The following is a 288,358-nucleotide window of genomic DNA, read 5'->3' on the forward strand; positions in this document are numbered from 1 at the left end:
TGGTTCAAAGCACCTGTTTCCATGATGTATAATTCCATGACTCTACCTCGTCCTTCTAAAAGACTGTGGAGGACGATCTTACAATGCGACACGATGCTAGCTTGCAAATTCTCGTGCAGGAATGAAGATGCTATTTCAAAACAACAAAAACAAACAAAATCCCTTTTTTACGGAAGAGTTTATCATTTTTAGGTTACACCACCATTTCCCCAAGTCTGTAACTCATTTGCCGCAGGGAAAGAAAGGACGACATGTTAATTTCCATGAACCATTCCAACTTCAAATGACAGGAAATGTAAACAATATGGAAAAGAAAAAGCTTGCAAATGATCCCCAGATTGGATCTCATTACAGTTGGCCTGTAGGCAGAGGAATTACTGCACTGATTATTATCTGGATACATACTTACTTCACAGGCCAGGCCAAGTAATTATCTAAGATGAAAATCTATAACAATCATTGAGTTAGTACTTAAGAAAACTTAAAAAATTCAAGGACAAATGTTAATTGAAATGTGTAGGAAGGAACTGCAAATGCTGGTTTAAACCAAAGGTAGACACAAGAAGCTTGAATAACTCAGCAGGACAGGCAGCACTTCCGGAGAGAAGGAATGGGTGACGTTTCGGGTCGAGACCCTTATTCATATTGCTGGGGTGTAAGCTGCCCAAGCGAACTATGAGGTGCTGTTCCTCCAATTTGCACTAGGCCTCACTCTGACAATGGAGGGGTCCAGGACAGAAAGGTCAGTGTGGGGGTTCAAGTGTTTAACAACTGGGAGATCACGTAGACCTCGGCGGACTGAGCGGTGGCGTTCAGCGAAACGATCGCCGAGCCTGTGCTTGGCCTCACCGATATATATTTTTCCAGGTGTTCAAAGGTCATTCGAGCATGAATTGTCACCTGGGTTCATTGGGGAAATGTCAACCATGCCAAAGGGGTGAGACTGGTTCAGAAAGTTGTCCTGGTGCAAAAGCAGAAATGGTTCAATTTATGGAGTGCACGTTGGCATGCGAGTAGGATTGCAAACTTCACTCACTCCCAAATAAGGGACAAAAGGTCAAAATACAGGACAAATTCCCGACGGCAATTCGTTGACCGACTCAGCCGTGACTGGGTGAATGATGAGTTGGCCCGGGTGCTGGACTGCACACAAAGAAAGCCCAGCCGCGGGCCAGCCGAGGTGTTTTGACCCGGGCCGCACGCAAAGACCGGCGCCCCATCCAACTCATGAACCGATGAGCGGCCATGAGAAGGAGGGGTGGTGGTGTCGGCGGGAAGCGAAGGTCCGAGGTCGGACAGTTGACCGGGCTGCCGACCGACCGACGGGTCCACGGGCGAGGAGCTGCTGCTGCTGCACTCCATGCCTTTCTTAAAAAGTAGGATAACATTAGCTAACCTCCACAAGAACCGATCCTGAATCTAAAGAACATTGGAAAATTATCACCAATGCGTCCACGATTTCTAGAGCCACTTCCTTAAGTACCCTGTGATGCAGACCATCAGGCCCTGAGGATTTATCAGCCTTCAGTCCCATCAGTCTACCCAACACCATTTCCTGCCTAATGTGGATTTCCTTCAGTTCCTCCATCACCCCAGATCCTCTGGCCACTAGTACATCAGGAAGATTGTTTGTGTCCTCCTTAGTGAAGATGGATCCAAAGTACCTGTTCAACTCATCTGCTATTTCCTTGTTCCCTACGATAAATTCACCTTTTTCAGTCTTCAAGGGTCCATCTTTGGTTTTGACTATTTTTTTCCTCCACATACCTAAAGAAGCTTTTATTATCGTCCTTGATATCCTTGGCTAGCTTGCCTTCATACCTCATCCTTTCTACCTGTATTGATCTTCTGTTGCTCTTTAAACATTACCCAATCCTCTGGCTTCCCGCTCATCTTTGCTATGTTGTACTTCTTCTCTTTAATTTTTATACTGACCGTGAAGTCCCTTGTCAGCCACGGTCGCCATTTACTCCCCTTGGAATCTTTCTTCCTCCTAGGAATGAGCTGAACTTGCACCTTCTGTATTATTCCCAGAAATGCCTGCCATTGTTGTTCCACTGCCATCCCGTATGGGACAAGCCAATTTAGCCAAATATACGGGGTGTCCCGGTTAATACGGGCAATCTAACGGTTGGCAACCACATGTGTGAGACACAGGCAAATTATACAGCTGTCAAAATTGGACTAAAGACAGTGAGGGGAAAAACAGGAAGCCTGGGTAGGAGGAATTCTAATGCGGAGAATTTTCAGCATTATTGGGCTGGAGATATTACAGTTAAAGCAAGAGGTGCCGCCATGACGGACTTAAATATAAGAATTAGGTTTTAAATTGGCGTTGTTGGGGAATTTCAGGCCAGGAGGCCTCAGGATAATAAAGAAGAGTTTAACAGAAGATACGGTGACCAATAGAGATATAGATAATCAAGAGATTCAAGAGTGTTTTATTGTCATGTGTTCCAGATAGGACAACGAAATTCTTGCTTTGCTTCAGAACAACAGAATATAGAAGGCACGAATTCAGAACAGATCAGTGTGTCCATATAGCATTATATAAATATATGAACAAAAACATGAATAAATAAACTGATAAAGTGCAAATAATCAGATAGTGGGCTTTTAATGTTCAGAGTTTTGTTTGAGTTGAGTTTAATAGCCTGATGGCTGTGGGGAAGCAGCTATTCCTGAACCTGGACGTTGCAGTCCTTATCTCCGTATCTCCCTCTACCCTGACTCTCAGTCTGAAGAAGGGACCCAACCCGAAACATCACCTTTTCTTCTCTCCAGAAGGCAGGAAAATGGGATTAGGAGGCAGAGATCGAATGGCAGGATAGACTGGATGGGCCCGAATGACCTGATTCTACTCCTATATCTTGTGAACTTGTGAACCCAGCGGTATGAATATCGATTTCTCCAACTTCATCTTGCCCTTGCTTTCCCTCTCTCTCCATCCCTTCCCCATCCTACTTCTCCAACCAGTCTGACTGTCATCCTGATTAAATTTTATCTCTGTTTGGTTCATTGTCTCCTTCCCCTAGCTAACAATGAGTGATTCCACATTTTCCTTGAACCTCATCTCTCGTTTTCACACCTTACCCTTCGATATCTCTGTGCTTCTGTCCCCTGACTCTCAGTCTGGAGAAGGGTCTCGACCCGAAACATCACCTATTCCTTCTCTCCAGAGATGCTGCCTGTCCCACTGAGTTACTCCAGCTTTTTGTGTATCAGGAATCTTGTCTTGCCACTTGATGTGACATATTCTATGCAGGCATGTGACAGTGGTTAAGCTGTCTGGCATGTTTGCTGCACTCTGTCCCGTCTTGCAAACATGGAGTTAAAGTGGGGATGAGAACAGCACGTTACACATTCAGCCTGGGCTTTAGGCTGACTGCTCTTGGTACTCATGTTTTTCTTCTCAGTCTTTCAAAAGCCGAGCTGACTTTTGCTATTCGGTTATTGACATTGTCATCCATGCAGACTTGAGAGAGTGCTGCCAAGATATTGTGATCTGCCTCGCTGGAGTTTAGAAGGTTGAGGGGGGACCTCATTGAAACTTACACGTTTCCACTGGCATGAGAGTCTAGGACCAGTGGTCAAAGCCTCAGAATGAAAGGAAGCTCTTTTAGAAAGGAGGCGAGGAGAAACTTCTTTAGTCAGAGTGTAGCCAATCTTTGGAACTCATTGCTACAGAGGGCTGTGGAGGCCACGTCAGTGGATATTTTAATTAGAACGGGTGTCAAGGGTTGTGGGGAGAAGGCAGGAGAATGGAGTTAAGAGGGGGAGATAGATCAGCCATGGCGAATGGCAGCATAGACTTGATGGGCCGAATGGCCTAATTCTGACCATATGACCTGACAATTCACTAGGATGTTTGGTACTGCATACAAAGTGTTTGGTACAGACGCATAATATCCATCTTCATCATTTTTGTGTTTGCAAGATATTTACGTTTAAGAAACAGTTACACGTTTCTGAAACAGTTAGACAGTTACATGGATAGGACAAGTTAGGAGGTATATGGGCCAAACGTAGGCAAGTGGGACTAGTGTAGCTGGGACATGTTGTGTGAGCAAGTTGGTTCGAAGGACTCGTTTCCACGCTGTATCACTCTATGACTCTTTCGGGCAAAATGGTGGCGCAGCGGTAGAGTTGCTGCCTTACAGCGCTTAAAACGCCAGAGACCCGGGTTCAATCCCGACCACGGGTGCTTGTATGTACGTTCTCCCCGTGACCTGCGTGGGTTTTCTCCGGGATCTTCGGTTTCCTCCCACACTCCAAAGACTTACAGGTTTGTAGGTTACTAGGCTTGGTGTAAATGTAAAAACATTGTTCCCAGTGTGTGTAGGAGTGTGTTAGTGTGCGGGCACCGCTGGTTGTGGCGGTTTTGAAGGGCTAAAGGGCCTGTTTCCACACTGTATCTCTAAACTATGACTATGATATTTCACTACTGCCATCATTGAAGGGGTGCTGAAATGTATTAAATTAATACGTCACATGGAAGCTGGATGAATCTCTCCAAACAAATCAGCATGTGGTAAACACAATGAAACTCACTGAATGTTAAATAGAACAGTAAAGATGTCCTTAGAATGATAGCCATAGAGTGATACAGTGTGGAACCAGGCCCTTCTGCCCAACTTGCCCACACCGGCCAACAACGTCCCAGCTAGACTAGTCCCACTTGCCTGTGCTTAGTCCATATCCCTCCAAACTTGTCCTATCCATGTACCTGTCCAACTGTTTCTTAAATGATGGGATAGTCCCAGCCTCAACTACCTCCTCTGCCAGCTTGCTCCATGCACCCACCATCCTTTGTGTGAAAAAGTTACCCCTCGGATTCCTCTTAAATCTTTTCCCCTTCACCTTGAACCTATGTCCTCTGATCCTCGATTCCGTTACTCTTGGCAAGAGACTCTGCATCTACCCGATCTATTAAAATCTCTCATGATTTTGTACACCTCTATAAGATCCCCCTCATCCTCCTGCGCTCCATGGAATAGAGATCCAGCCTACTCAACCTCTCCCTGTATCTCACACCCTCTAGCTTGACAATATCTTTCCTTTAACATGATGCCCAGAACTGAACACAATATTCTAAATGCGGTCTCACCAACGTCTTATACAACTGCAACATGACCTCCCAACTTCTATACTCAATACACTGACTGATGAAGGCCTAAGTGCCAAACCCTTTTTGACCACCTTATCTACCTGCGACTCGACCTTCAAGGAACCATGCACCTGTATTCCTAGATCCCTCTGTTCTACAACACTACCCAGAGGCCGCCCATTCACTGTGTAGGTCCTGCCCTTGTTCGACATCCGAAAATGCGACACCTCACACTTCTCTGTATTAAATTCCATCAACGATTCCTCCGCCCACCTGACCAATCGATCCAGATCCTGCTGCAATCATTCACAACTATCTTCACTTCAACGTCAATAAATCCATAGTCAATTCAGGTAAAATATTGGAAAGAATTACGTCACTTAAAATGTTGTGATATTTCAGAATAAACACTTAATTATGGCATTTACGAATAAATCTAAACTTAGGGGAACATTCAAGAAGGTGATCTAAAGTACATTCATTCCTTCTATCATTAAATGAAGCAAAGACACATTTAAATCAGATAGGGGCGGCACAGCAGTAGGGTTGCTGTAACGGGTATAGCTTGGACCCAATAGCAGCACAGAATCAGGCAGGTATAATTGATCATGAACTTTATTACAATACTGTAACACAGAGTAGCAACACAGGAATGGGTACAGCGTACTCACACAGAGGCTCAGGATTGAGCGAGGGTTCCGAAGAGTTGCAGGCAGGAGACGTAGTCGGGGTAGCGGAAGGTCCAGTAACCAGGAGATCCAACACACGATGCAAACAAACCAGCGAGGGACAGACGAAAGGAGAGTCGAAGGCAGGCAGGAAGTCGAGGAGCCGTTGCAGGGATACACCAAACAGCCCAGGAGAGAGGCAGACAGAAACCAGGAGGTACGGGACGAAGGCCGTGGTCGGGGTCAGAAGGCTGAGGTGATATCCGGGAAGACAACAGGACTGAATAGTCAGGGGCAGGCAGGTTCGAATCCGTGTAGTCAGTCGGGAAATCGCTGGAGAGTCTTGCATGAATGCTGAGAACAATCTGGCACTGTGTGAACCGTGAGGAGAGGCTATGTACCGGGTTAATTGGTGATCAGAGGCAACTGAGTGCAACAGGTGAGGAGAGTTGGGCTGATGAGAGGGGAGTGGCAGGCAGGCAGATGAGGGGCAATCTGGAAAAGGGAGAGAAATGTGAAGTTTATTGTGCAGAAACTACAGAGGGCTATAATAAAAGTACAAGAGTGGTCATATAAATGGGGATTCAAATTTTCTGTGGAAAAGACAAAGATAATGTTTTTTACTAGGAAGAAAATTGATAGTGAGGTAAAACTAAAATTATATAACCAGGAATTGGAGAGAGTAAAATACTATAAATTTTTAGGTTTATGGTTTGATGAGAGGATTACATGGATGGTTCATATTCAGAAAGTAGTGGACAAATGTAAGAAGATACTTAATGTAATGAGATGTTTAGTTGGATGTGATTGGGGGGCAGATAGAACAGCTTTGAAGGCTATATACACTGGGTTAATTAGATCTGTGTTAGATTATGGTTGTGTGGTGTATGGGTCCGCATCAAGTACTTCTCTTAAGAAAATAGACAACATTCAATACCAGGCATTGAGAATATGTACAGGTGCAATAAAAACAACTCCAACAGCAGCATTACAGGTTGAAATGGGGGAGATGCCTCTAGAGATGAGAAGGATACAGCTTTCATTGAATTACTGGATTAACCTACAGGGCCACAGTCAAGAACACCCAGCACAAGTTACTGTCAAACCATGCTGGGAAAAGGAGAGAAGGGAAACAAAAGGTTTTGGATGGACAGTGACCCAGAGAGCAATACAAATTAGCATAGCCCAATTAAATGTGGTTCCAACGGTTCCATTACCTTCAATTCCACCTTGGATACTTCCAGATGCAACAGTAGACTTTACAATATTAGAACAGAAAAACAAGGATAAACAGCATATGTATAATTCAGTCATCATACAGGAATACATTGACAGATACTACAGTTTTGTCCAAATTTATACAGATGCATCAAAAGATTCAGTAGATAAAGTAGGAGTAGCATTTATAGTACCAGAATTTCACATCAAAGTAGGGAAGAGGATCAATAATGAGGTCTCAGTATACACAGGTGAAATGATTGCAATATTGTTAACAGTACAGTGGGTCGAGGATACCAGGCCTTTAAGGACAGTTATTTGTTCAGATTCAAGTTTAGCAATAAAGAGTTTACAGCACAGTCATTCAGACAATAGACCAGACATTTTGATAGAAATACAACAAACACTATTCAGAATTCAAATGATGGGGCTTACAGTCATATTTTCATGGATACCAGCACACATTGGCATTAGAGGAAACGAAATGGCAGATAAGGTAGCAAAAGAGGTAACAAAAAGAAGTAAGATTGATTTAAGTATTAACATAGGTAAAACTGAAATTAAAGACATTATTAAGCAAAGACTGAAGGAAAGATGGCAAAAGCAATGGGAGGAAGAGCAGAAAGGACGGTGGTTCTACAGAGTCCAGAGGAAAGTGGGAGAGATGAGATGTGCAGGAAAGAACAGAGAAGAGGAGACAGTGATTTCAAGAATTAGATTTGGACACACTGGTCTGAACAGTACACATTTTGTAATGGGCAAGCATAATACAGGCAGATGTGAATACTGTGGGCAAGAGGAAACGATAGAGCATGTCATTGTACATTGTGAGAGGTAAGAGGAGGAGAGAGAACGGATGAGTGAGCAGTTCAGAATTGAAAAGTTGGTTTGAGAATGCTAAAGTTGCCTTGCCTAATTGAAAAGTTGGTTTGAGAATGCTAAAGTTGCTTTGCCTAATTGAAAAGTTGGTTTGAGAATGCTAAATTGCCTTGCCTAATCAAAAAGTTGGTTTGAAAATGCAAAAGTTGCCTTGCCTAAATGAAAAGTTGGTTTGAAAAGGCAAAAGTTGCCTTGCCGTCTATATAATTAAAATTTTAATCTTGACCACATCCTGTTTGCGCTGTATATTGATTTTAGGAAAAACACTTCCACGTACGACTGTGATTTACTTACTCAGAGTCCCCCTCCGCTCATCAGGTGCTGAGGATTTTTCCCATCAATGAAAAATGAAAGAGTTACTAGTGTTTAAAAAATGTTGAGATTCTCTCTACTGTCATGAAGGCAACGCCACTTCTGGTGGGAGGGACTATAAAACCTGGAAGTGAGGGTGTGGCACAGTTTCTGCAAGAAGGGGGAGGGAGAGGTCACAACTTTCTGTCTTTAGTTGCCTTGCACCCTGCTTGAAATGGTATGAAACTGCATTTGAATTTGGTGGCATTGCGCCCTGCTTGAAATGGTAGGAAACTGCACTCGAATTTGGTGGCCTTGCACCCTGCTTGAAGTGGTATGAAACTGCAGTCGAATTTGGTGGCCTTGCACCCTGCTTGAAGTGGTATGACACTGCGCTTAAATTTGGTCGCCTTGCACCCTGCTTAAAGTGGCATTTCAAGGAATAGCTGTGAGTCAACTGCCAGCCCACCAGCCTTGAGTGAGTGAGCTGCCAGCACACAAGGCTTGAGTGACTGAGCTGCCAGCCCAAGAATCCATTTGGCCGCAATGTCCACACTAGCCCTCTAGAAACCAGTCCCTTCAGCCCACAACACCCATATTAGCGCTCCAGAAAGCCCCCCCCCCCCTCCCTCCCCCACTGGCCACCAATATTGGAATTGATGAAGAGGCGTAATATTGAATTGAATTGAATTGAATAACCTTTAATAATCCTTTACAGGAAATTACAGTGCCACAACAGCTTCAAGACAGACATAACACCACACATTTCCTCAGATAGCTTCAATACTTAATAAGTTAAAATACAATGAATGAATACTAAAAAAATCCAAAATTATTTTTGTGCATTATAAAACCATATAGCAGCTGGTATACAAGGCTTCCTATATCTCTCCGTTTTGCACATTGGTGCAATCAGTCTCTGACTGAAGATGCTGCTCTTGATCACCTTCAGGGCGTGGAGTGGGTGAGTGGGGTTGGTCATTATTGAACCTAGTTTGTTCAGAGTTCTGGCCTCTGCCACCTGCTGGACCGTTAGTTGCTCAGCCCCGACCACTGAGCCGGCCTTCCTGATCAGCTGCACCTGAGATATTGCATTGTGGGACCAGCCCTCCCGTATGAAGCTGGGACCCAACGGGTCCCACAGTCTAGTATCTTATAGTTATTTCATGATGTGAGTCATGGACTTGGGAATAATCAACAACATCTTCATAAAGAAAGGACCTGGATCTTTGCTGATCTCTGGTTATCCAGTTTAAAATTCTCATTAATATTTTCAAATCCCTTGTCCAAGGAGAGGGAGAGAGGGAGACCGAGGGTGAATTCTGGGGTGACTCCATGGATTATAGGAGAAGCTATCACCAGAGATGCTCCAGGATAGCAAGAACAGTGATCTCCTGAAAAATCAAGAAAGGGAGCTGGAAGAGGATTGCATAAGACAGTTGTATCAAAAGCTACAAAGGAGTCCAAGATATTCGTCTGCAGCTCCTTACTTCAGTCAATAGTCTATAGATTTTGAGATGGCCACGGGAGACTGTCAATCCTCCACCACAGATGGGGCGTGTGATGCTCAATAGGGCGGGAGAGTGAATAAGGTCACAAGGTCATAAGGAATATGAGTAAAGTTAAGCCATTTGGCCTAACAAGTTTTCTGCCATTCAATGATGGCTGATCTATCTCTCCCTCCTAACCCCATTCTCCTGCCTTCTTCCCGTAATCTCTGACTCCTGAACAGTCAAAGAGTTGATGCCCTCCTTGTACATTTTATACCTGGCCTTTGTGTGCTCTCAATGTATGGACACAAGGCTCGCAATACTTTGCCCAATTTAGTTTAGGTTATTTATTTTATTTTAGTTTAGTTAATTTAAGGTCATGTGTACCAAGGTACAGTGAAAAGCTTTTAGTTTTTTTTGAGATACAGCGTGGAAACAGGCTCTTCTGTCTAGTGAGTCCTCACCGACCAGCGATCCTCCGCACACTGATACTATCCTACACACACGAGTGACAATTTTACACTTATACCAAGCCGATTAACCTACAAACCTGTATGTCTCTTGAGTGTGGGAGGAAACCGAAGGTCTCCGTGAAAACCTATGCAGGTCACGGGGAAAACGTACAAACTCCGCACAAACAGCACTCGTAGTTGGGATCGAACCCGGGTCTCTGTCAATCACCTTATCATGTATCTGTACACTGTAAATGACTCGATTGTAATCATATTTTGTCTTTCTGTTGACTGGTTAGCACATAACAAAAGCTTTTCACTGTACCTCAGTACGCGTGACAATAACCCCAACACCTTCACTCAGTTCGGAATAACCAACCTGAGCTCAGCACTTCAACTCCCCCTCCCATTCCCAATCCGACATTTCTGTCCTGGGCCTCCTCCATGGCCAGAGTGAGTCCCACCGCAAATTGGAGGCGCAGCACCTCATATTTCGCTTGATTAGTTTACACCCCAGCGGTATGAACATTGACCTCCAATTTCAGGTAGCCCTGCTTTCTTCTCCTTCCCCTTCCCTTTCCAGCTCTCCCACAGCCCACTGTCTCCGCCTCCTTCTACCCCGCCCCCCCCCCCACCCACACACCAGTCTGAAGAAGGGTCTCGACCTGAAACATCACCTATTCCTTCGCTCCATAGATGCTGCCTCACCCGCTGAGTTTCACCAGCATTTCTGTCTACCTTCGATTTTTTTCCAGTATTTGCAGTTCTTTCTTAAACAATTGAACTGAACTGAACGCTTTACAGCAAGATTATCAAATTCAATTAAAATGGAAATAACGAAACATAGTGTGCCAATTAATTATAGGATTTAAACTCAAATTCTCAAAGGAGAGAATCTTTTATACTATTCTTCTTGGCATTACAGATTTTTTTTTTCTGGCTGCATTAAATTCTTGCATACTATACATGTAATTAAAAGGAACAAACTAACTACTTCTATCTACCTCTTTGATGTCCCTCGGACCATCGCTGACCGGACTTCGCTGGCTTTACCTTGCACTAAACATTATTCCCTTATCATGTATCCATACACTGTAAATGGATCGATTGTAATCATGTATTGTCTTTCTGCTGACTGGTTAGCACGCAAGAAAAAGCTTTTCACTGTACCTCGGTACACGTGACAATAAACGAAACAGAACTGCATTGAAGGGTCTCGACTCATAGAAACATAGAAACATAGAAATTAGGTGCAGGAGTAGGCCATTCGGCCCTTCGAGCCTGCACCGCCATTTAATATGATCATGGCTGATCATCCAACTCAGTATCCCGTACCTGCCTTCTCTCCATACCCTCTGATCCCCTTAGCCACAAGGGCCACATCTAACTCCCTCTTAAATATAGCCAATGAACTGGCCTCAACTACCCTCTGTGGCAGAGAGTTCCAGAGATTCACCACTCTCTGTGTGAAAAAAAACGACTCGAAACATCACCTATTCCTTTTCTCCAGAGATTCTGTCTGTCCCGCTGAGTTACTCCAGCTATTTGTGTCTATAAATGGGCAGCTGGTGTGAAGTTGGTGGGTTGACAGGTCTGTTTTGGGTGCTGCACTTTTCTATGCCTCAATGATTGTGACCAGCAGCTGCAGGTTCATCTCTAAGCTGCACAAGCTGAGCTTGACTTGGAAATAACTTGCCATTGGAGTTGTAGTTATATTCGGGAGCCCCCCGACCATGGGAGGACAACAGAGGAGGATGACTGAATTTTGGAGCCTTCCCTCACAGTGGGAAAGTTTGATCCCATTGTGTGGGGATGTCTGTGTTAAAGACTATCGTGTTCTGTGCTCTTTATTATTCGTATGGCTGTATGGTGACCACACGTTTCACTGGACCAATTGGTACATGTGACAAATAAATGGATCTGGATCTTGATCTTAACTTGTCGCCTGGTCCAAGTGCTAGAACCCGTTCTACAAAAGCAATGTGCGAACACCTTTAATTACAGGGACTCGAAGTCCATCGTCGCTGCCTTCTCAAGGGTGACTAGAGTTGGACAATAAATATCAGCCTTGCAAATGATGCCCACCTTGAATGAATAATTAAAAAAAAATCAAAAACAGCGCTGCTGCTGCCATTACCTGTGCCTTTAAGAGTTTGTGTTGGAAAGAACTGCAGATGCTGGTTTACACCAAAGGTAGACACAAAATGCTGGAGTAACTCAGCGGGACAGGCTGCATCTCTGGAGAGAAGGAATGGGTGACGTTTCGGGTCGAGACCCTTCTTCGGAGTTTCATCGGTTGCAAAGCAACTTTCCGCTTGTCAGAGACGTTTTTTTGTTTATTGGTTCGACAGTAGGGCTAATATCCTGCTGAAATGTTTCCAAATCGAGCTGCCGAGAAACCGATACAAGTAGCTTCTGTTTTCCCCAATATGGAAGCAGCATCCACACAGTATACAAAACGTTCTCCGCTGAATGTTAATGCGAGGCGGGACCCCCAAGTGCGTTCAGAGATGTGTCTGGAGTTTAACCAACTGATCCTGCACAGCTACCTTTCATGGTGTTTGGCCAACCAACTGCATCCATCAAAGCACTAGTTTGCAAGAATGCTCAATCCACATTGACAGGGAAACACTGGAAAGAACTGGCACCACCTTCTGTGAACATTTAATTTGCTACATTTAGTCTCTGTCACATTCTGTTGGTGGTTTGTAATCCGTGACTTTGTCACTGAGTGATATTTGCAGCACTATTTTCAAGAAGGAAAATCGGGGAGTGTGGGGGGGGGGGGTGTGACACGGTGGCGCAGCAGCAGAGTTGCTGCCTTAAGGGTCTGTCACTTAATTCAAAACCTCTGCCGAGTTTAAAGGATCCAACAAAAAATTAAGATTGTGGTAATCTACAACCTTCCACGACTATGTTCACGAACTCCTACGAGTATGTTTACGAATTCCCACGACTATTTAGACGCCCTCCATACGAGTAAAAAGTTGTAATTTCTTTCATCCCGACCATTTTTTTTTACTCGTGGACATTTTCTACCTGGCTGGAAAAAACGTCCCGACTTACCTGATGCCACGAGTACTTACGGCTGGCATAACGGGCCGCTACGATATATCTACCAACTCCTACGGACTCGTTACGAACATTCTGCGAGTTTGAATCAAGGGGAAAACTCGGGAGAACTCGTGAATAACTCGTGAAAGTGGGACAGGCCCTTTACAGAGCTTGCAGCGCCAAAGACCCAGGTTTGATCCCGACTACGGGTGCTGTCTGTACGGGATGGCCGACTCCTGCACCTATTTTCTATGTTTCTATGTTTATTGTCAGGTCTACCGAGTTACAGTGAAAAGTCTTTGTTGCGTGCTAACCAGTCAGCGGAAAGACAATCCATGATTACAATCAATCCATTCACAGTGAGACGATGGCATGTAATGTTTCCTCCGCCTGTGTTACTATAAAAACTATGAGTTGTTATTCCTGTGTATGAATCTCATTACACAACATGGTGTCAGAGGTGGGAAACGGACCCACGCCTCCATTCGGAGATCAGAATTACACAACACCCACCTGCAATGTTTATTGTGGAACAAGGAACTGCAGATGCTGGTTATTGCACCGAAAGACAGAGTGTGCTGGAGTAACTCAACAGGTCCAATGTTAGGTGACCTCGTACTAAACTCCTCCACAACACCCCCCCACCCCCTATTTCTCCCCCACACCAGTCCTTTAACTTCCCCATCCCCCTCTCCTCCCCTTTGGCCCACATGGACCAAGCTATTTCTCCCCTTCCCCCCATCTCTCCGGCTACTTTCCTCCCTCTAACCTCAGTTCGTAACTCCTCAGGCCTGTCTCACACCTTCTGCTTTTATCTCTGGTCTTTGTCCCAACCGTCTGCCTATCAAACCACCCCCTCGCCTGTGTCCGCCTATCATCTGCCGCATTTGTCCTGCCCCTCCCCTCTCCTACCTTTCTTCTCTATCCTTCCTCTACAATGTCTGAAGAAGGGTCTCAACCAGAAACGTCACCTCTCCACATTTCTCCGACGATGCTGCCTGACCCGCTGAGTTACTTCAGCACTTTGTGTCTTTTTGTGCAATTTCTATTGCATCTGGCTGGTATCTGCCTCCATATCTGCTCCTCTATTTGCAATTGACTGCTGGCAGGTTCGTAAAACACCTCCGGCTTGGTGATAACACCCGTTCTGATTCTAAATCTAGACACTTGTTGAGCGTTTGACGGCACTGGGCCGCTACTCGCTGCAGTTTAGAACGATGAAGGAGGGCCCTCATTGAAACTTACCGAATAGTGAAAGGCCTGGATAGAGTGGATGTGGAGCAGATGCTTCCACTGGTGGGAGAGTCTAGGACTAGAGGTCACAGCCTCAGAATTAAAGGACCTTCCTTTAGGAAGGAGATGAGGATATATCACCCTCATCAGTCAGAGGGTGGTGAATCTGTGGAATTCATTGCCACAGAAGGCTGGGGAGGCCAAGTCAGTGGATATTTTTAAGGCAGAGAGAAAGATTTGTGATTAGTACGGGTGTCAGGGGTTATGAAGGCAGGAGAATGCTGTTTGGAGGGAGAGATAGATCAGCCAAGATTGAATGGCGGAGTAGACTTGATGGGCCGAATGGCCTAATTCTGCTCCTATCGCTTATGATCTTATGAACCGCATGATTTCTTTTGAGGAGCCTTCTTGGATATCCTGACAATACAATACAATACAATACGGTTTTATGCCAGCAGTGGTACAATGATGATGAACACCCAAAACACACTAAAACTTTAACACAAACATCCACCACAGCATTCATCACTGTGGTGGAAGGCACAAAATTTGGCCAGTCCTCCTCCATTTTCCCCCGTGATCGGGACCTCAACCCTCCGCAGCCATCGTTGCGGGCGTCCAGACGTACAGACAGGTAAATATCCAGGTAAGTCCTGAAATGGTGCCTCCCCCACCGGAGACCGCGGCTTCAAGTTGGTGTAGGCCGGAGGTCGAAGATTTAAAGTCCCCTCCGCGCCGCAGCCAGAAGCACTGCAGACCGCAGGGCCGGCGGTCGAAGCTCCCCTCCAGGGGTGATGGTAAGTCCACGCCGCACCCGCGGTAGAAGTTATCCGCGGGCTGACGGTCAGGGCTCTTCTTCTCCCGGGTCCCCCACGAGGGATCCCAGGCGCTGGAAGCCGCCAGCTGGAGCTCTGCAGACCGCGGCTTCAGGCTGCAGCGGGCCAGCGAATGGAGCGTTCTCCTCTGGCGAGCCCCAGCGAGGGCTCACCCGCTCCTCGCCGAGAGTCCGCACTGCGCCTGTCGCTGAAGCCCCGGGCGCGTCTCCGGAAAAGGCTGCCCAATCCTCGTTGTTAGGCCACGGGGGAGGCGACCTGGAAAAATTCGTCTCTCTGTGGAGGAGGCGACCGAAACGGTTTCCCCCTCACCACCCCACCCCCCTCCACACCACCCTCCTTACACACAGAAAACACAAGAAAACATTAAAATCATACATTAAAACACCCTAAAAAAAAAAAAAAATGAATAGGTTGATGACAGAAAAGGCAGAAATTGGAGGCTTACCATCATCATCTGCCGTAGGAGGGAAACAAATCTTCTGACAGAGTTTGTACCTTTATTGTAATTATCCTTTGTGCAACAGTTGTATGTCGACGTAATTACTTGTGACTGTGACAGTCCTATTGTCAAATACCCTATTGATTTATTGTAGAAGCTTTGGTATAAAGTGCAATCACTTACGCAAGGTATGTGATTAGTTTAGTTTATAGATACAGCGCGGGAACAGGCCCTTCGGCTCACGGGGTCCGCGCCGACCAGCGATCCCCACACACATTAACACTATCCTACACACACTGGGGGCAATTTATACATACACCAAGCCGATTAACCTACAAACCTGTACGTCTTTGGAGTGTGGGAGGAAAGCGATGTTCTCGGAGAAAACTCACGCGGGTCAGGGAGAGACCGTGCAAACTCCGTACAGACAGCACCCAAGGTCGGGATTGAACCCAGGTCTCTGGCGCTGCAAGCGCTGTAAGGCAGCAACTATACCGCTGCGCCACCGTGACCACCCCTATTACATCGTGTACACTAAATACAAAATAAATCAAGTGACTGAGCAGGCTACGAGAGGTTAAAAATGTTTATCACTTTTAAATGTTTAATTGTTTATCACTTTTCTTGTGGGTTCATTTACCTTGTCACAGTGCAGCCACCTCCCATCTTGTTCGTGTTTTCTTTTTTAATATTGTTAAATTCCTGCCACCAAGGCTTCGGTTTTAATAAATGCGTTTTGTCAGAAACTTGTCTCATAAAACACACTTGCTGTCAGGTTAGATATAATAATTAGAGACTTGTGCTCTCGGAGAGCTAAATATTAGTTTCCGATGAACACTGAACAAACCTAGTTAAAATGCAGGCAAGAGCCGGCAGCCAAATATATTTTGCAGCTTTGCATTTTAATTGATGCCAAGACAAAACGCTGTTATCCACCAGGGAGAAAAAAGAAATTATTGTTTCGAAAAGAAAAAAAAAACACGGTTGTTTCACATATTGAAAAGAAAAGCTGAATTCTAATCAAGATTAATTTCTGGTGGATTGGCCTATTAATTTGAGAATTAATAAAGGGATTATATATACAGTATACCACTAAGTGGTTTATATTAACAGCACTTGACCCAATTAACAATGCTCTCCTCTGATTCTGAAAATCACAGGTTCAATTCCTGCTCCTGCATTCTAGATTAACCTTAAAGTTCTGTGTTGAGGGAAGGCTACGTTTGTCAGAAATGCAGTCTGACCAAATGGTGCCAGCACTATAACCTGGCCCTCAACACCAGCAAAACCAAAGAACTGATTGTGGACTTTGGAAGGGGGAGGATGGGGACCCACAGTCCCGTTTATACCAACGGGTCGATGGTTGAAAGGGTCAAGAGCTACAAATTCCTGGACGTGCACATCTCTGAAGATCTCTCCTGGTCCGAGAACACTGATGCAATCATAAAGAAAGCACATCAGCGCCTCTACTTCCTGAGAAGATTACAGAGAGTCGGTTTGTCAAGGAGGACTCTCTCTAACTTCTACAGGTGAACAGTAAACAGCATGCTGACCGGTTGCATCGTGGCTTGGTTCGGCAACTTGAGCGCCCAGGAGCAGCAAAGACTACAAAAAGTAGTAAACACTGCCCAGTCCGTTATCGGCTCTGTCCACCCTTCCATCGAGGGGATTTATCGCAGTCGCTGCCTCAAAAAGGCTGGCAGCATCATTAAGGACCCACACCATCCTGGCCACACACTCATCTCCCCGCTGCCGTCATGTAGAAGGTACAGGAGCCTGAAGACTGCAACGACCAGGTTCAGGAATAGCTACTTCCCCACAGCCAACAGTTAGAAGTACAAGATACATGAAACATGAAATTAAAGTGACGAGTGGAAAGGATGTGCACAGATTTGGGAGGGAGAGGGGAGGGTGAAGGGGAGTCACTCGGTCTACCCCACGACAGAAGGGGGAGGAGTTGTACAGTTTGATAGCCACAGGGAAGAAGGATCTCCTGTGTCATTCAGTGCTGAATCTTGATGGAACCAGTCTGTTGCTGAAGGTTCTTGGTCGGTTCTTGGTTACTTGGTCCTCCAAAATATTCCAACTGGAATTTAAACTGGAGGTGGTGAAGGGAGGGATTAAACCAGAAAGGGCTATTGGGAAGAAAGTGCTACTTTAAATTTAGTTGCATCTGGTTGGGTAACTATAGTTTGGTGGAGATTATTCCATGCTTTAATTGTGCGGGGGAAGAACAAATTGCAGTACACATCTGTCTTTGTAGCTGGGATCACAAATTGGATCGAATGCCCTCGTCTGCTCCTAATTGGTTTGGGGTTGGGGAGGGAGCTCCTCAGGTTGACCAGTGTGTCCTGGAGGGGGCGAGCTGTATTGTCCAGGATGCTCCGCAGTTTGAGGAGCATCCTCCCCTCCAAGACCAACCTCCCACAAATCCAACTCTGCCCCCAAGACGGAGGAATGCAGCTAACATTATCAAAGAGCCCACCCCACCCTGGCCACGCCCTCATGTTGGTGCTGCCATTGGGAAGAAGGCCAAGGAGCATGAGAACTGTGGTCTCCAGATTCAGGAATAGCTTCTTTCCATCAACCATCTGATTTCTGAACTACTCTGGACAACCTGAACCACAACTGTACCTCAGCAATGTGTCGAGAACCCAGGCGATCACGGGGAGGACGTACAAACACCGTCCAGACAGCTCCCGCAGTCGGGATCGAACCCGGGACTCCGGCGCTGCAAGCGCTGTAAGGCAGCAACTCTGCCGCTGCGCCACTGTGTCTCTCAGGCATAAGGTGCACTGGGAAATGTGTAGGAAGGAACGGCAGAAGCTGGTTTACACTAAAGATAGACACAAAATGCTGGAGTAACTCAACGGCTCAGGCAGTATCGCTGGTGAGAAGGAATGGGTGACGTTTCAGGTCGAAACCCTTCTTCTTTCTTCTGAACCTCGGTGTACCTCAGCAACGATCAACAATGGACTTAATTTTCGTTGCACTACTTAATTAAGTTTGCACTATTATGGTCTTTTTACCTAATATTACCAATTATTAAGTCTACCTCTCTTATTGATTATTGTTTACTTATTTGTTGTGCTATTGCGTTACTGGGCCTGTGAAACTGTATCAGGTAAATATGTTCATTGTCCCTCTCATGTCGAGGACAATTAAATAGCCTTGACTTGAGTCTTGAGTATCCAAGCGGCTGAGTTAAATGTACAGATACCCCCTGTTGGTCTATGTTTCTATTTAAATGTGTTGCTGGTGGTCCCATTAACAACTTACTAACTGCTCAAGTCATAAGGTCATAAGGCCATAAGTGATAGGAACAGAATTAGACCATTCGGCCCATCTAGTCTGCTCCGCCATTCAATCATGGCTGATCTATCTCTCCCTCCGAGCCCCATTCTTCTGCCTTCTCCCCATAACCCCTGACACCCTACTAACCAAGAATCTATCTATCTTTGACTTAAAAATATCCACTGACATGGCCTCCACAGCCATCTGTGGCAAAGAATTCCACCGATTCACCAGCATCTGACTAAAGAATTCCTCCTCACCTCCTTCCCAAAGGAACGTCCTTTAATTCTGAGGCTATGACCTCTGGTCCTAGACTCTCCCACATGGAAACATCCTCTCCACATCCACTCTATCCAAGCCTTTCACTATTTGGTACATTTCAATGAGGTCTCCCCTCACCTTTCTAAACTCTATGAACTGTTGGAATCATGAAATGAAATCATGGAACTGTTCCCAGAACCTGTCCTAACCTGGGAAGGATGTGCAGAGGGATAGGGGGCTAATGATGGCAGAAGGGTGGCCACTGGCCAGTGTGGATGAGTGGAGCCAAATTGCCCGTTTCCACACTGTATGATTGCATGATTCTAGAACAGGTCAGGCCTCCCCAATCCTTGCACATCCCCAATCCTTTCCTCTCGTCACTTTTATTTCATAGAAACATAGACAATAGGTGCAGGGGTAGGCCATTCGGCCCTTCGAGGCAGCACCGGCATTCAATATGATCATGGCTGATCATCCAAAATGAGTACATCGTTCCATCTTTCTCCCTATATCCCTTTGATTCCATTATGTTTCATGTATTTTGTGTTTTATGACTGTTGGCAGATCAATTTCCCTCCTGGGATAAATAAAGTTCTATCGTATCGTATCGTATCGGATACAATAAGCTGCATCAAATCTGCATGGATTGTACCACTTCACCATATGTGTATGAGTCAATTTCCTGGACAGCAATTTCATGCGTTTGATCCTACCATGGATTTGATTTCAAGCTGCTGCTGAACAATTGCCGCTGATTGTAATCATCCCCCTACTCCGAAGCAAAGATGATGATGGGACTGACGCTAGACGCACAATTTGCCGCTGATAAGACCAGCCATTAGTCTTTGGTCAATCAATAATGTCAGGAGGCAGAGAGAGAAAATGCACAAGAACTGAATTCACAGAACCCACTGACTGGAAATTAAATCTGTGAAAATATGTTCTCTCCGCACTGCAGCAGAGTTTGGAAAGGAGCCTGCTTGACAATTTGGCAATGTACTTCCTGCAGAAGTGACTAAAAATCCAGGAGCGGCGAATGTGCTGACCTGATTGAAATCTCTTTGCCTCAAGTTCTCGGTTTTCATTTTTGTTTTCAAATAAAATATTTCTGTTCATAGTTGCTCCTTTCGTTACCCAGTTCGGAGTGTAACAGTGTCCTCGGGTTCCAGCCAATATACCCTATTATTTTTGAAAGCCACAGAAACAATGTCTTAAACCACTATCTGATCCAATCAATGCATATTGGCTGAAATAGAGACATTTAATGTTATACTTTCAATATCTATAATATGAACTCGAAACAATGCCACTGATATGATAACGTTTGTTTTGGATTACTGCAATCAAGCGAATTAATACAAAACGCCACAATAATACACTTAACCTCTCTTTAATCCAGAGGGTTCTTTTGTAACTTGACTGAGTCAATGCACCAAGCTGTGGAAATTATGCATAGTTACTTGCTGAATTGTCATGACTTCATTGCCTGCTGCAGCGACATTTTAAACAGAATAATCTGACGGTGCCAACATCTTACCAAGGGAAAATGTTAGTTCTCTTTCCCCACAATTAAAAAATGCCAGCTACAAAAATAAACACAGCACATAAGGACCGACGGCTTATGGGACAGGAGAGGGTCAAATGTGACAAAATAATATTGCTCAGGATCCTATTGAATAAATCAGGCACATTCTCGTTCATAATCTTGGATTCACCTGATGCACCGGTTACATGATACCTTGTTTGCATCGACAAGCTGCTTTTGCTAGCCACATTGATCTGTGATCATGCACTTGGAAGTGGCAGCTAAACAAATGCTGAGATGGCTGGTTCGATGCCTGCAGCACGTACAGTCACTTCAAAACCTATGTTGATGTTCACTTTCCGACTCCCCTCCCCCTTCTCTACCAAGTACTTGCAATGGAACATGAGCATCGCCCTGGAGAAAATGGACTGAGATTGTATCGTTACATCAGCTCAAGCAGCCCAGTGGCTTTTAACCCCTGCCCACATCACTTTAGTCCCCTTTCACGGCTAATGCGGCACGTCCTCCTGGTGTGTTGTCATCTATCCCCGATAATTACCTTCTTAATTTCCCCTGTTTGTACAGATAAGAGTCTACTTAAATATTTAGCAGCGGCTCGCTGTCTCCACAGGTGGTCACGTGGAACGTGAATTGCGGTTTCAGGTAACGGGGGTGGGGGAATAGGAGATGGCAATCGTCCAGAAGAGGTTTACGGGACTTTGGAAACCCGACACTGCGCAACGCTACATTAAATTGAACGCAATGCAGATGCTGATGAATGTTTTATGCAGCAAGCCTGCATTCTACACGAAGAGGTGCAGTCGTGAGATGGAACAAATCTCCAGCCGTCCCACTTACCGCATGAGGCGGGTGGGATGTGGGGAATATCCTCGCGGGTGCAATCAGTGTCACCGTTATCACGACCCCACCAGTGGCATTAAGCACTCTGTTAAAAGCCATTGAAAAAGATGATCTCTTCAGTGCTGCACAATGCCCCGTATGTTAAATGTACCTTCTGAGAAGCACAATATTTAAACATAATCATCTTGCAAAGTGCCGCAAGAGGTGAGGTGCCAATTCCCCAAGAATACTTCAAACAATATGTAGGAAGGAACTGCAGATGCTGGTTTAAAACCGAAGATAGGCAGACACAAAAACTGGAGTAACTCAGCGGGCCAGGCAGCATCTTTGGAGAGAAGGAACGGGTGATGTTTCGGGTCGGGTCGAGACCCTTCTTTCGTCTCGACCTGAAACCTCACCCATTCCTTCTCTCCAGAGGTGCTGCCTGTCCCGCTGAGTTACTCCAGTTTTTGTGTCAATCTTTGGTTTAAACCAGCATTTGCAGTTCCTGCATACATATTAGAAGGGACGCGTGTGCATGTTCAGCTTTTAAAAGCTCAGTAATTCATGGATCAACTCTAAAAATTTCAGAGCTGCTCTGAATGCCTCTGGCCTATGAAACAATTTAACGTGCAAACATTTAACATGTGCACAAGAAGATGTAATTGAGGAGGTGGCAGCAGAGGCAATTACTTACAGTCACCAGAAGGTGGGATGAAGCCCACACTCCATAAGATGTGAAAGCATTTTACAATGTACAAGAACAGTGTGCACATACACTGTGAACGCTGAGGATACAAGTTAGGCCACACTTGGAATATTGTGAGGAGTTTTGGTCACCATACCTGATGAAGGATGTGCTGGCTCCGGAGAGGGTCCAGAGGAGGTTTACAAGAATGATCCAGGGAATGAATGGGTTAGCCTATGATGAGCGTTTGATGGCACTGGGCCTTAACTCGCTGGAGTTTAGAAGGATGAGGGAAGCCTCATTAAAACTTACCGAATAGTGAAAGGCTTGGATGGAGAGGATTTTTCCACTAGTGGGAGGGTCTAGGATTAGAGATCATAGCCTCAGAATTAAAGGACGTTCCTTTAGGAAATAGATGAGGATACATTTCTTTAGTGAGTAGGTGGTGAATCTGTGGAATTCTTTGCCACAGAAGGCTGTGGAGGCTGTCAATGAATATTTTTAAAGCAGAGATAGATAGATTCTTGATTAGTATAGGTATCCTTATGAGGATAAGGCAGGAGAACGGGGTTAGGAGGGAGAGATAGATCAGCCATGATTGAATGGAAGTGATGGACCGAATGGCCTAATTCTGCTCCTATCACTTATGACATGACCATACTATCTATATGGGAGAATGTACAGCTAGGGAAATTATTAACAGGAGCTTTTTTTGTGGACAGGATATCCCTGTACTTGCAATTTCCTTTTTCAAGCCTCAAGCAAAATACTCTATTAAATCAAGACAACAACAATATTATGAGGGGACAGACAGACAGACAGACAGACAGATAGATAGACAGACAGACAGACAGACAGACAGACAGACAGACAGACAGACAGACAGACAGACAGACAGACAGAGAGACAGATAGATAGACAGATATATAGATAGACAGATAAATAGATAGACAGATAGATAGATAGATAGACAGACAGACAGACAGACAGACAGACAGACAGACAGACAGACAGATAGATAGATAGATAGATAGATAGATAGATAGATAGATAGATAGATAGATAGATAGATAGATAGATAGATAGATAGATAGATAGATAGATAGATAGATGAATACTGTGAAGATTTAATGAAATTATCTGTTTTTTGTTTACACTGTGCACAAAATAGTCGCCACAAGGAGCGGACAAAGTTACAAAGTGCCCTTAAATGTTGTTGGTTCCTTCTTCTGCAGATGCTGGTTTACACTGAAGATAGACACAAAAAGCTGGAGTAATTCAGCGGGACAGGCAGCATCTGTGGAGAGATGGACTGGGTGATGTTTCGGGTTGCGACCCTTCTTCAGACCCTTCTAGGAGCAGAATGCCAATCGGCCCATCAATTGTACTCCACCATTCAAACATGGCTGATCTATCTTTCCCTCTCAACCCAATTCTCCCGCCTTCACCTCTGCCACCTGTACGTAACACAAATCTGTCAATCTCCACCTTAAAATTATCCATTGACTTGGCCTCCACAGCCTTCTGTGGCAATGAATTCCACAGATTCACCACCCTCTGACTGAAGGAATTCCTTCCATCTTTCTAAAGGAATGTCCTTTTATTTAGGCTATGTCCTCTTGTCCTAGACTTCCCCACTAGTGGAAACATCCTCTCCACATCCACTCTATCCAGGCTTTTCACTATTCGGTAAGTTTTAATGAGGTACCCCCTCATCCTTCTAAACTCCAGCGAGTACAGGCCCAGCGACGTCAAACGCTCATCATATGTTAACCCACTCATTCTTGGGATCATTCTTGTAAACCACCTCTGGACCCTCTCCAGAGCCAGCACATCCTTCCTCAGATATGGGGCCCAAAACTGCTCAACAATACTCCAAATGAGGTCTGACAAGTGCCTTAGAAAGTCTCAGCATTACTCTGTTGTTTTTGTATTGTAGCCTTCATTAAATAAATGCTAGCTTTGCATTCACCTTCCTTACTACCAATTCAACTTGCAAATTAACCTTTTTGGGAATCCTGCGCCTGCACTCCCAAAAACAGTAGAGAGGTTCTTCTGCGGTTGTATAGTGCTCTGGTAAGATCACATCTGGAATATTGCGTACAGTTTTGGTCTCCTAATTTGAGGAAGGACACCCTTGTGATTGAGGCAGCGCAGCGTAGGTTCATGAGATTGATCCCTGGGATGGCGGGACTGTCATATGAGGAATGATTGAAACGACTAGGCTTGTATTCACTGGAGTTTAGAAGGATGAGGGGACATCTTATAGAAATATATACAATTATAAAAGGACTGGACAAGCTAGATGCAGGAAAATTGTACCCAATGTTGGGTGAGTCCAGAACCAATGGTCACAGTCTTAGAAATGCATTCCGTTGTCTCTGTACTGTACACTGCCAATGACAATTAAAATTGAATCTGAATCTGAGAATAAAGGGGAGGCCATTTAAGACTGAGGTGAGAAAAAACTTTTTCACCGAGAGAGTTGTGAATTTGTGGAATTCCCTGCCACAGAGTGCAGTAGAGGAGAAATCACTGGATGGATTTAAGAGAGAGTTAGATAGAGCTCTACGGGCTAGTGGAGTCAAGGGATATGGGGAGAAGGCAGGCACGGGTTATTGATTGGGGACGATCAGCCATGATCGCAATGAATGGCAGTGCTGGCTAGAAGTGCCGAATGGCCTCCTCCTGCACCTATTTTCTATTTTCTATGTTTCTAAATCCCTTTGCACCTCCGATTTCTAAATTTACTGCATAGTTCCAAAAAATATGGCAACACATGAAGTATTGAAATATTGTTCAGAGTTTGGGTAGCTACACGGCAGGCAGCATGTGAAGGTTCGGGAGATGGCTTTGGAGGTTCACCAGGGTGTTGCTTGGATTGGAGAATATTAGATATAATGAAAGGATGGACAAACGTGCATTGTTTTCTCTGGAGTGTTGGATGCTGTGAGCTGACCGCGGTGATAGAAGTGAATAAGATTATGGAAGGCAGAGATAGGGTAGATAGTCTGAGACTTTTTTTCCCCACCCAAGATGGAAATATCGAACACTAGGGGGCATAGGTTTAAGGTGAGAGGGGGAAGTTTAAATGAGATATGTGATGCAAGCTTTTTAACAGTGTGCATGTCAGGGGAGATGATAGAGGTATAGAAAAGCAATTATTGTAGATACAAGGAACTGCAGATGCCGGATTACAATGTGCTGGAGTAACTCAGCAGATCAGCTAGCATCTCTAGAGAACATGGATACATGATGTTTCGGGTCGGGACCCTTCTTCAGACTGATTGTGTGTGTGTGTGTGTGTGTGTGGGGGGCGGTTAGAAGAAAGGCAGGACAAAACCTGGCGAGTGATGGGTGGATACAGCTATGGAGAGGGAGTGGAGCTGATAGGAAAATAGTTGGACAAACACCAGAGATGAAAAGACAAAAACTGTGGAAAAAGTGCGAATTGTGAAGTCAGAGGATGGAATAGAGGTGGAAGGGGAGACATGGGTGAGAGTCCCCCGGAAGGATTGTTGGGGTCCCACGGGATGGATGTGAGGATGGAGGTATAGGGGACTGAACCCCTCTGCTCAGTCTGTCTTAACCAAGCTGATTTCCCCGCTGCCCAACACTTCAACTCCCCCTCCCATTCCCAATCTGACCTTTCTGTCCTTGGCCTCTTCCATTGTCAGAGTGAGGCCCAATGCAAATTAGAGGAACAGCACCTCATATTTCGCTTGGGCAGCTTACACCCCAGCGGTATGAACATTAACCTCTAACTTTCGATAGCCCTTCTCTCTCCATCCCCTTCCCCTTCCTAGTTCTCCCATTAGTCTTACTGTCTCTGCATAATTCTATATTTGCCCCTCCCCCGGCAACAGTCTCGATCCGAAACATCGCCAATTACTTCTCTCGAGAAATGCTGCCTCACCCGCTGAGTTACTCCAGCATTCAGGCTGGGAGGAGGTGTAATCCTTAGGTCATAAGGGAAAGGAATAGAATTAGGCCATTCAAGTCTACTCCGCCATTCAATCATGGCTGATCTATCTCTCCCTCCTAATCCAAATCTCCTGCCTTCTCCCCATAACCCCTGACACTCATATTAATCAAAACTCTATCTATTTTTGCCTTGATAATATTCACAGCTTTCTGTGGCAAAGAATTCTACAGATTCCTAAAAGACGGTCCTTTAATTCTGAGGCTGTGACCTCTAATCCTAGACTCTCCCACTAGTGGAAACATCTAGTCCAGGCAGCTGAAGGAGTCGGTGAGGTGGTAGTAGACGTCAGTCGACAGTCTGATCCCTGTGATGGTGATGGAGTGACCAAGAAAGGGGAGAGAGGTGCCAGAGATAGTCCAAGTGAACTTGAGGGTAGGGTATAAGTTGATGGTAAAGTTAATGAAACAATGAGTTCTGTACGGGTGCAGGAAGCAGCCCCGATGCAGTCGTCAATATAGCGGAGAAAGAGTTGGGGGATGATGCCAGTGTATATTTGGAACAAAGATTGTTTGATGTAACCAACAAAAATGGAGGCATAGCTGGTGCCCATGTGAGTGCCCTTTGGGTATACTTTAAACTTGACAAAAGTGAGAGGAGCCAAAGAGAAGTTATTGACGGTGAGTACAGGTTCTGCCAGGCAGAGGAGAGTGTTAGTCAAGGGGAACTGTTCGGGCAGGAAGGAAACCCACAACAGATGGAATTAGAAAAGATTGGGAACAAGAATTAGCTATAAAAATCTCAAAAGAGACCTGGGATAATCATTTTCTACAGGTGCATAAATGTTCGATCAACGTACGACATACGCTCATTCAATTTAAAACATTACATAGATTATACTATTCAAAAACTAAATTAAATAAAATCTTCCCTAATGTTTCACCAATCTGTGATAAATGCCTGTGTCAAGAAGCTACCATAGCGCACTCTTTTGTTTTTTGTATAAAAATCAAAAAATTCTGGTATGAAATATTTGATATTTTTTCAAAATTGATCAAAATAAAACTGGTACCAAAACCAGAATGGATTATCTTCGGAATATCGGAAGGTAACCCTGAATTAAATGTGTTTCAGAAGAATTTATTTAATTACGGGCTAATAATGGGAAAAAAGCTTATACTTAAATTCTGGAAAAATGCGCCGACACCAACAATAAAAATGTGGATATCAAATATGTTTGAAACATTACATCTGGAAGAGATGAGATTCCTCCTAGCCGGTAAAGCAGACCAATTCCAAAAGACGTGGTCTATGTTTCTGGACCTATTACAAGTATGAGGTGCAATAGTCAGGACCTGGTAACGGGAGGTAAAACAACAAAAACAGACTTGGTTGGTAGTCCCCTTTCTGCGGAGTTTAATGTTATAATAGAGCGATTGTTTCTATTTTCTTTTTCTTTCTTTTCTAGGGTCTATTTTCTCACTTCACTTCCTTCTCTAACTTCCTTCCTAAGGGGCTTTCTTTTCCCAACACTCTTGCACTTCACGACTCTCTTGCACTTTCTTTACTTTTCTTACTTCTACCTTTTTCTTAAAGCTCGAAAAAATGAAGCGGTACAAAAAATGTATTAAGATATATGTGTTATGCAGGATTGTAATTTACCGTACTTCTAATAAAAATAAAATTGAAAAAAAAAAAAAAAAAAAAAAAAAAAAGGAAATGCAGATGCTGGCTTAATCCAAAGGTAGACACAAAAGTGTCTGGAAAGAAGGAATGGGTGTGCTCTGGAGTAACTCAGTGGGTCAGGCAGCATCTCTGTAAAGAAGGAATGGGTCACGTTTGGGGTCGAGACCCTTCTTCAAACTAGTCATATACACACACGCACACACATATATATATATCTTTTTACAGTTGCTCCCCGATTTCCAAAGCTTCAACTTTATGATCGGCAAATGCTCGGCAACGGCAGCGAGCTGCACGTCACTTCCGATCACGTGATCGCAATATACTAAATGCGTTTTCGACTTACGATATTTTTGGTTTACGATGGGTTTATCGGTACGTAACCCCATCGTAGGTCGAGGAGCGGCTGTATATAGATACACACACACACACATACATGTAACAAACAAACAAACAATAATAGTGCAATGATAACAATAATAGTCTATTGAATTTCAGAGCTTATTTGAGGTTGTAGTGTTTAACAGCCTAATGACTGTGGGGAAGTTGCTGTTCCTGAACCTGGATGTTACAGTTTTCAGGCTCCTGTACAGTGGCTTGCAAAAGTATTCATACCTCTTGAACTTTTCCACATTTTGTCACGTTACAACCACAAACGTAAATGTATTTTATTGGGATTTTATGTGATAGACCAACACAAAGTGGCGCATAATTGTGAAGTGGAAGGAAAATGATACATGGTTTTCAAATTTTTTTACAAATAAAAAACTGAAAAGTGTGGCGTGCAAAAATATTCAGCCCCCTTTACTTTGATACCCCTAAATAAAATCCAGCGCAACCAATTGCCTTCAGAAGTCACCTAATTAGTAAATAGAGTCCACGTGTGTAATCTAATCTCAGTATAAATACAGCTGTTCTGTGAAGGCATCAGAGGTTTGTTAGAGAACATTAGTGAACAAACAGCATCATGAAGCCCAAGGAACACACCAGACAGGTCAGGGATAACGTTGTGGAGAAGTTTAAAGCAGGGTTAGGTTATAAAAAAATATCCCAAACTTTGAACATCTCACGGAGCACTGTTCAATCCATCATCCGAAAATGGAAAGAGTATGGCACAACTGCAAACCTACCAAGACATGGCCGTCCACCTAAACTGACAGGCCAGGCAAGGAGAGCATTGATCAGAAAAGCAGCCAAGAGGCCCATGGTAACTCTGGAGGAGCTGCAGAGATCCACAGCTCAGGTGGGAGAATCTGTCCACAGGACAACTATTAGTCGTGCACTCCACAAATCGGGCCTTTATGGAAGAGTGGCAAGAAGAAAGCCATTGTTGAAAAAAAGCCATAAGAAGTCCCATTTGCAGTGATGTAGGCAGAGACGCGTGGTCGGGCGCGGCGCCCTATGATTTTGGGATCTACAAAATCTTCGTGCGCCACCTGCATGGCACGCAAATGACGCCCAAGTGGGACAGGCCCTTTATGCTTGGCCAGGGTTGTGGAGGTACAAAGAGAACAGGATGTAATAGTAAGATTAAATGAGAACTTACCAGTTTGAAGTTTGATCTTTATTTTATGAGTAGTTACGATGAGCGATTACGTGAAGAACCCCACCAGTCCGCATGCGCGTCAATCTTCAAAGCAGCGGTGTGAAATCACAGATAATAGTAGCTGAAGTAATATAGTAAGATTGTAAACCAGCCATACCAGGTGACCTTTATGATATGAGGGCCGGGAGCGGTGGGCATGTAATCGCTCATCGTAACTTCTCATAAAATAAAGATCAAACTTCAAACTGGTAAGTTCTCGTTTAATCTTACCATTTTACTTCGGAGTCACGTGAGTGAGTCCGTGAAGATTTCAAAGCTCTGTGATTTCATGCCGTAGATACGAATCCCGGCGTCTCACACTGCATCAGTTGACTCAGGAGGAGTGAATAATGAGCAATACATTGAAACATGGTACAGATTAACATGTTGATGCTTTAATTCACAAAAAGAAAGAAAGAAAATACAATAGCGACTCCTCTCTCCCAGGGGGAAGCTATGAAACAGAACTTAAAATGGAATGGGCAAACACCCCGGGTTCGATAAGTAGTTTGTTATAAAACCTCTGAAAAGTCAGTTCATTTGACCATCCTGCGGCCGCGAGGATATGGTCTAGAGGGATGTCCATTGCCCTCGCTGCTGACGTTGATGCCGCCCTGGTGGAGTGAGATTTTAAATTGTCAGTATTAACTCCTGCACAACCCAGCACTTGTTTCAGCCATCTTGAAATGATCTGAACTGACACTTTCATATGTGGCTTTTTGTGGCAAATAAACAATGCTACTTCCGAACCTCTGATGCTCTTGGTGACCTCGATATAATGTCGCAAGTGCGCAAATGACCTCGATATAATGTCACAAAGTCGTAAATCCGTGGGATATGCTGACAGTACAAGCTTAAATCCTGACACCCCTGCTCTGTTTAATTAAATCATAGATGTGAAATATAACTTCATTCCCAGATGACACCATCCTCCCATGTAACCAAAACTCCTTCCATTTCCTGACATGAAAGGTGTACTGCTTTTTGGTACTATCCCTCCAGGACGATGTGATGACATCCACAGTACGATTGGATAGTCCCAGACCCAGGAATGGCCTCCTTAGAATCTGCAAACTAACAGATTAATACTATCATACAACGGGTGTTAATCCCCAGTCACAGGGTGCACCAATAGGTCATTACATTTTGGGACCACCATAATAGGTTGTGATATTATGTCCGAAATGAGAGGGAACCATGGCTGTGTAGGCCAGTCGGGTACCACCAAAACACCTGAGGCGGAGTCCTGCTTGATCTTGATCAAGCACCGACTGATGAGGCAGAATGGGGGAAATGCATATAAAAACACTCCGCCCCAGTGTAGCGAGAACGTGTCTACCGCAACTGCCCCTGGGTCTGGTTCCCATGAAACATACTTTGGTACCTGGTGATTGAGTCTGGATGCAAACAAATCGATATTTGGCATCCCATACCGAAGAACAATATCATCAAATACGTCATGATTCAACATCCATTCTGTGTTGTCATTGAATTTGTGTGACCTGGTGTCTGCCACCATGTTGAATCTGCCTGGCAAGTAGACAGCTGAAAACCAAATGTTTCTATTAATGCACCAGTGCCTAATAAGGTTAGCCAATCTGTCACAAGATTCCGACTTGATTCCACCCACGTGATTAACATACGCCACTGCCGTGGTGTTGTTAATCTGAAACTGAACATGTAAGTGATGCTTGGTGGTACAATAAGCCTTAAGCCCATAGAATGCTCCCAATAGTTTTAATAATTAATTCCATGTGATTGGAGAATAAATGCCTCATGCATATTCCATCATGCTCCACAGCTAGAAATGGTATCAGTAGCACCCCAACCTAGGGCACTAACATCAGCCCCTAGTGTGTGTAGGATGGTGTCAATGTGCAGGGATCGCTGGTCGGTGCGGACTCGGTGGGCCGATGGGCCTGTTTCCGCGCTGTATCTCTAAACTAAACTAAACAAATCATATATCCTTCCATTTTGGCCAAGCAAGCAACGCGTTGCAGAGAGTTGGGGGTTGAACGGAGTGTGGGTGGGGGGGGGGGGGGGGGGAGGGGGGTGGGGGGGTGGGGGGGGGGGGGGGGGGTGGGGGGGGGGGGGGGGGGGGGGGGGGGGGGGGGGGGAGGGTGGGGGGGGGGGAGATGGGGAGGGGGTGGGTGAGGAAGGAGTACGATTGTTGAGTTAACTGTACTTGATTCATCACCTGAAATCTTTCTTCTAATTTTGCAATGTTTCAAATTTTCCCGACCGCGCGTGCAAAATGTGAATTATTTTTCACCACTGACAGTGGCGGCCACAGGAAAATGGCCTTATGGCTCAGGAGGCGCGACTGTCTGCTTGAACTGTAGTTGAAATATGCATCTCCTCTAAATGCTGCCTAGAGAGAAAAGAACCCGGATTAATTTAATTGATTCTGACTAAAGGAGTCAGAACCGGTCTTTTCCCCCAGAGAAGAACACAAAAGCTGAATATCCTTTCCATTCACAAGCGGGTTATGCGTATATAAAAAAAAGAACAGAGTACTTGGCCTAAAAGATCGCACGTTAGTCAAAATCCAGAAGGAGAGGTTTGAGATAACTCATGCGATCATTTAAGCCTGGTGCAAATCACTATTTCATGACACCAACCATTTGTTATGTTGATGGATTACTAAATAAGAACAAACTAAGGAAAAGGCTGCCACCAGCAGCTGTTTGAGCACCTATAGCAATGTGGAGCAGCAAAATATACGATTATAGACACTGAGTCACCAATTAAAAGTATCTACCGTGCTAATTGAAAGCGGCAGGTGCCTGCACAGCACACATTTAACAAATCTTTAAATAACTCTTGCACCAGTAAATGATACGGTACTGCAAAGTGCACATCACTACCTTTAAATAATTAGTTGATGTGGTTATACCTAAAGTGTGGAGAGACACAAAATGCTGGCATCACTCAGCGGGTCAGGCAGCATCTCTGGAGAGAAGGGATGGGTGACATTTCCGGGTCGAGACCCTTCTTCAGACTGGGAGTCGGGTGGGGGCGGGGGGCGGGGGGGGGGGGGGGGGAGTGAAAACGAGAGATATAGACGGCGATGTGGAAAGATGTAGAACAAATGAATTAAAGATATGCAAAAAAGTGACGTTGATAAGGGAAACTGGCTGTTTGCTAGGTGGGAACGAGAAGCTGGTGCGACTTGGGTGGGGGAGGGGTGGGGAGAGAGGGAATGCAAGGGTTACTTGAAGTTAGAGAAATTAGTATTCATACCACTGGGTTGTAAGCTGCCCAAGCGAAACATGAGATGCTGTTCCTCCAAAGTGTACATTTTAGCAGTTGCACCCAGCCTTATGGTTGCTTAACTGCCATCCAGTCATAACTTTAGTTTAGTTTAGAGATACACGGCGGAAGCAGGCCCTTCGGCCGACCAGGTCCGTACCGACCAGCGATCCCCGCACATTATCACTATCCTACACCCACTAGGGACAATTTTTACATTTACCAAGCCAATTCACCTACAAACCTGTACGTCTTTGGCATGTGGGAGGAAACTGAAGATCTCGGAGAAAACCCACACAGGTCAGGGGGAGAACGTACAAACTCCATAATGACAGCACCCATAGTCGGGATCGAACCCGGGTCTCCGGCGCTGCATTTGCTGTAAGGCAGCGACTCTACCGCTGCGCCACCGTGACCGCAGTCACAAATTCTGGGAGTTAGACTTACGAGCAAGTAGTTATATTGGAAGGAGAGGGGGTGGATGTTTCATCCTATCAAACTGCAAATGAAGCATGTATGGTGGAAGAGCTGAGTAATTCTAGTAATTCTAAATGTTCCCAGCCGACAGAACTGTCAGTGTTCCACGCCGCTTCCCGCCCTCTGATGGTAAGAAGCACAATTGCCTTGACTCCGTTCCCACCTATTCCCCAATGCCTCATACAAATGACGCTCACAAATACAAGCGTTTTGATGAGACGGACAAAGTAGGCCAGGTGCAGCTATTGAAGGGAGTTAAACGTTTGGGCGAGGGTAAGGATACATGAAAGACAATGAAAGGCACTGTGGTGAGGAGCAATCAGTTCAGGGAGCATGAGGATGTGGATAAGAACCCAATAAATAATGGTAAGGAAGTCATGAAAGCAAGAAAGCCAATGGTAAGGAACACTTTTTTTTATCATGTGGGGGAATCCAGAAGCAGGGGTCACCGTTTAAGAATAAGGGGTAGGTCATTTCGGACTGAGATGAGGAAAAACTTTTTTCACCAGAGTTGTGAATCTGTGGAATTCTCTGCCACAGAAGGCAGTGGAGGCCAATTCACTGGATGTTTTCAAGAGAGAGTCAGATATAGCTATTGGGTCTAAAGGAATGAATGGAAATGGGGAAAAAGCAGGAGCATGGTACTGGATCTGGATGATCAGCCATGATTACATTAAATGGCGGTGCTGGCTCGAAGGCCGAATGGCCTACTCCTGCACCTATTTTCTATGTTTCTGTTTCGATGATCATATTGAATGATGATGCTAGCTTGAAGGGCTGAATGGCCTACTCCTGCACCCACTTTCTATGTTTCTATATCCCTCTATTCCCTGTACTTCCGTCTGCCTATCCAAAAGCCTCTTAAACACTGTCAGCGTATCTGCCTCCACCACCACCCCTGGCAGTGTGTTCCAGGCCCCCACCACTGTCTATGTAAAACATCTGCCCCGCACATCTCCATTAAACTTTCCCCCTCTCATCTTATAGCTGTGCCCTCTGGTGTTGGTCATTTCCACCGTGGTAAACAAGGTTCTGACTGTCTACCCTATCTATGCCTCTCATCATTTCATATATACTTCTATCAAGTCTCCCCTCAACCTTCAATCTCAATTTAGGTCATGAATTAGGCCCTTTAGTATCGTCCATTCTCCAAAAACGCCAACTCATTCATAATGTTGCAGTGCGTCCTTGCTTGCACTACCCTTTCACCCATTGCCTTCGAATTTCATCGGTTCACCATTTATACCCTTATTTTTTAAATCTCTCGATGGCCTCATACCTTCCTATAATCTCCCCCAGGTCTGTAACCCCGTCAGGCCTTTATGCTGGACACTTCCATTTCCATGATATAAGATAGACACAAAATGCTGGAGTAACTCAGCGGGTCAGACAGCATCTCTGGAGGGAGGGAATAGGTGACGTTTTGGGTCGAGACCCTTCTTCAGACTGAGGGTCAGGGGAAAGGGAAACAAGAGATATAGACGGTGATTTAGAGAGATATAGAACAAATTAATGAAAGTTTATGCAAAACAGTAACGATGATAAAGGAAACTGGCCATCGTGAGTTGTGGTCTAGGTGACAATGAGTTACAGACAATGAGACTCAACAAGACAACTTTGAAGCTGGTACGACTTGTATGGGGGAGGGATGGAGAGAGAGGGGATGCAAGGGTTACTTGAAGTTAGAGAAGTCAATATTCATACTGTTGGGTTGTAAGCTGCCCAGGTGAAATATGAGGTGCTGTTTCTCCAATTTCTCTTTGGCCTCACTCTGACAATGGAGGAGGCCTAGGACAGAGAGGTCCGTGTGGGAATGGGAAGGGTAATTGAAGTGTTTGGCAACCAAGGCTGAGTGAAGGTGTTCAGTGAAACGATCGCCCGGTCTACGCTTGGTCTCGCCGATGTATAAGAGTCCACATCTTGAACAACGGATACAGTAGAAGAGGTTGGAAGAGATGCAAGTGACCCTCTGCCTAACCTGAAAGGACTGTTGGGGTCCCCGGACAGAGTCGAGGGAGGAGGTATAGGGACAGGTGTTGCATCTTCTGCAGTTGCCAGGGAATGTACCTGGGGAGGGGGTTCATGATACATAAAATCCATGATTTTAGTTGTTTGACTTGCCTTCGACTAAACTGCCTGGACTCAAGTGTCAAGAATTCACTCCTTTAAACCACTTTTTTCCATCAGTGCTAAATCAGTACTAAAATAGAATCGACTTTCCCAAACAAATTTTAAAATAATGATAATTAGATGAATTAAACTGTGTGATAATGACTGAACTTCAATTTCATCAGCGAGTGGGAACTTTATTTTGTTTGGTAATTAAATATCACTTGGCCTAAGCATTAATGAATCAGTAAATATTAGAAGCCAAGAGCACCAGAATACTAACATCACTAATAAACTGTAACATTTTCTGAGTCACGCATGGCTGTCAGCATTGTTCCCAGGAATGTATGGAACTTAAAACAAACACTATACAGTTATGTGTAGGTAGGAATTGCGGATGCTGTTTTAACCCGAAGATAGACACAAGCATCTCTGGATAGAAGGAATGGGTGACGTTTCGGGTCGAGACCCTCTTCAGACTTCCTTCTCTCCAGAGATGCTGTCTGCCCCGCTGAGTTACTCCAGCTTTTTGTGTCGATCATTGGTTTAAACCAGCATCTGCTGTTCCTTCATACACATTAAAATGAATTCCACAGATTCACCACCTTCTGACTAACGAGGGTGATATAAACTACCGATTTTATTAAACTAAGTGGAAAACTGAATGGACGTAATGACAGCCAGGATTAAAAACACAATCTTAATCAGCCTTTATGAAAAGATTGAAGACAGTGTTTCTCACTCACTGAGCTTTAACAATTACTGGGTCAAACAAAATATTTTGACGTTATCTCCTCCATATTGATTTTCCTCTGTGCAACAGAGATCTTGTCTGGGAAGGAACTGCAGATGCTGGTTTAAACTGAAGAAAGACACAAAAAAACTGGTGTAACTCAGCGTGTCAGACAGCATCTCTGGAGAAAAGGAATAGTTGACGTTTCAGGTCGAGACCCTTCCTCACACCCGAAACATCACCTTTTCTCCAGAGATGCTGTCGGACCCACTGAGTTGCTCCAGATTTTTGCGTCTATCTTCGCCAAATATTACAACCTTTTGTTAAATTTACTTTGTAAATAGTATCCAAACTGAAGATTTATTTTAAAGAATTCCTATCTAGTTCCCATATTTGTATATGGATACAACATTTGAGTAGAAAGATAGACAGACACAAAATGCTGTAGTAACTCAGCGGGACAGGCAGCATCTCTGGAGAGAAGGAATGGGTGACGCTTCGGGTAGAGACCCTTCTTCAGACTGGTGTAGGTAGAAAGGTTAAGGGCCTGTCCCACGAGCATGCGACTGCATGCGGCAAGCGCGACCAAACCGGAAGCAGGGGCCGCGCAGAGGTCGAGTGATCCCTGTACAGGCCTGTCCTACATAAAATCTTTCCCCCTTCACCGTAAACCCATGTCCTCTGGTCCTTGATTCCCCCTCTCTGGGCAAGAGATTCTGTGCGCTCACTCGATCTATTCCTCTCATGATTTCATACACCTCTGTGAGATCAAAGTGCAAAGGCAAAAATACCAGAGTAGAGAATATAATGTTACAGCAACATAGATTACAGTTGCAGAGAAAATGCAGTTTGAAAAAAACATATGACGGGGTCCACACAATGAGGTGAATTGGAAGATCGGGACCAGACCCTAGCTTATGGGAGGTCCATTTAATAGTCTGATAATCTGGTGGCATGTTCTATTCAGCTTTTGTACCCTCTGACTGATAGGGAAAGGAGAAAAAAGAGAATGACCATGGAGAAATGGTCCTTGATTATGCTGCCTGCTTACCTGAGGCAGTGTGAAGAGTAGATGGGAGTCAAGGTGAGGGGTGGAGTTGAAGTTTCTTTCGTGTGAGGGGAAGAGATCAAAAAGTGAATTGATTCATTATGTGAAAATGATATTGATTATTACAAAAAAAAATCCATTGATAATTTCATAAGCCCCAACTCCAGCAATATATAGAAAATGTATACCTATTTTTGGTCTCCAAATCTGAGGAAGGACATTATTGCCATAGAGGGAGTGCAGAGAAGGTTCACCAGACTGATTCCTGGGATGTCAGGACTGTCTTATGAAGAAAGACTGGATAGACTTGGTTTATACTCTCTAGAATTTAGGAGATTGAGAGGGGATCTTATAGAAACTTACAAAATTCTTAAGGGGTTGGTCCTTTAAAACCGAGATGAGGAGAACTTTTTTCACACGGAGAGTGGTGAATCTCTGGAACTCTCTGCCACAGAGGGTAGTTGAGGCCAGTTCATTGGCTATATTTAAGAGGGAGTTAGATGTGGCCCTTGTGGCCAAGGGGATCAGAGGGTATGGAGAGAAGGCAGGTACGGGATACTGAGTTGGATGATCAGCCATGGTCATATTGAATGGCGGTGCAGGCTCGAAGGACCGAATGGCCTACTCCTGCACCTAATTTCTATGTTTCTATGTTTCTATCAGTGTTAACGCCAATAGTAAATAATCCTTAATTTAAACCATCTCTTATCGATAAAACATATAACCAATGGGAAAGAATGAGAATTAAAAGGATCGGCGATATGTATGAAATGGGAAATCTGTTATCATTCCAACAATTACAATTAAAATTTAAGTTGAAAAATAACCAATATTTCAAATATCTTCAGATCTGCAATTTCATGAAGAAATATATACAAAGACATCAAACTATAATTTTAGACCCACTGGAAGAAGCAATGAATATTAAGGCTGACTCACAGAAATTAATATCATATTTATATAATAGTATTTTAAATATAGAACTACCATCGACAGAGGCACTTAGAGAAGATTGGGAACGAGAATTAATGATAAAAATCACGAAAGAAACATGGGAAAAGTATTTGATATATATACACAAATGTTCGATTAATGTAAGACATAACTTAATTCAATTTAAAATTTTACATAGATTATATTATTCAAAAACTAGACTGAATAAATTTTATCCAAATACTTCTCCCATTTGTGATAAATGTTTATCTCAAAATGCCACTATAACACATTCTTTTGTTTCCTGCATAAAACTTCATAAATTCTGGAGCGATATCTATGAAATATTTACAACATTTCTGGAGCCTAATACTGAAACGATTATACTTGGAGTAACGGGAGACGGGAACAAATTGAACACATTTCACAATTCATTTTTTAATTATGGGTTAATAATGGCAAAAAAACTTATACTTACATTTTGGAAAAATACAGCCATACCAACACTTAAAATGTGGATTATAAAACATGTTGGATACAGCACATCTTGAAGAAATGCGATTCCTCCTAACAGATAAACCAGACCAATTCTTAACGAGTTGGTCTCCATTTATCGATTTCTTGGAAGCATATGGTGCAACAAAATCGTAAAAACCAACTGTTTCAGGACTGGGTGAAGGATGGTTAAGAATATAAATACCTATCTCCTACTTTCTACTCTTTCTCTTTCTCTCTTCTTTTTTTAATATAATTTTTCTCTTTTTTTTCTTTCTCTCACTTTCTCTCTTTCTTCCCTTTTCTTTTTCACACACCATACATCACACGTTTTTCTATTTTCTAATTAAAAAAAAAATTTAATTTAATAAAGAAAAAGAAAAAAAGAAAAATGTATTTGTGTTTTACCGTTAGTTTTATCAAATATTCTCTCACTCTGCTACTGCGAAATGGCAGATATTGCTGGACCACTGCTCACGAGCTTGAAAGGTTATCCTAGATCGGCTAGGTTATGGGTTAGTGTGTGGCATCAGGTCATGGATAGATTTTGTAAAAGGTGACAGGGATGGCTTCAAGGATAAAAGACAATAGGGGATAACCGGCGTTTTCCAGTTTCCAGTTTCACCAGCGTTTTTGTCTACCTTCGATTTCCCAGCATCTGCAGTTCCTTCTTAAACATTTTGTCTACTCCACTGCGAAATCTCCTCAAGGAATGCCTACTTTGAAGAAGTTCTCCTCCTCTCTGAAGAAGGGTCTCGACCTGAAACATCGCATATTTCCTTCGCTCCATAGACACTGCCTCACCTGCTGAATTTCTCCAGCATTTTTGTCTACCATGGGAATAATCAAGTTATTTTAAGGTTGGCAGCATGCTACTGGTAAAACGGAGCACGGATCAGTACAAGGGCCTTATAGGTTTTAGTTTAGTTCAGTTTAGTTTAGAGATACAACGCGGAAACAGGCCCTTTTGCCCACTGGGTCCGCGCCGACCAACGATCCCCGCACACTAACACTATCCTACACCCACTAGGGACAATTTTTACATTTATACCAAGCCAATTAACCTACAAACCTGTACGTCTTTAGAGTGTGGGAGGAAACCGAAGATCTCAGAGAAAACCCACGCAGGTCACAGGGAGAATGTACAAACTCCGTACAGACAGCACCAGTAGTCGGGATCGAACCCGGGTCTCCGGCGCTGCATTCGCTGTAAGGCAGCAACTCTACCGCTGCGCCACTGTGACCTTGTAATCACAGATGAAAGTCTTGCTTTCCAGTTTGTCGCTGTTGCCAAGGTAGTTGGGCAGTTGCGGTGACAAGGAAGCACATAGACGGGAAAGGAATTTGGAAGTCTTAAACTGAAGTGAATAGGAAATTGGCAAATGGTTGGGAGATTAAAATATTTTCTCTCCACGAAACTGCATGAATGTTGAAAAGCCAGTGTACAGAGGAATTTTGGTACGCTGACAAACGAAACACAAATGGAGATTGCAAAGGTAGACGTAAAATGCTGGAGTAACTCAGCAGGACAGGCAGCATCTCTGGAGAGAAGGAATGGGTGACGTTTCGTGTCGTGACCCTTCTTCAGACAGGGAGATTGCTAAGGTCTTTGGTGGGACCTCAGTTGAAGCACTGCGTGCAGCAGTCTTGATCTTTGTACAAAATTAGGATACATGACCAAGCATCAAGCCAGTTTAGTTTAGTTTAGAGGTACAGCGTGGAAGCAGGCCCTTCCGCCCACTGAGTCCGCACCGACCAGCGGTCTCCCGCACACTAACCCTACCCTACACACACTAGGGACAATTTACATTAAACCAAGCCACACATTAAACCAAACCTACAAACCTGTATGTCTTTGGGAGTGTGGGAGGAAACTGAAGATCTCGGAGAAAACCCAAGCAGGTCACAAGGATAACATGCAAACTCCGTACAGACAGCACCCGTAGTCAGGAACGAACCGGGTCTCTAGTGCTCCAAAGCAGTAGCTCTACCACTACGCCACCATGCCAATAGTGCTCACATACTATGTTGATTTCTGGGATGCAGTGGTGCTATGAAGAGAGATTTAGTTAGTGTGCAGGAAGGAAGAGCAGATGTTGGTTTACACCGAAGATAGACACGAAATGCCGGAGTAACTCAGCGGGACAGGCAGCATCTCGGGAGAGAAGGAATGGGTGATGTTTCGGATCGAGACGCGTCTTCAGACAGAGTCTGGGGAGAGGGTGACTAGAGATATAGAAGGTATCATGTAAAAAGGACAGATCAAAGCAGACGTTGATCAATGAAATATAGAATGGTTCATTGTTGGCTAAGGGGAAGTTGTCAACAAGGCATAAAAAAGAAGTCGGAGATCGAGGGTCGCGGAGGTATGGCGAGAGAGGGAAAGCAAGGGTTACTTGAATATCCATACCGCTGGGGTGTAAGCTGCCCAAGTGAAATATGAGGTGCTGTTTCTCCAATTTGCATTGGGTCTCACTCTGACAATGGAGGAGGCCCAGGACAGAAAGGTCAGTGTGGGAATGGGAAGGGGAGTTAAATTGTTTAGCAACCAGGAGATCGCATAGGCCAAGTTGGACTGAGCGGAGGTGTTCATTGAAAATGATCGCCGAGTCTGCGCTTGGTTTCGCCGATATATATGAATCCACACCTGGAACAGCAGATGCAGGAGATGAGGTTGGAGGAGGTGTAAGTGAATCTTTGCCTCACCTGAAAGGACTGTTGGAGTCTATGGATGGAGTCGAGGGAGGAGGTAGTAGGACACAGTTAGAATGATCTTACCGGAGTTTCGAAGAAAAGTACTTTAGTAACTTTGTCGGTGCCAAAAACGTGGCGACTCTTTTGTCTACTTTGTGTAATGTATGCAAAAACAAAGAATCTCACTGTACCCGAATGTCATATGATGAAAGAATGGGTCGACTGGGCTTATATTCACTGGAAGTTAGGATAAGAGCGGATCTTATAGAAACATATAAAATTCGTAAGGGATTGAACAGGATAGATGCAGGAAAAATGTTCCCGGTGTTGGTGGAGTCCAGAACCAGGGGTCACAGTTTAAGAATAAAGGGTAGGCCATTTAGGACTGAGCTGAGGAAAGACCTTTTCACCCAGAGAGTTTTGAACCTGTGGAATTCTCTGCCACAGAAGGCAGTGGAGGCCGATTCACTGGATGTTTTCAAGAGAGAGTTAGATATAGCTATTGGGGCTAACACAATCAAGGGATGTGAGGAGAAAGCAGGAACGGGGTACTGATTTTGGATGATCAGCCATGATCATATTGAATGACGTTGCTGGCTTGAAGGGCCGAATGGCCTACTCACGCACCTAATTTCTATGTTTCTCAAATTGGAGTGTCTAGAATTAGGGGCAAGGTTTCTGATAAGTTTAGGAATGAGATGAGAAATTCCTTTACGCAGAGGATTATAAATCCTTGAAATATTTCTGCTGCAGAGAACTGTGGATATTTGGTGTTTGATAATTCCTAAGATTGCAATTTGTAGACGTTTAGGCACCAGGAAATGAACTAAACCAAATAACCTCACCCAAGTGAGTGATTTTCGCTCTTACTGTCTTGGTTAACCAGACATATGAAGCCAATATTAGGAATATTTGGGGGGTACAATGCAACAGTAATTGTAGAAATCTTAGCAAATTGTGGAGTCATGCATTTTGTTAGTTGAAATAAAGGCGTAAACCAGTGATTCCCAACCTGGGGCCATGGGAAATTTCAGGGGGTCCACAGAAAAATGTGGAGATTTAGGGGGCCACAGGTTCAATGAAGGGGCCACTTTTTTTCTGCTAATAATGTCGGGGGGGGGGCGCAGAAAAATTAAAGAGCCCAAGGGGGCCATGAACTAAAAAAGGTTGGGAACCACTGGTGTAGATTATGTTCTAAAAGGGGAGAGAATTCAGAAATCGGAAGTGCAAATGGACTTGGGAGTGTTGGTGCAGGATTCCCAAAAAGTTAATTTGCAAGTTGAATTGTTAGTAAAGGGCCTGTCCCACTTGGGAGTCATTTGCGCGTAATTTACGCGCCATCATTTACGCGTCACGACGCTCGACGCGCGCGTCGTGACAATCACGTGATGCGCGCATGGTGCGTGGTGACGTAGGCAGTGACGCGTGGTCGCGGTAGCATTTATTTTGAGAGGGCTAGAATACATAAACTGAGATGTAATGCTGAGGCCTCTATAAGGCGCTGGTCAGGCTGTAATTGGAGTATTGTGAGCAATTTTGGGCCCCATATCTGAGGAAGGATGTGCTGGCGCTGGAGAGGGTCCAGAGGAGGTTTACGAGAATGATCCCAGGAACGAGTAGGTTAGCATATGATGAGCATTCACTGGAGTTCAGATGAGTGCGGACCTCATTGAAAATGATCGAATAGTGAAAGGCCTGGATAGAGTGGATGGAGAGAGGATGTTTCCACTGGTGGGAGAGCCCAGGACCAGAGGTTGAAGCCTCAGAATAAAAGGACGTTCTTTTAGGAAGGAGACGAGGAGGAATTTCTTTAGTCAGAGGGTAGTTAATCTGTGGAACTCATTGCCACAGAGGGCTGCGGAGGCCGTTAGTGGATATTTTTAAGGCAGAGATAGACGAATTCACAATCACAATCACAATAATACTTTATTAGCCGAGTATGTTTTGCAACATACGAGGAATTTCATTTTCCAAGTCAGTCATACAAATAAAAAGCAACGGGACACACAAAATACATTTTAACATAAACATCCATCACAGTGACTCCGCCACATTCCTCACTGTGATGGAAAGCAAAACATAATGTTCCACCTCTTCCCTTCTTTGCTCTCTGGCGTCGGGGACCTCGACCCCTCCGTTGACGGGATGATCTTGACTCCTGTAGCCGGTGGCGTTTGGGCCCTCCGCGTCGAGGCGATCTGCTCCTGATGTCAGATTGATTCTTGATTAGAACCGGTGTCAAGGATTACGGGGAGAAGGCAGGAAAATGGGATTAGGAGGTGGAGATCAGCCATGATTGAATGGTGTAGTAGACTCCATGGGCCGAATGGCCTAATTCTACTCCTATAACTTGTGAACTTGTCAGAAACGCTGGAACGTTGAGCTGCCAGTCCTGTCCCTCTTGCAGCCGAGTCTTTTCAATGGCCACAACATAGATTGGTGTACTGATCCGTGCTCTGTTCATCTCTTTTACTCCTATATACTATTATACTTCCATATCATTACCATTGTACTTTTTGCATTGAAATAAGCATACTTCAGTCCAGCACTTTCACCATATGCAAGAATCTCTCCCTGCTTGCCCTTCCTTTGAGGCTTACTAGCCTCAGTCCTTCCATGTGTTGACCTGCTCCTCTGGTTCCTACACCCGACACTCTTGTTTGAACTTCCCTGAGTAGCACGATGGACCTCAGTGCAAGGATAACGATGTCCCTCCAGTTCATTTCAGGTGACTGGATATTCGCTTTCTCGTTCTTTTATTGCTGTTTTTGGGGGGAATATTTATGTTTCAGGGATCTGACAAGGTCACCATTTATTGCTTGTCCCTCATGAACTCTATCGTGTCAGGAAGCTAAAACAAGAATATGCAAGCTCACCTTTGCTCTGCAAAGCCTCCTTTGGAATAAAATTGTATGGAAGTTATATTATTTAGTGCTGCATTATTGAACAATATTCTGATGAGATGAAGATTCAGATTCAGTTTTGCCATACATTTTCATTTATTGGCATATAACCAACATTAAATATTATTAAATGGAGAGGGAGGGGATGCGGGGATTATGGGATTATTAGCAGACACCTCTCTCTCCATCCCTCCCCCACCCGTCGTACCAGCTTCCTACTCGTCTTGTTGAGTCTCATTGTCTGTAATTCGTTTTCACCTAGCCCACAGCTAACAATGGCCTGTTTCCTTTATCATCATTACTTTTTTGCATATCTTTCATTCATTTGTTCTACATCTCTCTACATCACTGTCTACATCTCTTGTTTCCCTTTCCCCTGACTCTTAGTCTGTAGAAGGATCTCGACCCGAAACGTCACCTATTCCTTCTCTCCAGAGATGCTGCCTGATCCGCTGAGTTACTCCAGCTTTCTGTGTCTGCCTTCGGTATAAACCTGCACAATAGATAATAGACAATAGACAATAGGTGCAGGAGTAGGCCATTCGGCCCTTCGAGCCAGCACTGCCATTCAATGTGATCTTGGCTGATCGTCCCCAATCAGTACCCCGTTCCTGCCTACTCCCCATATTCCCTGATTCCGCTATCTTTAAGAGCCCTATCTCACGCTCTCTTGAAAGCATCCAGAGAACCTGCCTCCACCGCCCTCTGAGGCAGAGAATTCCACAGCACCAGCAGTTCCTTCCTACACATGAAACAATACTTTATGGATTTTCAGTTTTATTTAATAAAATGAAGAATTTGAGTATTTTGTTTTACTTTTTCAATTTATTTGTTGAAAATGATCCTTAAAAAAACCCCCACTCCATTGAGTGAGCAATCAAACTAGTTCCACTCACAACTCTGTCACCATAACCATGCAAATTCAGATATTATCTAGCTCTCTTTCAGATTCAGATTCAAATTTTATTGTCATTGTGCAGTGTACAGTACAGAGACAACGAAAATGCAGTTAGCATCTCCCTAGAAGAGCGACATAGAATAATGAGCAATAAATAAATATATTTACGTGCAATACAGTCATAGTAGTGAAATTATTATTTTTCCTGGTGGAAGGAGTGTCCGGGAAGGGGGATTGGCAGTCACCGAGATACAGTGTTGAGTAATGTAACAGCCACAGGGAAGAAGCTGTTCCTGGTCCTGCTGGTCCGGCAACGGAGAGACCTGTTGCGCCTCCCGGATGGTAGGAGGGTAAACAGTCCATGGTTGGGGTGAGAGCAGTCCTTGACGATGCTGAGCGCCCTTCGCAGACATCGCTTGCTTTGGACAGACTCAATGGAGGGGAGCGTGGAACCGGTGATGCGTTGGGCAATTTTCACCACCCTCTGCAGTGCTTTCCGACAGAGCAGTTGCCATACCATACTGTGATACAGTTGGTAAGGATGCTCTCGATCTTTATTAATCCTACAGTGGAATCAGCCCCCAATGTTATGCCTGGCTGTGTAAATCATACCATAAAGATGGCAACTCGGGGAGAATGTGAATAGGGTGGAACTCATCACTTTGAGTATTTTGCTACTCCCCAATTGTCTCGCAGAGAATTGTGGACACAGCCCAGACCATCACACAAACCAACCTCCCTTACACTTATATTTATACTACCTACCGCTGCCTCGGCAAGGCCAGCAACATAATCAAGGATGAGTCGCACCCTGGCCACTCCCTCTTCTCCCCTCTCGGGCAAAAGGTATAGAGAAGTGTGAAAACGCACACCTCCAGATTTAGGGACAGTTTCTTCCCAGCTGTTATCAGGTATCCTACCACCAACTAAAGAGCAGTTCTAAACTACTATCGACCATACATGGATAGGACAGGTTTGGAGGGATATGGACCAAAAACGGGTAGGTGGGACGAGTGTAGCTGGGACATGTTGGCCGATGTGGGAAAGTTGGGCCGAAGGGCCTGTTTCCATGCTGTATCACTCTATGACTATGACTGATTAATGCAAGCTCACTGAAACCATTACTTTCTTTCCCAAAAGCGACGTCCAGAACTGACCGCAATTTCCCAGTTGTTGCTGAACTGTTTAGTTTAGTTTAGTGATACAGTGGGAAACAGGCCCTCTGCCCACTGAATCTGCACCGATCAGTGATCCCCGCACACTAACACTACCCCATGAACATTAGGGACAATTTGACATTTACATCAAGCCAATTAACCTGCAAGCCTATACTTCTTCGGAGTGTGGGAGGAAACTGAAGATCACGGAGTAAACCCACGCGGGTCAGAGGGAGAACAAACAAACTCCGTACAGACAAGCACCCGTAGTCATGATCGAACCCGGGTCTCTGGCGCTGTCAGGCAGTAGCTCTACCGCTACCCCACCCGTGGTGCACCGGTTGATGCAGGTACAATAACAACATTTAAAACATTTGGACAGTTACATGGATTGGAAAGAGAGGAATATTTGTCAAATGTGGGTAAATGGGCCTAACAAAGATGGGCATCTGTGTCTACATGGACGAGTTGGACTGTGCGGCCTGATTTTGCGCTGCATGACTCTATGACGTAGTTTTCTTAACATAACACAACAGTAAAACTAACTTTAGTTTCCGGGCATCAGACAAAACATGTAACTATAACGAGACACATGTTGTGAAAGAAAGTGATCTTTATTGTGTTATACAGAGAAGAGCTCACACGCAACTGGGGGAGGGTTCTCCCAGAGTTCTATATATATGTATGTATCAGGGCACACCCCTAAGCCACGTGACGACTTCTTCCCCCAAAACACAGTCACGTGACCCTGCCAGTCCTAGGGACGAGGGTTCGCCCAGTAAGTGGCCTAACCACCAGGTGGCGCCACATAACCAAGATACCACTGCACACGGTGAGCTTGCAGAAATGCATGAGTTGGCTGAGATGGTGCCTGCAGAATCTCCACTGCATCACATTCAAATATGCTGCCCAGTTACAGTGCAGATATTATTTTAATGCTTATCTTCAATCCTCCAAGTATAAAATCATGTCAAGTGGGCATGGAATCAGATTGCAATTAAAGCATTCAAACAATTTAATGGCTGAAGCGGGGTCCTGACCTCAAACATCATCCATCCATCTTCTCCAGAGATGCTGCTGAGTTACTCCAGCACTTTGTGTCTTTTTAAAAATTCCATGTTCCAAATTGCATAAGGACCAATGTGAAAAATATACATCTTCCAGATGCGCTGGGACACACATCCTCAGTGATGTGATCTGGGGGTCATCGGGTGTTTCGGGTCTCACAACATCAGACACCCTTGCCCAGGCGACCCAGCCGGGGTTGATCAGGTCCCGACTTGCGTCCCAGCAGCAACCGCCCACTGATCAGCCATCTTAATAACCACTCTGCAGGGGTTTGGAGATTCTAGTGCGCGGAGGGACTGGGCTCTGTGGGGTGAGTCATGGCCGGGCTCCTCCTGGGTCTCACCAGGTTCAAGGCCTGTGCGCTGCACCTCTTTCACCTACTCCGAGCATTTCATTCTCGCCTGATGGATGTTTAGGCCACGGTGGTTCATTAGGCCTTTCCGTAGCTTTATTGGGTGTCTTTCTCAAGCCTTTCCCGGGTGCCGACTTTCCGTGCCGTCAACTGTCTCTCCAGTAGTCACCAAACATTAGTTACCACGCAAAATATAATTTTGATATGGTTTTACGTTTTGTGGAATGGATCAAAGAGCAGGATAGAGGTATTGACCCACGCCTGTTAGAAATGCAGTGTTTAGAATTGTTTGCAGTCTCGCTCTGAGGTCCACTGTTCCAGGTGTGTCGCATTTCAATGGAAGGACTTCTATAATAAACCGTCTGTTATTATTTGGGAACAGAGAACGTCCACCGGGGAAATACTGTCAGTCGGGAGATGCTGACAGGATGTCTGCTTAGCCCTGATGCCCCTGTTAGGGATGTCAGGAGAGTTGACTGGTGGATGTGGAGGAAATGAGAAGACACTGGATCAGGGGGCCTTCTAGCGGGGGAGGGGGGGAGGGGGGGGGATCTGTAGCTATCCAGCCAGTTGAGGATTTATTTTCCTGTTTACTTGTTTCTTTGAATAGTCTACGGAATGAGGATCTGGTATTTCATAACATTGTTGGGACTCTTGTTTGTGCAGGACGACACCTTCAGCGTCCACTGTTACTGCTTGTGATTGACACGTCTTGGTGGGCAAGGCGGTCAGATGGGATTTGATTTAAGTTGAGCTTGCGTCAAGCTTTCAGCTCAACGTGAGTTCAGCTTATTGTGTCCCTTGCTCCCTGTTGACTAATCATGGCAGGAAAAGGGAACTGCAAGCAGTGCCACAGGAGTGACATTTCTGAGGAAGAAGCTCAAACGGAGCACTTGAGCTTCCCCTTTATCCATTTCCACATGCAAGTGCCTCTCTCCAGCCTAGAGTTGTTTTCTAGTTACATTCCTGGGAGAGATATGTTTTTACCTTCCCTACTTTGCCAGCCATGATGGGGAGAACACATTAGATCCCACGCTTGATTATTTGTTTAGATCACCATGATTTGTATAGAAAGAGGATACTAAAGGGGACTTTAGGTGAACAGTCAGGTAATATGCCCATTAAATGCAATTTGAGCTTTGGGAAGCAGGAGTATTATGGCAGGGACTGAAGAGGTCTGAAGAAGGATCTCGACACAAAACGTCACCCATTCCTATCCAAAGATGCTGCCTGTCCCACTGAGTTACTCCAGCGTTTTGTGCATAACTTAGGAGTATTACGGCCATTTTAAGTTTTGAGTAAAATATTTTTGCTCTTTTGAGATAAAAGGCTAGATATTCCAATAAAGGGCAGTCACGGTGGCGCAGCGGTAGAGTTGCCGCCTTACAGCGTTTGCAGCGCCGGAGACCCGGGTTCGATCCCGACTACGCATGCTGTCTGCACAGAGTTTTACGTTCTCCCCGTGACTTGCGTGGGTTTTCTCCGAGATCTTCGGTTTCCTCCCACACTCCAAAAACGTTCAGGTATGTAGGTTAATTGGCTTGGTATAAATGTAAAATTGTCCCTAGTGTGTGTAAGATAGTGTTAGTGTGCGGGGATCGCCGGTCGGTGCGGACTCGGTGGGCCGAAGGGCTTGTTTCCGTGCTGTATCTCTAAACTAAACTAAATTTCCCAAACCCCTCCCTCAGTCAGCCTGCTTCCTTTCCCTCTTTTGTGCATGTCCCATCCCTGAGAACCCCATTTCCCTTTTGTCCCCCCATCTTTCCTGAGTCCCTGTCCCCTTTTTACCTACTGGATATTTCTCTCCAGCTTCATACCCAACACCTTTCTGTCTCCTTTTCACCTCTTGCATTTGTCACTCACACCACCCACATGCCAGTCAAACCTTCCTCATCTGTATCCACCCATCACTTGCGAGGTTTTGGCCTGCATCTCTTTTTCAGCTTTCTTTCGTCTACTTCAATTAGTCTGAAGAAGCGTCCCAACCGGAAACATTGTCTGCCCATTCCCTCCACAGATGCTGCCTGACCTGCTAAGTTCCTCCAGCACATTGTTTTTTCCATGGATTCCACCATCTGCAGTTCCTTATTTGTCCATTACTCACATTGTTGTTGTGGGAACGTCCATAAGGCTAACATTGTGTGGGTAGATTGGGAAAGTGGTCGACAGAACCTGCAGTATTCTGGCCTTCATGCATTGAGGCATGAAAGTAACTTGGAACATTTGTTAAATAGAGCTGTATCTCTAAACTAAACTACTTTTTCTGGCAGCTCGTTCCATAACGTGCAACCTCTGTGAGAAGAATTGTTTAAGAAGGAACTGCAGATGCTGGAAAATCGAAAGTACACAAAAATGTCGGAGAAACTCACCGTGTGCAACAGCATTTATGGAGCGAAGGAAATAGGCAATGTCTCGGGTCGAAACCGTTCTTCAGTCTGAAGAAGGGGTTCGGCCCGAAACGTTGCCTATTTCCTTCGCTCCATAGATGCAGCTGCACCCGCTGAGTCTCTCCAGCATTTTTGTGTATCTCTGTGTGAAGAAGTTGCCCCTCAGGTTCCATTGAGATCTTCCCCTTTCCACTGTATTCTTATGCCCTCTAGTTCTTGATTACCTAACCCTGGGAAAAATACTATGAATTCACTCTCTCTGTGCCTCTCGTGATTGTTACACCAATTTAAGGTCAATCGTCAGTCTCTTACACTCCAAGGAATAACTTTTTAGCCTGCCAATCCTCTCTTCATAATTATGTCCGCAGAGTCCTGGCAACATCCACGTAAATCATTTCTGCACTCTTTGCAACTTAATGACGTACAATACAATACAATACAATACAATACCGTTTATTGTCATTTGAACCTCAAATGAAGTTCAAACTAAATTTGGTTTCTGCAGTCATACAAGAAGAAAAAAAACCGAGACACAAAATTAACACAATTTACACAAACATCCATCACAGTGAATCTCCTCATCCATCTTCTCCCGATGTTAAAGCCTATAATGGGTAATCAAATCTTTCCAATAATGGGGTAATCAAACACAAACACAATACTCCAAAGTGTGGCATCATCAATGTCTTGTACAACCACAAGATAACACTCTGACTTCTATACTCAATGCCCAGATTGATGAAGCCAAAATACTTCTTCACCATCCTGTCAACCTGCGATGCCACTTTCAGGGATCTATGTAATTGTACTGTGAGGTACTGTATAAGTTCTGCCCTAGTTTGACGTTCCAAAATGCATTGACATCAACGGTAGAAACAAGGTACTGCCGATGCTAGTTTGCAAAGAAGGACAGTGACGTCACCTATCCATATTCTCCAGAGATGCTGCCTGACCCGCTGAGTTACTCCAGCACTTTATGTCCTTGACATCAAGTGTTGTGCAGCGTATTTATAATTCTCAATTTCTACAACTCATTTTCATGCAACAACTCAGCAAAGGGACAAAATAACATGTTTAATAACAATTTTCATTTCACTCTGCGGCATCATAATGCTTCATTAATTTGTTGCACAAAACAATCCTGCAATTTGTCGGTAGTACGGTGGTGCAGCGGTAGAGTTGCTGCCTTAAGCTGCTTCTATTCAGCGGCTGTGGAAAGCATCTTGTCCGGAAATATTACAATCTGGTTTGGGAATTGCTCTGCCCAGGACAAGAAGGCTCTGCAGAGAGTAGTGCATTCGGCCGAACGCTCTATGGGAACTTCACTCGCCCCCCTGCAGGAACTATCCATCAGGAGGTGCAACTCCAGAGCCAATAAAATAGTAAGATTAAACGAGAACTCACCAGTTTGAAGTTTGATCTGTATGTTATGAGGAGTTACGATGAGGGATTACGTGAAGAGCCCGCTCAGCACGCATTGCGCGGCATACTTCAAAGCAGCGGTGTGGAATCACAGATAGACACAGTTATTGAAATAAACATAGTAAAGAAAAGGAGACATCAGTTATCAGTTTGACCCATGTTATTGAGGGTGGGAGCAGAGGGCACGTAATCCCTCATCGTAACTCCTCATAAAATACAGATCAAACCTCAAACTGGTAAGTTTTCGTTTAATCTTACTATTTTACTTCGGAGTCACGTGAGTAACTACGTGAAGATTTTAAAGCTCTGTGATTTCAAAGCGTGTAACAGTTATTACTTCACTCACTGCCGAAGTCCTTGAGGGAGGAAGTGTGTTATCGTAATCAACCAATAAATCTGTTTGTAGAAAAACACAACGGTATTTTTTAACAGTAACAACAAAGAAATTAAATTGCTCCCCTGGGCTTAAATTAAATATTTGCAGTCTGTACATTTTTTTCTGCAAATAAAGCAGGTTTTGCCAACGGATTATTATAAAAAGTTCTGAACGTCCTTTCCCCCCACCATCCTGCTGTAGCCAGGATGTGGTCTATAGGCACGTCCATTCTTTTGGCCGTCGACGTGGATGCTGCCCTGGTGGAGTGAGATTCGTACATATGCCGCACATGCGTGCTGAGCGGGCTCTTCACGTAGTCACTCACGTGACTCCGAAGTAAAATCATGGGAGACCGCTTCCACCCCTGCAACGGACTGTTCCAGCTGCTACGGTCAGGCAAACGCCTCCAATACCATGCTGTGAGAACGGAGAGGTTGAGACGGAGTTTCTTCCCAGAGGCCATTAGGACTGTAAACTCCTATCTCACCAGGGACTAACCTTACTGTACCACTCTACTGCTTTTTTTAAAAATTGCTGTTTTTTTTTCTTTTTCCTTCCGCCCACAATATTTAATATGAAAAAGAATATGTGATTCTGTTACATTCTGTTTGTAGTTTGTTTGGTTGTTTGTTTGTTTGTCTTTTTGCACAAAGTCCGCGAGCATTGCCACTTTTCATTTCACTGCACATCTCGTATGTGTATGTGTATGACTTACAACGTTTTCAGCGCCAGAGACACGGGTTCGATCCCGCCACGAGTGCTGTCTGTACGGAGTTTGTACTTGCTCCCCATGACCGCGTGGGTTTTCTTCGAGATCTTCGGTTTCCTCCCACACTCCAAAGACGTACAGGTTTGTAGGTTAATTGGCTCGGTGTATGTGTAAATTGTCCCTAGTGTGTGTAGGATAGTGTGCGGGGATCGCTGGTCGGTACGGACTCGTTGGGTCGAAGGGCCTGTTTCCGTGCTGTATCTCTAATCTAAATAAACTAAAAACTAAATATATTTTATTTCATTTAACAAATATATTCTTTGTTGTAAGTGAGGATATGAAACATACATGGCTAAATGTGAATTTATCTAAGAAAAATGCACAGCAGTTCATAGATTCATAGCAAAGTCAAAAATGTAAAAGACCAAATAATGGTAGGAGTTGGGAAGAGGAGAGTTGGGATTCACAAAATGATTCTGGCTGCCATAGTGGCGGTTGACATAGTGACTTTAGGCACCATTTCTGCCTTCAATTGACCTTTTCCAAACTTTGGAGCAAACTTGAGGGGCTCTAAAGGAGGAGGAGCAGATCGATATTTCCCTTGGGCCGCTTACAACCCAGTAGTAGGAATATAGACTTCTCTAACTTCAAGCAACCCTATTTTCCCTCTCTCGCCATCCCTCTCCCATCCTAGTTCTCCGACTAGTTCCACTGTCCTCCTGGTTACATTTCACTGGTTGTGTGCCTCGTTGTCACCTTCCCCTCAGCTAACAATGATCTATGCTACATTTTCCTTGAACTTCGTCCCCTTTTATCTCCCGTTTTCACACCTTACCCTTCCATATCTCTCTGTCTCCCTCTCCCCTGACTCTGTCTTGAAGAAGGGTCTCGACTCGAAACGTCACCCATTCCTTCTCTCCAGAGATGCTGCCTGTCCCACTGAGTTACTCCGGCATTTTGTGTCTATCTAAGGAATTAATTGACATAAAGTTTTAACAGGTCAGGCACTTGTTTAAGCACTAGATAAGCTTGTCCGCCTGCTCTTCATAAACCTTAAACCTAAAACCTAAAATCTCCGCTCGGTCAGTCTAAACTTACCTGATCTCCCGGTTGCTCAACTCCCCCTCCCATTCCCACACTGGCCTTTCTGTCCTGGGCCTCCTCCGTTGACAGAGCAAATTGGAGGAACACCATCTCATATTTTGCTTGGTTAACTTACACCCCAGTGGTATGAATATTGACTTCTCTAACTTCAAGTTACCCCTGCTTTCCCTCTCTCTCCATCCCCTCCCTTTTCCCAGTACTCCAACCAGTCTTACTGTCTCTGACTACATTTTATCTGTTTGCTTTGTTGTTGCCTTCTCCCAACTAACAACGATCTATTCTACATTTCCCTTAATCTCCACTCCCTTTGCCCTGTTTTCACACCTTACCCTTCCTTATCCATACATTTCCTTATCTATGTACCTCCCACTCCCCTGACATCAGTGAAGAAGGGTCTCGTCCCGAAACGTCACCCATTCCTTCTCTCCATAGATGCTGCCTGTCCCACTGAGTTACTCCAGCATTCTGTGTCTATCTTCTAAAACCATACCCTCTTAATAAACTGATTATGCTGCAATCAAGTTATTTTTAAGTTACATCTACGACAGTAAACGTGCACACTGAATGTTCAGTCTGACGAAGGGTCTCGACCCGAAACGTCGCCTATTCCTTCACTCCATTGATGTTGCCTCACCCGCTGAGTTTCTCCAGCATTTTTGTCTGCCACTGAATGTACAGGTAATATCCCATGGCATTGAGAGGAAATGCAATGTTGGTAACATTAGATTATTACAGTCCATAAATTAACTTAACCTGATTCCGTAATTTCATCAAAATATATTTATTTCTCCACCCCAAAAAAAATAACTTTAAAACCCTGAGGCACAGAAAAATGAAAAAGCAAATTCAATCACAGTATTCAACTCAAAGCATTTATTAGAAAAATAATCCAGGTTACATAAGAAGTTTAACCAAAAGACAGTGTGATTGCATTTTTCCGAATATGCAATAAAACGATTGAGTAAATGATGCATCGGTTTTCATTGTATAAAACAAAATCGCTGTAGATTTTACCCCGATATAAATTGAATGTTGTGGTAATAATGTCAACAAGAGAACAAATTAATCAGTTTAACGGAGTTACAATGGTAAACAGGCAATGAGAGCTTATGTAGGAAACCATGCAGCCTCTCTTTTTTTTTTGGCATTATCGGTCGAACAAAGTACTCATTCTGTGATGATAGCTACCTGTGACCCATCATATCCTGCACACCGCCTCGACTGGACGTGTGGTGGGTCTAAGTCGACTGCAATGCGTTCCAGCCCACCTGCTGCCTGACCTCATTCCCCGAGCTGTGTGTGTGGCTCAGTGAATTCAGCTGACGTGGAAAGTGAGCAAGCGGAAAACGGCTGCAGTAGAGAACGAATGCTCCTTGCACCTCAAAATGTTATTAACAAACGTTCTAACCTAATAAAGAAATGTGGGATTATCATATTTACAACATATGGGCTCTATTATATGAATCTTAGTACCTAAAGAATAACAATTGCATCTTCAAAACTAAAAAACTCAGCTTCACAAATCCAAACATTAAAGTATACATTTCCACTAATGTAAACAGGGTTGGCTTCACTTCCCTGTTATCTTCTAGATTTTCAATTTTGCTGCAAATTTTAAAGTACTAATATTTACGAAAATATACACATTTCACGATTAACATTTCAGTGAAACTTAACAGCAGCTGAGCAGTTACACCATCTTGGTTTTATTATCTATTTATGTCTGGTTCCATTTATAAACCAATCTGTTTTGAGCCTGAAACGTTTCCTTTGATTACATGCAACAACAGCTTTCAGGTTTATTTGTACTGTGTGTAATGCCGAGGCATCGCATTTTACATCTCACGGATTTTAAATGTTTTTTCTTGGGATATGGTTGACTAATTATACAGGGCAAGCCAAGTAGGTGTAATTGAGTGTACTCACTCATTTCTGAGAATCTTTAAATCCACATCCACAAAGAAAATCTATGAAAATTCTAACAATGGTTCCAGGATAAACTGTTCAGCTACAAACCAGTATAACGTTATTCCTGGTCTTCTACTCGTTAGTCTTTCCCCGACTGTGAAACACGTTGTCTTCTACCCTCCGGCCATTTTGTTGTGGGGGGGGGGATCAGCACTCACAAATCGAAGTGGTACTTAAAGTTCACCAAACTGGTTGAAATGGCACTTCCGATGCTGTTCCACCTCATCGTCCCTGTTTAAATGGAGAATTCAATCTTTATGAGAGACTGCGGCTTTGCTCAGAACAACTGCTTCGAGAAGGGAGTTGTTCTGCTTTATGCAAAAAAACACCAAGAATGTGAACTAAAGTGGGTGAGAAAGGATGAATGAACAGGTGGCACATCTTTTCCATCAATGCAAGGCTCAGAGCAGCCTACACAGGCTGCATGACGTAATGATGTGCAAGCAAATGTTGACACCTTAGAGGATTTGTTCTAACACAAAAAAATTATAATATCACGGTGCCAAATGTCACATTCTTCAAGTTTTGACAATTCAATAGGGAGTTATGTGTTAAGGCAGCTACATCATGTAGTCATACAAAACAGAAGTAGGCCATTCAGCCTAACCCATCCATGCAGACCAAGATGCCAAGCTATGTTAGGCCCATTTGCCCACAGTCGACAAATATTCCACTCACTCATCAGGTCATAAGTGATAGAGGCAGAATTAGGCCATTCGGCCCATCAAGTCTTCTCCACCATTCAATCATGGCTGATCCATCTCTCCCTCTTAACCCCATTCTCCTGCCTTCTCTCCATAACCCCTGACACCCATACTGATCAATCTTTCAAATCCATGTTATTAAACCAAATGCTTTAAATGTTGTTATTGTACTTGCATCAACCACTTCTTCTGGCAGCTCGTTCCATATATGTACAACATCTGTGTGAATAAGTTGTCCCTCAGGTCCCCATGAGATCTTCCCCTTCCCTCTGTATGGTACAGAATCAATTTCAATCTCCTCCTATATGTATACAAAGCCCTTACCCCCACCTATATCAAAAATCTGTCTAGACTTAAGTCTAAAAGTCAACTAAGTTACAGAGAAAGGTTGAACAAGTTAGGTCTTTATTCTTTGGAGCCAGAAGGTTAAGGGGGGACTTGATAGAGGTCTTTAAAATGATGAGAGGGATAGACAGAGTTGACGTGAATAAGCTTTTCCCATTGAGAGTAGGGAAGATTCAAACAAGAGGACATGACTTGAGAATTAAGGGACAGAAGTTTAGGGGTAATACGAGGGGGAACTTCTTTACTCAGAGAGTGGTAGCTGTGTGGAATGAGCTTCCAGTGGAAGTGGTGGAGGCAGGTTTGATTTTATCATTTAAAAATAAATTGGATAGGTATGTGGATGGGAAAGGAATGGAGGGTTATGGTCTGAGTGCAGGTATATGGGACTAGGGGAGAATAAGTGTTCGGCACGGACATGAAAGGCCGAGATGGCCTGTTTCCGTGCTGTAATTGTTATATGGTTATATAAAACCTATTTCTTCTCACAAGCATTTCTTGAGGTCCTCTGAGGGAGCGCTGTATGTATGTATTTATGTATGTATTGTTAGATCTATGTACCATTGTATGTAGCACGTTAGTACCTGCACTGATGTAAAGCACTTTGGTCAACGAGAGTTGTTTTTAAATGTGCTATAGAAATAAAATTGACTTAACTTGACTTGACTTAACTGTGAACCTATGCCTTGTGGCATAAGCACCTTGCTGAGGGAGTTGTTGGAATCAATTCCTCCACTTGATTCCCCAACCCCCGAGAAAAAGACTGAATTTACTCTATGTGTTTTAATGGTCGTATGAATGCATTTCGGAGTTTCGAAGAGTTGAGGGGGGGGACCTCATTGAAACTTACTGAATAATGAAAGACATAAGAGTGGATGTGGATGTGGAAAGGATGTTTCCACTGGTGAGAGAGTCTAGGACCAGAGATCACACACCACCCAGCCGACAACTGGAATCACCTCACACTCATGGAACCCTCTCTGTCACCAAAAACCCAGGACTCGTGTGACAAGTTTGATCTTTGTTCGTTTAAATTCAAACTATTTGATTTTAATCCTCAAAAATAACTTTTCCCTCAATGACTAACTTTATTTTGTGTCGGAAGGAACTGCAAACGCGGGTTTAAACTGAAGATAGACACAGAAAGCTGGAGTGACTCAGCGGGACAGGCAGCATCTCTCGAGAGAAGGAATGGGTGACGTTTATTTCTTTCTTTATTTCCCCTTTCCCAATCTTGAGACTAATAAATCTGCCACATTTGTGCCAGAGGTTTAGCCTGTTCCTGCCCCCTCTCTTCCCGTTATTTTGGTGCCACATCCCCATAATATTCCATCTGCTTGCCTAGCCCAGTCCATCCTCCTCCCACTTCTTCATGCCGTCTATTGCAAAGGATTTTTTTTTTGTACATCTTTCAGATTTCAGGTTTTACATTCGACCGATTCTCCATTCTTACACTAAAAGCAGAAACTTTAAACGGCTGTCCACCGACAAGTTCAGGGATCTGGGACCACGGAGCAGTTGTGCTGTAATTTTCCTCCAAGACAGCAAAAACATGTGTGAAGAAAGAGAAAAAAAGCAGAGGAGTGCCTTTGATATTTAATGACTTGAAAGCTGGGCCTGCAAACAGTACTGGAGTTTGTCCAAAACTGTAACATAAGACACCTAGCCAGAATTCTGCATCACTTCATGTAGCTGCAGCCCACCCATTCCAGCGATGGATGTAGAACATCTTTAACACAGGGGATTAGCGCTGTAAGCTAGTTCTTTGCTGCCCTGTAAGTAAGTGACTCCGGAATCTTAAGGCCCTGTCCCACTTTCCCGAGTTACTCACAAACTCTCCCGAGTTTTCCCCTTGACTCGAACTCGGGGAATGTCGGGTAATGTCGGTAGCGAGCTCGTAGGAGTCCGTAGTTGTTTCGTAGCGGCTCGTAATGCCAGCCGTAGGAACTCGGGGCATCAGGTAATTCGGGACGTTTTTTCAACATGTTGAAAAATGTCCACGAGTTAAAAAACATAACCCAGAGTACCTACGAATGGCAATCACCGTAATTCTCCATGTTCGAATCAAGGGGAAAACTCGGGAGAGTTCGTGAGTACCTCGGGAAAGTGGGACAGGGCATTTACACGGGAAAGTGGGACAGGGCCTTTAGAGTAATGTGGTCCTTGACTTTTAACTGTGGCCCTAAATGACCGTATCACCCACTCAGTTCATGTACGATTAAGAATGAACATTCAATTAAGCCTGCCTCCTTTCATCAATATAAAAGACCATCTAAACTCATGCTTGTATGGTCATTTGTTCAAATTCTCATTCCCAAAGAAAGAGTTTTGAAGGCACGGTGGCGCAGCGGTAGAGTCGTTGCATCACAGTGCCAGGGACCCGGGTTCGATCCTGACTACGGGTGCTGTCTGTACGGAGTTTGTACGTTCTCCCCGTGACTTGCGTGGGTTTTCTCTGATATCTTCGGATTCCTCCCACACTCCAAAGACGAACAGATTTGTAGGTTAATTGGCTTGGTGCAAATGTTAATTGTCCTTTCTGCCAGCTTTATCACAAATTCCTTTTCTGACAGTACCTGTTCTTGGTGAAGGACTTTGAGACTGTACAAGAAGTAGCATAAATGCCTGTAGCAGTTGTGATGGTGCATGATCTGGATGAGTTTAGTGACAGGGATAACAGTTTATTGTTAATCCTTCAGAATTCTCGGACAAAGTATGGAAATATAAAGGGGGTTGGTAGTTGAAAGGGAAGACCAAAGCATGTAAAAAAAGTAATTGAAATCCAAGATTGCCATTGACTAACTTAACTCATTTTACCGAGGAAATCATATTCCTTTGCTCATTTCACCAATTAACTCTCCATTTGTCAAGTTTTCTGCTGAAAAACCATACTCTTCAGTTGAGTATAGAAGTTGGGAGGTCATGTTGCAGTTATATAAGATGTTGCTGAGGCCGCATTTAGTGTATTGTATTCAGTTTTGGGCACCATGTTATAGGAAAGATGTTGTCAAGCTGGAAAGGGTGCAGAGAAGATTAAAGAGGATGTTGCCAGGACTCGAAGGTCTGAGCTATAGGGAGAGGTTGAGCAGGCTGGGACTCTATTCCTTGGAGCGCAGAGGGATGAGAGGTTATCTTACAGAGATGAATAAAATCATGAGAGGAATAGATCGGGTGGATGCACAGAGTCTCTTGCCCAGAATAGGTGAATCGAGGACCATAGGACAGGCTTAAGGTGAAGGGGAAAAGATTTAATATGAATCTGAGGGTACCAGAGGAGGTGGTTGAGGCAGGGATTATCCCAATGTTTAAGAAACAGTTAGACAGATACACCGGGTGGCACCAGCAATGGCTGCCCTGCCGACCGCGGGAGAATAATGAGGAAGAAGATTGTACTTTATTGTCTTCTATCACAGTGGATGTTTATGTTAACTTTTATGTAGTTGTGTGTCTTATTACTTTTTGTTTAGTATGGCTGTATGGTAAATCGAATTTCAATGTACCTTGATTGGTACATGCGACAATAAACTGACCTTGAAACCATGGATAGGACAATTTTGGCGGGATACGGACCAAACGCGGGCAGGTTGGACTAATGTAGCTGCGACATGTTGGCCGGTGTAGGCAAGTTAGGCCGAGGGGCCTGTTTCCACACTGTATCACTCTAACGTAAGTTGGAACTCGATGTTCCTAAAATCAAATCTGTTACAAAAATATTCCAGAGCATTTTTGCAATAGATACGACTTATCCCACATTAAAGTAACATTTTATCCCCTATAGGTGGGAGATTGGAATTGTTTCAACCTGTGAATTGGCATTTTTCACTTTGCTTTCAATGTTATAAAACATTTATTGCTTATGAAAACTGGCGGTGTGATTGGTTTCTGTCACCTCCGTGGGCTAAAATTCCAAGGGCAGCAACTAGCCACTTCTTTATTCTAGGAAAGGATGTGGGGAATGAAGGAGGAAGAAAAAGAACCCATTCAATAAAACATAAAAATTGAGAAAAGTGTTTTTACATCTCCTGGTCTTTTTATACGTTGGGGATACAGTTCCAGCAAGTACACTATTGATGTGGTATTGATGAAGTATTGAGAACTGAGAGAAATAAATATGTGATTGTTGTTTCTCCAGCCACTAGGAGGAACTACCACAGTGATGGCCTTCCAGATGCCTCCAATGCTACAATGAAGTAGCAAACTTTACCATTTTAAACAGGGGCGGAAAACCCGGGTGGGCCAGAGGGGACATGTCCCCTCCATGTTTTGAGAGGTAGGGGACATCCTCCCCAAGTTTTTGTAATCCGGATTTAAAAATCCGGTGAAATCTCCGCTTTCCGCGAGACAGTGGGGGTGGAGGATAGAGACGACGGTTAGCAAGCAATGGGGGCGGGACATGATTCAGTGCGATGATTGGAGGAGGGAGGACTGGGGTGGGACTGAGGATAGAGTGCGGCGATTGGAGGAGGAAGACGTGGCACAGACCTGCGCTTCATCCACAGCCAGGATCGATCCTGTCCCCTCCCGAGTACCCCCCCCCGCGGGTGGCCAGAGAGGTCGGCAGCAAAGATCCTCCGCTATAGGATCTTTGGTCGGGAATCAGACGGGCCAGCGCAGAGAAACAGCGCTAAACCCAGCTCAACTCTGCCTGTCCCGCCAGGTGAGCTTACAACCCTTCCTGGGCTTGCAGAAAATATAGCCAGCGCGGAGAAGCAGCACTGGTGTCCCGTCAGTCCAGACAGGGCCGTAGTTAACCCGGTGAGACAGGCAGAGTTGAGCTGCATTTAGCGCTGGATTGAGCCTCCGAAGCCTCGCACGCGTGTGTGTGTGTGTGAGTGTGCGCATGCGCGCGTGGCCGCCAAAAAATTGTGTCCCCCGTCCCCTCCATGTTTTGATAGCGAGTTCCGCTCTTGATTTTAAATGTACATTTTAATGCCAGGAGAATATGTATACACACACACACGTGTAATATGAGTGTGTATATATGCACACATACGTACACATAGGCATACACACACATACGTACACACACGTACACACACACATATGTACACACACATACATATATACACACACCACACACATACATATATACACACACTCACTCATACACACACTCACTTATACACACTCACTCATACACACACATACCTTCATACACACACTCTCATACACAATCACACACTCACTCATACACACATACTCATACAAACACACACTCACTCATACACACACTCACTCATACACACATTCACTCACACCCTCACTCATACACACACACTCACATACACACACACACACATACGTGTATGTATTTGCCATATTAGCAATGTGCACCATATGTAATCCCATGTAGTTTATGATGATCAGGCCCCAAGAGGCTACATTCTTAGACACATTGTTTAACAAGGCTATCCAATTCTTTCCAAATGATATCCTTTTCCTGTCCTAGTTTGCATCTTCTGTTTCAGCCACTGTTTTCCATACTACATTTTACACGATTTGGCGGCAGTTTCACTCGAAAATTGTTGTCCAGTCTCACTACAAGGCAGTTTCTCTCTTGGCAATACATTATCATTACTGGATACTGATCTATATATAGCCATATGTTATTAATATTAGTGATCAACACCTCGCAGTTCAGGTTCAGAATTTTACACAGTGTACCAGCTCACCTTTGAGGCCCTGTCTTTCTTGCAGCACTTGAGTTTCAACCACAATGCTTAGATGAAGTACAGAACACTTGAGATCCAAGACCCTCAGCAGGTAATGGGGACTTCAGAAGGCACTTCGGGCACTGATGTACAACATCCTCTTGATGAAAAACAACTTCTTCACTGCTGCTACTTCTGCAGTTTGTGCAGAGAAAGGCCTTTGAACAAAACGGACATGTTAACAGGCAAGAGTCAAGAGACGTTTCTGTTCCACCTGTGCAGCTACTCAAGTGTACTTTGCACTGATCTACAACCCTTCTCCCCTCATGGAGATCACATAATGATGAAGGGCCTGCAATACGTCTGCTAAAAGGTTCAGCGCTGACAGCACTCTGCTCTGCTGAAAGTTCATTCTGTTCCTCATCAATCCTGCAATGTTCAATCAAGGAATGAAAGACTGTCCACAGCACGGCAGGATCCTTGCACCTGTGAAAACTTTGCCAGTGGCTGAAAAGTTCAGATTTGCTCCCACTTTTCCGTTTACATAAAACACAATTAAACCCAACACTTGTGAGGAACTGAAGCTTTTTAACCTTAGGAAGTGCGCTTGAATTGGCGGCCTCTAATCGGAGCTGTTGCTTGTAATGCAAAACCATGTGCTTCTTCAATTTGAAAGCCGAGTTGAATGCTTCTTCACAAACGCCACACTTAAACAGATTCTTCTTCTCACCAAATTGCTTCCAGTAGTTTGCTGCGTGCTTGAAAAGCTCTTGTTCCGTTTCCACGCTGGAATAAATGGGAAAGCCACTGATGCACCCGCTCTTCTCCTTCTCTGCTCCCTCTTCCATGCTCAGCTGCAGAGCCTCCTCATGTGCGCACAGCAGGTGAAGTTTCATGTCGACAAAGGTGGGCGTGACTGCTTGGCAACGGGCACATTTTATCTGCAGGGCACTTGGGCCACCTTCTTCACCTCCAGACTGCTCACCGCCAGCTTGCTTTCTGCAAAGACAAGGCAACCGGAATTTCAGTAAAGCTCTGAGATTTAACAAAATTCATGATTTGCCCCTGCGTGTTGTAACCATATAACCATATAACAATTACAGCACGGAAACAGGCCATCTCGGCCCTACAAGTCCATGCCGAACAAATTTTTTTTTTCCCCTTAGTCCCACCTGCCTGCACTCATACCATAACCCTCCATTCCCTTCTCATCCATATGCCCATCCAATTTATTTTTAAATGATACCAATGAACCTGCCTCCACCACTTCCACTGGGAGCTCATTCCACACCACCACCACTCTCTGCGTAAAGAAGTTCCCCCTCATATTACCCCTAAACTTCTGTCCCTTAATTCTGAAGTCATGTCCTCTTGTTTGAATCTTCCCTATTCTCAAAGAGAAAAGCTTGTCCACATCAACTCTGTCTATCCCTCTCATCATTTTAAAGACCTCTATCAGGTCCCCCCCTTAACCTTCTGCGCTCCAGAGAATAAAGACCTAACTTATTCAACCTATCTCTGTAACTTAGTTGTTGAAACCCAGGCAACATTCTAGTAAATCTCCTCTGTACTCTCTCTATTTTGTTGACATCCTTCCTATAATTGGGCGACCAAAATTGTACAACATACTCCAGATTTGGTCTCACCAATGCCTTGTACAATTTTAACATTACATCCCAGCTTCTATACCCAGCTGCTGTGTCCCAAACATTATGGAGCCCTGAAATGTGGGGGGGGGGGGACTTCGTATAAACACAGCTGTAATTTCTTCACGGTGAACCCAAAATGTATAAAAATGGCCGGTATTAAAATCTGACAATGTGCACTTTAACCACATGTGATGTTTTCTATTACAAATCTCAAATTGTGGAGTACAGAGGCAAATAAATAAATGATGTATCTTTGTCCCAAACATTATGGAGGGCACTGTAGGTGACATTTCGGGTCAAGACCCTTCTTCAGACAAAGACCTGTAATGTCACCTATTCCTTTTCTCCAGAGATGTTGTCTGTCCTGCTGAGTTACTCCAGCTTTTCAGTCATAGAGTGAAACAGTGTGGAAACAGGCCCTTCGGCCCAACTTGCCCACACCAGCCAATATGTCCCAGCTACACTAGTCCCACCTGCCTACATTTGGTCCATATCCCTCCAAACTTGTCCTATCCACGTACATGTCTAACTGTTTTATAAATGTTGTGATAGTCCCTGCCTCAACTACCTCCTCTGGCAGCTTGTTCTATACATCCACCACCATTTGTGTGAAAAGGTTACCCCTCAGATTCCTATTAAATCTTTTCACCTTCACAAACCAATGTCCTCTAGTCCTCGATTCACCTACTCTGGGCAAGGGACTGTGCATCTACCCGATCTATTCCTCTCATGGTCTTATACACCTCTGTAAGATCACCCCTCATCCTCCTGTACGCCAAGGAATAGTCCCAGCCTACACAACCTTTGCCGATAGCTCAGACCCTCGAGTCCTGGCAACATCCTCGTAAATCTTCTCTGCACCCTTTCCAGCTTGACAAGATTTTGTGCCTCTTTTCGGTTTAAACAGGCATCTGCGGTTCCTTCCTACACATTAAACCTGTGGACATATTGCTTCGCGAAACCCCTGTACAATCAGCATGCAAAAGTGATGAAGCTGAAAGACTTTGTGTGAACAAAGCTCCGTGACAGCATAATAAACTTGAATTATGGAGAGGTAACAGGAAAAGGTGGAGTGCGGTGAGATCTGCAATAACAGGTTAGAAAACAAAATGAAGCCCGGCTGCCATTCTTTCAATTTCAATGAGCTGTTTATAGAATCAGCTTAGTTCCCTACATGCTTATTAGCTTGAATCCAACCTCCATATAGGAAGCTTTCAGATTTGTCTATAATTAACAGCCTGGACGAGTGGGTTTTCAGTGGTTGGAAGTGGAGAAGCTCTACTTAATACACTGACAGGCTGGAGGAAACATGCCAATGGGTGTTGCTGAGGATTATTAAATACAGTATCCATGGCCTCATCATGAGCAACTCAACCAAGAGAAACTAAGGCTCGCAAGTGTCTGGATTGCTTCACTATCTTGAACCCCTGTCCCACTGTACGAGTTCATTCAAGTGCTCTCCCGAGTTTAAAAAAAAAAATCAAACTCGTGGTAAGCACGTAGAATGAACGTAGCACGTACATCGGAGCTCGGGGACGTCTCTTAGCGGCTAGTAACGCTAACGGCAGGTACTCGTGAAACGCGGTAAGCTCTGGAAGACTCGTGAAGATTTTTCAACATGTTGAAAAATGTCCACGAGAGCCCCGAGTACCTACCAGCGGCCATTACCGTAAATTTCCGAGATCGAATCAGGGCCAAACTCGGGAGAACTCTTGAATGAACTTGTACAATGGGACAGGGCTTTTTAAGGGTGTTCGGTTATTGATGTGCAATAACCGAACACTCTTGATCATCTTGTACCTAATGCAGTTCTTATGGACTAGTAACTGGGCAAACAGTTTAAACTGAACATAGACACAAAAAGCTGGAGTAACTCAACGGGACAGGCGGCATCTCTAGAGAGAAGGAATGGCCAGAGATGTTGCCTGTCCTGCTGAGTTACTCTAGCTTTTTGTGGCTATCTTCTGTTTAAACTTGCCCCCATTCTTTCTCTCCAGAAATGCTACCTGTCCCACTGGGTTACTCCAGCTTTTTGTGTCTACCTTCGGTTTAAACCAGTATCTGCAGTTCCTTCTTCCACAAATAGTTTAAACCGTTTTATTCTGGAACGGGTTTCTCTCCTCTATTTTCCACAGCCGCCAGCTCTGTTCAGCCCCCGAAAAGGTTTCATTCCCCAGTAAACCTCGTGGCTCCCACCCTCCTTTCTTGCCCACAAACACTACAGGGTCACACAGTACATCGCCGAGAGTACATATTTATAGCACAATCGTTGAAAGGTGAGGAGAGGCTGATCTGACGTTTTATTTCCAGAGAACGTGCATATGTGACACATTTCCTAATATGGTGCCTAACTGTGTGCTGCCTAATAAAAACATCAGTTCCACTCCCCGACGCCCAAATCACACATCTGATGCCTCTTCTGACACAAACCTGCAGCAAAGAAGAATCACTGCAGCACTTAAGATCAATTAATCAACGACGAAATGCGAAACCTTTTCCAAAGCAGCAACTTCCAGCACCATTTTACTCCTGAGAAATTCAATGTTCTGACGAGGAATTAACTGCTCGTTCTAACTTGTGTTGATAAAACAACTCATCTTTACTGTGTCATAGAGTGATCCAGTGTTGGAAACAGCCCCTTGGGGCCAACTTGCCCACCATGTCCCAGCTACACTAGTCCCACCTGCCCGCATTTTGTCCATACCTGTCCCATCCTTGTGCTTCACATGAGGGAGGATTTGAGGTGAGGGAAGTGTTGTAAAATGGGAATAGGAATTCAAAGATACTTTACTTTGAAGAGTTTCTGAATTGGAAGCGGGGGTAAATAATGAGAATAAACATACCAGATAGCTGAGGTATCACGGATGAAGAACCACCCTCAGCTACTTCAGCAAAGGGAATAAGAAACAAGATTAAGTCAGATTACACAAGAGCTTGGTGGGGAAATATCTTATACTCAGAGCAGTGTGCGGCCGTCAAATGTTTGAACAGATCGAGATTTATTCATGATGGAGCAGTTAAAATGTGTGAGAAGAAACTACAGATGCTGGTCTAGACGGTAGACACAAAATGCTGGAATAACTCAGCGGGACAAGCAGCATCTCTGGAGAGAAGGAATGAACTGCTGAAGAAGGGTCTCGTCCCGAAACGTCACCCATTCCTTCTCTCCAGAGATGCTGCCTGTCCCACTGAGTTACTCCAGCATTTTGTGTCTATCTTGAGATTTATTCCTAAGAGTATGGTGATTGCCAAGTGTCCATCTTGAGATTCATTCCTAAGAGAGTATGGTATGAGATTTATTCCCAATAATCATCCTTATTAAAGACACTGAAAAGTGGGAAATGTTAATTAATTGAAGACTTGGCTGTCCAATTATAGTTTGATTCATTGATGATGTTGGGGTGAAAACAGCTGATGTCTTAAATGCAGTACGTAGAGATTGAATATAAGGAATACAAAGATGAGACTCCGAATCCATCCGAAGACATTAAATAGGCATGGGAAAGAAGAAAAATGTCATTTTAGGAAATCCACAACTGTACAGGACCGCAATAATTAGTGCATTTAATATAAACTCACTACGCAAAACATAGACCGTCAACTAGAGAAACGATTGGAACGGATTTGAGGCCAAGAGATTTACAACACGGAGACCATGGAATGGGACCCTGTTCACTTACCAACTCAACCTGAACCGGGAGACACAAGGAACTGCAGGCATCGGTTTGCAAAAAAAGATACAAAGTGCCGAGTTACTCAGCGGGTTAGGCAGCCTCTCTGGAGGACATACATAGGCGATGTTTCGGGACCCTTCTCCAGACTGATTGGAGTAGTGGTGAAAAGAGCTGGATCAGGTACATAGATTCAAAAGTTTTTTAGCGACGGGCCAAACACAGTTCAAATGGGACTAGCTTAGATGGGCAATTTGGTCGGCATGGACATTAGGTCAAAGGACAAGTTTTCATGCTTTATGATTCTACGACTATAAACGCTGCTCTGAATATATCCAGTAACTGAATGAATTAATGAATTTGTTTATTGGCCAAGTATTCACATACAAGGAATTTGCCTTGGTACTCCGCCCGCAAGTGACAACGCCATACAGTGACAGTTAGGAATGACACATAAAACGTTAAACATTAATAATTAAACATTATTGATTAAACATGTCCATTGTCCTCCTGCATAGATAATTACAACCCAATGAATGAAGACGTTTTTCACTTCAATGTTAAACAGCCAATCTTTCACACTTTGGGTTGCCCCTGGTTGAATGGTGTTAGTGCAACATTATAGTTTCAACGTGGACATTCAAGCATGAATAAATGAAATTAATATACGAGCTAGAATGGCAGCAAGTGCATAGTGAACTATGTCTCCGCCTCCTGTTATAAACCCTTCAAACAAGGAGACGCCTGCTCTTGAATCTTCACCTTCATTTTCAGTAGATTAACTAACCTATGGATCCATGGGTTTAGAATGGGGAAATCACCATCCTGTTGTTTATCTCTTGATACTAGCGGCATTTATGCTTCTTTACCAACCTTTTCCTGTTCCAGTCAGAATAGCCCACCCACCATCTTAGCTCTTCATGTAATCTTTGTCTCTCGGCTCATTAACTGTTTCTGCCTACCTACAGTCATATTGAAATACGTATCTCTGCTATCTCACCATCTTGTCACTTTCTTTTAATTTGTGCATAATTTCACCATGTTTTTGTTTTTGTTTGTTTTTTTCCTTGCAACTCCCTTAACTTTTTTTTCAGTTTTAATGACAAATTGGAACCCAGATTATTCCCTTACTCCAGATGCTGATACACCTGCTGCACAATTCCATTATGTTTTAATCTTAGGTCCTCACATTCCTGGCAGGACTCTTAACAACTTTTGAATTTAATATTACTGAACATAAACCGTTGAGCTTTAGGAGAACATTGCAATTTTATTATTCATCTGCTCATACTAATGGATCGTGTGCAGTTTCACCAGAATCTCCTGTTTCCATTCAGAATAGAATTGTCCGCCCACAACCTGAGTTATTCATCCTGTCTTCATCTCTTTTTAAGTCGTTAACTTTATTATGTTTCTTCCTACAGTCATATCGAAAAATCTCTGCCATATCACTATCACCCTATTTTCCCTTTTAAGTGCTGCAGTGGGCAATTTTACCCACATCTCGCTGTTTTTTTTTTAACGTTTTCATTGCTATGCTGTTCACTTATTTTTCCAGATCAAATGAATAATTGTAGTATTTTATATTGATTCCTTACTCCAGATGCTGATACATATACTTCCATTATTGCCTGTTGTAATTTCAGAACTCCTGCTCTTTTTCTTTTCCCTCTCACGCAAAAGGTGGTGGGTGTGTGGAACGAGATGCCAGAGGAGGTAGTTGAGGCAGGGACTATCCCAACGTTTAAGACATGGTTAGACAGGTTTGGAGGGGGCGCGGGCAGGTTGGACTAGTGTAGCTGGGACATGTTGGCCGGTGTGGTCCGAAGGACCTGTTTCCATGCTGTATCGCTCTATGACTCTCAAAGACGGCTCATTAGTAAGACTAGCAGCTGATTGAACAAAATAGTCTTTCACGTATCACATTGAACAGTTGTGTTTTTGTGTTGTCTTGTAATGTTGTTTTTATTGCCGCCATTTTGCTGCATTCCCCTGAAAATCCATGCAGTTGCACAATGCTACATTGTGCTTGGGATATCCTGAAGTAGGCAGCATCTATCATGGTCCTTCCAGACCATGTCCTCTTCGCACTGTTACCATCGGGCAGGAGGTACATTAGGCTGAAGTTGCATACTGTTAGGTTCAGGAACAGCTACTTTCCTACAACTATTAGGTTCTTTAACCAACCCACTCAACTCTAATTCTACATTGACAATGGAACAGTATGGACCACTTGAAGATAGACAAAAAACTGCTGCAGTAACTCAGTGGGACAGGCAGCATCTCTGGAGAGAAGGAATGGGTGACTTTTCGGGTCGAGACCTTCTTCAGACTGATCTAGGTAGAAAGGTTGGGGGGACTAGTTCCTTGTAATTATTAGAAATAAAATGCTGGAGTAACTTAGTGGGACAGTTTTGGGCCCCATATCTGAAAGAAGACTGTGCTGGCTCTGGGGTGGGTGCAGAGGAGGTTTACAAGAATGGTCCCGGAATGAGTGGGTTGGCATATGATGAGCGTTTGACAGCATTGGGCCTGTACTCGCTGGAGGTTAGAAAGATGAGGGGGGACCTAATTGAAACTTACGGAATAGTGAAAGGCTTGGATAGAGTGGGCGTTGGGAGGATGTTTCCACTAGTGGGAGAGTCTAGGACCAGAGGTCACAGCCTCAGAATTAAAGGACATTCCTTTAGGAAGGAGATTAGGAGTAATTTCTTTAGCCAGAGGATTGTAAATCTGTGGTGTAAGTGGGGAATTTATTGACACCATTGACTAGTTCTACCAGAGTTAAAATAGTTAAGGAAAACGTCCACAAGTTAAAGTGTAAATTGGAACAAAGCCATTTTTCATGGCATTAGACAGACGCTTGCAAACATTGATTCGCATGGGTTGTTTGCGATCAAAAGGACACCTGGCAAGTAGGATACTTTTAAAAGGGAAATGGCAAAATTTTAAGGTCTGCATGTTTCTGTTGGAACAAAGAGCAAGGGTGGCAGGAATAGGGAACCCTGGATGATTAGAGATATCGAGGCCCTGGTCGGAAATAAAAATGTAGGCTTGGGTCAGCTGAGATCAAGTGAAGTCCTGGAGGAGTATACTTAAGAGGAGTTGCAAGAGTTTACTTAAGAAGGAAAACTGGAGGCCTAAAAGGATCGAATTATAGCATTGGCAGACAGGATTAATGAGAATCCAATGGGTTTTTATGTATATTAAAGAAAAAAAAACTGTAACTAGGGCCCCTCAAGGTCCACAGTACACATCTATGTGTGGGTACACAAAAAAGCTGGAGAAACTCTGCGGGTGCAGCATCATCTATGGAGCGAAAGAAATAGGCAACCTTTCGGGCCGAAACCCTTCTTCAGACTGATCGGGGGGGTGGGGGCGGGGACAAGAAAGGAAAAAGGAGGAGCCCGAAGGCTGGGGGATGGGAGGAGACAGCAGGGGGACTGAGGAAGGGGAGGAGACAGCAAGGACTAACAAAATTGGGAGAATTCGATGTTCATGCCCCCAGGATGCAGACTCCCCAAGCGGAATATGAGGTGCTGTTCCTCCAATTTCCGGTGCTGCTCGCTGTGGCCATGGAGGAGACCCAGGACAGAGAGGTCGGAGACGGAGTGGAAGGGGGAGTTGAAGTGCTGAGCCACTGGGAGGTCAGGTTGGTTATAGCGGACCGAGCGGAGGTGTTCGGCGAAACGATCGCCCAACCTTCGCTTGGTCTCACCGATATAGATCTGCTGACATCTAGAGCAGCGGATGCAATAGATGAGGTTGTAGGAGATGCAGGTAAACCTCTGTCGCACCTGGAACGATTGCTTGGGTCCTTGAACGGAGTCGAGGGGGGAGGTAAAGGGACAAGTGTTGCATCTCTTGCGGTTGCAAGGGAAAGTGCCCGGGGAGGGGGTGGTACGAGAGGGAAGGGAAGAATTGACAAGGGAGTTATGGAGGGAGCAGTCTTTGCTCCCTCCATATGTGTGTGGTGTACATACGATCTATGTGTGGGGATGGGCAAGGTCCTCAATGAATATTTCTCCGCTGTTTTTACATGGAGAAAGACATGAAGATGAGTGAACACAGGAATGTCAGTGGGGATGTCTTGAGGATATAATAAAAATGAACTGCAGATGGTGGATAATACCAAAGATGGATACGTCTTGAGGATATGCAGTTGAGGAGATATTGGGTATAAAGGTAGATACATTTCCAGGACCTGATCTGATATATCCAAAAATACCGTGGGAAGTTAGAGAAGAAATTGCAGCAACTCTGGGTAAAATAATGCAACATTTATGGGCGGCACAGTGGCGCAGCAGTAGACTTGCTGCTTTACAGCTCTAGAGACATGGGTTCAATCCTGACTACGGGTGGTGTATGGAGTTTGTACGTTCTCCCTGTGACCGCGTGGGTTTTGACCGGGTGCTCCGATTTCCTCCCACAATCAAAAATCTGATTTGTAGGTTAATTGGCTTCAGTAAAAATTGTAAATTGTCCCGCGTGTATAGGATAGTACTAGTGTATGGGGGGGATCACTGGTTGATGCGGAGTCGGTGGGCCAAAGGGCCTGTTCCTGTGCTGTATCTGTACCTTGTACCTTCCGAAGAGTTCACCAGGGACTGTACTGGAAGTTGGGCAATTTTATACCGGACAATTTTTACATTTTTATCAAGCCAATTAACCTACAAACCTGTACATCTTTGGAAAGTGGGAGGAAACCGAAGATCTTGGAGAAAACCCACGCAGGTCACAGGGAGAACGTGCAACCTCCGTACAAACAGCGCCCGTAGTCGGGATCGAACCATTTTTGCTGTCAGGCAGCAACACTACCGCTGAGCCACAGTGACTAAAAGTAAACTAAAGTTAGCCAGGGTGAGATGAAAAATGATTGGAAGATGGCTAATGTTTTCCAGCAGCTTTTTGCACACAAGAGGGTGGTAGGTATATGGAAGAAAGGTACAAAAGGTACATTTTTAAAGACATTTGGACAGGTAAATAGAGAGGAATGAATTAGAGGGATATGGGCCCAATGTGGGTAAACGGGACTAGCTTAAATGGGCCATCTTAGTCAACATGGATGGGTTATGCCAAAGAGCCTTACTCCTTGATGTACGACTCTCCGCATCAAATTTACAAAATTACACCCGAATATAAAGCCGGCCTCCTGGATCATAGCCAAAATATTAGAACAGAGACTCAACAACACCATCCAGTTACACATTCTATTTAAAAATATGACTCACTCCTTGTCCGTTCTTTCAAGAACCTTTATGCTGAATCCTACATGAATTGAGTTGTTTCCTTGATTAATTATGCCATTTGCGTGTTCTGATCTCTGGTGCCTCACCTAATTTCACTACCTCCACAAGCAAATGTTTACTTCAGCTACAAATTCTGCAAACTCTCAAAAAATAAGGGCTAGAGGATGTTTCCACTAGTGGGAGAGTCTAGAACTAGAGGTCATAGCCTCAGAATTAAAGGATGTTTGTTTAGGATGGAGATGAGGAGAAATTTCTTTAGTCAGAGGGTGGTGAATCTGTGGAATTATTTGCCACAGACGGCTGTGGAGGCCAAGACAGTGGATATTCTTAAGGCAGATATAGATAGATTCTTGATTAGTACAGGTGTTAAGAGGTTATGGGGAGAAGGCAAGAGAATGGGGTTAGGAGGGAGAGATAGATCAGCCATGATTGAATGGCAGAGTAGACTTGATGGGCCGAATGGCCTAATTCTACTCCTATCACTTATGACATGACCTTATAACAGGATGGAGGTTCTCCAGGCTTGAATTACAGTGTTGAAAAACACACACACTTAAAGGGCTCTTTTTTGTCCACTTTACTGTCATTCATCATTAATTAATTAATTTCCACATTTTACAACTTCGGTCTGGTGTTTGGCAACGTGGTCCTAAATAACATTTTAAAAGGAGATTAAAGAGCAATTAAAATCAGGTAACCAATGGTGATATCATAGCTGAAGTAATTAAAATAAAGTTAAAAGTCATTATTTCTCAAGTCTTATGTTAGTCAGATCAAAGAGCAAGTAGATCATGCTCTGAATGTGGTCATGATGATTCATCTTGAAATTTTCTTTCCAGCTCAGTCGGGAAATATTCAGTCTCAGCTAAAACCTCAGAAATAGTTTGGGCAAGACTTTGAGAACTGGGTGTGAAGAAGGGTCTCAACCTGAATCCAGTGATGCTATCTGACTCACTGAGTTACTCCAGGTTTTTGTGTCTACCTTCTGAGAACTTCCACTGCAGGGAACCTGCATCACAAACCCACATCCTGCTCCTGCTCTATTAATTACACTAATTACATTACTGGATGAAAAAATAACGTCCAAATGTTGAAAGCCTGTAACTCATGTCCATCAATGGTGATATCTACTCTCAGGAGAGTTAGAGGGGGGAGGATGCTAATTTAAGCAGGGTCTTTTTGGTGATTAGACTTGCGCATCTATCAGCCACATGTGCACTTTCCAGTGATTACGTTTCACCATTGCCTGAGTCAAGATTAGGTAATTCATTAGAAATTCAACCCATGACTGTGTGAATCAATACCACCCTCTGTGGAGCAGTTGTCCACCACGATATATATCTACAACTCACGCCAAATGGTAAACAGGATCCCTGAAACAGGCAGCAGCCTCACGACGCCCATATCACCATCAATGAACATGAGCAGTTTGGGCTTGTACCTCATTACACACAAGGCCCCATCCCTTCAATGTAGCAGCTCCAAACTTGCCACACTGGCAAATCTTCTGAACCATTAGATGGTGCTCCGTTAATGCCCCATACAATTTTAATTCACTTTTTTAAAAATAATAGCATCTGATAATTGCAGAAAATACAGATTATATTTAATCACTATCTCTAATCAATGGTGCAATTGGCTGACTGAACTTTAACGGAGGCACTATCGATGTGATCTCTGGAGCTCAAAGACAAGTTCAGCCACCACCCTTTTACTTCTGAAGTACAAATGTAATTTATTGTTGATGCCTACCTAAAAAAATTCAAAGTAAAACCCACTCTTGGTTGTAACATTTGACGGCCACTTGGTTGGGAGTCTAATCAATTACAAGGGGAAATATGCCTTCTTTTAGTTTAGTTTAGTTTGTTAGTTTAGAGATACATCGCGGAAACAGGCCCTTCGGCCCACCGAGTTCGCAGCGACCTGCGATCCCTGCACATTAACACTATCCTACACACACTAGGGACAATTGACACTTATACCAAGTACACAAACCTAAGCCAATTAACGTACAAACCTGTACGTCTTTGGAGTGTGGGAAACAGAAGATTTGGAAACAGAAGATTTCGGGGAAAAATCAAACGGTCACCAGGAGAACGTACAAACTCCGTAAAGCCAGCACTCGTAGTCGAGAGCGGACCCGGGTCTCCGTGGTTGTAATCGCTGCAAGGCAGCAACTCTACCGCCCATCTCTCAGACATACGGTGGGAAACGTATAACAAGGAACTGCAGATGCTGGTTTACACCGTGGACACATAATGCTGGAGGGACTCAGCGGGACGGGCGGCATATATATGGATAGAAGCAATGGGTGACGTTTTGGGTTGAGACCCTTCGCGCAATGGGAAATACTGTACACAACTAATAAATGACCATCAGACTTCAGAAATCCCCATGGTTTGGCATCTGACTCACCCCGTCATGTTTGTCACTCTCCCTTTCATCTCACTGGCATCCCAGTTCTAGTGCTTCCATTAAACGTAAAGGATTCCATGGAAAAATTATTACAACAATAAAAACCATGTTGGGGGCATTATTAGGTATAACATCCAAATTCACCAGTCTGCTATCACTGAAGCACTGTGTGCCAGGTTATTGGAGTTTTATTATAAATTATAAATAAATAAAACACAATAGATAAAACTGCTCGTAATTTAACGTAAACTGGCAAACTGATCCATATGTGCAGGAAGGACCTGCAGATGAAGGTTTAAACCAAAGATAGACACAAAAGGGTAGAGTAACTCAGAAGGACAGGCAGCATCTCTGGAGAGAAGGAATAGGTGACGTTTCGGGTCGAGACCCTTCTTCAGACTAATGTCAAGGGAATGGGAGGTACATAGATAAGGCAGTACATAGATAAGGAAATGTAGGTGTGAAAACAGGTCAAAGTGAATGGAGTTCAAGGAAAACGTAGCATAGATCATTGTTAGTTGGGAGAAGGTAACAACAAAGCAAAAAGAGAGTAAGACTGGTCAGAGAACTGGGAAGGGGGAGAGATGAAGAGTGAGGGAAAGCAAGGGTTACTTGAAGTTAGAGAAGTCAATGTTCATACTGCTGGGGTGTAAGTTGCCCAAGCAAAATCTGAGGTGCTGTTCCTCCAATTTGCGCTGGGCCTCACTCTGACAATGGAGGAGACCCAGGACAGAAAGGTCCGTGTGGTAATGGGAGTGGGAGTGTTTAGGAACCGGGAGATCAGGTAGGTTTAGGCGGATTGAGCGGAGGTGTTCAGCAAAATGACCGCCGAGCCTGCGCTTGGTCTCGCTAATATACAGGAGTCCACACCTTGAACAGCGGTTACAGTAGATGAGGTTGGAGGAGGTGCAAGTGAACCTCTGTCACACTGGAAAAGACTGTCGGGGTCCTTGGACGGAGTCGAGGGGTGAGGTAAAAGGACAGGTGTTGCATCTCCCACGGTTGCAGGAGAAAGTACATGGAGAGGGGGTGGTTTGGGTGGGAAGGGATGAGTTGACCAGGGAGTTGCGGAGGGAACAGTCTCAGCGGAAAGCAGAGGAGAGGAAAGGAAGGTGTGACTAGTGGTGGGATATCGTTGGAGGTATGCAGGATAGAAGGAATTGATGACTTTTCGGGAAGGGTCTCAACCCGAAACATCAGCCATCCCTTCTATCCAGAGATGCTGCCTGTTCCACTGAGATACTCCAGCATTTTGTGTCTGTCTTATATGAAGCGTCTGTCCAGTCCCCTGCTACATAAGCTGTTTTAGGCATTAAGCAACACAACCATCAATGCCCAGAAGCGTATGTGTGAGATTCACAGTACAGGTGGAGATGGTAGCTTTCAATATGTGAAATTGATGTTGTGACTAATTGTCATGCTTCTAGCATTTAAATGGCATGTCAACTTTTAAAAATATTGGCTGAAACATCACAGTGATTACTCAGTAAATACACTTGAGAACAAGAGGTAGTGAGTGATGTAACTGCGATAGTGAAATTACACAACATCTCAAAGCAGAAGGGGAACATTTGGCAGAAATAAAAGGCCAGAGGGCAGTCGCTAGTAATTTTAGCAATGTAGGCGAGACTGCATGATCCTCCTGGCACTCAGCAGGGAACTGATACCTGAACAGCTAGCAGAGGTGTTCACCAATATATTTTACAAATCTAAGAAATGGTACGGAGAGGGGGAAGAAATTCATCGCAAAGATATGTAATAACATCTTTACCCGCGAGGTCTCCACACATTACCAGTTTATTTCTTCCTAGGCCCCCTTCGGTCGTGGCTGACCATGGGTGAGTACAGGGTGCTATTCCCTATATGGAGGATGCCTGTGCGTGACTTTGTTTAACGTGGGGAGACTGGTGCACAGACCTCCTTGACAGATCTGGGTCAGGATCCAGTGGCATGGAGTCCAAGACGACCGGAGACCCTTTTCTGCTGCAGCCTTCATCCGCCTTCCCAGCCGTTGTGACGCTCCACTAAGGTCAGACATCATCCTCCGCCTGTTCCACCGTTGAGGTCTTGGTTGGATTGCTCTTTGCCAGAGACCTCCCCCTCGACCGTACCACCATGGGTAGCCCTATCAGGAGCATAGCTCCAGACGGCATCGCTCTCAGGATCTCAGGACCACACAAGCTTCTCCATCATGACAAGGTGACAATCCACATGTTGCCATATTTCACCAATTGTCAGACAGATCTAAACACAGCTGTAAACCCAGGTTTGGTGCGACTCAGACGGAATGAACTGATGAAGACATTGACTGCTGGCAACTTTAGGTTGGAGCATTATTTGATCTTCTGAATTTAGACTGACCTTCCACGACAACATGGAAGTTCTTGGATGTGCCTTACAAAGCTACTGAAACGTGCACAAGGCTTCACCCTTGCTCAATCGTAGTCATGGCTTATAATACCAGATGAATTGAGAAAACATATGTGGTGCATGTGAGGCAGGTCTCTGCGAAACGAGGACAACATTTATACAATGCACATTCATTGCATAATAAACACAAAAAGCTGGAGTAACTCAGCAGGTCAGACAGCATCTCTGGGGAAAAGCAGTAGGTGACGTTCTTCAGACTTAAGAGTCAGAGGAAAGGGAAACGAGAGATTCGGATGGTGATGTAGAACTCTCATCGGCAAGAAGATAGAACTTCGGAACTCCATCGGAGAGACAAGGAGAACATCGCATCATAGTTTATCCTTAATACACAGAGAGTGGTGGATCTGTAGAATACACAGAGAGTGGTGAATCTGTGGAATACACAGAGAGTGGTGAATCTGTGGAATTCTCTGCCACAGAAGGTAGTTGAGGCCAGTTCATTGGCTATATTTAAGAGGGAGTTCGATGTGGCCCTTGTGGCTAAAGGAATCAGGGGGTATGGAGAGAAGGCAGGTATGGGATACCGAGTTGGATGATCAGCCATGATCATGTTGAATGGCGGAGCAGGCTCGAAGGGCCGAATGGCCTACTCCTGCACCTATTTTCTATGTTTCTATGTTAATTTAGTGAGAAATCTATCATGCAAGCACATACTTTAATTGTGTAGATTTTTATACTGGAATCCTGGTGAGGAGAGTGGATTTTTGTTTCCCCCTTGTTATAAATTTCCCCTCTTCAGATGGTCGTACTGCATGGAAACAGGCCCTTTAGCTCAACTAGCCCACACCAGCCAACATGTCCCAGTTACACTAATCCCACCTGTAAGAATTTGGTCTGTATCCCTCAAATTTGCCCTATCCATTTACCTGTCTGACTGTTTCTTAAACGTTGGGATAGTCCCTGCCTCAACTACTTCCTCCGCAGCTCGTTCCACACTTTGTGTGAAAAAGTTACCCCTCAGATTGCTATTAAATCTTTTCCACATTAAACTTATGTCCGCTGGTCCTTGATTCACCTACTCTAGGCAAGAGACTGTGCATCTACCCAATCTATTTCTCTCACAATTTTATACGCCTCTACAAGATGCCTGTTCTCAAGTAGGACAGGACTATCTTCAATTTATGCCATGCTATTTAACTCTGAAATTTCTCAGTAACAGCACCCAGAAACATCCTCACACTAGCACCTGTTGAAAAGAGTGCCTTTTTATTTAAAGAAAGGCTGCAACGGTAAAAATGGAACTTATAGATCAATAAGCCTAACATCTGTGGTAGGAAAGTTACTGGAGAAAATTCTGAGGGATAAGATATACATTCATTGGATAGACAGCGATTGATCAGCGTAGTTTTGTAGCTGGGCAATCATTTCTCATGAATTTGATAAGAGACATTTGAAAAAGTAACCAAGGTTGATGAGGGAAGGGTGATAGATGTAGTCTATGTATACTTCAGCAGGGCCTTTGATAATGGTTCCGCATGATGTGCTGCTCTGGAAGGCTTTGTACATGGCAGGTCGTGTCTTACTAACTTGACCACGTTTTTTGATGGGGGTGACAAACGTGATAGACGAGGCTAGTGCAGTGGATGCTGCCTACATAGATTTTAGTTACTCATTTGATACAGCCCCCCATGGTAGGCTGATCCAGAAGATTAAAATGCATGGGATTAATAGTGACTTGGTCTTATGGATATATCATTGACTTACTGATGGACAACAGAGGGTTGTGGTGGAAAGACAACATTCAGGCTGGAGGTCTATGACCAGTGGAGCTCCGCAGAGATCTGTGCTGGGACCGTTGCTGTTTGTGATACATATAAATGATTTGGACGTAAATGTAGACAGATGGGTTAGTAGGTTTGCAGATGACGCAAACGTTGCTGGGGTCATGGACTGTGAGGAAGGCTGTCAAAGTATAGAGCGGGATGTAGATCACCTAAAGAAATGGGTGGAGAAATGGCAGATGGAGTTTAATCCGAGTCACTGTGAGATGTTGCACTTTCAGAGGTCGAATGTAAGGAAAAAAATACAATTAATGTCCTGACCCTTAACAACATCAGTGTACAGAGGGATCTTGAGGTCCAAGTCCATAACTTCCTGAAAGCAGCAACACACAAGTAAATAGAGTGGTAAAGAAGGCATATGATGTGCTTGACTTTATAGATCTGCGCATTACATATACAGGTGCACAACCTTTTATCCGGTGTTCTGGAAACCGAAAAACTCCGAAAACCGGCCATTTTTTCCAGGATGTCGTCTGCACACCAAAGCTCGCGTTTGGCGCCAAACTTGACCCGAAACGACCCACGGTCAACCCAGGTCTGTACTACTGTAGCGGCTGCCTCCTCCTCGGAGGCCGGGGAGACACTTAAACATCTGTAAATCATTGCTTAAATGTTAGTCAGTTAGTTTGGAGGACTTTTATGTGAAGGGGTAAACTTGGGGGTTTCATGTCAAGGGGGGTTGAAGGGGTAAACTTTAATTCTTAGTCCCCTACCTGGTCGGAGAGGCGGGGAGCGGTCAATGCCTTACCAGGTCGCCGTGCAGTAAGCTCCGCCGCGCTGTGGTCGCCAACTCCCAGCTAGGGCTGCGGGCGGCGCCGGTTGTAGCTCCGACCCCGGCAACTCTACCCCTGGCCGCGAGGCTCCGCAAATGTTGGGAGTCGGCGGCGTCGCAGCGCTGGGATACCAGCGGGAAGCGGGCAATGCCTTACCGGGTCGCTGTGCGGTAAGCTCCAGGGCGCTGAGGCCGCCTTCTCCCAACGTTCGCGGAGCTGGGGGCTGCGGGCGCCGCTGGATTTGGAGCGCCTCGCAGCCAGGGGTCGAGTTGCCGGGGTCGGAGCTACAACCGGCGCCGCCCGCGGCCGGACGGAGCCCCCAGCTGGGAGTCGCCGACCAGGTAGGGGACTAAGAATTAAAGTTTACCCCTTCACCCACCACATAAAATCCCTCCAAACTAACTGACTAACATTTATGTAATGACTTACAATGATTCCCCGGTCTCCGGGGAGGAGGCAGTCGCTCCAGACTTTTCAAGCCGCCCGCGCTACCTACCTAATCTACGCTAAAAATCTTCCATTCGGAAATCCGAAAATGTCCGAAATCCGACAAGTGTCTGGTCCCAAGGCTTTCGGATAAAAGGTTGTGCACCTGTAATACAAATTAGCATGTCCTGATGCAGCTTTATGGGACTGTGTGTGGGAAGGAACTACAGATGCTGGTTTACACCGAAGATAGACACAAAATGCTGGAGTAACTCGGGACTCTGGTAAGGCTGCATTTGAAGTAACGTGTGCAGTTCTTGTTGCCCCACTATAAGATGGATATGGGGGTGTTGGGAAGGATGCAGAGGAGGTTTATGTGAATGGTGTCTTGATTAGGGGCTATTAGCTACCGTTGGTGCTGGGCCCTTGCTGTTTGTCATCTACATCAATGATTTGGGTGAGAATGTACAATGCATGATTAGTGAGCTTGCGGATGTCACTAAAGTAGGGGGTATTATAGTGAGTGAAGATGGTTATCAGAATTACAGTGGGATCTTGATCAACAGTGCAAGTGGACTGAGGAATTGCCAATGGACTTTAATTCAGGTAAGTGTGAGGTGTTGCATTTTTGGAGTTGCCAGAGGAAGTAGTTAAGGCAGGTACCATAACAACATTTAAAATACATTTGGACAGGTACATGGATAGGAAAGGTATAGAGGAATGTGGGCCAAACCTGGGCCAGTGGGAGTAGCTTAAATGGGGCTTCTTGGTTGGCATGAACGAGATGGGCTGGAGGGCCTGTTTCCGTGTATGTCTCAATGTCCCTAATTACATTGTTGCGGTCGCTGTCCATAAGACAATTAAACGCTCTTGAATCAAAGGAAGATTGCCACGATGAAACTTGTCCCATTCAAAGTTAATTAAAGTTTATAAAGTGAATCATTTTTAAAATATAACGAAACTTAATACTGCACACCGCAGGCGAATGGTGAGTAAGGTGCCCCAAAAATGGTTGTGCTGTCGTGTAGTGGTTTTGGCTGTATTTCAGGAACATACATGCATACATACATACATACATACATACATACATACAAGATGAGACTTTGAGTTATATATAGATATCTCTGAAACTAAAACAAAACAAAGCTACTTAAACCTAGGGAGTAACTCAGCGGGTCAGACAGCACCTCTGGAGAAAAGGAATAGGTGACGTTTCGGGTCGAGACCCTACTTCAGACTAAGAGTCAGGGGAAAGGGAAACAAGAGATATAGATGGTGATGTAGAAAGATATAGAACAAATGAATGAAAGATGTGCAAAAAAGTAACAATGAGAAAGCAAACCGGCCATTGTTAGCTGTGGGCTGGGTGAAAACGAGTTAGACAATGAGACTCAACAAAACGACTTTGAAGGTGGTACGACTTGGATGGGGTAGGGATGGAGAGAGAGGGGGACGCAGGATTTACTTGAAGTTAGAGAAATCCATATTGCTACTGTTGGTTGCAAGCTGCCCAAGCAAAATATGAGGTGCTGTTTCTCCAATGGAGGAAGCCCGAGACAGAAAGGTCAGTGTGGGAATGGGAGGGAAATTAAAGTGTTTGGCAACCGGGAGATCAGGTAGGTCCAGGCGAGCTGAGCGAAGGTGTTCAGCGAAACGATCGGCCAGTCGTTAAACCTAGAAATAACTAAGATCGCACTACCGTCACAAAAACACTTTATTTATTTTCCACATTACCTGTTTGATGGAGGCAAGCAACTCATAGTTTCCATCTGTTCCGGCTTTCCACTTTGGTCGTTCTTATCCTGGGTGAGGAAGTTGCTGGAGTGTTCATTGCTGATTAAAACCTTGTGGATTTCCTTTAGATGAAAAAAGTAAACTCCAATATTTCCGAACTGTTTTAAACAAAACTCGCAGCACATTAGCTTCTTCCTCCGTACTTCACTGTGGCATCGCTTCATGTGAGTGCTCAAGCTGCCCGAGTGGCTGTAGGCTTTGTGGCAAATGCGACAGCAATAAGGCCTTTTCTTGGAGTGAATGTTCAAATGATCGTGAAGATGGTGCTTAAACTGAAACCCTCGATGGCAAACATTGCATTTGTAAGCTTGGACGTCCAAGTGCCCCTGCAAGTTTCTGCAGTAGGTAGATGCGTTGGCAGCTTGCGCTAAATTACCAATGTTGCTTACTGGTGCATTACTTGGTGCTGCTCCAGATTTCAAACTGTCGTGGTTCTGGACAGCAACAACACCTCCTGTGAATGTCAGTGGGGCTACAGCTTGCATAACAGCCACAGGTTTTGGCATGATGTTACAAAACTTTTTCAGTACAGCTGCCGTTTTCTCTGAGTTTCTACTTGTCACTGTTTCCTCTTTCACTTTGAAAGGGCCACATTGCTGAGAAAAATCACATTTTGCCTTCTCATCTTCCTGCATTTTGCTCAGATCACAGGTCTGGAGCCGCTTTGTCTTAGAGATCGCCACATTATCTGTGGCTTTCCTTTTCCTCGCTAATCTGTGCTTGAGTGTACTGCTGCTTGGCCTCTTTAATCTATTTATAATCACTTTTTTTGAAGTGTGTGGACTGATTCTTTCTGCTGGTATAAATGTCAGCTGGCCGCGTGGTTTTTGAGCACCCACCCTGTGAAAATCAGAAACCACACAAATATTTTTAGACGCATCGGTAAGCTCACCATTTCCTGAACCTGCCGTGCGGATTCTCGACGCAAATTGTGTGGATGGAGTAACGGGAGCTTGGCTTTGTTTGGGATTAATAAAGATGGTACGTTTTACTTGGGAGTAGGGTAAAATGGGAACTTTCCCCTTTGGAGCAGGAGAAGGTGCAATAAACTGAACAGAATTTCCAAACTGCATTAGTGGCAAGGCACCAACACATTGATTTTGCTTTGAGATTAATGGGGTCTGCTGGTCAGGTTGGACAACAGACCAAGATGAAAGGTTGCACGCGGCTGACAGCAAATCTGGGTTGGGTTTACAAGAATCTTTAGCTGGTGCAGCGTTCAGTGTGGGTCTGTCCATGCTAGTTGAAACAGTAAGGGATACTTGTCGGTTGATTTCGTTTCTTTTCAATTTATCGGACTTGGACGTGGGTGAATGTCTGAGCATCATATCAGCATCTCGGGGTAATGTGGTACAAACTGTGGTTTCAGATGCTGCAAATGCAACTTTGTCACTTTCAACCAACAATTCTGTTTTAGAAGCTTGTGGCAACAGCAGAGCTACAAGTGAGTACGTCCCCTCTTTACCAGCAATAGGCATCAAAGCATAGTTCCGAGCCGGCATGATAATGGGCTTTGGTGAAAGTGTATTAGCTTGAATACTTGATGAGATGTTGGATCCACAAGAAATTCCACTGATGGTAGTAGATGGAGGCAGAATAGAAGCAGTCATCACTGCTGGTGATGGACTAGCTTTTGGAGCAATGGTCCTAAAATGACCCTTGGCCTGCAAAGTCCTCTTCTGTCCGGCCAAACCCGATGAAGATCCTTGTGCATCTATTGAAAAATGAACATCACAATGAGATGCGTAGGAAGGAACTGCAAAATGCTGGTTTAAACTGAAGATAGACACAAAATGCTGGAATAACTCAGCGGGACAGGCAGCATCTCTGGAGAGAAAGAATGGGTGATGCTTCAGGGCGAGACCCGTCTTCAGACTAGACGTTTTGGGTAGAGGCCCGCTGATTTACTCCAGCATTTTGTGTCTATCGTCAACCACAATGGGACATTTAGATATCCCTGACTAATTGCCATCATTTCAAATTGTTCACAAGATGATAGAAAAATATATGGAAAGAGGCTATTTGCTCCTGAATGTGTCAGCTCTATGCAAGAGAAGACAAAATATTTTATGAGCTGTAATGCTTTGTTCTCAAGCTACTCATGCTTCTATGCTGTTCAAAAATATCAAGAAAATTAATCTGATGCAAAGTTGAATATAATCCTTGTGAAATAATCACAGCCACATCACATGATTGTCAAACCAAAGGATCCATAGGCTAAATCATTCAACGGTTTTTAGGATTACAACAGACAGCTGTGCAGAAAGGTAACTCAAATCATATCCAACAGCTCATCAAGGTGAAGTTCTTGAAAACTATTAGAAAATAAAAATGTATACTGTAATGTAAAATATTTATATATATTTTATAGCATAAGACATGAGACATGAAAGTACTAGAAAGAAAATGTGGCAGCACCTATTTTGCCTGCAAAACCCCTCGTATCGAGCAGATGAAGAACAGCTTCAGCATATCTGCTGGGAGCTATTCACTGATGTATTTTACTGGTAAAGAGGGAACAAAGTAATTTGTAGTCTTGCTGCAGCTCCTTCACCAGCATCTCCAAAGGAAAACAAAACCAACATAACCTGCTTTGAGTGGTAGAGACATACTGCATAGAAATAGGGCCTACAGCCCAATTCGTCCATGCCAACTAAGATGCCCATCGACGTTAGTCCTATTTCCCCCACAGTTGAACCCAAACCTCTAAACCTTTCCTATCCATGTACCTGTCCAAATCTCTTTTAAATGCTATTATTGTACCTGACTCAACCATTCCCATACACGTACAACCCTGTGTAAAAAAATTGCCCCTCGGGCTCCTATTGAATTTTTCCCCTCACCTTAAACCTATGTTTCTCCCTAATAATCTCCCTAACCTGGGAAAAGCTATAATTTTATCTATGCCCCTTGTGAATGCATACACCTCTCTATGGTCATCCCTTAGTCTCCTATGTCCCAAGGGTTAATGTCCTAGCCTGCCCAACTTCTTCCTATACCTCAGTCCCTCAAGTCCAGGCAACATCCTCAAATCTTTTTAGCACTCATTCCACCCAATAGCAGTTTTCATAGAGCTGGGTGACCAAAATAAACACAATACTCCAAGTGTGGCCTTGTCAAGAATGGGCTGAGTACCAACCCCCGAGGCACTTCACAACTTCCAGGCCTCCACGTTGAAAAACATCCACCATTGTCCTTTGCATCCTACTATAAAGTCAATTATGTATCCAGTTCTCCCTGGATCCCATGCGACCTAACCTTCCACAGTAACCTACTGCGTGGGACCTTATCAAAGGCCTCAACCATTCAGCAATCTTGCTGAATTTCATATAGACTATGCCCATTCTTCTGGCTTGATCCATCTTTTTGGTTACTTCCACAACAAACTGAAAATCATGAAATGTACAACACCGTTTACTGGTACTAACTAGTTCAGTGGTTCTTAACCTTTTTGGCACCAGTGGGCGCATACGTGATCAAAAGGCTGTATGTGGAATGTAGGTTCCTAAACATGGGCTCAACAAATTGATGTTATTTGTGTCACCTTCATGACCCTTGGCAAAGCCCCAAACGACCCCCATAGGGGATCATGACCCCCAGGTTAAGAACCACTGAACTAGTTGGACAAGGCACTTGGAAAATTATCATTTTAACGGGATCTTTATCCCATTTAGAGTTGCAAACTCACTTTAAGCAATAGATTCAGAACAGAACAAGTCCTACAGATTCTTACAGATTTATTTTTTCACACTCCACCTATACAAACCACAAGCCCCTGCACCAAGGTTGTCCAGGCTTTGTCAAGTTAACATTTGCCTGAGGCGGAAAAAGCTTCCTGGAGATAGTATTCACGATGTGACAATTTTTAACTAAAAAAGACAGTTATAGGCATATCTAGCTTAAGCATCCCCTCAAGAAAGTACGTAAGAAGTGGGATGTGGAGTAAGCAAATGTTGGGCAAAATTAGTATTTAGACAATGATAAAAGTTAACTGTGTGGAAAAGTTGGACTGTGACTGAAAAGTTGGATTTTTTTTAAGAAATAAATGCGTGTTTAAACATGTAATCTACCGGAGACACATGTTCGATCCTGACTATGGATACTTGTCTGTATAGAGTTTGTACATTCTCCCTGTGACCTGCATGGGTTTCTCCACCCCCCCAGGATCTCTGGTTTCCTCCCACATTTCACACAGGTTTGTGGGTTAATTGGCTTGGTATAAATGTAAAATTGTCCCTAGTGGGCGTAGGATAGTGTTAATGTGCAGACTCGGTGGGTCGAGGGACCTGTTTTCACGCTGTATCTCTAAACTAAACTAAATCATAATGCGTGGAAACTCTAAACAATCTAGATCATAATATAGGTGCAAGATAATTGTGACAATAAAAAAATAACAGAGGGCAGTAACAGGTCATGTTACTCATTCAGCACGCTTCACATTCAGCAAGATTAGGCCTGATCTGATACACATTTGTGCGTTCTCCAATTCCTTCCAAACCTATTTTCCAAAAACCTCTATATTTGAATAAGCACAAAGAAAGATGTCTATGAAAATACATTGGAGAATTGTTCATTTTAAGGGGCTGTGATCAGAACTTGGGTAAACAAAGACAATATTGAGAAACGATTATGTGGAATAACATTGCTAATTAAATTAATTATCAACAACGCCCACTAAAGGTGTATTCTTTTTAATAAAGTAAATTAAACACCAATTATGGAGGCCTGAAGAAGGCGAGTCTGAAGAAGGATCCCGAGCCAAAAAATAACCAATTCATGCCTTCCAGGCTACCTGACCTGCTGAGTTACTCAAGCACTTTGTCTTTTTTTATGAATCAGTATCTGCAGTTCCTTTCTACCAATGAAATACCATGGATTAATGAAAAACTGAAGGGGAAATGAGATTAGGTGAGGGGACACAGACAAGTACAAGCGAGGGAAAATGCACTGAGAAGTGGTTAAAAAAAATGGCAAAGAGGAAGAAAAACTACATTTTCAACATACTGCTTTTATTCGTTATAAAAGAAAGCAGAGAGAAGGGAGCAGATAGAAGAATCACTGCAACACGAACAGGAAAAAATGTTTCCCCAGAAGGCTGGCTTATAGTTCACTTCGGACTTGCATTACAAATAAAATATCAAATGTGTCCAGAGAATTAAAGACCTGTCAATTTAGCAGAATTTGTTGGAAAACAATGTAAAGCTTTTAAAGGTGAAAACGGACATGTAAAATTATGAACAAAAAAAATTAACAACAACAAATAGCATTGTTTTAAAAGGGGAAGTGTATTATTTTTTATGAAGTAACAAAACCGATCGCCACGAGAGAGCTTCGATCGCCACGACGAGAGAGCTTCGATCGCTCCGACTGCGGTGGTTTGACTGCCCCGACCGCGGGAGAATAAACAAGGAAGAAGATTGGACTTTATGGCCTTGCATCACAGTGAGGAACATGGGAAATCCGCTGTGGTGGATGTTAATGTTAACTTTTATGTAGTTGTGTGTCTTATTGCTTTTTTTTTTTTTTAAGAGTGGCTGTATGGTAATTTGAATTTCACTGTACCTTAATTTGTACATATGACAATAAACTGACCTTGAAACCCTGACCTTGAACTGCAACATGGAAGAGGAGGTGGTAAATCAGATACGATTATTATGTTTATGAAACAGTTAGACAGACACTTAAATAGGCAAGTCATGGAAGGACGCAGTCCTACTGAGGGCAAAAGGTCCATTTCTATGTTGTACAACTTTATAACTCTGTGTAGGAAGGAATTGCAGATGTTGGTTTAAACCGAAGATGGACATAACATGCTGGAGTAACTCAGCGGGCCAAGGAATATCTCTGGAGAGAAGGAATGGGTGATGTTTTGGGTCGAGATCTCTGAAGAAGGGTCTCGATCCGAAACATCACCCATTCCTTCTTTCCAGAGATGCTGCCTGTCCCGCTGAGTTACTCCAGCATTTTGTGCTTATAACTCTAAGGACAGGTTGAGCCAAATAGCCTATATTTATGTCATTAGTACCATATTACAGAATTAACAGTTAGAATGGAGTACAGCACAGGAACAGACCCTATGATTGAATATAGATGCCACTGCCGTGTCTGCCTCCATCACCACCCCTCGCAGCTCGTTCCAGACGCAGTAAAAAAACAAACTATCAATTTGCATCCAGGTCTACGGAGAATGCCATCTCTCTTGTAATACAGTCGGCTCCAGATCACTTTGACAATAAGAAAACCTATGTAAGGATGCTATTCATTGACCATAGTTCAGTCTTCAATAATGAACCTCAGGCTTGGGGCCTCCACCTGCAACTGGCTTCTGGGCTTCTTGACCGGCAGACCTCATTCTGTTAGAATTGGTCATAACATTTCCTCCAATTTCACATACTGGTGCCTCTCACGGTTGTGTTTCCAGTCCCTTGCTCCACTCCCTGTTTCCCATGGCTGTGTGGCCAAGTACAGTGCCAACTTGATCTTTATGTTTGCCATTGCTACTGTTGTTGGCAGGATCAACAACAATGACCAGGTTAAGGTCAGCAATTATGCCCCAGTGACTTTAGTTTGGAGATACAGCGTGGAAACAGGTCCTTCGTCTCACCGACCAGCGATCCCCGCACATTAACACTATGCTACACACCCAAGAGACAATTTACACTTATGCCAATTTACCTACGTACCTGTACGTCTTTGGAGGTAGACAAAAGTGCTGGAGAATCTCAGCGGGTGCGGCAGCATCTATGGAGCGAAGGAAATAGGCAACGTTTCGGGACGAAACCCCTTCTTCAGGCTTTAGAGTGTGGGAGGAAACCAAGTATCTTGGAGAAAACCCACGTGGTCACGGGGAGAATGTACAAAATCAGCGCGGACAGCACCTGTAGTTGGGATCGAACCTGGGTCTCTGGCGCTATAAGCGCTGTAAGGCAGCAACTTTGCCACCGTGCCACCCTGAACAAAGAATTTAATTGCACTCTGCAATATATGACAATAAACTAATTTGAGATCGAAAATGGGCCCCAACTTGAAACCTTGGCCGTTCCTTCCCCTCTCAGATGCTGCCTGACCCGTTGAGTTCCTCCAGTAGTTTGTTTCCTGCTCAAGATACCAGTATCTGCAGTCTCATGTGTCTCCAACTAATCTAATCTAAAGCGACACGGATTGACAATATGGCTGTCTCTTTGCTGATTTCTGAAATGGCCAAGTCAGCTAGCCTAGTTGGGTATATTAGAGACAGCCTGTCCACCTACAGCACATCCTGAGAATGATTGAATACAAAATGATGTATTGATTCAAGACTTAGCGAGCTTCTCTCAGTACTGCTTTGGATAGGACAGTATTTACCTTTGTCCTTGTGTACACTGTTGGGCCCTTCTGTAATTCTTGCATTCGTGTCTTGACCATATACTGAGGGCAGTGCCCGTGGTGTTTCGTGTGGATTTAAATGAAATAACTGCAGCCCTGTAACAGTAGGTAATTCGTCAGAAACCAATCTTCAAGGATAGCAGGTCATCAAACTATATACCAAGGCAGTGAATATTTCTCAACAATTTTATTGGGTTACCACTCAGGAATTGAAAACATTTAGGCCACTGATTTAGCGCGGAAGGGGGGAGGTTAAACCAGATTTTCTTTCGTATAAGAAGCAGGGGGTCACAGTTTAAGAATAAGGGGTAGGCCATTTAGGGCTGAGATGAGGAAACACTTTTACACCCAGAGAGTGGTGAGTTTGTGGAATTCTCTGCCACAGAAGGCAGTGGAGGCCAATTAACTGGATGTTTTCAAGAGGGAGTTAGATTTAGCTCTTAGGGTTAAGGGAATCAAGAGATATGGGGAAAAAGCCGGAACGGGGGTACTGATTTTGGATGATCAGCCATGATCATATTGAATGGCGGTGCTGGCACCTATGTTCTACGTTTCTATAAATAAGCAATTCCTGGATATTTATTTGCACCGCCGTTCTGAAAGCCTGTGATTTATAATTAAATCTAATGATTTACAATAAATCAAATATTATGCAAATGTTTTATCAATGTTACTGATTCCATTCATTCGTCCATTAAATTTGTGTCGTTTTACGAATCCTTCAGCCTGTATGACAAAGCTAACACAATCTGACTGCTGAGTTAAAGACAGATAATGCTGGAAATTCAATTCTGATGGAATGTTAACTCTATTGCTGTCTATACCGCCTGCTGGGTATCCCCATCATTTTACAGATTTACTTCAGCTTTCTAGCACTGTCGGTTTTTGCTTGTCGAATTTGCCTCCAGAGGCAGCAGTCCCAGATATAAAGGTGTTTCTCTATTCTCCTAATAATTAGCTATTCTTTCTCTCCCCTTTCTTTGAACCCGTCTTGGAGAAGTGGAAATAGTTTACATTTTGAAAAGTCAAAGCCACATTTCCTTAACCTTGCCTGAAAAATACCCTTCATGCTCAAACTCAGAACAATATAAAAAAATAGATTAAACACTGAGAGGAAGGTTCTTAGCTTAACAACATTGAGCAGTAGAATCAGTGTAGGAAGAAACTGCAGATGCTGGTTTACACCTAAGATAGACACAAAATGCAGGAGCAACTCAGCGGTTCAGGCAGCATCTCTGGAGAGAAGGAATGGGTGACACTTCAGGTCGAGATCCTTCCTCAGACTGAGAGAAGGGGAGAACGAGAGAATGTTGCAGAACTCTCGTCACAGAGGAGGAGAACTTCTTCAAAGCATGCATACCTTGAGGTGATTTGCAGTGGAGCACGAGAAATGTGTAGGAAGGAACTGCAGATGCCAGTTTACACCGAAGATTGGGTTTGTATTCACTGGAATTTAGAAAGATGAGAGGCGATCTTATAGAAAGATATAAAATTCTTAAAGGATTGGACAGGCTAATGCAGGAAATATTTCCCCGATGTTTGTGGAGTACAGAACCAGGGGTCACAATTTAAGAATAAGGATAAGGCCATTTAGGACTGAGATGAGGCAGTGGAGGCCAATTCACTGGATGTTTTCAAGAGAGAGTTAGATTTAGCTCTTAGAGTTAAGGGAATCAAGAGATATGGGGAAAAAGCAGGAACGAGGTACTGTTTTGGATGATCATATTGAATGGCGGTGCTGACTCGAAGGGTCGAATGGCCTACTCCTGCACCTATTTTCTCTGTTCCTATGTTTCTATAGACACGAAATGATGGAGTAACTCAGTAGGACAGGTAGCATCTCTGGATAGAAGGAATGGGTGACGTTCGAGACCCATCATCAAACTGAGTCAGGGGAGAGGGAGAGAGGGAGAGAATGTTGCATAACTTGTTGGAGAACAAACAGAAAGGGACAGAAATCATTGGTGGGAATTGTATTCGGGATCCAAACAAAAATATAGGCTATATAATAATTCAAGAAATTAGGGGTCCATGTGTAAATGTGCTTTTTTACCCCTCAGTCGGGGTTCAGTAATAACTGAGTCTAATACCTCACCTGTCGTTCAAAAACCTTTATTTTCCGCCGGTCTTACTTTTGTTCTTACTCGTTTGAGCTCTCTCCTAACTCTCACGAAGAAGAAGAAAGAGCAAGTCCCGCGGAAAATGAAGGTTTTTGAACTCCAGGTGCGGTATTCGACTCAGTTATTACTGAACCCAGACTGAGGGGTAAAAAAAGAACGTTTACACATGCAGCACAGGCATGGGGAGGGGGTGGAGGGCTTTAGAAACATAGAAACATAGAAATTAGGTGCAGGAGTAGGCCATTCGGCTCTTCAAGCCTGCACCGTCATTCAATATGATCATGGCTGATCATCCAACTCAGTATCCCGTACCTGCCTTTTCTCCATACCCCCTGATCCCCTTAGCCACAAGGGCCACATCTAACTCCCTCTTAAATATAGCCAATGAACTGGCCTCAACTACCCTCTGTGGCAGAGAGTTCCAGAGATTCACCACTCTCTGTGTGAAAAAAGTTCTTCTCATCTCGGTTTTAAAGGATTTCCCCCTTATCCTTAAGCTGTGACCCCTTATCCTGGATTGGACAGACTAATGCAGGAAATTTACTTTTCACACAGACAGGGAAAGATAAATAAGCAGTAATAGCATCGAAGATACATTTATGGGCTGTCCCAGGGATAGTTTTCTCAATCAATATCTTGAAAAACCCACAAATGTACAGGCTATTTTCGATCTAGTATTGTGTAATGAGAAAAGGTAGTTAATGAGACTTCAGGGGACAGGATTCATGAAACAATAGAATTTTATATGACATTTTGAAGGTCAATCTGAAACCAGGGTCTTAAAACAGAATAAAGCCAGCCTAGAATACACAAGACATGTGCTGACCAGAGCTGGGAGGTAAACTGCGTTAAAAGTAAGACAGAAAAAAAGTAATAGCTAAGGGCGGCATGGTTTCACAGCGGTAGAGATGCTGCCGACTAGGGGGTGCTGTCTGTACGGAGTTTGTACGTTCTCCCCGTGACCTGTGTGGGTTTTGTCCGACACTCCCACACTCCAAAGACGTACAGGTACGTAGCTTAATTGACTTGGTGAATGTAAATTGTCCCTAGTGTGTGTATGCACTGATCAATACATATTTGAATATTAACAGAATTAAGAGCTGAGGAATTAGTGCAGGAAAGTAACGCTGAGGTAAAAGATCATGTAACATCACACTGACCAAACTGCATGGCAAGATTCAAGATTCAGTTTAATTGTCACATGAACCAATTAAGGTACAGTGAAATCTGAGTTACCATACAGCCATACTAAGTAAAAAGCTGAGTAAAAAGATCAGACAGCCATCTGTTGCCTCTATTTCATATGTAGTTACTTACTGGCAATATGCCACAATCTCAGAATCAATTCCTTTGGGTCACAATCGGAAGTTACCTGGATGTTACAGCATTTCTTCAAATTCCATAAGCAGACAGGCCCAAGATAGAAGATTGGAGTGGAATAAGCGAGTTCGGTATTCCGTCTGCACATACCCAGGTCATAGGTCACTCGGCTCTGGGGGGACGGGGACGGTCCAGTGGCGGTTCGGCAGCACATACGGCGCTGGGGACCCAGGTTCGATCCTGGCTGCGGATGAGGCGCGGGTCTGTGTGCGTGCAGCTGCCGAGAATGTCTCTCCGCCGGTCCAGTCTCTCCCCCCACCCCCTGTCTCTCGCTGTTACACCCCTATCTCCTGTTACCCCCGTTCCTTAGATTAAATATATTTTTACACATAAATCATAAATAAAGATAAGAATTTATACACAGTTTATACAGCCATTGCTTCGTTCACTTTTTCTTTATAGCGAGTGACCTTTGACAAATCCCATGATTCCTTGCGTTTTTCAGATTACCAAACTCGCTTCTTAAAGATGATATGTCCATGCTGACCAAGATGTCCCATCCAAGCTAGTCCCACATGCCCACATTTGGCTCATATCATAGTCATAGAGCACGGAAACAGGAACTATGGCCCAACTTGCCGAAGCCAACAAGATGCCCATCAACACTAGTCCTACCTGCACGCATTTGACCCATATTCCAATAAACCTTTCCTATCCATGTGCCTGTCAAAATATTGTTAGTGTGTCTGCCTTAACTACCTCCTCCGGCAGCCAGTTCCATCTACCCACCACCCTCTGTGTGAAAAAGTGTTAAATCCAGTCTACCAAGCAAAAGTGATCCACTGCAGTTCGCCTACCGCCACAACAGGTCCACAGCTGATGGCAGTTCCCTGGCCACACACTCATCCCTGGAACATCAGACTCCAATTACTGGAACGTCAGACTCCTTTTCATCGACTACTCTGCTTTCAATACCATTATCCTATCCAAGCTCATCTCCAAACCCGTGGTACTTGGAGTCCCCTTTGCAAATGGATCCTCGACTTCCTGACCAACAGACCACAATCGGTGAGGGTAGGTGACTAATCAACCTCGACGATAATCCTCAACACTGGTACTCCGCAGGGATGCCTTCTCAGCCCCCTTCAATATTCCCTACACACTTATGACTGTTCAGCCGAATACCAATCCAACCTAATTTACAACCTAAGCCACACAGAACCCTATTTGCCATTCCTCAACCCACATGTGTAGGAAGGAACTGCAGATGCTGGTTTAAACCGAAGATAGACACAATATACTGGTGTAACGCAGCAGGACAGGCAGCATCTCTGGAGAGAAGGAATGGGTGATGTTTCGGGTCGAGACCCTTCTTCAGACTGAGGACCCACTTCTTCAGATTCAACCCACATGCCTAGCTTTCTCAGATCACAGTAATTAGTGATAATCGTTTTCACTGTCTATGATACCACCTATTTCCATGTCAACTTTGATGTAGGATGTCCAGCAATCTAAATTGTTCATATAGATGACATACAGCAAAGGGCCCAGAAACTATTCATGAGGCACGCCACTAGACGCAGGCCATCAAGCCGCAGCAACCTTCCACTACCACCCTCTGCTGCCTACCATGAAGCCAATTCTGTATTCAGTTAGCTGGCTCTCCCTGAAACCCATGCGACCTAACCTTCCAGAGCAGCCTACCATACAGACCTTATCAAAGGCCTTGCTGAACTCTTATGCAGACGACAATAGACAATAGACAATAGGTGCAGGAGTAGGCCATTCGGCCCTCCAAGCCAGCACCGCCATTCAATGTGATCATGGCTGATCGTCCCCAATCAGTACCCCGTTCCTGCCTTTTCCCCATATCCCCTGACTCCGCTATCTTTAAATAGACAAATAGACATCCGCGGCCCTGCCCCCACAACGTCTTGGCTACCCCTTCAAAAAACATTCAATTTTGTGAAATGCAGTCTCCCACATACAGAACCATGCTGACTATTCCCAATCAATCCATCTATCCGAATGCATGTATATCCTATCCCTCAGAGTCCTCTACAATAACTTTCCTACCACAGACGTTAACTTACTAGTCTATAGTTCCCAGGATTTTCTTTGCAGCTCCTCTTGAAAAGAGACACAACATTAGTCACCCACTAAACAAGTGCGACCTCACCAGTGTCTGACGATGATTCATATATCTCAAAGATAGACACAAAAAGCTGGAGTAACTCAGCGGGGCAGGCAGCATCTCTGGAGAAATGGAATGGGTGACGTTTCGGGTCGAGACCCTTCTTCAGACTATCGCACCCAGGACTCCTGCAATTCTCAAATATCCCACATTATCTTTTGATATATCTGATCAGGCCCAGGAGATTTATCTACCTTTGTGCGTCTTAGGACATCCAGCACCTTCTCGACAGTAATACAACTGTCCCAAGACATCTCCGTTAACTGTCCTAAGCTCACGCGACTTCCTGTCTTTCTTAGCGATTAAAACAGACGAGAAATATTATTTGAGGAACTTACCGATCTCCTTTGGCTCCATTTATAGATGATCACTTTGGTTTCAACTGGACTCTATTCGCTCTCTCTCATTTCCCTTTCTCGCTTGATATTGATAGAGATAACATCTTTTTGGGTTCCCTTTAGTCCTATCTGCCAGAGCCATCTCATGCCCACTTTTTGCATTTCCGATTTCCTTCTTAAATAATGTTCAGATAAAGAAAACAAGCAAGCCAGAGCCTGTGACTGAATAATGGAGCCACCCTGTGTCCACCCTGCCTCTTGTTTTTACACCACAAGATTTCTTAACGTACACCCTGTAATTGTAGAGTCATAGTCATAGTCTTACAGCTTGCAAGGCCCTTTGGCCCAACTTGCCCACACCAGCCTCTCAAACCTATTCTATCCATGTACCTGTCTAAATGTCTTAAACGTTGCAATAGTCCCTGTCTCAACTACCTCCTCCGACAGTTCATTCCATACACGCACCACCCTTTGTGTAAAAAAGTTACCCCTCAGGTTCCTAGTAAATATTTTCCCCTTCCCCTTAAACCTACGTCCTCTGGTTCTTGATTCCCTTATTCTGGGCAAGAGACTCTGTGCATCTACCTGATCTTTTACTCTCATTAAACCCCTCATCCTCCTAGCCTGCTCAACCTCTCCCTATGGGTCAGACCCTCGAGTCCTGACAACATCCTCATAAATCTTCTCTGCACCCATTCCAGCTTGACAACATCTTTCCTGTAACATGGTGCCCAAAACTGAACACAACACTCTATATAAGGCCCCATCAACGTCTTATACAACTGCACCACGACCTCCCAACTTCTATACTCTATGTTGACTGATGGAGGCCAAAGTTCCACAAGCCTGTTTGACCACCCTGTCCACCTGTGATGCCACTTTTAACAAACTCTGTACTCTTAGATCTCTCTGCTCTACAACAATCTCCAGACTCCGATCTTTCACTGTGTAGGTTCTGCCCATGTTAGTGCTGCCAATACAACACCTTGTATTTCTCTGTATTATATTCCTTTAAACCATTCCTCAGCCCAGCTGCCCAAACGATCAAGATCCTACTGCAATTTTTGACAACCAGCTTCACTATTTACAATATGCACGTAGAAACATAGAAACATAGAAAATAGGTGCAGGAATAGGCCATTCGGCCCTTCGAGCCTGCAACCCCATTCAATATGATCATGGTTGATCATCCAACTCCGTATCCTGTACTAGCCTTCTCTCCATACCCCCTGATCCCTTTAGCCACAAGGGCCACATTTAACTCCCTCGTAAATATAGCCAATGACCTGACCTCAACTACCTTCTATGGCAGAGAATTCCACAGATTCACCACTCTCTGTGTGAAAAATGTTTTTCTCATCTCTGTCCTAAAAGATTTCCCCCTTATCCTTACACTGTGACCCCTTGTTCTGGACTTCCCCAACATCGGGAACAATCTTCCTGCATCTAGCCTGTCCATCCCCTTACGAATTTTGTAAGTTTCTATAAGATCCCCCCTCAATCTTCTAAATTCTAGCGAGTACAAGCCGAGTCAATCCAGTCGTTTTTCATATGAAAGTCCTGACATCCCAGTAATCTCCATACCAGGAAACAAGTGCTTTGATCTAGGAGTAATGCATATGTCTGATATACAGTTCTGTTGTGCTGCAGCAAGCAAGAATTTCATTGTCATATCTGGGACACATGACAATAAACTCTCTTGACTTGACTCATTGTAACCCTTAAGATTTATGAAAGAGTGAATTAAAAGTGTGGCATAAGAAGGGCATCATGAGGCTGCCCAACCTTTAGCCACATAAGGGGAGACTTCTTCTTTCAGCAGTTAATACAAAATTCCAGTCGACTTTGGAGGATTGATCCGGTGGTTATAAATTATACCCTCAAATCCAGGGCTATAGGGCCCAATATCTACCTGAAATCCATAACTGTAGGACCCAATCAAAAGAAAGTCCCAAACAGAGTGTGAAACTGGGATGTTATCCAACCCAAAAAAAAGAATCAATCTAGAAAGAGTTCTTCATTATCCTATACACTGCCATCTCTGGCAGGTAAACGCTGCAGAGAACATAGTCAGAGCATCACACTTACAGCACACCCTGCTCCTTCCCAAATCCCATATACTTCTGAAAAGTGACTGAGGAATTCTTGGCCAGTATTAATTTCTCCTTGGATTCACTTCTCAAATGTGAATTAAGGCAGCACGGTGGCGCAGCGGCAGAGTTGCTGCAGCGCCGGACACCCGGGTTCGATCCCGACTACGGGTGCTGCCTGTACGGAGTTTGTACGTTCTCCCCGTGACCACGTGGGTTTTCTCAGAGTTCTTCGGTTTCCTCCCACGCTCCAAAGACGTGCAGGTTTGTAGGTAAATTGGCTTGGTACAAATGTAAATTGTCCCTAGAGTGTGTGTAGGATAGTGTTAATGCGCGGGTATCGCTGGTCGGTGCGGACTCGGTGGGCCGAAGAGCCTATTTCCACGTTGTATCTAAACTAAACTAAATAACATCAGTCTGAAGAAGAGTCTCGACCCAAAATGTCACCTATTCCATCGCTCCATAGATGCCGCCTCACCCGCAGAGTTTCTCCAGCATTTTTGTCTACCTTAAACTAAATAACAGGCCAGTTACTTTGATCCCAATAGCACAAATTCCATTTGCAATGAATAGGCCCAAGAAATATTAATGTTCGACAAAACATGATAGAGCTGTGACTCTAAACTTCCCTAGGAAAAATTCTAGTCCTTCCAACACAAGCATATAAAAAGCAAAGCAGACCTCAAACTGTGGAAAATGTCATCGAGAATGCATCATCGTCAATGATACAAAACTGCCCTGCAGGTATACAGCAGAAACAACCCAAACACAAATATAGCAACAAGAAACACACTAATTCCAGGCTAACCTTATAGCTCCATGACTATCTCAAACCTGAAGCATACTAAATTACTGCACGTTTTGCACTATGCGGTCAATAATGTAGTATTTAGTAAATATTGGATTGGAATGTTCCAAAGGGCCGTTGAGGAATATGAAGGCAGCAGAACAGAACTTAAACAGGGAATCAGGAGGGCAAAAGGAGTCCATGAAATGTCATTGGCAAGTAGATTTAAGGAGAATCCCAAGGCATTTCATACATACATTAAAAGTAAGATAATAACTAGGGGAAGAGTAGGACCACATCAAGGAGAAAGAAGGGAATGTATGTCTGGAGCCAGAGGGAGGGGCGGGATAATTAGCATTTACCAAGAAGATATGGGGTCAATTCCCGACCTCCAGAGGTTCACGTGCAACGCAACATTTAAAAGGCACTTAGAGAAGCACATAATCAGGCAAAACGTTGAGGTTTATACCCTGTGCGGCCAGATGGGATTAGTGTAAATTGGCATCATAGTCAGCACATTCATCAATGACCAAAGAGCATGCTCCTGTGCTGAACATTTGTATGCTTTAACATAAAGCCCTGCCCTATAAATGAAAAATAACATTTGAATTCTTTTTTTTTGAATTCTTAATAGTTAATTATTTATAAAATGTTGGCCCATAATTCAAATTCAAATTTATATTTGTATGTTCAGCATCTTTAAATACCAGATGGGGTAATTTTTTAATTTTTAAACAATGATGAGGGATATTAAATGGTCAAACAAAAAATGGTTATTTCAGATTTTTCTCATTGGTGTAACACATTGTTTGGTGCATGTCCACATAAAATAGACCATGGAGGTTAATCAAGGTGCAAGATTTAGTTTAATCCCTTCAAGGCAGCAGCCTTGTTGGACTGGGCTCTCTGTTCATTAAGAGCCCAACTATTCGAGGCAGAGCAGGAACATTCCATTGTCCTAATCACATTTTGTGGCTATTAAATGTTTAACAAAATCTCTTTTTTATCAATTACTTCTTGATTAGTCTTTCTGGCCCAGCATAAGACAGCCATTACCTTTTTTTTGTCAGAGATTAATAACACTGCTGAAAAAATACTCTCTCTTTATCACCGAATGACTATCATGCATACCATCTGCAATGTTAACATCTGTTGGTGGTCTCTTGGGCAGATGTTTTAGTCTTGCCTTCTTGTCACTGGCCATGGCAACATTATTGTAACAGACGTAGACAATCAAAAATAGTGTTCATTTCCATGGTGAATTATCTAGGACTGTTTCCTATCATATTGCATAAGCAATAGGTGCACCTGCACACCATGGTATTAATATAGAGGAGGGACAAGCACTGATCTCATGAACCAGAACTACACGGACATTTGACGTTGAATGCAGAGTGTTTTTTTAATCAGCCGATTTTCTTCTGTGGACCATGACTTACATGAGCTATCAAAATAAGCAAGCGAAAGTCTGGAAATGAGGAAATCAGAAATGTGCAATCTGGTTGATTATTATTGTGTCATAGAGTAATACAGTGTGGAAACAGGCCCTTCGGCCCAACTTGCCCACACTGGCCACCAGCTACACTTGTCCCTCCTGCCTGTGTTTTATCCATATCCCTCCAAACCTGTCCTATCCTTGTGCCTGGAGAGAAGGAATGGAAAATCCTTAAGGGCCTGTCCCACTTGGGCGTCATTTGCGCGTCACGCAGGTGGCGTGCAAAGGTTTTGAACATCTCAAAATCCTGGGGCGCCGCACGTCACTGCTAACGTCACCACGTACCATGCGCGCGTAATGCGCACCATGCGCGCATCACGTGCGTCGTGACGTGTAAATTATGTTGTGTAAATTACGCGCAAATGACGCCCAAGTGGGACAGGCCCTTTATCCCTACTAAGTAGGAAGAAGGGCATCGACTCGAAACGTCACCCATTCCTTCTCTCCAGAGATGCTGCCTGTATCCCCTGAGTTATTCCAGCTTTTTGTGTCTATCTTCAGTTTAACCAAGCATTTGCAGTTCCTTCCTACATTATCCATGTGCCTGTCTAACTACTTCTTAAATGTTGGGATAGTCCCTGCCTCAACTACCTCCTCTGGCAGCTTGTTCCATACACCCACCACCCTTTGTGTGGAAAAGTTACCCCTTGAATTCCTATGAAATATTTTCCCCTTCACCTTAAGCCTATATCATCTGGTCTTTGTCTCACCTACTCTGAGCAAGAGACTCTGTGCCCTCACATAAGAGAGAGCTTAGCACATTAGAACGGAAGTGTTGCATATCAAGGCAACCCAAATCAACTTCCCCCTCTCGATGAAATCACATCAACGGTGCTCAGTGAAAACCATAATGGGCCTGTCCCACTTAGGCGACTCTTTAAGCGACTGCCAGGGACTAGTTTTAATGGAATTCACCTACTACACCTGGCGACCACCTACGACAACACCTACGACAGCAAAAATTGTCGCCACTGTCGCTGAAAGATTTTCAATGTTGAAGATTTTGCGGCAGTCGCCCAAAAAATCGCCTCAGTGGGACAAGCCCATAAGTGGAACACTGACACTTCCCACATTGGCCAAGGGATTGTGTAATCTTGCTATCAGTGGCGTAAGTAAGGAATTGCTCTCTACTTGTCATTATATTAAGGAAAATTGCAGATAACTACAAGAGTAGATTTTATTTTTAAGTATATCACTAAAGACAATAATTAAAACAGACAGAAAACACAGCTTTTCGCAATGAATTTGCCAGATATTAATATTATTTTAATAATATAATAATATCATTATTTTCAATCACTGTGTTAGATTTCAAAATGTACCTATGGTGTTTGGGTTTGATGGAGAAGACTAAACAAATAGAGAAAATCCAATCCGACAAGATCCACAGAAGAGTTCTGTGATAAAGGTGAAGGGAAGTAGAATACTGAGAGATGCCGACGAACACAAAGCATGTTCTGAGGGAAATAGAAGAAAACGCACAAGCAAAGACCCTCTGTAGCGCGCGTCACGATGCGACAACCTATTTTTAGGCTGTCGTGTAAATGACGCACAAATGTCGCCCGAGTGGGACAGGCCCTTTACCCTGCAACTGCAGGAGATGCAACACTTGTCACTATATCTCCTCCCTCGACACTGTTCAGGGTCCCCGACAGTCCTTTCATGTTAGGCAGAGGTTCACTTGCACCTCCTCCAATCTCATCTACTGTATCCATTGTTCAAGGTGTGAACTCTTATACATCGGTGAGACCAAGCGTAGACTGGGCGATCGTTTCATTGAACACCTCCACTCAGTTCGCCTGGACCTACCTGATCTCCTGGTTGCCAAACACTTTACTTCCCCTTCTCATTCCCACACCGACTTTTCTGTCTTAGGCCTCCTCCATTGAGGCCAAATGCAAATTAGAGAAACTGTATCTCATATTTTGTTTGGGCAGCTTACAGCCCAGTGGTATAAATATTGATTTCTCTAACTTCAATTAACCCTTGCACCCCACCCCCCCTCTCTTTCTCCATCCCTCCCCCACCCAAATCCCTCCCTCCCCCACCAAGTCATATCAGCTTCAAAGTCTTGTTTTTCTGGGGGAGTTTATTTTTTCAATTTTAATTTTAGCAAAGATGAAAGAAAAAGAGAGAAAGAGCAAGAAAGAAAGAAAATGAAAGAGAAAGTGAATGTGTAAGAATAGAAATCTTAAACTACCAAATAAGTGTAGTCAAAGGTACACAAAAAAGCTGGAGAAACTCAGCGGGTGCAGCAGCATCTATGGAGCGAAGGAAATAGGCAACGTTTCGGGCCGAAACCCTTCTTCAGTGTAGTCGAAGAGTTAGTAAGTAAAAGAAATAGGAAAAACGTACAGAAATAAATAGACAAAAACGGAAAAAAAAAGTGTTGATATACCTGCTTCATTTCTCTCCCCACCCATCACCCAGTCCATGAATCGGTTTAATTCCGAAGTTGTGTTGCACCATACTATCCTTGTAATGAATCAATGAATGGAATCCATGTCTTCGAAAATTGCTCTGATTTTCCTGCTAAGACAAGTCTCATATTTTCAAGATGTAGCATCTCAGACATGTTTGTAATCCACATTTTAAGAGTAGGGGCAGATGTATTTTTCCAAAATTTAAGTGTATGTTTTTTGGCCATTATCAGGCCATAATTAAGGAAACGTCTTTGAAATATTGATAGCTCAGGGCAGGCTTCTGCTGTTCCGAAAATAATCAGTTCCATATGGGGGTCCAGTTTTGTTTTTAATGTTTTTGAGAAAATGTCAAAGATTCCTTTCCAAACGTTATGTAATTTTATGCAAGAGGCAAAGGAATGTGTTATAGTTGCTTCATGAAGGAGACATTTGTCACAAATAGGAGATACATTTGAAAAAATCTTATTCAGTTTAGTCTTTGAGTAGTAGAGTCTGTGCAGTATTTTGAATTGGATTAAAATGTGTCTAACATTAATTGAACAGTTATGTATATATAAGATATTTTTCCCATCTGTCTTTGGAAAAATTTAGGCCTAATTCCTCTTCTAAATGCATCCAAAGATGGAATTTCTATATTTAGAAGGGTATTATACAAGTATGATGTTAGATTGTTTGACTCTGAGTTTCTATTCATACCTTCGTCTAATATATCTGGCAGCAGAGTTTGATAATCATGGGTATATGTTTTCAAATAATCTCGAATTTGAAGATATCTAAAATATTGATTACCTTTCAGACTATTTCAACTGTAATTTCCGAAATGACAGGAGATTTCCCATCTTGTACAGATCTCCAAGCTTTTTCATTCCTAATCTTTCCCAATAAGTAAACGTTTTATCTATAATAGATGGCTTAAACGACGGGTTATTAGCTATTGGTGAAAGAAGAGACAAATTTCTTAATTTAAAAGTTGATTTTACTTGTCTCCAGATTCGTAAAGTGCTGTGAATAATCGGATTTTTCTCATATAATGTGTTCTTCAACTTTGTTGGGGAGAGAAGAGTCACGCCTATATTATAATGCGAGCAATTCTCTCTCTCCATTATTAACCAGTCTACCTTTTGGCATGCGTTATCCAGCCAATAAATTACATTTTTAATATTTGTTAAAATACCAATAATAGTATAAGAAATTGGGGAGAGTCAATCCACCCATTTCTTTGGGTTTACATAGATGTCGTTTATGAATTCTATGTGTTTTATAATCCCAGATTAAGTTTATAATCCGGGAATCAAGACTTTTAAAACAATTTTTAGGTAGGTATATTGGTAATGATTGAAATAAATAGAGAATTTGTGGGAGAAAAATCATTTTTATGGCATTTATTCTACCTATTAGAGATATTGGAAGTGTTTTCCAGAATTGAATTAGAGCGTTTAATTTGGTAACTAAATGCGGCAAGTTTGCATTGAACAAAGAAGTATATTTTCTGGTTACCTGAACACCCAGATATTTAAATTTATCTGTAGCAATTCTGAAAGGGAATTTTAAAAGGTGTATCGGCTCTTGAGGTTTTATGGCCATAATATCACTTTTGTCGTCTTATTGAGTCCCATTGTGTGTAACTCGTTCTCAACAAGCCTAACAAACAGCTATGGCCTGTTTCCTTTATCATTTTTACTTTTTTCCATATCTTTCATTTATTTTCTTCTATATCTCTCTACATCACAGTCTATATCTTGTTTCCCTTTCCTGACTCTCAGTCTGAAGAAGGGTCTCCACCCGAAACATCACCTATTCCTTCTCTCCAGAGATGCTGTCTGACCCGCTGAGTTACTCCAGCTTTTTGTGTCTATCTTCAGTTTAAACCAGCATCTGCAGCTCCTTCCTACACCTACAATAAGGCATCTGGCTGCTTGTCTTTATTTGCATTATATAAGTCAACATGCCTGATGTGTTTAGATTTGCAAGCAATTAGTTAATCTGGAAAGGATTTATATCGAACAGTCTCAATCATTTTGCCACAAGGTACATGTACTTGGCTTTTTCCATGCAATACTAGAAGCAATTTTAACCAGAGTGGTAGGATAACAGTAGGAGCAGTTGAGTCTATCATTTAAATTTTGATTTGACATATTCAATACAGTTTTAGATCAATTCTTACAAACATGTACACTTTAGGATTTGGGTCAATAACATTAACGATGGCTAATTGTAAGCACCACCACCCACAGATGGACAGATTTGAATGTGATGCACAGCTAAATGCATTAAGGGCCTGTCCCACTATACGAGTTTACCAAAGAGCTTTCCCGAGTTTAAAAAAAAAAATCAAACTCATGGTAAGTACGTAGAATGTACGTGGCGGGTACGTCGGAGCTCGGGGCATCTCTTAGCGGCTTGTAATGCTAACGGCAGGTACTCGGGAAAGGAGGTAAGCTCTTGATGTTTTTTCAACATGTTGAAAAATGTCCACGAGAGCCCAGAGTACCTACGAGCGGCCATTACCGTAATTCTCCGAGTTCGAATCGGGGGAAACTCGGGAGAACTCTTGAATTACCTCGTACAGTGGGACAGGCCCTTTAGCATTGAACAAAAAGGCAACATTGTGTGCAATCTCCAAAGGAATTCAATAATTTGGTTGCTTCTCAATACTTATCATAGCGTTCTCCTTTATAACTTTATGTCAGTTCTTACAGCTATTGTGCAAGCAAAAAACTGGCAAGCTTTTCCAAAGCTTCTGGTCACTATGGCAGTGCCAACAGATAGACAAAATCATCATTGGAGAGATAATACTGTTTCAATGACCAAAGTTCAAAAGGATCATCAGGTGATTAAACTTGAATAATTTTGAAAGGAAGAAATACATATTTGATTGGAATTTTTTTGTTTTTAGCTAATTAGCCCATTACTGGGAGATAATACTTTACCAGAGAACATTGACGAGTCGTGAGTGAAATCCTGCATCTCCCCGAAGGTTTGTTTTTTACTGTTGTCTACATTGCCTTCTTCGATCCTTTAACAAAAAAAATTGAAAGACACTGTAAGTGACCAAAGGACTTACAGGGAGAACAAAAAAAATCCATTCAGCAACATTTTGTGCCACTTCCTTTCAGTCAAGCAATTTTTTTTTTTTTAATGGGTCTCAGATCTAAAGCAAGATGGTACCAGTCACATGGCAGAACATTGTTTTCTCATCTTGATCACAAGCCAAAGCTCCAAAATAAGAAATGAGGTTTACAAAATGAAGGTATAAAATATGTTAGCTGATAAGAGAAGAGAGAATGAATAATTAAGTTGCATATGAAAAGAGTGCAAACTCCATAGATGTTACTGGGTCTGGAGGGTTTGAGTTAGAGGAGGGCTGAATCTTTTCCCACTGGAGTGCAGGCAGTTGAGCAGTGAGCTGATAGAGGTTTGTAATATCACAAGGGGCATAGACACAATCTTTTCTCCCCGGATAAAGATGTCTAAAACTAGGGGGACAGGTTTTATAGTGGGGGGGGATAATTAAAAAAGGACCAAAGAGACAATTTTACACACAGACGGTAGATGGGATACGGAATGGGATGTCAGAGGATGTGGTTGAGGCAGGCACAATAACAACATTTAAAAGACAACTTGGACAGGTACATGGATCGGAAAAGTTTGGTTAGGCAATTTGTTTGCATGGATGTGTTACGCTCATCATTATAGTTGTAGGTTCAATAAAATAATGCCTATATAACTGGTCATTCAAAAGTCTGGTTCAGTAATCCAAGAGAACGAAAATAGGAATTTTTTGGGGTGAATATTAAATACAATTTGAGATTAAATTGATCACAAATCTGTCAGATGAAAATACAATTTATTCGCCATTTGAAAGGAAAAATAATTCCATTTTGGTCCCCATTTTTATACCTGTCAAACAAGTTATTCCCCTCTTATCAAGCTTCTGAACGGTCCTTCCATAAGCCATAATACTGTCCGATTCACCCTATCCCATTGCGGATTTTGGACTTTGTCTATGGAACTGATGCGCTACTATGATGAGACCTACTGTATATCTTGCTCTCTGTATCTTCCCCATTGCTCGACCTATTGTACTCGTTCAATTTGATTGGCTTTATTTATGGTATTATCTGATCTAATAGGTTAGCATGCAAAACAAAGCTTTTCACTGTACACGTGACAATAATAAACACAAACCTTCAACTGCCATATGAACTGCCAACTGAACTGTTCATATTGCCAACTGAACTGTCTGTTCACTCATCTATATGCCTCTGAGGCCTTCTAACAGCCATTATACAGATTACACTGCCCCCGCACCAAGTGAACCTTGATCCAAAGCAAGTCGCAATTAATTATCCATTAAGTATTCATTATGTACAGCAGGGTGTTTATTTTGTTTATTACATGCTAGCTATAAAACAAATAAAATAGCTGACTAAAAACCAATAGTCATAAACTCAAGAGTATAACGGCAAAACAATTTTATTTTGCTTGACCGTCAGAATTATTCATCATGCTGTTGAGATAATGAGGAAAAGAATGCCAGTGATAATATTTAACCAAGGGAACAGTCTGGATATATTTTAAGTTTTTTAGCAGTGATAACAAATACATTGCCACTCACTGGTTACTGTAGAGAATCAATTCACTTTTGGTGATTGTGTGAAGGATAAGAGGAGGAACTCCCCCGTGCATATTTTTAAAACTACTTAGCTGCATGTAATGAAACTTTTTAAGGCCTTATTCTACTAAATAGAGTAGTAACTAAATAGAGTAGTGACTAAATTTAAAAAAAATATTTCCACGTTGCTGCCAGAGCCAAAAAAGTGACAGCAATTCTTCAACAGGTTTCTGTACCGAGCATCCTGCCACAGGAAGACAGGTACAACAACAATTTTTGTATCGAGCTGCAAAATGGGGCTCATTGTGCAGACAAACCCAAGGTGTAAAACTGATTCAAGGAAATGGATGGGTCAACATTTCCAAAGAAAATTAGCAGAATAGGGAATAGAATAAAATGAAGGATCTTAGACATGAAACATTCACATGAAACAGTCATATGAAACATTCGGTGGCGCATCGGTGGAGTTGCTGCCGTACAACGCCAGTGTTCGATCCTCACTACGGGTGCTTGTCTGTACTGAGTTTGTATGTTCTTCTCGTGCCCACATGGGTTTTCTCCGGCTGCTCCGGTTTCCTCCCACACTCTAAAGACGTACAGGTTTGTAGGTTAATTGGCTTGGCATAATTGTAAATTGTCCCTAGTGTGTGTAGACTAGCTGTGACTAATGGTGTTCTGCGGGGGTCAGTGTTGGGTACGCTACTTTTCACATTATAGGGTAATGACCTGGATGACGGAATTGAAGGCATCACAGTCAGGTTAGTGGATAATATGAAGAAAGGTGGAGAGGCAGGTAGTGTAGAGGAAGCAGGGATGCTGCAGAAGAACGGAGAGGTTGAAAGAGTGGGCCAAGAAGTGGCAAATAGAATACAGAGTATATGGTCATGCTCTTTGGTAGACGGAATAAAGGCATAGACTATACTTTCTAAATGGAGAGGTTTCAGAAATCGGAGGTGCAACGGGACTTGGGAGTGCTGGTGCAGGATTCTCAAAAGGTTAATTTGCAAGTTGAGTCTACGGTAAGGAAGGTAAATGCAAAGATCATAGAGCTCAATGATCTTTGGGCAAATGCAATGCTACCATACATTTCCACAGGATTAGAATATAAAAGCAAGGATGTAATGCTGAGGATCTGTAAGGAGCTGGTTAGGCATCATTTGGAATACTCTAAGCAGTTTTGACCCCATATCTGGGGAAAGACGTGTGGGTTTTGGAGAAGGTCCAGCGGAGGTTTAGGAATATGATCCTGGGGATGATTTTTGTTCATGTACGAGGAGCGTTTGAAGGCTCTGGGCCTGTGCTCGCTGGAGGTTGGGAATATGAGGAGGGGGGGTGTCATTGAAACCTACCGTACAATGAAAGACCGAGGTAGAGTGGACATGGAAAGGATGTTTCCAGTAATGGGATTGTCTAAAACCAGAGGGCACAGCATCAGAATGGAGGTATTTCTTTATTCAGAGGGTGGTGAACCTGTGGAATTCATTGTCCGTGGATGTGGAGGCTAAGACATTGGGTATTTTGAAAGCGGAGATTGATTGGTTGTTGATTAGGAAGGGCGTCGAAGGCTACGGGGAGAAGGCAAGAGAATGGGGTTGAGAGGGAAAAATAGGTCAGCCATGGTTGAATGGTGGCATAGACTTGATGGGCTGAATGGCCTAATTCTACTCTTTTGTCTTATGGTATGGTCTTATCAAGTTACAAGTTTAAAAAACTCCAGTTTATAAATTGGCTGCTGCATATTCTATATTTATAACATTTACTAGACCGTGCAGACCCGTTGGGTCTGTTCCCCCAAAGTGCGGTTGTGTGGGGGGGGGGGGGGGGGGGGGGGGGGGGGGGAAGGCGGCATGCATCGTCACACACTAAGAGGGAGAGGAGGGGGGGGAGAGAGGGAGAGGAGGGGGGGGTAGGCAGAGATGGGGGGGGCAGGCAGAGGGGGGGGGAGAGGAGGGGAGGGGGGGGGGGGGGGGGGGGGATGGGGAGAGGAGGGGGGGGGAGGAGGAGAGGGGGGGGGGGGAGGAGAGGGGGTGGGAGGGGGGGAGGAGGAGAGGAGGGGGGGAGAGGAGGGGGGGGGGGGGGGGGGGGGGGGGAGGAGGGGGGGGGGGGGGGGAAGGGGGGGGGGGGGGGGGGGGAGAGAGAGAGAGAGTTTTTTTACTTCAATCCAAACCCAAACAACCATTTGCAGGCAGTGCTTTTTTACCTCTAACCATATTTTCATTTTCAAACCAAATTAAGGGTACTCACAGTGCTGTAGACATTTGTCAGTGTCATTCAGAGCTCTGATTGAGACACACCACTTGCAGAGACTGATTGAGGCACACCACTTGCAGAGACTGATTGAGGCACACCACTTCCTGGTTTTATAGTCCCTCCCCCCTGCTGCCAGCGGGGGCAGCAGAGAGAATGGAGAATTTTGTAAAATCATTAATATCTCTGTCATATTTCATCGAAGGGAAAAATCCTCGGCACACATATGGCGGAGGGGGGCTCTGAGCGAGATGGCCAAAAATGACGGCCGTAGGTGGCGGCATTCTCTCGGAAATCACAGCACAGATCGCCAGAACCGGTCAAGAACAGAGTTTTAGTAATATAGATTATGCCTTCGAAACTACTCCAGTGAAGCACTTTGGGAGGATCTGAAGCTGTGAATTTGTTTTAATTTCATTTACATTTCTCTGTCCAAGTTATTATCGTTGCTAGAACTTCTAACTAAGTTTTGTTAAAGATAGGAAAAAGCTGCTGTTAATAGTGTCAAAACTAAATCACAATTCCAACCGATGATACACCTCCTCTATCACTCAAATTACTTTTTAAATAAAACAAATTTACACCAACACATATTTGATTACACTATTTTCAAAACCAATGAAAACCTTAACTTTAACTTCAAACTTAATTGTATGTATTTATTGATAAATTGAGAGCAGCAGTCTGATTTTTGAGGCAACAGCGCAGTTAGTTATACCTCATTCAAATAATAATGCAATGTGCAAAACTAATTTCCAATTATGTCCTTGTTGACTCGTTTATTCTTTGGAGTCATAAAACAAGTGAACCTAGCATCTCAAAATGAAGCAATATTCCAAAATATTATCCTGTCTGCGACCAAGAATCAGGAAAAAAAAATGATGTAATATCCTTGAACTTGCTGTTCATCGGATACTGAAAATGAAACAACATTCTGAACCAGAATGTGAAATATAACTTGGCTTTGCTCTCGTTTAAGGACTAAATGTAAATAAAAATATATGCAAAAATATCCCATTTTACTGTGATTTTATCACCTTCGTCGAGGATATTTTTGGCAGTCTATTAGCAAAATGAAATAGATTTAGAACATGTCGCCACTGATCACAATCAGGATCCAGTCAAGGTTAGCCCATAATCCTCAGGGCATTGTTCACCATTTCTGGTCTATGGGTGGAAACTTCCCACGGCAGCAGCTGTAACCTTGTCATCAAAACACAAATGTTCACAAAAACATCTGGTGTTTAATTCATGTTCAGGATAATGATACTAATATTAGCTTAACGCACAAAAAAATGACAACAATATACTTTCTATAGCGAGAGTTCACTTGATTTAATTACTGCTGATTTGCATTGCAATCAGTGCACCTGTTTGTGAGCCTGCAAACACTGTGTTACTGGGAGCAGTTTTACACCCACCGTTCAATTTGCATTCTGATGTTTCCATACAGTTATCTTGTGATCATTTAGTACCTCTACCTTTTTGTCTTTGACTTGTTGAACAAAGTGATGCTCCTTTCCAGCTTTCTTTTTAATTGAACAACCTGAAAGGTTGAGATTCGAGTCTCCTCTTCTTTTTTTTTTGCTTAGGCAGACAGCGGAAATTCCAAAGGGCGGCACGGTGTCACAGCAGTAATGCAACTGCCAGAGACCCTGGTTCGATCCTGAGTACGGGTACTGTCTGCACAGAGTCTGTACATTCTCCTAATGATCTGCGTAGGTTTTCTCCGAGATCTTCGGTTTCCTCCCACAGTCCATAGATGTACTGGTTTGTAGGTTAATTGACTTGGTTATGAGTAAAATTGTCCCTAGTATGTGTAGGGTAGTGTTAATGTGCGGGGATCACTGGCTGACACGGACACGGTGAGTCGAAGAGCCTGTTTCCGCGCTGTATCTCTAAACTAAACTAAACTTCCTTTCCCGTTTTCAGAGCTTTGAGTTAATAAATGAGGCCGAAATGGGGACCACAGACGGGGACAGATAGTGTCTAAAAGAATGGCCAGGTGGTTAGTGTGTAAGATGATACGCCCCTTCTGCCACTTATAAAGAATTCTCTGTGTTCCCAATGGACATGTATGTCCATGAACATGAAGGTTTTAATACTGCACTCAAACCTCCATTTACACCTCGCGCTGCCTCAGCAAGGCCAGCAGCATAAAAATAATCACATCTCAGGCAAGGTAAGAAACTGAAAAAAAAAGTGCAGCAGGGGCAATGTGGTGGAGGACTTTTGTTTTGCTATTCTGTATCTAAATTTGGGAGACTGGTGGTCATCAGGCAAAGTCCTGACGCAGGATCGCGAGCCAAATATTGATAGTTTCTTCCCCACAGATGCCGTTTGACCTGCTGAGTTTCTCCAGCCATTTGATTTTTGCTATTGCTGGCTCTGTTGGCCTGGAAAAAAGACACAGACATTGGTTCCCTTATCCATCCAGCTTATTGAGGGTTTTTTGGAGGCAGTGTTGGTAGTATTTATCCAATGCCTTGAGGTACTTGCTGCAGATAATCCAGCTTTCAGAAGCACACAGCTACAAATTGATTACCGTTCCCAATGAGCAGGCAGGGAGTTTTGTACTCGGCACAATGACTTGATCTTCCAAACACAGTCTGCAGAAGGGTCTCGACCCGAAACGTCACCCATTCCTTCCATCCAGAGATGCTGCCTGTCCCACTGAGTTACTCCAGCATGTTGTGTCTATCTTCAGTGTAAACCAGCATCTGCAGTTCTTTCATGCACATCTGGATCTTCCAAGATCCTTTTCCAGAAGGATGTGTTGTTGCATTGAAGGCGGTGGCCAGTTTCATCATCAACAAGGACCTTGGCCAAGAGGTGGTATCCGAGGTATGGGAAGTGTCACACTCTCCAATGTCTCATGATGATGTTTTCTGCTGAAGGCTGATCTGTTGCCGTGGGGTCAGATCAACTGTGTGCTTTCTCTTGCAGGTAGCGTCGTACAGCATGGAAACATTCCTTTTAGCCCAACTCATCCATGCTGACCAATATGCTGCATCTTAGCTAGTTCCAGATACCCCCATTACCCCAGATCTTGATTTTCAACCCTAGTCTTGTATCTTTCAGCGAGTCCAAACATTTTTAACCTTTCTTTAACTCTCCCTCAATAAATCATTCCCTCTTATTTTTTTTTTTCATGTCTGAATTAATTCTCACTGTGCTTTCTCTTGCATGCTTACACTGTTAATTTCGCAATTCTTTAACTCGATTCGTTGGGGAAATGAGGTTGGTTTTCCGGCTCACCCAGTCAGGGTGTTTCTCTTGCAGTACTGATTACAGTCCAGATTTTCTGAACTTGGTTTGTAAAATAGCAAGTCTCGCACTCGATCCAGTTTGATATCTTGGGATAGCAAGATTTTGCATAACATTTCCAAAATTACATTATGAAGTGTTGAAAAACATTTACAGCTCTACTAAATACTTCACATTTTTGCACCTCCTGCAGTACATAACAACTTTTTTTGAAAAACAAAAATCTAAAATAGTAGTACTTTTTTGCTTTTATTCTTGTGATTATAATAATCAAAATTATGTACAATGCGGTCTATTTTCTAGTTGGCATATTCACAAACATGCTGGGAGCACAGCAAGCTGAGAGCAACAACAGTGGGTCATACCTGGCAGTCAGAGTGCCTATGAAACTATTGGCATGTGCCTCTATTCTGAGGTAAGTAACTAGAGTCAGCTAAAATTCACGGGTTGCTATTTTACCTCCTCCTGAGGTTATACTGCAACAACATCTCATACAACTGCCTCTGTACTAAAATCCATGAAAAGGCATGAAGGTCATCATCCCTTGTGAACCAATCAACTCAGAATCGCAAGTGAGAGAAAATGTCTCCTTTCTTATCTAGTGGGAGGGTGAACCGTCAGACAGCATCTGAACTGGATGATGTACCTGGTCACGTTCTTAAAACCTGTGCAGACCACCAAGCTGGTGTTTGCGTGGATATATCTTCAACATCCCGTAACTGCAGTCTGATATTCCCACCTGCTTTAAAAGGGCATCGATAATGCCCAAGAACAAGGTAGAAATATAGAAAATAGGTGCAGGAGGAGGCCATTCGGCCCATCGAGCCAGCACCGCCATTAATTGCGATCATGACTGATCGTCCCCAATCAATAACCCATGCCTGCTTTATCCCCATATCCCTTGACTCCACTAGCCCCTAGAGCTTTATCGAACTCTCTCTTAAATCCATCCAGTACTTGGCCTCCACTGCCCTCTTTGGCAGGGAATTCCGCAAATTCACAACTCTCCGGGTGAAAATGTTTTTTCTCACCTCTGTCTTAAATGGCCTCCCGTTTATTCTAAGAAGGTGATGTGCCTCAATAACTAACATGGAGGCACTAATGTTCAAGGTGATGAAATACTTTGAGAGGTATGCACAAGCACATAGCACCTCCTAGCTCAACAGGGTCCTGGACCCATTACAGTTTGCCTACCACCACAACAGGTGAACGGAGGATGGCATCGCACTGCCTCTCGACTTTGCCAGATCAACTTGGCCAATAAAAGCACATACATCAAGCTATGGTTTATAGACTACAGCTTGGCATTCCAACACCATCGTCCCCTCCAAACTGGATACCAAGCTCACGGAACTCGGTCTCTGCAAATCTCTCTGCATCTAGATCCTCCACTTCCTCATCACCAGAACACAATATGTACGAATTGGCAGCAACACCCTCCGCGATAACCATCAGCACAGGAGCACCTCAAGGCTGTGTGCTCAGCCCACTGCTCTATACTCATGATGGTGTAGCCAAAACAGTTCCAACTCCAGGTTTAAATTCGCGGATGACACCACCATTGTTGGACATTGTTACGGATGGAAACGAGTCAGAATACAGGAGGAAGATCAATCGACTGACTAAACGGTGCCAGTACAACCACCTTGCTCTCAACGTCAGGAAAACCAAGGAACTGAATTGTTGACTTTGAAAGAGGAAAGCTGAGGATCTACAAACCTGTCTTTATCGACAGGACAACGGCGGAGAGTCAAAAACTTAAAATTCTTGGGGGTGCATATCTCTGAAGGGAGACGTTGAAAGCCCATCAACGTCTCTATTTGGTTAGAAGAGTGAGATTTGGTATGTCGACGAATATTCTCTTGAACTTCTACAGGTGCACAGCAGAGAGCAAATTGGCTGGTTGCATCAGGGCCTGGTTCAGCATATAAATGAGTAGGAACAAAGAAGATTGCAAACAATGGTGTACACCGCGCAGTCCATCATGGGAACTGTCGTGCCCACCATCGAAGGGATCTACAGGAGTCGCTGCCTCTAAACTTGGACAAGTTTGGTTCTGGTGGCGCTGCGAATCAGCTCGCTCACCTGCAGCGGGTTCGTTGTTTCGATGTTTTTTGTTTTATTAGTATGTCCAAAAGTATGTTTTAGTGTTTCTCTGCATGTCTTGTGTGTGGGGGGTGGTGGTGGTGGGGGGGGGGGAAATAGGGGGAAACCGTTTCCAGGCACCTACCTCGACGGAGAGGCAATTTTCTTCCTTGTAACGTTTCTTCGCCCCCCTCCTTGCATCCTTGCAGCTGGTTTGGTGCGGCCTTTCCCGGAGTCGGGCGCAGAGCTTCAGCGACTTTAACATCGCGAGCCCCCGTGCCGGGGGTCGCCGGAGAAGCGCTCTGACCGCTGGCCTGCGGCCTACAACATCCTGGAGCCTCGGTCTGTGGAACTTCTGGCGGCAGGCATGGAGAGGAGCTTCCATCGTGGAGCGGGCGATCCCTCGCTGGAGAAGAGCTCCGACCATCGGCCTGTGGCATACAACATCTGGAAGCCGCGGTCTCCAGTAAGGAGGTGGCCGATTTGGGAGCTCCGGGCCACTGCTCGGCGTTCCGACCATCCCGACTAGAGGGCTTGAACATCGGGCCGTCCATAGCGGCGACTAGGGAGGGTCAGGGCCCTGACCACGGGTGAACAAGGGAGGAGGAGGAGGACTGTCTGAACTGTATTGCCTTCCACCACAGTGAAGAATGCTGTGGTGGATGTCTGTGTTGAATTATGTTGTATAATGTGTCCTTTTTTAATTGTAACGTTGCATGGTAAATTCATTTCACTGCACCTTATGGTGCATGTGACAAATACATTTGAACTTGACTTGAACTTAAAAGACAGCCAGCATCATCAGAGACAATAAAACACTCTTGACTCCACCAACCAAACCCTTCGCCTATATCCACCTATCCCATGCCAAGCTTTGTCCTGCCCCCATCTCTTTTTCTCAGTTTCTTTCCCCTACTACAATCAGTCCGAAGGAGGGCTCCAAACAAACATCGCCTGCCCATTCCCTCCACGGATGGTGCCTGACCCGCAGAGTTACTCCTGTACTTTATGTTAGGGCAAATGTATTCCCACATAAGTACTGCTTTTATAGGATGATCTTATATAGCACCAACATTTTTGGCAATGAATATATAACCTAAACTGAATGGATCGATATTTCTTCAAATTGGTTTAGTTTTGTTTAGAGATACAGTGCGGAAACAGGTCCTTCAGCCAAACGGGTCCGTGCCGACCAGCGATCCCCACACACTAACACTATCCTACACACACTAAGGACAATATACAATTATACTGAGCCAATTAGCCTACAAAACTGTACGTCTTCGGAATGTGGGTGGGAACTGGAGCTCTCGGGGAAAACCTACGCAGGTCACGAAGAGAATGTACAAACTCCGTACAGACAGCACCCGTAGTCAGGTTCGAAGCCGGTCCTGGATGCTGTGAGGCAGCAACTCTACCGCTGTGCCATCGGTTGAATTAAAAAAAAATTCAATGCTTCTTTATTTCCCTCTTAATTCAATCTTTCTTTCCCAATATTTTGACTATTACACACAATTATACAATGCATTTAGATCCAATTCATAGCTGGTGATTTTGACCATCTCAGAGAGGATTTTGGATCCTGTCTGCTTTGAAAGCCATGAAGTTCCTTCTCTCTTCACAAAGACCACAGGTTCCCCACAGAGGGCACTGCACTGAATCTTGTGCCCATCGACAGTTAGCAAGTCTATAAAATCTCCAGACAACTGTTAGCACAATCGATGTTAAACACTATTCCTGCACCACTGAAATGTATGCTTATTTTAAATCTTTTATCCCCTCAGCCATTCCCCCACCTATCACCCAGATTCCTTCCCATACATTAAGTAAACTCCCTTGAAGCATCAACACTACCTGTGAGGAAACTTGAACACTTGGAAAGATTTCATTTCAGTCCTATTCCTTCCACCCTCTCTGATTTAGTTTAGAGATACAGAACAGAAACAGGCCCTTCAGCCCATTGAATCCATGCTGACCAGCAATCCCCGTACACTTGTCCTATCCTACACACTTGGTGCAATTTACAATGTCATCAAAGCCAATTAACCTACAAACCTGTATGTCTTTGGAGAGTGGGAGGAAACCGGAGCACCCGGAGAAAACCCACGTGGTCACGGGGAGAACGTACAAACTCCGTACAGACCGCACCCATAATCAGGATCGAACCTGGGACTCTGGCGCTGTAAGGTAACAAGTCTACCGCTGCGCCACCGTGCCGTCCCTGACTTGATGATGTTGGAGAGAACTGTTGGAGTCCATAAAGCCCACAATTTGAAATCTCCTGCATTCAAGAGGAACAACCTAAGTGCCAAGGTGGGGAGAAATACTTCAAAAGTGTCATTGCCATTCCAATAGTTAAATGTAAGATAAATATTATCACCAGACTTTGTCATTTTATTATCACTCCACTACAGGGTCCGGTTACTTCAAACATGGCAGGGTACAGGACAGTAATTATTTGGGTATTCAGTCCATCTATGTGTCTCTTTCCCAGAGTAGAAAGGTCGCATATTGGACAGCACAGATTTAAGATGAGAGGTGGTAAATCAAAAGAAAGTTTGTGAAGCAAAGGCAGAGATAGATAGATTCTTGATTAGTACAGGTGTCAGGGCTTATGGGGAGAAGGCAGGAAAGACTTGAATGGCGGTGAAGACTTGATGCGCTGAATGGCCTAATTCTGCTCCTATCACTTGTTTTCAAACACAGAAGGTGGTAGCTGCCAGTAAAGATGCTGCCAGTAAGAGCAAATGTGATGGTGATGTTCAAGAGGCATTTAGACAGACTATATGAACAGGTAGGAAATAGAAGGATACGGATCATGTGCAGGCAGAGGGGATTGGTTAGATTGCCATTAGGTACAGACCAGGCACGTGCAGTGAGTAATTAGTCAGGGTAGGCAGTGGCTTTTAAAAACCTTGAAAACCGCGCCTGCACCGATTGTTCTCTCCCTGGCGAGCTGCCAGCCGGCTTAAAAAAAAAATCGTGGAAACCGTGCATGCGCAGATTGTTCTCTCGTCTTTTATCAAGTAATTTGTCTTCAATAGGTCCTATCTGTTAATAATGTATTTAAAAACATATAGCTCAAAGAAATGTACTTACCATATTATTCGAACACAAAATCCATTCTTCTGTCTTTGTTTCCTGTTGGCCCAAGCTGTTTTAAATGTTCTAATTATTTTTGTTCCTTTGCGCTGTTGAAGTTCTTTAAGTTCCGGCGTTGGTCTGCCATTTTAAATTATTTTGGTCTTTTCCTCGTAAGTTTGCTTCGAGAAACTCTTCAGGTAATCACTATCCATCTTTGAAAAACCCGCCAAGAAACGTGCGCGTGCGCATGCGCAGTAGGCTGGTGCACATGCGCAGCGCAGCACATGCACGCAGTCCACGGTATTAAGGCAGAATTTCAGCTGAGTAGCACATACTTCCGCGTTTTAAATGTACTGCGGATGAAAGGCACGGGAGAATTATGCCTCCCTAAGAGATCGATCTCTTAGGGAAGCATAATTCTCCCGTGCCGTTACTATTTATGACAATTTCATATAGGTTTTATATATGTTCTATATATATTCTAGATGTTGTATAGTAGAGATACAAATTCCCTGTTAAGGTCTAGATCGTTGGCTTTCAAGAAGGATTCTACACTGCGCAAGGTGGCCAGGTATGATCTCCAAACGCTATCTGGGATGTCATCAGCTGGAGGGTCAATTCATCAATGGTATAAACCGCCATCAGTGAGGATGTGACTAAACATCCTCCACGATGATTCCCAACACCAGTGCCCTTCCAGGATGCGTTCTCACACCCTTATTTTATACTCCCTGTACACACTCAACTGTGAGGCCAAATTCTGCTATAACTCCACTTACAAGTTTGTAGATGGCATCTCTGTAGTGGGCTTGATCTAAAAAATTTACCAGATGGAGCAGAGAGTTTAGAAGCTTCATGTCAAGACATGACAAGCAGTGCCTCACAGCGCCAGAGATCCGGGTTCGATCCCGACTATGGGTGCTGTCTGTACGGAGTTTGTACGTTCTCCCCGTGACCTGCGTGGGTTTTCTCAGAGATCTTCGGTTTCCTCCCACACTCCAAAGACGTACAGGTTTGTACGCTAATTGTCTTGGTACACGTGTAAAATTGTTCCTCGTGTGTGTATAGTAGTGTTAATGTGCAGGGATCGGCCTAAGAAAGTTCCAATGGCTACTCTAACCAATGTACAGTGACGATGCATGAAAATAGACACAAAAAGCTGGAGTAACTCAGCGAGTCACATAGCATCTCTGGGGAAAAGGAGCAGGTGATGTTTCAGGTCGAGACCCTTCTTCTCAAGAAGGATCCTTCTTCTTTTCAAGAAGGGTCTCGACCCGAAATGTCACCTATTCTTTTCTCCAGAGATGCCGTTCTTAGTTAGTTCAGCGTTTTGTGTCTATTTTCGTGCATCCGTACAAGTTAGAACTTTCTTAGCCCGATCCCCGCACAATAACACTACCCTACACACGCTAGGAACTATTTTACATGTCTGTCCTGGAGTTGCCCCAGCTTTTTGTGTCTATCTTCGGTTTAAACCAGCATTTGCAGTTCCTTCCTACACTTTGTACAGATGCACTGTAGAAAGCATCCTATTAGGCTGCATCACAGCTTGCTTTGGCAAAGGCTCTGCCAAGACCGCAAGAAACTCCAGAGCGTTGTGAATGTAGCCCAGTTCATCAGACAAATCAGCCTCTTTTCCCTTCTTGTTGGGAAAGCAGCCAACATCACCAAGGACAATTTACACTCCTGTAGCGGATGCGGAGTTGTCCCTTAAAGAACGAGGCAGACACGAAGTTTGTCCGAAATTCTTATTCTTTATTACTACACTAATTCTCCTCGCTCACCGACCCCGTGCGCACGCGATTAACCCTTAAATACTCATTGCTACCACTGCACGTTTTTAACTGTCATTTCTCTGTGACTATAATTCTGCAACATTACACTCTGCAGTCTGGCATTTTACTCTATGTACGATCTGTTGTATTTGTGTTTAGCTTGATGGTACAAGTGTGATATGACTGGATAACATGCAAACACATTTTGTCACCGTATTCCGTATAGGTGACAAATGTTAAACCAAACCAAGGCCGATGCCGGGCAGCCTTGGCAGTGCCTGAATACCATCATGGACTACAAACCACAGAGCAATCTCTGGCAACCATGCATCTCTATCACACCAGCATCCCTACTTCCCTAGAAGGCTTAGGAAGTTTGGCTTGTCCCCGACAACTCGCAGCTGCTTCTGCAGATGTGCCGCAGAAAGCATTTTATCGAGACGCATCACAGCATGGTTTGGGAACAGCTCCATCCAAGTCCACAAGAAACTGCAGAGTATTGCAGACGCAGCCCAGACCATCGTCCACTTGATGAGGACGAGTCACACCCTGGCCGCTCCCTCTTCTCCCCTCTCCCATCAGGCAAAAGATACTTCCAGTACATCTCCAGATTGTAAAAAATCTCCAGATTTAGGGACAGTTTCTTCCCAGCTGTTATCGAGCAACTGAACCATCCTACCACAAGCAGAGAGCAGTTCTGAACTACTGTCTACCTCATTGGAGACCCTCAGAGTATGTTTGATCGCATATTACTGGCTTTATCTTGCACTAAGCATTATTCACTTTGTCATGTATTCGCACACTGTGAATGGCTCGATTTTAATCGTGTATTGTCTTTCCGTTGGCTGGTTAGCACGCAACAAAGCTTTTCACTGCACCTTGGTACATGTGACAATAAAGTAAACAAAACTAGATGATCTCAGTACCTTAAAGGACCTGTCCCACTTTCACGACCTCTGCCGAGTTTGCCCTTGGCTCATACTCGCAGCATGGTCGTCACGAGGTCGTAGGTAGGTCGTAACAGGCCGAGATGCTAGTCGTAGATACTCGTGGCATCAAATAGATCGGGGCGTTTTTTCTATCCTTATGAAAAATGTCCACGAGTAAAAATGTTGGTGAATTATGTTGTGAAATTGGGACAGGCCCTTTAGTGCCCTTTCTGAACTGGCAAACCACCGAGAAGCATCCCTCCCGTTCCCCACTGGCTCTGTCCCATACATCTCGGTGGAAGAAATCAGATCTCATTTCTCCAAGAGTAATCTCTCATAAAGTGGCTGGCCCAGATCAAAAGCTCCAGACTTAAAAACAGCTTCTTCCACATGGCTAACAGACTCCTGAACCTGCCATCTCTTTCACACCCTATTCCCAGAAGCTGCCACACACTCCCTCTTAATTCTAACTCATTCAGTTTAGTTTAGTTTAGTTTAGTTTGTACATACAGCGCAGAAACAGGCCCTACGGCTCACTGAGTCCACGCCGACCAGCGATCACCCTCGTGCACCAACGAGGGATAATTTTACAATTCATCAAAGCCAATTGATCTACAAACCTGTACGGCTTTGGAGTCATAGAGTGATACAGCGTGGAAGCAGGCCCTTCGGCCCAACTTGCCCACTTGGGCCAACATGTTCCAGCTGCACTTGTCCCACTTGTCAGCATTTGGTCCAAACCTGCCCTATCCATGTACCTGTCTAGCTGTTTCTTAAATGTTGGGATAGTCCCTGCCTCAACTACCTCCTCTGGAAGCTTGTTCCATACATCCATCACCCTTTGTGTGGGAAAGTTACCCCTCCGATTCCTATTAAATCTTTTCCCCTTCACCTTAAACCTCTCTCCTCGGGTCCTCGATTCACCTCCTCTGGGCAAGAGGCACTGTGCATCTACCCGATCTATTCCTCTCATGATCGTATACTTCTATAAGATCACCCATCCTCCTACGCTCCAAGGAATTGAGTCCCAGCGCACTCAACCTCTGCCTATAACTCAGACCCTCTGGTCCTGGCAACATCGTAAATCTTCTCTGTACCCTATCCAACTTGACAACATCTTTCCTATAACACGGCGCCGAGAAATATGGGATGAAACCAGAGCACCTGGAGAAAACCCATGTGGTCACAGGAAGAATGTACAAACTCCGTACAGACAGCACCCACAGTGAGGATGGAACCTGGGTCTCTGGCTCTGTAAGGCAGCAACTCTACCGCTGCACCACTGTGCAGTTATTCCACTACAATCTTGCACCATTCTGGTGAGCCCCCGAAGTGGTCTCCTTTGCGTTGGTGAGACCAAGCGAAGACTAGGAGACCATTTCGCCCAACACTTGTGCTCAGTCTGACTAGGCCTGCTGGATCTCCCAGTTGTTAACTCCCTTTCTCATTCCCCACTCATCTATCTGTCCTGGACCTCCTCCATTGTCAAAGTGAGGAGACATGCAAACTAGAGGAACAGCATCTCGTACTTTGCTTGGGTACCTTACAACCCAATGGTTCAATGATCTGAATGGTGTCAAATTAGGAAAAGGAGAGATGCAACAAGACCTGGGTGTCCTTGTACATCAGTCACTGCAAGTAAGCAGACAGTGAAGAAAGCAAATGACATGTTGGCCTTCATAGTGAGAGGATTTGAGTGAAGGAGCAAGGAGGTCCTACTGCAGTTGTACAGGGTCCTGCTGAGACCACACCTGGAGTATATTGTGTGCAGTTTAGGTCTCTTAATTTGAGTTAGGACATTCTTGCTAATGAGGGAATGAAGTTCACCAGGTTCATTCCCGGGATGGCGGGACTGACATATGATGAAAGAATGCATCGACTGGGCTTATATTCACTGAATATTCTAGAAGGATGAGAGGATATCTTATAAAAACATATACAATTCTTGAGGGATTAGACAGGCTAGATGCAGTAAAAATTTTCCCGATGATGGGGGTCCAGAACCAGGGCCATTTAGGACTGAGATGAGGAAAAAGCTTTTCACCCAGAAAGTTGTGAGTCTGTGGAATTATCTGCCACAGAGGCCAGTGGAGGCCAATTCATGGGGTGGTTTCAAGAGAGAGTTAGATATAGCTCTTAGGGCTAACGGAATCAAGATATATGGGGAGAGAGCAGGAACGGGGTACTGATTTTCGATGATCAGCCATGATTGTATTAAATGGCGGCGCTGGATCGAGGGGCCGAATGGCCCATTCCTCCACCTATTTTCTATGTTTCTATGTTAACCCAAAGGTATGAACATTGAATTATCCAATGTTAGCAAACCTGCCCGTCCTTGTCCGCCCCCACCCTTCTCTTCCCTACATAAAACCTACATGTGCACCATTTCTCTTACGATCCCACTCCCATTTGTCCTTCCCCCTGTCCCATTCCACCTATAACCCTTCCTCTGACTTCACATTTCTCAACATCCTCCCTGATCTTGCATCCCATGGTCTCTTTGTCATCTCTGGCTTTTGCCCACCCATCTGCAAATCAAAATCCCCCTCCCACCTGTATCCACCTATCACTTCTAGGCTTGGTTCCCCCCCCCCCACCCCCACTACAATCAGTCTTAAGAAGGGTCCTGACCCAAAAAGTCACCTATCCGTATACTCCAGAGATGCTGTCTAACCCACTGAATTACTCCACTTCTGTGGGTTTTTTTGTAAGCCAGCATCTGCAGTTCCTTGCTTCAAAATTCATTTCCTTTCTGTACTAAATAAATAACTGTGGTCCCCACAATTTCTCAAAGCGAGAACAATTCTTCATCTCCTTCCCTTTTTTCCCCTTATTTTCTTGCTGTTTTTCAAATCCGTTCTGCACCGACTGCTTGGTCCACGTGGTCAAATCCTCAACACTAGTCTATTACATGATGTCTGGGAGGCATAGGTTATAAAACTGCTTCCTCACAGTGCCGGGGTTCAATCTTGATCTCTGACACAGTGAACTTTACACATTTTCCCCATAACTGCATGGATTTGGTCATAGATTCATACAGCACGGAAACTGATGCTTATGTCCAACTTGCCCATGCCGACGAAGACAACTTTAAGATGCCGACCAAGTAGGGCGGCACGGTGGCACAGCGAAGGAGCTACTGGCTTACAACGTCAGAGACCCGGGTACGATCCTGACTACGGGTGCTTGTCTGGCTTGGTATAAATGTAAATTGTCCCTGGCGTGTGGAGGATAGTGTTAGTGTGCGGGGATCGCTAGTCGGTGCGGACTTGTGAGTCAAAGGGCCAATTCCCATGCTGCATCTCTAAACTAAACTAAAATTGGCTCTGCGGGATGAAAATATCAAAATGGATCATTGCTTGGCAATTCTGGCTGTAGATATTTGCTAACTAATTACATGTTGGGTCCTGCCATCAAGAGAATGGGGATATTGTCAATGCCACCTCCTCCCTTTAACTGTTGGCTTGTCCGATATCATTATCAAATAGTTTATCAAATTACATAGTTTTACTACTATTTATAATTGACATTATGGGTTATACATCTAAGTGTGAGTGATTGCTTTCCATTTCCCACCTCAATTTGTATAGATTCAATCCATAGTTATTGAAACGATGATCAGATCCTTGGCTGTAAATGGCATTAGAGTCAGCCATGCAAAAGAAAGCCCAATTAAAAATTCAAAGCTATCTATTCCATTGCCCACATGGCGACCACAATGCACCCAAATGCAATGCTATTGGGTGCTATAGGTCACGGTGGCGCAGCGGTAGAGTTGCTGCCTTACAGCGCTTGCAGTGCCGGAGACCCGGGTTCGTTCCTGACTACGGGTGCTGTCTGTACGGAGTTTGTACGTTCTCCCCGCGACCACGTGGGTTTACTCCGAGATCTTCGGTTTCCTCACACACTCCAAAGACGTACAGGTATGTAGCTTAATTGGCTTGGTATAAGTGTAAATTGTCCCCAGTGTGTGTTGGATAGTGTTAGTGTGCGGGGATCGCTGGTTGGTGCGTACTAGGCGGGTCGAAGGGCCTGTTTCCGCGCAGTATCTCTAACTAAACTAAACTATAATCTTTTTAAGCCTTATTGACCATTAGTAAATTATCAATCATTTTGACTTGCAAGGAAAAGAACAGTGAAAATACAACTACTAAATAAATAACTAAAAAAGATTAAGAAGGAACTGCAGATGCTGGAAAATCGAAGGTACACAAAAAAGCTGGAGAAACTCAGCAGGTGCAGCAGCATCTTTGGAACAAAGGAAAAGGCAACGTTTCGGGCTGAAACCTTTCTTCAGTGATCACGGGGGTGGGGGCGCGGGGAGAAGAAAGGAAAAAGGAGGAGGAGCCCGAAGGCTGGGGGATGGGAGGAGACAGCAGGAGGGCTGAGGAAGGGGAGGAGACAGCAAGGACTAACAAAATTGGGAGAATTCAATGTTCATTGATGTTGCCTTTTTCCTTCGCTCCATAGATGCTGCTGCACCCGCTGAGTTTCTCCAGCTTTTTTGTGTAACTAAAAAAGATTGTTGTCTTCGGGAGGTGTGTTTGATGTATACATGGTAGAGGTCGGTCCATTAAAACCAAAATCTGCTATCTAGGCGGTCCGTTTTTGCGAGGGTTCATTGTGTAAAAAATTCTGAAATAATCTTAAATTTACATTTCTCAGCGCTTCATTGGAAAAATATGAACCATTTTTATTTTTGGCCGCAATTATATAAAGAGAATGATCTTCTCAGATTAATCTGACCCAAGTAATTGAAAACTGCTCACAAATCTCACAACTATTTACATGGCCACTTTAAAAGGCAAATGTTTACATGGAAGTGAACAGAATTCAAATTAATCACTTGCAACATGCATTAATCACAGCATGCAAGGCAATCCAGACAGCTATGCCAAAAAGCAGGCATATGTCAGAGGTTTTTGCAACAGTTGTTACTAAGCACCCATTCGCCAGTTTCTGATGTTCCACAATTGGTTTGGCAGCACCAAAAACTGTTCAGACACATGCACAATACAACTGTCACAAAAATACATCCTGTGCAAACGAGCAGCACGTACAGGAGAAAAGATTAGCTACTTTGAGTTCTCAGTTTACTCAGTAGCATTCTGAATCACACAAGGAGAAATGTAAACAGAATTGAAAAAAGCAACTGCTATGCCAAGTTAACAGTTTTCAGAGTGTGAATGAACTGATTTAATTAGCACCTTTTACAAAAGGATCAGATCTGCAAGTTTCCTCAAATGAATTGAATTTAAACTGCGAAGCTTAGTGAATGGCGCATTGCACAGTGAATGGTGAATTGAAGGCTAAAGTTCTTGCAATATCAACTGCTCGGGATACTCATGTAATTAACATTCAAGCTGCACGCAGCAACCTACAAGGGATTTAGTTCCTTCACCTTTTTCTTGCTGTTTCAGCAATTTCGTCAGGAAATTAGTGCAGTAACCCAAGCAATGTTCGTGCATACTTCCAGGGAATGGAGACTCCACCAGACAAAAGGTGGAATAAACAAAAAAAACAAGGTTATCAATGCAGAAAACCAGCCATGGATTACAACCCAGCTAGACACAATATGCTGGAGTAACTCAACAGGACAGGCAGGAATGGGTGATGTTTCAGGTCGAGACCCTTATTCAGTTTGTCTCCTATAAATGGGTAGGGAGGAACTGCAGATGCTGGTTTAATCAGAAGATAGACACAAAAAGCTGGAATACCTCAGCGGGTCAGACAGCACCTCTGGGGAAAAGGAATAGGTGACGTTTCAGGTCAAGACACTTCTTCAGGCCCTTCATGTCTCCTATTAACTTCAAACACCTTTATTAACATGTTGCAAATTTTATCACATTCCGGATATCATCAGATAGCACAAGCAGCACCAGAATCTGTTACAACCTACACAAAAAAACTGGAGTTTACCAGCATTTGTTATTACTGCGGAAAAAAAGGAAGATGTGACAATGCTACCTGCAAAACGGATTGCACAGATACAATGTTACAGTACCATATTCATCTCATTTGTCAAAGAACACCAAGTTCTACAATATGATTTACTTGTAATAAATTTGCGATGACTTCCATTTACTCGCAATTTATTTTCCAAATGTCAGTCTCCTGACCCAAATAAAGTCTTAAAGAGCATCAGAATCGCCCGTTCTCTAAGAGGATTGGGAACCCTCCCTCTTGATTACCACCTACTGTCCTGACTCAATGCTTTCTTATGGCTGAACAGTACTTGGAAGAAGTATTAAATGTAGCAAGGTCACAGAATGTATTCTGTATGATCAACTTCAATGTCTCAACCATCTTCATCTGCTTAATCAAAGACCCTTCACTTGGCTGAATGAGTGTAGCTCAACATTTTGAACATTGGCTTCTCTAACTTCAAGTAGTCCTTGCTTTCCCTCTTTCTCCATCCCCTCCCACTTCCCAGTTCTCCTACCAGTCTTACTGTATCCGACTACATTTTATCTGTGTACCGCCCACTCCCCTAACATCAGTCTGAAGAAGGGTTTCAACCCGAAACGTCACCAGTTCCTTCTCTCCAGAAATGCTGCCTGTCCTGCTGAATTACTCCAGCATTTTATGTCTATCTTGGATTTAAACCAGCATCTGCAGTTCCTTCCTACACATCTTTCAGGACAAAGCAGCCCACTTTATTGAAACCCCATCCATTGCCTTCAACATTCTTTCCCCTCTACCATCAGTGTACGGAGACTGTATATGTAACTATCTACAAAACATGCTTTGGATGTTCAGTTAGGCAACTCAGTGGGCGGCACGGTGGCGCAGCGGTAGAGTTGGTGCCTTACAGTCAAAGCAGTGCCGGACACCCGGGTTAGATCCTGACTATGGGTGCTGTCTGTACGTAGTTTGTACGTTCTCCCCGTGACCTGCGTGGGTTTTCTCAGAGATCTTTGGTTTCCTCGCACACTCCAAAGACGTACAGGTTTGTAGGTTAATTGGCTTGGTAAATGTAAAAATTGTCCCCTCGTGTGTGTGGGATAGTATTAATACGCGGGGATCACTGATCGGCATGGACCCGATAGGCCGAAGGGCCTGTTTCCGCACTGTATCTCTAATCTAAACTAAACTCCAATCTCCGAAATCCGTGGTATCTTACACCATGAAGAAAAAGGGTAACAAAGGCATGGGAACATTATTACCCATGTTGGAAATGGCCATGAAGAAGGAATACACTTTTAAAGAATTTAGCAAATTACAAATCTGAATTGTCAACCAATTTGATCGAGGAAACGAGGAAATTATGCGAGGAGTTAGTTAATGTTATATTTGTTGAAGTAATCTGATTTTCTTTGCAGCTTTTAGAACGGACTGTCGTCTGGTAATGAATTGCAGGAAATGTAATCCAAAATGATTCACAGTTTAACAAAAGGTCAAGAATTGCAAAAGAGGAAAACTCAACTAAACCTACTTTTTTTTGCATCACCAGAATAGGTGGTCCCAGAGGACTACATATATTAAAGGGCCTGCCCCACTTTCCCGAGTTATTCACAAATTTTCCTGAGTTATTCACTAATTCTCCCAAGTTTTCAAACTCGCAGAATGTTCGTAACGAGTCCATCGGAGTCCGTGGATATATCGTAGCGTCTCGTTATGCCGTAGGTACTCGGGGCATCTGTTAAGTCGGGACGTTTTTTCCAGCCTGATGAAAAATGTCCACGTGTAAAAAAATAGCCCCGAGTACCTACGGCTGGCATAACGAGCCGCTACGATATATCCACGGAATCCTACGGCCTCCTATGGACTCGTTACGAACATTCAGCGAGTTTGAAAACTCGGGAGAATTCGCGAATATCTCAGGAGAATTCATGAATAACTCTGGAAAGTGGGACAGGCCCATAACTCAGCATTTTTAGAAAAGGAGAAGGATAAACCCAGCAACATTATCTTAGTTCTGGGCTGCTCTATCGTGGATAAAAAGATTTTGACCGTTTAGTTTTTGTACATTACTGATTTGATTGTGCTAGGATAGCATGCAAAAAAAGATTTTCACTAAACTATGGTATACATAACAATTATAATCCAACACCTTGTGTAAGAAAGAACTGCAGATGCTGGTTTAAATTGAAGGTTGATACAAAATGCTGGAGTAACTCAGCGGGTGAGGCAGCTTCTCTGGAGAGAGGAATGGGCGACGTTTCAGGTTCTTCAGACTGAAAATAATAGGAGAATGTTGTAGGGCAGAGAGACCAAGGGACTGAAGAAGGGTCTTGACCATTCCATCTCTCCAGAGATGCTGCCTCACCCGCTGAGTTACTCCAGCATTTTGTATCTACCTTCAATAATGCAACACCAGTACATTTAGACAGGTACATGGACAGAAAGGTTTAGAGGTATAAGAGCCAACCCAGTAATTAGTTTTAAAACCAGATCACCAGACTCTCAGACTCAATAATCCAAGACAGAATAGAATGGTTTTGGAAATGTATGCACTAACAAATAGAAGTCATTAGGGTTTGTAACTGCTAAATTATGTTTGACGAACGTCATCAAGTTCTGAAAAATGAAGCATTGTACAAGCTCAGCAGATCAAGTCAGGGAGATTTCACCTCCACAAATGCTGCCTGGTTTGTATCCCAGCATCTGCAGTCCCTTTTGCCTTCATCAAGTTATGTGATGAAGAGGATTGATGAAGAATGTGTCCGTTTTCAAATGTACACTTTAAAAAATAATTTGACAAAAATCTCTTAATAGATGTCACAACAAAATTAAGGCCAGTAGGATTACAGGAACAGAGACACATATGACAACAAGGATACAGAATGGGGAAGAGGAGGAATGTATTTTAATAGCATCTTTCATTTCCTTTTTTGAGGCATGTCCTTATGTCTAGTTAAATACTTTTAAAATGCTGTCATCATGGAAAAGTACAAAATGCAAATTTGTGGAATGAAAACTTCAGTAATGATCAGAATTTTTGTTGTTGTGATATTTAGAGGGGAATAAATTTGACCTGAACACAAAATTGAGAACAATGGTCAATGGCTGTTTATGTGGAATGGAGGAGATGTTTGGTGATTTTCTCCATATTTATTATTAAGCACAGTTTACACCCCAGCGGTATGAACATTGACTTCTCCAGTTTCAGACAGTCCTTGCTTTCTCCCTCCTTCCCCTCCCCTTCCCAGCTCTCCCTCAGCCCACTGTATCTGCCTCTTCCTTTCTTCTTCCCGCCCCCACATCAGTGAAGAAGGGTCTCGACCCGAAACGTCACCTATTCCTTCACTCCATAGACGCTGCCTCACCCGCTGAGTTTCTCCAGCATTTTTGTCTACCTTCGATTTTTCCAGCATCTACAGTTCTTTCTTAAACATTATTATTAAGCCCAGTTAATTTGGTTCTAGGTTAATCGTCTAGATTTGAGTATTCAATACAAGTTTGCTACTGGCCTTCCTTCCCTTTAGAATGCAATTCTTCTGCAACACGCAAACAAAATTAAATAACCATAAGACATAGGGCGGCCCTGTGGCACAGCGGTAGAGCTATTGCCTTACAGCACCAGAGATCCGGGTTCGATCCTGACTACGGGCACTGTCTGTACGGAGTTTGTATGCTCTCCCCGTGACCTGCGTGGGTTTCCTCCGAGACCTTTGGTTTCCTCCCACACTCTAAAGACGTACAGGTCTGTAGGTTAATTGGCTTGGTGTAAATGTAAATTGTCCCTAGTGTGTAGGATAGTGTTAGTGTGAGGGGACCGCTGGTCGGTGTGGACTCGGTAGGCCAAAGGGCCTGTTTCCGCGCCGTATCTCTAAACTGACCTGAACATGAAAGTTTTAGGTGGGCAATAAAATAAAGATCTAAAATGGATGTTTATATATTTGTTCAAATAAAAGGAGGAAATATGTCTTAATGAGTCGCCGTGATAACTGTGATGCGTGCAAGACTGTTTCTATTTATGTACAACCTGCATCAGTATTGTCAGTCAACCTGAAGTGATGTCAGATTACAGGAAATCACAATCTCCTGCAGGGAGATCTAATGATAATAATCCAAATACATCAGCATCCAACTGACCCATAGCTGGTTTACAATTACAAACACATATTCTCTTATGAACATGGATTACATTACTCATTACATGTCTAGGACAGGGTTGGAGGGATATGGACCAAGCGCAGGCAGGTGGGACTAGTGTATCTGGGACATGGCAGGTTGGGCCGAGGGGCCTGTTTCCACGCTGTATCACTCTATGACTGTCTGTAGCAATGTTATTGAAATGAAGAGAATACATTTTAACAACAGGTAAAGACCAATTTTAGCAACAGATAAAGACCATTCAGATGAGTAATCTATATCACGTTAATTAAATCAGACAAACTGCAACTAAATGGTCTGTAATAAACACATTTAAAATTGATGGAAAGAAGGAAATGGCGACGTTTCGTATCGAGACCCTTCCTCAGACCGTGTCCCGACCCGAAACATCACCAATTCGTTCTCTCCATAGATGCTGCCTCACCCACTGAATTTCCCCAGCATTTTGTGTCTACCTTCAATTTTACCAGCATCTGCAGTTCTTTCATAAACATTTTAAATTGATTTGTGATGGACCCAGTTTCCATGTAACAGAAGCCATGTTTTTATCATCATTATTACGGCTATTACCTCTATGTGAAACATGGTTGTCAAAAATATACACAAAGATAGACACATAAAGCTGGAGTAACTCAGTGGGTCAGGCAGCATCTCTGGAGAAAAGGAATAGGTGACTTTTCGGGTCGAGGCCCTTTTTCAGAGCACTACTGTACCCTCCATAATGTTTGGGACAAAGACCCGTCATTTATTTATTTGCCTCTGTACTCCACTATTTGAGATTTGTAATAGAAAAAAATCACATGTGGTTGAAGTGGACATTGTCAGATTTTAATAAAGGCTGTTTTTTTTACATTTTGGTTTCACCATGTAGAAATTACAGCGGTGCTTATACATAGTCTCCCCATTTCAGGTCGAGGCCCTTTTTCAGAGCACTACTGTACCCACCATAATGTTTGGGACACAGCAATGTCATGTAAATGAAAGTAGTCATGTTTAGTATTTTGTTGCATATCCTTTGCATGCAATGACTGCTTGAAGTCTGCAATTCATAGACATCACCAGTTGCTGGATGTCGTCTCTGGTGCTGCTCTGCAGGCCTGCATTGCAGCCATCTTTAGCTTATGCTTGTTTTGGGGGCTAGTCCCCTTCAGTTTTCTCTTCAGCATATAAAAGGCATGCTCAATTGGGTTCAGATCAGGTGATTGACTTGGCCACTCAAGAATTGACAATTTTTTTAGCTTTGAAAAACTCCTTTGTTACTTTAGCAGTATGTTTAGGATCATTGTCTTGCTGAACTGCCGGCCAATGAGTGTGAGGCATTAGTTTGAACTTGAGCAGATAGGATGTGTCTATACACTTCAGAATTCATTATGCGACTACCATCAGCAGTTGTATCATCAATTAAGATAAGTGAGCCAGTACCTTCAGCAGCCATACATGCCCAGGTCATAACACCCCCACCACTGTGTTTCACAGATGAGGTGGTATGCTTTGGATCTTGGGCAGTTCCTTCTCTCTGTCATACTTTGATCTTGCCATCACTCTGATATAAGTTAAGTTGGGGGGCAGTGTTAGCTGTGAGGAGGATGCTAGGAGACTGCAAGGTGACTTGGATAGGCTGGGTGAGTGGGCAAATGTTTGGCAGATGCAGTATAATGTGGATAAATGTGAGGTTACCCACTTTGGTGGCAAAAACAGGAAAGCAAACTATTATCTAAATGGTGGCCGATTAGGAAAAGGGGAGATGCAACGAGACCTGGGTGTCATGGTACACCAGTCATTGAAAGTAGGAATGCAGGTGCAGCAGGCAGTGAAGAAAGCGAATGGTATGTTAGCTTTCATAGCAAAAGGATTTAGTATAGGAACAGGGAGGTTCTACTGAAGTTGTACAGGGTCTTGGTGAGACCACACCTGGAGTATTGCGTACAGTTTTGGTCTCCAAATCTGAGGAAGGACATTATTGCCATAGAGGGAGTGCAGAGAAGGTTCACCAGACTGATTCCTGGGATGTCAGGACTTTCATATGAAGAAAGACTGGATAACTCGGCCTATACTCGCTAGAATTTAGGAGATTGAGGGGGGATCTTATAGAAACTTACAAAATTCTTAAGGGGTTGGACAGGCTAGATGCAGGAAGATTGTTCCCGATGTTGGGGAAGTCCAGGACAAGGGGTCACAGCTTAAGGATAAGGGGGAAATCTTTTAAGACCAAGATGAGAAAAACATTTTTCACACAGAGAGTGGTGAATCTCTGGAACTCTCTGCCACAGAGGGTAGTTGAGGCCAGTTCATTGGCTATATTTAAGAGGGAGTTAGATGTGGCCCTTGTGACTAAAGGGATCAGGGGGTATGGAGAGAAGGCAGGTACAGGATACTGAGTTGGATGATCAGCCATAATCAGATTGAATGGCGGTGCAGGCTCAAAGGGCCGAATGGCCTACTCCTGCACCTATTTTCTATGTATCTAATCTTCATTTCATCTGTCCAGAGGACCTTTTTCCAGAACTGTAGCTTTTCTTTTAAGTACTTATTGGCAAACCGTAACCTGCCATCCTATTTTTGCGGCTAGCCAGTGGTTTGCATCTTGCAGTGTAGCCTCTGTATTTCTGTTCATGAAGTCTTCTGCGGACAGTGGTCATTGACAATTCCACACCTGACACCTGAAGAGTGTTTCTGATCTGTCGGACAGGTGTTTGGGGATTTTTCTTTATTATAGAGAATTCTTCTGTCATCAGCTGTGGAGGTCTTCCTTGGCCTGCCAGTCCCTTTGCCATTAGCAAGCTCACCTGTGCTCTCTTTCTTCTTAATGACGTTCCAAACAGTTGATTTTGGTAAGCCTGAGGCGTGGCTGATGTCTCTAACAGTTTTATTCTTGTTTCTCAGTCTCATAATGGCTTCTTTGACTTTCATTGGCACAACTTTGGTCCTCATGTTGATAAACAGCAATAAAAGTTTCCGAAGGTGATGGAAAGATTGGAGGAAAGACTAGGTGCTGAGAGCTCTCTTATACCTGCCTTAGGGAGGCAATTAAACTCACCTGAGCAATTACAAATGCCTGTGAAGCCATGTGTCCCAAACATTATGCTGCCCTGAAATGGGGGGACTATGTATAAACACAGCTGTAATGTCTACATGGTGAAACCAAATGTACCCTTCAATAAAATCGGACATTGTGCACTTTAACCTCAGGCAAATAAATAAATGGTGGATCTTTGCCCCAAACATTATGGAAGGCAATGTATGTCCTGCGACTTAGAAATATTTGTTTCTATGTTTTCCTTTTCCCAAGCATCGTGTATGACTCGAAAGATACAGCCAGCAGTTTGCTCTGGGTTAACACCACACCAACACGTTCACTTCCTTAGAAGGCATGGGCGGTTTGGCATGTTCCCCAACCTCACCAACATCTACAGATATGCCGTAGAAAGCATTTATCTGGATGCATCACATGCTTTTGGGTACAGCCCCATCCAAGAACGCATGAAATTGCAGAGAATTGTGGACGCAGCCCAGACCATCACACAAACTAAGCTCCCTTCCATTGACTTAATTTACACTTCACGCTGCCTCGGCAAGGCCAGAAGCATAATCTAGGATGAGTCGCACCCCGGCCACCCCCCACTTCTCCCCTCGCCCATCGGGCAAGAGGTATGAAAGCGCACACCTCCAGATTCAGCAACAGTTTCTGCCCAGTTGTTACAAGGCAAATGCACCATCCTACCATAACTAGAGAGCAATCCTGAGCTACTATCTACCTCACTGGAGACCCTTGGACTATCTTTGATCGGACTTTACTGGACTTTATCTTGCACTAAACGTCATTCCCTTTAGCATGTATCTGTACACCCTAGATGGCTTAAATGGATGGCATGTATTGGCTTTCCGCTGACTGGTTAGCACGCAACAAAAGCTTTTCACTGTACCTCGGTACACGTGGCAATAAACTAAACTCAAACTCATATACAAGCAGGCGCACCGTTATACCTGGTTGGAAAATTTTGTTTGCTTGCTGCTAAATGCTATCAAACAACAACTGAAACTGTATTAGGTAAAAACAAGATCAAGTTCAGTTACTAGTTTCGCTACTCAAATGATCACCACACACAATTAAGGTTGCTGAGGGTAATATACACTATCGCACCATATGAATCACTGACTTCTGGAAAGATGAAACAGAGACAAGATGAGCATTAAAAGAACAAAGCTAAGTTAAATTTATTTTTAGATTGTCTTGCTCTTAAGGTTTACACGTTTCAATATTTTGTAATACTAACTTGATTTCATTTTGAAGAATTCCTCTTTCATCAGATTCCCTTGTACCTTCTCCATGGATCGCTAACTTTACATCCTGCACCAGGAAGATAAACACAGTTGTAATTCAATTATTTTTTGCTTAATTTACGGGAAGGAGAAACAATACTAACAGAATGGAGCATGAATAGAGCGTGATTATGAATGCATTCTTATGTCTATTATTGTTTTTTAATCACCTCAAGAAGGAAAAGGAATAACAAAAATGGGACGTGTAGGAAGGAACTGCAGATGCTGGTTGAATCCGAAGATAGACACATAAAGGTGGAGTAACCCAGCGGGTCAGACAGCATCTCTGGAGAGAAGGAATAGATGACGTTTCTGGTCGAGTCGGGACCCTTCTTCAGACACAAGACCAGTCTGAAGAAGGGTCTCGACCCAACACATCACCTATTCCTTCTCTCCAGAGATGCTGTCTGACCCACTGAGTTACTCCAGCTTTATGTGTCTATCTTCAAACAAAATGGGACAATCGGTTCGCAAAGCACAAGAGAGGGGGGTGGGGGGTGAGAGAAGGATATAAATAATGACATTTTGGAAAGCAATGATTATTGCTATGGTAAAATAATGTGGCAAAATTGACAGAGAGCAGATCCCATAACAGTAGCAACTGATCACTATGATTTTGGTCCTGATGGTTACAGTCCTAGCTTGTCTCCGATGCCAACAGTACTTACTCCTCCTGGAACTCTGTCATGCTACGTTAAACTACTATGTGAATCTCCTGTATAGAGAACAGATTCCCAATTAAAGTATCACCTAAAGAAGAGTGCCTCAAGAAATGCAAAATCTCCACAGTACTGCAATCAGCAGTTTAAATTGTATACTCATGTTCTACAAGGGTATTTGGTTCCATAATCTTGTGAATCAAATGGGGGAGGCCCATCAACTGCCCAGCTGAGGCAAAGAACGCAGGAGGTGGATAATTACAGTTCCTTGAAACCTGCTTAGCAAAAATGTATTGAAATAGGCTGTGCAAAAATTGCTGCAATTTTCGTACAATTAAATTTAATTGTATCTTACATTTCTCCTGGTTTACGTTTCAAAAAAAACTATACGTCCTGCCACCACACAGGGGATAGAAGATGAATCCCTACTTAATTAGTCCAATTTACTGTTGTTTAGATACAATCTGCCTGATCTGCTGAGTTGCTCCAGGACATTGTTTTTTTGCTCAATATTCCAGTATCTTGCATCTGCGGTTTACCTGAAACACTGGTTCTTTCTTTGACGACTCTTCGCTAATTTCTTTCAAACAGCCATTGGGATCTTCATTCATTAATATTTGATCCTTGGCTACAAAAAAAAACATATATTCAAGAGATTAGATACCATTAGAAAACAGTGATAAGTAATTGCTACAATCTCTGCCAAATCTGAGCATCCGATGCAAGCTCTTGAACAGTTTGTGGTCCAACTTAAGTACATCTAGCAGTGGTAGAATAGCTGTGTTTGAGTATTCTTATATCCCAGGAATGCTGGGTGAACAAAAAGGGTGCTACCATCACTGGTCAACTTAAACCAGCACCTGCAGTTCCTCCCTGTACAAGGTATGTGCCATTTAAAAATAATTTTTTTAAAAACATTTAAAAACACACAAAAAGTTCCCCGCAACGCTTATTACACTGCGAGGCTGAAGTCAGGTCGGGTTTACTGAAATGACAGAAGTTACGCTCCGGTGCCTACTACACGTCAGTCCATAGTATTTCGCAGGAGTGGACCATCTTGCTCTGCTCTAAGATCTTTGCTCAAAAGTGCCCAGAACTGCGATGACAAATCTAAGCAATAATTTGGACCAGCTATGGCAAGAACAGCCAACTCCTTCAACAGTGGAAAATCTAATTAGTTTTCATATACAATGCTATTCCTGAAGACCAGGCAACAGATTCCATGGAAAGCCACTGGCCCAAGACTGCATTTTGTCCGCGGTACCTTAAACATCCATTGAGCAACATCAAAAATCACGCCCTAAACGGTATTCCCTTATCATGGATCTACACACTGTAAATGGCTCGACTGTGAGCGTGTATTGTCTTTCCCATGACTGGATAGCACGCAACAAACGTTCACTGTACCTTGGCGCACATGACAATAAACTGAACTGACTGGACTTCAAATCCTGTTTGTAACTTTTTAATATTTGGGATCTAATCACCGTATTATCTAATTAAATACAAGCTGAGAAATTTATAGTCAATGCCTTGCCGGGTTAGGACAATTTTGGACCAGTTGTACAATCTCATTCTGTTAAGATTAGATCAAAACACAACAGTGCGACATAACTTGATTTACAGAAATGAAAGCCCTCACGTGTAATGTTTCACTCACGTTCTAATCTAGATTTACAAGAACTGCAACAGCTGTGGCTTCAGTAATCCATACTCAGCAGCCTACAAATTTTACCAAGCACGCTACACGAACGGAATCGAACAGCAAATCAAACCAATTTTGCACATTATATTTGGCACAACACCCCTTTTGTCACGCATTCTGCACAACTTTTAATTGATAACTGACAATCATGTCGCAAAACTTCAATTATTATTTGAAGTATTTTAAAATTGCAAGGTGCCACTTGATTTTAATGCAACCTAAATTAACAACTACTGCCTTGAAACACATTTCTCATAACTACTGCTGGTGAGCATCTGATCAACATGAGTCCTCGATCACATGTGCACTTTTATTATAAGTGTCGTCCGCTCTATCTTGCAGGTTATATTATTCTTCCAAATAAGTTTTTTTTTCTTGGCCATTTGGTATCCTCCATCAAGACAATCACTGATTAATATTTGTTTTTTTTTGTCCATAAATATGTACAAAATGTTGATAATTGTCACCCGCCCCGATGGCCCAGATGTCAGATCGGTCTTCTTGAGAGTGAACCTACAGGAAGCGACTAAACTGGATGAGATCCAGTCAGGTCCTCAGATGCATTCGCAGACATCTTTAGCCTCTCCCTCCTCTTATCTCAAGGTTCCCACCTGCTCTCAGAAGACCACTATCATCCCAGTGCCGGCCCCATAGCAGAAGCGTCCACGTCGCGGGGCTGGAAATCCCCCGGACAGCCTTGTCCAGTACGTGGCCTATCACTCACAGGTCGACGGGAGACACCATCCTCCTGGAACATCCGCCAGAAATTGCAGAGGGATGTGCATGCAGCCCAGCCTATCACACAATCTAACCTTCCCCAACCCATCGACTCCATATGTACTTCACACTGCTTTGGAAAAGCAGCCAGCAACCTCAACGATCGTTCACAACCCTGCCATTCTCTGTTCTCCCCTCTCCAGTTGGGCAGAAGATACAAAGGTTTGGAGGCACGTTCCACCAATCCACCAACATTTAAAAGGCGTTTGGACTGGTTCTTGGATTGGAATGGTTTGAGGGATCTGGGCCAGATGCGGTCAGGTGAGACGATTGTAAGATGGGGCATCTTGGATGGCACGGGCCAGTGGGACAAAAACGCCTGTCTCCGCGCTATATGACTCTATGACCAGATTCAAGAACAGTTCGTCCCCTTTTATATGCCAAGGATGAACAGCCAACTTTCCAATCTACCTCGATGCAAGCCTTGCACATTTTGATCTTCACTTTCTCACCACTGTATCATTATATACTGCCCTCAGTTATTCCTTCCACCACTTGATATACTCACATACGGATGGATAGCACACTAAACAATTTTTTTCACTGTATCTCACTTCACGTGACAATAATAAAACAAACTAAACCAAATATTCTTCCAACCGAAGTCCTTTCAGTTGGCCTTTCTGTAGTTCCGCCCTGCACTCGGAATATTTACAACAGCCCTCCTACAACTCTAATTTTGTTGTTTTCAACCACATCATCTTACACCCACTCTCATAATTAAAGGAAACAGACATTAAACATTGGTGAGGTTAGGGATTCAGTTACCTGCTCGGATTCACAGTGGGATGAAGGCAATGCCCCATGGGTCTCCCACAATCTATCCTTTTCTACCATACATTAGAAGTTAATTACGTAAATTAACTTTAAGAAACAGCTTGTGTTTAATGAAGCAAATATTCCTCTGTGGTTTGGCTTCCAGTGCACCTGTTATAGTGGGTGTGCGACTTAAATTAATATAATTCTGGGTTTACAAGTGCATTGCTAAAGAGTGCGTTCAAAACAAGACTTTTGAGGAAACATGAACACACAAGTGAACAACAAATGCCCAGCTATTATCATGTTCACTCTCTTCAATCTCTACGATTTTGGTGTAAATGGACAATAGACAATAGGTGCAGGAGTAGGCCATTCGGCCCTTCGAGCCAGCACCATCATTCAATGTGATCATGGCTGATCATCCCCAATCAGTATCCCGTTCCTGCCTTCTCCCCATACCCCCTGATCCCTTTAGCCACAAGGGCCACATCTAACTCCCTCTTAAATATAGCCAATGAACTGGCCTCAACTACCCTCTGTGCCAGAGAATTCCAGAGATTCACCACTCTCTGTGTGAAAAATGTTTTTCTCATCTCGGTCTTAAAGGATTTCCCCCTTATCCTTAAGCTGTGACCCCTTGTCCTGGACTTCCCTATTTTTAAGAGCCCTATCCTGCTCTCTCTTGAAAGCATCCAGGGAACCTGCCTCCACCGCCCTCTGAGGCAGAGAATTCCACAGACTCACTACTCTCTGTGAGAAAAAGTGTTTCCTCGTCTCCGTTCCTAAATGGTTTACCCCTTATTCTTAAACTGTGGCCCCTGGTTCTGGACTCCCCCAACATCGGAACGTTTCCTGTCTCTAGCGTGTCCATACCCTTCACAATCTTATATGTTTCAATGAGATCTCCTCTCATCCTTCTAAACTCATCCCCTCTCATCCTTCTACGGTCCTGAAGACTCAAGCTGAGAAACGAGAATGCCAATCGTTCTGGTGCTCTTATTTCTTTCCCTCACTATTGCTCATTCTTAAACTTACTGAAAACAATAATTTACATAAAATTACACAATTTACTTTAAAGCCTACAAGTTGTTACCAACGCTGGTGTAGTAGCAAGACACTCTAAACAGAGGGGGAGATAAGAAAACAAAGATCTTGGTTAGTCACAATTTACCAGCTTACAGCGCCTGAGCCCCATGTTCATTCCTGACTACAGGCGCTGTCTGTACGGAGTTTGTACTTTCTCCCTGTGACCTACGTGGGTATTCTCCGAGATCTTCGGTTTCCTCCCACACTCCAAAGACGTACAGGTTTGTAGGTTAATTGACTTGGTGTAAATGTAAAATTGTTTTATAGTGTGTGTAGGGTAGCGTTAATGTGCGGGGATCGCTGGTCGGTGCACACTTGATGGGCCGAAGGGCCTGTTTCCGTGCTGTATCTCTAAACTAAACTAAGTTGGTTATGGTTATATTAATCGAACTGCCACAGTATTAAGTGGTACCAAGTACAATTACAACTGTTAAAAGGAATTAGGCAGGTACTTGAATCGGAAAGAAGTACAGGCTGTGGGTCGAGCATCGAAAAAGTGTCTAGAAACTAGCTTTTGTGACCTATGTCTGATATCTACCTGAAATCTGGCACAGATTTAGATGAAATATCATTACGAAGGAATTTGTAACTCGTCAGTGCCAAATGTTGTACACTAATTAATTAAGATAATTAGAAAATGTATTAGAAAATGTAATAGCGCCCTCATGTGCTCAATAATAGATAGCTTAATATTACTCGATGGGGAGCTGGATTCCGTGTTGCTGGGCTATTTACTTCCTGGGGAGAGGTGGGAGGGGGGTGGGGGTGGGGAGGGGGGGAGTGGGTGAAAGGGAGAGAGGGAGACAGGGAGAGAGCTGGTGGGCGGGCGGGCCGGCAGAAGGTGCTAAGGTGGCGGCCGGTTCCGCTGTCCAGTCCCGGCGGCCGCTCGCAGCCACCCGAGCTACTTCCCTCCCAGGTCACAAGGCGGTGGCTCCGCGCCCGGAGCGCCGAGGCAGCAGTGAGTGAGTGAGTTGCTGGCATGATCCCCAACCCCCTCCTTCTCAACGCTCCTGCCCACCTCGCAACTTTACCCCTGGCGGCCCAGCCACTTTGTGCAGCCCAGGCCATGCTGACCCGTGCCAGACTCCCCACACGCTGTGAAAGGAACTCAACTTCCCCCCCCCTCCCAGCAGCACTGTCCTTTTACAGCTTCCCACTTTACAGCTGCTTCCCATCAGCTGCCAGCAATGAGGGATAGACTTGGCTATCCCTCAGTACAGCAAGATCATTCTTGATGTTGCTGTAGTGAGGGATAGCCATGTCTATCTTTCTTGGCTAACAACCTAACCTTCGGCCTCCAAGAGGCAGGTAAATTATCGTGCCTTGCTTTTGGGTAAAAAATAGCGTCTTCATTGCGGGGAAATATGGTAATCATTTATTTTCCCAATCTTTTAGTTTAGATTTCATAGGTGGGTATGTCATGAATGGCTAGTTTACAAACAGAAACATTGCGTTTTCATTTGTTTATATCAGTACACGCGATGTACGAAAGAAAGCACTATAATCTCACAATAATAATCATGTCTTGGACCAGTCTCCTTTTTGGAGAACATTGTTACTTCAGTGCAGTTGGGTATTACTCAAAGTTGAACTCTTTCAAACGTAGACATGCACAGTAATCTGCAGTTCACTCTCTTGCACGAACTAGAATACAACTTGCTGAAAGTTCACAGTAATCATCAATCATACCGTCATGGTTTATTATGGTGTACGATAATCATGTGAGGTTATTTGTACTATTGTTTTGACAGTTAAAACCTTTTGCACTAACTTTCCTCGGAATCTCCCGTCACCATGATCCCAGCGTGCTCCCTGCCTAGCTAGTCTGAAACAAAGCGCGTGATCGGTCAGTTGGCGTCCGACTCAATGTCAAAGGTGAATTGATTGGACAATTAATACTCGGAAAATTTGGAGGTTTTTCCAATATTTAAAAAATATATGCAGGTTTTTTTCTTGATGAGTTTTAGATATGATTTCTATAATATTTTTTACACAATACGTTATAAATACAGATAGATATGGGATGTGGGTCACAAAATGAAACGAAAAAGCACCTCGGCTCACGGTCTAGTAGAGGTATATGTGTATAAGTAAGTAAGTAAGTATGTTTATTGGCCAAGTATTCACATGCAATGAATTTGCCTTGGTGCTCCGCCCACAAGTAACAACATGACATACAGTGACAGGTACGAATGATTCAGAAAAAACTAAGCATTAATAATAATAAAACATTAATGATAAAACACCATTGATCAAGCAAGTGCACCAACAAAATACCAGATCAAAGGGAGGCTACAGATTTTTGGCTGGGAAGCAGGGAAATGGGATGAGTGTAGATTGACATCATGCTCAACATGGATGGGCTGAGCCACAAGGGTCCACTATTGGGCTGTACAACTCAATGAGATGCCATTTCAGGTTCTGGTGCAAAAGGCCAGCCCCCACTGATGGATGGTGTCTCATCAACTGCTTCTCAACAATGTGGTCTTGAACCACAACTCTTCAATTTAAAATATCCAAAGACTCCTCAGTGGAACTGTATGGAGTCATAGAGTCATACATAGTGGAAACAAGCCCAACTTGCCCACACCGGCCAACATGTCCCAGCTACACTAGTCCCACCTGCCCGCGTTTGGCCCATATCCCTCCAAACCTGTCCTATCTATTTACCTGTCTAACTGTTTCTTAAACGTTGGGATAGTCCCAGCCTCAACTACCTCCTTTAGCAGCTCGTTCCATACACCCACCACCCTTTACATGAAAAAGTTACCCCTCAAATTCCTATTAAATCTATTCCCCTTCACATTAAACCTATGTCATCTGGTCCTCGATTTACCTACTCCGGGCAAGAGACTCTGTGCATCTAACCCGATCTATGGCGATACAATTACTGGAAAGATTTTAATTTGGACTGTTTAATAAAAAGTTTGTGGGAAAAGAGTTGTGAGGTGCCTATTTTGAGTCATTGGGAAATACCAAACTACACAACACTGACAGTCATCACAGGAAGTTTACTCATTGACATTTCAGCTTGATTATTCATCGCTCTTTTAATAGCAGAAGATACGAGAGGTGCAGAAAGTTTTTTCTTGAGGTTTACCTCAGGGTCTCAAATTATGAAGGTGAACATAGGTTACCGACAAGCAATCCCCAGGAAGTATTTTGAGTAACAATGCAATAAATCAATTCGATATAACACTTTAGATATAACTCCCATCTCTTTGCAGCCATCTTCATTACAAAGCATTAGTGCACACACTCACACAATCAGCACTCTACCTCTTTCAGTAAATTGTCAGCCATTTGATTTAATAGTAAGACAGACCTGCCCCTGGCCAATAATGTCACACTGACCCACATAATTCAGGAAGATCCATGTATGGATTAATTCAGCTCGTCTCAAGCAAGGCATTAGAACTTCTATCTGAACAATCAGGGTGGAGGTGCATGTCAAATTGTCTTCCATTAAAATAAGCTGACAACTCTGTTTGCTTAGCTGCACACAGAGACATGATGGCTTAGATAAGACATCACAGTGCTCCAGCAAGAATTACTGCAAATGGGAAAGAAAATAAGTTCCAAGTGAGAATTTTTAAGGGCTAAATGAATTCACTGATATGGAGATATTGATATCACATCAATATTTATGCACTGAAAACATACAATGTGCAATCTATACCTTAGTGTCAAGGGGAGGAGACTGTTTCCTGTGGAGCAAAGACTGATGAGAGAGCTGAATGAGACGTGCAAAATTATTATGATCTATTAGATGAAAAAACTCACAATTCCATTATTTAAAGAGATACAGGATTTTGAATCGGCAACGATAAGAAGATAGTCAAAGATGACTTTTGGCCCATTGTCTCTCCATGTCGACTATCAAGTATCGTTTCTGTACATGGTTTATAGCCTTACATGCCAGGCTTCAGGTGTTCATCTAAATACTTAATGTGGTGAGAGTACCTGCCTCCACCACCCACTCAGGCACTGTGTTCCATAATACCAGCTCTTTCCGTGACCATCACTTCCAGATTTAAAAAAAAATTAAGCTGCACATTTTTAGTTCAGACTGCTTCTGAACAACATAACACAGAATTTTTGGATCCTTTCAAAACCACCTAGTAGGATTCATCTTCAAAAATATGTGGTGTGCAGCTGAAAGGTTTTCAACCGAGAGTGAAAGTTTTAAGTAACAAGACGTCATGATGTCCGGCAGTGTAAATATTGAGTGCGCAGGAAGAAACAGCAGATGCTGGTTTAAACCAAAGACAGACACAAAATGCTGGAGTTACTCAGCGGGTCAGGCAGTATCTCTGGAGAGAAGGAATGAGTGACGTTTCGGGTCGAGACCGTTCTTCAGAGTTAAGATAAAGGTTAAATAGAAAGACCACATGGGCTGTAATCTCGGGATTATAGACAATAGACAATACGTGCAGGAGTAGGCCATTCGGCCCTTCAATCCAGCACTGCTATTCACTGTGATCATGGCTGATCATCCACAATCAGTACCCGGTTCCTGCCTTCCTCCCATATCCCCTGACTCCGCTATCTTACTCCTCACGCCACATATTAGAGACGGTAGGAAAAGGTGCAGAGGACAGATGAATGCATGGATAAGCAGCAGGAGAATGGTGGAGTGCCTGGACCATTGAGATCTCTTCTGGGGTAATGGTGACCAATACAAGAGAGTTTGGATTGCATCTGAACTGGAGAGAGACCAATATATTGACAGGGAGATTTGCTAAATCTACCCAAGAGGGTCTAAATTACTCTGTTGAATTACTCTGGTGAGTCCATGTCCTGGTGACCTCAGGACACAGACAGGCATGTAGTGGTTCCAGAGGATAGGAAAATCACAAATATTTCTCCGCTGATCAAGCAGGGAGCAAAGCAGAAGAATGGAAACTAAAGGCCGGTTAACCTAACTTCAGTGGTTGGTTTATATAATGAGTCCATTATTAGGGATGCGGTTTCTGAGTACTTAGAAGTACACGATAAAATAAGCCAAAGTCGGCATGGTTTTGTGAAAAGGGAGATCTTGCCTGAAGAACCTGCTGGAATTCTTTGAGGAAGTAAATAGCAGGACAGACAATGGAGAGTCAGTGGATGTGGTTTACCTGAACTTTCAGAAGGGTTTTGATAAGGTGCCACACGTGAGACTGCGAAAAGAGATGAGAGGCCATAGTATCAGATGGAAGATACTAGCATGAATAGCAGGTTGGCAGAAGACAAAGTGGCAATAAACAGTGGATGACGGGAGACCTCATTGAAACTTACCTAACAGTGAAAGGCCTGGATAGAGTGGATGCGTGGAGGATGTTTCCACTAGTGAGAGATTCTAGGACCAGAGGCCATAACTTCAGAATAAAAGGACCTATTTTAGAAGGGAGATGAGAAGAAATGTATTTAGTCAGAGGGTGGTGAATCTGTGGAATTCATTGCCACAGAAAGCTGTGGAGGAGAAGTCAATGGATATTTTTAAGGTGGAGATTGACAGATTCTTAATTAGTACGGATGTCAGGGGTTACTGGGGAGAAGGCAGTAGAATGTGGTTGCGAGGGAAAGATATATCAGCCGTGATTGAATGGCAGAGTAGACTTGATGGTCCAAATGGCCTAATTCTGCTCCTAGAACTTATGAACATAACTGGAGGGTGGCTAACGTTGTGCTTTTATTGACAAATCAGGGACAAATCATAAAACTACAGGGAGCCTTACATCAGTGGTGGGGTAAGTTACCAATGAAACAGGATCTGTCTGCATTTGGAAAGCCAAGGGTTGAAGGGGAATAGTAGACATTGCTTGTGATCATTGGATACAAAATTGGCTTGGTGGAAGATGTCAAGAATTAGTGGTAAAGGTCTGTTATTCAGAGTGGAGGTCAGTGAGCAGTGGTGTGCCGCCGGGATCTGTGCTGGCACCCCTGCCGTTTGCCATATATGGTAATGGTTTGGCTAGGAATGCACAGAGCATGATAAATACGTTTGCAGATGACACCAAAACCGGTGGTGTGGTGGACCACGCAGGATGTCTAAGGTTACAAAGGCTCTACATCAATTGGGGAAAGTGGGCAAAGGAATGTAGATTAAATTTAAGTGCAAAGTTATACATTTTAGGATGTTAAATCAGGGCATGGCATACACAGCGAGCGGCAGGGGTTTGACAACTGTTGTAGAGTATCTGGGGTACAAGTACATAGCTCCCCGAAAGTGGCGACTCAGGTAGACTCAGTTGGTGATGGTGGTGTATGGCATACTTGCCTACCCAGGTCACAGAGTGCAAGAGTTGGAACATCATGTTGCAGCTATATAGGACGCTGGTGAGAACACACCTGGGATAATGTGCACAGTTCTGGTTTGCCACTCTATAGGAAGGATCTGACTTTGCTAAAGCAGGTGCAGAAAAGATACACAAAAATGTATCCACAGTTGGAAGACCCGATGACCTATGATGAGCATTTGTCGGCACCGAGCCTGTACTCGTTGGAGTTTAGAAGAATGAGGTGGGACCTCTTTGAAACATACAGAATAGTGAAAGGCTTGGATAGAGTGGATGTGGAGAGGATGTTTCCACTAGTAGGAGAGTCCAGGACTAGAGGTCATAGGCTCAGAATTAAAGGACGTTCTTTTTGGAAAGAGATGAAGAGAAATTTATTTAGTCAGAGGGTGGCGAATCTGTGGAATTATTTTTCCACAGAAGGCTGTGGAGGCCAAGTCAGGGGATATTTTTAAGGCAGAGAGATAGATTCTTGATTAGTGCAGGTGTCAAGGGTCATGGGGAGAAGGCAGGAGAATGGGTTTAGGAGGGAGAGATAGATCAGTATTAGACGATGGAATGAATGGCCTATTTTTACTCCTATTCCTTATGACCTTATGACTGAGTTATCAGGAGAGATTGGAAAGGCTGGGTCTTTTTCCCCTGGAGCAAGGAAGCTGTAGGTAACCTTACAGAGTTATATAAAAATCATGGGAGGCATAATGAAATGAATGGTCACAGATTTCTCCACAGGGTAGCAGAGTCCAAAACTAGAAGACAGAGATTTAAGGCAAGAGGGGAACAATTTAAAGCAGACACAAGTGACAGCTTTTTCACACAGACTTTGGTGGGTGTATGGATCAAGGGGAAGTGGTAGAGGCTGGTACAATTACAAACATTTGTTCAGGAGGATATGGGCCAACACAGGCAACGGGATTAGTTGAGGGAGGCACCTTTGTCAGCATGTACAAATTGGGCTGAAGGGCCTGGTTCCGTGTTATATGATTCTAGGATTCGCTTCATGTGTGAAATTCATCCAAGTTTTTTACTGTGTGCTATGAACTGAACAGCAGGCAAAGAAATGCCCTGGTATGTGCTATAAAAATATGTAAAATGCATTTAAAACATTTTTAAACAATTTATCATGTGCCATGTTCAATGTTATTTCCTCACATAAATTGCTGTACGAAATGTATTTTGCTTTATTGATTTACTTTTTTGATATTTGTCTTTTGATATATGATCCCAATTTACCAACTCTCATTTACAACTGCTTTCTCAGTCTTTTAATCTTGTAGCATAGGGCGATAGTATGTCCTGCTGCATATAAATGACTGCAAAAAAAAGGCCTAATTCAGATGAATTAACTTATTAGATAGATAGATTGATAGATAGATAGGCACAGAAAGCTGGAGTAACTCAGCGGATCAGATTAAAGAAGGGTCTTGACCCGAAACGTCAACTATTCTTTTTCTCCAGAGATGCTGTCTGACCCACTGAGTTACTCCAGCTTTTTGTGCCTATCTTCGGTTTGAACTGGCATCTGCGGTTCCTTCCTACACAATTAATTTCTTAGCACCGATTACACAGAAAAGTGTACACAGGATTATGAATTGCAGTTAAAGGCTATGTGTGCAAATGTGTGTTGACTTGACAGTGAAAGTAGGAAAGACATTTAGAGACTAGTTGTGTGGTTCCTCTAACTTGAACAGGAAGTTAATTGTGTTATCTCAAATACAAAGTTATATAAAGAGGGAGGACATTCTTTTTTAAGGAACCAGCCTACTCAATCGAAACTGTGAACAAAGAGGCAATACAAACCACACTTGAGAACATACAGACAGCACCCGTAGTCGGGATTGAACCCGGGTCTCCGGCGCTGCAAGCACTGTAAGACAGAAACTCTACCGGTGCGCCACTGTGCCCCCCTCCCCATCACAGTTCTCCCCGTGACCTGCGTGGGTTTTCTCCGAGATCTTAGGTTTCCTCCCACACTCCAAAGACGTACAGGTTTGTAGGTTAATTGGCTTTGTATAGTGTAAATTGCCCCTATTGTGCGCAGGATAGTGTTAATGACCATGGATAGCTGGTCGGTACGGACCCGGTGGGCCGAAGGGCCTGTTTCTGTACTGTATCTCTAAACTAAATTATCTCAATTTAAAAAAAAAGAAAAAGTCAATAATGCTTTAATTGACACATATGTTAGCCCAGTAGAGTATCACCATACCCCCAATCAGCAAGTGTACAGGAATAATCTACTGGGCCACATGCAGGAGTCTTCATGTTTCGGCGCCATGTACAATAGTATAACAATTTAGAGTCTGAAAGCTTCAGATCATCTGTTCCAGGTCCACACTCCAGACAAAGTTCCGGCTGCACTCCCTGCCCACACTCTGAGTCCCGGCTTCAGCCACAAACTACCTACGCTTCTGACTCGCAGTGTTCCCAATCCTGACCCCAGTTCAGGCCGCACACCTAGCCAATAATCCCAGTCATTTACTGCAGATTCCCAAAGATGTTCAGACTTTCCATACTAATGAGTTTGTCAGATGCCAAACCATTGAGATTTCCGAACAGTTAGATACGTATCATCTAGAGTTTTACTTCAACTTGTTAAGTAAATGTTCAATCTTAAAAGATGTTTTGATTGTTTTGTCTCCAAGATGGCTGCCGGAAGGGAGAGTGAACGCTAGCGCGTTTAGGTGCCTCTGCTCTCTCTTTGAATTGTGTGTTGTCCCTACTATTTTTTGTTTTATTCTGCTTCTGTTTTTATTGTTTTTAATGTTTCTTTATTTTACATGTCTTTTCCTACTATTTCTTTTGATTGTTATTATTGGTGTGTATTAACTTTTTTGTCAATGATTAGTGATGTACAGCACTTTGTTGCAACTATGATTGTTTTTAAAGTGCTCTATAAATAAAATTATTATTATTATTATTATTATTATTATTATTATTATTATTATTATTATTATTATTATTATTATTATATGTTTTGTAATCTGATTATTAAATTTTGTAAGGCAATAATCTTTTGCAAGATTATTAAATCTTGAAAGTCTTTGAAAAGCGCCCATAAGTATGTTAATAATAATAATTTTTAAAAAATGACTTGCTATTATATACGAATAGCAAGGAGGGAGGATTAGAGCTGAAGAATCCCTGTTGCAGGTAATCTAAACGCCATAACGGTGTGCATGGTGGCGCAGTGGTAGAGTTGCTGCACTATAGCGCTTACAGTGCCAGAGACCCGGGTTCCATCCTGACTAATAATGAATACGTTTATTGGCCAAGTATTCACATACAAGGAATTTGCTTTGGTGCTCCATCCGCAAATGACAACATGACAGAGCTTCAGCAGCGGCGCAGCACTAATTTAACATCGTTGAGCGGGCGATGCCTTCACTAGCCTGTGTAAATTTTTTACACAGCGCTCCCCCCCCCCCTTGCCCTGTCTAAAAAATACACGCGGTGCAAAGTCAAGGTCAGACACTTTCCACGATGAACAGGAAGGTTGGTGGTGTAAAAAGATGACTAAAGCACAGTGTACGGTAAGTCCTTTAAAAGAGGGAGGGAGGGGGGGGGTGGGGGGGGGGGGGGGGGGGTAGTAGTGGACACAACTGTGAAGCTCGATGGACATTTAACATTACCGGTCGGTTATCCTTGGTTCCGAAAGCTATTGCTTACCTTTTTTTTCCCAATGACCCAATAAAATTCACTTGTCAGCACCGGCTCCAACCTATGAGAACCTCCGATCTCCTGGCAACCCACTAGGACCTCCTGCCGACCCACCTACGGCTCGGGAGTTCTCTCTACTCTCCATGGCGGGTTCATTCTAGTCGCCGCTAATTTTTCAACAGAATGCGGGAACTCCTCACAACCATGAAGGCGACTCCCCGGCAACCACCCGCGAACATGTGGCGACCATGTGGTGACTGCATAGTCTCCTGCAGTCGCCTAAAAAGTCGCCTAAGTGGGACAGGCCCATTAGGGTGCTATCTGTAGGGAGTTTGTACGTTTTCCCAGTGATCTGCGTGGGTTTTCTATGAGAACTTTGGTTTCCTCCCACACTCCAAAGATGCACAGGTTTGTAGGTTAATTGACTTGGTATAAATGTAAAAATTGTCCCTAGTCAATAGACAATAGGTGCAGTGTAGGCCATTCGGCCCTTCGAGCCAGCACCACCATTCAATGTGATCATAGCTGATCACATGTGAAGGATAGTGGACTCGGGAGGCTGAAGGGCCTGATTCTGCGCTGTATCTCTAAACTAACACAAACGCACTCTAATATTTGGCAGGAACTGAAATGAGAAATGTCTTCATACAGGAGGTAGTGAACCTCTGTAATCCTCTACCCCAGGGGGCTACAAAGGCTCAATCATTGAGCTCATCCAAAGAAAGATTCAATAACATCTAGAAATTCAGGGAATTCGTCATGCAGGAAAAAATATATTAAGGTAGAAGATTAGCCATGATCTTGATCTTCAAGCATTGATCTTTAGGCCTCAAAGGACCTAAAACTACTTCTGCTCCCATTTCCTATACCCTTATTTACAGTTCAAGTTTTTTTTTGTCAAACCTATTATGCTATACTGGATGTTTAAGAAATAACTGCAGATGCTGGAAAAATCGAAGGTCGACAAAAAAGATGCTGGAGAAACTCAGCGGGTGAGGCAGCATCTATGGAGAGAAGGAATAGGCAACGTTTTGGGTCGACACGCTTCTTCAGGCTGATGTCGGGGGGGGGGCGGGTAAAAGAAGGGAAGAGGTGGAGACAGTAGGCTTGTGGGAGAGCTGGGAAGGGGAGGGGAAGGAGGGAGAAAGCAAGGGCTGTCTAAAATTAGAGAAGTCAATGTTCATACTGCTGGGGTGTGAACCACCTAAGCGAAATGTGAGATGCTGTTCCTCCAATTTGCGCTGGGCCTCACTGGCAATGGAGGAGGCCCAGGGCAGAAAGGTCAGATTGGGAATGGGAGGGGGAGTTGAAGTGCTGAGCAACCGGGAGATCAGGTTGGTTAATACGAACTGAGCGGAGGTGTTGGGCGAAGCGATCGCCGAGGGGCGTCGAGGAGATGGCCAGCCCTGCCGGGAGTCTGTTCGTTTTTTCATCTTTTGTTATTTTTAGCGTCTGGTAAGAATTTGTTTTAATGTATTTTGGTTTGTTTTATGTGGGGGGAGGGGTGGGGGGGAAATTGGGGGAAACTTTTTTTCAAGTTCTTACCTTCCCCTTGTGATTGATTTTCGGATCACATTCTTCAGACTCTGCGGCCTATCATCGCTGGAGCTGGAAGCCGCCTCGGAATGTCGTGAGCCCCACCGCGGGGCGCAGACGTAACATTGGAGCGGATCCCTTGCCTGGGATCGCTCCCACCGTGGCCTGCAGACTTCTCATCAAGGGCTCGCAGTCTCGGGAGAGGCCGAGTTGGGAGCTCCAACTCGGCAGAAGGTTCGATCGCCCAGTTCGATCGCCCGGGCGGGGTAGCTGATAACCCCGATGCAGGAGCTGAACGCCGCGACGCGGAGGGCTCGAACGCCGCCGGCTGCGGGAGTCAAGATCGTCCCGTCAACAGAGGGCTCGAGGCCCCCGACCGAGGAAGAACTAAGGGAAGGACTTTAACTTTATTTTGCCTTCCATCACAGTGAGGAATGTGTAGGAATCACTGTGGTGAATGTTCATGTTAAAATGTGTTTTTGAGTCTGTTGATTTTAATTGTATGACTGACCTGGCCAGTGAAATTCCTCGTATGTTGCAAAACATACTTGGCGAATAAAATCTGACTCTGATTCTGATTAATTAAACATTTGTGTTTGGGAAGAAGGAATAGCGTGGATTCCAGGCAGGGAATCCCCTGCTGCTTTCACGTAAATACAACACATTCATAACGCTCTTGAAATCCCCAGATTGTTATCATTGCATCAGATTCAAGTAAAAGTAAAAGCATAATAAGGTCAGTCAAGGTTTTCAACATGACTTGAGATATGGCACTGAGAATGTGGGTGGCAGATGAGAAACCGTGCTCTGGAAAATGCCCCCTGCTTCTGTGGTGAGCACTCAATACATAATATACAACAGTACAGCACACCAACAGGCACTTCAGCCCACACTTCAGCCCACAATCAGTCTGAAGGAGGATCCCCAAAACTACGCCTATCCACTTCCACCACAGATGCTGCCCGTCCCACACAGTAACTCCAGCATTTTGTGATTTACTCAAGATTCATTTACACAATATCATTTACGTGTCACAATGCATGACGTGACATCATTTACGCGTCGTGACACGCGCATGGTGTGCATTACGCGCGCACGTGGCGTGTGGTGAGACATGGTGGCGTAGGCAGTGATGCGTGGTTGCGCGCAGCGTCCCAGGATTTTGGGATGCGCTGCCACCTGCGTGACACGCAAATGACGCCCTAGTGGGACAGGCCCTTAACACATCAACTATTACACTACCATTTTTTTAAAACTTTTGGAATGAGGTGCATCAGGACTCACAGACTTGTCAGTCCACAGCTTCAGCTTTTGGGGGATTTTGGGGATCATGACAGAAGCCTCGTGGCGATCCCTGGAAGTGACAACGCGATGCACTCTGTGACGCGTCGGGCGACAATTCTGTCAACATGTTGGACAACGACAGAAGCCAACAGCGATCTACATCGTTTGACACAGGAGCGAACGAACGAGCTTCAGCAATTTGCTCAGTATCACAACTCCAGCTCTTGTAAATAATCCTCCTTGCATTCCAGTTCCGGGTACAACTAGGGCGGCACGGTGGCATAGTGGTAGAGCCATTGCCTTACAGTGCCAGAGACCCAGGTAGAGCCATTGCCTTACAGTGCCAGAGACCCTGGTAGAGCCATTGCCTTACAGTGCCAGAGACCCAGGTTGAATCCTGACGACGGCCGCTTATCTGTGCAGAATTTGTACATTCTCCCCATGACGGCTTTCTCCGTGATCTTCGGTTTTCTCCCAACTGCAAAGACGTATAGGTTTGTAGGTTAATTGGCTTGGTTTAAGTGTGTGTGTGTGTGTGTGTGTGTGTGTGTGTGTGTGTGTGCGTGCGTGTGTGTGTGTGTGTGTGTGTGTGTGTGCGCGCGTGTGTGTGTGTGCGCGATAGTGTCAATGTACGGGTATCACTGGTCGGTGCGGACTTGTTGGGCCGAAGGGCCTCTTTTCACATTGTATCTCTAAACTAAATTATTTCTGGGATGTTACTTGGTTTCTCTGTTGTACAGACTGATATAAAATATCTCAATTACTTTACCAACTCCTTATTTTCCACTATTCCAAACTCATTTTCTTTCAGATCAACATAAACTTTTTTTTTTAAAAGATTTGCCTCTTTATTAAATGAGTTTAGATTACAGAGAAATATTAAGATTAACTAGGACCCAAGCATTCCTGCGGTGCACCACTTATCACTGCCCAACACCCAGCAAAAGATGACTTTACACCTACTTTTCTGGCATCCTTCAATTGTTCCCTCACCTGCCTTTGATTTCCTGACCTACAGTGCCCCCCATAATGTTTGGGACAAAGACCCATCATTTATTTATTTGCCTCTGTACTCCACAATTTGAGATTTGTAACAAAAAAAAATCACATGTGGTTAAAGTGCACATTGTCAGATTTTATTAAAGACAATTTTTATACATTTTGGTTTCACCATGTAGACATTACAGCTGTGTTTATACATAGTCCCCCCATTTCAGGGCACCATAATGTTTGGGACGCATGGCTTCACAGGTGTTTGTAATTGCTCAGGTATGTTTAATTGCCTCCTTAATGCAGGTATAAAAGAGCTCTCAGCACCTAGTCTTTCCTCCAATCTTTCCATCACCTTTGGAAACTTTTATTGCTGTTTATCAACATGAGAGTCAAATAAGCCATTGTGAGACTGAGAAACAAGAATAAAACTGTTAGCGACATCAGCCAAACCAAAATCAACTGTTTGGAACATCATTAAGAAGAAAGAGAGCACTGATGAGCTTACTAATCGCAAAGGGACTAGCATGCCAAAGGAAGACCTCCACAGCTGATGACAGAAGAATTCTCTCTAAAATAAAGAAAAATCCCCAACCTCCTGTTCGACAGATCAGAAACTCTCTTCAGGAGTCAGGTTTTGATTTGTCAATGACCACTGTCCGCAGAAAACTTCATGAACCAAAATACAGAGGCTACACTGCAAGATGCAAACCACTGGTTAACCGCAAAAATAGGATGGCCAGGTTACAGTTTGCCAAGAAGTACATAAAATAGCAAACACAGTTCTGGAAAAAGGTCTTGTGAACAGATGAGACGAAGATTAACATATCAGAGTGATGGCAAGATCAAAGTATGGAGGCGAGAAGGAACTGCCCAAGATCCAAAGCATAACACCTCATCTGTGAAACACGGTGGTGGGGGTGTTATGGCCTGGGCATGTATGGCTGCTGAAGGTACTGGCTCACATATCGTCATTGATGATACAACTGCTGATGTAGTCGCATAATGAATTCTGAAGTGTATAGACACATCCTATCTGCTCAAGTTCAAACAAATGCCTCAAAACTCATTGGCTGGCAGTTCATTCTACAGCAAGACAATGATCCCAAACATGCTGCTAAAGCAACAAAGGAGTTTTTCAAAGCTAAAAAATGGTCAATTTTTGAGTGGCCAAGTTAATCACCCGATCTGAACTCAATTGAGCATGCCTTTTATATGCTGAAGAGAAAACTGAAGGGCACTAGCCCCCAAAACAAGCACAAGCTAAAGATGGCTGCAATACAAGCCTGGCAGAGCATCACCAGAGAAGACACCCAGCAACTGGTGATGTCCATGAATCGCAGACTTCAAGCAGTCATTACATGCAAAGGATATGCAACAAAATACTAAACATGGCTGCTTTCATTTACATGACATTGCTGGGTCCCAAACATTATGGTGGCATGAAATGGTGGGACTATGTATAAACACTGCTGTAATTTCTACATGGTGAAACCAAAATGTATAAAAATGGCCTTTATTAAAATCTGATAATGTGCACTTTACCACATGTGATTTTTTCCTATTACAAATCTCAAATTGTGGAGTACAGAGGCAAATAAATAAATGATGGGTCTTTGTCCCAAACATTATGGAGGGCACTGTATCTCGTGGGAGATTATTTATGCCCTCCTGTGTGAAGACAGAATTGTTTTGATTTATGATTTCCCTTGTCCCTGGCTGTAGGGGGCTGATATTAGTCCTTATTCCCCACCTTCACAACTCTTACTGTTTGAAATAGTTAATCTGTCTTCTGGCAAACTGATAGTCGAGATCCATGGACTGATCCTGAAACTGCAAACCACTCAAATTACCTCAAGTATCTCTCAGACTCCTAACCACCTCCAATGCACCAACATGTCCTTTATTTGACCAAGACCTCAAGCTCATGTTCAGCCAAGGGCCAGTAGTCCCACTCCTGTGTGTGCTTCCAATTCATGGATGACCCATCGGAGGCTCCTCAGAGCACTTAAGAAAAACCACCAAAGTCATCTCCAAACTCACTTACAGTATTATCCTATCAAAGTTGTATAACACAGTATGTTTAATGCCTGTTAACATAGTGTTTCAAAGTGTGTGTGTGTGATATTTGATTGCTCTGGCCTTTTTTTAAACATCTAGCTGACAGCTCAATGTGTGGAGGAAAATGAACAGACAATTTTTTGGGTCGACACAAAAAGCTGGAGTAACTCAGTCTGACAGTCTGAAGACGGGTCCCGACCAGAAACGTCGCCCATTCCTTCCCTCCAGAGATGCTGCCTGTCCCGCTGAGTTACCCCAGCTTTTTGTGTCTATCTTCGGTTTAAACCAGATCAGCAGTTCCTTCCTAGACAATATTCTGGACCAGGTGGGACCCTTCTTCAGGGTGCGAATCATGAGTTACGCCTGTCCATTTCCCGCCACAGAAACCGGCCGCCTGACCCATTATTCTTTTTTAATTCAGAAAACACCATTGATTAGCGCAGTATCCAAATGACAAAAGATAATTCAAGAAATAGTAGAAACATAAAATTAGGAAAGAATTTACAAGTAATCAAAAGGTTAGTTTTGATCTGTGGTTCCGTGGTGTAATGCAGTGCAGAGAGAATTGTCTACATTTCACCTGGACATTAAACCACTCAGTAACTTTCATTGACAAGGACCATGACAACTGATTAGCAAGTGCTCCATTATTTACAAATGTCATTGAGAACATTTGATGCAATCTGAACAAACATGATTGCAACACTGCCATGTCATTTGCCCCAGAAAGCAATCACGATGTTTTGTCATGAAAACTAAAAAAGTTTGGACAGTACACACGGAGGCGGACTGGGTCTAAAAATATTGGTTGCCAGGAGACAAAGGGGGCCCACTTCATCAGGGGCCCACTTGCCATCGGATAAGCTGACACCCTGGCCAGTCCGCCACTGGGTACACATGTCCTTTTCTCCTCCTGTTCACGCTATCTGCTTTATTCCTGTGCGAAAATGACTCAAAATTAAAACTACAAATTAATGAAAGAGAAAAAAACTAATGCTTAGAAAAATTTCAACTATGAATTCTGATACAAATACCATTAGGGTCTCAGAGTATGTCTATGGTTGCACTGTGTCAGCAAAAGCAATTATTTAAAAAAAAAAGAAGAAATTGGCAGGTCAACAAGAAAATACATATGTTGGTTCAATGATTATTCTTCTCAGGGTAAAAATATTTTGACAGGAGAAAACGTCTATTTGCCAACACATTTTACTTCATTGCTTTAATTGCTTTCAATATTTCTTCTCCAGTTTTATGCACTTGTCACAAATAATTTCTGGGAAAATGTAAGAAATATTTCTAAAAATAAGAAACTTTCTACCAGGCCTCTCACTGGAAGGAAGTAAAGCATGTCTATCTGCCATGCCATTAAAAAGGTATGTCTGCACACATTTCCTGTCCTGTGGCTATCATACTGATGATTGCTGCTGTTTTATTTGATGCCAACAAGAACCAAGAGGTGCAGAGAGTACAAAAGAAATCAGGCAAAGTGGCGATAAAATTATAGAGAGAGACAACTAATGAATTATAGAAACAGCAAGTTGGAGCGAAGAAAATAGGCAACGTTTCGGACCGAAACCCTTCTTCAGACTATTTCCTTCGCTCCATAGATGCTGCTGCACCCGCTGAGTTTCTCCAGCATTTTTGTCTACTATAGAAACAGCAATCCTGATTAACTAGCTGACGAAAGACAAAGCACGCTAGATTGTTGAAGACATTGTTTGAAGAAAAAGATTTTAAATGCCTCTGGTTTCTCTCAGCGAATGGAATAGTTTCAATGCGATCTCTAGCCCAATGACAACAGAAATTAAAATGCTATTTCACTTCGACAATCGAGTGTGCAATGTGGCACTGTTAGTTTGAGTTTGTCTCGACAAATGTTTGTCTTCAGCCTTCATCGTTATCTGCATTTGCGATACGAAAAAGCCAAGGGATGAATTCCAAAAGCTACAGTGAAGTAAAACAAATTATGGGTAAAAACAAAAGTATGTGTGGGAACGTGCAAGAAATGGAAAGAAAAACAGCCCATGCTTTTATTTTTGAATTCCAAAACAATCCCCCCCCCCCCCCCAGTATCAAAGTCAAAGTATGTAATATTCTTTAATTCAATACTTTGATATGGAATTGATTACAAATACATTGTTAGTTATATTTAAGCCTGAACACAAAATCAAAACTTTCTTTAAACACAGCCAAACACAGTCAACCATGTAGACTTTAATTTGTTTAAATGTGAGGCGTTACATTTTGTGCAAGTCAAACCAGGCAAGTACTTCCATAATGAACATTAGGGGCCTGGGGAATGTGGTAGATCAAAGCGATCGAAGAGCACAAGTATATGGTTCCCTGAAAGTGGCATCGCAGGTAGATAGGGGGTGAAGGCGGCTTTGGGTACGTTGGCCTTCATCAGTGATGGGACTGAACATAGAAGTCGGGACATTATGTTACAAGTGTATAAGGTGATAGTAAGGCCAACTTGTAGTTTTGTGCTCAGTTTTGGCCAGTCTGCTACAGGAAAAATGCCATTAAGCTGGAAAGAGTGCAGAGAAGAATTGCGGGAATGTTGCCACCCCAAGCTATATGGCGAGGTTGGACAGACTAGGATTCTATTCCTCGGAGCACAGGAGGTTAAGGTGTGCTCGAATAGAGGTGTATAAAATCATGAGGGGAATAGATAAGGTGAATGCAGTGTAGGGGAATGCAGTGCAGGAGAATCGAGAACAAGAGGGTGTAGGTTTATGCTGAGAGGGGAAAGATGAGATGGCAACATTTTTACAGAGGGTGGCGGGTATAATTGTAAAAGCTGCGAGATGAAGTAGCTGAGGCGGGTAAATTAGTAACTCTGGTTAACTGGCCAAACTGCAGCAAGTCGCATTTATCCAAATAAACCCCATTAACCATTCCTCAGTCCACTTATCCGCCAGATCAAGATCGCACTGTAATTCTCGAGAACCTTTTTCACCATCTACTGTACCACCTATTCTGGGTGTCGTCTGCAAACCTATTAACTTTGCCTTGTACATTCCCATACAAATTATTGAAATAAAAAACAGACAGCAACTGCCCCAGCACTGATCCCTGAGGCACACCGCTAGCCATGGGTGAGCTACTGATGTGCCTCAGTCTGAAAAATAAACAGCCTAAAAGCCCTGTCCCACTGTACGAGTTCATTCAAGAGTTCTCCCCGAGTTTGCCCCGATTCGAACTCGGAGATTTACGGTAATGGCCGCTTGTCGGTACTCGGGGCTCAAGTGGACATTTTTCAACATGTTGAAAAATCTTCACGAGTCTTCCCGAACTTACCTGCCAGTAGCGAGTCTTCCCGAGTACCTGCCGTTAGCGTTACGAGCCGCTAAGAGACGTCCCCAAGATCCGACGTACCCGCTACATTCATTCTATGTGCTTACCACGAGTTTGATTTTTTTTTAAACTCGGGAGAGCACTTGAATAAACTCATACAGTGGGACAGGGCCATTACACCATTATGCTCTGTTTCCCATCCCCATACCATTTATGTATTCAATCTCCCCTTAGATCCAATTTCCAAACCATCCAAACCTCAACTTGCTATGAATCACTACTCCTATTCTTTACAAGATCAGAAGATATCATCCAAACCTGGTAGAAATAGTTAATATATTGATTATATGTCAAATATTTAAGCACTTCCATTTAAAAGCAGCAGTCCAGCCAAGGCAGAACACATCCCTGGGTTCAGCCCTAACCTGCAACAATCCCAAATTACAAGTTTTCTCCAAAATTCTCCGCTTCTCCCTCGATGCTGAATAATTTATTCTTTGGTCAATAACGTGTGCACCCCTTTCCATCTCACAAACACCTTTGGATTTCTTCCTCCCCAATGCTCCCAGATGCAAGGGTCACAAAAGAACGATCTTAAAGTGATAGACACAAAATGCTGGAGTAACTCAGCGGGACTGGCAGCATCTCTTGTTGAGACCCTTGTTCAGGCCCACTTTCAGACTATTCAGAGTCGATCCAACGTTTTTCGCAACTTGTCGATCCGCTGTTTTTTCCGCAACTTACAGCATCTGCAGTTCCTTCCTACTCTTAAAATGATTACAGTCTACGTTTCTATTTATTTCCCATGGATAGAAGTAAGTGGTCTACGAAAGCACACCATCTCTCCTCAGACGCAGACTATCAAGCAACACCTCTGTCTACCAATGAAGCCAGAGCAAACCTATTTCCTCAGTTCTGCCATATCCCAAGTACGTCTTTTCATGGAGATGAAATAAAAGCTGTTCGGCCCCGAGACATGACTTGGCAGTGCTGCAGTACCCCAGGAATCGTGCCAAATTTCACTTCAAATACAAGATAGACACAAAAAGCTGGAGTAACTCAGCGAGTCGTACAGCATCTCTGGAGAAAAGGATTAGGCGACGTTTCGGGGTCCGAGGAAGGATGCCGACCCAAAAGGCCATTTATTCCTTCTCTCCAGTGATGCTGCCTGTCCCGCTGAGTTACTCCAGTATTTTGTGTCTATCTTCAGTGTAAACCAGCATCCGCAATTTCTTCCTTCACTTCAAATACAGTTGCTTATCTGGCGCATCGTTACATCTCAAAATTATGCTATAGTGCTCCTTAAGCTCATAGTTATTCACAAATGGAACAAAACCTCCAATCTCAACCCCCGCATTAAGTGATTACAGACACAAAATGTTTTAGTGTTTATTACCTCCGTTAACATTATAAATCCTATGTTTGTATATGGTTTCTGTCAACTTTTTTTTACTCATTGGAAATTCTTTAATATTTTTTTAATTGGCTGAAGGTTTTGTACTTCCCCAGGAGATTATACATGAAACACTGAGGGACCTTCAACATTATTGTAGGATGACAGACAGACAGTCTTTTTCTGCAGATAGATACAAAATGCTGGAGTTACTCAACGGGACAGGCAGCATCCCTGGAGAGAAGGAATGGGTGACGTTTCGGGTCGAGACCCTTCTTCAGGCTGATCTTTTTTTTTGTTGCACGTCTTCTTGCATATTAGTAACCTGAATTATTATGTGCAGATTAATACCAGAAACTGCTGGTGTCACCTTGCCATCCAAGTGGAAATACTGCAGGTCCATTATTAACGCAAGGATGGAATGATATTGGTAGTTCCATTCGGCACATTGACAAATTAATAATGGAATTAGTGTGGAATTTCAAGCGAAGTACTGAAATACATCTGCACATTGTGGTCCCAACTAGCCACAGGCCACTACGATTAATGGCCATACTTCATATTGCCTCAATATTTAACACTGTGGGGAAAATCACCTTGTAGATAAATAGTGAATCTTACTCACATCCTGCACAACTATACAATATTCCTAACTGCACTTTATTAATAACAAATCCATCATTAAATTACATAGATACATAAAAGGTGCAGGAGTAGGCCATTCGGCCCTTCGAGCCAGCATCGCCATTCAATATGATCATGGCTGATCATCCACAATCAGTACCCCGTTCCTGCCTTCTCCCCATATCCATTGATTCCGCTAGCCCTAAGAGCTCTGTCTAACTCTCTCTTGAATGCATCCAGTGAGTCGGCGGGTCTCCACTGCCTTCTGAGGCAGAGAATTCCATAAATTCACAACTCTCTGAGTGAACACATTGTTCAATTTAGCATGAACAACAACAGATCTCACATTGAAAGACAAAACCCTAGTACAATATGCAAACCTTCTGGAGTAATCGCTTGGTTAAAACTTGTATCTCACACTTGCCTGAAGTGGATAATTTTGAATCGTGGCATTGGCAATAAGTTTATCCTCACTGCATAAATCTTCTGCAGGCTTTCCACAGTGGCATTGTTCCAGTCTCCTTACATTGATGCCGTGCAGTGCTTAATTCATTCAAAATATTGCAGTCCAATTCCTTATTTAGTTTAATTTAGTTTAGTTTAGAGACACAGAGGCCCTTCGGCCCACCGAGTCCATGCCCACCAATGATCCCCGCACATTAACACTATCCCACACACACTGGAGACAATTTACAATTATACCAAGCCAACTAACCTACAAACCTGTACGTCTTTGGAGTGGAGTTTAACCCAAGGCTGGGAGTGGGGTTGGAGGAGTGGGAATTCACAGATCGGGGAGCCACAGAGTTCCCGGTCCCACATGAGATGCATCACAGATGGGCCTGGTATTCGCGCCACCTTCATGTTTCTCACTCCCTCCGCTCCCACAGCATGAAACACATCACGAGGCGCATTCGATAACTGGCAGATGTGGAGGGGTTGGTGCAACAGGGGCCTTGGTCTGTAATAACCAAAATCCACTACATAGAGGTCCGTTATTGCAATGGTTTACTGTAGTGGAAATAGGGAGAAACGTTTTCCCCCAAAGCATGTGTCTATAACCAGGACAAGGTTTAAAGTAAGAATACTTTATCTATAGAGAATAGAGATTAAGAACAGATTCGAGGACGAAGCCTCTACCCATAGGGTGGAAAGCTGAAACCTGGAATCTGTCTGAGACGGTGAAGGAAACAGGTACTCTCAACACTTAGGATGGCATGGTGGCGTAGCAGTAGAGTTGCTGCCTTACAGCGCCAGAGACCCGGGTTCGATCCCGTCTACGGGTGCTTGTCTGTACAGAGTTTGTACGTTCTCCCCGTGACCGCGTGGGTTTACTCCGAGATCTTCGGTTTCCTCCCACACCCCACAGACGTCCAGGTTTGTAGGTTAATTGGCTTGGTACAATTGTAAATCGTCCCTAGTGTGTGTAGAATAGTGTTAATGTGCGGGGATCGCTGGTCGGTGCCGACTCGGCGCTGCATCTCTAAACTAAAAAAAATCTCTAACATTCCACTACGAAAAATGTTTGCACTACTTTGAAAGTGCACAGTACGTAGCAAGAAGCCAGCATAGCAACAGTGCTAAAAGCAACAAGATGCTCCTTTTGATCCTTTGCCAGGTGAGTGAATCTACATTTATTCTCTGCTGTCAATAACGGTTATACTACCTCAATGGATAACCATGTCCCCCAAAAAAACGTTTGCAATTCCTTGTACCTTCCGTCTATCTAAATCAATAATGCAGTAACAGAGAAAACTACTGTGAGCATTAAATGTGTGCTGGATGTTCTGCATTAAATAGGTACTGTTAGCCACTGCTAAGAATTAATAACAAAAATATATAATTTCCTCTTGAGAAAGGAAGCATATACCAGATAAAGGCAGTTGGGATCAAGAGTCCCTTGAAGAGTTTGAGGAATGCAGGAGTACACGCAAGGAGGAAATTTGGGACCTATGAGCTATCCCTGGAAGATAAGATTAAAGGAGAATTCAAAAATATTACATGAATATATTAAGAGTAAAATAGTAGCAAGGGAAAGAGGAAGTCTCCGTCAGGATCAACGTGGTAATCTATGCGTCGAGTCACAGGAAATGGGCAAGGTCTTCAATGAATACTTCGTGTCTCTCTATTTACTGTGGAGAAGGACATGGAAGCTGGTGATATCAGGGGAGGAAACAGAGATATCCTGCAGCACATTAACAATGTGCAGGTGGTAGTGTTGGGGGTCCATTAACAGAAAGGTGCATAAATGACCAGATGTATCCCAAGATGTTTTGGAAAGCAAGGGAGGAGATTACTAGGGCCCTAGAAGATATTTTTGTACCTTTGTTACACACATACGAGGTACCGAAGGATTGAAGGAAAGCAAATATTGTGCCTTTATATATGAGCAAGATAACCCAGGGAACTGCAGGCTGGTGAAGGTTACTGGAGGGGAGGTTAATGGAAGGGACTGGATTTATTTGCCTTTGGAAAGGCTAGGGCTTATGAGGCATCATCAGCATGGCTTTGTGTGTTGGAAATTATGTCTCACAAATGTAAAATTTTTGAGAGAATGATCAAGGGGATTGATGAGGGCAGAGCTGTAGACATTGTCTACACATGGACTTTAGCAAGGCCTTTGACAAGGTCTAGTTCTTTGACAAGGTCTATGCTAGTCCAGAATGTTTGAACACACGGGGTCAAGTATGAGCTGGCCGAATGGATACAAAATCAGCTTGGTAGTCACTTGGTCTACAGTGGGAGCCACAGTGTAGCTGTGGAGGACTGTTTTGCAGATTGGTGGTCAGTGACCGGTGGTGTGTTTTAGAAAATCAGTGCTGGTCTTCTGTTTTTGTCTTATTCTTCCGTTCCGACATCGAGTTTCGATCATCCCGGCGAGAGGGCCTGAACATCAGCAGCGAATGCGGAGGCCCCAACCACGGGGAACAAAGAGGAAGGAAGATGACTGAACTTTATTGCCATCCCTCATAGTGGGAAACACTGATTCCACTGTGTGGGGATGTTTATGTTAAATTCTATCGTGTGTTGTGTTCTTTTTATTCGTATGGCTGTATGGCAACCCACATTTAACTGTACCGATTGGTGCAGTGACAATAAATGTAAACTTGAACTTGATATATGAACGATTTTGTTGAGAATATACTGTAGGTGGCATGAATAGTCAGTTTGCTGGTGACAGTGAAAGTGATGGTACAGTGGACAGTGAGGAAGGTTGGCTGCAGTTACAACAGGATCTCGGTCTAATGGGAAACGGACAAATGGAATTCAACTTAGACAAATGTGCAGTGTGGCATTTGGCGAAGTTAAAACAAACATACACAGGGAATGACGGGGCCCTGGAGAGTGATGTTGAACAGATTGGTATTGTTGAACAATGGGTAGAAGTACAAAGGTCCCAAAAGCAACAACACTGATAGATAGGGTCATGAAGGCAGCGTATGGCGTGATTACCTTCATCAGCTGAGACATTTAATACTAGATTAGCATGTCATGTTGCAGTTTCACATAATGCTTATTTGACCACCTTTCCGAGTGTGTGCATACATAAGTTAGACAGCCAGTCTTGCCCATGATAGGGATGTCTAAAACTAGAGGGCATAGGTTCCATTGCCCGATAACAGCTGGGAAGAAACTGTCCCTGAATCTGGAGGTGTGCATTTTCACACTTCTCTACGTTTTGCCTGATGGAAGAGGGGAGAAGAGGGAGTGGTCAGGGTGCGACTCGTCCTTGATTATGCTGCTGGCCTTGCCGAGGTAGCGTGAGGTATAAATGGAGTCAATAAAAGGGAGGTTGGTTTGTGTGATGGTCTGGGCTGCGTCCACAATTATCTGCAATTTCTTGCGTTCTCAGTTGGAGCTATTCCCAAACCAACCCAAGCATCCCGATAAAATGCTTTCCACGGCACATCTGTAGAGGTTGGTTAAGTCAATGGTTCTTTATTGTCAAATGTGCACAACACAGTGAAATTCTTTTGCACAACCACAAATGCACAATCCATATATTTTGGAGCCGTTGCCAAAGGTAGACAAAAATGCTGGAGGAACTCAGCGAGGCTGAGTTCCTCCAGCATTTTTGTCGACCTTCGATTTTTCCAGCATCTGCAGTTCTTTCTTAAGCCTATAGACCAGAGTGTGGTCCAGGTGTTGGAAGTACTGAAGCACCCATGATCCAGGTAAGCCCCAGGCTGTGGCAGGCCACTGACCCGACAGACCCATGAAAAGGGTAAAATAGTAGTTTCAAAGAGTCAGTAATGTGATGACGTCCCTCTATGTTGCAAACCTCTGTGATAAACTTCCAAGATAAAATAAACCTCAATAAAAACAGAAAATACTGAGACTGATAGCAGGCAACATCTACTGGAGAAAGGAACTGCTAAAGTTTCAAGCCTTGCTTCAGCTAATAAGAGTGTCCGAGACATACAAGTGGATAATATCACCTTCTAGCCCTGCTCTCATCCTTATTCTCTCACTTCTATCTGTGTGGGAAGGAACTGCAGATGCTGGTTTACAACAAAGATAGACACAAACTGCCGGAGTATCTCAGCGGGACAGGCAGCACCTCCGGTGAGAAGGAATGGGTGTCGTCAGTCTGGAGAAGGGTCGAGAACCAAAACGTCACCCATTCTTTCTCTCCAGAGATGCTGCCTGTGTCGCTGAGTTACTCCAGCATTTTGTGTCTATCTTCTTGTTTCTATATACTGGTGGTCTTCTCTTCTCTCTGCACCCTGAGTGCACACTCGCAGACCAGGTGCAGGGTCTCAATTGTCCCATTGTCTCAGAAATGCTGCTTGACACTGGGGTCTTCCAGCTGTCTCTCCTTTGCTACAGATTCCACTATTTTTGTCTCCAACTGATGCTGCTTCATATCACTGTGCTTTTCCGTTTCATTTCGTGACACAAATCACGTATCTACCTGTATTTATAACATACTAGACCAAGTGCAGACCCGTTGGGTCTGTTTCCCCAACGGCGTTTGCGGGGGAGGGCTGCGGCATCACACTCACATTAACCACCCCCCAAACACACAGGTGGGGGGAGGGGGGATGAGAAGAGGGGAGGGAGGGGAGAGGAGGAGGAGGAAACGGGACAGATTTGGGAGGGAAAGGAGAGCGGGGTAGGGGGTGAGAGAGGGGGATGGGGAGAGAGATGTGGGGGGGAGGAGGGGAGGAGGGAGGGAGGGGGAGAAGGGTGGGGGGAGAGAGGGGAAAGAGTGGGGAGGGAGAGGGGAGGGGGGGGAGAGAAGTGGAAGAGTGGGGAGGGAGGAGGAGAGGGGCAGAGGAGTGATGGAAGAGGGTCGGAGGAGTGGTGGAAGAGGGACAGAGGGGTAGGGGAAGGGGTGGGGGAGAGAGGGGAAGGGATGGGAAGAGAGGGGTGGGGTAAGGGGAGAGAAGTGGAAGAGGGGGGGGGAGGGGAGGAGGAGGGGGAGGGGGAGTGGTGGAAGAGGGACAGAGAGAGGTAGGGGGAAGGGGGCGGGGGGAGTGAGGGAAGGGGGGTGGGATAGAGAGGGAATGGGGGTGGGGAAGAGAGGGATGGGTGGGAGAGGGAGAGGGGTGAGGAGAGGGAAACATAGAAACATAGAAAATAGGTGCAGGAGTAGGCCATTCTGCCCTTCGAGCCTGCACCACCGTTCAATATGATCATGGCTGATCATCCAACTCAGTATCCTGTACCTGCCTTCTCTCCATGCCCCCTGATCCCTTTAGCCACAAGGGCCACATCTAACTCCCTCTTAAATATAGCCAATGAACTGGCCTCAACTACCTTCTGTGGCAGAAAATGCCAGAGATTCACCACTCTCTGTGTGAAAAATGTTTTTCTCATCTCGGTCCTAAAGGATTTCCCCCTTATCCTTAAACTGTGACCCTTTGTTCTGGACTTCCCCAACATCTGGAACAATCTTCCTGCATCTAGCCTGTCCAACCCCTTAAGAATTTTGTAAGTTTCTATAAGATCCCCCCTCAATCTTCTAAAATCTAGCGAGCACAAGCCGAGTCTATCCAGTCTTTCTTCATATGAAAGTCCTGACATCCCAGGAATCAGTCTGGTGAACCTTCTCTGTACTCTCTCTATAGCAAGAATGTCTTTGAGCATTGGGCATTGTGACATCACACGATGGAACGTTCACCAGGGGCTGGGGCTGGGGCTGGTGCTGCTTCTATGGGTGAGAAGCCAGTTTATTTTTGAAATATTGGGGGGGGGGGAGAAGGATTTGATTAAAAATGTGTACATAAACACGACGAAATGTAATCAGGAGTGGATACTTAGAAAGAAAAGTGAAATCTCTACCGTAATGGAAAAGATCTCGGAATCAAAGGAAGAAAGGCAGACGCATCCGGACGGACGCCGGCAGGCACACAGTTTTATATAATAATAGATAGTGTAAAAATATTATAGAAATCATATCTGAAACTAGTCAAGAACAAAACCTGCACATATATTTAAAATATGAGAAAAACCTCCAATTTTCCGAGTAGTAATTGTCCACTCAAAGCACGTTTGACATTGAGTCGGACGCCAATTGACCGATCACGTGCTTTGTTTCATGCCAGCTAGGCAGCGAGCACGCTGGGATCATGGTGGCCTCCAAATAACATCACAGCAATAGCAAGGTTTCGAAGGAATAAAGGTAAAGCTAACCTTGCTGATAATTTTGTTTTACAACTGATTTATCTTTATAAAGTTATGATGTTGTGAACTGTGAAGTAAAAATGATAAATAAAAATGTAAACAGTGGCTTAGGATTAGGGTTAGGGCCAGTCAGTCGGTCGGGCCGTCGGCCGGCCAGTGGGTGCTGTGAGGTGTCGGTCGGGCTGATGGCCGGCCGGTGTTGCAGCGAGCGAGCGGACTGACGGAGCCGGTGCTATGGGGGTGCTGTAGGTGGCCCGGGCGACGCAGGGCAGTGCTGCTCCCCACCATGTTGACATTCGGTGTAATCATGGCGTCGGGTGGGCTGCTGCTGATGATCCAGAAGGGCATGCTGGCAGAGGTGGGTGGACCTGCTGAGCTGCCACACGTACTGAGACTGCAGCCGGTCCCAAAGCGGCTCCAGCTCCAGCTGTGGGAAGCTCTGAAAGGGGAACGAGTTGGGGTTAGGGTCAGACATTTTCCTCTCAGTGGAAGATGCCTTAGCCTTCCTCCAGCCTGGCACTGCCCCAGTCCCACTATGGCCGTGGCCCCCACTCTGCACACAGGCAGTCAGTGGGGTTCAGTAAACTGGGGAACGCACAGGATCTGCCCTGACCCATTAATTAGGTGGATTCAGGAGCTGGTGAAACGCAGGACCCCTGCGGCAGTCTCATTCACAATTATATTAATTGTATTATTTCTATATAATATAATTATATATAACTCCAGTCATATTCACAAATCATATATATATGGTAAGATAATATGGTTTAAATAGACCGCAGCATGGAATTAGGCTCTCCATAGAGTAATATGAGCATTCAGCACTAGATGGCGGTGTTACTTTCTCAATCTAATTTTCTAAATGGCTTAATTAATTAATGTGCAACTTTTGGCACTGACGAGTTGTGAATTCCATCTCAATTATATTTCATCTAAATCTGTGCCAAATTTCAAGTAGATACCAGACATGGGTCACGAAAGTCTAGACACATTTTCAATGCTCGGCCCACAGCCCATACAGCCCAATGGTGTGAACATTGATTTTTTTGTTTCAGTTTAGTTTATTGTGATGTTTATTACTCTTCAGCCACCTGAGATGCCAGAGACTGGGGGTAGAAGCAGTGCTGATTCCCAAGGAACGTCAAGGAATCCCAAAACAAATTAATTGCTGATATCTTTGTTATTTTGAAGCTGCATAACCGTCAGAAATAGCTAGATTATCAAACATGCAATGATGCAAAAGGCAGAATCCAGGCAGAGTGAATTCCAGCCAGAGACTGGCAACGCCAAATGCTGCCCATGCACACAACCCTTCTTAAAATAAATTGTCGGGAAACCAACCAAATCAAGCACTAAATCTTGGAGCTGCCTGCAGATAGAGGAACTCCAGCAACCCATTCTTCAACCAAGCATGTTGCAGAAAATGATGCAGAAAGAATTTGTCATCTATATATTTAGGAAGAACTCCACTGCTCAGTCAATGCCTGATGTCCTGATTATCATCAAAACAAACAAAACGCACTTGCCTTGCAGGTATGATGGAGATCTGAATGAAACCACTATTTATTCAATTCATACCTATTACTGCAGGGGTACAGACCTTTAACGGTTGATCAAACTGAAACAAATCATGCACACCATCCATTGTCGACAACATTTAGCTCCATGAATCTTTTCAAGAGTTCATGAATTCCGTTTTGCATGAGCAGTGAGAAATTGACATATAGTGGTAGTTTTTGTCATTCATCATGGTTGTGTTACACCTTGTGCTCAGCAAATAGCTCTCATTCACATGTAAAGAATCTGAAGACATCTCATGTCCAGTATCTTCAGTATTCGGTGCAGTTGTAGTTATTTTACATATTTAAAATTGAGATACATTTATTGCAGATATTATCAAAGAAATCTGCAATCTCTACCTCTCTCAATGCAACACGAATGTCTTTCACCGAAGATAGACACAAAATGCTGGAGTAACTCAGCAGGACAGGCAGCATCTCTGGAGAGAAAGAGCGTGTGACGTTTCGGATCGAGACTCTTGTTCAGACTGACTTCACCCATTCCTTCTCTCCAGAGATGCTGCTTGTGCCCGCTGAGTTACCTCAGCATTTTGTGCCTATCTCCGGTGTAAACCAGCATCTGCAGTTCCCGCCTACATATGAATGTCTTTTATGTGCCTTCTGAAACCACCTAGAAAGCCACTCAGTTTAAGACCAATTTGGGATGGTCAATAAAAACTATCCTCACCAGTGGCAACCTGGTCACATGGAAAAATAAAAGTGACTGCAATGCGGAGTATGAAATATAAGTAATTGATTCTGTTGCAACGGCTCCAGAAGCAAATAAGTAAATATCTTTTTCTTTTAAAGATGCTGGAAGTCTCCAGTATTTAGTTTTTTTGGCTTTTGAAGCATGTTGATGAACCCATGTAGAAGTCTAATTCCAAATTCATTGGAAACATATTTTACAACCATGCCAGTGCAGAGAAAAAAACTGTTACAATTGGCAACATTTAACAAGCCTAGAGTTAGTAAATTGGAGAAATATTGTTGCTCCACCCGCAATCACTATTTATCACCATCACAAATTGCCGCGGGGAAAATAGTAACGAGCATCCCCCTCCTCTCTTTGCTTTCAACTCCCGTCCAGCATTGAACAGCTGCAGATAAGACACAAAATGCTGGAGTAAATCAGTGGGCCAGACAGCATCTCTGGAGAAAAGGAATAGGTGACGTCTTCAGACCACCTCGGGTCAGGTCTTGATCCAAAAAGTCACCTTATCTCCAGAGATGCTGCCTGACCTGCTGAGTTACTCCAGCAGTTAGGGTCTATCTTCAGTTTAAACCAGCAACTGCAGTTCCTTCCTACACATTAAACAGCTACAGTCCTTTCCATGAATGTACAACCATGGCAATGTAGAGAGCTCTAGAACTTAGATTCAGCATAGTAGAGCGAAGGTTGTGACAAACTGCAATTTCTGGCATTTCCATATTCTTCCTATTTTTGCTCCTCTAGATGTATTAGTGATCAGAGGTCAGAAGGGGGCACAATGCATGTTGTGCTTTGCACACACATGGTGCACGGAAAAAGTGGCTATTTTGCAAATTAAGAGGGCTGCTTTGACCTGATAGTTTTGTTTGGCGATAATGAATTGGAAAAAGGCTGTTCCGCCCACCAAGTCCATACTGACGGTAGACAAAAATGTTGGAGAAACTCAGCGGGCGAGGCAGCATCTATAGATGCTGCCTCCCCCGCTGAGTTTCTCCAACATTTTTGTCTGCTTTCTATTTTTCCAGCATCTGCAGTACTTTCTTAAACAAAGAGTCCATACCAACCATCAATCACCCATTTACACTAGTTCTACGTTACACCCACTTTCACAATCCACTCCCTACACATTGGTGGCAATTTTACCAAGACAATGAACTTAGAAACCTGCACATCTTTGGGATGTGCGAGAGACACCCGGAGGAAATCTATGCAGTCACAGGAAGAAGATGCAAACTCCACACAGACAGCACCCAATTTCAGGACCAAACCCATGTCTCTGACGCTGTAACACCATAGTACCAATTTATAAATATTTGGGGATCTTGCTGAATTTCATATTTCCAAGTATAAAGTGTTTATCACATTTCTAAAACCTTGTAGATAGTGCAAAAGCAAGAGTTCCTTCTATGTGTAGGAAGGAACTGCAGATGCTGGTTTAAACCGAAGATGGACACAAAAAGCTGGAGTAACTCTGCAGGTCAACATCTCTGGAGAGAAGGAATGGGTGACGTTTCGGGTCGAGACCCTTCTGCAGACTGAGAGTCAGGGGAAATGCGAAAGACTGTCTCTCAGTCTGAAGAAGGTTCAAGGCCCTAAACATCATTGATTCCTTTTCTCCGGAGATGCTGCCTAACCCGCTGAGTTACTCCAGCATTTAGTGTCTGTCTAAAAGCTAGAGGTGAGTCATTTGCCTCAAGACAGCTAATGTTCAACGTGTTCTTATGGCCACAGTATTTACAGAGCTGGTCATGCTCACCATCTTGTCACTGCTAACCCTCAGTATGATGAGGATAGGCAACTCGGGAAAGGTAATGCTGTGGAATATCAAGTAGAAATAATTAAGGGTGGTGAATCTGCAAAATTCTTTGCCACAGAAAGCTGTGGTGGCCAAGACAATGGATATTTTGTAAGGCAGGGATAGATGGATTCTTTTTTTAGTGCGGGTGTCAGGGGTTTTGGGGAGAAGGCAGGAGAATGGGGTTAGGAGGGAGAGATAGATCAGCCATGATTGAATGGCGCAGTAGACTTGATGGGCCGAATGGCCTAATTCTACTATTCCTTATGACATTAATGGAAACGGCCATTCCTTGATACATACACACTTTGAATGTTACCTGTGACCTATCAGCCCACGTCAGGTCTTAATGAATTAATCTGACTGCAGTCATTCTTTGACTATTTCCCAATGGAAGTAAGCATTGTGCACACATTCACTTCCACTCTTCGTCTTAGATGAAACTGTTGAAGAGGAATAAACCTAGGATGAACACCCGTGTCCTGACACAGGGATGGTTGACTTCAACAACTGCAAGTATCTCCCAATCTTTATACTCGGGATGCTTCAGTGAGTGGAGATTTTTCACCGTGATTCCAATGACGTTAGTTTTATATGATGCCAGTCTTGATGTGTAAGAGCAGTCACTATGTAATTCAGTTCCTTTTTTTCACATTTGGACACAAGTGTAAATGACTGCAAAAGCCAAGTAATGCTGGTAAGTTTAGTTTTGTTATTAGTTTATTTTAGAGATAGTGTGGAAACAGGCCCTTCGACCCACTGAGTCCGCAACGACCAGCAGTCCCCGCACATTAATACCATCCTACACACACTAGGGACAAATTACATTTACACCAAGCCAATTAACCTACAAAAACCTGTATGTCTTTGGAGTGTGGGAGAAACCGAAGATCTCAAGGGATCTCTGGGAATCAAGGGATATGGGGGAAAAGCAGGAACGGGGTACAGATTTTAGATGGTCAGCCATGATCATATTGTATGGCGGTGCTGGCTGGAAGGGCCGAATGCCCAACTCCTGCACCTATTTTCTATGTTTCTATCTCGGAGAAAACCCAAGCGGTCAAGGGGAGAACGTACAAACTCGGTACAGACAGCCCTCATAGCCCGGATCTAACCCGGGTCTTCAGCGCTGTAAGGCAGCAACTCTACCTCTGCGTCACCAAGGAGGTTGAGTAAATACTGCCCTTTGGCACAATCAGGCAACATTGTCTAATTCTTTACTGATGGTCAAGAGTAGACTAATGGGGTGATAATTGGTAGATGGATTATTCCTCCTTTTTGGGGAAATAACAAAACATGTTTTCCATATTCTTGGATATATGCCAATGTTTGAGCTTTTATTGCACAACTTCGCTAGCAAAAGATTTTGAATCATATTGTGCAGACAATGCACCTTTTCTTTGATTTAATTTGAACTATGAGTTTCAAATTTCCGTACTCTCCATACGTCCTGCCTCCAATAACATGAAATAAAAGTGCAGAATCCAAATGCCAAGCAGACATGGAATTTGAGTATTTTTTACAAGGAAAACAGAATAAGGCTTGGTATCCATAACTAGCCAAGAGAAAAACATTAAGTCAACAATTGCGCGGCACAGTGGCACAGCAGCAGAGCTACTGCCTTACACGCCAGAGAACCGAGTTCGATCCTGACTACGGGTCTGTACTGAGTTTGTTTACTTTTCCCCGTGACCTGCGATCTGAGATCTTCGGTTTCCTTCACACACTCCAAAGACCTCCGAGATCTTCAGTTTCCTTCCACACTCCAAAGACCTCTGAATTTTCAGTTTTCTCCCACACTCCAAAGACGTACAGGTTTGTAGGTTAATTGGCTTGGTATTAAAAAAAATGTGAAATTGTCCCTCGTGTATGTGTGTGTATTATAGTGTTAAAGTTCGAGGATTGCATGACAGTGATTAGGCAGTGGGCCGAAGGGCCTTTTTCCGCGCTGTGTCGCTAAACAAGGAAGATGCCAGTTAATGAACAGCTGCAAACCACCAACAGGTATCAATTTGGTCACATGTTGGTTCAATGTGTACCCAGCACTCAAAGCATTTAATCTTTTATTGAAAAACACAATGCAGAAAAATAAATAATGTTTTAATTGTTTTAACAACTTAAATTAGTAAAAATAAACATACCTACAAATAACACAATATTGTGACAGTTTCTAATTGCACATTAAAGAAATTGTTGCGATTGCACTTTTGTCAATTTTCTTGGAACCAAATATTGTTCCAAACTACATAAACTTGGGTATCTTCAATCAAAAGCAGAATGAAGGAACGTTTTTATTCCCACCCTTGGACAACTACCCAGTTCAGTCTTTGACTTTATTGTTGACCTTAAATCACCCACAAAATATGTTCAAATGTGGAGCGCTGTAATCAGCAAGAATGGAAAATTGCCCTGTTAATGTACTTCATTAAACTGATCAGCTACTCTCAATTCAGATGCTACATGTTTTCAGTATTTTCCTTTTTTTGCAATTTTCTTTACACTCTTAATTAAAGATATTATGATAAGACTAATCAGTGTATTCCATTTCCACCACCTCTCCCCTTAGAAGTGGTAGTTAGAAGCAGTAGTTACTGCGATTTTCTTTATGTGTAGGAAGAAACTACAGATACTGGCTTAAAGGCAGCATCTCTGGAGAGAAGGAACGGGTGGCGATTCGGATCGGGTCTAATCGGGCCTGAAGAACGGTCTCGATCCGAAATGTCACCCGTTCCTTCTCTCCAAAGATGCTGCCTGTCCCGCTGAGTTACTGCAGCATTCTATTGTCTATCCACTATTTTCTTTGATGGTTTTTTCCAAGCTTCCTCCTTAATTTAGAGGAAACTTGCCGAAAAGCTTTGCAGAAAAGTTCTGAAAAGAACAGGCACCCTGCTGTGTAAGAAGGAACTGCAAATGCTGGTTTAAACCAAAGATAGACACAAAATGCTGGAGGAACTGAGCGAAACAGGCAGCATCTCTGGAGGGAAGGAATGGGTGATGTTTCTGGTCGAGACCCTTCTTCAGACACTGCTGCTTTGACAGAGTTTAATATTTAGAGACCCCACTGCTGACAGGAGCATATTCTTCTGAGCCATCTCAATTCATTGAGCAGGTATTTTCGTTTTCCGTACATATTCCGAGTATGTGGTACACCATGTGTCAGGATCAGAACCGCAAAACACGTGCAGAGACATCGAACAGAACAGTACAGCGCAGCCCAGCATGTCATCGCAGACCATGATACCAATCTAATCTCATCTACCAACACATTGTCAATATCCCTCCATACCCTGCATGTTCATGTGTCTGTCTAAATGCCACAGAAATATCACGTTCCTAAATGCTCCCGCTACCTCCCCTGGCAGCACATGTGTCCAATTTACCAACTCACTCTCGATTCCATGTAATCTAATGTGCTGGACCAGCCTATAATCTTATCAAGTGCTTTGTACTAAAGTCCACACGGACAACATCTACCCACATTGGAGAAAAAGAGACTTCCCCACACAAAGCCACACTGTCTATCTTCAATATACTTTTTCAAATGCAAATAAATCAAATCCCTCAGAATCTTCCCCAATAATGTCCCTGACTACTGATAGGCTCATCGGCTTATGATTTTCTGTTTACAATGCTTTGTTCATATTGCCCTTTGTAAATAAAGGAAGAACACTGGCCTTTCTCTTGATTTTCAGCACCGCACCCATGGTTGAAGAAAATGTACAAATCTCTACCAAGATCCCAGCGATCTCCTCGTTTGTTTCCCCCAGTGGCCGCAGATAGATCCCACCAGCCTCTGGGGTTGTGCATGGACCAGCCCAATGGCCCATTTAACTGCCTCCCCACTACCAAACGCAGAAATTCCTCCTTAAACACATGGCTAATTATCCCAACATCAAAGGAAGGATGTGCCAAGTTAGCTGCTGGGAGATACAATGCAGCAGGGAGCGGAGCGGATATGGTATAATACAGATATGAGCACCCCTGATAAGGGCAGAGTTTTTGTTCATCTTCTGTCTTTAACAAGGTATTGTTGGAGCCACCGCCTGGAACCCCTGCAGTCAGTCAAAGGGGGTCAGGGCCAGATACTCTGCAGCCAATGACTCCAACACATTCTAATGCCTTCCAATTATCTACAAGTCACAAGGCACTAGTCAGCAGTGTGAAGAACTACTTTGTTTACCAAGATGAGTTCATCTTCAACATTGCAATAAAAAAAACCTGATACCATCCATGTGTGATTTAGAACAGACATCTTGTTCTGGATTCTCATACAAAAGAAAACTCCTCTACAAATTCACCCCGTCCATCATTTAAACTCTGGTAGGTTCTCAGTCATATAAACCAAAGATCCTATAGCGGAGCAAGATAGACCACTCCTTCTAAATGAAATGGGCTGACGTGTAGTACGCAACGTGGGCCTTTTTTTCATCCATTTCAGTAACCCGACCGGACTCGCAGTGTAATCAACGTTGCGGCGGAACAGTTTGTGTTAATAAATTATGATTCTGAAAATGAGGAGAAGATTTTTACCAAATAACTTTATTTTTACGAGGATGTTTACGTAACCGGCTTCCGTCTCCGCACTAGTATCTTTGCTCCGCTATGGGATCTTTGGTGCGGAGACGGAAGCCGGTTACGGAAATGGGGCCGAAAATTACCCGCGAATCTGCCCATGACCGTACTACGTCTTTTTCGTGGAGTGATCTATCTTGTTCGCTATAGGATCTTTGATATAAACTCTAGTAGGTACAAAGTCCAGCCGATTCAACCTTTCCTCACAAGACAACATCCCCATAACAGCAGGCATGACGGACTGAATGGCTTACTCTTGTTGCAATTACATTGGCCTTATCGTCTTGTTTATTATGATTAGATTTGACAGTGTTGCAGAGCTTGGAAACGATCCGTTGGTTGCTGAATCATTTGGCTGACTACCGCCTGCTGTTTTTCACGTTTAGCACACACAGCCCTGCATTAGCTTCACCAAGTTGGCACTTCATTTTTATATTTCACTGCTCCCAGATGGCCTTCACCGCCCCCCCTGGCTTGACAGTAAAGGTAGAGTGAGAATATACCAAGCAATGAAGTTACAGATTCAAGCAGGGTATTACTGTGGTGCTGTTGATGCTAAGCATGCCACAAGGATGCCTTCGTGGAGTCCATCTCACTTAGCATAACGTTAGCAGCACACAAGACAATGGAGGATTTCTTTATGATGAAGACTCGGCTTTATGTAGGTGTCATCTCTGTCCTGGACAATTATAGACAGATGAATCCACAATGAATAGATTGATGATAACTAGGTCAAGTGGTTGAATCTTTGTCTTCATTCATTTCTCTGAGGGCTCCAGTCGCAGAGCCTGCGGACTCACTTACCATCACGGAGCTGGCTGACTCGGGGGCTGTGGTGGCGTGGCAGCTGCGACCCGACTGTGGAGCTTCGGAGGCTTCGGCCGCAGGCCCTGAGGATGGTAAAATCTGGAGCTCCAGGTCCCAGGCGGGAGACCGATTTCCGAGAGCTCCAGTAACGGCAACTTCGCCTGCCCCAAATCGCGGGGTTTGAATCGGCCCGTCACAGGGCCTCACATCGCCCGGTGCGGCTTAATCAGCCGCTGGACTTACCAACGCCCACCGGGGGCTTTAACATCAAGAGCCTCAATCGCCTCGACGTGGGAGAAGAACAAGGAACAGGGAAGAGATAAGACTTTTGCCTTCCATCACAGTGAGGAGGTGTTTGCAGATTCACAGTGATGGATGTTTGTGTGAAACTGTGCTAATTGTGTGTTATGTTTATTTTACGGTTATGACTGCAGGGAACAAAATTTTGTTCAAACCTCTGTTTGTTTGAATGACAAATTTGTAATTTGTAATTTGTAATTTCGTCCTCGTGTTGGTTCGACTGCTTTAGCAACTATTGCCCTCAGGACCAGGTTGGTTCAGTCAGGATTGGTTCTACTGAGCCAAACTTGGCCATCCATGCTGGTCCATCATTCTGCGTTCTCTATAGTCAGCGAATCTTCCAACGGTTGTTCTGAAAGGAGAGGCTTTGGTTATTAACTGATGGGGTGCAATAAGTGGAACTTGGCAGGAGATTTTCCCTTGTTCATAAGTTGCCACAGGAATTCATACGTTCCGAAGCCTACATTGGGGAATCCCGTCTTAGGCGTCATTGATAGGAAGAACATGTGTAGCGACTGCAATGTATATCCACTGTCCATATTCACACAGCACTCCACTGTTTAGAGATGAGGAATTGGCAAGTGTGACTGACCTGGAAACAATTCTGGAATGTACAAACCAGTGCTTCAATCAGTCATTTGGCCCATTTATTAGGTCTTAATATACACAGGTAGTCTGCCAAGTGAATCACCTCTCAGCCTGATGTGGAGGACCTTATTGGATGGGCTGGGGTGAATGGTGCCATCTCTCAATGCTGATATGTGGGTTTCAGCCCTGCATCCTGATTGTCACGGTGAATGATGGGCCTTTGCTAGCGGCTGCCACCTCTTATTCTGTGTGTTGACAGAACATCTGGATTCTACAGTCCCTCTCATCTCCCCTGCTGGATGCTTTTCCCGCTCTCCTTGGCTGCACGGCTCTCCACAGCCCAGAGGTCACGCCATAGCAACAAGTTTAAAGGCTAGCAATATTAGGCAATTTCTGTAATGGGCTGCATAAGATCATGTGATAGGAGCAGAATTAGGCCATTCAGCCTATCAAGTCAACTCCACCATTCAATCATGGCTGATCTATCTCTCCCTCCTAAAACCCAATTCTCCTGCCTTCTCCCCATAACCTCTGACACCCATACTAATCAAGAATCTCTCTATCTCTGCCTTAAAAATGTCCACTGACTTTGTCTCCACAGCCTTCTGTGGCAATGAATTCCACAGATTCACCACCCTCTAAAGAAATTCCTCCTCATCTCCTTCCTAGAGGAACATCCTTATATTCTGAGGCTATGGCCTCTAGTCCTAGACTCTCCCACTAATGGAAACATCCTGTCCACATCCACTCTATCCAAGCCTTTCACTATTCTGTATCCCCTCATTGTTCTAAGCATCATGCAGCCTGCTCCATGGCTCGGGCTCCAGTTCAGAAGCTCTCAAGGTTTGGTGACCTCAAACTCACCTACTTTAGGCTTGCTGCCTGCCCACCCAATCCCATGCTGCAGACCCAAAACTATTGCCTTCTTGGAGTAAACGATGAACAGCAAGGATAGATGCAAAATGCTGGAGTAACTCAGCGGGACAGGCAGCATCTCTGGATAGAAGGGATGGGTAACGTTTCGGGTCGAGACCCTTATTCAAACTCCAAGGCGTGGGTATGGAAAAAAAATGGTAGCAGAGATAAAACACTCAATAGGAATGGTTCAATAGCATGATTTAAATATTTTAACACGTGTTAGAAGCCAGTTTCCCTCTTCCCAAGAAACTATTTTGCATTGTGATTTTTCCAAATTACATAATTAAAGTAAATGCTATTTTCCTACAATTGCAATTTTATCTGTCCTACCCTGCAATTTTATCTGAATGGAAATTAGGTCGGAATTAAAGTATCTCAACATTCAGTACTATTGGATTTCCTGCAAAGGTGGATTTGCTACACAGCTTTACATCAGAGGGTATCAAATTAGAACCCAATAAAAGGCCTCTCAAGCAAGCTTTGCTATTCCAAAGGTTCATGATTGAACTTCTATACCCACTTTTCTTTCCTGTACTATCAGCACAACTCCGACATCAGAATCTCCAAAGACCATTGCTTTCTATCTTAAATATGCATCGAAAGATCAGCAACAGCGCCAAGGTACAGAATTTCAAAGGTTCACAACCCTTTCAGTGAAAATAAAATGTCAGTCCTATTTGGTATATCCTTCAATCTGATCATACACAATTCTACATTCTCCAGCTTGGCACAAACATTTTTTCAGCATCTATCTTGTCATGGAACACAGCAACATTTGAAACAATACTTGCAAAAGCCTAATTTGCCTGCAAGTGCTTCTGTAGTCATTGCAATCGTGCAGTTTCTGCCTTATTGGCAGTGGCTTTAATTGTGCTGAATTCACAGGCAAAGCTTTTGAGCACGCAACTCCTCACATAAGAAGCCATGCATCAGCATTGAGTAAATGCAATAAATGTCAGTGGAATGCAACAAATTGCACTTTGCACCAATGGAACCCGAATATCAATCGCATGGCCATATTTTTTTGCCAGGGCAAACTTCGGAGATGCCGGCATTTATGCCCTACCTAATCATCCAGCACCATTAATACCAATCAAAACCCGACGCAGTTTGTCATTGAATCTCGAAGGTGCATCGTTAGACCAAATTAAACTCTAAAATGCTGATGCATTAGATGAATGCAGTTCATAAGCACATTCACTTGTGATAATCTTTCTCACATTCTGGGATTATAGTCAGGGGAAAGATGTTCTCTTTCAACAACAGACCATTCTCAATATCGGTACTCTAAACAACGGGCAATTTAGTTGAACTACTGTCTGTTCAATGGAGGTGCAAAAGGCAACAGCTGCTGGAATCTAGAGCAATTAGGCAACATCTATGGGGGGAAGTGAACAGTCAATGTTTTGGGACAAACATTTTCCTCGTGATTTTTTCTTATAGAAACATAGAAACATAGAAAATAGGTGCAGGAGTAGGCCATTCGGCCCTTCGAGCCTGCACCGCCATTCAATATGATCATGGCTGATCATCCAACTCAGTATCCTGTTCCTGCCTTCTCTCCATACCCCCTGATCCCTTTAGCCACAAGGGCCACATCTAACTCCCTCTTAAATATAGCCAATGAACTGGCCTCAACTACCTTCTGCGGCAGAGAGTTCCAGAGATTCACCACTCTCTGTGTGAAAAAAGTTTTCCTCATCTCGGTCCTAAAAGATTTCCCCCTTATCCTTAAACTTATACCTGGTGCGTTGGAAGCGAAGGAGTTTACAGAGGATTACAAAAACTTGATGGGTGTAGATAAAGTGAATGGGAAAAAAATTCTCCCAGGGCAGAGGAATCTAAATCTAGAGGGCATGGATTTAAGATGAGAGGGAACCGATTTAAAAGGGATTTGATGGGCAACTTTTCTCCCCCACACAGAGGGTGGTGCATGTATGAAAAGAGCTGCCAGAGGAAGTGGTAGAGGCAAATATGATTATGACATTTAAAAGAGATAGATCACAGTAACAAGCCTTTTGCCCAAATCAACCAGATTTTAAAACTGAGCTCGTCCCACCTGCTTGTATTTGGGCCATATCCACATTGTCTACTATACCACCAACATTTGTCATTCACAAATTTACTATCCACTTTAAATATATTGTCATCCAAACTGCTAATAATATAGATAAACAGTGGGCACAGCACAGATCCCAGGCCTCCAATGCTAGCTGGCTACATTGTCCAAATGGAAATAAATGATTTATATCACTTAAATGATTTGTAGCACTGAGCAGGCGATTATCAACAGGTACATTTAGATGAGCTGCACCCAGCTTTGCAAGTACTGTCCTCCCCAAATGACAATGCCAACCTGCACCTTACAATAGCACCTGCAATGAAGTAAAACATCTCAAGGAGTTTCAAAAGCCCAGCTGTCGAAAACAGGCATCAACTTACTAAAGAAATATTCAGTATTGTACAGAGTTGGAGAGGCTTCAAGGTCTCTAGAGTGAAGAATAAAAAAACTGAGGGGCAGGCAGCTGAAGGTACCTTCTCCCTAGATGGAACAAGGAGCTAGGCTATGGGAATATACAGACAGAAAGAGGCAAAGCAGCAATGAAAAGGCCTGGTGTGGGGCTGCAGGATGTTCACGGCTACTAATTTGGGTAGGCAATGCCTTTGAGCAATTTGAGGACGAGGAGAAAATAATTTAAACCGAGCTTTATGTGAACCGGAAGTAATGACACCGCCATCAGTCAGTCCTGGGCTCTAAAATAAAAAAACATTCTGATGAAAAACACAATTACTTTTTATGGAGCCACTTATCACCATGTATCAACTTTTAGGGATTAATAACCAATAATCTTGACATTTTAGGTAGCAAATACATTGGGCTCCCAATGTTCAAGCAATTAGCAATCGTATTAGCAAAGATTCGAGGTAAGATGGAGAATTGGGAAGCGTTTAAGAAACAATAGAAGGTAACGAAAAAGGCAATATGGGGAGAAAAGATGAAATACAAAAGTAAGCTGGCCAATAATATAAGAGAGGATAACAAAAGTTTTTTCAGATACGTCAAGAGTAAGAAAGAGGCAAGAGTGGACATTGGACCGCTTGAAAATAATGCTGGAGAATAGATAATAGGTGCAGGAGTAGGTCATTCAGCCCTTCGAGCCAGCATCGCAATTCAATGTGATCATGGCTGATCATCCCCAATCAGTACCCCATTCCTGCCTTCTCCCCATATCCCCTGACTCCGCTATTTTTAAGAGCCCTATCTAGCTCTCTCTTGAAAGCATCCAGAGAACCAGCCTCCACCGCCCTCTGAGGCAGAGAATTCCACACTTACCACTCCCTGTGAGAAAAAGTGTTCCTCGTTTCCGTTCTACATGGCTTACTACTTATTCTTAAAACATAAATATTTCATTTGATAAACTTTGAAAAAAAATGAATCATATATATAGTATAAAACAATATACCTGTAATGCTTTCAGAATTAGAAGAGATGTATTCTACAATTTTTCATATTTTTGATCACACACGTGACTAAGAATGGGCCTAAACCACCTTAAACCAAGGTAAATACAAAGATCAGGTGACGACAGGTTCAGACAGTCAAAAACAACTTGCAAAATGATTAATTTGCTGTGAAACTTGAAAGTGAGCATCTCCATTCAAATACTACAGTGCATGAAACACTTTTGCCGACTTTTGAGGAAGAGGGGAGAAACAGAAGGGCAGCAAAATGTAGTTTTCATCGTACTTCAATTTTATAAAGGAATTTACACAACTTCAAAAGGCTATTGCAAAGATTAGTTCCATCAGACTTTTGGTTACACATTTATGTTCAATAGTGCATTATTTGTAACATCTGCAACTGCACAGTGAAGTTCATTTTGCATATATTACGCATGCAGGCACCACCATTTTTGCCACCATTATTCAAAGCTCTTATTCCGGTCAGCCCGAGCGCTGGAGTATTGTGTGCAGTTTTGATATAGATATGCCATTTATTGTCACTATACATGTACAGTGAAATTGAAAGCTGCTCGTACTCAGTGCATACATATAATTTAGTACAAAAAACAAGAGACAGAAAAACAAAAAACAGAAGGGAGAAGGGGGGGGAGGGGGGGATAGGTGCACAATTCTGCGGCGCTATATACATATATACAGATGGAAGTCCGGGTGTTGGGCTGTGAAGTCAGTGCATGTGTGAATTTGAATTAAGAGTAGTTATAATTTTCGGAAAGCAACTATTTCTGAGTCTATTTGTCCTGGATTTGATGCACCTATAGCGCCTTCCAGAGGGCAGCAGGTCGAACAGTCCAAACGCAGGATGGGAGCTGTCCTTGATGATGTTCTTTGCCCTGCTAAGGCAGCGGGAGGTGTAAATATCCATCAGGGAGGGGAGAGAGCAACCAATGATCTTCTGTGCTGTCCTAGTTACCCTCTGAAGCCTCTCCCTGTCTGCCATGGTGCAGCTGCCATACCATGCTGTAATGCAGTATGTCAGCAGGCTCTCGATGGACGAGCGGTAGAAGGTCAGCAGCAGGTTAGAGTCCAGGTTGTGCTTCCTGAGGACCCTCAGGCAGTGCAGCCGCTGCTGAGCCTTCTTGATGACCGCTGTCGTGTTTTCCGTCCAGGAGATATCAGCAGCGATATGGACGGCGAGATACCGGAAGGTGTTGACCTCCGAACCTTTTGGTCTCCAAATTTGAGGAAGGACATTCTAGCTATTGAGGGAGTGCAGCGTAGATTCACCAGATTAATTCCCAGGATGGTGGGACTGTCATATGTTGATAGAATGGAGCAGTTGGGCTTGTATACTCTGGAATTTAGGATGAGAGGGTATCTTATTGAAACATTGTCTATTTCCCCCACAGATGCTGCCTGACCCGCCGAATTCCTCCATCACTTTTAGTTTGCTCAAGATTCCACGTCTTCATTTTATTGCGTCTCTATGGGCTTGCTTGCTTTTGTTTTCTAACTCTGTTTTTCAAGTCTAGTTTTTTCAGTTATTTTTATTTTTACTGTCTTGCAGAATTTTGTGTAAATTATGTACAAATTGTACTTTTGTGCGTGTCTGAGTCCATGTGCCTGCAAAGCTGCTGCACGTAAGATTTTCATTGCACCTGTACCTCAGCGTTCTCACACCAAGCTAACACACCAAGTTGAAAGCTGAAGATAGCTATAAATGTCGCAGTTTCTCTCAGATGTTAATGATCATTTTTTAGAAACCTCCAAATCTGGGGTCAGCAACCTACGGCCCCCGGGCCGAATGCGGCTCATAACCCAAAATCATCCGGCCCCCAGGCGGAGTTATTTTCCTGTAATCATCTGGCCAGCCAAGCTCCCCGAGCAGCGGCTGGGCGCCCTGAGCACGGCCGAGCTCTGGCTGTACCGCATCCTGCGCAAAGCCGACGGCATGACCGCGCACTTTCTGTGAACACGTTTAAGAAAGAACTGCAGATGCTGGAAAAATCGAAGATAGACAAAAAATGCTGGAGAAACTCAGCGGGTGAGACATGCAAGTATTGCATGAGGCTGGCTCACCCACTGAGTTTCCCCAGCATTTATGTCTATCTATGAACATGTGATTTGATGCCTGCCATCCGGGGCGGGATCATTGAGTACACGTGATAGATGTGGCCCGCCATCCGCTCACAGACATGCGTCCCGGCCCCTATGCAGAACAAGGTTGCCGACCCTTGCTCTAAACGTATCTTCCACATCTTATGAAGCAGAGAGAAAAAAAAAAAAATCGCTGTTCAGAAAAACAGATTTCATCCAGTATGTTGCTTAATTGTTTCTAGATAGATTTATTTTAAATAAAATAGGTGATATCAGAGACAACACAAGACTCAACAGGAAGGCAATCCAGTCATCCCAAGACCTTCTCTAACCTTACGCTGGGCAGGCTTCACCTAATCAGTGATCGCACATTGACAGAACAGAACAAAGGTACTGTAGAATTGATTGCAAAATATAGCAATAAACAATGTGACAGTCTAATTTCAGTTGCCAGATCCATTGTTTCAGAGGGTGGAGAAACCTTTGTTATGTTGCCTTGAAGTGTTGTAATTTGGCAGAACACGATAATTGAAGCTACCATGTTTCTGAGATATATATATTTTTTGGTTTGTGTTTCCATGGCAATAGTCTAATCTGTCGAAAGATTGTTTTACTCCCTACTCAAATGCGATTTGTGCTGGTTTTTGTTAAAATTCTGTTGAACCTCCGTCGATTTGAGAACTCTGAAACCATGTTAAAGACTCGGATAATTACTATTTTACACATCAGAAGCATAAAAGTTTGGACTTTAGAAACATTGAACTAAATTAACAAAGTCAAGTTCTGGCAGCAACCCAAAAGATTTAGTGTTGCTACCTTTACAATAACACAAGTTACCACCTGGGCCTAGTTTCTCGGGAGATGGTTCAAAGAGTCGAAAGTAAAGCAACAGTCTCTCTCCTACACAGGAAGAAGGTTTACATTTATCCTCCACAAAAATGTCCTGCCCACACAGTCACCTGGGACATTCTTGGCTAGGACTTGCAAGCCAGGAGGCTAAAGGAGCCTGGGAACATTCAACACCAAGACAATAATAACAAGAGCGAGGGAGGGCAAAGGGAATAGCACAGGAAATATAAATGTAACTCCTCCAGAACAAAAACACAACAAACTGTTCGTTGCTGCCAGACTCTGAAACTAGTTGGGTATGGTTACTGAATGCCGTATGTGCTCACAGGTTCCCCACATTCTTAAAACCCTCCTGGTGAAAGTAGAAAATTTAAAAACAAACGCAGTTCTCCCTTTTACTTTCGAATGTTTGGTCACTGCTAAATCAGCCAGATATACAATTACTTATGTAGACCAAAATGCTGGAGAAACTCAGCGGGTGAGATGGCATCTATGGAGCGAGGGAAATAGGCAACGTTTTGGGCCGGTTTCGGCCCGAAACGTTGCCTATTTCCTTCGCACCATAGATGCTGCCTCACCCGCTGAGTTTCTCCAACATTTTGGTCTACCTTCGATTTTCCAGCATCTGCAGTTCCTTCTTAAACACAATTACTTATCCCTGGTTTTGGACAAGCGTAAAGCGACGTGTAACTGGGCCTTAAAAAAAAAATGGACATTTCCATTAGTTATTGAACACATTAAAATTCTGGCTAGTTAGTATGCCTTTTTTTAAAATCACATTTCAAATACAAAGCACAAAAAAAAATGTATCTGGAGGAAAATTGTGCAATTTAACAGAAATGCCAAAGTTAATCATTTGCATTAATGCATACCAGTTATAACCATTTAAAATATCGCTTCATAAGCATCTATTATTCAGCCAAAAAGATGCATCTTAAGTACAGCTTTACAATGTGTGCTTAACCTGCTATTTTGGTTCCATGGAATTCATGACCATTAATCTATTTCAAGAAACCTTGGTTGTTGCTTTCTTCAGGCGGCCTTTTAAGAGTGAATTTTATTGCAAAGACAATTTGTGTCGATCTGTAGTATTTCTAAAAACATATATTCAGCGGCCATTCATCATCATCGTTGAAAACATCAACGGGCACGGTGCCTTACAATGCTAAGTACTACAGTGATCGCAACTTCTACTGAAGTGTGGATGGCCGTTGGTTCGCTAGGAGCTCATCCGCCCTTTTGACGGGCCTTGTTTTTGGTCCTGCTGGGGGTCCACAGCCCCCTCCTCACCTGGCAAACCACGTGGGGGAGACTGTTTAGTCGCCGACTATCTGACCATGGAGCAGAAAGCACGGGATTACATGGTACCCGTGGCGGTGGGAACTCCCCCCGACCCAACAGATAAATAGGCCATTCAAACAAACTAAAACAAAAGTAGATGTATAAAAGGTAACAGGCATGAACACATTCTTTTGCTGTTCTGCTTTGCCAAGTTCTCTTGGATCCTGTAGGGCATGTGGCACCAGACCCATGGAAGCCACACTTTGTGCTTGTGCTGAAATAGAAAGTATTCACTGTTTGGTCTATAATGGGGGCACCAGGGCCAAGTCCAAGTTTGCTCTCAACAAATGCTCCTGTACTTACAGCTTTACAGCTCAAATTACTGGAATTACTAAAGCTTCACTGGATTTTCTCTATCCCACATTAACTGACACACGAGTCAATTGGAGCCACTGCATTGCTGGATTGGTTGAGCCTAGCTGTGCACAAATGGGATGGGATATATTCTACTACTGAACAATGACCAGGTCTAAACATACTTTATTGAATACATTTACCCTCCAAAATGCCCAAAGTCACAGATCCTACATAAATGTAATTATTTGATATCAGGCAGCAAAATTGTTCTTGAAAGTGCAAGTAATTTCTCGATACACTCGAGGGTCATGTGCAAAAACCATGTGGATGGATAGATGGATGGGAAGGGTTTATGGGTCAAATACTCGCAAATGGGACTAGCCCAGAATGCCAACTTTATGCCATATGTATATAACATTTATACATTTACTGCAGTTAGCATGTTAAATTTTTTATCATTGAGAATATTCAAAAACAGTTCAGTTCAGTTTTAGTTTAGTGGCGAGGTACAGTGAAAAATGTGATAAGGTAATAACATTTAGTGCAAGGTAAACATAGAAACATAGAAAATAGGTGCAGGAGTAGGCCATTCGGCCCTTCGAGCCTGCACCGCCATTCAATATCATCATGGCTGATCATTCAACTCAGTATCCTGTACCTGCCTTCTCTCCATACCCCCTGATCTCTTTAGCCACAAGGGCCACATCTAACTCCCTCTTAAATATAGCCAATGAACTGGCCTCAACTACCTTCTGTGGCAGAGAGTTCCAGAGATTCGCCATTCTCTGTGTGAAAAATGTTTTTCTCATCTCGATCCTAAAGGATTTCCCCTTTATCCTTAAACTGTGACCCCTTGTCCTGGACTTCCGCAACATCGGGAACAATCTTCCTGCATCTAGCCTGTCCAACCCCTTAAGAATTTTGTAAGTTTCTATGAGATCCCCCCTCAATCTTCTAAATTCTAGCGAGTATAAGCCGAGTCTATCCAGTCTTTCTTCATATGAAAGTCCTGACATCCCAGGAATCAGTCTGGTGAACCTTCTCTGTACTCCCTCTATGGCAATAATGTCTTTGAGCATTGGGCATTGTGACATCACACGATGGAACGTTCACGAGGGGCTGGGGCTGGTGCTGCTTCTATGGGTGAAATCAAAAAGGTAAATCATAATTAAAGTAAGAAATGCTGCAATAAGGGTAGAGATTTAAAATTGTGGAGCGACTGTAATGTGTGATTGCCGATCCGTTTCTGTGACACAAATAGTCGCCTGGGTTGGGCGGCATCTTGAATGCACTGAGTGAAATCAGAGTTGCTATAAATAACATCTTGTGCAGCCATGAGAGAACATAATTGCACTTTTTGTTGTGTACTAAAATCAAGAAATAAGAGTAAAACATACAATAAGATCTAACATAATGCAAAATGGCAAGCTTGGGAGGTAGGTTGTATAAAGAGGTAAATAGTCAATGAATAACAAACCACAAAATAAATGGTCACATAAATTGTGACTTTTGTGGGCAAGCACATATCAAGTCGTCGAGTTTACTGTCACAGCACTAATTTTGGGTATTTGACTTCTGTCCTCAGCAGCTTTTAAGTCCGTAGTGTTGTTGCCCAGGGATGACTAAACTGTGCAGGTCGGTTCAAGAACCTGATAGTTGTAAGAAAGTGCTATTCCTGAACCTGCTGGTGTGGGTCCTCAGGCTACTGTTCCTCATGCCCAATGGTAGCCGTGAGAAGGCGGCAGGGCCCAGATGGTGAAGACCCTTGATTCTAGTTGATGCCTTTTTGAGGCAGCACCTCCTATAGGTGTCTTCCATGGTGGGAAGGGTTGTGCCCATAAAGAACCGGGCTGAATCGACCACTTTGCACGGCGGTACTGTTTCAGGATTATTCACGAGTTATAGAATTAACGGTAGATATTCTCGCATGAAACGGCCAAACATAAGATAATGGGGTATGTTAATAGGCCTTCATCACTCCATGCGTCTTCAACAAGTGTTTTTACACCATCGTGATACAGTTCAGGGAAGATCCAGACAAGCTTTATTTTGTTAATTGGGATATTTGTATTCACAGAAAGTCAGTCCCCACAACACTAATTTTGGCTATCTGAGTTATCTCCTCAGCAGCTTTTAGGTCATCCATGCAAGTTACTTTGTCCCAAAGATATTGGAACATTCAGAGGTCTCCTGTCAGCATGTGCTCCCACAATAAATATGTACTTCAATTGAACCATTTATCAAGCTCAAAATATTGAAGTGATTTATATCATTTTAACCATTGAAATTGTATTTAGAATCATAGAATGATACAGCGTGGAAACAGGCCCTTCGGCCCAACTTGCCAAAATTGGCGATGTTCCCTGCAGAACAAAATTAGGATAGCATTGACATCACTCTCTTTAAACTGCATTTTTAAAGTCAATAAAATGATGCCCATTTATAATGTACAATTTATCTGCAATAGATAAACTGTTGCCCATACTAAATTTATCTTTTTGGAAGTAACTCCAGGTCTCCAAATTGGATTTGAAACAAAATAATATCAGGTGTTGGATACAAAATCCTGGGGGAACGCAGTGGGACAGGATAAAAGTTGTGGTTGGAGAGAGGGAATGGGTGACGTTTTGGGTTGTGACCCTTCCTCAGACTGAGTCAGGGGAGAGGGAGTCTAGAGATATGGAAGAGTAAGGTGTGAAAACTGTAGATCAAAGCAGATGGTGATAAGGAATTGTGGAATGGTTCATTGTTAGCCGAGGGGAAAGTGACAACGAGGCATACCATCAGTAATATTTAATCAGGAGAGAAACTAGTCAGAGAACTAGGCTGGGGAGGGATGGATAGAAAGAGAGAGAGAGAGAGAGGGAGAGAGGGAAAGCAATGGTTACTTGGTTAGAGAAATCAATATATGCATACCGATGGGGTGCAGGCTTCCCAAGCAAACTACGAAATGCTGTTCCTCCAATTTGTGTTGTGTCCACTTTGACAGATTAGTTGTTGTTCATTTAATTACAGTACGTTGTTAGTTATGCTGTCAACCTTATACAAGATTACATTGTCTCCTAGACACAAGCTTCAAAAGAAATTGGACTGAACACAGGGTGGGTTTTGAGGAAATACAGTTGGCCTATGAGGAGAAAATGGAATGCTGAGAAAAATATCTTGTGCAGACCAAGACAAATCTTACAACTCAGGTTGCTAAATACTTTCAACTCCCCCTCCCATTCCCACGCTGGTCTTTCTGCCCTGGCCCTCCTCCATTGTCAGAGGGAGGCCCAGTGCAAATTGGAGGAACAGCACCTCATATTTCGCTTGGGCAGCTTACAGCCCAGCGGAATGAAGATTGACTTCTCTAACTTCAAATAACTTTTGCTTTCCCTCCCCCTTCCCAGTTCTCCAACCATCTTACTGTCTCCAGCTACATTTTATCTCTGTTTGCTTTGTTGTTACCTTCTCCCAACCAACAATGATCTATTCTATATTTTCTTGATCTCCATTCCCTCTGTCCTTATTTCACACCTTACACTTCCTTATCTGTACACGTCCATATCTATGTACCTCCCACTCCCCTGACATCGGTTTGAAAAAGGGTCTCGACCGGAAACGTCATCCATTCCTTCTCTCCAGAGATGCTGCTTGTCCCGCTGAGTTACTCCTGCATTTTGTGTCAAATCTTACTACCATTAGATTCTTAAGTTAACACAACTGCATTTGAGACAAGCATCGCAAGTGATTTTACACAATCTCACAGAACTGATGTATATCCAAGAGTTTCCTGATTCCAACGAACCAGCTGCATGCTATTATCCAGTTAGCGGTTCACAGGAAGAGACAAATCACTTTGGACTGACAGGAACACCTTTAAACCCTCCAGTTCGCTTTCAAATTCTCCAAAGTGATAAACTGTTATTCTAGAAGTAAATTTCGCACATGTGCCAAGGTCAAACCAATATCTTGCAAGAATTGGGGATGCAAGGGTACAAGGAAAGGCTGGGGGGGGGGGGGGGGGGGGGGGGGGGGGGGGGGGGGCGGGCGGGTGGTTGACGGGAGATTAGTGGAATTTACAAAAACATATTGTCATCAAATTCAAGAGCACCAACGCATTCAGAACAGGAAACAGCACTAAAAGGTCTCTTTTCCTGCCCACGAAAAGACACGTCAGAGTCTCCAGTGAGGTGTACTGTATGAAATGAAGCTTTGCATACCTGATGCTGAACAATATAAAATATTGAACAATATTCAATGAACTATTTTAAACAGATCAGCATTAATCATCAAATGATAATGATTGGAAGTTGTACGATTGTTCTAATCACACACCTTAATCTTAAAACTATAAAATCTTTGCAGACATTTAACCTCTCTGGTCTTAAACGTCAAGTGGGTCAAGTTAAGTTTGTTTTTCCATCTCAGATACAAAATGGCCTAGCAGATAGTTCCTCATTGGTCATTGGGAGTCTGTCTGTCTGTCTGTCTGTCTGTCTGTCTGTCTGTCTATCTGTCTGTCTATCTATCTTATACTATTATTAAAACTCTGCGTCTTGTTTACGGCTGTCTGCGTGTATATGAGTGTGCCAATTTCTATCTTCCTATTTTCTTCCAAACCCTAGGTCACAGCCTTCCCATTTTCACACATTCTACTCACATTTTCCCCGTCGAGTTCGATAAACATCTTCCCGTCGCATTCCCACTTATATTTCCGTACTTTATAATATTTTAAAGTTTTTTAAAAAGCCAGAAAACTCACCTATTTCGGAAAAAATAACCCGAGTGACGTCACAATCGACTCGCAAGGCAGAATGGGACGCTGGCGGAGGGAGGGAGGGGCACTCCAGCGCACTCGTGTAGCGGCCGATGCCCGGTGGTGAGGGTGGAGCCGCGGGGCCCTGGCTGGAGCCAAGCCTGGTGCTCGAGCTGGAGTGAGAGCCAAGCACGGGGCAGAAAAAAAAAATCCACCGCTTGAACCAAGTCAGGGCCGGGTCGAGTACAAGAACCAGGCCGAGTTCCAGGCCCTGGCTCTGCTCTACGACCTGGGTAGGTCCTGGGGCAGGGAATAAGAATGAGGGGAGGAGGATGAGGGAAATGAGGAGGAGGGAGATGGGGTGGGGAGTGGAGGATGGAGATGAGGGGGGGGGGGGGGGGGGGGGGTGGAGGAGGGGAGATGGGGGGGGGGAGAATGGAGGAAGGAGACGAGGGGGGGGGAGGAGGGGACGGGGGGGGGGGGGGGGGGGTGGAGGAGGGGGGGGGGGGGTGGAGGAGGGAGAGGGGGGGGTGGAGGAGGGAGAGAAGGGAGAGAAGGGGTGGATGGGGGGGGGAGGAGGGGACGGGGGGGGGGAGGGGAGAGAAGGGGGGGGTGGAGGAGGGAGAGAAGGGGGGGAGGAGGAGGGAGATACACCCTCCTTCTCTACCATCACTCCCATCCTCTCTACCCCCCTCCATACCCACACCCTCCCCCACATTCTCTACACCCCCCTCCCTCTCCCTCCCTCGCCCTCCTCCCTCTCTCCCCCCAACTCTACTCCCCCTCCCTCTCCCTCTACCCCCCTCCCCCTCCCGCCCTCTCCCTTACTCTACCCTTCCCTTACTACCCCTCTCTACCCCCCTCTACACCCCCCGCACTCTCTACCCCCCTGCCCCCCCCCCCCCCCCCCTGCCCTCTCTAATTCCCCTCCCTCTCTCCCCCCCCCCTCCCTCTCTAGGGATTGAAGAGGGAGGGTGAAGAGGATGAGGTGCTGGGGTATGAGGGGAAATGAGCCACGCCTGCACAGTTGGGGGCTATGCGTGAGTGGTGCAATATTGCGTTGGGAAACGGCTTGCGTTGGGGGAACGGGTGAGTGGTGGAATCTTACGTTGGGGGTAGGAGAACCAATGGGTCTGCACTTAGCCTGCACAATAATGCCTCAATCTTTCATGTCACAACGAAACGCGTCAGCAGCGCCTGCGCAGTGGGAGCTATGGGTGAGTGGTAGAATATTGAGTTCGGAGACCAGCCCTCCCGTGTGAAGCTGCACCCCTCCCCCCTCCCCCCCAGCATTAGGGGAGAGGACCCAACGGGTCCCACTTGGTCTAGCTTTTAATAAAAAGGATATGACAAGTAATTATCAATTTTCAATGCATTCTAGCAGAGGATCAAAAATGCATTGATAAATTACAGTTAATTCCTGGAAATCCAAGGTCAATTACACACGTAACTCGATCTTGTGACAATATTTTTTATTTTCCCAAAATTAAATGGTATGTTGGCGAATTTTTCAGACAGCATACAGAAACATCAGGAACTCACTAGTATGATAAAGCAAATAGAAAACAATGCTAGAGTAAAATATTTATAATTAAACTCAGTTATTTCCTCTGTGTGTAATTGAATAGGACTAGAAAGTTGTTGCAGATTTATTAGTAATTGACAATAAACCTCTGAGTATATTAAAGCAATTAATTAACAATTTTCCTAGAATAACAATTCAAATTAACAAAGGCTTTTCACGGTACCTCGGGTCACTGGAGAATAAAATAAACCTAATAATTCCACATAATGAAAACGGAATGTGAAACTGTCAATATAAGCCGATTACAATTCAACTAAAGTTCCAATCAAAATGGTTCCTTTCACATCAGTCATTGGTACTGCGGGAAGGAATCCATAAGAGAAATATTCCAAACCATAAGAGAAATATTCTGCAAAAAATGTCCTGCTATCTTGTGCAATGTTAAGAGAGCCTTTCCAAACTGGCACCGACCCACAATGTGCCTCGAATCATATACATTCTGAATTTTTAACAGCCCCCATGTCTGCGAGATTCCAATGTTAAAGGCTCCACAAACATGGTCTGGATTTTTTACTTCAAACATGAAAGCATGTAAGATGGACACAAAATGCTGGAGTACCTCAGCCGGACAGGCAGCATCTCTGGAGAGAAGGAATGGGTGAAGTTTCGAGTCGAGACCCTTCTTCAGACTGATGTCAGGGAAGTCGGCAGGACAGGGATAGAATGTAGTCGGAGACAGTGGGAAGTAAGAGGGGGGGGACGGAGAGAGAGGGAAAGCAACGGCTATTTGAAGTTAGAGAAGTCAATGTTCATTCCGCTGGGGTGCAAGCTACCCAAGTGAAATATGAGGTGCCGTTCCTCCAATTTGCACTGGGCCTCACTCTGACAATGGAGGAGGCCTAGGACAGAAAGGTCAGACTGGGAATAGGAGGGGGAGTTAAAGTGCTGAGAAACCGGGAGATCAGGTAGGTTAAGGCAGACTGAGCGGAAGTGTTCAGCGAAATGATTGCCGAGCCTGCGCTTGGTCTCACCGATGTTGTCACCTGACACCTTGGTCTCGCCGATGTAGATGAGGTTGGAGGAGGAGCAAGTGAACCTCTGCCTCACCTGAAAAGACTGTCGGGGTCCTTGGATGGAGTCGAGGGAGGAGGTAAAGGACATGTGTTGCATCTCCTGCAGTTGCAGGGGAAAGTACCTGGGGAGGGGGTGGGAAAGGTGGGAAGGGACGAGATCACCAGGGAATTGCGGAGGGAACGTTCTCTGCGGAAAGCAGATAGGGGTGGAGATGGGAAAATGTGGCCAGAAGTGGGATCCCGTTGGAGGTGGCAAAAGTATTGGAGGATTATATGCTGTATGCGACGGCTGGTGGGGTGGAAGGTGAGGGCAAGGGGGACTCTCCTTGTTGCGAACCGGGGTTGGGGTGGGGGGGTGGGGAACGGGGGACGCTGTGGGATATAGAGGAGACCTAGTGAGAGCCTCAACAAAAATGGAAGAGGGGAACCATTTCCTAAAGAATGAGGACATCTCTGATGATCTAGTATGGAAAACCTCATCCTGGGCGCAGATAATTGCCTGCTGCGTAGACGGAGGAATTGGGAGTAGGGGATAGAGTCTTTACAGGATGCCGGATGGGAAGAAGTGTAGTCTAGATAGCTATGGGAGTCAGTCGGTTTGTAGTAGATGTCGGTCAATAGTCTGTCTCCTGTGATGGAGACAATGAGATCCAGAAACGGTAGAGAGATGTCGGAGATGGTCCAAGTGAATAGATAGAAACATAGAAACATAGAAATTAGGTGAAGGAGTAGGCCATTCGGCCCTTCGAGCCTGCACCGCCATTCAATATGATCATGGCTGATCATCCAACTCAGTATCCCTCATCCAACTCAGTATCCCAGAATTCAAGATTCAATTTAATTGTCACATGTACCAATTAAGGTACAGTGAAAATATGAGTTACCATACAGCCATACTAAGTAAAAAGTAAAAATACACACAGCACATAAAATAAAGTTTAACATAAACATCCACCACAGTGGAATCAACATTCCTCACTGTGATGGAAGGCAATAAAGTTCAGTCATCTTCCTTCTTTGTTCACCCGTGTCAGGGCCTTTGAATGGGGCCGTTGCCGACGGTCTGCTTTTCAAGCCCTCTCGTCGGGATGATGGAAACTCTGGCGCCAGGGCAGGTCGGAACACTCTGCGGCATGGATCTCCTGAGTCGGCCGCTTCTTACCGGAGACCGCTGCTTCACGGTGTTAAAGCCCACAGGCCCCGCGGTCGAAGCTCCAACACTGGCGGTCCTCAGCAAAAAAATCCCAGGCTCTGCGATGGTAAGTCCGGGCTGGTCTGAAGCTCCGGGCCGGTCTGCAGGAAAGGCTGCACCATTCCACGTTATAGGCCGCGAACCGGGGGGGGGGGGGGGGGCTGAGATGCGACACGGGAAAAAAATCGCATCTCCGTCGAGGTAAGTGACTGAAAAAGATTTCCGCCGATCCCCACTGCACCCCCCACATAAAACATACCAAGGTTGGAGGCTATAGAAGTAAACATGTAACAGTGTCAAAAATGTTGGTTTGTGTGTTTACCAAAAGTTTTTGTTAGAATACGTCAATAATATCAAAGATAGTGACAAAAAGCTGGAGTAACTCAGCGAGTCCGACAGCATCTCTGGAGGAAAGGTGTCGTTTCCGGTCGAGACCCAGCTTCAGAGTTTTTCGACGCCAATAATATCAAGTTTACTTGCAACAATAAATAAACCTCATGTCCACAATATCTTACAAAACAGAAACAAAGAACTGCAGATGATGGTTAATACGCAAAATTGAACAAAATGCTGAAGTAACTCTGGAGCACATGGATAGGTGACGTTTTGGTTTTCGACCACCAACACACCAAACTACTGAGTTCTGTTGCTGTTGGGTAAAAAGGGCAAAGTTTGCAAAAGGAACCCAAAAGAGTCAAGAGTCAAGAGAGTCAAGAGTCAATTTAATTGTCATTTGGACCCCTGGAGGTCCAAACGAAATGCCGTTTCTGCAGCCATACATTACACACAAATAGACCCCAGACACAACATAATTACATTTTACATAAACATCCATCACATAGCTGTGATGGAAGGCCAAAAAAAATTATCTCTCCACTGCACTCTCCCCCCCCTCCCCGTCAGAGTCAAAGTCAAAGCCCCCGGCTGGCGATGGCGATTGTCCCGCGGCCATTGAAGCCACGCCGGGTGGTGCGAGGTCGCACACCGGATCTTGGTGTTGGAGCCCCCGGTGTGCGCTCGCAAAGTCCCGCGGCCATTCCAGCCGCGCGGGGCAGTGGTGTCAGGCCCCGCTCCAGGAGCTCTTCAACCCCGCAACACGGGCGGGAGAATTCGCCGTTGCAGGAGCCCCGAAAAGCGGTCTCCCTCCAGGGATCCGCGGGCTCCCGGTGCCGCCGTCCGCAGACCCGCAGTAGCAGCCTCCGACTCAGCAGCAGCAGCGGCAGCAGCAGCGGCAGCGGCAGCAGCAGCAGCAGCAGCAGCGGCAGCAGCAGCAGCAGCGCTCCTCCACCGCTCCACCCGCTCCGGTCTCGGCCAGCTCCGCGACGGCAACGGTGAGTCGGCACCAGAGTCCCCGGCTTCTTCCCGTTGGAGGCCGCTCCTCGTTGCGGCCTCAACGACACCTGAGACCCGACGAGAAAAGGTCGGGTCTCCAGTGCAGGGAGAGATTCAAAAGTTTTCCCCCCCCCCCTCCCACCCCACCCCCATCCCCCCACACACACACCCCAACATAAAATAACAAAAACTACATAAAAACACAGACAAAAAATAATAAAACGCGGACAGGCTGCAGAGGCCGCTGCTGGTCAAGATGCTGTCGGACTCGCTGAGTTACTCCAGCTTTTTGTCACTATCTTTGATATTATTGACGTATTCTAACAAAAACTTGAGGTACACAAACCAAAATTTTTGACAGTGTTACAAGAGTCAAAAACAATTAAAATCATGTTTGTGCAATACTTAAAAGTCATAGGCCTTATGTCCAACTGAAAGGGTAAACAGAGCAGAAGAAAGGTCTACCAAAACTATTCAGAAGAGGGTGAAGAGATTTAATGTACGCTTGCCAACATTTAACCCTCCATCACCATTTACAACAAACTAACGATTCATGACATTGCACATGGCCGTGTTTTACTGTGTAAACTGGCTGCCATATCAAAATTATATCAGTCGAGACATTTGGAATCTTTGGATGTTTTGGAAGATGTTAGTTAAAACAAGTTGTTTCGTTTTTCCATTATGCATTTTATGGCCCTTTAAGTTTTAAGTCATGAGACAGAGATTTCAATCTGAGGAAGGGTCTCGACTCAAAACGTCACTTCAATCCAGAGATGCTGCCTGTCCCGCTGGGTTACTCCAGCATTTTGTGTCTATCTACGGTTTAAACCAGCACCTGCAGTTCCTTGGTACACACTAGAGATTTCATGCTGCAATTGAATCTGATCTTCCAAACTGGCATTACTTCTCCACATCAGCACGATAGTTTTTCTCAAACACTTACACCCTGTCCACCTGGGAATGGCCTGTTGCCACTCCCAGTTGCTAGCCATTTTAATTCCTGTTCCCATAAAAACCATTCTGCCTTCTTCATCCACCACTGCCACATGCAAGCTGGAAGAATAGCACATCACGTTAGAAGACACAGAACATAGAAACGTTTCACTACTGACTAATCTAATTCCAGCCTACTGACCAAGCAAGCTGATCACTCAACTTCATGCCATCAAAAATGTCATTCTTTGCTTGACTATTTTCTTAAATAACCCAAGGTGAATAATCTTTAATTTTTTTTTTTACAAGAAACACCCAAATATTTCTACTTTGGACCACAATTCTAGTCATTCAATTAGTGGATTTTATTGAAATATTTTGGCAATCTAAATACATATTTGCAACAATCAACTATCACAGCTTCAAAATTCAGCACAATTATTAAGTACATTGATTCATGCACATAATTGGCCAACACACAGAGCCCAACTTCGAATACACCAATGTGTCATAGCAAGACTTTCAGGCCAATCACAAACAGAAATTTTTAGAGTATCATAGGTAAAACCTCCAACACTCAATTATGCATTTATCTAACACAGTGGTGCAACTGGTAAAGCTGCTGCCTCACAGATCCAAAGATCCAGGTTCGATCCTGACCTTGGGTGCTATCTACGAGGAGTTTGCATGTTATTCCTGTGACCACGTTGGCTTCCTCCGGTGGTCTGGCTTCATTCCAATGCCTCAAAGATGTGCAGGTTTGTAGATTAATTAACTTCTGTAAAATTGCCCCTAATGTGTAGGGGAGTGGATGAGAATGTGATAATATGGAACAAGTGAGAATGAGTGATTAAATGATCAGCTTGTATTTGGTGGGCAAAATGCCCATTTCTATGCTATAGACCTAATCTAAAATGTTCTTATCGCCAATGTAATTTATTCAGACTTGGCCTGTTATCAGTTAATCATTTCCTTTCTAAAAAAACTAAGAAAACTTTTACATCAATGTTTAGTCTTATGCTAGTGTCAATTGTAATTATTGTAGTAATGCCATAACCTGCAAGTATCACATTCACATGGTGCCAGAGTAACAAATAAGTGATTTTTCATATCCTTATTGTTAATCTTGTCCAGGCACCTATCTGCTAATGACTGCCACTTTTTTTAGGCAATAGGGTAAAGAATTTTAAACTGAACATTAATGCCAATATCTTCTCCATCTTTCAAATTATCCATTAAGAGAAACAATTTGAACTTAAATAAATGACAAATTACATTCAGACATGGTAAAAGATCGTTCATCATCCTCCCAATCTGGGAACAGTGTTCTGCCTCACAAAGTCCGAGTCAAAATAATGAATGGACAAAAAAAATCTGCAACAAATTCACCAGCCACCAAAAATAAAAACAGTTTCATAAGTTAATGAGAAAAACAGAAGAAACATTAATACACTTAAGGGATTTACTGCAGAAGTGGTTAAGGTTTAAAATTAATTTATAGTTTTTTAGGTTGGTTCAGAGCAGCTTGTTCAAGTTCACAAGTAAACAGCATTGGATCAAATATTAAAATTCAGTTCAAAAAAAGATACTAAAATACAGATCAACTGTAACTGTGAAAAGTTGAATTGCTTTAGCTTTTCTTCAGTTTTTAAGCCTAATTTATGAAGGGGAATATTTACTGTTTCATAAGCCTTTGAAGACCAGTAGGTTCCACTGTCACATAACAATCAAAGGAAAAACAAAGGATGCAGAGATGAGGGACGAAACTAGTGGGTCAGCTTGGCAATGGTACAGGCTGATGCACCATACAGCAGCAGAGCAAGACGTGGGGACCTTTCTATCGATACTCCAGATCAAACCTTTGAATTCAACGGATGATGTAACATGGCTGCTCAAACAGGAAAACAATATGTTATGGACTTGAATAGACTGAAGGACTTTCATCTGAATATTGGTGTGGGCAAATGGAGAAAGCAAACAAAAAAAATGGCTAGAAATATCTACCCATCCTCTGGAATAGGGAGGAATAGGTTGGGTAGATGCACAAAGTCTCTCACCCAGAGTAGGTGAATCGAGGACCAGAGGACATGGGTTTAGGGTGAAGGGGAAAAGATTTAAAAGGAATCTAAGGGGTACCTTTTTCCACACAAATGGTGGTGGGTGTATGGAACAAGCTGCCAGTAGTTGAGGTAGTTGAGGAGGTAGTTGAGGCAGGGACTATCCCAATGTTTAAGAAACAGTTAGACAGGTACATGGATAGGACAGGATTGGAGGGAAATGGGCCAAACGTGGGCAGGTGGGACTAGTGTAGCTGGGACATATTGGGCGGTGTGGGCGAGTTGGGCTGAAGGGCCTGTTTCCACGCTGTATGAGTCTATACCTCTGCAAGCAAAAAGTACTGTTTAGTTTGAATGTTCGGTTACCAGACTGGTTATGAGAATAGCACAATGTTTGACTGACGGGCAGGACTGGCAACTTAATATTCTGAGGTACAGAAGTTTCAGGTATGAAGAGAGTGGAGTAAATAGGGAGGAGGAGTTAGACGGTTAGTCAAAGACTGCATTAATTGAGGGAGGATATGCCAGAAGGCGCCTCAAAAAAAAACCCATCTGGGTATAGAGTAAAAACAAAAAGGCCGACATCACTTTGCTGTGTGAATTACTGACCTTCCCAGAGTCAAAAAGAGATAGAGGAACGTATAGATAGACACAGGAACAGAAAGGCAGGCAGATATCGGACATGAGTTTAAAAAGGTCACTGTACTGGGGAATTTCCAGTTTCCCAAATATTATCTAGGATTGTCTTAGTGCTGAAGACTCAAAGGGAACACAATTTTTGAGATTGTTCAGGAGATCTTTTTAAGCGCAGTATGTAGATAGACCAATGAGGGAAGGAGCATTACTGGACCTAAACTTTGCAGCACGGTGGCGCAGCGGTAGAGTTGCTGCCTTACAGCGCCAGAGACCCGGGTTCGATTCAGACTACAGGTGCTGCTGTCTGTACGGATTTTATACGTTCTCCCCATGACCGCGTGGGTTTTCTCCGAGATCTTCGGTTTCCTCCCACACTCCAGAGACGTGCAGGTTTGTAGGTTAATTGGCTTGGTATAAATATAAATTGTCCCTAATGTGTGTGTGTGTAGGATAGTGTCAATGTGCTGGGATCTCTGGTAAGTGCGGACTCAGTGGTATGCAAGTAGAGGATTATTTTGGAGATAGTAACGGCAGCTCCATATGTTTTAAAGTGGTTATGCAAAAGGACAGGGTGGTCCGATAATGTCATAACTTGGAATTGAATTAATCCAAGGGAAGATCTGACAAAGATAGACAAACAAGGAACTGCTGATGCTGATATACAAAAAAAAGACAAAGACAAAAGACAACTCCCCAACTCCTGCAGCTGTGCCACAGTCCACATTCAGTCTGAAGAAGGGCCCCAATCTAAAACGTCACCCACCCATGTTCTCCATAGATGCTGCCTGACTGTTGAGTTACTCCAAGCACTGTCTTTTTTTTTTGTAAACCACCACCTGCAGTTATTTGTTCCCACCTGTTACATGCCAGCTCTTGCCGCACCTCTTCCACTCATCTCTCTAGACGGGCTATCTACCCCTCTAATCCACTCTTGAAGAACGGCTCTAACCTTCTTAAACTTTGTATTTACCTCTCATGAGATTTTAAGATATTAAACATAGTTCAATTCAATTATGGACTCCATTTCAAAAATTGGCTTGGATGAGCCTATTTTGTAACTGGAACAGTGGTGAAATTCTTTCCACAAACAGATGTTTGCATATCATTTTAGGATTTATTTAACTCTTATCTATTCCACACAAATCAACACTTCACAAAAATAATGAATACTAATGTCACTTTCAATCAGTGAGATACATGAACAATGCTAAAATAATAGTGTCATTAACCTTCAAATTACAATCTTTGAAATTCAGGATTTTTCCTTCATTTTAAAGATTCAATAATGGACTGCTACTCCGATGGGACCGTCAGCCTTTCAATAATGCATCAAAAGTGGGCCCAATTACCCTATTCTGCAGCATAATAAACTTCTCACGGCACCATTTCCTTATATTCCATCTTCAGTATCAGGTACAGTGGTGCAGCTGGTAAACGTTGCTACCTTCCAGAGACAGGTTCGATCCTGACCTTGGTGTGGAATTTGCACGTTCTCCCCGTGACCGCACGGGGTTTTTTTCAGGTATTCCGGTTTCCTCCCACATCCCAAAGACGTGTGGGCTTGTAGGTTAATTGGCTTTTGTAAATTGCCTGGTGTGTAAAGAGTGGATGATATGATATGATATTACTTTATAGTCAGAGCAAGTCTGAAATTTGTTTTGCCATACAAATAAAATAAAGAACACAACAAACGATAGAGTCCAACATAAAACATCCCCACACAGCAAAATCAAAGTTTACCCACTGTGAGTGGAAGTGGGATAACACAGAAATAGTGTGAGCTGTTCAACTGTTAGTGTGGATTTGGTGGGCCGAAGGGCCTGTTTCCATACTGTATCTCCAAATTAAACTAATTACTGGAGAGGCCATCCATCCACAACAACCCTTACATAGAGTAGATTCCTAGGCCACTTCAAAGGGAATTTACGAATGAACTGTAACTGCAGTCACATTTAGGCTAAACCTCCCCTGATGAACAACAATTAATTCGGTAGTTATGTGGTCAGCATTACTCATGGTTTCTTTTTAATGGCAGATCGGCCTTGGTACTCAAGTCTCTGGATTATTAGTTTAGGTTGCTGGTCTGGCAACACCTCTCCAATAATCCAACCAAAGTTCTCCTGGCCAATGTTCTGCCCACACCCTACCCCTCCTCTAGAATAACACCAAAAATATATATTAACTGAACATTTACTGGAATCTTGACATGCCAAAATACATGCTATATACATCTCTGCGACAATAGCCATAATGTTTCAAATCAATTAACTTCTCTCTCTCTCTCTCTAAATCTGTTGTCAAAAAATCATGTCAGCTTGTGGCAAAAGTCAATGGCTGCTTACTAAGCTAGTCACAGGACAGGTATATTGAGTGTTTTGCAGCACAGACTGAATTTTGTCATCAATTTTATTTACCCAGCTGTCATATCAGATATACAAGATAAATGTCTCATCGTCCAAGTGCAAGTGGTAGTACAAAGTAGGATTTAAAACTAATTTCTCCCTTCACAGCATCGATCACAAACCAAAGCCATGTTTGAAGCCCTTTATTCTCCATTTATAAACATATTATTTCCACTGGTGAAGCTAAAATTAAAGAAGCTACTGTTATATCTATGGTTTTTACACTTGTCTGTCTCAGTTGTGAAGGTTGAACTTCCCAATTAACTAATATTTTCAAGCTGCTGTCTAACGTTTTAACCATAACTCTGTCAATAATTAAAGCTATCAATTGCAAAGCAGAAATTACAGTGAATTTTATTTATGAAGCAGACAACTATTACTATACAAAAATAGCTTAGAAAGACCAGTTACATTGCTGTATGCTAAAGAATTTCCAGAATCTGGTTGCATGTCTTACGAGCACTATGAAATCATTACTGACTCAGGTATTTATGCAGTTTTTCCCATTTCCTCGCCAAAGGTCTCCAGTCTCTCACAGAACATTCCTGCCAACTCCCACCTAAACACACACTTCCTGTTTATACCAAAATTGGCTTTTATCTGGCAAGATCCCCAAGATCAGGTGATTAATAACATCACTCATGCAGGTTCCCAAATAACCGGTCACTTCTTTTTTGTTATTCAAAAGAAAAATCTTTTTTTTACTTTGTTCATTTTTTTGTTTCACGGGGGTTTGAGAAATCTTGCCATTCTCAAAAAGCACGGATGTATTTACCGAATAAACAAGCCCTTCGCGCAAATGCTATCACAAAGCAGCTTATAGCTCCTGAATACAGGAAAAACCGAGAGCCAATGATAATACTATCCTAATGTTGCTTCAATTATTCCAGTATAGTTGCCTCGAATGTCACATCCAGAAGTCCCATCCAGATGTCCAGACGAAGACTTACTGACAAATATACAACTATGTTTTGCTGGTTTTAACCTCTGCCCTCATCTCATTGTAACTCAACAAATAAAATGTTAACTCTTTTTCCCCCCCACTCGACATCAATGCTGCCTAACCAGAGAATTTCAAATATGTTTAGTTTTTAAATCCACGTTTAGTCATAAGAGTCATAGTCATACAATGTGGAAACAGGCCCATTGGCCCAACTTGCCCACACTGACCAACATGTATCATCTACACTAGTCTCTCCTGCCTGCATTTGGTCAATATTCCACCAAATCTACCCTAGCCATGTACCTATCTGAATGTCTCTTAAATGTTGCGATATTACCTGCCTCAACTAAGTCCTCTGGCAACTCAAGCCAGATACCTGCCACCATTTGTGTAAAACAGTGACCCACATTATCCGCACTTGGAATTGCAATGCCATTCCTTCATCTTTGCAGAATCCAATGGAGATTTCCATTCAACAATCTGTAATGATTCAACATTGAGACTTGCCACCACCTTAAAAGGACAAATAAGGATCAGTGATGAATCACTGACCCTGCCAGCAAAGCCTATATCCTTTAGTTCAGGAAAAATGCTTATTTTACTTAGCTCAAACGGGACTTAGAAACACTAGCTGACTCCTGCACACATGTTCAATTACCTGAAAATAAAATGTCATAAAGCAACACAGAAAATAGGGATGAGCTGGATTAGACTCCAAACTATTCTTTTGTGAGACAAAAAGAGAATCTTTTAGGAACAGGAAAGAAAACAAAGATTTTTCTTTTAACTGCAGCTCTCATTTGGCTGCTCCAGAATGAGACAAATAGGGAATTACATTTCAATTCCCTACTAGTATTCATGCATCACCCAGCGTCATCTAGATATGTGGGCAGAGACTTCGACATGCAACACCATTTGCAACTCAAGTAGACAATATTTGATTACACATAATGCACTATTTACACATAAGAGAATACACCCTTGACAGCAATGCATTTTTTACTCTAAATCGTTGCTAAGACAGACTAAGGAGGGCTAAGATCAGCTATAAACATATTCGAGTTTATTCCTGGGCCTACATGATGAATTTTCTTCAGATATGTAAAGAGTAAAGGAGAATAGTAAAAGGCATTTGTCAGACTGCATTTGGAGTATAGAGTGCAGTTTTGGTCCACATATCTGAGCAGGCATTGGAGAGGGTCCAGAGGTGGTTTACGAGAACGATCCCGTGGATGATTGGGTTAATGTATAATGAGCATTTGACGGTTCTGTGCCTGTACTTGCTAGAGATTAGAAGGATAAGGAGGGATTTCCTTGAAACTTACTGAATAGTGAAAGCCCCAGATGGATTGGATGTGGAAAGAATGTTTCCACTTGTTGGAGAATCTAGGACCAGAGGACACAGAATCAGAATAAAGTGACGTATGTATCTTTAGAAAGGAGATGAGAAGGAATTTCTTTAGCCAGGGTGTGGCAAATCTGTGGAATTCATTTCCACAGACTGCTGTGGAGCCCATGTCATTGGGTATTTTTAAGTTTCTTGATTAGCAAGGGTATCAAAGGTTACGGGGAGAAGGTAAGAGAATGAAGTTGAGAGGGAAAGATATCCCCAAATTATCTTATTGTCAAATTGATATGGCTGATGGTGGTGGGAATCAAAATTGAAAAAAACAAAATGGCGTGATTAGTGATTATGTAACTGGCAATTATATTAATAATAATATCCTATCAACAGTCTCAAGTACAAATAGTATAGATGCAGCAAACCAGCCTTTGACACATTATAAAAATTAAAAACATTTTTTTTAACTAATCGCAAAACTTAACAATGAATCGAAGCAAATGCATTCAAGAACAACTATTTCAAAATTGCAATGTTGTAAATTACATTACAAAAACCACAAAAAGATGTTACCATTTTCGCAGCATGCTTGTCTTCCATTTAAATTTTATATTTCTGCTTCGTCAGTTTTAAAAGTAAAATATAGACACAAAAAGGTGGAGTAACTCAGCGGGACCGGCAGCATCTCTGGAGAGAAGGAATGGGTGGCGTTTTGAGTCGAGATCCTTCTTAAAAGTAGAATACTTCCTCTCACGAATAAAAAGTTTATTTCTACCCTTCATAGGACCCCGGATACATTAGTGTGAATCAAGCTGCAATTATGTATTTTCCATTTATTTGTTCGTTTTTTCTTTTCCATTTTAACAGAATATTTGTTTTACTAAAGGGATTTGGTCAGCTTTGGGCAAAGACGCCTCACTGCTGAAGTTCAAATTAATCTTCCACACCTGCAAAGTCCAAATGGGAATTGGAAGTAGCACAACCATTCCAATTTCTTACACAGACACACAAGAATTAAATCTGTGTCTGCACAGCTGACTGGAAGAATTTACATCTGACATGCATGAACATTTTTCTTATACAGGCAGAGCCAACAGGCCAGTGACAGCTGAGCTGAGTGGAAGCATTGTGGAGGAAACAAACAGGCGTTTAAAAAATGGTGGGCAGGTGAAATTGAGCTGAATGTGATCATTTTCACTAAGTTTCCAGTGTAATATATTCGATTCCTTTCTTCTTCATCGCAACAGAGAGATTTGTAAGTCGCAAAGTTTAAAAATTAGGACTGCGCCAGTAACACAAATTGGTTCCTTTTCTTTCTCCCCTTCTTCCCCCACCTCCCAGGGAGAAACAGTGACCCAGGAACGTACAACACATGTTGCCAGTAATAACTTCTTGCAGGCAGCTGTAAATCTGTCTGGAACTTCCACTGTGTAGGATATGAGCAACATGGGAAATGAATGCAAGGTAGACCACACCTACATAGTCACTGCTGATAGGAATTTAGCCATCGTTGCAGAACTGAATTTGTTCCTTTAGCAACACATTCTAACGTTTGGTGTTTAAGCAAGTGCCAAGAGGAGAAATAGATGTATTTTGTACGAAAAGTCTTCAGCACGTTGCCTGATAATTGACAATGGAGTTACAATGCTGTGTTACTTTGGACTACAAAAGAAAAAAGTAAAATACAAATACTAATAATGTTTGTTTAAAAAAGAATGCTACATAATTAGAAATTTTTAATGCAATTTTAGTAAATTTTAATTTTATTTTGAAGATGTGACCAAAGAGGTTGATGAGGGCAGAACTGTAGACGTTGTATATATGGATTTCAGCAAGGCTTTTGACAAGCTTCCGCATGGTAGGCTGCTCTGGAAGGATAGATAGCATGAGATCCAAGATTGCCAACTAGATAGAAAATTGGCATCATGGATGGAAGCTGAGAGGGTGATGGTGGAAGGCTGTTTTTGGACCGGAGGCCTGTGACTAGTGGTGTGCCTCAGCGTTCAATGCTGGTCCCATTACTGCTTGTCATCTATATTAATGATTTGGATGAGAGTGTACAAGGCATGATGAGTAAGTTTGCAAACAACACTAAACTGGGTGGTAGTGTACATAGTGAAGATGGTCGTCAGAAATTTCACCAGGATCTTGATTGGTTGGGCAGGTGGGTTGAGGAACGGTTGATGGAGTTGGAGAGAGGATTGTTCAATTTTGATCACCCTGTTCTTGGAAAGATGTTAAGCTGGAAAGGGTGCAGAAATGATCTACGAGGAAGTTGTCAGGACTCGAGGGCCTGAACTACAGCAGGCTCGGACTTTATTCCTAGGAGAGCAGGAGGCTCAGGGATGATCATATACTAAGTGTATAATACCATCCTTTGTATAAAAAAGCAATCTCTCAGGTTCCTATTAAATATTTACCCCCTCACCTTAAACATAGTTCTTGATTTCCCTATTTTAGGTAAAATAATGTGCATTTACCCCATCTATTCCTCAGGACATAGCTTTAAAGTGAAGGGGGAAAAGATTTAATAGGAACCCCAGGGGCAACCTTTTACACAAAGGATGTGGTAGGTATATGGAACGGGCTACCGGAGGAGGTAACTGAGGCAGGTACTATCACAACATTTCAATAACATTTGGACAGGTACATGGATAAGATAGGTTGAGAGGAATAAGGGCCAAATGTAGGCAGTGGGAACTAGTATAGATGGAGCTTGTTGGTTGGAGTGGGCAAGTTTGACCGAAGGGCCTGTTTCTACGCTGTATGACTCTAAATGTCTTGGAATGGGAAATAAACAATTGAAACCTGATGCAAAATGTCCTGTGATGGATTAAGATCATACTACTTCTCGATAAAAACCATGTCATATGCAAAGATCTCTAGGATATAATAAAGATTAATTACGATAGATTCCTCCATTGTGTCTAGTCCTGCATTTGCATTGGTTGAACATTTTTTATATCAGCATAATTGGAAAGTATTCAGGATACAACAAAGTCCGTATGAGAATCTGAAGGAGAACTTTTACTTAACAAATCCAACTGAGTTTTTTTTTTAAATATAGTACGTACAATAGATAGGAAATAACCAGTGGGTGTGGTGCATTCAGACTTTTAAAAATGATTTTGATAAGGTCCCAGCAAAACAAAAGGGGGAAACTAAAGCATTTGGGATTGGAGGCAATGGATTGAGAATTAGGCGACAGGCGGGGAAATGGAATGCAGGAATAAAAGGATCTGCATCCGAATATCAGGTAGGGATGAGTGGGATGTAGTCAGCATCAGTGATTTGGCCCCAGCTATTCACAATACATGCCACGCTTTGGATGAGAGAAGGTTGGTTGGAAGGGTAAAGACGATCTAAACTGTGAGGAGGATGCAAAGAATCTCCAAAAATAAATTGGTTGAGTGGGAAAATGCACATCAGATCTTGCATAACATGGTTAGATGTGAGGTTATCCACTTTGGGTAAAAAAAACAGAAACACTGAATTGTGATGGAGGGTGCAAGAAAGATCTGTGCCCTTGCATACCAAGTCAGACACTCTGGAAAAAAGGAATAGGTGATGTTTTGGGTCGAGGTCGCTGAATGCACGCCTACCAGTTAAATAATATGTTGGCCATCACTATAGAAGATTTAAGTACTAACAAGGATGTCTTGAACAAGACTCAACAAGTCTCGCTGTTTGTAACTCATTTTCACCTAGCCCACAGATAACAATGGCCTGTTTCCCTTATCATTGTTACTTTTTGCATATCTTTCATTCATTTGTCCTATATCACCGTCTATATCTCTCGTTTCCCTTCCCCTTGACTCTCAGTCTGAAGAAGGGTCTCGACCCGAAACATCACCTATTACTTTTTTTCCAGAGATGCTGTCTGACCCGTTGAATTATTCCAGCTTTTTGAGTCTATCTTCGGTTTAAACCAGCATTTACAGTTCCTTGCTACACACATAGAAACATAGAAAATAGGTGCAGGAGTAGGCCATTCGGCCCTTCGAGCCAGACATTTGATATAATCCCCATGACATTTGATATAATCATGGCTGATCATCCAACTCAGTATCCCGTACCTGCCTTCTCTCCATACCCCCTGATCCCTTTAGCCACAAGGGCCACATCTAACTCCCTCTTAAATATAGCCAATGAACTGGGCCTCTACTACCTTCTGTGGCAGAGAATTCCACAGATTCACCACTCTCTGTGTAAAAAAAGATGACTGCATTGGACCTGCCTCCTGCACCCCAGTGCAGAGTTTACTAATTTAATCTGCTAACTTCCATCCTGTCCTCAAATTCACTTGGACTATCTCTGACACCTCTATCCCCTTTCTCGATCGCTGTCTCCATCAAAGGGGACATAAAATCGACTGGCATTTACTACAAACTCCAACTCCCAGTTACCTTGACCGTCCCATCAGAAATGTCCCCTTTCTTCAGTAAATTTGGTTTCCCCTCAGCTATTGTGAATGGATCCCCCACCCGTGTACCCTTTGTATCCCACAGGTCTGACCTTGCTCCCCTCCCCAGAGGAAGGATAGAGTTCCCCTGGCCCTTGCCTTTCAACCCACCAGCTTTTGCATTCGCACACCTCATTCTCTGACATTTCCACCACCTTCAATCTGATTGCAAAACCAGCCACACCTTGCTATCCCGAGTCTCTTTCCGTTTACCACAGGGGCAAATCCTTCCTCAACTGTGGTCGACTCATCCCGACCAACCTGTCCCCTCCCCATGTACACTCGCCTGTAACCAGAGCGGATGCAACACCTGTCCCTAGACCTCCTCATCCCCCTCTTTCCGGGGACGGAAGCAGCCCTGCCAAGTGAGATAGAGGTTTGTGTGCACCTCTTCAAACCTTGCCTCCTGTGCTCCCAATGTGTTGTCCATTACATTGGCAAGACCAAGCGTCGACTGGGCGATTGTTTTTCCCGACTTGCGTTCCGGCCACCAAGGCCCGCTGGATCTTACGGTTGCTAACCATTTGAACTCCCCTTCCCATACCGCCCTTTCTGTCCGTGGCCTCCTAACTCCTGCAATAGAAGCCACACGCAAACTGGAGGTTTGGAACTGGAGCTTCGTTCCATTTGGGTAGCTTACAACCCAATGGGAAGAACATTTAATTCTCCAATTTTAAGTAATATCACCCAACTCTGCCTCTCTTTCCTGTGCCCCCCAACAACCCCCCTCTCCCACCCAGTCACCCTGCTCCATCTCCCTCCTTCAGATATCATATCCCATCTGCAAGTCCCTCGTTTCCATTGTATCCCATACCTCTCCCCCCTCTTGCCCCCTTCCACCTACATTCACTCCACCTGGCTTTGCAATTCACCCCTCACCTCAACTTATCTGACACTCTTTTGTCTCCTTTCCATCCGTAGCCTTTGTCACTTACTTCACTCACCTACCAATCAAATTCCCCTCACCTGTATCAGTTGCTAGGATTTGTCCCACAGCAGAATTAACGTTTCCCCGCTGTGAGGGAAAGCAATAAAGTTCAATCATCTTCCTCTTTGGTCACCCGAAACGTTCACTCGACCGAAACCTCACCCGTTCCTTCTCACGAGAGATGCTGCCTGCCCTGCAGAGTTACTAAAGCTTTTGGTGTTGATCCCCAATTCCCTTTTCCAGCTTCCTCTTCCGAACCACGATCAGTCTGAAGAAGGGTTCCGACCCAAAACATCGGCTGTTCAATTCCCTCCACAGATGCTGCCTGAGTTCCTCCAACACCGATGAATGAGGGGGAAGCAAAGCCACTCAGCCTTGTACAAGACAAGGAGAGTAAAAGGAGATAAATGTGGAATTAAAGAGAGAAAAATACCGCTATAGATTCTCCCATTATGTACATGATCAATGGATTGTATTTTTCTTGCTTATACTGAACTGTTAATTTAAAAAAAAATAATAATAAACAATAATATCAATGAACATTTTCCATTTTCAGAATTTTTAATGAAAAATATAATCTTATTGCTCTCCCTCTAGAAGATCATTTACGCTCATGTACAAAATAGGAAAACCTGCCCTGTTTCAACTGTCAAATTTTATTGATTGCACATGTTATAGATGAATCATCTGCTATAAAAGTAAAACGGAAATTACAACAATCTGGAGGCAGTGACGAGCTTCAAACCTGATGCGTGGAACTAAGAAGGTGGGTGGAAGCCATCAGCCATTCTAACAGGTGCCCCTGATCCATATAACATCAGCTTCTTGTGCAGGTCCTCTACAAGCAGGTGGCTCATGCTCTATATATGACTCACTTTTATCATCTGATCGAATTGCACAGTAAAAATAACAAGCTTCAAAGATCGCTTCTCTCCCATTCTCTGACAGCAGCCAATGAGTTTGAAACATTGGCATGTGACCTTGCATCTACCTCGTTCAGGTTAACAGAGTTTCTGCTACTGCCAACTAAGTAAAAAATGTAGGCATTCATAATCAAGTCCATTTTTTTAACTCTCTCATGAAATGGAAACAGCCTTCGATACAGATAAAGCTCTTTGGTTGCCTGTCATTGTAAGGAATTCTAAAGCTTTCATGGTGGTATTTCTGGTGCAGGGGATAAATAGGTGCATCCAGGTGCGGCACAGGGGCTATGTGGTAAAGGAAGGGAGATAGGGCAGGTTATGTAGCATAGAACACATCATTCTCAGACATTTCCTACACTTCTTTCCGTCCCCATCCCTTTCCATCTTCCGCAGAGGCCACTCTGTCCGCAACTCCTTAGTTCATTCAACCCTTCCCACACAAACCACCCCTTCCCCAAGCACTTTCCCCTCCAACCGCAGGAAATGCCTACACCTCCTCCATCCAAGGACTCCAGCAGCTGTTCCAGGTGAGACTGAGGTTCATGTTCACCTCGTATGACATCTACTGCATCGACAATCCCGAGATGGCCTCCTGTACATCGGTGAGACCGACCATATGCTCGGTGACCATTTCACATAATACTTCCACTCGATCTCCTGGATCTCCCGGTAGTTAACCATTTTAACTTTACTTCCCGTTCCCATAGTGACATTTTGGTCCTGTACCTCCTCCATTGCCAGAATAAAGGGCTTGTCCCACTTGGGCGTCATTTGCGCCACATCATTTACGCGTCACGACGCGCGCTTCATGACGGGCGCATGGTGCGTGGTGACGTAGGCAGCAAAGCGTGGCGCCCCAGGATTTTGGGATTCACAAATTCTTCACACGCCACCTGCGTGATGCGCAAATGACGCCCAAGTGGGATAGGCCCTTAAGGCAACATACAGACTGAAAGAACAACACCTCATTAGTTTACAACCCAATGAGAGGAACATGGAACTACAAATGCTGGTTTATACCAAAGACAGACACAAAGTGCTGGAGTGACTCAGTGGGTCAGGCAGTATCTCTGGAGAAAAAGGATGGGTCATGTTTTTGGTTGGGACCCTTCTTCAGACTGAAAGTAGAGGGGAGGAAACTGGCAGTAGGAAAAGGCCAGAACTTTGGCTATGCAGCTATCACTTCTTTCAGAATATTACTATTATTGCACTATATTTGTTTATTTATTGAGTGTGTATGTGTATATATACACACTGAACTTTCTTTTTTTCTCCCGTTATGTATTATGTTTATATGTTCTGTTGTGCTGCAGCAAGTAAGAATTTCATTGTCCTATCTGGGACATATGACAATAAAACACTCTTGACTTGACTATCACTCTCAGTATAACAAATATGCAATGCACACATCTGTTTTAAACTTCCCCCTCTCACTTTAAAGCCAAGATCTCTAGTATTTGGCATTCCCACCCAAGGAAAAAGGCCAACTATCCATACAGTCTGTGTGTCTCTCATAATATTTTTATCGTTCTATATCAGTTCACCATTCAGCATCGGACACTCCAGAGAAAATCATCCAAGTTTGTTCGACCTGTTCTTATAATCAATTCTCTTCAATCTAGGCAATATCCTGGTGAACATCTTTTTAGCCCTCTCCAAAGCCTTTCCAAAATGGGGAGACCAGTGCTGCATACAATACTCCAAATGTGGATTAACCAAAGTTTTGTAAAGCTGCAACATGACTACCTGACTTTTACAATCAACACGCTGATCAATGAAGACAAGCATGCCACATACATTCTTTACAGCCCAGTCTACTTGTGTTGCCATTTTCAGGGAAATGTGGACGCACCCCAGATCCCTCTGCACATCAATGCACCTAAATCCAGCAATTTTCATTTTTTTTCTTTTCCTTCTGTTTTTGATTTTACATAGACACTAAACAGGTGGTGCATATAAGTAGTGCTGCAAATTGTTATCTACAATAGTAAGAATTTTTCCAGTGATCCTTAGGACAGAACTGTGTAAACTGTTATCAATTGATTTGATTTTATTATTCAAAAATATTTGATGTATTATTTATTTGAAAAAGATTTAAAGCAATTCTGTTGCCTTTTCATTGAAAACTTAATATCTTATTGAGAAATTAACTAAAATAAGCTACAAAACCCCCCCCCCCCCCCCCATTTACTTTCATGTATATTGTTTCTTAGATGAGGGAGAGAAATTTCAGTCCCCTATTCTGACTCTAGCAGGTGTATATTTATTCAATGTGTTTAAAATATTGGTTGCAATTGCACTAAGATCACCCTTCGGGTATGTTCTCCGTTCAACTAAAGTTGTCCAGAAAACATTTCCATAGTTCAAGAACTAAAGACTCAAAAAGGCTCTAAGGACGCTTTCAGAATAATCCTTGGCTGGTAGTTCCAATTTAAAGTAGTAATGCAAAATAGCTGCTGATTTGTGCAAATAAGTCATGTCGAGATTATTGTCATATGTGAAGTTGAGGTACAGATACAATGAAAATCATGCTTCAACATCACAGGCACACAGACTCTGACTAACACACAAAACACAAATTATGCAGAAATTATCAAATTCAACAAGGCATTGAAAAGAAAAAAGGCTGCAATTAACTAAAAAGGCATTCATGCAGAGCACGATTCGAAAAAAGTAACAAGTCCATGGTACAGCACGACGTGGTCCTTAATGTTCCATCTTGCAATTCCCTGTATGTATGAAGACACCTGTGTTTCACGCTGAATATAAGTACAAAATGCTGGAGTAACTCAGCGGGACAGACAGCACCTCTGGAGAGAAGGAATGGGTGACGTTTCGGGTCAAGACCCTTCTTCCTTCTCTACGGAGATGCTGCTGTCCCACTGAGCAAAAAACAAACTGCTGGATGAACTCTGATCTCTCCTCTCATTAGACCAGTCCTGCTGACATGAAACAATGTCGATTTCCCTCCGCAGGTGCTGCCTGACGTGCTGAGATTCTCCAGCATTTTGTGTTTATCCTTGGTAGAAACCAGTATTTGCCGTTCCTTCCTACGCACAGTGTTTCGGGCTACTGTCGTCAATGCCTTTAATTTGTAATTTGATTACTTTTGCTTCTATTATAAAGCTCAGCACATCGCTTCTCAAAGGATTTTGTCATATTATGACCAACTCTGCCTATATCTGGAAAACACAAAGTGCTGGAGAATCTCAGCACGTCAGGCAGCACCTGCGGAGGGAAATCGACATTATTTCATGTCAGCAGGACTGGTCTAATGAGAGGAGAGATCAGAGTTACATCCAGCAGTTTGTTTTTTGCTCAAGATTCCAGCTTCTGCAGAAGTGATCACAGTTTTAAGAAAAAGAACCAGGATCAATAATTTAAACTGAAAAAGGACACGCCATCCTTGTAGAATCCCTGCATATATTTTTTAGACTGTTATTTTTTTTAAATATAGCAATGGTTATCTTTTAAATACTTCAGCTCTGAAGGCCAAAAAATATATTTTTTTAAATCTGCTTTTCAACAACAAAACTCCCAATAAGGAAACAGATTAAACAGCTTAATCCATGCACATCAAGGTTTACAGTCTATCTAAGTAAACACTCCTAATCATATTGATCAACCGTAGAGTAAGTGCAGTACATTAAATATCATGGATGACTGGCTTGTTTTCCTTTAAATTAAAGTCAAATGGCTGTACAACACTGTATCCACATCTGCCCAGCCTTCAACTTCCTTCATCCACCTATACAGGTGGCATTTTGATAAACTAGTTAGTTCATTGCAGGCTCCCTCTCAAACTTCAATTGGAACGATCCTAAAAGTCCAAGGAAACTAAATTGTTTTCAGAATGTTATTGCTCTATTTACAGTGATTAAACATATTCTTCGCAAGGTTCACAAGCAGTAGACATGGAAGATTCTCTTCCGCTCCAATAAGAATATAAAAACTCAGGATTACGTGAAATAAAAGGGACGTGCAATGCCAGATGCATGGCTTGCGTAATTGTCAGGGTAGCATAATGCAAAAAAAACTTCAAATTAGCATCCACATTTCAATTAAAGTGTAACAATGCACATGCGACAAAGGCAGCTACACGCTAATTAAGTCTGGAAGCGATTTCATAGCCAAAAGTCATTGAGGCCAGAATGACATGCACTAAATATCTTCAGACTCAAAATCAGTGCTGCTCAAACTAATTCCCCATTTTCACAAGAACAAAAAAGTGCTTTCAGCACTGAGAGTCATTGTGGCAGAATTCACTTAACAGTCAACAGTCTGCCACTTTTAAAAATAAAGACATAAGCAAACCTAGGTACTATTTTGTCAAAAACCCAGGTTTGCAGGTGGTTTACACAAATCTACAAACTGCATGTGGGAGTACAGCGCGGTGTAGAAATTAGAAAAGCCAATTGATCTCAGATCAGGATTACTGATCCATAGTACTAATTAGATCTCTCATTTTTGTTTCCCATTTCAAAATTTTCACAACATGGAAGGCCATACTGAGTCTATGTCAATTCCATCATTTCCAATACGCAATCTTGTAGAGGTACATAAAATCATACGGGGGGGGGAGCGCAGTTTCTTACCCAGGTTAAGGGAATCAAGAACGGGAGGACCTAGGTTTAAGGTGAGAGGGGAAATAGGCACGAGAGGCAACATTTTCATTCAGAGGGTGGTGGGTACAAGGAACGAGCTGCCACAGGTGGCGATTGAGGCAGGTACAATAATAGCATTTAAAAGACACTTGGACAGGTACATGGACAGGAACAGTTCAGAGTGATGTGGGCCAAACACAGGCAAATGGGACGAGCTTAGATGGGGCATCCTGCTCGGCACGAACCAGTTGAACCAAAGGGCCTGTTTCCAAGCTAGATGGCTGAATGACTCTCAAGTTACTTCCCTACATTCTATTATCTCTCATATACCTGTTAACTCTCCCAATTCTACTACCACCCACCAACACAAAGGGATAACTTACAGTGGCACATCACAAGGGGAATGTGCAAACTCCACATCAACAGCATTGTAGGTTAGGATAGAACACAGGACAGAAATTCTTTGCAGCCCACACTTAACTATATTTACATAGAGGCCGAGAGGTCTATATTCAATGTGTATTTTGACACTGGACTCATATTTAGGTTATACCTGTTATTAATGTAATCCTGATCCCTATGTATCAATATCATGTTTATGTTTATCATTATTTTTTGTTATTGTTTTGTTTAAAAAAAACGATTAAAAAATATTTTGAAAGAAAGAAAGAAAGAAAGAAAGGACACCGAGGATTGGAGGTCATAGCCTCAGGATTAATGGAGTTTTTTTAGTCAGAGGGTGGTGAATCTGTGGGATTCTTTGCCACAGAAGGCTGTGGAGGTCAAGTCAATTGATATTTTTAAGGCAGAGAAAGATAGATTCTAGATTAGTACCGGTGTCAGGGGTTATGGGGAGAAGGCTGGAGAATGGGGTTTGGACGGAGAGATTGATCAGCCATGATTGAATTGCAAAGCAGACGATGGGCTGAATGGCCTAATTCTGCTCCCATCATTTATGACCTTAGGATGCGAGAGCTATGAGGTAGCAATGCTACCACTGTGCCATCCAGATACAACTTCCGAGACCGATGTAAAAAGTTGACCTGCCTTACTTTTCAGAAAAGAGAATACAAGATAAATGCCATGCATAGGCTATCGCTGTATTATTTTGGAATGCATATTTGAAAGATTTTGTTGTTGTTTTGTGAGTATTTTTAAAAGTCAATATAAAAATGCCAAGCACAGCATATTATATGGAATTTAAAGTATAGCAGCTTTTCATTCACCACGATCATCCATACTGTAGATTAACCTCACTTGCATCACATTTCTCCATCAACATAATCCTTTGCTTTCTTATCCCACATATGCTATTGGAGTTTTAGATTAAATAAGCCAAATTATTTGTCACAACAGCATGTTGTGGTTGTAAGCTATGCATTTTCACATTCTCAGTGAAGACGTTTTACCCAAATCCAAATCCAACAGCCTCAAGTTTTGTTCTTCTCCACAAATGGAAACGCCTGCTCTTTCCTCATTTTTACAGCCTCTGCCAGGGGAACGCTAAGCCTTCCTTTTCCCAAGCCTGTTCATCCATTTCTAACAGGTACATTTACAAGCTAATCTTTTACGAGGTCTTTCTAATACACCATGTGCTCTGTTTCTTATAACTTTCTTTCCTTTTATCCTTTGAAAAGGAGTGTTCATAATAGGAGCAGAGTTAGGCCAAGTCCACTCCACCATTCAATCATGCCTGATCTATCTCTTTCAACCTCAATCTCCTACCTTCTCCCCATAAACCCTGACACGTACTAATCAAGAATCTATGTATCTCTGCCTTAAAAATATCAATTGACTTCACCTCCACATCCTTCCGTGGCAACGAATTCCACTGATTCACCACCTTCTGACTAATAAAATTCCTCCTTATCTTTCTAAAGGAATGTCCTTTTAATCTGAGGCTATGACCTCTGGTTCACACAATTAAATTTTACTATTAACCTGCAATGGTGTTTATAGTGATTTATGCAATCCAGATGTCTTTACATCTATATCCCATTTATATATCCTTCAAAATAAATACCACAGTTATAAAGTCAGAGTTATCCAACATGGAAACAGGTCCTTTGACCCAGTTCATCGTGCTGACAAATATGTCTATCTTTGATTTAAAAAAACATCTATTGATGCTCCTGAACACATCATCAGTGATGTAACCTGGGGTCATTGGGTGTTTCGGGTCTTTCAACATCAGACATCCTCACCCAGGCGACCCAGCCGTGGTTGATCAGACCACGACTTGTGTTCAGGTGGCATTCGCTCCTCCCCATGGACCTCCTCTCCTGATCCAGAGCCACCTCGAGGCCTTCTCCGCTGCCTCTGTGGTGTTCTTGATGGCTCTTCTCCTCTCCATTCCGTTGATGCCCAGTGAACTCAAGGCTTTGTAGAGCGATTGCCCTGCAAAACCTCTGCAGCCAACCTCGATGGGCTTACACCTTGCCTTAATGTGAAGTTCAGGTTACCCAACTGTAGGAAGGCAGCCTGAAGGAGTTGAAACGTCCATCCATTCCTTGCTATGGCAATACATAAAGTGGAGGTAACTCAATGAGTCAGGTAGTGTTTGTGGAGGGAATGGACGGACGTTTCAACTCTGGACCTTCTGCAGGCTGCCTTACTACAGTTGAGTAACCTGAACTTCACATTATACTCCACAGTTTTACAATGTCCCGTTAATTTGAAATTATTTGTCAAAAATAATTTGCCACTCCGCAAGTTCATTATTACTGGCATAATTTTTTGCAGCCCATTTTTGAGTTGACAACTGCTCCAAATGTAACCCTATTTGTCAATCTAGAAATTTTAAATCAATTTTAGTATTGCTCAAGTAAAAATAAACATAATGTGGAATTATGTGGAGTCTGAAGAAGGGTCTCGACCCGAAACGTCATGCATTCCTTCTCTCCAGAGATGTTACCCGTCCCGTTGAGTTACTTCAGCTTTTTCTGTCTATCTTCAGTTTCAGCATCTGCAGTTCCTTCATACCTATAATGTGGAATTTATCACTTAAAATACACAAGCAATCATTTCACTATGTCTGCAGGTCGGCCTTCAGCAAGATGCCGAGCTCCAAGGCCAATTGCAAATTCACAAATAATGCAAAAGATAAAATCTTCAGCACAGCAAAAAAGGGTGTTGAGAACTTCAATTCTGCTATTTTGAACAGGCAAAGTTCCACAGAGTATTGCCCTTCTCCTACTGGTTCTGTCTCCCACATCTCAGCGGCATTAATCGGATCTGCTTTCAAGATGGTAATCATTCAGAAAGCAACAGGCTCACTTGGAGTCCCCGGATAGTTTCTGAAATCTTGCACCAATCAACCAGCCATAGTCTTTGCCAACACCTTCAACCTCTCACTTCAACAGCCTGCTGTCCCGTTTCAAAGAAGCCTGCATTCTTCCAGCCCCTAAGAAAAGTAAAGTAATCTGGCTCAATGACCATCGCACAGTAGCTCTAACAGTGACCATAACCAGCACAGTCTGAAACACCAATATCAAATAAACTCATCTCCAAACTCCTGCACCTTGGCGAAGGGTTGTGTGCTCATTCGCCTGCTCAACTACATACCTATACAGCCCCTCATTATCCTCTCTTCCACATCCAACAATGGACCATTGTGGGCTTTCCCTTTCCAGTCATTGGTGCCAACCCTGATTTGTTGTGTGTCTTTTATTACCTCTCCCAACTCTGACTGAAGAAGGAACTTGACCCAAAAGGTCACCAATTCCTTTTCTCCAGAGATGCTGCCTGACCCGCCGAGTTACTCTAGCATCTTGTGTCTATCAGCCATCTACAATACCAAATCAATCTTTAAACGTTCATCGATGATACTGCAGATGTCAGTCAGATCGACAACAATGATGAGACAAGAGTACTGGAAAGAGATTGAGAACTTTGTGGTCATGGTGTCAGGACAATAACAGAGCTCTTGACAATAGCAAAACCAAAGAGCTTCTTGTTGACCATAGGAAGCAGGGATGGGAGGTGTACATAACTTCTTCTCATCAACAGTTCTGATGCAGAAATGCCTGACAGCTTCACGTTCCTCAGCATCCGTATAACCTGTTCCCTTCACACAGATATGGCGATCTAGCAATGTCGTTTATCTATTTTCTTAGGCATCCAAGAAGATTTGGCCTGCCCATGAACGTTCTCTCCAACTTCTACCGATGTGCTATGAAAAGTATTTTGACAAGATGAGCCTCAACCAATTTGGAAATTTTCGTTTTATCCGCCTGAAACAACAGATTGTTGAACATTGCCAAGTCCATCATAAGCTTGCCACTTCCTTTCATCCAGTTCATCTACACACTGCATTACATCAAGAAGGTTGGAAGTATCATCATGGATGCTTACCAATCTGGTCATTCCCTTTTCTCTCTCTACAGTCCAGGAGAAGATACAGGTGCTTGGGAGCCCTTAGGTCCAGACTTAAGGCAGCTTCTTCACCCCTGCTACCAGACTCCCAAACCAATTACTTTGTTCACAAACCCTTCCAAAACTTTGGTAACTAGGTGATGCAGCAAGTGGAAAAGAAAACCTTGGCAGTAAATATTACTCCAAATATAATCAATCTTTTCAATAAAGGAACGCTTAGGGAGTTGTACAATTCTGCATTGGTGACCTTATTTGAACGATCCCTCTTTCAGTCACATTAATTTTTCAACTAAAAAGAAAATTGAAACATTTATCCTTGGATTGCAATTGGGAAGAAAGCAAATCATTCAAATGAAAATGGCAAAAAAACAACACTTTTCAATTAATTGCAATAGTGCTTCTCCTCCACATCAGAAATAATTAAATAATAAATGAGAAATTTAACCTCATGTTGACTTTTAGAGATTTCACTGACAAATAAACCAGGCAGGAGATATGGCCCCAGAAAAGTTGGTTAGTATTTGGGATCTTCATTTCCCAAAATACAACATGCTTAGTTGGTCATTTCTAAATGGATTGTTAGCATGATCTCAATCATATTAATGTGGATTTTACGTTGCCTCGTGAATATTTGCAAAATATTGACGTAATATTATGAGGATTTCTGTGGTCTCCTCATGTTTGCATAGTCTATGCTTCAATGGCATGTGAGCAACCAATTTGCAAGGTCATACAGTAGGTGAACCCATGTTCTTCACAGATGCCCACATCTAGATTTATTACTCCACAGCTACAAAAAAAAAATGTGGACATCAGTATGAAAAATTGTAATTTATTCCTTCACAATTGCACTGGCTCTGGTAGACCCAATCACCAGGATTCCATGCAATGGGTACACACAGAATGCAACTATCAAATTAAATCCAAGTCATGTCTTTGAAGATTCAGATTCAGATTCAGATTCACCTTTAATTGTCATTGTCAGTGTACAGTACAGAGACAACGAAATGCAGTTAGCATCTCCCTGGAAGAGCGACATAGAATATAATTTCAATAAATAAATATTTTTACATGTATACAGACATAGTGTTTTTCCTGTGGGAGGAGTGTGGGGGGGGTGATTGGTAGTCACCGAGGTACAGTGTTCAAGAAGGTACTGCAGATGCTGGAAGATCGGGGGTGGGGGGGGGGGGGTGGGGGGGTGGGGGGGCATCTATGGAGCTAAGGAAATAGGGGGGGGGGGGGGGGGATTGGCAGTCACCGAGGTACATTGTTGAGTAGAGTGACAGCCGCAGGGAAGAAGCTGTTCCTGGACCTGCTGGTCCGGCAATGGAGAGACCTGTAGCGCCTCCCGGATGGTAGGAGGGTAAACAGTCCTTGGTGATGCTGAGCGCCCTCCGCAGACAACGCTTGCTTTGGACAGACTCAAGGGAGGGGAGCGAGGAACTGGTGATGCGTTGGGCAATTTTCACCACCCTCTGCAGTGCTTTCCGGTCGGAGACAGAGCAGTTGCCATACCATACTGTGATACAGTTGGTAAGGATGCTCTCGATGGTGCAGCGGTAGAAGTTCACCAGGATCTGAGGAGGCAGATGGACCTTCTACAGTCTCCTCAGGAAGAAGAGACGCTGGTGAGCCTTCTTGACCAGAGTTGAGGTATTGCAGGTCCAGGAGAGGTCATCGGAGATTGTAAAATGACTTGATCCTACACAGAGTCTTTTACTAACTGTTTATTACAATCACTAACACACACTATGCAATAGCTGTCCGTGGTCATCACTGGAGCTAGAGAGCGGGCTGGAGGTGGGGACCTTACAATTATACTAGAGACAATGGGGAGTGGTTAGTAGTGGTGAGGTCACTATGTTAAAGGAACATGCACTGATCTACATCCCTCCTCTTAGAAACAAAAGCATGGCAATACACAGAGCGACCACGGCTCATACGCTAGGATTACAAACCGCACCGGGAACAGTTAAAGGTGTCATAACACAGCTAAGCGAGCTCCCCGTAACGGACAGGCGGCTTGACCAACCGGCCAGAGCGGGTGCGCAACCCGCATTCCCCCTCAACCGCAGGAGCAGAAGGGACAGAGGCAGGGACAGCGGTGGGAAAGCCGGGCGGGGAAAGAACAGGAGAAGGAGGAGAACTGCGAGGGGAGACGGGCAAGCTGGTAGGCGAGGCAGGGGAAAGAGGCTTGTGAGCGCGGGGCATAGAGAGCTGGAAGGGCAGTTTCCGCGGCATGCGAGGAGTGACAGGGGCTGGCGGAGCTTCGGGCAGAGTGGAAGGGATGGGTGGCTGGAACGGGTCCGCGGGAGGCGGAGTAGGCTCGTTGACGAGCAGGAGGTGCTGGCGAGACCGACGGTAGATAGCGCCCTCGTAATCGACGAGGTACGACCGGGGAGAGCCGGCATTACCAACCACTACGGCCAGCCGGTAGTGGCCGGAGGGGGACTGCATCTGAACCACCTGGCCCGGGAACAGTCGTGGAAGCGGCCGGGCCGACTTGTCAAAGGAGCGCTTCTGGATGGCTTTCTTTTCGATGATGCGCTCTGTGACAGTGGCAGGGTTCTGGACCGAGGGTTTGAGGGACTGTTGTGAGACAGGGAGAGGTGGTCTAGTGGTGCGGGACATGAGGCGCTGGGCAGGTGAACCGAGCGCGGGGTCGCGGGAAATGTTGCGGAGGTTGAGCAGGGCAAGGTAGAAGTCGGAATGGGAAAGGCGGCAGTGTTCCAGCAGCTCCTTGGCACTGCGGACAGCCCGTTCCGCAAGGCCGTTGCTCTGCGGATACTCAGGGCTGCTGGTGATGTGGCGAAAGTTCCAACGGGCAGCGAAGGCACGGAACTCGGCGCTGGAGAACTGGCTGCCGTTGTCCGATTGGAGGGTCACCGGGGATCCGAAGGTGGAAAAGTGGCGGCGAAGCTTCCCGATGACGGCGGCAGAGGTGATGGAGGGCAGCTGATCCACCTCAAACCAGCTGGAATATGAGTCCACCAGGACCAGGAAGTGCTTGCCACGCCATTCGAACAGGTCCGTGGCAACAGACATCCATGGGAGCTCGGGTGCCGGCTGCTGCAGGAGAGGCTGGCGCTGCTGATGAGGCAGGAGACTGTTACAGGCAGCGCAAGCGGAGACCCTGTCACGGATGTCCTGAGCCATACCTGGCCAGAAGAATTGGCTCTGGGCCTGGGACAAAGTGGCCTCCACCCCGGGGTGGCCGTTGTGTGCAGACTGAAAATAGTGATCCCGCAGAGCGGCCGGCACCACGACCTTGTGACCCTTCACCACCACGCCGTCGTGCAGCACCAGTTCATCCCGAACCAGGAAGTAGGGCACGGCACCAGCCGGCAGGGAAGAGCGTCGGTCAGGCCAACCACGGCGGATAACGTCCGCAAGTTGTTGCAGGGCAGGATCATCAGCAGTGTGTTTGACCAGGGACTGCATCTGCTGGGAAGGAACAATGTTAACGTTCAGTACCATCAGGTCAGACGATTCGTATGGGTGGCGGGCAACGGATAGGAGCGGCGCACGGGACAAGGTGTCGGCCACAAACATATCTTTGCCCTTGCGGTACACAATCCGGAACGTGAAACGCTGGAGCTGCAGCATCATCCGCTGCAACCGGGAAGAGGCGACATGGATAGGCTTGTTCAAAATAGTGACCAGCGGCTGGTGGTCAGTCTCAATGGTGAAGGTGTTGCCCAGAATGTAGTCCTTGAACTTGGAGCAAGCGAACACCACGGCAAGTAGCTCCTTCTCGATCTGGGCATAACGTTGCTCGGCAGGGGTCATGGTGCGAGAAGCGTAGGAGACAGGTAGCTGCAGGCCGTCATAAAGCTGCAGACAAGCGGCACCGAGACCGAACTTAGAGGCATCACAAGTGAGGACAATGGGTCTGTGCAGATCGAAGAACTTGAGAGTCGGTGTGTGTGCGAGCTTGGACTTCAGAGCCACGAACGCCGACTGGTGATGCGGGAGCCAGACCCATGCGGAGTCCTTCTTGATCAGCTCCCTCAGGGGAGCACTCAGTTCACTGAGGTCGGGTATGAACTTCCCCAGGTAATTGACCATGCCCAGGAAGCGCTGCAGGCCGGGAACGTCAGTAGGAGCGGGCATCTCTGTGACTGCTGATGTTTTCTGGGGGTCAGGCTTCAAACCCCCCGCCGTGAAAACGTGGCCAACGTAAGTGACTTCCGGGACTCGGAACCGACACTTCTTCGGGTTGAGCTTGAGATTGATCTCACGAGCCCTGTCCAGGACTTTGCGGAGGTGCAGGTCGTGCTCAGCGACGTCCCTCCCGTACACCAGAATGTCATCCACGATGATGGCGCACGGTAACCCGGCAAACAGCTGTTCCACGGTGCGCTGGAAAACCTTACTAGCCGAGTTGATTCCAAAAGGCATGCGAAGGAAACGGAACCTGCCGAAGGGAGTGCTGAAGGTGGTGAGAAATGAGGAACGTTCATCTAGAGGGATCTGCCAAAAGGAGCTCTTGGCGTCTAGGACAGAGAAGACAGTGGCAGGACCGACCTGTGCAGCGACGTCCTCCACCGTCCGCATGGGGTAGTGCGGGCGCTTGATGGCAAGGTTCAGGTCCTTTGGGTTAATGCAGATCCGGATCTCGCTCTTGTCCTTCATGGCAGCGACGACCATGGTGGAGACCCACCTGGTGGGAGCACTCACCTCCTTGAGGATGCCCATGGTCACCATATCACGCAGAGTAGATTCCACGCGGCCCTTCATTGCAAAGGAGACGCGGTGGGCCGGTCGAATCACCGGGTCGACACTCGGGTCGACAACGATTTTATAGTCACAGGGCAATTTGCCCAAAATGTCATCAAAACGGTCGGGGTATTCGCCCAGGGGGTCCATGGGCGCCTGCACCAGGTGAATTCCGCGGTGGAAGGAAACCAAACCAAGGTCCTGGCACGCACGGGCGCCCAACAGGGTGACGTTGTCAGAATCCAGCAGGTGGAAGGTGAGGGGCCGAGAGGTCTCAAGGACTGTGCAGATAAGCATGGCCTTCCCCACTGGAACCAGAACACCTCCCCCATAGGCATGAAGGCGGGTGTCGCCGGGAGTAACTCTCTCACCAGATCTTATCCGCTTGAAGAGGCTGACAGACATAACATTGGCAAAGGCACCAGTATCGACCTTGGCTGAAAACGAATGGCCATCACAGTAACATGCACAGAGGGATCTGTTATTGTAGCAGGTGCACCCAGAAGAGAAAACACCGTTGAATCACCATGGGAGGAGCCCGTATCAGAGTCTGGGAGTTCATCACACTGGTACTGGGAACCCAGCGCGCTATCAGGATCTGCAAGGTTGTTGAAATTCCTCCTTGGAGCAGGGACCGGCTTCCCACGGGACCGACAAGCCGCCGAAAAGTGGTTCAGTTTGCCACAGGAATTACAAGACTTACCCTGCGCGGGGCAAACGTTGAATTGATGAGACGGAAAATTACAATTGGGGCAACGGCGTGGGGTGGTTGTGGTTGTGACCTTAGCGGGCAGGGCAGCGGGGTTACGTCGTGGCGGACCAGCGTTCCACTGGCGGCCAGCTGCACCGGTAAAGTTAATGTCCTGGGACACCGGTTGAGACACGGAACCAACAGCAGAGGCCATATGGGCGGCATGCATGGCATCCCTTAATGTCAAATCTGGTTTCATGAGGAACTCGTCACGCAGCTTAGCGTTTAGGAGATCATTGACCAGGACATCCCTGATCAATTCCTCCGTGGAGATCGTTTCAAGGCGACAGCGCCGAGCCATATGACGCAAAGAGGCAATAAAAGCGTCAATATGCTCGCCGGGAATCTGCCGCCTCTGGAAGAATTTAAAGCGCTCAATAATGTTATTGGTAGGGATATCACAGAGGGCAGTGAACTTAGCCATGAGACATACCGGGTCCCGACGGTCTTCACCGGGGGCGAAGTCAAACGAAGCATAGTGATCCATGGCCTCCGGGCCAGCGAGGTTGAGCAGCAGGTGAGCCTGCACAGCAGGGGTGGCATCAGGATGAGCGATGGCAATGTAATGTTCAAAGTCGCGCTGGAACACAGTCCAGCTGTGGACAATGTCCGTGTCAAAGACCAAAGTGTCGGGTCGACGACAGGAGTTGGACATAATGAAAACGGGGGGGGGAGACGGGAACAACTGGGAGAAAGCAAAGGATAAAAAGAAAACCGATAAACAGGAGACGCGAGTCTACCGCTGTGACACCATGTAAAATGACTTGATCCTACACAGAGTCTTTTACTGATGGTTTATTATAATCACTAACACACACTATGCAATAGCTGTCCATGGTCATCACTGGAGCTAGAGAGCGAGCTGGAGGTGGGGACCTTACAATTATACGAGAGACAATGGGGAGTGGTTAGTAGTGGTGAGGTCACTATGTTAAAGGAACATGCACTGATCTACAGAGATGTTGACCCCCAGGAACCTGAAGCTGGAAACACGTTCCACCTCCGTCCCGTTGATGTGGATGGGGGTGTGCGTGCAGCCCCTAGACTTCCTGAAGTCTACAATGAGCTCCTTGGTCTTCTTGGAGTTAAGGGCCAGGTTGCTGTCAGCGCACCATGCTGCTAGGAGCTGGACCTCCTCCCTATAGGCCGACTCATCATTGTTGCTGATGAGGCCAATCACCATTGTATCATCTGCATACTTGATGATGGTGTTAGTACCATGTACAGGTGTGCAGTCGTAGGTGAAGAGGGAGTAGAGAAGGGGGCTCAGCACACAGCCCTGTGGAACACCGGTGTTCAGGGTGAGGGTTGAAGAGGTGTGCTTGTCTAACCTAACAGACTGGGGTTTGTTGGTTAGAAAGTCCAGTATCCAGTTGCAGAGGGAGGGGTCGATGCCCAGGTTACCGAGTTTGGTGATCAGTTTAGATGGTATAATGGTGTTGAATGCTGAGCTGTAATCGATGAACAGCATTCTTACGTAAGTGTTGCTGTTGGCGAGGTGGGAGAGGGCAGAGTGAAGTGCCGTTGAGATGGCATCCTCCGTACTCCTGTTCTTGCGGTAGGCAAACTGATAGGGATCCAGTGTGGGGGGTAGGCAGCTTTTGAGGTGTGCCAGGACCAGCCTCTCGAAGCACTTGGTGATGATGGGGGTAAGTGCAACTGGGCGGAAGTCGTTGAGGCTTGCCGCAGTGGAGTGTTTTAGCACTGGCACGATGGAGGTGGTTTTAAGGCACGTGGGGACAACTGCTTGGGCAAGTGACAGGTTGAAAATGTCAGTCCAGACGTCTGTCAGCTGCGCAGCACAGGCCCTGAGGAACCGCCCGGGGATGCCGTCAGGGCCAGCAGCCTTACATGCATTAGTCCTACTCAGTGCCACGTACACGTCGTAGGGGGTGAGTGTGAGGGGTTGGTGATCAGCAGGGAGCACAGCCTTGATGGCTGTCTCTAGATTGTCCCTGTCGAAGCGGCCATAGAAGTGGTTAAGCTCCTCAAGGAAGGTGGCGTCGCTGGATGTGGGGGTGGTGTTGGTGGGTCTATAGTCCGTGATGGCCTGGATGCCTTGCCACATGCGTCGGGGGTCGGAGTTGTTGTTGTTGTTGAAGTGCTCCTCAATCCTGAGCTTATGGCAGTGCTTGGCCTTCTTGATGCCCCTCTTCAGGTTAGCCCTGGATGAACTGTAGGCTCGAGCATCGCCTGACCTGAAAGCGGTGTCCCGTGCTTTCAGCAGTAGCCTGACCTCGCTGTTCATCCTTGGCTTCTGATTCGGGAATATGGTCACCAATTTGAAATCTCCATTTTTAATTGTGCACATACAGATTTCGACTTTAGAGAAACGGTATGTTAACATAAAGGGCCTTCGATCCACTTATGAGCAATCACCTACCTGTATACTAACTCATTCTATCCTACACATTAGGGTCAATTTACAGAAGCCAATTAATCTACAAATATGCACTTCTTTGGAATGTGGGGGGAAACTGGAGCTCCTGGAGAAAACCCATGCAGTCACAGGGAGGACGTACAAACTCCGTACAGACAGCAGCCGTACTCAGGATCAAACCCAGGTCTCTGGCCCTGTAAGGCAGCTGTGCCACTGTGCTGCCCCGAGGTGAATATTCTTTCTCTCAGACAGTCACGAGGGCAGTTGAAGCAGAAATGCTGAATATTTTTTAAGTGGATCGGCAAAGATAGTTGATAAGCAGCATGGTGATGTGAGTGGATAAGAATACTGAGTTGAAGTTACAATCAAATTGGCCAATCTTATCAAACTGTGGAGAAGGCTCGAGTGGTTATTTCCAGCTCCTTTTTCTAATGTCCACATGAAAATCTTAAACAAGGATTGAGAGTAACTTCTGTCTTCCCTATTACACAGACAGTGGTGGGGGCTGGAACGCACTGCCGGAGGTGATGGTGGAGGCAAATACGATAACAGTGTTTAAGAGGTTTTTAAGATACGTACATGGAAGTGTAATGAATAGAGGGATATGGATCATGTACAGGGTGATGAGGCATTATGCTCAGCATGAACATTGTGAGCTGAAGGGCCCATTCCTGTGCAGTACTGTTCTATCAAGACACCCCACCACAAAATTAAGTGGAAGCAACAGTGACCACAGAGAGGACGTACAATACATTAATAGTTTTTTTTTTTTTAATAATGCTGGATCCAAAACTAACAAATCATAAAGTATTTGGGAGAATTAATTTCAGGAGATATTTAACAAAATATTAGCTTTTATGAAAACTTTATATTAGCCCAGGATGAGGAAAGGGATGCACAGAATTAAAAAAAACAAATGTACCAATAGCCAGGTAAGAAATGCATATGTGCTGAAAATCTGAAATGATCTGATGAAATCCTGGTCAATTTAGAGTCAAGAGTGTTTTGTTGTCATATGTCCCAGATATAACAATAAAATACAGACATGCAGCAGTGCAACAGAATATATGTAAACATAATATCCTGTATACAATATGTTTAATAGCCTAATGGCTGCAGGGAAGAAGTTGTAGGGAAAAAGCGTTATCAAGCAAATATTAGACTTTAATGATTGCCAGGATTACTCATCATTTAGCACTTCTGCACGAGCATGTTTACAAATAGTACAGCTTGCCTTTGGCATTCACTTAGTTGTCCATTGCATGCTTAGTTTAGTTTAGAGATACAAAATGGAAACAGGTCCTTCAGCCCACCAAGTGCATGCCGATCATCAATCACCTGTTCACACAGTCACTCAAAGAATGCTCTTCTGCAGTCCTTACTATTCCCCTGGTATGATTATAATGAAGTGAGGGATATACCAGGCCAGGGTTACAGATTGTGATGGAATACTATTTTGCTCCTCACTTAAGAGCTGTGAGAAAATGGAAGTCATTATGACAGATAGATCTACACTGTGCTTGAATCACTATTTAAGGGGAAGGTTAAAGGAATAGAAAGTTCTGCTGTCGCATTAAGACGAGTAAAGATGGGAGGTGGCTCGAATAGAGCACGTCAACATTGGTCAGGCTGAATGGCCTTGTCTCCTTAAAAGGACCGGAGTAACTCAGTGCTCGAGTAACTCAGCAGGTCAGGCAGCATCTCTGGAGAACATGTATAGGTGACGTTTCAGGACGAGGTCCTTCTTCAGACTGATTGTAAAGAAGGGGTGGGGCAAAGAAGAAAGCTGGAAAAGGAGAGGTTGGACAAAGCGTGGTAGGTAATAGTTTGACACCGGCGAGGGGGGTTAATGGCAAGCAGATGGTTAGAACAAAGGCCAGATATAATTCAACGAGCGATTTGTTAACTGTTTGCAGTAATCTTAAAATTCAACTCTGCGTACACACCTTAATTCTATCACTCGAAAACCTAGATTGACTCCCTGGTCTTATTGAAATATATTTTTGCCAAATCCCAATGCTAAACTTTTGATAATAACATCGTGTTTAAAATGCATCTTTTATGCTATCTGAGCAAATAAGTCACATGACACCATTATAAGACAAGTATCAGTATATACAGATGTGGATTTTACTATCAAGCACAAGTCTATTTTTGCTCCTTTTTTAAAAATCTACATTTTAGCAAACTGAACTAAGTTAATGTAAGAGACATTTACACCAAAACATCTTTTTCCGTCACAATCCATCCTTTTGGATACTTTGCAATATCTGTAATAGATCACAAAATATGAAGTTGCGAGAGTTTACCCAGGTGGAGTGAACTTTGTGATAGCAACTGAGAGAAGGATGTTGGCCCAGACACTGATTGCAATTTTTTTTAGAGAATAGAGCTGTGAATCAGTAATTTATAGGTGTACCTATAACCATATCAAAGTGTAAAAGACGAGATAATGATGCTGGAATGGAACCAAAAGCCTGTATCACCCAAGATAGACACAAGGAGTCTACTCAGCCGGAGTAACTCAGCGGGACAGGCAGCATCTCTGGCTAGAAGGAACGGGTGACGTTTTGGGTCGAGACATTTCTGCAGACTAAGGATCGGGGAGAGGGAGACTAGAGATATGGAAGGGCAAGGTATGAAAATGACAGCTCCAAGCAGACGGTGTAACGGCAGATTTTGATATCGTTTGAGAGATTACTACCTCTAGCCACTACATGGTTAAGGAGAATGTTGTAATACGCATGTGAGCTCTCCGTGAGACCTTCAGAGCTTCTTCACAGATAAATCTTCATTACACAGTCTTATTGTTGAAGAAACACAATAAGATACATCCGACCTTCTTCTCTGATTCGTACACTTTAATCTTCGTCAACTCCAGCATATCGCTTTAAACGTTAGAAAACTCCTCGTGACTCGGTTACACTTCACATGGTCGAAGGGACACCTTCCCCATATAACTCCAAAACTAAACACTAAGCTTCTGCGCGAGAAACCTAGCTCCAAACACGCGCTTGACTACGTCATAAATCCCACCTACATAATAACGGGCAGTCTAAAATTTAAAGGCAAATGCCATAATTAATGACACACAAAATAAGTCAAATGACCACTAGACAGTGATCAAGGAAATGTAGAATGGATCATTGTTGGCTATAGGGAAAGTGACAATGACGCATGTAACCAATAAAATCGGCAGAATCTGTATCACCTAAACGAGTGATCAATGTGCTACCAACAAGGAAGCATATCCTACATTTATAAACAGACCATATCTATTTTCAACATAACAATGCTTTACTAATTAAATAATAGTGTTCTTATTTTTCATTAGCACTCAACATCATCTGCTACTTTAGTAGTAGTAGGCCCCTCTCGGTCATGACTGACCATGGGTGATGGATTCTGGTCGGATGCAAGCCTGGGCGATGTCATATGGAGGACAGGCTGTTGTCCATGCAGCATGTCCACCCTCTCCACGTCGCTGATCGATCCAAAGGAACAGCAGGGCTGTTACAGTTTGGCACCAGCGCCATCGCAGGAGCTGCCAGAGCGAGGTTGTAGACAGCGATGAACTGCCTTAGAGGCTCCAACTCCGACTCCGGATTTTCTTGAGGTTTACTCCTGGAGCCTTTTCCATGACTGGATATGGCCACAAGACAGTGGAGGTTTTAAGGACAAGAAGGCTCTGCAGAGAGTAGTGCGTTCGGCCGAACGCACTATGGGAACTTCACTCACCCCCCTGCAGGAACTATACAACAGGAGGTGCAACTCCAGAGCAAACAAAATCATGGGAGACCCCTTCCACCCCTGCAACGGACTGTTCCAGCTGCTACGGTCAGGCAAACGCCTCCGTTGCCATGCGGTGAGAACGGAGAGGTTGAGAAGGAGTTTCTTCCCAGAGGCAATTCGGACTGTAAACACCTATCTCACCAGGGACTAACTCTACAGAACGTTTTTCCTTCCATTATTTATTATGTAAAAGAATATGTGTGTTATGATTGTGTTTATAATTTGTTTGGTTGTTTTGTCGTTTGTCTTTTGCACAAAAGTCCGCGAGCATTGCCACCTTCATTTCACTGCACATCTCGTATGTGTATGTGACAAATAAACTTGACTTGACTTGAAATCAGCGTTTTCCCTCTCCTAGATGGACCGCCTTCCCAGGCTGACGAGCCCCATCTGCCTGCAACTCGTGGGGGGGGGAGCGTCTACCTTCCCATGCAGGTCTATAGCACCTGCCTACTGCCCACCTTGCAGGTACACTCTGCTACACCTGGCAGGTAAAACCTCTGGGATTGATTAATATTTTCCTCAATGTGAAGCAGCTCACTCATTGATACCCAAATTTTGATTTTTTTTTCTCTTTCCCCACTTACCCTTCCTGCTGGCAATAGAAGACTAGACACCAAATGCTATAGTAACTCAGCAGGTCAGACAGCATCTCTAAAGAAAAGGAATAGGCGACGTTTCGGGTCGAGACCCTATTGGTAATTGACACTGCTTTTAGGCTAAAGGAAATTGTAAAGAACATTTTGTTTTCTTTTAAAATCATACTTTGAGTTTAATACTGAAACTTTCTATATATTCCTTTGCTTTGCCATCCCATCCACACCACAGAAAATGTGACTGTTTCAAGTAATCCCCCCCCCCCCCCCCTCCCTCCCACCCAGTTGTGGTTTTAAGATTATATTCATTTTCAAGTAAATGTCAGTTATATACTCCAATACGCTGCGGTATTTTGCCCATAGCTGTTTTAAGTACACGTGTTTGGAAGGCAGAAGAGATTTCAAAGTATTTGTTCTTGCAGATGGAAAACTGAAACTAATATACCTTTGCTACATCTGCAGCAATTCAAATTTCATATTATATAGCAATTAAATTATTGTTTTTGCATGAAAGTGTGAATGTCCCACCTTTCAGAATTGAAATCAGATGCCCTTTTCCACCATCACAAGAATCTTCAAAGATATAGAAATGTCAATCTTTATAATAATTTGAGTGGCAAATAAACAATTCAGATGCTAAAGAGTATAAATTGTGAAGAAAACCACTAAGCATGTCATAAGGTGCTCTAAATTATCCATACAGTTGTTCAGCATAGAAACTGCCTACAACCTACTGCATCTATGCCATCCATCATGCCTATTTATGCTAATCCCACTAGTCTGCATTACCTCCATATCCCTCTATTCCATACTCATTCAAGTACCTGTTCAGATGTCTCTTAAATGTTGACACTACATGCTGGAGTAACTCAGCAGGTTAGACAGAAGTTATGTTCTCAAGAGATGCTGCCCGTGTCATTTTTTGCATACCAGCATCATCAGTTCCTTGTGTCTCTGATAAGTTGTTCTGATCCCACTCCAGCAGCTCACTCCAGATACCAACTTAGTCCGAATTTATTGCATTATGCATGTGCATGCATAGAGCTACAGAAGCAATGAAAATCGTGCTTCCAGCAGCATCAAAGACACATAGACTCAGACAACACACAGAAATATAAATTACACATAAATTAAAGATACATTTGACAAAATAGTGAAAAGTAAAGGAAAAAGGCTGCAAAAAAAGATATTAGTACAAAAGAAAATTAGAAAGAAGAACTAGTCCATGATAGCACGAGGTAGCTGTAGCATTCAGTTGAGGAACCTGGTGGGATTTAAAACGTCCGTATCTCCCGCCCTACAGTAGTAGGAAGGGTATACCAACTACTTGCGTGGAACATGTACTCCTCGCATCCCTTTTAAACTTTCTCCAAGTCAAATTAAACTTATTCCTCTAGATTCAAAAATCTCTACAATGGGCCAGACACTGACTATCTCCTCCATTTATTCCTCTAATCATTTTCCATACCTCCAACGTCAACTCTCAGCTGCTCTTGGGAAAACAGACCCAGCCCACCCATTTTCTCCATCTAACAACTCCTTTCCCAATCCCAGCAACATCATTGTGAATCTTTGCTACACCCTCTCTAGTTTAATCACATCTTTCCAGTCGTTTAGTAACTTGAATGGCGCAAATACTTCAAGTGCAGCCTAACCATCATTTTGTAAATTCACTTTGTATACAAGGCGTTAACATTTGTAACATGTACACGAGATCTGTTCCTTTACAATTAACAATCAAATCATTTATAAAAACTGGAAAATTAAATTCAAATATACCCCACAGAGCACAGAAAAAGGCCATTTGGCGTTTTTTTAAATACATGCCCCAATTACATGTACATTTACCCAATTCTCACCATTTTCAACAGTTTTTTCTGAATTTCCTGTTTTATTTGGCAATAAGAATTCACAGATCCACTTTAAGTAGCAATTAAAAACCACAATTGAAAACAATTATTTAGAACTTTATTTGAAATGTTGCTACGAAATGGTCCAAACTGCACAACATAAATTGCTTTTTATACTTTAGATTGGCATTACTTTTTATTAAAACTGGAACCGCACTATCAACTTAATCTAAACATTTGTTATTTGAAGGCTTCCATTAACAGAACTTAACCTTCTCACTGAATTGTGACATCATGAGGATTCCCCCACCCCACCCCCACATTTCTTTAACTGAGGTCAACGTTGTAAATTAGTTTAGATAGGTTTTCCCACGCGTCACCCCTCTAACCAAAACTCCTCTCCCCTCCCACAACTACTGCTCTGCTGCAGGTTTTCTTCAAATCCTTAATGTCACCTCTAGGTTTCTAGTATTATTCTCGTGATCCTCTGTGGTATTAGTTCAAAACTGTGATATTCTGACAAACAAAACTGATATGTGTAGGAAGGAACTGCAGGTGCTAGTTTACACCGAAGATAGACACTAATGCTGGAGTAACTCAGCAGAACAGGCAGCATATCTGGAGAAAAGGGGGTCTCGACCCAAAACGTCATCCATTCCTTCTCTCCAGAGATGTCCCCTGCCTCGCTGAGTTACTCCAGTATTTTGTGTATCTTCAACGGAACTGATAGATGGTCACTCACCAGCCTGCATATCCAGCAGCAGAGATTTGTTTTTTTCTGATTTCTCACCATCTACATTCATTTCATCCTCTTGACTTAATCGTTCCCATTGATTCTCATCAGCTCACTGCTACAACATCTTCTACTTGATCTGCTTTCCTAAGTACTGCACTGTTTCCCCTCACTCGTTTCAGGGTTTTGTTTAAAAGCTATAAACCCTAGAACCTCCCCAATGACTTTAGACAAATACATTGCTACTATAGCACTCCACCCAAAAGATAATACATCAAAGTTTTCAGAGTGTTAAAAGGAAACTGACAAGGGTAGACACTACATTGCACTGATTGACTGTCTGCGTCTAAAAAGCTATAAAGTCATGTTTTTCAGAAATTGAAAATTGGTCTACATGCAAGGCAGGGACATAGACATAGAAAGTAGGTGCAGGAGTAGGCCATTCGATCCTTCCAGCCAGCACAGCCATTCAATATGATCATGGCTGATCATCCAGAATCAGTACCCCGTTCCTGCTTTCTCCCCATATCCCTTGATTCCGTTAGCAATGGAAGCAACATCCCTTGATTCCGATAGCAATTTATAGCATTTAAATTTGGAATTATTGGACAAACAGCAATTGATGCTGTCAGTAATCAATACTTAAATTTGAGACAGACAGATACTTATTAACTTCAGCTTTTAAAAGAAGTAGAGCATTATTTCCCAAAAGGCAGAACAGGCACAGGAAACAAAAGAAACCTCTGGTGTTCCAATGCTGCTTAAACCAATTAAACAGACTCTCTAAAGTCATTTTTTTAATATCCATTTCAAATGTGTTTGCCAACTCTCGTGTCTACTCATTGTGCACAAAATGCATGCATGCTACGTCCAGGGTCTTTGCAACTGTTTTTCAGAAAAACATTAGCTACAAAACCAATACATATGAGGAAATAAAGAAAGGACCAGCAGGTCCAGGAACAGCTTCTTCCCTGCGGCTGTTACATTACTCAACACTGTATCTTGGTGATTGCCAATCACCCCCCCCCCCCGGACACTAGGGAAAAAAATAATTGCACTACTATGACTATGCACGTAAATATATTTATTTATTGCTCATATTCTATGTCGCTCTTCTAGGGAGATGCTAACTGCATTTCGTTGTCTCTGTACTGTACAATGCACAATGACAATAAAGTTTGAATCTGAATCTGAAAGACAGGAGATCACACCTGTGGTGGAAATGTCAGAAGTCTTAAATCAGAACTCATACTCTGAGGAATTGTCAAACATATCATCCCCAAGATGAAACCAACTCATCATAGTGATGTTGCCAAGCATATGGATACGATGTGGCAGTTTTAAAAGAAAAGCACATTTAGATTACTAATGAAAAGTTTCCTTCTGCCAATGTAAGTGGGCCCAACAACATAGATTGCAATGCCACTGGTCGAAATTTATCAAAAGTACATATAATAAATACAACTATAGGAGCTGCAGATATATCCCATTTGCCACTGCAATCTTCTGTTAATATAACAACAGGCAGGGCATTAATATTACTGGTATTGTAGTGAAGCGGGTACACACAAATCCATTTAGGAATATGCAGGAGTTGAATTTCATTCCAATAAAAGCATCAAAACAGCTTGATGAAAAAAAAATCTAAAACAATTCCCGTTGTGCAGTTTAGATAATTTACATAGATTTAAACATATAATTCCAAATAAACAGATGCATCTGTGGTTTTTAATTACCTCTTAAATTAGATATTAAATTCTCTCAATTTTCAGGCCCTTTCTTGATGTACACTTTCCCCCCTTTCGGAGGTATGTAATAACATCCCATGGTAACTGGCCCAGAAATCTATTTCCCTCTAGGGACATGTCTAGCCTCTACTCATCAATTCACTTCAATAATCTAGACAAGTTTAGGAATTTTCCTCGCGGCAAACTGCTGCACAAACACCCATATGATCATGTAATTTAAAAAAAAAAAAATCTCAATACATTGATGTCATTGGCAAGGCGAACCGTACTTCTTTGGTACAGCTAATTAACACGGCAGTATACCGCAAGAGGCTTTAAATTTTTATAGCCTTATTTGATTTCAAAAAGTAATGAAATATATTTCTACAGGATGTTATTACACCAAATACGATGTTGCAAACCATTTTGTTTATATGTGCAAGGTTATGTATTCCAAGCAAGTGCTTAGTCTTAATTTTAGATTTGATTTCTGTATCCAACATAATGGATTAAACCAGCATCAAAGAATGGAACTATAAGTTGTAGAGCCACAGATGGCATAATCAGAAGTGGCACAGGAAGAAGCAAAGGAAAACTAAGCTAACAACAGACCTCAGATTCATTTTGACAAGAGAATTCCTATACAAATGAAACCTTCTCCTCATTTATCCTCAAACACATCCCATGGCCTAAAAAGATTGTCCATTCGAAGCGAAGAGATGAGAACTCAGCTTAATTTCATCCTGGACTCTTATACCCATGACAAGATTTTTATCTAATCAGACCAAGTGAACCCTAATCTCAGAGTTTATGCCAGTTACCCATCCATTGTGTAATAAAAATGGACTGGCAATCGAAATAAACCTTTTTTTCTGATTAAAGTAGCAGTTAGCTTACAATGCTCCTAGGGCACCATGAAGATTCTGTTACTAAAATTAGTGTTAGGACAAAAGGCAAGAATAACAGGTGCAGCATAACGAATATAATATAATTCTAATTGTTCCAGCATTTTGGAATAGTGTTGATCCGTTTGAAAATTGCCCCATTCTACAAGCTACATTACAGTGTACCTAAATTGTCCCAAAGCAATTACTAATTTAATTAACTAATGTCAAGAAAGTGCAAAAACTTTCTAAAAACTAGCTACATAACAACTCTTTATTTTGCACAAAACTTAAGATAAACCCCATTTCCACAATATATAAATCAACAACATATTTAAGAAAAGCAATGGCCAGAAAATCAATACCTAATGCAAATGCAAATATAATCTTAGAGGTCAAAGAGTAAATATGTACATTTTTGAGTGTAAATCTGGAAGGTTGTTATTCTTTGACAGTAGATAAACAACCAATATATGAACATAAAATTAGGTCAATTATTTGACTGTGAAATGAACACACAGATAGCAAATTTGTTTTTCCTGCAACATTTAATTTAAAAATCTCCTAATACGATATAAACATAAAATTCTTAACTAATTTTAAGTAGTTCAAAATCCAAGCAATCAGATCAAAGGGACGTAATGATGTGCATATTCTGTTCCAAACACAGCAATGTCATGTAAATACAACAGTATGTTATGTTAATATTTGTGATATCCTAGTCCTAGAAAATTGCAAAAGAATGAGGTGCTTTTAAATCATGTTATGAAGCAATAAATTGCATACCTTGACCAAAAATTAAATACAGCTGTTTGTACCAAAGGCACTGGAAAGTATTTACTTTATGAAGTAATATTGATTGCTCGACTGTCACTGACATCCCTTAAATGTAACTGGAAAAAAATTACTTGGGCTGATTGAAGAAAGTTTCTGAATTTTACAGACACTATATTCAATGGTTTAGTCAGACAAGACTATACTTAAAGATGTATGTGAAGGAACTGCGTGTGCAGTTTAAACTGAAGATAGACACAAAAACATAGAGTAACGCAGCAGGTCTGACACCATCCCTGGAGAAAAGGAATAGGTGACATTTCGGTCAGTCTGAAGATGGGTCTCGACCCAAAACATTACCTATTCCTTTTCTCCAGAGATGCTGCCTGTCCCACTGCGTTACTCCAGCTTTTTGTGTCTATCAATGATTAAAGATGCTTAAATGACAACTTATTGTTATGGATAATATTCATTAGAATTGTTTAATTTTAAGAACCATATTACTTGGCAGCTGGCACATCTGTATTGGTTTTCCGTGGGAATTAAAGTATTCATTCCAGGATTTGCACTATTTCCCCTAACCCATCAACTTGATATTAAGATGTTATACCCAGGTAGAATAAACAAAAAAAACTTGAATGTAGGGAGGCACAACACCTTGCAAGGCCTTCCCACCATCACTACTTCTCCACCACCCACCATTATACCCTCCCACCCACCACCACTATCCCCTCCCACCCACCACCACCACTATCCCCTCCCACCCTCTACCACTATCCCCTCCCACCCTCTACCACTACCCCCCCACACCACCACCACTATCCCATCCCACCCACTACCCCCTCCCCACCACCACTACTACTCCCTCCCACCCAGCCAGCACCACTACTCCCTTCCTCCCAACCCCAATACTTCTATCCACCACTACACCACCACCCCCTCCATCCCACTGCCACCACTAATACCCCCCTCCTCCACTACTACTACTACTACTCCCTCCCAATACTATTACCACCAATACTATTACTACAACTACCCCCTCCTTTCCACCCACCCCCACAAAGCCCATTAAGAACTTCAAAAACTACATTTAAGAAAGTGTTCGTAAGCCCCACCAGGGTTGCTGTTGCTTGTAGCAGGTGCTCGCACGGCACACGCCCACACCGGCCTGGCTCAGCGATGGGCGTTCGAGGCTCCGAGTGACAAGCTACCGGGGAAGGATGGGGGATGGAGGAGGGATGATGGAGGAGGAAGGGATGAGGATGGGGGGGTGAGGAGGGAGGGATGAGGAGGGGGAGTGAGGGGGGAGGGATGAGGGGAGGATGCTGGAGGAGGAAGGGATGATGGAGGAGGGGTAATGAAGGAGGGAGGGATGATGGGGGGGATAGGAGGAGGGAGGGATGGAGGGAAGGGAGGGAGGGGGGGGATAGAGGGAGGAGGGAAGGACAGAGGAGGGATGGATGGGAGGAAGGGATGAGGGAGGGGGGTGGATAGAGGAGGGAGGGAGGGATGGAGGGAGGAGGGAGGAAGAAGGGAGGAAGGAGGAGGAGAGGAGGGAGGGAAGGACAGAGGAGGGGGGGAGGAGGAAGGGATGAGGGATGGGGGGGGGATGATGGAGGGAGGGAGGGAGGGGGAGGAGGGAGGAGGGAGGAAGGGGGAGGGGAGAAAAGGGGGGGGGTGGAGGAGGAAGGGGGGGGAGGGGGAGGACAGAGGGAGGGATGGAGGAGGAAGGGAGGGAGGAGGATGGAGGAGGGAGAGGGAGGACAGAGATGGGACAGAGGGGGGGAGGAGGAGAAGGGATGAGGGATGAAGGAGGGAGGTGGAGGGGGGGGGGAGGGAGGGGGAGGGAAGGAGGGAGAGAGGACAGACAGACGGGAGGGGCAGGCCCGATAAACGACCACAGCCCGCCAGGTACCCATGTTGTTCCACACACAGATATTTTAAAAACAACCGCAAGAGCCGCTGCAAAGGGAAAAGGTCAGAGTTGAGGCCAGCACTGGGGAGGGGAGGGGAGTGGAGTGGAGTGAGTGGGCGGCCAGGCCAGGCCAGCGTACCCCTCTCCCCACCACCACCACCATCACAGCTCATTCTTTGCCGCTCTCGGTTATTGTTTTTTCTTAGGGGGGAGGGGACCCGAAAATGCGGGTCAAACACCTGCGCGGTTTGACCCGCCTCCTCGGGGAGGGAGGGGGATGCGAAGCGGCCCTGACTCACCGTGTTTCCTCCTCGGGTTCGCCTGCTTTCTGTGCTTGCACCTGGACGCGTCCGCCATGATGATCCGCTCTGCGTGGGCGCCGCCATCTTCTCCCCTTTCGTCCATCAAGTGCGGCGGGAAACGGCAGCAACGGCGGCGGCGGCGGCGGCAACGGCGGGCCGACCCTCCTCCTCCCCTCCCTCTCCCTCCCCCTCCTTCCACCTCCTCCTCCTCCCTCCCTCTCTCTCTCTCTCCCTCCTCCTTCCTCTTCTTCCCTTCTTCCCTCCCTCCCTCCTCCCCCCTCCCTCTCTCCCTCTATCCCTCTATCCCTCTTCCTCCTCTTCCTCCTCTTCCTCCTCTTCCTCCTCCCTCCTCCCTCCTTCCTTTCCCTCTTCCTCCCTCCCTCCTCCTCGACCAACTAACTACCAGCCGGAATCCAGACCAGCCGAGCAAGCTGGTGTCGGTGCCGAGAGGTGAGGGCTGGCTTCAAAATCGATGTGTTGCAGCCTTGCAGGGAGACACAAAGTAACTCAGTGGGACCAGGCAGCATCTCTGGAGAGGAGGAATGGGTGACGTTTCGGGCCGAGACCCTTCCTCAGACTGAGAGTCAGGGGAGGGGAGGGGGGAGGGAGAGACACAGATAAAGCTAAGGATGGGTAAGGTGAGAAGACGAGACATCAAAGGGGATACGGGGGTCAAGGAATATGTAGAATTGCTCACTGTTAGCTAGGAGAAGATGTAATCATTGGGGACAGCCTAGGAGAAGTCAATATTCATACTGCTGGGGTGTAACCTGCCCACAGTCTGGGGAACACCAGTCTATCAGGCAACTGAATCATCCTACCGCAACCAGAGAGCAGTGCTGAACTACCATCTACCTCTTCGATGAGACTTGGACAATCCTTGATCAGACTTTGCTGGCTTTACCTTCCACTCAATGTTATTCCTTTATCATGTATCTGTACACTGTAAATGGATCGATTGTAATCACGTGTCGTCTTTCTGCTGACTGGTTAGCACGCAACAAAAGCTGTTCACTGTACCTCGGTACACGTGGCAATAAACTAAACTAAACTAAGGTTACTTGAAGTTAGAGTAGTTAATATTTATACTGCTGGTGGGTAAACTGCCCACCCAAATTTACACCCCAGCGGTATTAATACTGACTTCTCTAACTTCAAGTGGCCCTTGCTTTCCCTCTCTCTCCACCCCTCCCCCGTCCTAGTTCTCCAACCAGTCTGACTGTCCCCTTGATCTCTAGGAAGGAACTGCAGATGCTTGTTTACAGTGAAGATAGACACAAAATGCTGGAGTAACCCTGGGACAGGCAGCATCTCTGGATAGAAGGAATGTGTGGCGTTCCGGGTCAGGGACCCTTCTTCAGACAGTCGGGAGAAGGAGACACAGAGATAAGGAAGGGTGAGATGTGAAGAGGAGACATCAAAGAGGATGGGGGTCAAGGAAGATGTAGAATTGCTCATTGTTAGCTAGGAGAAGGTGACAACGAAGCATACAGAGATAAAATTTAATCGGGGGACAGTAGGTCACAAAGTTAGAGGTCAATATTCGTACTGCTGGACCATAGGTTAATCACTTGGATTGTTTAAAAATCAAAATAACCTTTATTCAAGTTTAAAAAATGTACAATACAGGAACTGTGCAAAAATCCTTCCGACATTCTAACCATTCAGGCTATACATACATTCAATTAGTCGTTAACTAGCGTTTACACAAATTACACAATTTTACCCCACAACCTTGCCACTCATGTGACCCCCCCCGGTGTGAAATCCCCTCCCTTATTTGAGAAGCATCTCCATCACACCCTGCCCGCCAATGTCCAGCAGCGGAAAGACCCAAAACTGTGGTCCTCCCAACCAGCCTTGACGTTGGCTGCACCGAGCTTCAGTGCGACCCTCAGCACATACTCCTGCAGTCTGGAGCGGGCGGGTCGGCAACATTCCCTGACGGACATCTTGCTCTGCAGGTAGGTTAACAAAGTCCAGGCAGACCAAAGGACGTCTTTGCCAGAGTTGATGATCTTCCAGCAATACATGATGTCCGGCTCTGAGTACACTGAGTACATCTTGGATGGTGCTGCGAACAGCTCAGGAGAGGGAAAAAATAATTGTCAGTGATTCGATGGATCAGTTATTAAAACAAATCTAATTGAGCCAACAAGGTAGGTGAAAAAGGGAGATCATGTGATAAAACTTGCAACAATAATTTCAAGTGCCATTGGTAACTTTAAATGGTCCTGAGAAATAAATGGCATTAAAATTAACATCTTTGAGAAGTAGGAGGGGTGAGGCAGAAAGATTCAATAAAAGTGTGAACAATGCATCTACCATTTTTACCAATGAATTAACAAAACACCCAAGATGTATATACATTCACTTTTAAAACAGCAAAATATGAATTGAAAACTGAGACAATATCATCCAAGTGTTCAGCAGGGCCAAAGCTAAGGACAATGGGATGAGGAGGAGAGGAAAGGATACGAGGTTAATGCACACCTGGAGTAAAATGGCTAACCTGGAGTTTGTCTCGTCCTTTTCTTCTTTGTTCATTTTTAGTATGTGTTAAATGTATGTTTTAGTGTTCTATAGCTTTGTTATGTGTGATGGTTGGGAAAAACTTTTTAAAATCTCTTACCTTGATGGAGATGCGATTTTCTTTCCATATCGTATCTCAGTCTGCACTACGGCCTACCATAGTGGAGCTGGCGTCCTCTTGCTGGGGATCGACTTTGGGAGCTCCAACTAGGGGAGCCTGCAGGACTTAACATCGTGGAGCTGGCGGTCCCTTGGTTAGGGAACAACTTCGGGAGCTCCAACCGCGGGAGCTTCGACCACCCCGATCGCGGGAGCTTCGATCGCCGGCTGCGGGAGCTTCAATCGCTCCGTCTGCGGATGGTTCAACTGCCCTGACCGAGGGAGAATAGAGGGAAGAAGATTAGATTTTATTGCCTTCCATCAGAGTGAGGAATGTGGAATCTGCTGTGGTGGATGGCTATGTTAATTTTTATGTGGTTGTGTGTCTTGTTGCTTTTTTTTTAGTATGGCTCTATGGTAAATCGAATTTCACTGTACCTTGATTGGTGCACATGACAATAAAATACCTTTGAACCTTTGAGTTCTGATTGCCCTGTAACAGAGGGAGGTCATTAAATTGGAAAAGGTGTAAATAGATTAACGAGGATGTTCCTGGGTTTGAGTTATAAGGAGAGGCTGGACAGGCTGGGACTATTTTTAAATCATGAGATGCATGAATAAGGTGAATGTCTCAGGTTAGGAAACTGAAACTAGAATACATAGTTTGAAGTTGAGGGGGAAAGATTTTAAAAGGGGTCAATTTTTTCATACAGCGAGTGGTGGATATACTGAATGAGCTGCGAGAAGAAGGTGGTAGAGGCAGATACAACTACAACATTGAAAACACATTTGGACAGGTTAATAGGGAGGAAAGGTTTGGAGGAATATCAGCAAAGTGCAGGTAAGTGGGACTAGTTGGGTAAGTTAACTTGGTCAGCCTGGATGAGAGGCATGTAATAGCTCCACACCTCTATTTTCTCTAACATGAAACTCCGAGATGTGTTAGATTCAATGACAAATTCAACAAGTGTAAAATTTCAGAATTATGCAACTTTGTAGTGCCGTATCCAAGAAACGCAAAATGATTTTAAAACACAAAAACAAAATAACAAGTTCACAAGTTATAGGAGTATAATTAGGCCATTTGGCCCATCGAGTCTACACCGTCATTCAATTATGGCTGATCTCAGCCTCCTAATCCCATTTTCCTGCCTTCTCCCGATAACCCTTGACACCTGTTATAATCACGAATTTGTCTATCTCTGCCTTAAACATATCCACTGTTACCCTCCACAAACCTCTGTGGCAATGAGTTCCACAGATTAACTACGCTCTAACTAAAGAAGTTCCTCCTCACCTTTCTAAATGAGTGCCCTTAAATTCTGAGGCTATGACCTCTGGTCCTGGACTCTCCCACCAGTGGAAACATCCTTTCCACATCCACTCTATGCCTTTCATTATTCTGTAAGTTTCAATGAGGTCCCCCCGCAACTTTCTAAACTACAGCGAGTAGAGGCCCAGTGTTGTCAAACTCTCATCATATCCTAACCCTCTCTTTCCTGGAATCATTCTTGTAAACGAAGAGGTAACGACCAAAATGACACTGCAGCACCTCACGGAATGGGTTGTGATAGAGGTGATTGGTTAGGATTCGGATAGCAGTGAGAGGAGAAGCATTTCTTAAGCCTGGATATCCAAACTTTTAATCTCTACTCCTCGATAAGAAAATGAGATTGCTGAGATACATCCCTTCAGCATACTTTTCATAGCACATCGGCAGAAGGTTGAGCGAACCATCATGTTCGTGCCGAATCTTGTCAGATGCATAAGAAAGTAAATACACGGATGTGCTTTACTGATCACCACGTCGCTGTGAAGGAACCAGATGGATTGCTGGTGAAGAAGGAATTGCAAGCTGCTGGATTACAAAAAAAGAAGATGTAACATTTTGGCGTAACAAAATATTGGGCACTATCTCAGGTGAACATAGATAGCTGATGTTTCGGATTGGGACCCTTCTTCATACTGATTGTGGGCTAGAAAGCTGTAAGAGAAGTGGGGCAGATCAAAGCCTTGCGAGTTACTAATGGATACAGGGAAGGGAGATGTTGGCGGGCAAAAAAAAAATACTATGCACGTAAATAGCACTGCTCATATTTATGTCGCTCTTCTAAGGAGATGCTAACTGCATTTCGTTGTCTCTGTACTATACACTGCACAATGACAATAAAGTTGAATCTGAAATGACTAGACTAAGGCCAGAGATGAAAAGATAATAAGGTGTGAGACCAAAGGATTGAAGAGTTGCAAATTGTGAAGCTAGAGGAAAGAATGGAGTCGGGGAGTCAAGGGGAGAGAGAGGGGGGGGGGGGGGGGGGGGGGGGGGGAGAAGGGAAAGGGAGTTTGGTTACCTAAAAATTGCTCAACCCAAGCGTAATATGAGAGACTGTTCACTTGAAATGTCACCCATCTATGTTTTCAAAAAAAACGTTCTTTCCGTGAGGAGACTGGACCTGTACATAACATTGTCTAGGAAAGAACTGCAGATGCTGGTTTAAATCGAAGGTAGACACAAAATGCTGCAGTAACTCAGCGGGACAGGCAGCATCACTGCAGAGAAGGAATGTGTGCCGTTTCGGGTCAAGACCCTTCTTCAGATGAATGTGAGGGGAATGGGCAGTACAGGGATAAAATGTAGTCGGAGACTGTAAGACTGGTGGGAGAACTGGGAAGGGGGAGGGGATGGAGAGTGAGGGAAAGCAAGAGCTACTTTAAGTTAGAGAAGTCAATGTTCATCCAGCTGGGGTGCAAGCTACCCAAGCAAAATATGAGGTGCTGTTCCTCCAATTTGTGCTGGGCCTCTGTCAATGGAGGAGGCCCAGGGCAGAAAGGTCAGATTGGGAATGGGAGTGGGAATTAAAGTGGTGAGCAACCGGGAGATTAGGTAGGTTTAGGAGGACTGAGCGGAAGTGTTCAGCGAAACGATCGACTGAGCGGAAGAGTTCAGCGAAACGATCGCCGACCCGGCGCTTCGTTTCGCTAATATACAGGAGTTGACACCTGGAACAGCAGATACAGTAGATGAGGTTGGAGGAGGTGCAAGTGAACCTCTGCCTCACCTGTAAAGACTGTCGAGGTCATTGGGCAGAGTCGAGGGGAGAGATATAGGGGGCAGGTGTTGCATCTCCTGCGGTTGCAGGGGAAAGTACCTGGGGAAAGAGTGGTTTGCTTGGGAAGGGACGAGTTGACCAGGGAGTTACGGAGGGAATGTTCTCTGCGGAAAGCAGAAAGGGGTGGAGATGGGAAGATGTGGCCAGTAGTGGAGGTTGGAGGTGGCGAAAGTGTTGGAGGATTATATGCTATATGCGGGCTGATGGGGTGGAGGTGAGAACAAGGGGGACTGTCCTTGTTACGAATGGGGGGGGGGGGGGGGGGGAGATGGAGCAAGAGCGGAACTGCGGGATATCGAGAAGAGCATCATCTATAATGGAAGAGGGGAACCCCCGTTCCCTGGAATGGAAAACCTCATCAGGGTGCAGATGTGGCGTAGACGGAGGAATTGGGAGTAGGGGATAGTCTTTACAGGAAGCAGGATGGGAAGAAGTGTAATCTGGATAGCCATGGGTCAGAGGGTTCAGTAAATTCAGTCTCACCAGAGCTGTATATAAATGGAACAAGGCTTCTCTAATCTTGTACTGAATTCCTCATGCAATAATGGCCAGTTGAACCTGCATGTTAATTTCAAATGAGTTATTGAGAAGGTCCTGCAGATCTCATTGGACATCAGCTTCGTTTTCTGATAATGGATGACCTTTATTTACTCCATTATACTCCATTCTTGGCCAATCACTTTGCTTGTCCACCTCCCTCAAAGCCTTCCTGTATCCTCGTCACAGCCATAGTGCTGCCAGCGTCCAAATGCCACCAGTAGATAACCATGGATCCAAAATGCTGCAATCTCAGTTTGAATCCTCATGGCAGCGAGAGTCCCTAAGAGAAAGGTTTTCAGTAGGCATGCCCTCACTTTTTGAAGAATTAATATAAAGCAGTGTTATGGTGAACAAAGGATGAAAATAAAGCAGAAATATGGACAAAGAAAAGAACAGAAGTTCTTCAGTGGCATTGCTGGAAGAAAAGTGAAACTGCATAAAATATTGATGTGAAATCAATTACAGCGGATAGTTGAAATCTAAAAAAAGCTCAGAAAAATTAGGTTCAGAGCTCTTTTATCATGTGAAAAGTCAGCAACTGAAACATTTCCCCTCTTTCTCCCTTTTGCAGATAGTGCTACGCCTGTATTTCCAGCAGTTCTGCCTTTATTTTAAATTGCCACCGTCCACAATATTTTGTGTTTTGCAAAGCTATAATCTGACTGAGAACAGTGTGTTCAGCCTTGGACAACAGCAATGGAGTGGGTTGATCAGTGGCTGGGGAACCAAGTGTTTGTCAGAGACCAATGGAAGCAGAATGGATGGAGACCCCTGCCTCCAGCAAGGGTGTGTATGTGCAGTTCACCAAGGAGTACAAGTACCTTGGAGTTTACCTGGACAGTAAACTGGACTGGTCCAGGAACGCCAAGGCGCTGTACAAGAAGGGACAGAGCCATCTGTACCTTCCGAGGAGGCTCGGCTCTTTCAACGTCTGCAGTAAGATGCTGCAGATGTTCTATCAATCAGTGGTGGCCAGTGCCATCTTCTTTGCTGTCGTGTGCTGGGGTAACACGACGAAGGCTGCGGACGCCAACAGAATTAACAAGCTCATCAAGAAGGCTTGGCTCTGTCCTGGGGGCAGAGTTGGATTCACTGGAGGTGGTCTTGGAGAGGGGGATGCTACTCATCAGCAACAACAATGAGTCGGCCTATAGGGAGGAGGTCCAGCTCCTAGCAGCATGGTGCGCTGATAACAACCTGGCCCTTAACTCCAAGAAGACCAAGGAGCTCATTGTAGACTTCAGAAAGTCTAGGGGCGGCACGCACACCCCCATCCACATTAACAGGACGGAGGTGGAACGTGTTTCCAGCTTCAGGTTTCTGGGAGTCAACATGACCTCTCTTGGACCCACAATACCTCAACTCTGGTCAAGAAGGCTCACCAGCGTCTCTTCTTCCTGAGGAGACTAAAGAAGGTCCATCTGTCTCCTCAGATTCTGGTGAACCTCTACCGCTGCACCATCGAGAGCATCCTTACCAACTATATCACAGTATGGTATGGCAACTGCTCTGTCTCCGACCAGAAAGCACTGCAGAGGGTGGTGAAAATTGCCCAACGCATCACCGGTTCCTCACTCCCCTCCTTTGAGTCTGTCCAAAGCAAGCGCTGTCTGCGAAGGGCGCTCAGCATCTTCAAGGACTGCTCTTACCCCAACCACAGACTGTTTACCCTCCTACCATCCGGGAGGCGCTACAGGTCTCTCCGTTGCCGGACCAAGAACGGTCTCAAGAACGCCGCGCCGGCTTTCCAACACCTCATGGGCATGGTGGGTCGAGGTTGTAACTATTTGTTTATTTATTTAGACGATATCCTCGTCACCAGTCGCTCTCGTCAGGAGCACTGTGCCCATCTCCGTGTGTTCTGTCAGCATCTCAGTGAATATGGACTGGCCATCACTTTTCTGGGGCATCATGTTACACCGCAGGGGGTGGTGCCGCTCCCGAGTAAGGTTGAGGCCATTCGTAAGTTTCCTCGACCATCCACGGTGCGTACGCTGCAGGGGTTTGTCGGGATGGTCAATTTTTACCATTGTTTCGTGCCCGCGGCTGCTCGGATTATGCGTCCATTGTTTAAGTTCCTGTCCAGCAAGCGGCTTGAACTGGTGTTGGATGAAGAGGCCACGGCTGCGGTTGAAGGCGCAAAGGAGGCGCTGGGGAAGGCGATGATGTTGGTCCATCCGCGAGCTGATGCTCCGATTGCCCTGACGGTTGACGCTTCTGACACTGCTGGTGGGGCCGTACTCGAGCAGTTGATGAATGGGCGCTGGCAGCCTCTCACCTTTATCAGTCGGCACCTGAGCCCGGCTGAACGGAAGTACAGTGCGTTTGATCAGGAGCTCCTTGCACTTTACCTGGTCGTTCGCCATTTCTTGAGGGCAGGGACTTTACCACTTTCATGGATCACAAGCCTCTTACTTTCGCTTTCGCCAATATCTCCGATCCCTGGTCAGCACGGCAGCAGCACCATTTGGCATACATTTCGGAATACACGACTTGCGTCCGACACATTGCGGGGAAGAGAAACCTAGTTGCGGATGTGGTCCCGCACCGCCATCCATGCCGTCCATGAGGTGGCTCCGGGTATTGATTATACTGCCATGGCGACTGCGCAGCGTGACGATGATGAGGTGGTGGCGGCCAAGTTTACATGTCATGGTCTGCGTAAGCACGTTGGTCACTGGGCCAGAACGTGTATCTCCTGTCAGACATCTAAGATCCAGCGTCATGTCAGGGCGCCCGTGCGGGGTTTTGCGGTGCCCCACCGCAGTTTTGACCATATCCATTTTGATATTGTGGGTCCGTTGGCCCCGTCTAGTGGGGTTACCCATCTGTTTACTATCATTGATCACTTCACTCGATGGCCGGAGGCTGTTCCGGTTACTGATACCTCTGCCCGTCGTGCGCTCGTACCCTCGCCGCGCATTGGATCGCTTGTTTTGGTGTGCCGGTGGACATCTCATCTGACAGGGGGGCACAGTTCACCTCTGAGCTGTGGTCTGCCATGGCCCAGCTGTTGGGGATTCATTGCATCACACCACGGCCTACCACCCGCAATCCAACGGGTTGGTCGAGCGGTTCCACCACCGTCTCAAGGATGTTTTAAAAGCACGGCTCACAGGTCTGGATTGGGTCGATGAGTTACCGTGGCTGTTGTTGGGAATTCGCATTGACCCCAAGGAGGATCTGGCTACGTCCTCTGCTGAATTAGTGTACAGTACTCCGCTTACGATTCCTGGTGATTTCATTCCGGCTGCGTGGGAGCAGCAGGAGTCGCCCTCCTCTGTGCTGTTGCGTCTTCGGGAGCAGGTGGGCACGCTTTCTCCTGTTCCAACATCCCAGCACGGGGTTGCTTTTTCCTATGTCCCATCTGCCCTCAAGGACTGCCCATATGTAGAGATGTTACAAAATTTTGAGAATTAACTAATTTGATACCTAATTCACTTTCATATCTTCAATATTAATAAAGTTATGGTCATTTTCATAGTCGGAAATTAGCATCTAGTGCCCTATTGTTTTTCCATTAACTTAACACAAAAGCTGTGATCGAGGACAGTCAATTGACATAAAAGCCCATAACCTTCCTAAAAATTAAGAGAACAGAATTAAATTTTCAGTTATTATAGATTGAAGCATTCTGAAACAAATGTGATACATCTTACTTGGATGACCTAATATTAAGCATATAATTAGTTAATTACCTAATTAAGTAGCTAATTACAAAATTGACCATTGTGACGGAAATAGTAATAAACACCCAGACTGCCTTTAAAATTCAAAAATTTGATATTCTTAAGATCTGAATTTTAATATTATTGTATTATGTGCTGTAAGTCTGTAACAGATAGGTAAGGAAATTACAATTTCTAGCAAAAGACCAAGTCTTCATGGATGAGATCAGCTGCTAGCTTGTACATTGGCATATCATAATCAGTAGCATCATCATAATCCTCAGACTGCAACCAATAAGCCACTCTGTACACCTTGTTTTTCCTCAACTTTTCAATTTTGGCATTGTAAACTACAGGTTTTTGCTCTTTATGCATGACATGCTTTTCTGCCCACTATTTTCCCATTCAGACCCACTTTTTCTAAAAGAGGTATACGAGGTGTCCATTTTTAAGATCCCTCTTAGACTCGGGCATGACAGAGAAATTCACTTCAAGGTGAGCTCTAGCTATGCCAGGCTGGGCATTTGGATCGACAATTTTGCATTTCTTCTTCGGAGGCATCTGAAAAATGTAAAGAAAACCACTGAACAGCATTAAGTTGAAACAAGTTTTTATTTGCAGTTTTGGAAAAAAAAAGTAGAAATGATTTTATTCAACAAAATGCCTAACACAAGTTAAATGTTAAAACAAATAGTAAATACCCCAAAAAAATCATATTTATCAGTGTTATCAAATAAACAATATACTGTGGACATTTTTAGTCAGATATTTAGTATGAAAATATTGATCATGGATTGACAATAACACAAAATATAGATAATTTAGATGTTCTTATGAAACGATTGTGCAAAATATAATGAATCTGATTATCTTGAGAATGGATGTTTGTGGATTATGATACAGAGATCGGATTGTGGCCGCCACCATTTTGCTCACACTCACAGCCGGCAGGCAAGACACAGCCGATATCGGGCCTAAATAACATATTTTGCATCATCAGATTAAAATGAAATTACACCTAAAACTAGATAAGATGTTAAATAAACGTCCTACTGTGGCGGCTCCTAAGGGTCGTGCCATTATACTGCCGAACCCCTCGGCACAGGAGTGGCGCAGTCCGGAGGCGGTCCTTAGCCGGAGGGTATAAAAGGCAGGGTTTGGGTGCCATCTTTTCCTGGTTTTGTCTTCCCCTGAACCGGGAGGAATTAAAGTAAAGTGCTTCTCAAACTTCAGACTACTTGCCTCATTTTGAGACCCACGCACTACACTACAGTACATACCTTGTGTTTTGTCCTGAACTTGCTATCCGTGATTTTGAAGGCGTGAAGTTGGGTCCAACTTTCATCCAGCGATTCAGTGGTTATGCAACGCTTTTTTTAAACGCGAATCAGGCCGTTACATTCGTCCGCATGCTCGTTTTTGTTCCTCCGTTTCTGGGGGGGGGGGGGGGGGGGGAGTCATCAACTGGTGGTCGTGACATCAACTGGTGGTCGGGCCACTGGTTAATCAAACCCTCGTTCATCATGTGATAAGAGGCACGTGACTAAGGGGCGGCGGTTACAAAAGGAAGTCGAGGGAGTGCCCTGCTGCAGCGACACGTGGTTACTCTGGGCTCAGTAACACTGCTCTTGTTTCGGAATTATTTTATTTTGTTTAATACAGCTTGTCCTTTAGTTCGCAAAGTCTGACTGCTTTAACGTGCTTTAAAGGGATGTTTAAAAAAGAACTGCAGATGCTGGAAAAATCGAAGGTAGACAAAAATGCTGGAGGAACACAGTAGGTGAGGCAGCATCTATGGAGAGAAGAAATAGGCACTGTTTCGAGTTGAGACCCTTCTTCAAGGATGATCACCTTCCTGGGAGTGTAACACGTCCCCAAATGGGAGATGGGCATGGTCCTCAATGAGTATTTCTCCTCTGTTTTTATTGTGGAGAAAGATGAAGGCCAGGTAACATGGGGCAGTCAATGGAAGTGCTTTGAGTGCAGTCAGTGTTACGCTCGAGGAGGTGCTGAAGGTCCTAACGCGCGGGAAGGTAGACAAATCTCCCGGCCTGAGCAGATATACCAGAGGACACTGTGGGAAACTAGAATGGAAATGGCAGGTGCCCTGGCTGAGATTTAGGAGTCATCATTAAATATTGGTGAGGTGCCATAAAACTGGAGGATGGCAAATGTTGTTCCTCTACTTAAGAAGGGCTGCAGGGAAAAGTCTGGGAACTACAGGCCAGCGAGTCTGACCAGTGTGGTTGGAACATTACTAGAGAGTATTCTGAGATATAAAGGCATTTAGATGGACAAGGGCTGAGTAGGGACAGTCAGCACGGTTCTGTACGTAACGAGATCGTGTCTTACGAATCTGATTGAGTTTTTTGAAGATGTGACAAAAAAGGTTGATTCAGATCAGATTCAGATTCAACTTTAATTGTCATTGTGCAGTGTACAGTACAGAGACAACAAAATGCAGTAGATGAGAGCAGCGCTGTTGTACATATGGATTTCAGCAAAGCATTTGACAAGGTTCCGCATGGTAGGTTGCCCCGAACTGTTAGATCACAATGGACCCAAGGAGAGATAACCAACTGGATAGAGAATTGCTTCATGGTAGGAAGCAGAGGGTGATGGTGGAAGGTTGATTTTGGACTGGAGGCCTGTGATTTGTGGTGTGCCTCAGAGTTCGGTGCTGGGCCTATTACTGCTTGTCATCTATATCAATGATCTGGATGAGAATGTATAAGGCATGATTAGTACGTTTGCTGATGACACGAAAGTGGGTGCTATTGTAGATAGTGAAGATGGTTGTCTGAAATTACAGCAAGATCTGAAGAAGGGTCTCGACCCGAAACGTCGCCTATTCCTTCGCTCCATAGATGCTGCCTCACCCGCTGAGATTCTCCAGCATTTTTGTCTACCTTCGATTTTTCCAGCATCTGCAGTTCTTTCTTAAACACAACGCAAGATCTTGATTTTACTTCGGAGTCACGTGAGTGATTCCGTGAAGAACCCAGCCCAGTGCGCAGGTGCGGCATTATCGCACAGCTGTGCAACAAGCGGCCAGCGGGAGTCGGGCGCTCCCGCAAACCAAGGACGTGAGGTAAGTACCTACCTTAATCGGGCCTTGTGGTTTTTTGCTCCAGGGGGAGCAAAGCAGCAGAGGAAGCGGCCCCCGTTCGACTCCAGCGAAGGAGCCGACAGTGGAAGGGGATAGGCGCAAACGGGACCGCACAGGCTGCGGACCGCTGACAGGGAGCTGCGCTGATGCCGGTCCGCTGAACAGCTGTTTGGTTAACAGCAGCGGACCGGAGGGAAATTTAAAAACCCGACCGGCAGCCCTGCAGACTCCTGACAAGGAGCATCGCCGCCCGGGAACCGCTAGAATGCCGCCTGAAAAACGGCAGGCAGCCTCTAAATACAGGTAAGACAAAAATCTTACCAAAATTACAGGTTCTACAGGAACCAACTTCCTCCAACACTGGAACAGGCTGGAGACAGCAAAAACAAGTATGTCTGTCTCCCCAAGCCAGAGGAGGTCATGGAGTTCACCTCCAGGGAAAACGAGGGACATTGGCTGAATGCCAAGGGAGCTGACACTCCTACCCCAGTGCTATTGCACTAGCCATCTCCCTTTTTGAAGGATTGATACAACAATGGAGTTTGAGCTATGCCTCCTCCAATTTATAGCACACCCTTTTGCTCCCTTTTTTGAGGCTAGCTAAGGAGGCCAGGGCTGGGCTGGCTTAAACGCTGTGCAGGCGGACGAGAACAGCAGTATGCCAGGGGAGCAGGATCAGGAAGAGCTACTGGGTGTTGTGGGCCACTACATGGCTCCTCCACGCGACCATCTTCCCAAACAAAGCCCTGCAGGAGTAGGCCTTTCTAGAGGCAAATCCGCAGGCAGCTGGGTCAGCAGACTCGTAGACAAGAGCTAAAAGCAGCGAACTTTGAAGCTCATAACAGAGGGTCAAGATGTCACCGCCTTTGCTCGTTTTTTCCACGGATCATACTCACCTGGCAGGCGAGACGCCATGATCACCAAGGTGGTTCTCCCAGGATGAGACTATCCCGTTGCACTACGAGTGTGCTGACGCCTAAGATGTTCCCAAATTTGGGATACTCGACTGACATGGAACGAGCAGGACATCGCATCCAACACCCAGCTGGCAGCACCCCTCGGCATCCACCAGCAAATATCGAACAAGGACTGGTGAAAGCCTGGCGACCGCTTCACATTACCCCCAAAGTTCTTTTTAGACAGGGGCCCAGAGCGGAGCCGTGGGAAAATGCGCTGCCCCACCGACAGCACCAGCATACCAGCATAACTAAGCCTTCATGAAAAAACAATAAACATGGAGGTAGGTAGTCTGGTTCCTCCCAGTTTACACTAAATAAGGGTTCTACTAACTGGGGGGGGGGGGGGGGGGGGGCATTTACACTTGTTGATAAAGCATGGGTGCTGTCACAAATAACTAATATATACTCAACAGCATTAATGGATATAAACTTGAATTCAAATTGGGCATATTACCGCCAGTTCAGCAATGCGCCCAAAGGGCATTTTCTCCCTCTAAGAAAGAGAAGTGAGAAGGTCAAGCTGAACTAGAAAGGCTCATTACTAAATGGATCATGGGAGTAAACATGAACCATTGGAATTTGTATCGAATATATTCACTAAAACTACAAAAGATGGTGAATGTAACATCATCATTGATCTAATATCACTAAATAAATCTGTTGAGTATATACACTTTAAGATGGAGACGGGGTTTTTGTCACTGCCAGACATCTGATCTCCAAAGGATACCTTATGGCGAGCATTGATATGGAAGATGCAAACTATCTTATACCCATACACTAGGATCATTGCAGATAAAAAAAAATTAAAAATAAATAAATTTACCTGGATATGGATATCCCGGTTAGGGCAACTATGGGAGTATAGAGCATTCCCAAGGGTCTAACCTCAGCCCTATACTATTATAAATATTAAATAGCCATGAAAATAGAAAACAAGCAATGCATTTCGTTGTTTCCAATGCATTTCGTTGTCTCTGTACCATACACTGACAATGATAATTAAAATTGAATTTGAATCTAATCATGGCATATATTGGATGATATCCTCATATTAGGGGAAACAAAGGAATTAGCTGTGGGAGCAGTTCTAGCTACGAAACAGCTCCCTAAAGCACTGAGGTTCATCCCACGCCCAGATAAACCAGTATTGAAACCGTTAACTACCATGGATTATCTGGGCTTCAATATCAATTCCATCCATATGGCTGTTACTTTGCCAAGGTGCTTGGGTCACTATAATCAAATCATGAATGCACCCACTGAAGCTATATCACAATTACAGTGGTGGGCAGACATATGTTTGGCATAGTTTTCAGCCCTATTATTGTCACCAATCCCAACTTGGTTATTAAAAACCGATGCCAGTACTTTAGGCTGGGGAGCAACTAAACTCCATATCCAGCACAGGTAACAGATGGACCAATTCAGAATCATCGTTACTATACACACCGGGCATCAACTATTTGGGATTGGTGATCGCCTATTGGGCTAAAAAGCATATGCATTTCAAATGCAGCACGTACATATGCGGTTACGGATTGATAATACTATGGTGGTGGCTTATATCAACCATATGGGGAGCATAAAATCATTATCGTGCAACAAATTGGAAACAGATCTGGCAATGGTGTGTCAAAAGACATTTTAACTATCAGCTGCCTATTTCCTAGGAAGCTAGAACACAGTGGGAGACACCACGTCACGGGTAAAAATTTATGATAACATTGAATAGATGTCAAACCCAAAATATCTGCTAAAGGTATTAAGCAGTTTGAAAGCCAGATATCAATTTGGTTGCACAAGACGGAATCACCAGTAACCTATGTATGTGACTTAGGAACCAGATTAGAGGCAGCAGCGAAGATGCCTACACGCTGGAAGGGGGAATTTCTGCTTTGCCTTCCTCCCTTCTGCCTCATTAGTCGGGCACTTCGTCATACAGATGGAATCTGTCTCCGAGATATTGAACGTGCCCGACCGGCCTACACAGCCATGGTTCCCAGTTCATCACGACACGGTGGGTGAGTCACCTATGGATTTCCCTAGTGGACCATGGTTGCTGACTCAACCCAGTATCAGGCACAAGCCACCCATACCAGAAAAACATCAAACTCCTGGGTGCAGGTTTTGAATAGACCTTACCAGGGATTGGGATTATCCAAAGGAACCATTACCACCATGTCGGCATCCCTGCGAACAGTCACCAAGAGCTAACATGGGTAAAATACTGCCACGACGCAGGGACAACATACCAAACTATTCAACCACTGACGTATTGGAGTTCCTGGAACATCTACACCATGACTAAAAGGTGAGTTACAGTGCCGTAAATACAGCATGGAGCGCCTTGTCTGCTTATCATGACAGCAGAGCATGGGATCCCATCCACTGAAGATAAACTTATGAAGGGCAACTATAATAATAAGCCCAAAAACCCAGGTATACCCATGTTGGGATATTGGTGTGATATTGACATATCTCAGAGAATGGCACCAGCCAGATCCCTCAGCTTGCTCAATCTATGTTAAAAACGCTCATGCTTATGGCTCTCGTATACGCTCACAGAGTCCAGTCACTCCATAAAACTAGACTGGATAACATGGTGATTACCCCAGACGCATCACGTTCATATTCTAGGTCTGGTAAAACCTAACTCGCAGGTATATGGTGGGCGAGATTATGAGTTCGGCACGGACTAGTAGGGTCGAGATGGCCTGTGTTTTCCGTGCTGTAATCGTTATTGGTTATATGGACCAGGAACGCCCAATTCACTGGTGGGATTCCGGGCCTACCCACCAGAGTCCAGGTTGAGTGTGGTGACCCATCTACTACAATATATAGACACAACCCACAATCTTAGAGGGAGAGGAAAGCCTATGGGTCAACCACAGAAACCCCAAGATGGGGTACGAGCCAAACCACTCCAAGGTGGCTCAAACAGGTACTGAAAGCTGCCGGAATAGATAATAATACATTTTAATCCCATTCCACTAGGGCAGCATTGATATCAGCGGCTGAACGAATGGACATCCCGGTTGACCACATTCTCAATACGGCAGAATGGTCAAGGGAACGACGTTCAGAACATTTTTTATTGTAAACCGTTGATAAACCTGATTTAATTGCAGAAAGAATATTACAAACTGCAATATTAATTTAAGCTCAGGGGAGCTCTTTATGTTGTTATTGTTAACAAATACCTTTCTGTTTCTTGTGAAAGCAGATCCACTGGTTGATTACGATAACACTTCCTCCCTCAAAAACTTCGGCAGTGAGTGAAATAAAAACTGTTACACGGTTTGAAATCACAGACCTTTGAAGTCTTCACGGAATCACTCACGTGACTCCGAAGTAAAATAGTAAGATTAAACGAGTACTTACCAGTATGAAGTTTGATCTGTATTTTATGAGGAGTTACGGTGAGGTATTACGTGCCCTCCGCTCCCACCCTCAATATATAGATCAAACTAATAAACTGATGTCTCATGATCTTTACTATCTTACTTCAAATATTGTGTCTATCCTGTGATTTCACACCGCTGCTTCGAAGTATGCCGCACCTGCGCACTGGGCTGGGTTCTTCACGTAATACCTCACTGTAACTCCTCATAAAATACAGATCAAACTTCATACTGGTAAGTACTCGTTTAATCTTACTATTAGTTGGGCAGGTGGGCTGAGGAAAGGTTGATGGAGTTTAATACAGAGAAGTACAAGGTGTTGCATTGTGGGAAGTCCAACATGGGCAGGACGTACGCAGTGAATGGCAATGGCTCTGGGGAATGTTGTAGAGCAGAGGGATCTAGGAGCGCAGGTACATACTGTAGTTCCTTGGAAGTTGCACCACAGGTAGGGATGGTGGTCAAGAAGGCATTCAGCACTTTTTTCACATTCACAAGACAGTCGTGAGGCCACATTTAGTGTATTGTGTTCAGTTTTGGACACCTTTGTTATAGGAAAGATTTGTTAAACTGGAAAGAGTGCAGAGAAGATTTACAAGGATGTTGCCAGAACTCGAGGGCCTGAGCTGTAAGGGAGTTTTGAGCCGTCTCTGACTTTATTCCTCGGAGTGCAGGAGGCTGAGGGATAATCTTACAGAGGATCATGAGAGCAATAGATAGGATAAATGCACACTCTTACCCAGAGCAGGGGAATCAAGAACCAGGCATAGGTTTACGGAGCGGGGGAAGATTTAATAGGAACTTGAGGAGCAACATTTTTTACATAAAGTGTGGTAGGTATATGGTACCAGTTGCCAGAGGAAATAGTTGAGCCAGTTACTATCACAATGTTTATAAAACATTTGGACAGGTACATGGATAGAATAGGCTTAGAGGGTTATGGGTAAAACGCAGGCAGGTGAGTCTACTGTAGATGGAGCATGTTGGTCAGCATGAGCAATTTGGACCAATGGGCCTGTTTTCATGCTATGAATAATACTCCAGATGCAGCCTAACCAAAAGCATCATGACTTATTCTTACACTCAATGCCCTACTTTGCCACTACTTGTCTACGTGTGTTGCTTTCAGGGAGTTATGGACTTAGACCACAAGATCCATATTTATATCAATGCTGTTGAGGGTCGTGTCTTTAACTGGATACATTCCTAATATACTTGACTTCCTTTTGTCATCTGTTATTTGTCCACCGATATCTGTATCTTGCTGTGACAACATTTTTCACTGTCCTCAACTCCAAGGACTATCCGTTTTTCCAGGCCAACAGAGGTCACAATAATGACATGACAATGCACCCCTGGCCTGCTAATGACACCTAACACACCATGGAGAGCCAGAAACTTAAATGAAACAAACATAAAATGTAAACTGAACGTGAATGGAATGACCTGCTGACCCATCATCGGCTCCCACCATCTCCCTGTCCGTTTGAAGCTCAGGCTTCCGAACACACTCCCGACTCACGAGGTGGGGGACTGGAGGCCTTCCGTGAACGCTAGTTGCCGCGGGGGATTGAGTATATTGTAGATAAAGTTGATAATATTTTAATCTGATAGCTGTTTGATTGTAAACTGCCAATGGCAGTCTTGATTTTGTTACTACTCTGCATTTGTGTATAATTGAATAAAAAGCATTTTGGATTGTATTAAAAAAAATCACAAAGTGCACCAGCGAGCCCTTCTTCAACGGTTCACACGGCTGTTGTTACAATTCACGTTGTAGCCCCTGGGGACAGCTCTTTCTTTGGGCCACTGACCCCTTCCCACAACGCCTCCTCCTCCCCCCACCTCCGCCACCTCAACCTTCTCCCCCAAAGTCGTCGACATATGCCACCTTGGAAGCAACAGCAGATGAGACGGGAGGGAGCCCCACGGTGACTGAGCGCTTTTTGTGGGTGGGGGCACACTGAAGAAAGCGCTGCCCCAGGAGCGAAAGGATGAGCTGCAATAACAGCTGTGTGAACCGGTGAAGAAGGGCTCGCTGGTGCAAACCAGCGGCATCGCCACATGGTTTTAAAGTGAAATGGCACAAAGTGCTGGAGTAACTCAGCCAACTGAATAAGTCTAAGGAAGGATGTCACCTATTCATGTTTTCCATAGATCGCGACCCGTTGAGTTACTCCAGCACATTGTATCCTTTCTGTGGGTGAAGAAGAGCTTGCTGGAGCACCTTGTGAGTCGGGATTGGCATCGGAAATGGTATGAGACGGGGATGGGTTGGCTGGTCTGTCTGCTATAACCGTGTTCACCCAGAGAGTTGTGAATCTGTGGAATTCCCTGCCACAGAAGGCAGTGGAGGCCAATTCAAGAGTTAGTTGGATTGCTCTTAGGGCTAAGGGAATCAAGGGATAATGGGAGAAAACAGGAACAGGATACTCATTTTGGATGATCAGCCATGATCGTATTGAACGGCGGTGCCGGCTGGAAGGGCCGATTGGCCTACTACTGCACCTATTTTCTATGTTCCTATGTCTGTTTTCAGCAGGTCGTTAAAACGAGGGTTTACTATATTGTCTGCGAAACAGTTAGGAGTGAAGATTGAGAGCACAGTTGATTCTTTCTCGAGGGATTCGACTGGAGAGAGCGCTCTCACTCACATTGCCATCTGTGGCCACTCAGGGAATTTCAACAGCTTTCGTAATTTTGTCTGGATTACAGGGGTGGGCGGACCATCAGTTGCCGGAAAGTCGTATATATAATCAATCGCAAACAACAGAAGCCCAGTATGGATCCCTGCAGAACACCGCTGGTTGTAGATCTCCTGCTGGAATGAAACTCTTCCACTACTACTCCCTTCCTTCAATGGGGATGTCTGTTCTGAATCCAAACTACCAAGTCACACTGGATTCCATGTATTTTAATCATATGGATCAGTCGACAGCGGGACCTTGTCAGCTTTAGCGCAGAAACAGGCCCTTCGGCCCACTGAGTCCATGATGACCAGCGATCCCCGCACACTAATACTATCCTACACACTTGGAACAATTTATATTTATACCAAGCCACTTAACCTACAAACCTGGACGTCTTTGGAGTGGGGGAAAACTGACAACCTTGGAGAAATCCCACGCGGTCACGGGGGGAACGTACAAACTCCATACAGACAGCACCCGTAGTCAGGATTGAACCCAGTCTCTGCCGCTGCAAACACTGTGAGGCAACAACTCTACCACTGCGCCACCGAGCTGCCCCGGCCTTATTACATTTCATATAGACAACATCCACAGTCCTACCCTCATCAGTCACCTTTAGCACATCCTCAAAAGAAAACTCAATCAAGTTTTTAAAGACATGATTTCCCCCACTCAAAGCCATGCTGACTGTCCCTAATTAGCCCATTTACTTCCTAATGTGAGCAGTTTCTAACCCTTAGAATCTTCTCTAGTAGCTTCCCTACAACTGATGTGAGGTTCACCAAACTATAATTTTGTGGATTATCCCTATCTCCCTTCTTAAACTAAGGAATAACATTGGCTACTCTCAGTTCTCCTGGACGTCATTTGTGACCAGAGAAGATACAAAGATCTCCATCAAAGCCTCAGAAATCTCTCTTGCCTCTCTCAATAACCTGGGGTAGTTCTCATCTGACCCTGAGAATCTATGCACTGTGATGCTCTTGATCTCAAAATGTCTCAGCATATTAGTCTACCCGGCACTGATATCACTATCCATCTCGTTCTCTTTGGTGTGGAATTTTAAAAAAAAAGAGGTCCTCATTGATGATTCCTTGACTAAGTCTGGTAGAAGGTAAGTGGAGTACCAACCAATGTCAGCAAAGGAGAAATGTTGGTGAAGGTGGTGCATGACTGAAAATCGATCAAGATAGTCCTTTTGTTTAAGAAAGAACTGCAGATGCTGGAAAAATCAAAGGTAGACAAAAATGCTGGAGAAACTCAGCGGGTGAGGCAGCATAGTCCTTTTGATGGCCCTACTTATATGACTGTCAATTTATCAGTTCAATGGCTTGGATATATTTTATTATTTTATCAGTTATTTTATCCTTTCTCACTGAAGATTCAACGCCAAAGCAAAATGCTTCTCATTGAACTCAACACTATCATCAAATTTGAAACACTCTGCCACTTTAAGATAGTCATGAAATCCAATCTTTTAGGCCACACTTTGGTGATCTGCCCTGGAAATTGACAGATTAATTGATCCCCTAAATTGGATGTTCAGACCTTCACAATGAATTTCTCCCTATTTCTGCTCAGGCATATAATTATGTGCAGGAAGGAACTGCAGATGCTGGTTTAAACCGAACATAGACACAAAAATGCTGGAGTAACTCAGCGGGACAGACAGCATCTCTGGAGAGAAGGAAAAGGAATAGGTGACGCCCAATTAAAGTGGCACCCATACACTTTAATTCCATCTTCAGCACTTGGCCTGGCCCGCAATCTTCTATGCCCACGCAATTCAAGTGCTCAACAAGACACTTCGTAAATACAGGCGATTTTTCATGTATTCACCACTGTCTGGGTGAAAAAGGACCACTCAAATCCCCTCTAGATCCCTTGCCCTGAATCCATGTCTACTGGTTTTATTCATATCTGCTAAGGAGGTGGCAGTCTCCATTAGCTGTTAGTTTTAGAGGTTCAGCACAGAAACCGGCCCTTCTGCCCACCGAGTCCACACCGGCCAGCGATCCCCGCACATTAACACTATCCTACACACACTAGGGACACCACGTCTCACTAAGTCTTTGGAGTGTGAGAGGAAACCGAAGATCTCGGAGAAAACCCACGCTGATCACAGAGAGAACGTACAAACTCTGTATATACAGCACCCGTAGCCAGGATAGAACCTGGGCCTCTAGCGCTGTAAGGCAGCACTCTACCTCTGTGCCACCGTGCCGCCCGTCTTCTCTATCTTTAAATCTTATAATGGTGTTTACATCATTCTTACCACCTCACGTCCTCTGCTTCAGGGAGAGCAGACCTAGCCTCTCCAGCCTCCTCATAGCTGAAGTGTTTCAACCCAGGCAGCATTCCTGTGAATCTCCTCTGCACCCTCTCCAGCATTATCACATCTTTCCTACAGCGTGGTGATCAGAATTGCACATTGTACTCCATCTGAGGTATGACCATGTTTATAAAGTTGGAACATAACTTCCCTAGTCTTGCATTCAATGCCTTGACAAATGAAAGACTCGTGTTCCAAATGCCTTCTTAACTACTTTATCTAACTGCACCATCACCTTCAACAATCTTTTGGCTTGTACACCAAGGTCTCCCTGATGCTCAATACTCTTTTGGACCCTGGTGTATGATTGAACCTTTCGGTACTTCCAAAATGCATTACCTCACATTCAGATGGATTAAACTCAATTTGCCATTTCTCTGCCCACTTCATAAACTGGCATTAGACTACCCTCCACACTGTCATTAACCCCGCCAATCTGTCTGTCATCCACAAACTGAATGATTATTACTTCTATGTCCATGTTCAAATCATTAACATATCTATCTATATATTACTAAAAATCTGATCTTTACCATTTCCTGTTGTTCAGTATATTGATTTTAGAAATAACACTGCCACTTACGGCTGTGATTTTTGGCCATCTTACTCAGAGTCCCCCTCCGCTGCGCAGGACAAGAGGATTTTTCCCATCGATTAAAAATAAAAGATATGTGTGTAAAAAATGGTGATAATCTCTCTCCTGAAGGCCACGCCGCTTCCGGTGGGACTATAAAACCCGGAAGTGTGGAGGTTCCTCAGTTCTCTGCAAGATGGGGGAGCGAGAGGTCGCAATTCTCAGTCTGAGCTGTGAATAACACTGAACACATGTCTACTAAACTGCGAGTGGTTTTACTGACCTGTCAGTGCCCTTAATGTGGTTTGAAAATATAGTTTGGAAATGCTAAAGCTGTGTTGCCTTTGGTTTGGAAATGCTAAAGCTGTGTTGCCTTTGGTTTGGAAATGCTAGAGCTGTGTTGCCTAAGGTTTGGAAATGCTAAAGCTGTGTTGCCTAATTAAAGTTGCCTTGCCTAATTAAAGTTGCCTTGCCCAATTAAAGTTGCTTTACCTAATTAAAGTTGCCTTGCCTAATTAAAGTTGCCTTGCCTAATTAAAGTTGCCTTGCCTAATTAAAGTTGCTTTGTCTTCTATATAATTAAAAGTCTAATCTTGACCACTTCCTGTTTGCACTTTATATTGATTTTAGAAAAAACGCTACCACATACAGCTGTGATTTTTGGCCATCTAACTCAGAGTCCCCCTCCGCTCATCAGGCGCCGAGGATTTTACCCATCGATTAAAAATAAAAGAGTTATTAGTGTTTATAAAATGTTGAGATTTTCTCTCCTGAAGGCCACGCCCCTTCCGGAGGGACTATAAAACCCGGAACTGTGGAGGTACCTCAGATCTCTGCCAGATGGGGGAGCGAGTGGTCGCAATTCTCAGTCTGAGCTGTGAATAACACTGAACACATGTCTACTAAACTGAGTGGTTTTACTGACCTGTCAGTGCCCTTAATGTGGTTTGAAAATATAGTTTGGAAATGCTAAAGCTGTGTTGCCTTTGTTTTGGAAATGCTAAAGCTGTGTTGCCTTTGGTTTGGAAATGCTAATGCTGTGTTGCCTTTGGTTTGGAAATGCTAACGCTGTGTTGCCTAATTAAAGTTGCCTTGCCTAATTAAAGTTGCCTTGTCTTCTATATAATAATAAGTCTAACCTTGACCACTTCCTGTTTGCTCTTTATATTGATTTTAGAAAAAATGCTACCACCTACGGCTGTGATTTTTGGCCACCTTACACAGAGTCCCCCTCTGCTCATCTGGTGCGGTGGACGTTTCCCATCGATGAAAAATAAAGGAGTTATTAGTGTTTAAAAAATGTTGAGATTCTCTCTTCTGTCAATCATGCCATTCTGGTGGGAGGGGAGAGGAACTATAAAACCCAGAAGTGTGGGCGTGGTTCAGTCTCTGCAAGATGGAGGGGGGAGAGGTCATGACTTGCTGTCTTTAGTGGCCTTGCACCCTGCTTGAAATGGTATGAAACTGCACATGAATTTGGTGGCCTTGCACCCTGCTTGAAATGGTATGAAACTGCACTTGAATTTGGTGGCCTTGCACCCTGCTTGAAGTGGTAAGAAACTGCACTTGAATTTGGTGGCCTTGCACCCTGCCTGAAATGGAATTTCAAGGAATAGCCGTGAGTCAACTGACAGCCCACCAGCCGTGTGAGTGAGCTGCCTGCATAACAGGCTTGAGTGACTGATCTGCCAACCCAAGTATCCATTCGGCCCACAATGTTCATACTAGCCTGCTGGAAATCAGTCCCTTCAGCCCACAACACCCATACTAATGCTCCAGAAAGTCCCCCCCCCCCCCCCCTCACTGGCCACCAATATGGGAATTGGTGGAGAGGTGCATTATAGCGTAGGGGGACCAGCCCTCCCATGTGATGCTGGGACCCAACAGATCCCACTTAGTCTAGTATACATATATAAACAGCAAGGAACCAAGCACAGCCCCCATGGAATACCAGTTGTCCAGGCCCCCTATCCCCAAAACAGGCCTCTACCATCATCCTCCGTTTAATAGTCTTTTTTAATAGGAATCTGAGGGGTAACATTTTCACATAAAAGGTGGTGGATGTATGGAACGAGCTGCTTGAGGAGGTAGTTGAGGCTGGGACTATCTCAATGTTTAAGAAACAGTTGGATAGGTACATGGATAGGACAGGTTTGGAGGGACATGAACCAAACACAGGCCGGTGTGGCAAGTTGGGCCAAAGGGCCTGTTTCCATGCTGTATTACTCTATGACTGTCTCCTATTACTGAGCCAATTTTGGATCTACTTTTCCAACTTGCCTGGATTCCACAGGCCATAACCTTTTGGAACATTCATCCATTTGGGGTTTTGTCAAGGTCCTTCCTCGAGTCCATATAAACCACATCTGCTGCACTGTCCCCATCAATACGCATTGCTACCTCAAAAGTTCATTCAGATTGGTCAGATCTGCCTTTGACAAAGCCATTCTCCTTCCTACCTCTCATCACATTGGCTTTCCAAGTGATTATTAATTTTCTCCCTTAAAAATTTCCAATAATATTCTTACTGCTGATGTTGGGCTCATAGCTCTGTAAATGTCAAGCTTTTCCATTTTACTCCTTGAAAAGGAGGAACCACATTTGCCATACTAAATTGATCTGGTACATCACTTGTCGCCAGTGATCTCAACCTGAACCATGTCATTCTCATCCATAGCAGGCAGGGCAAAATCTCATCCAGCTCTGAGGATTTATCCATCTTTAAGTGTGCTAAGACATTGTGTACCTCTCTTCTACGGACTAGTGCAATAGAATTTCACCTTCCCCCTTCTGCTTCCTTTGTGAATACAGATGAGAAGTATTTATTTAGGACCTCATCTATAGGTTTGTATCTATACATTGATTGATCCCGTTGGACCCAAATACCTTTGTCCCTAATGTACTAATAATATGCCCTTAAGTTTACCGTAATCCTCTGCCAGTGACATTTGTGACCCTCTCAACCTTCCTAATTTCCATTTTAAGCATCAACTTGTCAGCGTGATTTTTGTGACACCCCCCCCCCCACCTCCCTACTTTCCATTTTGAGGCTTCAACTTGTCACTTGTCAACTTTTAACTTGTCAGAGTTACATTTATTTTGCCATTCTTTGCCCCCCTCCACCCCAACCCCTTCCCAACATATCTAGATTGTGCAGTGAACTTCAATATACTTCCTCATTGTCCACTACACCACAAATTTAGTTTCATCTGCAAATTTACTAACAATCTTCTCTGCTTTCTTTCCAGCTTAATGGCATCTTCCCTTTAACAGGGTGACCCAAACTGAACATAATATTCCAAGTGTGGCCTAACCAATGTCTTCTACAACTTTAACACACTCAATTCTCTGAATGATGAAGACAGTGTGCTAAAAGCCTTGTTCACCATCCGATATACCTGCAGGCAACTTTCAGGGAACTATGCACCTATACTCTTAGATTTTCTGTTCTACAACACTCCCCAGGGCCTGACAGTTCACTGGGAAAGTTCTGCCCTGGTTTGACTTTCCAAAATGCAATATCTTGCATTTATCTGAATTAAAATCCATTGGACATTCTTCAGCCCACTTGCCCAGCCAATCAACATTCTGTTGTAATTCTTCATTGTCAGCAATACCATTTATTGACAGTAAGTGTCATCTGCAAACTTGCTAGTCATGCCTTGTACATTCTCATCCAAATTGTTTATACAGCTGAGAAAAAAAAATAGGCTCAACTTCAATCCCTGTGACACACCATTGGTCACTGGCCTCCAGTCTGAAAAACAATCTTCCACCATGACAATCTCTCCTTTTTGTCATGAAGCCAATTAGCTAGGTATACAGTACCAGGTATACCTGGATCAAATAAATCTAATCTTCATAAGATCATATGTGATAGGAGTAGAATTAGGCCTTTCAGCCTATCAAGTCTACTCCACCCATTCAATCATGGCTGATCTATCCCCTACCTTCTCCCCATAATCAAGAATCTATCTATCTCTGTTAAAGAGGGAACTGCAGATGCTGGGAGAAGCGAAGGTTACACAGAAAAGCTGGAGAAACTCAGCGGGTGCAGCAGCATCTATGGAGCGAAGGAAATAGGCAACGTTTCGGGCCGAAACCCTTCTTCAGACTGATCAGGGGTGGGGGTGGGTGGGGACAAGAAAGGGAAAAGGAGGAGTTGCCGGAAGGCTGGAGGGTGGGAGGAGACAGCAGGGGAGCTGAGGAAGGGGAGGAGACAGCAAGGACTAACAGAATTGGGAGAAGTCGATGTTCATGCCCCCGGGGTGCAGACTCCCCAAACGGAATATGAGGTGCTCTATCTATCTCTGCCTTAAATATACTGTATCCACTGGCTTTGCCTCCACAGATTCATCACCCTCTGACTAAAGAAATTCCTCCTCATCTCCTTCCTTAAAGAACGTCCTTTAATTCTGAGACTATGAACTCTAGTCCTAGAATCTCCCACTGGTGGAAACATCCTCTCCGCGTCCACTCTATCCAAGCCTTTCACTATTCTGTACGTTTCAATGAGGTCCCGCTCATTCTTCTAAACTCCAGTGACTATAGGCCCAATGCCGTCAAACTCATTCCTGGAATCATTCTCATAAACCTCCTCTGGACCCTCTCCAGAGCCAGCACATCCTTCCTCTGATGTGGTGCCCAAAATTGCTCACAATATTCCAAATGCATCCTTACCAGCCTTATATACTCAGAATTACATCCCTGTTGTTGTATACAAGCCCTCTCGGCTAGCATTGCGTTTGCTTTCTTTAGTACTGATTCGACTTGCAGATTAACTTTTTGGGAATACTGCACCAGCACTCCCAAAGTCCCTTTGCACCTCTGATTTCTGGATTCACTCCCCATTTAGAAAATAATCTACGACATTAATCCTACTACCAAAATCCATGACTCCACACTTTGCTACATTATATTCCATCTGCCACTTCTCTGCCCACTCTCTCAACCTATCCAAGTCTTTCTGCTTAGTCCCTACTTTCTTTACACTGCCTGCCACTCCACCAATTTTCATACCATCTTCAAACTTGGCCACAAACCCTTCAATCCCCTCATCCAAATAATTAATATATAACATGAAGAGTAGCGGCCCCAGCACCGACCCCCGCAGAACTCTGCTAGTCACTGGCAGCCAACCAGAAAAAGCCCCCATTTTGCCACTATTTGCCTTCTGCCATCCAGCCAACCTGCCATCTATGCTAGTATTTGCCCTTTGATACCATGGGCTCTCATCTTCCTTAGCAGCCTCCCATGTGGTACCTTATCAAAGGCTTTCTGAAAATCTATGTATACAACATCTACTGACCCTCCTTTGTCCGTCCTGCTATTTGCTTCTTCAAAGAATTCCAGAAAATTTGTCAGGCAAGACCTCCCCTTCCCAAAGCCATGCTGACTGGCCTATTTTATCGTGAACTACTAAGTTCTCCATAACTTCATCCTTTATAATGGGCTCTAAAATTTTACCAACCACCGAAGTCAGTCTAACCGGCCTATTCCCACTATTCTGCTTTGCTCCCTTCATGTGCAGTGGGGTGATATATTGGCAATTTTCCAATCATCTGGAACCCGACTCTAGTGATTCTTGAAATATCTTTATCAATTTTCCAGAGCAGCCTACCATTTGGTGCCTTATCAATCCCGCCTCAAATATCTCCCCCATCTCTTGTGGCTCGACATGATGCAGGCCAATTTTTTTTCTCCAGCCTTCCTTTTGCTCTTTATATATCTGTATATATCCTTTGGATTTTCCTTTGCTTGCCAGTTCCACTTCATGCTCTCTTTCTGATTGCTTTCTTAAGTGCATCCTTGTTTTATACTCTTGTTGAGTCATCGCTGTCTTTACTTTTCTAGGCATGCGTTAGGTTTCAGTGTTTATCTTTATCCAACCCTCGAAATCTTGGAGAGATGAAAATATTTTAGTGCAGGAGTGTTGAAGTTACAGGACAGTACTTCAAGAAACATAGAAAATAGGTGCAGGAATAGGCCATTCGGTCCTTTGAGCCAGCACTGCCATTTAATTTGATCATGGCTCATCATCCAGAATTAATACTTTGTTCCTGCTTTCTCTCCATATCCCTTGATTCCGTTAGCCCTAAGAGCCATATCTACCTCTTCTTCATCTTCTTGCGTATGGCGTGCACAGCCTAAAGTTGTAAGACAACTTATTCTGTTTGATCTTCTGTTTGTGCACGCCAGGTTGATTGCATTAGTCGAAACAGGGTGGACCGCATGAAGGTTGCAAACCTCCACCCCTATATCTAACTCTCTCTTGAATACATCCAGTGAATTGGCCTCCACGGTCTTCTGTGGCAGATAATTCCACAGATTCACAACCCTCTGGCTGAAAATTGTTTTCCTCATCTCAGTCCTAAATGGTCTACCTCTTAATCATAAACTGTGACCCCTGGTTCTGGACTACCCCAACATGGGGAACATTTTCCCTGCATCTAGCCTGTCCAATACCTTAAGAATGTTGTATGTTTCTATAAGATTCCCTCTCATCCTTCTAAATTCCAGTGAATAAAAGCCCAGTCGATCCAGTCTTTATCTCACTCATCTCAGATAAAATGACAGGTTTGGCCAAATCGAAAGACTCTTTACTTACTAACTACAGCAGAGAAGGAGGAGGCCATTCAGCCTACCAACACTATGCTGGTTCCAGCAGACCAGTCACATTCCCTCCCATTTCTTATTTCTTTCTAACCCTACAACCTATTCTATTTTCCTTTATTTTACCAATCACCTACATTGAGGGGTAATGGGCAGCTAATTAATCTAACAGCATAGCTTTAAAATTTGGGATGATACCAAGAGCCTCGGCAGAAAGCTATTGGACACAGAGGGAGAACATACAAACTCCAGACATCACGCAAGGTCAGCATTGAGCTCAGACCCTGGGGCTATGCTCCTGTTCCGCCCACTCTTCATACTTTTATATATGACGTTAAAAAAATCTTTTAAATCCATTTTATTCACTGCAGATTTTTTACACTTATCACAAATCTATTTCTCAAAAATATTTGCCTGGAGGCCCAGGTTTCCCAGGACAGCCTTCTGATGGCTCTTACAAGCATTTTGATTAGTGATGTGGGTCTACTTTGAAGCCAGTTTGGCAGAGTCCAGCCTGGAATTGTAGCTCTCCCACGGGTATTGCCTGGGGTTTACTTGGACTAGTATTTCCATAGCAGAGTGCCAGAATAGGAAATGACATCACTACGTCCTAACATGCAAAAGTAAATGCATCCCATCTCTCGGACTCTGCAATTCTGGCATTATTTACTTCTCTGTTATGGAGCTGTTGCTAAGTTGTCCACAATCTGCTTAACTGGATTAGAATTACAGATTTCCAACTGAGGTAACTCAGATGGAATAGCAGTGCAAAGCAAGTCAAAGTGAACATTAGGACTTTAGCAGCAGTTTGATGTTTTTTACTGCCTTTGCATACCTAAGTTTGATAACCAAGGCACTAAAATCCAGTCTTTCATGGTCTCCTGCCTCAGCTCAGTTGCATCCAATTGTTGATCATTTTATGTACTGTAAGATACCATCAATAAGGAGCTCCCGCAGAGTTTAAGGGCCTCACGTTAATATTTCCATGGTTTATTTTTTGTCACTCGTACAGAGATGCAGCGATATGCTTGTTCTGCAAGCAATCCATTAAATCATACCAGACATTAGTAAACACTTTAATTCCCATTCCCACACTGACCTTTCTGTCCTGGACCTCCTCCACCAAATTGGAGGAACAACGCCTCATATTTCGCTAGGGCAGCTTACACCCGAGCGGTATGAACATTGACTTCTCCAACTTCAAATAGCCCCTCCTTTCCCTCTCTCTTCATCCCTCCCCCATCCTAATTTTCCAACTAGTTGTCCTCCTGATTAAATTTGACTTTGTATGCTTTGTTGTCACCTTCCCCAGCTAGCAATGATCTCTTCTACATATTCTACTTGTACGGCATCCCCTTTGATCTCTCGCTTTCACACCTTACCCTTCCATATCTCTTGATTCCCTCTCCTTTGACGAATCTGAAGAAGGGTCTCGACCTGAAACTCCTTCTTTCCAGAGATGCTGCCTGTCCCACTGAGTTACTCCAGCATTTTGTGTCTATCTACGGTATCCCATCTGCAGTTCCTTCCTACATGTCTGTCTATTAGTAAAACAGATCCTCATCTGAAACACCATGGAAAATCATCGCATACCAGCATCATCTTGCAACTTTGGAATGCGTATTAGAGTTCTATGATTTATTAGTTTTAGAGATACAGACCAGAAACAGGCCCTTCAGCCACCGAGTCCGCGCCGACCAGCAATCCCCGCACATTAACACTATCCTAAGGTATGCGACAATTCAGTTGCCTGTACCTGTCGCCGGTTGACGTAGGTTGACGTAGGTAGTCGCCAATGAAATTCACCGGTCAGCACCCGGCGACAAACAACATCACCCGGCGACAACCTACAACAGCACCTATGGCAGGAAATGACAAGCTACGTCAAGCCCACAGTCGCCAAAATGTCTTGAACTTTTCAAAATCCAGCGGCGACCAGAAAAACGTTACGATTCTTTAGGCGACTTGAGGAGACGACTCACGACCATATCGGCGTCACCCCGCGACCACGTGAAAACAGAAAACAATCGCCTGTAGTCGCCGAAAAAAATCGCCTAAGTGGGACAGGGCCTTAAAGAGACATGCAATTCTTATATGTGTAGGAAGGAGCTGCAGTTGCTGGTTCAAACCGAAGATAGACACAAAAAGCTGGAGTAACCCAGCGGGACAGACTATTTTCCTAGCCTGATAGTTTAACTTGATTGTAAGTTTCTTCGTGAAATGTTTTTGAAATCAATAAGGAAAATGTGTTTTGTGCATTTCTTAGAAGTGATATGGGGAGAAAGCAGGAACAGGGTACTGATTCTGGATGGTCAGCCACGATCATATTGAATGGCGGTTGGTGCTGGCTCGAAGTGCTTACTCCTGCACCTGTTTTCTATGTTTGTGAAAACTTTGTGTAATGTCAAAGAGATTAGAAAACAGTAGATTAAAATAAATTATAAGGAAGATAGACACAAAAATGCTGGAGTAACTCAGCGGGACAGGCAGCAACTCTGGATAGAAGAAATGGGCGACGTTTCAGGTTGAGAGAAGGGTCTCCAGCACTTTGTCTTCCTTATAATTTAATTTAATCCTTTGTTTTCTAATTTTTTTTAAATTACACAAAATATTCGCAAAGAGGTCGAAAAAATGCACAAAACATATTTTCCTTAATTTCAAAAACATTTAGCAATGAAACTTACAATCAAGTTAAACTATCAGGCTATAAAAATAGTCACATACTGATATTCAGAAAAAAAAATCTGGACTGAGCAGAGCTCCAATGTTCACTGCAGTTACTCATTTTTAAGAACTTTGCGGCATGGTGGCGCAGCGGTAGAGTTGCTGCCTTACATTGCTTACAGCGCCAGAGACATGGGTTTGATCCTGGCTACAGGTGCTTGTCTGTACAGAGTCTGTACATTCTCCCCATGACCTGCGTGGGGTTTCTCTGAGAATTTTGGTTCCACACTCCAAAGATGTACAGGTGTGTAGGTTAATTGGCTTGGTATAAATGTAAACATTGTCCCTAGTGTGTGTAGGATAGTGTTAATATGCGGGGATCACTGGTCGGTACGGACCCGGTGGGCCGAAGGGCCTGTTTCCGCGCTGTATCTCTAAACTAAAACTAAACTAAACATAGCTCAAGATGCAGTCATACAGTCAAAACAGGTGGCATGACACAGAAATATTCACTGTTACAGCACAGATCAGAGACTGTTATTGATACTGTGCCAACTTAACTGAATTCTGGTGTAAACTTCTCAGCTTAGTAACACAGTGGGAGTGTGGTGTAATACTATGTAGAATTAGAGTGCAGTCTTCATCGTGAGATGAATTTAATGCAAAGCTCCATCCAGAATTAAAAGGTCTTTTTTAAATGGACTTGCTCAACACCGAAGATAGGCACAAAAAAGCTGGAGAAATCAGCGGGTCAGACAGCATCTCTGGAGAAAAGGAATAGGTGATGTTTTGGGTCGAGACCCTTCTTCAACACCCCCAGCTTAGATCCATCTGATAGGTGACTGACTTTGCAACCCCTCGAGATAACCTCAGCCTTGTGTTAAGGTAATGATCAGTAGCAGCTACACGTTTGATGCTCCCATGTTTTTGTCCCAATACCGAGACTTTAGCGCAATATGCAGTGTGCCCCTACCAAAAGGCAGACCCCGTAACAAACATTTGCTGTTTTCAAAATTCACAAATCACAACCAAATATTTTGAGATACAGAATAAGAATTTGCTTTTGCAGAATTCAAAAGAGAAAAAAAACGAAATAAGCACAAAATGCGAAACAAATGTCATGAACTTTTGGCAAGGGTTCGCATTGCGGAAGATCAAAACCAACGTGGTCAGTTTTCTCTGAATTAGACCCCCATCTGAATGCAGAGGTGTACTGTTCGTTGAACTGAAAACATCTGCTTCATTTGCTTTCCGTTCAGCTACAGGTTTGTCACAGTCATATTGTTTTTTCATATTTCTTTAACAATACAACTTTATTTATTCCAGTGGGAAATTGGTCTGCCACCAGCCAAAAGATACAGTATCCAGTGTGTCATGGAGGCGGTGAGATGTATTGTCCAAGATGATCCGCAGTTTGAGGAGCATCCTCCCCTTCAAGACACTTCCAATTACTCCAACATGGTGGAGGGTGTGAACATATGAGTTAAGGGCCTGTCTCACTGTACGAGGTAATTCAAGAGCTCTCCCAAGTTAAAAAAAATATCTGCCAGCTTGTTCCATACACCCACCACGCTTTGTGTGAAAAAGCTACCACTCAGATTCATATTAAATCTTTTCCCTTTCACCTTGAACCTAGGTCCTCTGATCCTCGATTCACCTACTCTGGGCAATAGACTCTGTGCATCTACCAGATCTATTCCTCTCATGGTTTTGTGCACCTCAATAAGATCTCCCTTCATCCTCCTGCGCTCCAAGAATAGAGACCCAGCCTACTCAACCTCTGCCTATAGCTCACACCCTCTAGTCCTGGCAACATCCTCGTAAATCTTCTGTGAACTTTTTCAAGCTTGACAACATCTTTACTATAACATGGTGCCCAGAACTGAACACCATATTCTAAATGCGGTCTCACCAACATCTTATATAACTGCATCATGACCTCCCAACGTCTATCCTCTGACTGATGAAGGCTCCAGCATTTTTGTGTCTATCTAATGGGGCTGTCCCACTTGGGCGACCTAATCCACGAGTTCTGGCGAGTTTGCCCTCGACTCATACTCGCAGCATGGTCGACACGAGGTCGTAGGAGGTCTTCGTAACTCTTCTTCATGCTCGAGAGTGGTCTCCGCGTACACAAGGCCTCAGCTAGGTCGCGGCTTTTTTTCAATATGTTAAAAAATGCACGCGTCGTCATCGAAAAAAATCGATACTTTTTTTACTCGTAGGTTTAGTCGTAGTAGGTCAGCATGTTAGTCGTAGGTAATCGAGGGTAGTCGAAGGTAGTCGTAGATAGTCTTCATCATAGTCAAAGGGAGGTCGAAGGAGGTCGTCTTCACTCTCCACTATTCGGCGTCCTATTTTCCCGAAGTTAGTCGTAGCTGGTCTTCAACATAGTCGAAGGAGGTCTTCAACATAGTCGAAAGAGGTCTTCAACATAGTCGAAGGAGGTCTTCTACATAGTCGAAGGAGGTCTTCTACATAGTCGAAGGAGGTCTTCAACATAGACGAAGGAGGTCTTCTACATAGTCGAAGGAGGTCTTCTACATAGTCGAAGGAGGTCTTCAACATAGTCGAAGGAGGTCTTCAACATAGTCGAAGGAGGTCTTCTACATAGTCGAAGGAAGTCTTCAACATGTCATTTTTTTTAACTCTTCTAAACTCGCCAATTAGGTCACCCAAGTGGGACAGCCCCTTTAAGGACACACACAAACCTATTGCAGGCAAACGAGAATAGCATAGATAGTAATCACAGTCAGCATTGGCAAGTTGGGTCAAAGGGTCCTGTTCTGTGTTGTACAACTCTGTGACTCTCGATGTATTTTTGGCATTATTTTGATTGCTGCATAACCAAGTTTGGAAGACCGACGGTAAATAAGGAAGGATCATTAATACTTAACATTTTTAATAATGAGATTTGATGATTTAAACTTCTGCCTCATAATGGCCATCAACGCTTTGTGGTGCTGCAATCAGGAAAGAATTATGCAAAGCAGGTGTTTGACTGAAATATGTTCTGAGTTCTCAGAAATACCTATGTATTTATATGGACGGAAATAGAAACTGGCTATGCATCCAATCAGAATATGCCAACATTTATCTTTCCTGCAGGAACATAGTTCCCATAATTCTTGACATTTATATACTTATGATTGAGCATGTAATAAATGTCAGCTCTGTAAGTGACCAGCAATATCATGACAAGGATTTTGTTCAGGAATTCCAACTGAATATTGAAAGATAACACATTTTCTGCTTCTGTTAGTCTTGGAAATGAATTTGCATTCTTGAAGCTCTGTCTATGAAATAGTACATCCATTTGGTCTCTCTAGTCTGCTCCGATTGGATTCTTAACTGCTAATCTTTGCCCTACATTTAATTATGGGTCAGTGGTGACTCGTGCTTTGCCAGTTTGAATACATCTGGATCTACCAGTCTCTATCTCCCAATTACCAAACACTTTAACTCCCCTCCCATTCCCACATTGACCTTTCTGTCCTGGGCCTCCTCCACTGTCAGAGTGAGGCCCAGCACAAATTGGAGGAGTAGCGCCTCATATTTCACTTGGGCAGCTTACACCCCATTTGATTTCTCTAACGTCAACTAACTCTTGCATCCCCTCTCTCTCCGTCCCTCCCCCACCCTAGTCATCATATTAGTTTCACTCCAGCATGTGGAGATGGGGGCTCAGCCAGAGCCCAGCCTGTGAATGTGGAGCAGAACAACAGACAGCCAACCATGTCATCTCTGGGTGCCCGCTCTACCGCCCACCAGACGGAGTTCAGGGCCTGGCAGACATTGATACAGAGACAACAACCTGCTCAACACCCGGCTTGAGATCTAACTATTCCTTTGTTTCATTCGCAAGAAGAAGACGAGGTTTCACTGTCGTCCCACTGAGTTTTACTATTATCACTCGCCCTTCTCCACGCCCAACAATGGACCCTTTCCTTGACGATCATTGCTGGCTTGGACTTGTTCTTTTGCATACATTTCATTCATTTGTTCTATGTACCTTTTCATATCTCTCGTTTCCCCGAATCTCAGTCTGAAGAAGGGTCTCGACCCGAAACTTCGCCCATTCCTTCTCTCCAGAGATGCTGCCTGTCCCGCTGAGTTACTCCGACAGTTTGTGATTATCTTCGGTGGAAACCAGCATCTGCATTTCCTTCCTGTACATCTATCTTACATTTTATATGGTTTGTAGCATTACAGTGCACTCAGTCCTTTAATTGTGGTCTTCGTGACAAGTTACATTGACTCCTCATTACCTGACTTTCATATTCAAGTTTAGGACTCTGTGGATTGTCACCTTGTTGTGGTGGAGAAGCTTGTGTGCTCCTGAGATCCTGAGAGCGATGCCGTCTAGAGCTATACTCCTGGTAGGGCCACCCTTAGCGGTAAGGTCGAGGGGGAGGTCTCTGACAAAGTGCAATCCAACCATGACCTCAACGGTGGAACAGGCGGAGGATGATGGCTGACCTTAGTGGAGCGTCAAAACGGCTGGGAAGGCGGATGAAGGCTGCAACAGGAAAGGGTCTCCAGTCGTCTTGGACTCCATGCCACTGGATCCTGATCCAGATCTGTCAAGGACTGTGCGGTGGCTGTATGTGCGCCAGTCTCCCCACGTTAAACAAAGTCACGCACAGGCGTCCTCCAACCCTGGAGACACCCATGGTCAGCCATGACTGAGGGGGGCGTAAGAAAGACTGGGGTTTGTTCATTTCCTAAGTTGAGTGAATTTGTGTTTTACTAATCATTTCTTGTGTTATCAGCCAATTGTTAGAGAAAAAGAAAATTCATTTTCTATTAAACTTCTATGTTATTCTAGCTAATTACAGAATTCACAAGTACTCATTACTCAGAAATCATTGCATTTAATGTTGAGACCTTTTCAAGCAACAGATGAAAGAAAATTGCTTCAATTGTTTCATTGTTAACTCAACCAGCATGTGAGTAGGTGTGGGCTGAAGTCTGAACCCAGTCTGAAGAAGGGTCTCGGCCCGAAATGTCACCTATTCCTTCTCTCCAGAGATGCTGCCTGTCCTGCTGAGTTACTCCAGCATTTCGTGTCTATCTTCTGGGCAGTTAATTATTCCTTGCTTGTGGCGTATTGTGCATCCCTCTGAACTGGCTTCTCAAGCCCGTGCAACGCTTTCACACATTCACTCAGACACAGCACAAAAACACCAAGTCTAGGACAACCTGCTGAAAAAGGAACTAATATGTAGGAAGGAACTACAGATGCTGGTTTACATGGAAGATGGACATACAATGCTGGAGTAACTCAGCGGCAGTGGCGGATTGGCCAGTGTGTCAGCTTGCCCGATGGCAAGTGGGCCCCTGATGAAGTGGGCCCCCTAAATCAAGTGGGCCCCTGATGAAGTGGGCCCCCTTTGTCTCCTGGCAACCAATATTTTTAGACCCAGCCCGCCACTGCTCAGCGGGACAGGCAGCATCTCTGGAGGGAAGAAATGGGTGACGTTTCGGGTCGAAACCCTTCTTCAGACTGAAGATAGTCTGAGTTACGTCATTATTTTATGTCTATCTTCGAGAAAGAAAGTGAAACTGCGTGCAGCCACTGCAATGGTGGTATGAAGAAGGGCCACCATTGAAGTCTTTATCGCATTGTACTGTAATAAATTGGAATCTGTGTTAAATTCCTATGAACTATTTGTTCAACAGTTGTACATAATTGATAATTGTTGCTGTGCTAACATTGTGTAAAATGAATAACAGATCTTGCAATTACATTTTTTGTTTTGTTTTAGAGATAAAGCACGGAAACAGGCCCTTCGGCCTACTGAGTTTGCGCCGACCAGTGATCCCCACACATTAACACTACCCTACGCCCACTGAGGACAATTTTACATAAATACCGAGCTAATTAACCTACAAACCCGTACGTCTTTGGAGGCTGGGAGGAAACCAAAGATCTCAGAGAAAACCCACATGGGTCACAGGGAGAACGTACAAACTCAGTACAGACCCGCAGCAGGGTCAAACCCGGATAACTGCCTGTAAGGCAGAGCTCTACCGCTCTGCCACCATGACCAGAATGTTCTTTATGACATACATTTTTTTTTGTAAGTCATAAAGAACCCATTGTTGTTGCAGTCAGCCTTCAACAGAACTGCAAGAAAACTACAACGATACTGCTAGATATAACCTTGCCACAAACATCTCTAAGACAACAGCAACCCACCTATCATAAGATAGTACGCTCCTCCAAACTCGTGGTTAACCATTAAACCATTTTTTTTTAATTAAAAAAAAAAATATTTAATATAATTTTTAAACATCTGCCTAAGAATACTACCTATTCATCCTTCACCATTTTGCCTTTATAGATATGTATATAGTGCCGCAGAATTGTGCGCCTATCCACCCCCCCCCCTTTTGTTTTGTTTTCTGTTTCTTGTTTTTTGTACTAAATTATATGTATACACTGAGTACGAGCTGCTTTTAATCTCATTGTACATGTATAGTGACAATAAATGGCATATCTATATCTAAAGCTTGAAACATCTACCCAATAAACGCACTGTTGAGTAGTGGGCACTGTTTGTAGCACGTTTAGTACTTGCACTTTGGTCAACGAGAGTTGTTTTTAAATGTGCTGTAGAAATAAAATTGACTTGACTTGACGACTATATGCCAGCATCTTATGCAGCAGGCACTCAAAATATTAATGTTCCTTTGAAAGTATTGGTATTCTGAGAAGCAAATTCGGGAGCAGAGTAGAGGATTAACGGATATTGAATCATTTACAGTTCCACCTCTAACAGGATCACACCAGTAGCCACATCTTCCCATCTCCACCCTTTCCTGCTTTCCACAAAGACTGCTCTCTTCGCAACTCCCTGGTCAACACATCCCCCTCCCCAGGTACTTTGCCCTGCAACCGCAGGAGATGCAACACCTGTCCATACACCTCCTCCCTCAACTCTGTCCAGGGACCCCGACAGTCGTTTCAGGTGATGCAGAGGTTCACTTGCACCTCCTCCAACCTCATCTACTGCATCCGCTGTTCCAGGCATGGACTCCTATAAATCGGCGAGAACGTGCAGACTTGGCGATCGTTTCGCTGAACGCCTCCGCTCAGTCTGCCTCGGCTTACCTGATCTCCCGGTTGCCAAACACTTTAATTCCCCCTCTCATTCCCACACTGACCTTTTTGTCCTGTGCCTCCTCCGCTGTCAGAGTGAGGCTAAACGTAAATTGGAGGAACAGCATTTCATATTTTCCTTGGGAAGCTTACACCCCAGTGGTATGAAGATTGATTTCCCTCATTTCAAGTAATCCTTGCATCCCCTCTATCTCCGTCCTGGACCTCCCCCGCCCTAGTCGACGTACTAGTTTTACTGTTGTCCTGTTGAGTTCCTCTGTCTGGATTAACTCGTTATCACCTATCCCACAGCCAACAATGGACCATTGTGGGTTCCAAACTGCCTTGATTATCGTTGTTTTCTGCATATCATTTTTCTCTAAGTATCGTCTGTATCTCTCGGTCTCCTTTTCCATGACCGTCAGTTTGAAGAAGGGTCTCGATCCGAAACGTCACCTATTCATTTTCTGTAGAGATACCGCCTCCGTGGATTGACACCTTGTCGCGGGTGCTGTCTGCGTAGGGTTTGTACACTCTCCCTGAGATCGCGTTAGTTTTCTCTGGTGCTCCCATATTACAAAGACGTGAGGTTTCTAGGTTTCTAGGCCACTGTAAATTGTCTCTAGTATGTAGGATAGAACTTAAGTCGGCGTGAACTCAGTGAGCCGAAGGGCCTGTTTCCACTTTGTATGTCTAAATTAAAATGAAACTAAGCTAGATGTGCTAAGCTAAAAGGCCAATGAACACCATATCCGCCCCTTCAGCTTTACACCAACCAAAGGTGGCCTATTTAGTGCAAAACCATTCATCTGAATTCCCTGTGGATTGTCACCTTGTCGTGGTGGAGAAGCTTGTGTGGTCCTGAGCTCCTGAGAGCGATGCCGTCTGGAGCTATGCTCCTTGTAGGGCCACCCTTGGCGGTAAGGTCGAGGGAGGGTCTCTGACAAAGAGCAATCCAATCAAGACCTCAATGGTGGAACAGGCGGAGAATGATGGCTGGGAAGGCGGATGAAGGCTGCAGCAGAAAAGGGTCTCCGGTCGTCTTGGACTCCATGCCACTGGATCCTGACACAGATCTGTCAACGACTGTGTGGTGGCTGTCTGTGCACCAAACCCCCCACGTTAAACAAAGTCACGCACAGGCGTCCTCTGTATAGGGAATAGCACGCTGGAGACACCCATGTTCAGCCATGCCCGAAGGGGGCCGAAAAAGCTGCCTGACCCACTGTTACTCCAGCCTTTTGTGACAAACGTACAGTTCATATCAGGGTTTTTAGGACCAACAGGTCAACCAACATTAGGTCTTCCTGCGTATCAATCAATTGATGATAATCACCCTTTGGACTACACCAGACCTGCAACAGGTTGTCATTGTGTCTTTACCACACAATATGCACACACAGCAAAAGCATATGTAGTGGTACAAATTACCTGTACTCGGTATTGGATAGTTCCAGGTTAAACACGTTGGTTGAAGTCAGAGAGATTTCCCAGAGATAGACGGGTAACTTAGCGGGACAGGCAGTATCTCCGGATAGAAGGAATGGGATCCAGCCAATCCAGAGATGCTGCCTGTCCCGTAGTTACTCCAGCATTTTGTGTCTATCTTCGGTGTAAACCAGCATCTGCAGTTCCTTCCTACACAGGATTCCTAGAGATTCAGTGTGTCAATCCCACACAGATAACCATGCAGAGGGACAAAGACAGCACACAATCATCACAGACAAAATCTGGTGAATATTTGATAAGGGGCTCAAGAGGCACCTAAATTAATAAACCAATGTACACTTTCACCTCAATCATCCGACAAGCTACCCACATTTAAATTGAACCCGAAACGTCACCCATTCCTTCGCTCCAGAGATGCAGCCTGTCCCTGCTGAGTTACTCCAGCATTTTGTGTCTATCTTCGGTTTAAACTAGCAGCTGCAGTTCCTTCCTACATATTCATTTAAAAGTTGGAAGATTACTTCCCCTGAATCAGTAGATCTATGATGATCAAACTGGTAAGAAACCATCAGGCATCTCTCCAGAGATGCTGTCTGATCCACTGAGATACTCCAGCTTTTTCATAAGATCATAAGTGATAGGAGCAGAATTAGGACATTTGGCCCATCAAGTCTGCTCCGCCATTCAATCATGGCTGATCTATCTCTCCCTCCTAACCCCATTCTCCTGCCTTCTCCCCATGTGTCTATCTTTAGTAAGAAACCCTGTCATTCAAAGCCAGAGTGTGGGTTGTGATGTCTTCTCCCATGACAAAGTAAGATAATGCAGAAGATGGAAAAATTATAGAAAAAAATTAGACTGTTTAAAAAAAACAGAGAAACGGCGTCAATGTTCAGGCTGAAGTGTGGAGCAAAGTTTGATGTGGGTTTACCAATCTGAAATACTATTTCTACTGTGTGTTTCCCTAATTTGTTGAGCATTTCTGGCATTTATTTATCTTTGTCCAGCGTTGCTACATCTGTTGCCTCCTCAAGGATCTATCTTTCATTGTCGTATTTCTGCCTACATCCTGAAGCTCAGCTATATCATTCACACGCACACAAACACTCACACACAAACACACACACAACACACACACACACACGCGCACACACAAACAGCACACACACACACAAACAACACACACACACAAACGCGCACACACAAACAACACACACACACAAACGCGCACACACAAACAACACACACACACAAACGCGCACACACACACACAAACAGCACACACACACACACAAACGCGCACACACACAAATGCACACACACACACACACACACAAACGCGCACACACAAACAGCACACACACACACAAACGCTTACACACAAATGGCACACACTCTCGCTGAGTGTTTCCAGTATTTTTAGTTTTATTGTTTTAGGATTCGAGCATCTACATTGTTTTGATTTTCAACTTTGTGGTTAAATTTGACAAGATGAAGTTCTGATCATATTTCTGTGTTCACACTGGATGAGACTGAACCCATCCATGAACCCATCTCTGCTTTTGCCTTTTGTGCCAAAAACCTCACCCTTACCTTTGTTATCTTTATACTATAGGCCTGGCTGATCACACATCTTCCACACTCTATAAATACCAGATCAGCCAAAACGTAGCTGTTATGGGCCTGTCCCACTTATGCGACTTTTTAGGCGACTGCAGGAGACTATGGAGTCACCACATGTTCGTGGGTGGTTGCCGGGGGGTCGCCTTCATGGTCGTGACGAGTTCCTGCATTCTGGGAACTAGTCGCGGCCTCATTGCGATCGCCGCAAATTTTTCAACATGTTGAAAAATTAGCAGAGACCAGAATTGTATTGTATTTTAATGACCACATAGCCAGGCTGGTGGAATTTGTTATCAGTACAGCTCGGTACAGGTTCCAACATTTCATCAACAGTAAACATATAACATAGATATACATACAGACAGACACATTACATAATACATAAGGGCCGCCATGGAGAGTAGCGAGAATTCTCAAGTCGTAGGTGGGTTGCCAGGAGTTCGAAAGTTCTCGTGGGTTGTAACCAGTGTTGACCGGTGAATTTCATTAATAATAATAATAATAATAACTTTATTTGTTAAGCACCTTAAAAACAACCAAAGCTGACCAAAGTGCTGTACAGAAAAAAGAAAACAAGCAAGACATCATAAAACAGGCAGAACAACAGAACATACAACTAACACGAGGCGCATAAATTACATACAAAAATCCAAACAATAAATTAAAAAACATAAAACACAAGTACAAACAACGCAGCAAAACCAAGCAAATAAAGTTAATAAACAATTCGACACCTCACTGGTCTACAAAGGCCATGGAGAATAGATATGTCTTCAGGAGTGATTTAAAAACAGCTAGAGAAGGGGCCTGTTTAACGTGCAGAGGCAATTCATTCCACAATCTCGGAGCCGACACAGCAAAGGCACGGTCCCCTCTGAGCTTCCGCTTAGTCTTTGGCTCAATCAGGAGCAGCTGATCATCTGACCTGAGAGAGCGGGAGGGCGAATAAGGGTGAAGAAGCTCAGATAGGTAGGACGGGGCAAGACCACTTAGGGATTTAAAAGTAAATAAAATAATTTTAAAACGAATCCTATACTGAATAGGCAGCCAGTGGAGAGAGGCCAAAAGGTGAGAAACATGATCATGCTTTCGTGTGCCTGTCAAGAGACGAACAGCTGCATTCTGTACCATCTGGAGACGGGCGATGGAGGACCGACTAACCCCCAGATACAGTGCATTGCAGTAATCCAGCCGGGTGGTAACAAAGGCATGGATTACCGTCTCAAAGTGCTTCCTTGACAAAATCGGCTTTATTTTTGCCAGCTGCCTCAGATGGAAAAAACCAGATTTAACAACAGCCCTTACCTGACAGTCAAATCTAAGCTCAGGGTCCACTTTAATCCCCAGGTTCGTGATGTTAGGTTTGAGATATGCAGACAAAGAGCCTAGATCAACAGGGGGGGCCCCAGAGGTGCCACCAAAGATCATTACCTCTGTCTTGTCATCATTAAATTTTAAAAAGTTCAGTGACATCCAGGCCTTTATGTCACTGAGACACTCAAGCAAGAGGCCGACAGAGTGTACACCCCCCTTTCCCAGAGGCACGTAAAGCTGACTGTCATCAGCATAAAAGTGGAATGAAATCCCGTGCTTCCTAAGGATGGAACCGAGTGGGAGCAAATAGAGTCCCAAGAACTGAGCCCTGACAGAGGAGGATACAGAGTCCCCAAGGCTGACACAAAAAGTTCATTGGCTCATTGGGGGGGAAAAAAACATAAGCAATAGTTTTCAGAACCAAGGATAACCGACCGGTAATATTTAATGTCCGCCGAGCTTCACAGCTGTGTATCTCTGGCTTCTTAAAAGTCGTCTCCACACCTTCTCCCCCTCTCCCTCCCCCCCCCTCGTTTAAAGCACTTACTTTACCCTTCCCGTACACTGTGCTTTCACCGTCTTAATTGCAGCGTCAACCTTCCTCTTCATCGCGGTGTGTGGTTGTATCACATTGGCTTTGCACCGTGTGAATTTCACTCAGACAACGCTCCCCCCGCTTGCCCCGTCCCCCACCTGTATAACGGGCTGGTGGAGGAAGCGATGTGTGGGTGTGTGTGTGTGTTCCACTCTGACAGTCGCCGTTCCAGTCGCCGGTTTTTCAGGCGACTGCGTGCGACTTGACAGTCGCTATGATTGTGTTTATAATTTGTTTGGTTGTTTTGTTGTTTGTCTTTTGAACAAAAGACCGCGAGCATTGCCACTTTCATTTCACTGCACATCTCGTATGTGTATGTGACAAATAAACTTGACTTGACTTGACTTGGCTGGCAGTCGCCTGAAAAATCACCTAAGTGGGACAGGCCCATTAGTGTTTCGTGCTGGAAGGAACTGCAGATACTGGTTTACATTGAAGATAGACACAAAATGCTGAAGTAACTCAGCGAGACAGGCGGCATCAAAGGAGAGAAGGAATGGGTGATGTTTTGGGTCAAGACCCTGCTTCAGACAGTCCGAAGAAGGGTCCCGACCCGAAATGTCGCCCATTCCTTCTCTCCAGAGATGCTGCCTGTCCCGCTGAGTTACTCCAGCAGATCCTCTGTTAGTGTTCCTGTTTGAACTAACTCCTGTTTGCTGATTGCACTCGTGCTCATAGACTTACATTACATATGGATAAGCAAAGGGCCAACTTTTCAATCCCTCCGTATTCTCATTGTTCCCGGTATCTGTAATCTCTTTCAGACACACAATCATAGCCGATATCTGTGTTCCCCAGAATCTATGCTCTTTGACATTCCTGGTTTTAATTGTTTCATCATGGGTAGCCATTCAGCTGCTTGACATAATCTTTGCAATTCCCTGATATGTCTCTGGTCGATATCTTTGTCCACCTTTAAAATGCTCAGTAAAATTTGACAGTTTGACCAAAACATTGGACATTTCCTCTAATATACCCCAACGCGGGGTCATTGTGAGATGTTGCTCACTTCAGCACTTTGCAATTTTTTTTCAATATGTTCAAGGTGTTTTTCACATGCAGGTTGTTGGTGCAAAGGGCATATTGAAGGAAGGATGAAGTGATTTATCTCGTTGCCAAATCGAAAATACTTCTTTTGATTTTTGCTCATAATTTTGTGGGCCTGCTGGCTTGTATCGAAAAATATCAGACATCGCGATCACTCTTATTCTATGTTTCAATATCTTTTTGAATGGGTAAAGTAACTGCCTCTGTCCACCCAGATGATTTAATGAATGATAATGGACAAGTCTGCATACATAATGGCTGCTACTAGAGGCAAAGCTAATCCGTTGTGATTAGTTATTTAATGAGGGGTTTCAACAAGCAAAGGTGCTCATTTCTGGGCCTGATTCCAAAAGGTTGCCTATTTTTAAGTACAGCATCTAGAACCATTGTAAATGACAGTTGTACTCATTGTGAAGGGCATACCAATAATATAATAATTGCCAAAGGTAGACTCAAAAAGCTGGAGTAACTCAGCAGGTCAGCCAGTGTCTCTGGAGAAAAGGAATAGGTGATGTTTCAGGTCGACAACCTTCTTCAGACTGAGAGTCAGGGGAAAGGGAAATAAGAGATTCCCTTTCATCGTTCCATTTCCCCTGATTCTCAGTCTGAAGATGTCACCTATTCTTTTTCTCCAGGGATGCTGTCTGACCCGCTGAGTTACTCCAGCTTTATGTGTCCATCTTCAGATTAAACCAGCACCTGCAGTCCCTTCCTACACATGTAATAATTACCCTTCTCCACGTTTTTTTGGATTGCCGTTTACATTTTAAAGATATTCGCAAGCGGAACTTTCAGTGAAAACATATAATTTTACACAAGATTCTGATTCATTTTGAGAAACGGGACAAATTTTTGAAACATCACTGAACTAAAAGCAATGCAAAATTCTGAAAGTACCCAGCTGGTTCAAGACCATGTACGGAGAGAATGATTATATATTTTACAGGTACCAGTCTATCCAGAACCTCTCAGTCTCTTCTGATGGTTGCAGGAAACCCCAAACTTTGGGTGGCACGGTGGCGCAGCAGTAGAGTTGCTGCCTTTCAGTGCTTGCAGCTTCGGAGACCCGGGTTCGATCCTGACTACGGGCGCTGCCTGTACGGAGTTTGTACGTTCTCCCCGTGACCGCGTGGGTTTTCTCCGAGATCTTCGTTTGTCTCCCACGCTCCAAAGACGTACAGATGTGTAGATTCATTGGCTTGGTGTATGTGTAAATTGTCCCTAGTGTGTGCTGGGTAGTGTTAGTGTGCGGGGATCGCTGGTTGGTGCCGACTCGGTGGGCCGAATATCTCTAAACTAAACTAAACTAAACTAATGTTGCCCAAACTTAATATATCAAATGATACTAGTTTCTGTTCTCGTTTAGGAAATGCTTGTGTTGCTTTGGATTGAGAAAAGTTAACTCTGCATGCCGTCGGCAAAGTGCCAAGTCTGGTTTTTGGTATGGTGTGGCTGTGTAGGTGCTTCTCCTACCTCTGAAACACTAGCACCTCAACTGGTTGGGCAAAGATGCACAATGAATGTATGGGAAGATGAAGGCCTGGCTCATGGGAGATATAGTTAAATATTGCAACTAGTCTGCTAACACAATCCCTGCATCTCATCAACTATCAGAAATAACAGGCCAAATTGATGAATCAGAACTTTCATTGAATATGAGTTTGGCATGCAGATATTAAAAATAATGGAAGAATTAAAAATTGGCTCCAGAATTGTTGAGTCGTAAGGTCATGTCATAAGTGATAGAAGCAGAATTAGGCCATTCGGCCCATCAAGTCTACTCCGTCATTCAATCATGGCTGATCTATCTCTCCCTCCTAACCCCATTCTCCTGCCTTCTCCCCACATCCCCTGACACCCGTACAAATCAAGAATCTATCTATCTCTGCCCTAAAAATATTCATTGATTTGGTCTCCACAGCCTTCTGTGGGAAAGAATTCCACAAATTCATCAGCCTCTGACCAAAGAACTTCCATTCACTGGAATTTAGGATAAGAGGGGATCTTATAGAGACGTATAAAATTATAAAAGGACTGGACAAGCCAGATGCAGGAAAC

General features: G+C 44.0%; 1 protein-coding gene across 2 annotated transcripts; it reads right to left on the reverse strand.

Annotated features, from left to right (window-relative positions):
- Positions 1-54,435: 54,435 nt before the first annotated feature.
- Positions 54,436-241,015, reverse strand: LOC129715160 (zinc finger protein 438-like). Of its 2 annotated transcripts, XM_055665031.1 has the most exons (8): positions 240,872-241,015; positions 136,147-136,235; positions 134,903-134,976; positions 105,498-105,583; positions 89,780-89,896; positions 82,376-84,149; positions 62,269-63,246; positions 54,436-55,781 (listed from the first exon to the last, which is right to left on the reverse strand). In XM_055665031.1, the coding sequence occupies exons 1-7, from the start codon at positions 240,975-240,977 to the stop codon at positions 62,304-62,306; spliced, it is 3,189 nt and encodes a 1,062-aa protein (XP_055521006.1). In that variant the 5' UTR covers positions 240,978-241,015; the 3' UTR covers positions 54,436-55,781; positions 62,269-62,303. The 2 variants fall into 2 exon arrangements, with proteins under 2 accessions (XP_055521006.1, XP_055521011.1); XM_055665036.1 differs by lacking the exon at positions 89,780-89,896.
- Positions 241,016-288,358: the final 47,343 nt, after the last annotated feature.

The sequence above is a fragment of the Leucoraja erinacea genome, chromosome 2 (genome assembly GCF_028641065.1).
Source record: "Leucoraja erinacea ecotype New England chromosome 2, Leri_hhj_1, whole genome shotgun sequence".
Lineage (NCBI taxonomy): Eukaryota > Metazoa > Chordata > Chondrichthyes > Rajiformes > Rajidae > Leucoraja > Leucoraja erinaceus.

Excerpts from the sequence above, each read along its gene's own strand:
- LOC129715160 (XM_055665031.1), bottom strand. The coding sequence starts at position 240,977 with ATGGACGAAAGGGGAGAAGATGGCGGCGCCCACGCAGAGCGGATCATC. Across the intron at positions 134,977-136,146 it reads AGAAAGAACCAGTGTTTCAG|GATGTAAAGTTAGCGATCCA; the intron begins GTAAACCGCAGA and ends TTCCTGGTGCAG. Across the intron at positions 84,150-89,779 it reads CAGTGTACACAAGGACAAAG|ATGCACAAGGATCTTCATCG; the intron begins GTAAATACTGTC and ends ATTTTTCAATAG.